The sequence below is a fragment of the Pongo abelii genome, chromosome 3 (assembly GCF_028885655.2).
Source record: "Pongo abelii isolate AG06213 chromosome 3, NHGRI_mPonAbe1-v2.0_pri, whole genome shotgun sequence".
Taxonomy (NCBI): Eukaryota; Metazoa; Chordata; class Mammalia; order Primates; family Hominidae; genus Pongo; species Pongo abelii.
This window is the reverse complement of record NC_071988.2, coordinates 1,802,398-2,085,888: the sequence shown is the minus strand read 5'-3', so window position 1 is coordinate 2,085,888 and position 283,491 is coordinate 1,802,398. Positions and strand designations below refer to the sequence as shown.

The 283,491-nt window shown below is 51.2% G+C and overlaps 5 protein-coding genes and 1 non-coding gene across 20 annotated transcripts; 2 read left to right on the top strand and 4 right to left on the bottom strand.

Moving 5' to 3' along the window:
* Nucleotides 1-10,547: 10,547 nt before the first annotated feature.
* NICOL1 (NELL2 interacting cell ontogeny regulator 1) lies at nt 10,548-14,114 on the bottom strand. 2 transcript variants are annotated; one of them, XM_002814511.5, is made up of 5 exons: nt 13,597-14,114; nt 12,442-12,757; nt 12,028-12,182; nt 11,688-11,776; nt 10,548-10,651 (listed from the first exon to the last, which is right to left on the bottom strand). In XM_002814511.5, the coding sequence occupies exons 2-5, from the start codon at nt 12,546-12,548 to the stop codon at nt 10,586-10,588; spliced, it is 417 nt and encodes a 138-aa protein (XP_002814557.2). In that variant the 5' UTR covers nt 12,549-12,757; nt 13,597-14,114; the 3' UTR covers nt 10,548-10,585. The 2 variants fall into 2 exon arrangements, with proteins under 2 accessions (XP_002814557.2, XP_002814558.1); XM_002814512.3 differs by lacking the exons at nt 12,442-12,757; nt 13,597-14,114 and adding an exon at nt 12,335-12,435.
* Nucleotides 14,115-47,732: 33,618 nt separating this feature from the next.
* NELFA (negative elongation factor complex member A) lies at nt 47,733-74,493 on the top strand. Its single transcript, XM_002814509.4, has 11 exons — nt 47,733-47,975; nt 65,589-65,760; nt 67,432-67,593; nt 69,292-69,381; nt 70,810-70,940; nt 71,029-71,098; nt 71,350-71,438; nt 72,298-72,409; nt 73,104-73,369; nt 73,522-73,621; nt 73,719-74,493. Exons 1-11 carry the CDS (start codon nt 47,733-47,735, stop codon nt 73,901-73,903), a joined length of 1,620 nt encoding a protein of 539 aa, XP_002814555.3. The 3' UTR covers nt 73,904-74,493.
* Nucleotides 74,494-77,401: 2,908 nt separating this feature from the next.
* On the bottom strand, nt 77,402-188,714 carry NSD2 (nuclear receptor binding SET domain protein 2). 6 transcript variants are annotated; one of them, XM_002814508.6, is made up of 22 exons: nt 188,551-188,712; nt 157,057-157,682; nt 153,943-154,105; nt 141,311-141,477; nt 139,701-140,183; nt 127,351-127,495; nt 122,850-122,968; nt 119,588-119,669; nt 118,337-118,461; nt 106,882-107,013; nt 105,907-106,030; nt 104,614-104,814; nt 102,792-102,971; nt 102,282-102,438; nt 101,943-102,148; nt 100,108-100,211; nt 98,387-98,656; nt 96,982-97,098; nt 82,218-82,359; nt 81,827-81,933; nt 80,500-80,704; nt 77,402-78,560 (listed from the first exon to the last, which is right to left on the bottom strand). In XM_002814508.6, the coding sequence occupies exons 2-22, from the start codon at nt 157,651-157,653 to the stop codon at nt 78,289-78,291; spliced, it is 4,098 nt and encodes a 1,365-aa protein (XP_002814554.3). In that variant the 5' UTR covers nt 157,654-157,682; nt 188,551-188,712; the 3' UTR covers nt 77,402-78,288. The 6 variants fall into 6 exon arrangements, with proteins under 6 accessions (XP_002814554.3, XP_024102226.2, XP_054410877.1 ...); XM_024246458.2 differs by lacking the exon at nt 188,551-188,712 and adding an exon at nt 167,413-167,523; XM_054554902.1 differs by lacking the exon at nt 188,551-188,712 and adding an exon at nt 158,916-159,088.
* LOC112133273 (small Cajal body-specific RNA 23) lies at nt 82,462-82,586 on the bottom strand. The gene has a single exon (XR_002914943.1). It is a non-coding gene; the product is annotated as a small Cajal body-specific RNA 23 (non-coding RNA).
* A 12,566-nt stretch (nt 188,715-201,280) lies between the features above and the next one.
* LETM1 (leucine zipper and EF-hand containing transmembrane protein 1) lies at nt 201,281-244,383 on the top strand. Of its 3 annotated transcripts, none has more exons than XM_009239732.3 (14): nt 201,281-204,181; nt 210,758-210,818; nt 217,666-218,116; nt 222,929-223,072; nt 224,577-224,714; nt 226,620-226,823; nt 231,727-231,846; nt 233,576-233,707; nt 234,230-234,373; nt 235,049-235,177; nt 237,872-238,006; nt 240,427-240,614; nt 241,540-241,678; nt 242,762-244,383. In XM_009239732.3, exons 1-14 carry the CDS (start codon nt 204,100-204,102, stop codon nt 242,909-242,911), a joined length of 2,217 nt encoding a protein of 738 aa, XP_009238007.1. In that variant the 5' UTR covers nt 201,281-204,099; the 3' UTR covers nt 242,912-244,383. The 3 variants fall into 3 exon arrangements, with proteins under 3 accessions (XP_009238007.1, XP_002814553.1, XP_063579345.1); XM_002814507.5 differs by having other exon boundaries at nt 235,046-235,177; XM_063723275.1 differs by lacking the exon at nt 210,758-210,818 and having other exon boundaries at nt 204,166-204,181; nt 235,046-235,177.
* A 4,271-nt stretch (nt 244,384-248,654) lies between these two features.
* FGFR3 (fibroblast growth factor receptor 3) lies at nt 248,655-264,206 on the bottom strand. 7 transcript variants are annotated; one of them, XM_054554898.2, is made up of 18 exons: nt 264,025-264,206; nt 263,447-263,657; nt 257,982-258,251; nt 257,693-257,758; nt 255,976-256,145; nt 255,777-255,900; nt 255,501-255,691; nt 253,687-253,831; nt 253,008-253,198; nt 252,558-252,706; nt 252,051-252,172; nt 251,855-251,965; nt 251,584-251,774; nt 251,351-251,473; nt 251,194-251,264; nt 250,837-250,974; nt 250,586-250,691; nt 248,655-250,404 (listed from the first exon to the last, which is right to left on the bottom strand). In XM_054554898.2, the coding sequence occupies exons 2-18, from the start codon at nt 263,553-263,555 to the stop codon at nt 250,258-250,260; spliced, it is 2,424 nt and encodes an 807-aa protein (XP_054410873.1). In that variant the 5' UTR covers nt 263,556-263,657; nt 264,025-264,206; the 3' UTR covers nt 248,655-250,257. The 7 variants fall into 7 exon arrangements, with proteins under 7 accessions (XP_054410873.1, XP_024102130.2, XP_054410876.1 ...); XM_024246362.3 differs by having other exon boundaries at nt 252,558-252,703; XM_054554901.2 differs by lacking the exons at nt 253,687-253,831; nt 264,025-264,206 and adding an exon at nt 254,460-254,610 and having other exon boundaries at nt 252,558-252,703; nt 263,447-263,702.
* Nucleotides 264,207-283,491: the final 19,285 nt, after the last annotated feature.

Sequence of the window (283,491 nt, the reverse complement as noted above, 5' to 3'; positions counted from 1 at the left end):
GGCGGGTGGATCATGAGGTCAAGAGATCGAGACCATCCTGGCCAACATGGTGAAACCCCGTCTCTACTAAAAATACAAAAATTAGTTGGTTGTGGTGGCATGTGCCTGTAGTACCAGCTACCCAGGAGGGTGAGGCAGGAGAATCGCTTGAACCCAGCAGGCAGAGATTGCAGTGAGCCGAGATCGTGCCACTGCACTCCAACCTGGTGACAGAGCAAGACTCTGTCTCAAAGAATAAAATAAAAATAAAAACCTCAGACGTGATTGATATGGTTTGGCTCTGTGTCCCCACCCAAATCTTATGTTCAATTGTGATCCCCATGTGTCAGGGGAGGGGCCTGGTGGGAGGTGACTGGACCATGGGGGTGGATTTCCCCGTTGGTGTTCTCACGTTAATGAGTGAGTTCTCACGAGATCTGCTAGTTTAAAAGTGTATGGTGCTTCCCCCTTCACTCTCTGTCTCTCTCCCCCGCTCTGCCATGGGAAGATGTGCCTAGCTTCCCCTTCACCTTCTGCCATGAGTATAAGTTTCCTGAGGCTTCCCAGTCATGCTTCCTGTACAGCCTGCAGAACTGTGAGTCCATTAAACCTCTTTTCTTCATAAATGTCCCATTTTCAGGTGATTCTTTACAACAGTGTGAAAACGGACTAATACAATTATTACCTATTAATTGAACATAACATCATTTTAATATTAAGTTACTGAAAAAGATTTTTAAGCCAGGTGCAATGGAACCTGCAAATCTGGCAACTTAGAAGGCTGAGGCAGGAGGATCACTTGAGCCCAGAGCTCAAGGCTGCAATGAGCTATGATTGTGCCACTGCATTCTAACCTAGACAACAGCACAAATCCTATTTTTTAAAAAGTAAAAATACTTCTGGACACGGTGGCTCATGCCTGTAATCCCAGCACTTTGGGAGGCCGAGGCGGGTGGATCACGAGGTCAGGAGATTGAGACCACCCTGGCTAACATGGTGAAACCCTGTCTCTACTAAAAATACAAAAAATTAGCCAGGCTTGGTGGTGGGCGCCTGTAGTCCCAGCTACTTGGGAGGCTGAGGCAGGAGAATGGCGTGAACCTGGGAGGTGGAGCTTGCAGTGAGCCAAGATTGCGCCACTGCACTGCAGCATGGGCGACAGAGCAAGACTCCGTCTCAAAAAAAAAAAAAAGTAAAAATACTTTTGTAACTATGAAAAGTTCATTTATAAATTTTTATCTCATTTACATTCACTTTACTCATTCTTCTTTTTTTTTTTTTTTTTTTTTTGAGACAGAGCTTTGCTCTTGTTGCCCAGGCTGGAGTGCAATGGTGCGATCTCAGCTCACTGCAACCTCCGCCTTCTGGGTTCCAGCAATTCTCCTGCCTCAGCCTCCCGAGTAGCTGGGATTACAGGCATGCGCCACCATGCCCGGCTAATTTTGCATTTTTAGTAGAGACGTGGTTTCTCCATGTTGATCAGGCTGGTCTCGAACTCCCTACCTCAGGTGATCCGCCCGCCTTGGCCTCCCAAAGTGCTGGGATTACAGGCGTGAGCCACCGTGCCCGGCCAACTTTACTCATTCTTAACAATTATGTTTGATTTGTCCATTAAACAAAGCTAGCCATCATCTCAAGTTATTTCCTTGTTAATAATTTTTACAGCCTGAAAATGTGAGGCAGTGACCATGTAAGTGAGAACCCCAAAGTTTCAAACACAGGCATTTCACCAATCAGAAGACACTGTTGTTTTCATCTAACAATATCAAACTAGTCTTACCTACCAGAGATTTCCTCAAGTCATGTGAACTCAAAGGCAGTTGAGTTAGTTTCTATTTTTCTGATAAAATATTTTACTTAACACCTACTTTTTCTTTAAACCAAGTAACTAATTGGTGAATTGGTTAATTAACTAGAGCACCTTCATACCTGTTGGTAGTGAAATATCACATACATATGACACATAAACATAGAGACATAGAGACACACAGACAGAAGCAGATCCTGTAGGAGTATAAGATTCTTCATCTGCCAGTTTTCAAATTGCTTCTCACCCTGCTTTAGACTGTCATTCTTTTGATTACCTGTTCCACTGCCCTTAACAATTGTTAGCTAAGAAACCCTCAACTTGTACTTCCAAAGACATGATTCTTAGGTGAAACAAGGTAGAAAATTTGTATCTCAAAGGTACAGAACTTATAGCTAAACACTGTTATTTCCTGAGACAAAAAATAGCACAGATAATTAGGTCAAGACAAGACTGCATTGCTTGAGGCCAGGAGTTCAAGACCAGCCTGGGCAACATTGTGAAACCCCCATCTCTAAAAAAAAAAAATTTTTTTTTTAATTAGCCAGGTGTGGTGGCACATGCATGTAGCTACTCAGGAGGCTGAGGTGGGAGGGTCCCTTGAGCCCACATGTTCAAAGCTGCAGTGAGCTATGATCGTGCCACTGAACTCCAGCCTGCATGACAGAGTGAAGCCCCATCTCTCTCAAAAAAAAATAAAATGAAATGAAATAAAAAATTTAAAAATGCCAGGAAAAGTATCTTAAACAAAAGTAAGACTTGTTATGTAAATGTAAATGTTAAGTCAATATCTTTCTCATCCTCAAAGTTTCTAGTGGTTTAGAGAAACAGATGTCCTTAGAAATAGAGATTTCCTTTATAGATGTCCATGTCTTTTACAAAGAATCTCAACATAGCCAGCTAAACGTCAGAAAGTTGCATTCTGATAGACCCCTTCAGTGAACAGGACACAGAAAGCATCTGCAGTGTTCAGGACCTGATGTTTAAATATGTGAAGAGCAGGCGCAGCTGGAAGGCAGAGCATCCAGATCTTTAAGAATCTGGGATCCCATCTTTACACCAAATCCCCAGTCCCCCAAGAAAAGAAACCCCATGGGACCGGGCCACACGGTGTTTCCACAGTTTGCCGCGCTACGAAGACATTCTCCCAAGGCTGGTGGGTGACCCAACACCAATCAGCCCACCCTGTGATCAGCCCGTCACCCCTAGGAGTCTCATCCCTTGGTGGCAAGCCTTCCCATAGTCTCCAGGGGCCCAAACTGCACCTTTCTTATCTAAATGCACAGAGAAACAAGTAGCCCCTGCCATAATAACCATTCACTGCAGCCACTGCCAGCTACCTCCCAATGACTTTGGGGATGGGCTTTCGCCAGTGACGTGTCAGCCATGGCACACACGAAGGTCAAGTTCTCTCTCATAGTACAAAGTAATCCCTGGAATGAGCAAAGCCAAAGAGATCAGGTAACGCAATGCAAAAGACAGCAGAGCTTTGGGCCTGAGAGGGGCCTGCCTAGGACTCTTGAGACTCTGTGAGAAAGGCAGAAGGCCCCCAAAACGGGGTGTGCATGGCCATTTTCTATGTTCCTCAAGGGGCCTCAGGTTGCTAGAAGTCTCCTATGTGGTACTGAAGATGGTAAAAGGCAGGAGAAGCACAAGCGGAGGAAAACGGAAGGCGTCACAGAGGAGCTGGTTCTCAGAGATTTTAGGCTTTCTAAAAGGTCAGTGACGTTTTACATTTTTCGCAGCAAAATCATGCCAACAAGAAAAGCAAACAAAGAGACCAAACTTATTTTAAAAGGGGTTTCAGTCGACTGAAAAAATCCCAGCAACAGGATCCAGAAAAGAAGAGTCAGCACTTAGGGAAACTGAGGCAGGAGGATCACTTGAGCTGAAGAATTTGAGACCAGCTTAGGTAACTCTATGTCTACCAAAACAAAACGAAACAAAAATACAGAAAGGCCTTTAAAAATGTGTGTGTGTGTGTGTGTGTGTGTGTGTGTGTGCAGCTCAAATTTTATTTTTTTAAGAGATGGGATCTCACTCTGTTGCCCAGGCTGGAGTGCAGTGGCACAAACATAACTCACCGCAGCCTCAAACTCCTCGGCTCAAGTGATCCTCCTGCCTCCACCCCCAGAGTAGCCAAGACGACAGGCATGTGCTACCATGCCTGGCTAATTTTTAAAAATTTTTTTGTAGAGACAGGGTCTTGCTATATTGCCCACGTTGCTGAATATTAGCTTTTAATTAGGCTGACTTCTGACCATAAAGCTCTTAAAAAAAAAAAAAAATCCCTTCAAACCTCTTATTATCAGATTTCAGTCAGTATAAACAGAAAGTAGGTCTTCCATCAGTCTGGTTCTAAAATCAGCTTTTCCAACTGTACACACAAATAAATTATTTTAGCCATTTCAAAGGACCCCCATTTCAGCCATTACTGCTGATGATCATCCCGGGCTATGTGGGTCCATTTCACTAGATATTTACAAAAGGATGCCTCACAGGTGTTGTACATAAAACCAGCTGCTGTTTCTTAAAGCAGTTGTCCCTTAAAACAGTGCTCAGCTTTTGGTCAGGCGCCGTGGCTCGTCCCTGGAATTCCAGCCCTTTGGGAGGCCAAAGTGGGCAGATCGCTTGAGCTCACAAGTTCAAGACCAGTCAGGGCAACATGGCGAAACCCCATCTCTACAAAAAGTGCAAAAATAAGCCAGGTGTGGTGGTGCATGCCTGTAGCCCCAGCTACTCAGGGGAGAGGATGGCTTGAGCCTGGAAGGTGGAAGTTGCAGTGAGCTGAGATCGTGCCACTGCACTCCAGCCTGGGCGATACAGCCAGACCTTGTCTCAAAAAAAATTGTTTTAAGAAAGAAAAATAGAAAAGGAAAAGAATGCTCAGATTTTGAAGCTTGGTTTCCCATAATTTAGGAACTTTTCAAAAGTGACCAAGGCCGGGATGTGTTTTGGGGTGAAGTGTGCTGCTAATGAGCCAGTCCTCAGGGTGTCAACTGAGAGTCAGGCACTCCAGGTGGTGGGGTGACCAGTCCCTTATTTATACCTTTCCAGATAAGTGAGAGCTCCAGAAATGTTCTCCTGTGAGGGGTGTCCTGTGAGGCCACCGCACACCCCGGACAACAGTTCTGACATCTCTGCGAAGTCTCTAGTTGCCCAGAGCACCTGCATGGGTCGCAGACAGCAACTGACTCTTCTCTTCGGGGTGAGGGAACTCACCCTCATGCACCTTCCCACATAGGACAGACAGGAACTGGCCCCAAATGAAAGGACAAGTCCGAACTACAGGCAACGGGGAGCAGTTGAAATTGTTATTATTATTATTATTATTATTATTATTAATTTGAGACAGAGTCTCGCTGTGTTGCCCGGGCTAGAGTGCGACGGCGCCATCTTGGCTCACTGCAACCTCTGCCTCCTGAGTTGAAGCGATTCTCATGTCTCAGCCTCTCGAGTAGCCGGAATTACAGGTGCGTGCCACTGTGCCTAGCTAATTTTTTTTATTTTGGGTAGAGATGGGGTTTCGCCATATTGGCTAGGCTGGTATTGAACTCCTGACCTCAGGTGATTCATCCACTTTGGCCTCTCAAAGTGCCGGGATTACAGGTATGAGCCACCGCGCCCAGCCCAACAGTTGCAATTTTTAAAGCTTGCTGTGTAACTTTAGGCCCAAAGATGTGAAACCACCAGTGCCAGACTGGTGCCCATACCATGCCCTAAACCCGTTGCCCTGAGGCAGTGGCAGAGAAGGCAGAGTTCTCTCTTTGTCTGAGTCCCCTATCCAAAGACAGAGACTGAAGCCCTCCTTCTGTTAAAAGCAGGTTTAAAAAACACTCCAAATAAAATCTAGATGTCAACCAAAAAGAAAACGAAGCTCTGAATTCAGGGAGACTCACCCCTGTGCACCCAGGAAACCTCTGGAGTGAAGGGAGCATGGTAGGTTCCTGCTCATACCACCCCCAAGTCCTGGAAGGAGCCCTGGGTGGTCAGGGAAGAGGGTCACTGAAGCCTGCTGACTTACGCCAGATATGTTGACCTAAAGGAAAAAACTGAGGCAAAATTAATGTGAAGTAGAGAGTTTACTGGAGCCAGGTTTGAGGATTGCAGCCCCGGGGCACAGGGTCAGGGCAACCCTTTAGGTTCACACCTTCCAGGGAGGCAACGTGGGTCATGGAAAATCTCGAAGGAACTCGCTGATCCATTCAATAACCCCTGCACCCAACGCTCAAGTGCTGACCAGGGTCCCTGCCCAGCCACAGGGGCAGCTCCGCAGTGTCGTCCTAAGGTCGGCCACATGGACGGCAGGAAGAGGGTCCCAGCAGAGGGATCAGCAGGCAAGGGGTCCGGGCAGGAAAAACCAGGCATTGGAGGCAAGTGAGGGGCTGGTGCGCCTGGAGAGCCAGGGGGCTGGAGGAAGGTGAGGCTGGGCTTTGAATGGGGGCCTGGGGCTCCAGAGCAGAGACTGGGGGAACAGACTGTCATGCTTCTGATGGGGGCCGGGAGAGGGGAGAAGCCATGGCCACTGTCCAGGAGCTCTTGAGCAGTGTCGCCACCCAGACCCCAAGGCCTTAGTGACCTCCGAGGAGAGTGGGCCAGCCCTTACAGGGCCACAGCCTCTGGTGGCCCCTGCCCTCTCCACCTCGTCCCCACAGCCTGAGCCTGAGCCTGCCACTGCTCGGCCCCTGCAACCAGGCCCAAGGGCAGAGGCCAGGCCTGGGCTCCTGCTCAGCATGGCCTTGGTGGCCCCTCCAGTCTTCGTGTGCAGACTCCCTCCCACCAGCCTGCCTGGCCTCACCCTCCAGCCCCCTACAAGTCACCCAAAGCCCGTGGCCATGTGACCCCCCAGTGGCCATGATGGTCCGCTGAGGCCTGTGCTCCAGCCCCGGGTTCACAGGTACCTGGAAGGCACCAGAACACTGTCAGCTCGGAAGGGTCAGGGCTGGGCTCCAGGCAGCAGCCTGGAAGGTCTGGGAGCCCATGGCACGTGCTCTAGGTGGGGGCTGGCGGGCCTAGAGCCCCTCCCCACGACAAGGGGAGAACCCCGTAGGCAACAAGGTGCTTCCAGCGCCAGCAGCAGAGCGTCTATATCAGCCCCAGGTTGGTGCCAAGGGCCCATTTTACAGAGGAGGAAACTGAGGCTCGGTCAGGTCAGCCTGTGGGGCAAGAGCGGAAACCCAGACCTGTCGGTCCTCCCTGGCCGCCCACCCCCGCCTCTGGCTCCTGCTTCCTTGAGCGCCCTCCTCACCGGAGACCCCTGCCCCTGCCCCGGCTGCCCCCGCGCCCCGCTTGGCCCATGCAGGCCTCGCCTTCCTGGGAGCGCGGCGGCCGAGACCGTCCAGATTTCAGAGGCCAAGCTAAGAGGCGCCCGGGCCTCCGCCGCTTGGATACTCAGGTTCGAGGAGGGCACACCCAACGCAGCGGACATGGGCAGTGCAGCCCCACCCACGGCGGAGCTGGGACCCGCGAGCCCACGCCCAGGCCCGACTTGCGGGGTCTCCTCCAAGGCTGTCGGGGCGCTCCTATCCCGCCGCGGCCACCCCGAGCCCGAGTCCGTGTCCGTGGGGAGGAAGAATAGGGGCGCGGGGAGCCGCCGAGCAGCCCAGGGGAACCCCAGGGCGGCGCGGGTCTGGCCACCGTGGGAGGGAGCAGGGCGGGGTGGAACGGAGCTGCGGGTGAGACGGGGCGGGGGGCGGGCCGGGGTCTCTTATTAAGTAGAACTACAGACCAGGAGGCCGGAAGAAGAAGGAGGAAAAGCAAAACGGTCCCCAGGCCCACAGGGCGCCTAACGGGGCTCCACAGGAGGCCGGGAGGTGGGAGTGGCAGAAAAGCGCCCGAGGCCCCAGGCTCGCCCTACCCGGCGTCTTCCACGGAAAGATGGCCCAAAACCACACCCCATGCAGCCCTGCGTCCCAAAGACCCCCAGGGCAGGAAGGGAGAGGGGCTGCGGGGGACCCCGGCAGCCAGCTCCTCCCAGAGCCCTAGCCCAGGCAGCCTCCCTGCAGCTTCCACTGCGGGAGCGCGCGGCCTGCAGGGGCCCCTGGGAAGAGCAGATCTCACCCTCCTGGGCTTCACAATCCAGTGTGGGGTGGCGGGGTGTCAGGAAAGAAACAGAGACAAACACCCCGGGACCCCTCAGGGACAAAGGCTAGAAGAAAAGGCGGGGCTGGGTGTGTTGGCGTGCGCTTGGGACCCAGCTACAGGCTCTGGGCTCTGTGGGCTGGTACCTGCGCTGTGGGCCCCAATACTCAGGAGGCCCAGTGAGGAGGACTGCTTGAGCCCGGGAGGTTGAGGCTGCAGGGAGCTGTGATGGGGCCACTGTATTCCAGCCTGGGCAACAGAGCAAGGCCCTCTCTCAAAAATAAACTAATTATTTAAGGAGGGACACAGGGCTGCAGAGTGAGGCCGGTCCCAGGACAAGGGATGCGTTGGTGCAGAGGGCGCATGCACGCATGCACAGGCCCCGCGGTAGGAAGGGTGACCTGCAGATGGACTGTGGCAGCAGCCGCCTTCCAGAGAAGCGGACGCAGTGTCCCTCCCACACGCTTTTCTACACGGCAGCAGGGAGAAGAAGGCATAGGATCCAGAGAAAGGCGGCTCTGGGCTGGAGTGCAGGTGGGCAGTGGGGATGCCAGCGGGCAGGGAGGAAGGCAGGGCCCACAGGGAACACAGGGAGAGGCCTGGACCAAGGGGATGCCCTGACACTGGAGAAACTACAGACATAAGGGAGGAATGCAGGGAAGATCAGGGAAATAGCAGGTCCAGGAAAAGAAAAGGTGTCCCAGAAAGAGACTGCAGTGCCAGGTCACTGCTCGGCCATGCCAGGGTTGACTCATCCCTGAGTTGCTGAGCCCCTGGCAGGAAAGCTGCACCATGGTTCCAGGACTGAGTGTGAATGCCACTGGCCCTGCTCACGCTTATGGCCAAGCTCCCTCCGCTCTGCTCCTCCCAGGCCTTCCCCACTCCTCATGGCCCCTGTGGTCCTCTTGCCTTGCTTGGCCTTGGTGGCATGAGAGACACCTGTGGCTGCCCGGGACGCAGCTCGGTTCTCTTCCTGCCTCACAGCTGCTCATCGCCCCTAGGGGCCCTCTTCTCTCCTCTGCCCCCAAACAGGCCACAGGGGATCCCAGACTTCTCTCTCCAGCTCCTTTTACAGGCGTCCCCACCCAGTGGCCTCCCGGACCCCCATGACAACTCCCACCCCCCACCCAAATCCCACAGGCTCTACTTGCAAACACACCTGGAATCCAGCGGCCTCTTACCCTCTGCTGCCGTGGGGCCGCTGTCCTCAGTCTGCCGTCACCTCCTCATAAGCCCCGCGAGTCCCTTCCGTACCGGCAGCCAGAAGCTCCCGTCACCAAACCTTGTCCTTGCCCCAGCCCCGCAAGGCCTAGGGGGAGGCCTCTCTACCCAGTGTCCCACAGCCAAGCCTGGCTTGTGCCCCCACTGTATCCCAGAGGGCACCTCCCCAGGGCTCTGTGACAAGTGTGCTCCAGACCCCATCTTTTATAGTAATGGAGACCTCACCCTGTGCCAGGGCACACAGCTGCCCATAACACAGGACACTGAGTTGTATTTGAATTTTGGATAAACAATATTTAGTGTGAGGAATCCCTAACACTGCAGGGATAAACAAGAATCTGGCTGTTCCTGGACTTGATTGGCTAAATCTGTCAATATAAGCCTAGAAATACGGCTACCTTCCTGGCCTCCCTTGCAGCTAGAAAAGCGGTGTGAGGAAGGCTGACCAATGGGACATGAGCACCACCCAGGCCATGCCCCCAAACACATGGCCCAGCCTCCAAGCCTCTGAGCAGGTGCTGGTGGCCGGCGCTGGTTCCTGCCCCACACCCCACCCTGCCTGGGCCTGCAGTGACCTCAGGCCCCTGCTCTCCCTGACCTGCATTAAAGGGCGCAGACATCCTCCCAGGGGGACACCTGACTCAGTCTCTCCACATGTGCCAGCTCCAAGGGACGACTCTGTTCACTGTGGATACCAGGCACGTCCAGCTCCACCTGCCTGAGGCAGGGCAGGGCTTGGGGCCCCAGGGCCAGGGAACCAAAGCCCCAGAGGCCGAGTCCCACCTAGGGCACATGGCAGTCATCTCCAGCCTGCTGTTCACCTGGATTTGTTCCTAAACATCTTCCTGCATTACTTTGATAAAAGGCTCTAATTTTACTGAAAAACCATTTACAGAATGAATGAAAAGAGGGAGGTGCCCGCTTTGGCTGGAGGTCACTTGTTGGGTGCTGTGTGCACAGGTGTGTGGATGGCAGTATGGCCTCATCAAGTTCCCATCCAGAGCTCCCCGGTGACCAGGGGCTAGGCTCAGGGCTGCAGGTGGGAGCTGGCAGGGGATCTGATGCTGTGCGGGGTGGCCCTGCCCTCTCTCCCTGGGACCCTCTGTCTCCCGCAGTCTCAGGCAGCTGGTCCACCAGTTCAGTGGTGCAGGAGCCTGGAGGGGCTCAGCCCTGGGGCAGCTGCTCTGGGGACTCAGGGGGGTCAGGCCGATTTCTACACTTCCCCAGCCTCAAAACAAGGGCAGGCAGGCAGGGGAGCAGGTCCGAGGAAGCACAGGTCACTGAGGTCAGACGTGTGTGTCCACCTCTCCGCACGGGCACTGGTATGGGACAGCAGCCAAGAGGGCTCGCCCAGGTGGAACAGCTGGGGAAACCCAAGCCCAGAGAGGGGCCCAACCCAGGACTGCCGGGGGCGACGCAGGGGCTCTGGTGGCCAGAACAGGGAGACAGGACACAGGAGTGCCACTGGGCATTTATTGACACGGAGCAGCGCGGTCCTCAGTGCCCCGCCGGCCAGCAGGCACACAGGGCACGGCGCTCTGCCTGCAGCAGTAGGGTCTCCGTCTGCAAAGCAACAAGAGGCGTGAGGGTGCAGCCCAGCTGCCCACTGGCATTCCCCTGGGCCTCCACCCACCCAAGGCAGCCCTATCTCCACCAGCTCCTGAGACAGACAAGGTCAGGCCCTGGCTCTAACCCCCACACCCAGAGCCTCCCACTCATCTCTTCCCTCTGCAGCGGCTCCCACTGGTGGGGCCTGCCTGGGGTCTGCTGGTGCCTGCGCCATGCCAGAGTGCCCACCTGCCTTCTTCCAGCTCCCACACCACCCACAGGGGTCCACTGTCCCCCACTCCCTCCCGCTCTCATGCCTAAGGATAGGTGGGGGCTGCTCCTCCCAAAAGCTCAGCTCCAGGCTCTGTGAGTGGGGAGAGGGCTCCAGGTCTTAGTCCGAGCCCTTTGAAGTGTTCCCAAGGACACTAGGGCTGGTGGGGGGTGGGACCAGGCAGGGTCTTCCCTGCTTTCTCCTTCCTAGAATTCTCCCTTTCCAGGAAGAAGCTTGAGCCCCTGCACAAACAAAAACTCCTTGGCTGCACCCCATGGCCTGGGGGCTCCCTGTTCACCCAGGCTTGGAGGGGCCTTAACCAACCTGTGCATCCACCCAGGATCCAGACCACCCTGCCCAGCCTGACCCCCCCATTCCTGACACTTTTGCCACATCCTCTGGCCTCAGTTTCTCCTCTGCCCCGGGGCCTTGCCGCCCACCCAGGGGATCCTGGATTGGGCTGACAGTCCTTCCCCAGGGTCCAGGTCTGTCACAGCCCTCAGGAGTGGCGGTCATAGGACAAAGTGCCCAGTGAGGGCCTTCTGGGGGAGGGGCTAGAAACTGAGCATGCTGGAGAGAGGAGCATCTCATAGGTGAGACAGGTGCCCAGAGTGCCCCTTGGATGACTGGAGCCAGAGGAAGGGGGCATAGGTGCGGCGTCTTAAATCAGGGGTGAAGGATGAGGGACACTCCACTCCCCCAGGGGGCCTCTTCCTCATCCTCCCTGCCCTCCCCACCCCCTGGGAAGCCCGGGAGGACGGTCGCGCCGCGGGCGCTCACCCGCGCGTCCAGGCTGCAGGCTGTCTTCCGCAGGTCCTGCAGGGCGCGCTGCATGAACTCGAAGGCGTGGCAGTCCACGCATGGGCGGCCTGCGGGGGACGCGGGTCAGGGTGGAGGGGGAGCAAGGGGGGTCACCCGCAAGGCCCCCACGCACCCTAGGCCCGTCCACCCAGTGCCAAAGAGCGCACGTCCCCACTCCCCACGCCACCATCTCCCGCGAAGGGGAGGACCCGCTCCCGGGAACAAAGGCGAGGCGCGGTCCTCCCGGCAGAGCCCCGGCCCCGCACGCCCCTGGCGCCAGCCCCGCCCCGCTTCCCGGAACCCAGCCCCCGGCACCTACTCTGCGCGGGGACGGCACTCCCGGCGGGCTCGGCGCGGGCCCGGGCGCCCAGCAGCGCCAGACTCAGCAGCAGCAGCAGCAGCGGCGGCGGCGGTGACATCGGGGACCGGCACGCGGGCGGGGGGGCCATGGCCAGCGGAGGGAGCGGGGCCGCCCTGAAGCCAGCGAGGGGTCAGCGGCGCCCGCCCTGCCCGCCCCGGGCCGGTAAGCCCCCGTCCCCTCCCGCGGGCCCCACTACCCTTGTCCAAGCCCCAGGCCCGGGAGCCCCTGGACCCACCCACCCCGGGCCCGGGAGCCCCCGCCCCACCTCCGGCTCCCCGACTCCAGTCCGCCCGTCCCCGGGCCCAGCAAGCCTCTAGTCCGCGCCCCGTATCTAGAAAACGCCCATTCGGACGCCCGCACCCCCGCCCTTACCGCGGTTCAGGGACCCCGGGACCAGCAGCGCGGGGACACCGGCAGACGTTCCGCGTCCGGCGCGCACGGCGCATGCGCTCCGACCCGACCCCGCCCGGGTTCCCCATCCCACGTCGTCGTCATGGAAACCCGAGACTGCGCTGGCCGCGGGTTTAGAGGCACCTAGGACGCTCCAGGAATCGGGTGTGCCTGGCCCTGGCCGGGGGCTGCCCCCGGGAGCAGCGTCCAGGCCCAGAGCCGATGCAGTCTAGAGGACTGCCTGGAGGAGGCGGCGCCGGGGCGAGACCTCCAGAGCGCACGGCCGGCGGGAGAAAAGCTGAGGAAGTGGGAAATCTGTGGCTGGAGCTCAGCAGGTCAGGGGCGATCCTGAGGGAGCTGCTCGATGCTCGCGAGGCGCGGGGAGCGGTGCATGCAAACGCTTGGACTCCGACCCCGGGCGGGTGGGGTCCAGTGTGGGGTCGCACCGCCCGGAGAGAGCTGGCCTGGGGGATCGGCTCGGGGGATCCGCCCTCACCCGGCCTTTCCCTGGCCCAGCCTCTCCCCGATCCTCGGGCGTCAGGGTGGGCACCAGCCTGCTCGGTCCCTCCCGGGTACCCACTCCCTCCCCAGGGTCCTCCTCTCCGCCTCTCGGTGTCCTCAGAGCCGGGAGAACCGCTTGCGGGGAGCCCCGACCACAGGTCCTCGGCCTCTGTGCCGATTTCAGCCCCGTGAACTCAGGGCTGTTGACTTTAAAGAGCGCCGTGCAGCCAGTGGCCCCCGGGGGCGCCCAGCAAGTGCGAATCTGGGCCCCGGACTCCCTGGGAGGGATGGTCCCAGCCGTCGGAGCCAGGCCCCCACGCCGACACCGACACAGGTCGTGGCCTCCGCAGAAGGCGCCCCAGGCCCACGTGGGTGCTGGCGTTCCCCCCTCCCCACCCACCCAGCAGCCCGCGCTGTGGCCGGGAGCTCAGGGACGAACCACACCTCCCGCCAGACCCTCTTCTTGGTGGGCGGAGCCGCACCCCTACCTGGAGGCCGCCCCCAGGAGGCCCCCAGGAGGCCGTGCAGGACCCCCAGCCTCGGGCGCCCCCCTCCCCAGCCTAGCCGACCTCTACCCCCAACCGCCGGGCTTCTGGCCGGTGGTCTTCCCGGCACAAGCTGGGACTGCGGACGCACCTGCTTCTCGCGTGGTCAGAGTCGCCCCTGCCCCGGCCGGACGCGGGTGTCCTGATCCTGAGAGCGGGTGGGAGGGTGGGTTGGTGAAGCGTGCCCGTGACTGCCGCTGCCTCCTCCGGGTTGAGCCGACGCCGGGCTTCGGGGATCTGGTCGCGCCTCGGGGGTACGCTGCATCCTCAGCGCGCTGAAATGCAGGCGGGGCCCGAGGGGCCGGGTGGGGGCTGCGGGCCGGTGTCCCAGGCGCCTGGGGAGGCAGCGGCCCTCCCGAGTGTCGGGCTAGTGCGCACTTCCGCGGTCTTCTCCCCGGAGCCCAGAGCCCAGGAACAAGCCGTCGCGATCTCCCAGTGGGGCGGGAGCCGTAGAGGGGGAGCCCTGCGCGGTCGCCGGGGCCGCGGAGCCCTGGGAGGGACGTGCTTCCGGGGACGCGCCGGGCCGCAGGCGTCCTTCTCCCCTTCGGTCCCACGCTGCACCCGCTCGCGACCTGCTCCTGTCACCCCTGCCCCTAGTGCCCACGGACAGCCGCTTCCATGCCGGGAAGGGAAACGCCTCCCCAGAAGCTAGGTGGGCTGGGCCTCGGTCGGCGGTGCCGTTGGGTCGCCAGGAGTCTCGGGCTTGCTGCGCCCCCAGGGTCTGGATGGCCCCTGGCTGTCTTCGGCCTCACCGCACCCCCCTCCACGTACACCCTTCCTCCCAGCCGCCTCCTCCCAAGGCACAGTCCCCACCCTAGAGTTCTCTCCAGCAAACAGGCTGAGATTCCCTCACATCCAAACAAAACAAACCTGGCGCCCCGCCCCCGGCGGCCCGCACCTCTCCAGCCGTCCAGTGCCTACCCCTTTCCGTCTGGAGCCCGCTCCTGTCGGGTCTGGGTCCCCCCCTCTCATTTTTCCTGCTCCTCCCGGGTGTTGCTAGGCGATACCTGTCCCCCACCTTTCCATGTCCCCTTCCCTAAGCCCACAACAATCCTTCCAGAAATCCTGTCAGCTCCATCCCCAGAGCCCTGGGAATTCTTCTCTCCACCCCACGCCTCTCTGCCCCTGGTCCCAGCCCCTCACCTGGGCTTGGAGAATCGCCTCATCACTGTCTCCCTGTTTCCAGCTCCCTGTGGTCCAGTCTCCACAAGGCAGTCAGAGGGAACTTTATTTTAAAATGTTGGTAAACTGTCCTCATTTAAGCAATAACTCCCCGTCGTCCTTCTGCTTCCCGCAGCCTCTACTTACTCTCTCTATCAATGTGATCACTCTGGGGCCTCACTTAAGTGGGATCTCACAGTGTTTGTCCTTTTGTGGCTCAACTGGCCTATTTCACTTAGCTTAGTGGCCTCTCCTTGTTTTTTTGTTTTGTTTTGTTTCGTTTGGAGAGACAGGGTGCCTTGGCCTCCCACATAGCTGGGACTATAGGTACGTGCCACCATGCCTGGCTAATTTTTAGATTTTGTTTAGAGACAAGGTCTCTCTGTGTTGCCCAGGCTGGTCTCGAACTCCTGGGCTCGAGCAATCCTCCTGCCTCTGTGGGCAGCACAGGCACCACTGGGCTGTGGATGAGCCTCCTGGCAGCTGTGAGTGGCAGAGGGGCCTTTGGGATCACATCAGACCCTGCCGCCACGCACGAGGATTCACAGCTCCCGTCTCACCTCCAATGGAAGGTGCGAGTCCTGATGCAGCTGAGGCCCTCAAGGTCCCCTGTCCCCTCCCAGCTTCCCCTACCCATTCCCCTGCCCACTCCCGCCAGCTGCTGGGTCTCCTGCTGGGCCACAAGCCTCCCTCAGCTGAGACCTGCCGGGTTCTGCAGATAGCCAGGGCTTCCCCCCACCTCCCGGCTCACTCGTGTCTTCCACTCACCCTGAGTCCTCCAGCTGCAAAAGATGTCAAAAGGTTCAAAACACTTGATCAAAACAGGATCACAAGTCACTGTGAAATAACAGTCATTTATTTAACCAGAGTGATAGTCAAAGACTTCAAAAGCAATACAGAAAGATACATGGATTAAAAAAACTTAACTCTTTCAAAGCTCAGTTTTCCTAAGTAATTAAAAAAACGAATAAAGGCAACTCAGGAAATTATCTTGATAAAATATTTTTAAAATCTTTGTTTTTTTAGGCCAATACCAAAAAGGTAAAGAAGAACCTCCTGCCGTGTGATTTCTTCCGCTTATGGGACACCCATTTAGTTTACCTGAAAGTCAAACCTGATGAAAAGGTACTTGATTTAACCAGACACGGGAAGAGTGTGTGTGTGTCCAGGGTTTTGAGCACACACCATATTAGAGAGGAATGTAAACAAGACAGTTAGTAGCTTGAGCAGGAGAATATGTGGCTCTTAGGAACAGCAAAAGTGTGAGAAGTTTCCTGGTTACACGGACAATTCAGTCACATCAAGAAAAGCCAGGAATAGGGGTGAAATTATACGGGAAGAAAACATTGTTTTCTTCAAGACAGACATTTCAGCATCAGGTCATAACGACAGAGTTAGAACCAGAGGGGAGAGAAATACAGGAGCTGACAAAAAAGCTGAAGGACAGCATTATAATCCCAGGCCTTCTGATGGGGAGAAAGAGCTGGAGGCAGTGGTGCATGTCCTGAGAATCACAGGCTGCAAGATGTAGCAAAAGCTGAACTTCTGAAACCCAAGTCTGAGACGCTGTAAGAGGAAGGCCCTACCTCAAGGAATGAAATTTCCCTCTAAATGAAGAAGACAGCATTTCTGACCTGAAACAAGGGAAATTAAATGGAGAAAATAAAACAGAAAAGTGTTGTGGAGAATTAAAAATCTAAACCTCTTGCAGTTTTACTATGAGCAGACCATTAGCTCAAGACAACTTTGTTCTAACGCAGGGGACCAAGCCAGATGTGGTGGCGTGTGCCTGTAATCCCAGCTACTCAGGAGGCTGAGGCGGGAGGATCACTGAAGCCCAGGCATTTCAGCCAACCTTTAACAATTTAATAAACAAATAAATAACATAGGGTATGTGGCCAGGTGCGTTGGCTCACGCCTGTAATCCCAACACTTTGAAAGGATGAGGTGGGCAGATCATTTGTGGTCAGGAGTTACAGACCAGCCCGGCCAATGTGGTGAAACCCCGTCTCTACTAAAAATAAAAAAATAAAAAATAATAATAAATAAATAAATAAAAATTAGCCAGGAGTCGTGATGCACGCCTGTAGTGCCAGCTACTCAAGAGGCTGAGGCAGGAGAATCACTTGAACCTGGGAGGCAGAGGTTGCAGTGAGCCTAGATCGTGCCACTTCACTCCACTGGGCGACAGAGTGAGACTCCATCTCAAAGAAAATTAAAAAATAAATCAAAATAAATAACATAGGGGATGAAAACTCAATCTTCAGGAAAACTTAGAAATAATTCTCTTAATTATATCCAAGTGGATCACACACAAATTCTTTTCATAAATTCATCCTTTATGAACCTTATCACGACTTCTGAGAGCCTTGACGACATCCTGCAACTTTCTGCCTTGTCTTTCTTTTTCTTTTATTTTGTTCCTTTTTTTTTTTTAAACAGATCTCGCTCTGTCACCCAGGCTGGAGTGCAGTGGTGGGATCATGGCTCACTGCAGCCTGGACCTTGCAGGCTCAAGCAATCCTCCCTCCTCAGCCTCCCAAGCAGCTGAGACTACAGGCATGAGCCACCGTGCCCAGCCTCTCTTTCTTAAATAACCAGTGATTCTGCTTTAGGACAAAAAATTAACATATCAGATTCTTTCTCATGCAAAATTATTCTCTTTTAAAAATCTTTCTTACGGACCAGGCGCAGTGGCTCATGCCTGTAATCCCAGCACTTTGGGAGGCCGAGGCTGGCGAATCACCTGGGGTCAGAAGTTCAAGACCAGCCTGGCCAATATGGCAAAACCCTGTGTCTACTAAAAATACAAAAATTAGCCGGGTATGGTGGCACGCGCCTGTAATCCCAGCTACTGGGGAAGCTGAGGCAGGAGAATCATTTGAACCCAGGAGGCAGAGGTTGCAGTGAGCTGAGATCACACCACTGCACTCCAGCCTGGGCAACAGAGTGAGACTCCATCTCAAAAAAATATATATATATTTCTTACCAAAAATGCATCTTCACTCCCGTGACTCTCTTCTCTCTCTCTCTCTCTGTCTCTCATACTTGCTGGTTCCTTTTTATCTTGTTTCTGTTTCCTTCCTAAATCCATATTTTGAAATAACCTTAAAAGTATACCTTTTTCTCAATAAATAGCACATATTTGTGCCTTTCTTATAATTTTTCTCATAAAACACATCTTTTTGGTGCACTTTATATACAGAATTATATATATTAATTAGAAGTTTAACTCTTTTTTTGAAACAGAGTCTTACTCTGTTACCCAGTCTGGAGTGCAGTGGCACGATCTAGGCTCACTGCGACCTCCACCTCCTGGGTTCAAGTGATTCTCCTGTCTCAGCCTCCCCAGTAGCTGGGACTACAGGTGTGTGCCCCCACACCTGGCTAATTTTTGTATTTTTTTCTTTGGTAGAGACAGGGTTTTGCCATGTTGGGCAGGCTGGTCTCGAACTCCTGATCTCAAGTGATCCACCTGCCTCAGCCTCCCGAAGTGCTGGGAATCCAGGCATGAGCCACTGCACCCGGCCTAAGTTTAACTCTTAGTAATTTTAATTTCTAGCAAGCAATTTTGAACTATCACCTGTCAGTATTTTATAGATGAGAACCATTTTGTAATTTTTAGAAACAGGTCTCTCCGTAATTTTTTTTTTTTTTTTTTTTTGAGACGCAATCTTGCTTTGTTGCCCAGGCTAGAGTGCAGTGGTGCAATCTTGGCTCACTGCAACCTCTGTCTCCCCGGTTCAAGCGATTCTCCTGCCTCAGCCTCCTGAGTAGCTGGGATTACAGGCACCTTCCACCACACCCAGCTGAATTTTGTATTTTTAGTAGACACGGGGTGTCACCATGTTGGTCAGGCTGGTCTCGAACTCCTGACCTTAAGCGATCCACCCGCCTCAGCCTCCCAAAGTACTGGGACTACAGGCATGAGCCACCAAGCTCAGCCATAATGTATTTTTTTGATAGTGACTCTATTTCATGAATCCAACAAGGGGACAAGCACAACGCTCCCCATCCTAAAAAAAAAAATGAATTTGCACAAATCTCACTTGTGTTATTCACCCATTTCACTTATTTAATGCTTTCTTTGATTTTGATACCAAAACTATATGTTGATATAAATTCCTAGGCGATGAAAAGATCATTGACAGAGCTGAGGATTTTTCATTGAAAATTAACCCTAATCCAGGCAAATATTTTAACTCAGTTCTAGATACTGATGTCAAAAGGGGTTATGATATAGCAAGACACTAAATAACAAAGCTTCAAAATATTGAAAGTGGCAATTGACAGAAGAACAGAAGAAATAATTAATTTTCCCATTATAGTGTAATATTTTAACGTGCTTTTTCTGATAATTATTCAAACAGAAAATAAATTGGTAAGGATATAGATTTGAACACGTCACAAAACATTATCTAATTGAGTACATATATTGAACACTGTATCCTCAGAATACATTCTGTTTAAGCATATGCAGAATGTTTAGTTTTAAAAAAATTAGGCCAGGCACAGTGGCTTGCGCTTATAAGAGACGGGAGGATCACTTGAGGCCAGGAGTTTGAAACCAGCCTGGACAACATAGGAAGACCCTAACTCTACAAAAGATTTGAAAATTTTAAAAAGTATCTGAATGTGGTGGTGCATGCCTGTAATCCCAGCTAGTTGGGAGGCTGAGGCAGGAGAATCAATCCCTTTAGCCTACGAGTTCGAGGCTGCAGTGAGTCATGGTTGTGCCACTGCACTCCAGCCTGGGCAACAGAGTGAGATCCTGTCTCTAGAAAAAAAATTTTAATTTTATATATATACTGATCACTCAATAGACTTAAAGTCTTTAAACATGTCAAATAATTTAAACATGTCAAATAATCATACAGATCATTTTTTTAACTACAAATCAATGTAATTATTACTTATAATAACAAAAATATAAGTGAAAACTTCCATATGTTTGGAAATTTAAATGCACAAATTTAATAACACATAGGTCAAATAAATCACAAGGGAAATTATAAAATATTTAGAATTAGAATAATAACAAAAATAGCATCCTATAAAACTTGCAATATAAGGGTTTGTAGTAAATTTTACTACAAATAGTATTTGTAGTAAAATTTATAGTGTAATATAATTATAAATGTAAAAATGCTGAAAACTTGTGTATCAAAAGAATGCATAACATAATTTTTATGTGTATTAATAGACCTAAATATATGTAGTCTTTTATGAAATTTAGGAAACCAAGAACAAACATGTTTATGTTCAGCAATTTGTTTCAATTTTTTATCTTATTTGGAAATGAACCAGACATTTATGAATATCATTTAATTTATCATAACATAACTTTAAGATTTCAAATTACATGAAAAGTTAATTTATAAATGTTTATCCTATTTACATTTACCTAATTTATTTATTTTTAACAATTCACCTAGATGATTTATGAAAACTGAGATATTAGAAGAAGTCATCAAGTTATTTCCTGATTAACTATTTTTATTTATTTTTTTCATATGAAGAAACACTTCTAGAAGATACCTTTCTTATATTCTAATATAAGCATTTAATGTTTTCAATGCATCACACAAATATTGATAAGAGTTCTCATCTTAATTTAGTTCAGAATGCTTTCTAATTTTACTGTGATTCTTCCTTGATTAAGAAGTTATTTAGAAGTGTATTGGCTGAGCGCAGTGGCTCAAGCCTGCAATCCTGGCACTTTGGGAGGCCGAGGCAGGTCGATCACTGGAGGTCAGGAGTTCGAGACTGGCCTGACCAACATGGCAAAACCCCACCTCTACTAAGACTGGGTAATTTATGAAGAAAGAGGTTTCCTTGACTCACAGTTCTGCAGGATATACGTAAGCATGGTTGGGGAACTTCAGGAAACTTACAATCATGGCAGAAGGGCAAAGGGCAAGCAAGCACCTTCTTCATATGGCAGAGAAGGAGGAAGAGAGCAAAGGGGGACGTGCTACACACTTTTACACAAGATCTCGTGAGAACTCATTCACTATCATGAGAACAGCAAAGGGGAAGTCGGCCGCCGTGATCCAATCGCCTCCCGCCAGGCCCCTCCTCCAACACTGGGGATCAGAGCTCCACACGAGATTTGAGTGGCAACATAGAACCAAACCATATCAGCCATCAACATGGCCATCCAGTGCCTCCCCTGTGGAGGACACCAGAGCATGAATGTGCAATGTGACACCCCTCCCACTCTGCCTGTTCCTGTTGTTCATCCACACACTCACTCCCCATAGCTCTGTCTCCCCATTCTTCCAAACTTGCTCCTTCCAGGTTCTCATCAACCAGCCAAACAGCCCCACCCACGACTCCATATATATGCTTATTTCACGACTCTTCTGCCTCTACGTGAAGCAGACAAGCAAGCTAACTGATCCGAGTTGTACCCACAGGGAGGATTTCCTCTCCGTGCTGTCCTCGAGGGCCACCCTGAACATGTTGTAGTGGAGCTTCAGTCTGTCTTCAGGTTCCTTCAACACTGAATCAGCTCATCTAAGCACCAGATACAAGATTTTACTTCTTTTGTCAGGTGGGGTGGGAAGTCCCACCCACGTCTGGCCAAATGGGTCGGCTGTAACTCAGACTTTGGACTGACTTGTCACCCAGCTTATATAGCAAGGAGTTCCTGATGGCAGCTGGGGGAGCTGACATCGGTGTCAGCTCAGACTCTTAGGCAGTTACTTCAATCCTCCTGATGGTTCCTAATCCTTACACAATATGGAGCCAAGTCCCTAAAGATGCTCATTGGTTCACAGTATTAGACTTAATGCCTAATTAAGGATGTTTTCTTGTATATACCTTTACACCTGGACTCCCAGTATATTTCTGCTTTTGAATGAACTGATCCAGACACTCATGCTGCCTCTTAGCTTAACTGAACTGTCCTTTCTCAGGGTTTTAGAGACAGTCCCCATCTCTTTGGCAATGCATTGGCAAAAGAGTTAAAGGAACTACCGTTAACTAATGGGTCCCTTTTGTAATATGTGATGACCTATTAATTCCCAGCCCTTCTAGGGAAGCCTCTGACAGGAACACAATCCAGCCCCTTAATTTTCTGGAAAAACAAGGGCATCAGGTATCCCCAGCAAGGCCCACATCTCTGTACAGAAGGCTAAGTATTTGGGGTATGTGCCCACTCCTGGGACAGGACTTTGACTCAGGAGTGAAAAGAGGCCATCCTGGCACTCCAGTCCCCTCAGACTAAGAAAGAGGCCTTTGGGGGAATGGCTGGATTCTACTGGGTTTGGGCTTATAGAACTACTTTATGAAGCTCTGAAAGGACGTGATCATGAGCCTTTAAATTGGGATGGAACCTGCCAACAGGTATTCCTAACACTAGAAGAAAAGCTGGGAACAGCCCCTACTTTGGGACTCCCAAACATAGAAAAACTTTTCACCCTTTAGATGAACTTTTAGATGCTGTCCAGCTCCACCCTTTCACCTTGGCTGAAAAACAAAGGGTAGCTTTGGGCATCCTAAACCAGAGGCTCAGGAATGACCCTATACCAGTGGCTTACTTTTCTAAATTGGACCAGGTGGCGAGCTGTAGCTGCCACCACTCTATTGACAGAAGCCAGTAAGTTTACCTTGGGACAACCATCAGATGTCATGATCCCCCCCATGAAATATAGGGAGTCCTAGAGGCAAAGGGACAGCAATAGCTAACAGGGGGCTGGTTACTTAAATATCAGGCCCTTCTGCATGACACCCCAGATGTTACCCTGAGTTCTAAACTGTGTTCCCCTTTTGCTGGACTTCATGTCCCAGGAAACAGATCCCCAACTCATTCACTCCTGTGTGGAAACCATAGAACAGACCTACTCTAGCAGGCCTGACCTCAAAGATGAGCCCCTGAGCCCCTGTATAACCCCGATGTTGAGTGGCTCAGAGATGGAAGTGGTTTTATTCATAAGGGAGAAAGAAAGATCAGTTATGCAGTAGTTAGTCAACAAGAAGGCATTGAGGCCAAAGCTTGACCTCCCCAGACATCTGCTCAAAAAGTGGAATTAATTGGTCTAATCAGGATCCTCCAACTGAGAAAAGACTTAAGAGTCAACATATTTACCGATTCCAAATGTGGGTGCCTGGTGCTCCATGCTCATGACGCTATATGGAAAGAAAAGTGACAGCTAACAGCTAAGGAATCCCCCATACAGCATTGCTCTGAGATCTTGGAATTGTAGATGCTGTCCAGCTCCCAAAGGAGGTGGCAGTTACTCACTGCAGGGGACACCAAAAGGGGGACACCTCTGTTATCCCAGAGGAAATGCCCTGATGGACAGAACAGCCACGGCCACAGGTGAAGAACACCAGTGCTCCAGGCCACGGACTAATGCCGGGTACTGCACCCATGCCAGCAGCACCCTACTTCACTCCTGTGGAAAGTAAATGGGCAGAACAGATGGGCTTACAAGGCCGGGCGTGGTGGCTCACACTTGTAATCCCAGCACTTTGGGAGGCTGAGGTGGGTGGATCACGAGTTCGGGAGTCGGAGACCAGCCTAGCTAACAGAGTAAAACCCCGTCTCTACTAAAAATAGAAAAAAAAAAAAAAATTAGCCAGGTGTGGTGGTGCATGCCTGTAATCCTGGATACTCGAGAGGCTGAGGGAGAAGATTCGTTTGAACCTGGGAGGCGGTTTTCCCTGGCCAGTGCTAGGGAGATTGTGAGGTTTGGACTGGGCAGAATTCCCCACAGCGCAGCACAGCAGCTGTGGCAGATTGTGGCCAGACTGCCTCTTTGGCTGGGAACCAGACCCATCCCTTCTCACCCGGGCAGTGCCTCCCTGCAGGAGTTCCAGCAACTCCAGCCAGGGGTTTACAGACAGAACTTTCATCTCCCTGGGTCAGAGCACCTGGGGAGAGTGGTGGCCACAGTCTCAGGTTGGGCAGACTTAATCTTTCCTGCCTGCTGGCTCCCAAGAGTCCCAGTGACCTGGGCGAGGAGGGCACCCCCCAGCGCAGCGCACCCGCACTGGTAAGGGGCAGCCAGACTGCTTCCTTAAGCAGGTCCCTGATCCCAGGCCTCCTGACTGGGTGAGACCTCCCAACAGAGGCTACCAGACGCTTCATTCAGGAGAGCTGTGGCTGGCATCAGGTCAGTGCCCCTCTGAGACAAAGCTTCCAGAAGAAGGAGCAGGCAGCAATCTTTGCTGTTCTGCAGCCTTCACTGGTGATACCCAGGCAAACAGGGTATGGAGTGGACCCCCAGCAAATTGCAGCAGACCTGCAGAAGAGGGGCCTGACTGTTAAAAGAAAAACAGCCAGGCACCGTGGCTCACGCCTGTAATCCCAGCACTTGGGGAGGCTGAGGAAGGCAGATCACAAGGTCAGGAGTTCAAGACCAGCCTGGCCAATATGGTGAAACCCTGTCTCTACTAAAAATACAAAAATTATCCAGGAGTGGTGGTGGATGCCTGTAGTTCCAGCTACTTGGGAGGCTGCAGGAGAATCACTTGAACCCGGAAGGTGGAGGTTGCACTGAGTGAGCCAAGATCGCGCCACTGCACTCCAGCCTGGGTGACAGAGCAAGACTCCATCTCAAAAAAAAAAAAAAGAAAAAAGAAAAGAAAAGAAAAACAAACAAACAGAAAGCAACAACAACAACATCAACAAAAAAGACCCCACAAAAACTCCATCTAAAGGTCAACAGCCTCAAAGATGAAAGGTAGATAAATCCATGATGAGGAAAAACCAATGCAAAAATGCCGAAAATTCCAAAAGCCAGAAAGCCTCTTCTCCTCCAAATGATCAAAACACCTCTCCAACAAGGGCACAGGAGTGGGCTGAAGCTGAGATGGAGGAACTGACAGAAGTAGGCTTCAGAAAGTGGGTAATAATATACTTCAATGAGCTAAAGGATTATGTTTTAACCCAATGCAAAGAAGCTAAGAACCATGATAAAACATTACAGATGGTGTTAACTAGAATAACCAGTTTAGAGAGAAACATAAATGACCTGATGGAGCTGAAAAATACAGCACAAGAACTTCATGATGCAAACACAAGTATCAATAGCCAAATCAACCAAATGGAAGAAAGAATATCAGAGCTTGAAGACTGTCTTGCTGAAATAAGGCAGGCAGACAAGATTAGAGAACAAATAATGAAGAGGAATGAACAAAACCTCCGAGAACTATCGGACTATGTAAAAAGATTGAACCTACAACTGACTGGAGTACCTGAAAGAGACAGGGAGAATGGAGCCAAGTTGGAAAACACACTTCAGGATATCATCCAGGAGAACTTCCCCAACCTAGCAGGACAGGCCAACATTCAAATCCAGGAAATCCAGAGAACCCCAATAAGATACTCCATGAGAAGGTCAACCCTAAGGCACATAATCATTAGATTCTCTAAGGTTAAAATGAAGTAAAAAATGTTAAGGGCAGCCAGAGAGAAAGGCCAGGTCACCTACAAAGGGAAGCCCATTAGACTAACAGTGGACCTCTCAGTGGAAACCCTACAAGCCAGAAGAGATTGGGGGCCAATATTCAACATTCTTTTTTTTTTTTTTGAGATGGAGTCTTGCTCTGTTGCCAGGCTGGAGTGCAGTGGCACAATCTCAGCTAACTGCATCCTCAGCCTCCCAAGTAGCTGGGATTATAGGCACATGCCACCACTGCTGGATAATTTTTTGTATTTTAGTAGAGATGGAGTTTCACCATGTTGGCCAAGATGGCCTTGATCTCCTGACCTCGTGATCCACCTGCCTTGGCCTCCCAAAGTGCTGTGAGCCACCATGCCTGACCAATATTCAATATTCTTAAAGAATTTCCAGGCCAGGTGCAGTAGCTCACACCTGTAATCCCAGTACTTTGGGAGGCCGAGGTGGGCGGATCACAAGGTCAGGAGTTCAAGAACAGCATGGCCAACATGGTGAAACCCTGTCTCTACTAAAAATACAAAAATTAGCTGGACAGGGTGGTGCGTGCCTATAATCCCAGCTGCCGGGGAGGCTGAGGCAGGAGAACTGGTTGAACCGGGATTCAGGAGGCGGAGGTTGCAGTGAGCAGAGATCACGCCACTGTACTCCAGCCTGGGCTACAGAGCGAGACTCCATCTCAAAAAAAAAAAAAAAAAAAAGAATTTCCAACCCAGGATTTCAAATCTGGCCAAACTAAGCTTCATAGGTGAAGGAGAAATAAAATCCTTTTCAGACAATCAAATGCTGAGGGATTTCATCTCCACCAGGCCTGCCCTGCAAGAACTCCTGAAGGAAGCACTGAACATGGAAAGGAAAAACTATTACCAGCCACTATAAAAACACACTGAAGTACACAGACCAATGACACTATGAAGCAACTACATAACAAGTCTGCAAAATTAACTAGCCAGCATCATGATGACAGGATCAAATTCACACATACCAATATTAACTTTAAATGTAAATGGGCTAAATGCCCCAATTAAAAGACACAGAATGGGAAGCTAGATAAAAAGACAAGATCCATCAGTGTGCTGTATTCAGGAGTCACAACTCATATACAAAGACACACATAGGCTAGGGATGGAAGAATATTTACCAAGCAAATGGAAAGCAGGAGTTGCAATCCTAATTTCTGACAAAATGGACTTGAAAACAACACAGGTCAAAAAAGACAAAGACGGACATTACATAACGGTAAAGGGTTCAATTCAACAAGAAGACCTAACTATTCTAAATATATATGCACCCAATACAGGAGCACCCAGATTCATAAAACATGGTTTTTTGTTTTTTGTGGTTTTTTTTTTTTTTTTTTTTTTGAGACAGAGTCTTGCTCTGTCACCCAGGCTGAAGTGCAGTGGTGTGATCTTGGCTCACTGCAACTTCTGCCTCCTGGTTCAAGCAATTCTCCTGTGTCAGCCTCCCAGGTAGCTGGGACTACAGGTGTGCATCACCATGCCCGGCTAATTTTTGTATTTTTAGTAGAAACGGGGTTTCACCATATTGGCCAGGATGGTCTCGATCTCTTGACTTCATGATCCACCCGCCTCGGCCTCCCAAAGTGCTGGGATTACAGGTGTGAGCCACTGCACCTGGCAATACATTCTTAAAGACCTACAAAGACACTTAGACACTCACACAATAATAGTAGAACACTTTAATACCTCACTGTCAATATTAGACAGATCATCAAGACAGAAAATTAACAAAGATGTTCAGGACTTGAACTCAGCTCTAAATCAAGTGGACCTGGTAGATACCTACAGAACTCTCCACCCCCCAAAAAACAGAACATACATTTTTCCTAGTGCCACATGGAACTTACTCTAAAATTGATCATATAATTGGAAGTAAAATACCCCTCAGCAAATGCAAAAGAACGGAAATCATAACAGTCTCTCAGACCATAACGTAATCAAATTAGAGCTCAAGATTAAGAAATTCACTCAAAACCATGCAACTACATGGAAATTGAGCAACTTGCTCCTGAATGACTTCTGGGCAAATAATGAAATTAAGGCAAAAATCAAGAAGTTCTTTGAAACTAATGAGAACAAAGAAACAACTTACCAGAATCTCTGGGATGCAGCTAAAGCAATGTTAGGAGGGAAAGTTATAGCACTAAATTACCACATCAAAAACCGAGAAAGATTTCAAATCAGCATACTAACATCACAACTAGAAGAACTAAAGAATGAAGAGCATTAAATATATAAGTTGCTTTGGACAGTATGGCCATTTTCATGATGTTGATTCTTCCTATCCATGAACATAAAATGTTTTTACATCTGTTTGTGTCCTCTCTGATTTCTTTGAGCAGTGGTTTGTAGTTCTCCTTGAAGAGGTCCTTCACATCCCTTGTTAGCTGTATTCCTAGGTACAAAACAAACCTCAGAGCTAGCAGAAGACAAGAAATAACCAAGCTCAGAATGGAACTGAAGGAGATAGAGACACGGAAAACCCTTCAAAATATCAACAAATCCAGGAGCTGGGTTTTTTAATCAATAATATAGATAGACTGCTAGCTAGACTAATAAAGAAGAAAAGAGAGAAGATTCAAGTAAACACAATCAGAAATGATAAGGGGTGATACTACCACTGACCCCACAGAAATACAAACAACCATCAGAGAATACTATCAACACCTCTATGCAAATAAACTATAAAATCTAGAAGAAATGGATAAATCCCTGAACACATACACCCTCCCAAGACTGAACCAGGAAGAAATTGAATCCCTGAATAGACCAATAACAAGTTCTGAAATTGAGGTAGTAATAAATACCCTGCTGGCCAGGCACAGTGCCTCACACCTGTAATCCCAGCACTTTGGGAGGCTGAGGCAGGCGGATTACCTGAAGTCAGGAGTTCCAGACCAGCCTGGCCAACATGGTGAAACCCCATCTCTACCAAAAACACAAAAATTAGCTGGGCTTGGTGGCGGGTGCCTGTAATCCCAGCTACTTGGGAGGCTGAGGCAGGAGAATCGCTTGAACCTGGGAGGCAGAGGTTGCAGTGAGCCGAGATCGAGCCATTGCACTCCAGCCTGGGCGACAAGGGTGAAACTCCATCTCAAATAAATAAATAAATAGTCTACCAACCAAAAAAGCCCAGGACTAGGTGGATTCACAGCTGAATTCTACCAGAGGTACAAAGAGGAGCTGGTACCATTTTTTCTGAAACTATTCCAAACAATGGAAAGGGAGGGACTCCTCCCTAACTAATTTTATGGGGCCAGCATCATACTGATACCAAAACCCGGCAGAGATACAACAAAAAAAGAAAACTTTAGGACAACATCCCTGATGAACATCAATGCAAATACCCTCAATAAAATACTGGCAAACCAAATCTAGGAACACATCAAAAAGCTTATCCACCATGATCAAGTCAGCTTCATCTCAGGGGTGCAAAGCTGATTCAACATACACAGGTCAATAAATGTAATTCATCACATAAACAGAACTAAAGACAAAAATCACATGATTATCTCAATGGATACAGAAAAGGCCTTCAATAAAATTCAACATCTCTTCATGTAAAAAATGTAATAAACTAGGTATTGAAGGAACATACCTCAAAATAATAAGAGCTGTTTATGAGAAACCCACAGCCAATATCATACTGAATGGGCAAAAGCTGGAAGCATTCCCCTTGAAAACTGGCACAAGACAAGGATGTCCTCTCTCATCACTCTTATTCAACATAGTATTGGAAGTTCTGGCCAGGGCAATCAGGCAAGAGAAAGAAATAAAGCATATTCAAATAGAAAGAGAGGAAGTCAAATTGTCTTTGTTTGCAGATGACATGATCCTAGATCTAGAAAACCCCACTGATTCAGCTCAAAAACTTCTTAAGCTGATGAACAACTTCAGCAAAGTCTCAAGACAGAAAATCAATGTGCATAAATCACAAGCATTCTTATACACCAACAACAGACAAGCAGAGAGCCAAATCATGAATGAATTTCCATTTACAATTGCCTCAAAGATAATAAAATGCCTAGGAATACAGCTAACAAGGGATGTGAAGGACCTCTTCAAGGAGAACTACAAACCACTGCTCAAGGAAATCAGAGAGGACACAAACAGATGTAAAAACATTTTATGTTCATGGATAGGAAGAATCAATATCATGAAAATGGCCTTACTGCCCAAAGCAATTTATATATTTAATGCTATTCCCATTAAACTACCATTGACATTGCTCACAGAATTAGAAATAACTATTTTAAAATTCATGTGGAACCATAAAAGAGCTTGTATAGCCAGGACAATTCTAAGCAAAGAGAACAAAGCTGGAGGCATCAAACTACCCAACTTCAAACTATTCTACAAGGCTACAGTAACCAAAACAGCATGGTACTGGTACAAAAACAGGCACATAGACCAATGGAACAGAATAGAAAACTCAGAAATAAAACTGCACATCTACAACCATCTGATCTTTGACAAACCTGACAGAAAAAAGCAATGGGGAAAGGATTCCCTATTTAATAAATAGTGCTGGGAGAACTGGGTAGACATATGCAGAAATTGAAATTGGACCCTTCCTTACACCTTATATAAAAATTAACTCAAGATGGATTTAAGACTCAAATGTAAGAGCCAAACTATAAAAACCCTAGAAGGAAATCTAGGCAATATCATTCAGGACATAGGCATGGGCAAATATTTTATAATAAAATCATGAAAAGCAATTGCAGCAAAAGGAAAAATTGACAAATGGGATGTAGTCAAACTAAAGCGCTTCTGCACAGCGAAAGAAACTATCATCAGAGCAAAGAGACAATCTACAGAATGGGAGAAAAATTTTGCAATCTATCAGTCTGACGAAAGTCTAATATCCACAATCTACAAGGAACTTGAGCAAGTTTAGAAGAAAAAACAAAAACAAAAAAAAACCCCATTAAAAAGTGGGCAAAGGACATGAACAGACACTTCTCAAAAGAAGACATACATGCAGCCAACAAACATGAAAAAAACTCAACATCACTGATCATCAGAGAAATGCAAATCAAAACCACAATGAGATAACATTTCATGCTAGTCAGAATGGCAATTATTAAAAAGTCAACAAACAACAGACGCTGGCAAGGTTGCAGAGAAATGGGAACACTTTTTACACTGTTGGTTGGAATGTAAATTAGTTCAACCATCGTGGAAGACAGTGTGGTGATTCCTCAAAGATTTAGAATGGGAAATACCATTTGACCCAGCAATCCCATTTGACCCAGCAATCCCATTACTGGGTATATACCCAAATGAATATAAATCATTCTATTATAAAGATACATGCACATGTATGTTCATTGCAGCACTATTCACAATAGCAAAGACATGGAATCAACCCAAATGCTCATCAATGATAGACTTGATAAAGAAAATGTGTTACATGTACACCATGAAATACTATGCAGTCATAAAAAGGAATGAGATCATGTCATTTGCAGGGATGTGGATGAAGCTGGAAGCCATTATCCTCAGCAAACTAACGCAGGAACAAAAACCAAACACCGCATGTTCTCACTTACAAGTGGGAGCCAAACAATGAGAACACATGGACACAGGAAGGGGAAAAACACACACTGGGGCCTGCTGGCGGGGGGGGGGAGAGGATCAGGAAAAATAGCTAATGCATGCTGGGCTTAATACCTAGATGATGGGTTGATAGGTGCAGCAAACCACCATGGCACACATTTACTTATGTAACAAACATGCACATCCTGCACATGTATCCCAGAACCTAAAATAAAAGAAAAAGAAAAAAAAGGGAAGCAGAGCATAAAAGTTTGGAAAATTTGCAGCCTGACCATGTGAAAGAAAAGAAAAACCCATTTTCTGGGGGCGGAATTAAAGCAAGCCTGCTGCAAAAATTTGCATAAGAGGAGCCGAATATTAATAGTCAAGAAAATAGAGAATATGTCTCCAAAGCATTTAGAGATCCTTATGGCAGCCCCTGCCATCACAGGTATGGAGGCCTAGGACGGAAAAATGGTTTTGTCGGCCATACCCAGGGCCCCACTGCTCTGTGCAGCCTCAGGACACAGCACCCTGCATCCCAGCCACTTCAGCCCCAGCTATGGCTAAAATGGGCCAAGATAAATCTCAGGCTGCTGCTCCAGAGAGTGCAAGCCAGAAGCCACCAAGGTTTCCATGTGGTGTTAAACCTGCAGGTGCATAGAGGGCAAGAGTTGAGGCTTGGGAGCCTCCACCTAGATATCAGAGGATGTACAGAAACACCTGGATGTCCAGGCAGAAGTCTGCTGCAGGGGCAGAGCCCTCATGCAGAACCTCTACTAGAGCAGTGTGGAGGTGAAATGTGGGGTTGGAGCCCCCACACAGAGTTCCCACTGCAGCACTGCCTAGTGGAGCTGTGAGAAGAAGGTCACCATCCTCCAGACCCCAGAATGGTAGATCCACTGACAGCTTCCACTGTGCACCTGAAAATACTGCAGGCACTGAACACCAGCCTGTGAAAGCAGCCGTGGGGGCTGTACCCTGCAGAGTCACAGGGGCGGAACTGCCCAAGACCTTGGGAGTCCACCCCTTGCATCGGCATGCCCTGGGTGTGAGACATGGAGTCAAAAGAGATTATTTTGGAGCTTTAAGATTTAATGACTGCCCTGCTAGATTTCAGACTTGCATGGGGCCTTAGCCCCTTTGTTTGGCCAATTTCTCCCTTTTGGAACAGGAGTATTTACCCAATGCCTGTACCCGCATTGTATCTTGTAAGTAATTAATTGCTTTTTATTTTACAGGCTCATAGGTGGAAGGAACTTGCCTTGTCTCAGATGAGACTTTGGACGTGGACTTTTGCGTTAAGACTTTGGGGGACTGTTGGGAAGGCATGATTGTGTTTTGAAGTGTGAGGAGGATGTGGGATTTGGGGGGGCCTGGGGCAGAATGATATGGGTTTGTCACAGGATCCTTGGGGTGTCACTTCACCAGCTGGAAACCTCTGTGGCCAGTGGCGCCTTTTCTCGAGTTTTGCTCAGGCCCACTGGGCTCATTCTGCCCACTTGGCCTGGCAGACTGTGCTTGGCTCATCCTACCTGCCTGGATCCCAGGCCTGCCAAGGGTGAGCCAGGCAAAGAGTGGTGAGGGGTTCATGAGCGAGCAAGCACAGGGTCTGGCCACTACACAAGCCAGGCACGCCAGCTGTGGGTGGGAATAGGAGTTTTAATGTTTCTCTTTTTCCTGTAATACTACTTTTCTATCACTCTGGCCAACTGCCTCCCACTGGGAAATACCTCTTTTGTCCTTGTTGAGTGTAGAGGCCACTCTAAGGCCTAACTGGACACCATGCTGCCACTGTTTATCCTGCTTGCCCTCCCAATCACCCTGATCTAGTGTGGGTGGAAGCAGAATGCTACAGTAAATATTTAAAAAATTACAGCATCAGGGAACCATCTTCATGGTTGCTGGGTTTGTCATCAACATCCCCAGGATAGGGAGTTCCATCTTCTGGCCTATCTGGAAAATCTCACAGCCATCTCCCCAGACTTCCTAACTAACCATAGTGATCCCAAAGTACCCAGACCCCTACTTGTTAGGTGGAACTCTCCTCCACTTAACGGATTTCACCTGAACCTCCATCCCCCTACCCCTGTACCCCACTCCCCATCACTATTACTTGGACCCAGAAAGCTGGTTATCTATATCTCCGGTGTGCTAACGATTCTCTTTTGCACTCACTGTTGTGTTGTTAATGACACAAAAGCAGAAGCTTCCCTGCAATGCTCTGACACAATTTGTTGCCAAATTCTCAAGGCTGCAGTGAAGTAAATAGGATCCCACTTGTGAGTGAGGAAATTATATATGGTGCCTTCTCCCAGATCAGAGCATATAGGGGAAAAACAACTGTCTAAGACTGGGAAGGTGGGAGTACCACCCTGTCCTGGAAAACAAAGGTTGTTCAACCACCCCCATTGGAACAGGGAAGGAATATCTCTATAGACCCAACTTGGCAGCAAAGGATACACATCACGCCCATAGGGCCTCTACTTGTGTCCCAACTGGGTTCATTTTTGTTTGTGGCCACAAGTGGGAAGAATCCCACCCCGTAACCACTCCAAGCACCCAGGTCTCCGCTCCCCAGGGAGCCCACCTGTTCTTTTAGAAGTAGCTTTGCCTTACATATCAAAATCTTGGAACAGGAGTGAATGTATGTTGACCACCCTTGCCCCTCCAGGGGTCACGTCTATAACCCCATAAGACCTAAGAACATCAGAATATAATGAGCAATAGGATTAATTCTGGGAGGAATCAGGGTAGTAATAGGACAATCTTAGCCCCCTGATGTGCCTTTGCCTACCACGAGTCAACCCTAAAGAATTCGACTGGAACCCTAGAATCATTAGCCACCAGCACAGGTCAGGCATTAAAAGGGAATTCAAGAATCCCTAGACTGTATGGCAAATATGATCCTTGATAACAGACTAGTGTTGGATTATTTACTAGCTAAACAAGGTGGAGTCTGTACGGCTATTAACAAAACCTGCTGCATGTATATTAACAACTCTGGACATAATAATGTTAACATTATTGCATAACATTATGAGAAATAATGTTAACACTATTGCATAAAGATTTATGAGCAAGCTCCCTGGTTACATAGACGTAATCAGGGCACAGACCCAGCTATATCTGGTCAACTGTCAAAAATGCCCTTCCACGTCTCACCTGGTTTTTACCCCACCTGGGACCTTTGGGAGGCATCTCATTACTACTAATTTTTGGCCCTTGCTTGTTTAACCACTTAGTAAAGTTTGTGTCTTCCAGATTACAACACTTCCACGTCAAGAAAATGTGGCAATAAGGCTGCCAAACCCTCCTGTCTTCTGAACCGAATCCTTATAGATTCTGGATATTACACCTTCATCGGAATATTTTGAGAATATTTTCTCCCATTCTGTAAGTTGTCTGTTTACTCTGTGATAGTTTCTTTTGCTGTGCATACACTCTTCAGTGTCACTAGGTCCCACTTGTCAATTTTTTTGTTGTTGATGTTTCAACTGCTTTTGAGGACTTAAATAGTAAATTATTTCCCAAGGCTGATGTCCAGAATGGTGTTTCCTAGGTTTTCTTCTAGGATTCTTATAGTTTGTGGTCTTACATTTAAATATTTAATCCATCTTTAGTTTTTGTATAAGGTGAAAGGTAGGGGTCCAGTTTTATTCTTCTGCATATAGTTAGCCAGTTATCCCAGCATCATTTATTGAATAGGGAGTCCTTACCCCATTGCTTATTTTTGTTGACTTTGTCAAAGATCAGGCCTTCCTTGGCCTCCCAAAGCACTGGGACTACAGGTGTGAGTCACTGTGCCCAGCCCAGTACGGCCATTGTAACAATATTGATTCTTCCAATCCATGAACATAGGATATTTTTTCCATTTGTTTGTGTCATCTATGACTTCTTTCAACAGTGTTTTGTAACTTTCCTTATCGATATCTTTCACCTCCCTGGTTAGACGTATTCCTAGGTATTTTATTTTTGTGTGTGGCTATTGTAAACAGGATAGCATTCTTGATTTGGCTCTCAGTTTGGATGCTATTGGTTTATACAAATGCCGCTGACTGGCCGGGCGTGGTGGCTCACGCCTGTAATCTCAGCACTTTGGGAGGCTGAGGCAAGCAGATCACGAGGTCAAGAGATTGAGACCATCCTGGCCAACATGGTGAAACCATGTCTCTACTAAAAAACGAAAATTAGCTGGGCGTGGTGGCATGTACCTGTAGGCCCAGCTACTTGGGAGGCTGAGGCAGGAGAATCATTTGAACCCAGGAGGTGGAGGTTGCAGTGCGCCAAGATTGTGCCACTGCACTCCAGCCTGGTGACAGAGCAAGACTCTGTCTCAAAAAAGAAAAGAAAAGAAATACTGCTGACTTTTGAATGTTGATTTTGTATCTTGAAACTTTACTGCAGTCATTACAGTTCAGGAGACTTTTGGTGGAGTTTTAGGGTTTTCTAGGTATAGAATCATAGCATCAGCAAAGAGAGATTGAAGGGGGCCAGCCCCTTCACACCTGTGGGTATTTCTCGTCAGGTGGGACGAGAGGCTGAGAAAAGAAATAAGACACAAGGACAAACTATAGAGAAAGAACAGTGGGCTAAGGGGACCGGTGCTCAGCATACAGAGGACCCGCACCAGCACCAGCCTCTGAGTTCCCTCAGTATTTATTGATCATTATTTTTACTGTCTTAGTGAGGGGAGTGTAGCAGGGCAACAGGTGGGGAGAAGGTCAGCAGGGAAACATGTGAGCAAAGGAATCTGTATCACGAATAAGTTCAAGGAAAGGTACTGTGCCCGAATGTGCACGTAGGCTAGATTTATGTTTCTCTTTACCCAAACATCTCAGTGTAGCAAAGAGTAACACAGCAGTATTGCTGCCAGCATATCTCACCTCCAGCCACAGGGCGGTTTTCTCCTATCTCAGAATAGAACAAATGGGAATGATCAGCTTTACATCGAGACATTCCATTCCCAGGGACGAGCAGGAGACAGAAGCCTTCCTCTTATCTCAACTGCAAAGAGGCCTCCCTCTTTCACTACTCCTCCTCAGCACAGACCCTTTACGGGTGTCAGGCTGGGGGATGGTAAGTTCTTTCCTTTCCCATGAGGCCATATCTCAGGCTGTCTCATTGAGGGAAACCTTGGACAATACCCAGGCTTTCTTGGGCAGATGTCCTTACGGCTTTTCGCAGTGCATTGTGTCCCTGGTTAATCGAGAATGGAGAATGGCGATGACTTTTACCAAGCATACTGCCTGCAAACATATTGTTAACAAGACACATCCTGCACAGCCCTAAATGCATTAAACTTTGATTCAATACAGCACATGTTTCTGTGAGCACGGGGTTGGGGCTAAAGTTACAGGTTAACAGCATCTCAAAGCAGAAACAATTTTTCTTAGTACAGATCAAAATGGAATTTCTTATATCTTCCTTTTCTACAAAGACACAGTAACAATCTGATCTCTCTTTCTTTGCCCCACAGAGATAGTTTGACTTTTTTCCTATATGCATGCTTTTTATTTCTTTCTCTTGCCTGATTGCTATAGCTTGGACTTCCAAAAGGGTAAATTTTTAATATATAAATTATTCCTCAATAAAGCTGTTATTTAAAAAATAAGCCAGGCCAGTCATGGTGGCTCACGCCTATAAACCCAGCACTTTGGGAGACCGAGGCAGGTGGATTACTTGAGCCCAGGAGTTCGAGACCAGCCTGTCCAACATGGTGAAACCCCGTCTCTACTAAAAATACAAAAATTAGCCGGGCGTGGTCACGCTCACCTGTAATCCCAGTTACTAGGGAGGCTGAGACAGAGAATCGCTTGAACCTGGGAGGTGGAGGATGTAATGAGCTGAGATCATGCCACTGCACTCCAGCCTGGGTGACAGAATGAGACTCCATCTCAAGAAAAATAAATAAAGGAAGGAAGGAGAAAGAGAAATTATTGAAAGAAAAAGAAAAAGAAAGAAAGAGAAAGAAAGAGAGAGGCCGGGCGCGGTGGCTCACGCCGGTAATCCCAGCACTTTGGGAGGCCAAGGCGGGCGGATCACGAGGTCAGGAGATCGAGACCATCCTGGCTAACATGGTGAAACCCCGTCTCTACTAAAAATACAAAAAATTAGCCAGGCGTGGTGGTGGGGCGCCTGTAGTCCCAGCTACTCGGGAGGCTGAGGCAGGAGAATGGCGTGAATCTGGGAGGCGGAGTCAGCAGTGAGCCGAGATGGCGCCACTGCACTCCAGCCTGGGCAACAGAGCGAGACTCCATCTCAAAAAAAAAAAAAAAAGAAAAATTAATTCCTAAAGGATTCCTTTATCAAAGCAAATAAAAATGGGAAAACGTAACACTCTTTCGATCCCTCCAATTGCAACGTGAACTTTATGACCTTCATTTCACTCTTGCTACAAGCTCCTCCACTGCCCCACCCCTCTTTTATTTATTTTTTTAGAGGCAGGGTCTTCTTATGTTGCCCAGGCTGTTCTTGAACTCCTGAGCTCAAGAGTTCAAATAGAGATGGGGTTTCACCGTGTTAGCCAGGGTGGTCTCGATCTCCTCACCTCATGACCTGCCCACCTCGGCCTCCCAAAGTGCTGGGATTACAGGCGTGAGCCACCGCGCCCGGCCCCGAAGTGGTCTTTGAGGGAAGGGCACCACTCGGGAAGGGGAGCACTGAGGTCACAGCGGGAGCATGCCCACCCGTGAGCAGAAACCCCTCCTGAGGGCAGGACCCCAGCCACCACACACCCTGGCGAGAGCTCCTTCACCTGGGGCTTGGAACCCTCCACTGAAGGCAGTGCTGACCTGAAGGTCTCCCCAGGAGGACAGGCGTGAGCAGAGAATCTTTCTGAAAACAAGGCAAAACTGAAGAAAGTGCAGATGAGGATTTAGTTTGTTAGATAAGAACACTGGATTCACAAGATCTGAACTCACTGGCCCTTGGTGCCCTTGAAACAGGGACATTCAGACCTGTGTTAGTTCATCCTCTTCCCAAGGAGCTCTTCACAACAGAAGGTGACAAGGACAGACGGACAAACAGAATTGTTGTTAGGAGCAAAGTAGTTTCCACAAGGATCAAAATCTTCATCTCATCAGATAATCAAAGCACACGTAAGAAGGCTTTCTCAATCCTGGAACACAAGGAGCTTTCACAAAAGAAAACCAGAGGGTCATGGGGAGAGTGCTGGTTCCAGAGGGTCACGGGGAGAGTGCTGGTTCCAGTCGCAGGTCTCAGGCCATCCTGGGAAGGCCGTCTCAGCTGAATCCCATGGGAACATTTAGGACCATTCATTGCCAACAACTCAACAGTGACTCCCAGAAAACTTGTTTATTTTTAGAGACAGGGTCTTGCTCTGTTGCCCAGGCTAGATTGCAGTGGTGCAACCACAGCTCACTGCAGCCTCAACCTCCCGGGCTCAAGCAATCCTCCCCCATCAACCTCCGAAGTAGCTGGGACTACAGGTGTGCTCCACCAAACCCAGCTAATTTTTTAGTGTTTTGTAGAGACAGAGTCTTGCTATGTTGCCGAGGCTGGTCTCTAACTCCTGGGTTCAAGCAATCCTCCCACCTCAGCCTCCCAAAGTGTGCCTGGCCTCATAGGATTTTAGAATCTGGGCTCAGATGGTTGATGGTCTGTCTTTCAATGCAAGGACTCACTGGGATAGGACAAAGCTTATGGCCCAACAGTGCAGGACAGAGAAACACAGCCAGATGAAGGTTCTGATGAGTGAGCTGGTTCCCAGATTGGTAAACTATGTGCCAGGATACATTGTTCTGCAAGATTTTCCTGAAGCAAACAGTGATTGACTGATTTAGTTTTATCTTCCTGGAAAGAATTTTCTGGAAATAATCATTAAATCAGGTTGACACAGGTGATCGCAGCTCTTGATCCCAAGAGTTAAGTGGACACAGGTGGTCTCAATTCTCATCCCATCCTCAATATTCTGCCAGGGCCCCTCTGTCTTTTCCATCTCTCTTTTTTTTTTATTTTCTTTCTTTTTTTCTTTTTTTTTTTTTTTGAGATGGAGTCTCACTCTTGTTGCCCAGGCTGGAGTGCAATGGCGCGATCTTAGCTCACCGCAACCTCCGCCTCCCGGGTTCAAGCGATTCTCCTGTCTCAGCCTCCTGTGTAGCTGGGATTATAGGCACGCACCACCACGCCCAGTTAATTTTTGTATTTTTAGTAGAGACAGGGTTTCACCATGTTGGCCAGGATGGTCTTGATCTCTTGGCCTCATGATCCACCTGCCTCGGCCTCCCAAAGTGCTGGGATTACAGGCATGAGCCACTGTGCCTGGCCTTCCACCTCATTTTCTCTGTCATCATTTTTTTCTCCAGCTTCCAGGAGCCGTCGTAGCAGCCGATTAGGACTGGCTGCTGGTGTGGTGATGACCTAGAGGGCTTCTCCCAGGGAAGGTGAGAAGAGGGATCCACTCACTGCAAGAGGCTGCATAAACTTAACCCAACACTGTAAAGGCTCTTCTCACTCATGAACAAAGCGTGAGTAGTCTAGATAAAATACTAACAAGCGAAATCTAGCAACATGTAAAAAAGAATAACATAGTCCAAGTTGGGCTTATTCTAGGAAAGTAAGGTTTATGTAATTTGAAAGGCAATCAATGTAATTCATCACATTTACAAAATAAAGGTGAAAAAAATCATACAGTCATCTCAGTGTATGCACAACAAAACATTTTATAAGAACATTTGATAAAATTAAATGTTTGGTTATGATTTTTAAAAACCTGTAGCAAATTAGGAATAGAAGGGAACTTCTTTAATTTGATCTAGGGCACCTTAAAAAATAAGCAAACATGGCTGGGCGCGGTGGCTCACACCTGTAATCCCAGCACTCTGGGAGGCCGAGGCGGGCGGATCACGAGGTGAGGAGATCGAGACCATCCTGGCTAACATGGTGAAACCCCATCTCTAATAAAAATACAAAAAATTAGCCAGGCGTGGTGGCGGGCAACCTGTAGTCCCAGATACTCAGGAGGCTGAGGCAGGAGAATGGCCAGAACCCGGGAGGCGGAGCTTGCAGTGAGCCAAGATCACACTACTGCACTCCAGCCTGGGCGACAGAGTGAGAATCCGTCTCAAAAAAATGAGACTAAAAATAAGCAAACATATCACTTAATGGACTCATGTAACAGTGAAAAGTGTGGCGGGATAGCTAACAGGCCAACCCTCCCACTGATTAAAGGCTTTGGAGCATAAACCAAAGCAAGTGGATTTTGGAGGGAAGTAAAAACTTGGAGGAAAGGACCAGCCTGGTGAATTTGTTTGTTTGTTTGTTTGAGACGAAGTCTTGCTCTGTTGCCCAGGCTGGAGTGCAATGATGTGATCTCGGCTCACTGCGACATCTGCCTCCCAGGTTCAAGCAATGCTCCTGCCTCAGCCTCCTGAGTAGCTGGGATTACAGGTGCCCACCACCGTGCCCAGCTAATTTTTGTATTTTTAGTAGAGATGGGGTTTTGCCATGTTGGCCAGGCTGGTTTTGAACTCCTGACCTCAGGTGATCCACCTGCCTCGGCCTTCCAAAGTGCTGGGATCACAGGCGTGAGCCACCGCACCTGACTGAGCCTGGTGAGTTTTAAGGCCATTTTCAAAGCTTAAGCCTGAGGACAGCTAGGGAGTCCCGGCATGGTGCAAGCAGATAACCCTAACAGAAAACTGACTGTCTTTCTGGATTTACAAACCAGAGAACAGAGTCTGGACCCACACAATTTCCAGGAAGTCAGGAGGGAGTCCTAAAACGGAGAGAGCCAGAGAAGTCTCTGGCTGATCACACAGGTGAATGTAGCCTCTAGCAGCTTGCAGGCAGGGCCGCACTGAGATTTGAAAGGCCACTAAACCTACTCTACAGAAAGCCCAGAGGCAGACACAAAGTCAGTAGGGGAGAGGTCACTCCTACCTTTACACAGCTGCTGAGAATAGATGAAAAGTCTTGCCAACTTATTTAAAAGGCTAGGCTGGGCACAGTGGCTCACACCTGTAATCCCAGCATTTTGGGAGGCTGAGGTGGGAGGATCACAAGGTCAGGAAATTGAGACCATCCTGGCTAACATGGTGAAACCCCGTCTCTACTTAAAAAAAAAAAAAAAAAATTAGCCGGGCGTGGTAGCGGGCGCCTGTAGTCCCAGCTACTCAGGACACTGAGGCAGGAGAATGACGTGAACCCAGGTGGTGGAGCTTGCAGTGAGCGGAGATCGTGCCACTGCACTCCAGCCTGGGCGACAGAGCAAGACTCCGTCTCAAATAAATAAATAAAAGGCTAGAAAGCCCTAATTCCCAATCTAGATAAAAAAGAATATATACAAATAAAATTATAGGACAATTCACTCATAATCAGAGGTGCAAATTTGAAAGAAATTCACAGCAAATTAAGAGAAACAGGGCTGTGATGAGGGTGAAGTATGTGAAGCACTTGCTTTGGGCAAAAAATTCAGGAGGTTCCAAAATACTCAGTTATTAAGATAAATATTTTTCAATTAATAGAATAGCTCCTATAAAAGGAAAATAATTTAAAAGAAAAAATATTTTAAAAGGTAAATATTTTAATACACTACCTTAAAGAGTCAAAACTCATGCGAAAAGACTATGGTGAAAAAAATATAAAATTTTAAATGAAGACAGCATCAGTATTACTGATTGGTTTTCTTGCCTCAGCTCCAATATGGCTTGACATGGCACTGTTACTATCTGTCTTTATTTAAAATTTCAGTATGTTGTTTATCATTGATTTTTTCTGGCATTGATTTTGAGTTTTTAAAATATTGCATTCAAATACCATTTGTTGTGATGGCTGAGTGTTTTGACCCCTGTTAAGCCTCCTTCAGCTCTCTCCCCTTACCCGGGCCCTGGCCCAGGCCCTGGCCCTGAAAGATAATTCATCTTGACAAGTAAGGCTCCTCTGAGGAGCACAGGGACGGTTGAACATCAGAGATCCTATCACGACCTTGGGCACCATATTCATAGCCTAGAGGAAGGGCAGTGTGAGATTTTCTCAACAGATGCGGAAAAGCTCATTTTTCTTAAAGAGAAACACTGTTAGGATGAAAACTCTAGAACATACAGGAAACAAGAAAACTTCCTTAGGTGGACAAAGGGGATCCACTAATAACCTAGATTATTTCATGGATAAAATTTAGACATGGGCCAGGTGTGGAGGCTCAGCACTTTGGGAGGCAGAGGCAGTAGGATCCCTTGAGCCCAAGAGTTTGAGACCAGCCTGGGCAATATAGCAAGACCCTGTCTTGTAAAAAAAAAAAAAATCTGGACACATACCTTTATGACTGGAAGCAAGACAACAGGATTCTTACTACCCTACTAATGTTCAACAGGACTGGAATCTTTGGCCAATACCAAAAAAATAATAAAGGAAAAGTAGAAATATACATGGAAGACACAGAACTGTCATTGTCTGTAAATGAAATATTCAGAAAAACCAACTAAATCAACCCACTATTAGAATAAATATAGGAGTCCATAAAGGTTGCTGGATGTATGTCCAACTTAAAAAACAGTGTTCCTCGTATTCATAATAACCAACTGGAAAATATAATAGAATACAGGATATCATTCATAAGAGCATGAAATACACTAAGGCATCTGAGTTAAGCTAATGAAAATGACTAGGAACTGTATGAGGCCTGGCACGGTGGTGCACCCGTTATCCCAACTCTCTGGCAGGCCAAGTTGGGAGGACTGCTTGAAGCCAAGAATTTGAGACATCATCTCTACATAGTGAGACTTCATCTCTACAAAAATTTCAAAAGCTAGCTGGGGATGGTGGCACGTGCCTGTAGTCTCAGCTATGAGGCTGCAGTGAGCCAAGATTGCACGGCTGCACTCCAGCCTAGGCAAGAGTGAGACGCTATCTCTTAAAAATATAAATAAATAAGAAAGAACTGGCCAGGCGTGGTGGCTCATTCCTATAATCTCAGCACTTTGGGAGGCCAAGGCGGGGAGATCACTCGAGGCCAGGAGTTTGAGACCAGCCTGGCCAACATGGCGAAACCCCATCTCTACTAAACAAACAAACAAAAAACCCACAAAAATACGCTGGGTGCAGTGGCTCACACCTGTGATCCCAATACTTTGGGAGGCCGAGGTGGGCGGATCTGAGATCAGGAGTTCAAGATCAGCCTGGCCAACATGGTGAAATCCCGTCTCTACTGAAAATACAAAAATTAGCCAGGCTTGGTGTTGCCCGCCTGTAATCCCAGCTACTCAGGAGGCTGAGCCATGTGAATCACTTGAACCTGGGAGGCGGAAGCTACTAGGGAAGGTGAGAGGCAGGATAATTGCTTGACCCCGGGAGGCGGAGGTTGCAGTGAGCCGAGTTCACGCCACTGCACTCCAGCCTCACCAACAGAGCGAGACACTGTATCAAAAAAGAGAAAAACACAAAAATTAGCTGGGCATGGTGGCATATGCCTGTAGTCCCAGCTACTTGAAAGGCTGAGGCATGAGAGTCGCTTGAGCTTGGGAGGCAGAGGCTGCAGTGAACTGAGATCGCACCACTGCATTCCAGCCTGGGCAACAGAGTGAAACCCTGTCTTTAAAAAAACAAAAACAAAAAAACAAAAACTGTATGGAGAAAAATAGTAATGTCTACTGAAGATCATAAAGAAAGAAAAATGAAAACCTATGTATCATATACTATATAAAGATGTCAGTTCTCTCTAAATTAATCTACAAACCCAATGGAAAGCCAATCAAAATACCACTAGGGTTTTTTTTTAGAAATTCAGTAAAGTTGTAAAATTTATTGCTTTAAAGTAAAAATAAGGACTTTTTTTTTTTCTTTTGGTCGCCCAGGCTGGAGTGCAATGGCACGATCTCAACTCACTGCAACCTTTTCCTCCCGGGTTCAAGCGATTCCCCTGCCTCAGCCTCCCAAGTAGCTGGGATTATAGGCGCCCGCCACCGTGTCCAGCTAATTTTTGTATTTTTAGTAGAGACGGGGTTTTACCATGTTGGCCAGGCTGGTCTCGATTTTGAGACGGAGTTACCCTGTTGTTGCCCAGGCTGGAGTGCAATGGCACGATCTCTGCTAACTGCAACCTCTGCCTCCTGGTTTCAAGCGATTCTCCTGCCTCAGCCTCCTGGGTAGCTGGGATTACAAGCGCCTGCCACCATGCCCAGCTAATTTTTTGTGTTTTTAGTAGTGATGGGGTTTCACCATGTTGGCCAGGCTGGTCTCGAGCTCCTGACCTCAGGTGACCCACCCGCCTTAGCCTCTCAAAAAGTGCTGGGATTATAGATGTGAGCCACCATGCCCGGCCAAAATAAGTACTCTTTATGTTGCAGAGTCAGGCAAATAAATTAGAAAAAAAGATAAAACTGCCTTCACAAATGGCATGATTGTCTTTGCAGAAAACTAATACAATGTATGAAAAAGCTACTGGAACAAATAAATGAGTTTAGCAAGGCTGCAGGATACAAAATCAATACACAAAAATCTGTTGTATTTCTATATACTGGCGACAAACTCTTAGAAATTAAAAATTTTAAACAACACCCTTTACAACCACATCAAGGTTATGCAATATTTGGAGGCAATTCTGAAAAGATGTGCAAGACCCGTACACTGAAAACTACAAAATGGGGCTGAGAAAATTTATTTTTTAATTTATTTTTCATTTTTTAGAGACAGAGCCCCACTATGTGGCTCAGACTTGTCTCGAACTCCTGAGCTCAAGCGATCCTCCCACCTCAACCTCCTAAGTAGCTGGGACTACAGGCGCACCACCGGCCCAGCTTTTTGTATTTTTTGTAGACATGGGGTTTCGCCACGTTACTCAGGCTGGTTTCCAACTCCTGGGCTCAAGCGATCCGCCCTCCTCGGCCTCCCAAAGTGCTGGGATTACATAGCCACGAGCCTAGCTGAGAGAATTTAAAGACCCAAATAAACAGAGAGAAATACTGTGTTCACTAGACAGAAGTTACCAGTTCTCCCTCAACTGACCTACAGATTCAACACAATTCCAATCAAAATGCCAGAGGCTTTTTTTTTGTAGAAATTGACAAACGATTCTAAAATTTATATGGAAATGCAGGCTGGGCACCGTGGCTCACCTGTAATCCCAGCACTTTGGGAGGCTGAGGCGGGTGGATCACTTGCAGTCAGGAGTTCTAGACCAGCCTGGCCAACAGGGTGAAACCCCGTCTCTACTGAAAATACAAAAATTAGCCAGGTTTGGTCGTGCATGCCTGTATTCCCAGCTACTCGCAAGGCTGAGCCATGAGAATTACTTGAACACAGGAGGCAGAGGCTGCAGCGAGCTGAGATTGCATCACTGAACTCCAGCTTGGGCAACAGAGCCAGACCTTGTCTCAAAAAAAAAAAAAAATAGAAATACAGAGGACCTAAAATAACCCAAATAACTTTTCAAAAAAACAAAGTCAGAGAATTAACACTACCTGATTTCAAGACTTATTTTAGAAAGCTATAGTAACCAAGACACTCTGGGATTGGCATAAAGATAGATGAGTAAGTCAGGATAGAAAAGTCCAGAAAGGATCGTCATTTTGACAAATAATGTGGGAACAACTGGATACCATATTTTAAAATGAAAAAAACTTTGGCTTTCTAATTTTGCAATCTGATAGGTGTAATGAGGCATCTTGTTATTTTAGTTTGGATTTGTCAGGTTGCTGATGAATTTAAGCATCTCTCCATGTGCTTCTCCAGTATTTCGGTTTCTCCTAGGAATTGCCTTTTTTTTTTTTTTTTTTTGAGACAGAGTCTCACTCTGTGGCCCACGCTTGAGTGCAGTGGTGTGATTTCCGCTCCCTGCAACCTCCACCTCCTGGGTTCAAGCGATTCTCCCGCCTCAGCCTCCTGAGTAGCTGGGATGACAGGCATGCACCACCACACCCCACTATTTTTGTATTTTTAGTAGAGACGGGGTTTCACTATGATGGCCAGGCTGTGAATTGCCTATTCTTATCTTCTGCACATTTGTCTATTGTCGGTCTTTTTCTCGTCGATTTACAAGCATTCCTTTTTTCATTCTGAATATTAATCCATTGCTTTCTGATGCTGTAACTAAGTCCTCCTAGTGGTTTGTCTTCTTGGTTAAGCCAGATGTTAACTTGGATTTTTCCTGCATAAAACTGAAGACTCAAGATGCATCAAGAACTGTATACAGAAAAGTGCTGCGTATCCTACAGAAAGCTACAGACAGTTGGGGGTCAGAATCATTCGGATTGTTTCAAGTTTGAGGCTATTATAAATAAAGCTGCTATAAACGTTTGCACACAGGTTTCTGTAAACAAAAATTTTCATTTCAACCAACTAATGTTTACGGTTCAATCATGATTTCACAACTTGAAGTACCTTTCACTCTTCTCATACTAAATTTGATATGTCGTCCACTGTTAAACTATTTCTTACCCTCAGATTATAATTACTAAACTTTTTTTTTTTTTTTTTTGAGGAGGAGTTTTGCTCTTGTGGCCCAGGCTGGAGTGCAATGGCAAAATCTCGGCTCACCGCAGACTCCGCCTCCCGGGTTCAAGCCATTCTCCTGCCTCAGCCTCCCGAGTAGCTGGGCTTACGGGCATGCCATGCGCCACCAAACCCGGCTAATTTTGTATTTTTAGTAGAGACGAGGTTTCTCCATGTTGGCCAGGCTGGTCTCGAACTCCCGACCTCAGGTGATCCGCCCGCCTCGGCCTCCCAAAAGTGCTGGGATTACAGGCGTCAGCCACCGCGCCTGGCCTAATCATTAAACTTCTTTCAGCACTGGCCCCACTGATGTCACTACTTCACCCATTAGTCAATAACTTGTCTTTGCTGAATTCGACACTTTTAAATCATTTTAAAAATATTCTCTTAAATTTTATGTGCTATTTGCAATGTAACGGTTGTCGACATGACACGGTTTTAAGTTCAATCTTTATCATCAACATTTTCTCTGTCACTTTCTTCAGTTTAAGCAATCAACAAAACCACGGCTCCAGCCCTGATCTGTAGCATTTGCGGGTTTCCACCGTGTGACTTCCGCAGGACTGCCAAGTTCAAGCCGCCAGGGCCAGGGCACTGCTAGCAGCTGGGCTGAGTCCTGTTCTCCCAGCGTTCCCACCGCCCAGTGGCAATAGCTGTGAACGGCGGCAGGAGCATGGCAGTGGAACAATAAGGAAAAGACCTTTTAAAAAAAGATACAATACAGAAGCCAGGCAAGGCGGCCCCGGCCTGTAACCCCAGCACTCTGGGAGGCAGAGGCGGGCGGGCGGATCGCTTGAGCCCAGGAGTTTGAGACCAGCCTGGCCAACATAGGAAGGCCTCGTCAAAAAGACAAAAGGGTAAAACGAATTTAATAAAATGAAGTTTAACTTTTACTCATGTTTGTACCTAATGACAAGCTCTTAAAACTGAAAAGTTCACTACTGGCTCCTGCCCGGCGGCTCCAGCCCGACTGGGGGCCGGGGCCTCTCTGTACTGCGGGGTCACGGGTGCCCCTGGACAGCTCCCGAGCGCCCTCCGACCCGCATGCTCAGCGCAGCCCAGTTGGCGGCGCGCCCCGGGCAGAGCGGGCTCATCGGGGGACGGAAGCTCAGTGCTGCGACCGGGATCCCGTAGGCTCGCTCCGCAGGGCCGCGGCTCCTCTCCGTGCAGGTGCTGCACCCGCGGGGGCGGGGCGTCCACACGGTCCGCGCCGAGACCCAAGCGGGCAAAAAGCGAAGAGCGGACGGCGGGGCAGGCGCCACCGGGAGCCTCCGCCCCACCGCGCGAGCAGCAAGTCTGCGGCGCTTGACACCTGCACTGCGAACGCCAGGCCGCAGCCCGGGCTCCCAAGACGCGAATACGCGCGCCTGCTCGTGACGTCATCTTTTGCGGTCTTCCCGAGAGCCGGCAGCGGGCGCCGCCATGATGTCTTACGGAAGCCGATAGTCTTTGCTCAGAGGCACCCCGTCCTTCCGGCTCTCGGCTTTGCCACAAAGCTTCCCGGAGACGTGGCCGCCACTCAGAAGCGCTCTCGGGGGAAGCCCCGCTCGTGGGACCGCGCCGCCTGCGCCGCCTCTGCGGCCCGCAGCCCGGCGGGCGCCGCCATGTTGGGGTCCTAGCCGGGGACGCGTAGGTGTCTTCATAAGATGCCGGGGCTGCGGCGCGCGCTTTCCCCCAAGATGGCGTCCATGCGGGAGAGCGATACGGGCCTGTGGCTGCACAACAAGCTGGGGGCCACGGACGAGCTATGGGCGCCGCCCAGCATCGCGTCCCTGCTCACGGCCGCGGTCATCGACAACATCCGTCTCTGCTTCCATGGCCTCTCGTCGGCGGTGAAGCTCAAGTTGCTACTCGGGACGCTGCACCTCCCGCGCCGCACGGTGGACGAGGTAAGGCAGGCGGGGCGCCCCGCAGCCCCCAGATTCCCAACCTTCCCACCTCCGACCCACACACCCAACTCCGGACCCTCCTCGGTCCCTCCCCCAACCTTCCCATCCCCCTTCAGACTGTCAACCCCCCCGCCCCGCCCTCACGCACCGTCCTCGCTCCTCCGAATCCCTCCCTCCAGTCCTCACCTCCCCCTGGGTTCTCACCCCCCGCCTAGATCCTCATCTCCCACCTCGGTTCTCATCCCCACCGTGGGTCCTCAGGCCCCCCCCGCCCCTCCTCGCCCTCTGGGAAGCCCCCCCTAGGGTCCTCACCTCACTACCTTTCGTCCTCACCCCTACCCAAGTTTTCACCTCCCCTGGGATCCTCAACCTCCTCCCCGCCGGGCCCCGGGTTCTCGCTACGACCCCCAGGTCCTCACTCCCCTCCCTGGGCCCCCGGGTACTCATCCCCAGCCGCCCCCGCCTCCCCCGCCCTCGGTCCTCACCACTCAAATCCCCCGCCGTGCCGAAGCGACCGACTCTTGGGGCGGGGGGGGGGGGTGCGCCGGCCCCAGCGGGGTCTCCCGTCGGGGTTTCCCGTCGGGGAAGCAGCCCTGGTGACCTGGGTGAGGGCGGGGATCCCGAGAGAAACCCCCGCGTGAGGAAGGGGCGGCCTGGGCTCGGTAGCTCCAGTGTCCGCTGACTGGATTTTCTTGTTCTCACCTCGCAAAGACCCCGGCCGTCCGGAGCGCTCTGTGTCCGTTTTACTCTTTTCTACACGCCGTTTTGCGTCATTCCAATGAGTGGGTGTGTGAGGTTTGTTTTCTTTTTTCCTAAAGTTTACATTGTATCGCTTTCCGTGCGAAATAAACGGAGTAGTTTTGCAGACTATTGAAGCCACATGGTTGTTTAAACGTTCCTGGCTACTGATGTATTATTAGCTATTACAGGTTGTAATTGTTTTTGATTGAGATATGACATGTATGGAAAAGTGCATTTTTGTTCAGTTTAACGAATAATAATAGCATCGTGAGCCACTCCTGTGATCCTTACACAGGTGGAGAAGTAGAACCATGCCTGTTCCTTGGAAGCCTCCCATTGGTAATCACAGCCTTCTTCCTTTCCCCTTCCTCATTTTGGAAAGGTAATCATATCTGTGCCATCTCCCCGGTGTTAGCAATTATTTATGTACCCCGAAATGGCATAGCTTGGTTGCCCGATTTGGACTTAGTGTGATGGTATCATAGTGTATTTTGTGTGTGGCGTGCATGTGTCCTTTTGATCGACACCGTGACAGTTTCATCCACGTTGCAGCTGACTGCGGTTTAATTTTCACTGCTGCGTGGTATTCCTGTCTCTGAGCACGAAGCACTTTATCCATTCTATCACAGCGACACACTTAGCTTACGGCCAGTTTTGTGCTGTTGTAAATAATCCTGTTACTACATTATTGTGATATGTTCAGGTATTTGGAATCTTGGATTTCTCTAGGGTATAATATCTAGGAGTAGAATTGTGAGGATCATAGGATTATGCCAAATTATTTTTCAGCGTGTTTTTTGTTTTTTTGTTTTGTTTGAGACAGGGTCTGGCGGTGTGTCACCCAGGCTGGAGTGCAGTGGCACAATCATGGCTCACTGCAGCCTTGACCTCCTCACCTCAGATCTTCCCACCTCAGCCTCCTGAGTAGCTGGGACTACAGGGTTTCACCATGCTGCCCAGGCTGGTCTTGAACTCCTGACCTCAAGCAGTCTGCTTGCCTCAGCCTCCTGAAGGGCTAGGATTACAGGTGTGAGCCATGGCACTCAGCCTGCTATTTGGTTTTCTGCTTTGAGAATTGTATGTTCAAATCTGCTTTTAAATTCTCTTTTTTCCCATTGTTTTGTAAGAGTGTCTTTTTTATTATTTATTATAAATGCTAGATATCAGTCCTTTTTCAGTTACAAATATCTCCCAGTTGTCCTTTGACTTTGACTTAGCTTCCTGGAATCCTTTTTTTTTTGAGACAGCGTCTCACTCTGTCACCCAGGCTGGAGTCTAGTGGTATAATCATAGCTCACTTTAACCTTGAACTCCTGGGCTTAAGCAGTCCTTCCTCCTAAACCTCTGTAGTAGCTGGGACTGATGCGCTGTCACCACACCTGGCTAATTTTTGTGCGTGTGTATCGAGATGGGAGTCTTACCGTATTGTCCAGGCTGGTCTTGAACTCCTAGCCTCAAGTGATCCTCCTGCCTTGGCCTCCCATAGTGTTGGGATTACAGGTGTGATACGTGCGCCCAGCCCCTTTTCCTGGAATCATGGGTGAATAGAAGCTCCTGGTTTTAACGTAGACGGTGTATTCATCCGCCCACTATCATTGGTGCCTATTGTGTCTCCCCGAGGGACATGCCTGGAACACTCTCTGGGTTGTCTTGGCGTAGCTGTACAGTTTTACCTTTCGCACTTGAATCTTCAGTCTGCGTGGAATTGATGATTGTGTGAAGCAGGGAGTCTAATTTTCCACATGGATGTCCAGTTAGTCCAGCACCCAACGTTGATTGAAATGACTGTCCTTTTCCATTGATCTGCACTGTTACCTTCTGCTGTGGATGTGTTTCTGGGCTGTGCTCTGTTCTTTTGGTCATTTACATATCAATGTGCTAATAACCCACTAAGTCGGTTCCTGTCACTTTATTTATAAGTCTTGTTAGCTGACGGAGCAAACCCTCCCACTGTATCTTTCTCTGGGATCATCTTTGGCTGTTCTTGTCCCTTCACACTTCCACATGTATCTTCTATACTTACTTCTTAAACACATAGAGCCTGCCTGCTGGGATTTTAAGGCTGAGCTGAACTTGCAGTTCATTCTGGGGTGCTGTCCTCTTTATATTGCATCCTATAATTTGTGGGTGTGGGCATATCTACTTAGATGTTCTTTATGATCTCTGTAGAGGTCTTCCATCTCATATATTACCACCTATTTCATATTTTTCCATGCCGTTGTAAATGGTATCTGTTAAAGTCTTAGTTTTTACTTGTTGCTGGTATATAGAAATGCGTTGATTTTTGTTTTTGTTTGTTTTTTTTTTTTTTTTAGAAGAAGATCTCACTCTGTCACCCAGGCTGGAGAGCAGTGGTGCGATCTCAGCTCACTGCAACCTCGGCCTCCTGAGCTCAGGTGATTCTCCTACCTTAGCCTCCTGAGTAACTGGGATTACAGGCATGCACCACCACACCTGGCTAATTTTTGTATTTTTAGTAGAGACGGGGTTTCACCATGTTGGCCAGGCTAGTCTCGAACTCCTGACCTCAGGTGAGCCACCACGCCCGGCCTGATTTTTGGATAATGAATTTGTGACTGGCATCTGTGCTAAAGTTTTGCTAGTTGCAAAATTTTTTTTCTATAGAATCTCCTTGATTTTTCTGTGCACTTCATATTATTTTTCTTTCTCCAATTACCTTTTGTTTTTTTTCTCGTCTCACTGGACTGGCCAGGACCCTCCAGCTCATTGTCTTACCTCCGATCACACAGGGAGAACTTGGCATGTTTTGCCAGTAAGCATTATGTTCCCTGTTGTCTTTGATAAATACTTTTTATCTAGTTAAGGAAATTCTCTTCTTAGAAGACTTGTAAAAAAATCTTTTAATCATGAACTTTTTAAAAATAGCTTTATTGGCTGGGTGCAGTAGCTCACACCTGTAATCCCAGCACTTTGGGAGGCCGAGGCGGGCGGATCATGAGGCCAGGAGATCGAGACCATCCTGGCTAACACGGTGAAACCCCGTCTCTAAAAAAAAAATACAAAAAAATTAGCCAGGTGTGGTGGTGGCCGCCTGTAGTCCCAGCTACTAGGGAGGTTGAAGCAGAAGAATGCCGTGAACCCAGGAGGTGGAGCTTGCAGTGAGCCGAGATCGCGCCTCTGCACTCCAGCCTAGGGGACAGAGCAAGACTGTCTCCAAAAAAAAAAAAAAAAAAAAAAGAGCTTTATTAAGATATAATGTATAGCTGGGTGCAGTAGCTCATGCTTGTAATCTCAGCACTTTGGGAGGCCAAGATGGGCGGATTGCTTGAACCCAGACATTCGAGATCAGCCTGAGCAATATGGTGAAACCCTGTCTCCATAAAAAATATAAAAATTAGCCAGGGGTGGTGGCATATGGCTGTGGTCCCAGCTACTCGGGAGGCTGTGGCGAGAGGATCACTTGAGCCTGGGAGGTTGAGGATGTGGTGAGCCATGATTGCATCACTGCACTCTAGCCTGGCCGACAGAGCGAGACCCTGTCTCAAAAGAAAAAAGATATTATTTATGTACCATATAATTATGCCAAATAGTTCACCATTTAAAATGTACACTTCAGTAGTTTTTAGTATATTTACAGGTTTGATGCTCATTCTAGTCAATTTTCGAACATTTTCATCATCCCCCAAATAAATCCTATACTCATTAGCATTTCCCCAGTCCTCTTCCTCCCCACTCCTAGGTGACTAGTAATCTACTTTTTGCTTCTGTAGATTTGTCTATTCAGGATATTTTATATAAATAGAATCATACATCTGGTCTTTTGTGCCTGACTTCTTTCACTTAATGTAATGTTTTCTTTTTTCTTCTTCTTCTTTTTTTTTTTCTTTTTTTTGAAACGGAGTCTTACCCTGTCGCCAGGCTGGAGTGCAGTGGTGCGATCTCAGCTCACCACAACCTCCGCCTCCCAGGTTCAAGGGATTCTCCTGCCTCAGCTTCCCCAGTAGCTGGGACTAGAGACACGTGCCACCATGCGCAGCTAATGAGCTAATTTTTGTATTTTTAGTGGAGACGGGGTTTCACCGTGTTGGCCAAGATGGTCTCCATCTCTTGACCTTGTGATCCACCCTCCTTGGCCTCCCAAAGTGCTGGGATTACAGGCGTGAGCCACTGCTCCCGGCCTTTATTTCTTCTTAAAAAAAAAAAAAAAAAGGATGCATGTGCAGAACATGCAGATTCGTTACATAGGTGTACGTGTGCTGTGGTTTGCTGCACCCATTGACCCGTCCTTTAAGTTCCCTCCCCTCACTCCTACCCCCAATAGGCCCTGGTGTGTGGTGTTCCCCTGTCTGTGTCCATAATGTTCAACTACCTGCCACTTATGGGTGAGAACATGCAATGTTTGATTTTCTGTTCCTTTGTTAGTTTGCTGAGGATGATGGCTTCCAGCTTCATCCATGTCCCTGCAAAGGACAGGATCTCATTCCTTTTTATGGCTGCATAGTATTCCATGGTGTATATGTATCACATTTTCTTTATCCAGTCCATCATTGATGGGCATTTGGGTTGGTTCCATGTCCTTGCTATTGTAAAGCAGTGCTGCAGTAAACATACATGAGCATATGTCTTTATAGCAGAATGATTTATATTCTTTTGGGTATATATCCAGTAATGGGATTGCTGGGTCAAATGGTATTTCTGGTGTTAGATCCTTGAGGAATTGCCACACTGTCTTCCACAATGGTTGAACTAATTTACACTCCCAGCAACAGTGTAAAAGCTTTCCTATTTCTCCACAGCCTCTCCAGCATCTATTGTTTCCTGACTTTTTAATAATCGCCATTCTGACTGGCATGAGATGGTATCTCATTGTGGTTTTGATTTGCATTTCTCTGATGATCAGTGACGTTGAGCTTTTTTTCATGTTTATTGGCCTCGTAAATGTCTTCTTTTGAGAGGTATCTGTTCACCTCCTTTGCCCACTTTTTGATGGGGTTATTTTTCTCTTATAAATATGTTTCAGTTCCTTGTAAATTCTGGATATTAGCCCTTTGTCAGATGAGTAGATTGCAAAAATTTTCTCCCATTCTGTAGGTTGCCTGTTCACTCTGATGATAGTTTCTTTTGCTGAGCAGAAGCTCTTTAGTTTAATTAGATCCCATTTGTCCATTTTGGCTTTTGTTGCCATTGCTTTTGGCATTTTTGTCATGAAGTCATTGGCCATGACTGTGTCCTGAATGGTATTGCCTAGGTTTTCTTCTAGGATTTTTAGGGTTTTGGGTTTTACCTTTAAGTTTTTAATGCATCTTGAGTTAATTTTTGTATGAGGTGTAAGGAAGAGGTCCAGTTTCAGTTTTCTGCATATGGCTAGCCAGTTTTCCCAGCACCATTTACTGAATAGATCCTTTCCCCATTGCTTGTTTTTGTCAGGTTTGTCAAAGATCAGATGCTGGTAGATGTGTGGTGTTATTTCTGAGGTCCCTGTTCTTCTCCATTGGTCTGTAGGTCTGTTGTGGTACCAGTACCATGCTGTTTTGGTTACTGTAGCCTTGTAAGTGTAGTTTGAAGTCAAGTAGCATGATGCCTCCAGCTTTGTTCTTTTTGCTTAGGATTGTCTTGGCTCTACGGGATCTTCCTTGATTCCATATGAAATTTAAAATAGTTTTTTCTAATTCTGTGAAGAATGTCAATGGTAGTTTGTTGGGAATAGCATTGAATCTGTAAGTTACTTTGAGCAGTATGGCCATTTTCATGATACTGATTCTTCCTATCCATGAGGATGGAATGCTTTTCTATTTGTTTGTTTACTCTCTTATTTTCTGTTTTTTTTTTTTTTTTTTTTTTCTGAGACAGAGTCTCGCTCTGTTGCCCAGGCTGGAGTGCAGTGGCGTGATCTCGGCTCACTGCAAGCTCCGCCTCCCGGGTTCACGCCATTCTCCTGCCTCAGCCTCCCTAGTAGCTGGGACTACAGGCGCCCGCCACCACACCTGGCTAATTTTTTGTGTTTTTAGTACAGACGGTGTTTCACCGTGTTAGCCAGGATGGTCTCAATCTCCTGGCCTCATGATCCGCCCGCCTCGGCCTCCCAAAGTGCTAGGATTACAGGCGTGAGCCACCGTGCCTGGCCTTTTTTTTTTTTTCTTTTGAGACAGAGTCTCGCTCTATCGGCCAGGCTGGAGTGCAGTGGTACGATCTCGGCTCACTGCAACCTCCGCCTCCCGGGGTCAAGCAGTTCTCCTGCCTCAGCCTCCCTAGTAGCTGGGACTACAGGCGCCCGCCACCACACCTGGCTAATTTTTTGTGTTTTTAGTACAGACGGTGTTTCACCGTGTTAGCCAGGATGGTCTCAATCTCCTGGCCTCATGATCCGCCCGCCTCGGCCTCCCAAAGTGCTAGGATTACAGGCGTGAGCCACCGTGCCTGGCCTTTTTTTTTTTTTCTTTTGAGACAGAGTCTCGCTCTATCGGCCAGGCTGGAGTGCAGTGGTACGATCTCGGCTCACTGCAACCTCCGCCTCCCGGGGTCAAGCAGTTCTCCTGCCTCAGCCTCCCGAGTAGCTGGAATTACAGGCTTGTGCCACCACGCCCGGCTAATTTGTGTATTTTTAGTAGAGACGGGGTTTAATCATGTTGGCCAGGCTGGTCTCAAACTCCTGACCTCGGGTAGTCTGCCTGCCTCAGCCTCCCAAAGTGCTGGGATTACAGGCATGAGCCACTGCTCCCGGCCCCTCTCTTATTTTCTTCAACAGTGGTTTGTAGTTCTCTTTGAAGAGGTCCTTCACATCCCTTGTTAGCTGTATTCCTAGGTATTTTATTTTCTAGTGATTTTGAATGGGAGTTCATTCATGATTTGGCTCTCTGCTTGCCTATTAAAATCACATTGATTTTGTATCCTCAGACTTTGCTGAAGTTGCTTATCAGTTCAACAAGTTTTTGGGCTGAGTTGATGGGGTTTTCTAAATATAAAATCATGTCATCTGCAAACAGAGACAACTTGACTTCCTCTCTTCCTATTTGAATACTCTTTATTTCTTTCTCTTGCCTGATTGCCCTGGCCAGAACTTCCAATACTATGTTGAATAGGAGTGGTGAGAGAGGACATCCTTGTCTTGTACCAGTTTTCAAAGAGAATGCTTCCAGCTTTTGCCCATTCAATATGGTATTGGCTGTGGGTTTGTCTTAAATAGCTCTTATTATTTTGAGATATGTTCCATTAATACCTAGCTTATTGAGAGTTTTTAACATGCAGGGATGTTGAATTTTATCAAAGGCCTTTTCTGCATCTGTTGAGATGATCATGTGGTTTTTGTCTTTGGTTCTGTTTATGTGATAGATTATGCTTGTTGATTTGTGTATGTTGAACCAGCCTTGCATCCCAGGGATGAAGCCACTTGATCGTGGTGGATAAGCTTTTTGATGTGCTGCTGGATTCGGTTTGCCAGTATTTTATTGAGGATTTTCACATTGATGTTCATCAGGGATGTTGGCCTGAAGTTTTCTTTTTTGTTGTCTCTTCCCAGTTTTGGTATCAGGATGATGTTGGCCTCATAAAATGAGTTAGGGAGGAGTCCCTCCTTTTCAGTTGTTTGGAATAGTTTCAGAAGGAATGGTGCCAGCTCCTCTTTGTATTTCTGGTAGAATTCAGCTGTGAGTCCATCTGGTCCTGGGCTTCTTTTGGTTGGTAGGTTGTTACTGCCTCAATTTCAGAGCTTGTTATTGGTCTAGTCAAGGATTCGACTTCTTCCTGCTTTAGTCTTGGGAGGGTGTGTGCACCCAGGAATTTATCCATTTCTTCCAGATTTTCTAGTTTATTTGTGTAGAGGTGCTTATAGTATTCTCTGATGGTAGTTTGTATTTCTGTGGGGTCAGTTGTGATAGCACCTTTATTATTATTATTATTATTTTTTTGGCGTCTATTTGATTCTTCTCTCTCTTCTTTATTAGTCTAGCTAGCGTTCTATCTATTTTGTTAATTTTTTCAAAAAACCAGCTCCTGGATTTGTTGGTTTTTTTTTGGGGGGGGGGGTTCGTGTCTCTGTGTCCTTTAATTCTTCTCTGATCTTAGTTATTTCTTGTTTTCTGTTAGCTTTGGGATTAGTTTGTTCTCTTGCCTCTCCAGCTCTTTTAATTGTGATGTTAGGGTGTCGATTTGAGATCTTTCTAGCTTTCTGATGTGGGCATTTAATGCTATAAATTTCCCTCTTAACACTGCTTTAGCTGTGTCCCAGAGATTCTGCTACATTGTCTCTTTGTTCTCATTGGTTTCAAAGAAATTCTTGATTTTTGCCTTAATTTCATTATTTATCCAGGAGTCATTCAGGAGCAGGTTGTTCAATTTCCATGAAATTGTGTGGTTTTGAGTGAGTTTCTTAATCTTGAGTTCTAATTTGCACTGTGGTCTGAGAGACTGTTATGATTTCAGTTTTTTTGCATTTGCTTACTTCCAATTATGTGGTCTATTTTAGAGTAAGTGCCGTGTAGCACTGAGAAGAATGTATATTCTGTTGATTTGAGGTAGAGGTTTCTTTTTTTTTTTTTTTTTAATTGATCTTTTAAAACTTTTTTTTATTGTTTTTGATTGACAAATCATAATTGTACACATTTATGGGGTACAATGTTTTGGTTTTTTTTTTATTATTATACTTTAGGTTTTATGGTACATGTGCGCAATTTGCAGGTAAGTTACATATGTATACATGTGCCATGCTGGTGCGCTGCACCCACCAACTCGTCATCTAGCATTAGGTATATCTCCCAATGCTATCCTTCCCCCCTCCCCCCAAAGAGGTTTCTGTAGATGTCTACTAGGTCCACTTGATCCAGAGCTGAGTTCAAGTCCTGAATATCCTTGTTAGTTTTCTGTCTCGTTGATCTAATACCGACAGTGGGGTGTTCAAGTCTCCCCCTATTATTGTGTGGGAGTCTAAGTCTCTTTGTAGGTCTCTAAGAACTTGTTTTATGAATCTGGGTGCTCCTGTATTGGGTGCATATATATTTAGGATGGTTAGCTCTTCTTGTTGAATTGTTCCCTTTACCATTGTGTAATACCCTACTTGTCTTCTTTGATCTTTGTTGGTTTAAAGTCTGTTTTGTCAGAGACTAGGATTGCAACCCCTGTTTTCTTGTTTGTTTGTTGGTTTGCTTTCCATTTGCTTGAAGTTTCCTCCATCCCGTTATTCTGAGCCTGTGTGTGTCTTTGCATGTAAGATGAGTCTTCTGCATACAGCACACCAATGGGTCTTAACTCCTTATCCAATTTACCAGTCTGTGTCTTTTAATTGGGGAATTTAGCCCATTTACATTGAAGGTTAATATTGTTATGTGTGAATTCAGTCCTGTAATCATGATGCTATCTGGTTATTTTGCACACTAGATGCAGTTTCTTTGTAATGTCATTGGTCTCTATATTTTGGTGTGTTTTTTCAGTGGCTCATACTGGTTTTTCTTTCCATATGTAGTGCTTCTTTCCAGAGCTCTTCTGGGGCAGGGTGATGGTAACAAAATCCCTCAGCATTTGCTTGTCTGGAAAAGATTTTATTTCTCCTTCACTTATGAAGCTTAGTTTGGCGGGATATTAAATTCTGGGTTGAAAATTCTTTTCTTTAAGAATGTTGAATCTTGGCCCCCAAACTCTTCTGGCTTGTAGAGTTTCTGCAGAGGTCTGCCGTTAGTTAGTCTGATGGGCTTCCCTTTGTAGGTGACCTGGCCTTTCTCTCTGGCTGCTCTGAACAGTTTTTCCTTCATTTCGACCTAGGAGAATTTGATGATTATGTGTCTTGGGGTTGATCTTCTCGTGGAGTGTCTTAGTGGGGTTCTCTGTATTTCCCGAATTTGCATGTTGGCCTGTCTTTCTAGGTTGAGGAAGTTCTCCTGGATAATATCCTTAAGTGTGTTTTCCAGCTTGTTTCCATTCTCCCCGTCTCCTTCTGGTACTCCAGTCAGTAGTAGGTTTGGTCTTTTTATGAAGTCCCGTATTTTTTGGAGGCTTTGTTCGTTCCTTTTCATTCTTTTCTCTCTATTGTTGTCTGCATGTCTTATTTCAGTAAGGTGGTCTTCAAACTCTGATATCCTTTGTTCTCCTTGGTGGATTCGGCTGTTGATACTTGCGGATGACTCACGAGGTTCTTGTGCTGTGTTTTTCAGCTTCATCAGGTCATTTATGTTCCTCTCTAAACCGGTTATTCTAGTTAGCAATTCCTCTGACCTTTTATCAAGGTTCTTAGCTTCTTTACATTGGGATAGAACATGCTCCTTTAGTTCATCGTTGCTTTTTTTAATTACCCATCTTCTGAAGCCTACTTCTGTCGGCTCATCCATCCGATCCTCCGTCTAGTTCTGTGCCCTTGATGGAGAGACATTATGATCATTTGGAGGAGAAAAAGCACTCTGGCCTTTGGGGTTTTCAGCATTTTTTCGGTGATTCTTTCTCATCTTCATGAGTTTGTCTAGTTTCAGTCTTTGAGGCTGCTGACCCTTGGATGGGGCCTTTTGTTGTGGTTGTTATTGTTGTTGTTGATGTTGTTGTCGTTTTCTGCTCGTTTGTTTTCCTTGCAGTAGTCATGTCCCTCTTCTGTAGGGCTGCTGCAGTTGGCTGGGGGTTCACTTCAGGCCATATTCATCTGATTCACTCCCATTCCTGGAGGTGTCACTAAAGGAGGCTGGAGAACAGCAAAGATGGGTGCCTGCTCCTTCTTCTGGGACCTCTGACCTCGAGGGGCACCAACCTAATGCCAGTAGGATCACTCCTGTATAGGGTATCTGACAACCCCTGTTGGAGGGTCTCACCTAGTTGGATGACATAGGGAGCAGGACCCGTTTAACGAAGCACTTTGTCCCATGATGGAGGGGGTGTGCTTCACTGGGGGGAACCACTTGTCTGGGCTGCCCAGGTTATTCTATATTTAACATTTTGAAAAATCGCCAAACTATTTTCCATAGTGGCTACACCATCTTACATTCTCCATAGTGATTTTTGAATGTTCTGTCTCTCACATCCTTGCCAACATTTGTTATCTTTTTGATATAGCCATCCTAGTGGGTGTGAACACAAAGGAACTTTAAATTTTATCAAATGCTTAAATATCTATTGACATGTAATTCACCACATTAACAAAATAGCTTTAATTATAAACCAACCTTGCATTCCTGAGGTAAACCTAAATTGGTCATTTTATGTTGTTGGATTATATCATCCTGATGTTTTGTATAGGAATTTTGTATTATATCTTTGTTCTTGGGTGAGATTGACCTGTAGTTTTACTTACCCAGACTGTCTTTGTTGGATTTTGGTATTGGGGTTATGCTACCCTTAAAAAAGGATTTGTAACGTATCTGGTCTTTTCTTTTTCTTTGGAAAGTTTGTTTACTAATGGAGTGATTTCTTCCTAAATATTTGGTAGAACTTGGTAATGAAGCCTTCTGGACCTGAAATTTACTTTTTGGGAGGATTTTTCAGTATTGATTTTTGTTTTTATGAGTTTTTTTTTGTTTGTTTGTTTGTTTTAATGCATAGTGTCGCTGTCACCCAGGCTGGACTGGCAGTGATGTGATCATAACTCACTGTAACCTTAAACTCCTAAGCTCAAGTGATCTCCTGCCTCAACTTCCTGAGCAGCTAAGACTACAGGCTTGCACCACCATACCTGCCTACTTTTCTTTTTTTTTTTTTTATTTTTTGTAGAGAGAGTGTCTCAAATACCCTTCTGTCATCGAGGCTGGAGTGCAATGGTGCAATCTTGGCTCACTGCAACCTCCACCTTCCAGACTCCAGCGATTATCGTGCCTCAGCCTTCCGAGTAGCTGGGATCACAGGCGTGTGCCACCATGCCCGGCTAATTTTTGTATTTTTAGTAGAGACAGGCTTTTGCCACATTGGCCAGTCTGGTCTCAAGCTCCTGACCTCAAGTGATCCACATTCCTTGGTTGCCCAAATTGCTGGGATTACAGGCATGAGCCAGTATGACCAGCTCAAACATCTTCTTTTTAAATGTCAGAAGCATGTATAGTGATTATTTCTTATTTTTTCCCCCTTGGTTCATCTCACCAGATGTTTGTTGATTTTATAAGAATTTTCGAACTACCAGCTTCTGGCTTTGTTGAACTTGGCTTTCTGTTTCACTAATTTTTGCACTAATTTTCTTCTTTCTCCTGTCTTTGTACTTACTATGTTGCTCTTATTTGTAAGTTTTAAAGATGGATGCCAATCTCAGGCTTCTTTTCATGTGTGTATGTGTGTGTGTCCATAAATTCTCTTCTAATTACAGTGTAAGCTGCATCCCACAAGTTTTGATAGTCACAGAACTGTATCAAGTCACAATATTTTTTAATTTCAGTAAGTTCTTCACTGATCCCTGTGTAATTTAGAAATGTTTCTTAATTTCCCTACATTGGAGGGGAAGATATTTTAGTTTTGTTTTTACTATTAATTTCTAGCTGTATTGAGCTCTTGTCAGAGAATATGGTTTATTTTAGTTGTTTGAAATTTAAGATCTGCTAAATGGCAAAATATATGGTCAGTTTTTGTAAATGTTGCAAGTAAGCTTGCGAATCATATGTATTCTCTAGTTTTGAGATCCATTGCTCAGTGGATGTTCATTAGGCCAATTTGTATAATCATGTTGTACAAATCTATTCTATTCTTACTGTTTTTTGTTTTAAAGGTGTGGGGTCTTACTATGTTGCCCAGGCTGGACTCAAACTCCTCAGCCTCCCAAGTATCTAGAACTACAGGCACGTGCAGCTTGATTAAAAAAAAAAAAAAAAAAAAAAAAATCAGTGAGAAGAGGATTTGTTGATCTCCCCATTAAGATTATGGGTTTGTCTGTTCCTCCTTCTCAGCTTATGCTGTATATATTTTGGGGCTGTGTTATTAGGTGCATCCAAGTTTATAGTTGTTATAGTTACCATGTGAACTCAACCTTGGATCTTTACATAGAGATTCTCTGTATTTAGTAATATTTTGTTCTTAAAATCTGCTTCCATCTAACATTAATATAAGTATACCAGCTTTATTTTTTATATGTATTTTTCTTGGACTTCGTCCTTATGTATTACAAGAAATTGTGATAAAGACCTCATTTAACTGGATTGTGAAAGGACTAGGCCATTCTGGGTAATTTACTTTTCTGAAAAATATTTTTATTTATTTTTTTGGTATTTAAAAAAAGGTTTATAAGACATTGTAATTTATCTTAGTTTTCTTCCTTCATTTATTTAGGGGTCTGGTACCTTAGGGATATCATTCTGAAAATTAAACTTTTCTACATAGGACCATAGATACAGGGTGACTAGATGACTGGGCTGGATATGTTCCACAGTGTTATCAGTCAGGATTCTCCAGAGAAACAGAACCAAGAGGGTATATAGACACATACATGCACACACACCAGGAGAGCCAGTGATGTAAGCCCTTAGACTGGAGACCCAGGAGGAGCTGATGTTTCAGGATGAGTCTGAAGGCTGGAAAAAGACCAATCTTCCAGCTCAAACAGGCAGGAGTTCCCCTTACTCAGCATTTTTGTTCTGCTTTGGTTTTCAGTTGATTGGATGAGACCCACTCAGCAGTAGGGAGGGCCCTCTGCCTCACTCAATACAATTCAGATGTTAGTCTCATGTAGAAACATCCTCACAGACACACCTGGAATCATGAGGGACTAACTGTCCAGGTGCCCCATGGCCCAGTCAAGTTGACACATAAGGTTAACCTTATACATGGCATCTGCTACAACTTGTGTTTCTGAATGAAATTCTACAATCAGTTCACTGGTTTTGTAATGTGTCTTTTTTTTTTTTTTTTTTTTTGAGACGGAGTCTCACTCTGTTGCCCAGGCTGGGGCATGCAATCTCGGCTCATTGCAAGCTCCGCCTCCTGGGTTCATGCCATTCTCCTGCCTCAGCCTCCCAAGTAGCTGGGACTACAGGTGCCCACCACCACACCCACCTAATTTTTTGTATTTTTAGTAAAGGCAGGGTTTCACTGTGTTAGCCAGGATGGTCTCAATCTCCTGACCTTGTGATCCGCCCACCTCAGCCTCCCAAAGTGCTAGGATTACAGGTGTGAGCCACCGCGCCAGGCTTTTTTTTTTTTTGGACAGAGTCTTGCTCTGTTGCCCAGGCTGGAGTACAGTGGCGCCATCTTGGCTCACCACAATCTCTGCCTCCTAGGTTCAAGCAATTCTCCTGCCTCATCCTCCCCAGTAGCTGGGATTACAGGAGTGCACCACCATGCCTGGCTAATTTTTGTATTTTCATTAGAGATGGGGTTTCGCCATGTTGGACAGGCTGATCTTGAGCTCCTGACCTCAAGTGATCCACCCACCCTAGCCTCCCAGAGTGCTGGGATTACAGGCGTGAGCCACTGTGCCCAGCCAATTTTTAATTTTTTTAAGAAATGAAATCTTGCTCTGTTGCTCAGGCTGGAGTGGAGTAGTGCCATCTTTGTTCACTGCAGCCTTGAACCCCTGAGCTCAAGTGATCCTCCTGCCTCAGCCTCCCGAGTAGCTGGAACCACAGGTGTGAGCGACTATACCCAGCCCTATTCCTCTTAAAAGCTTAGTAAACAGCAGTTCTTTATACCAGGGAAGAGGAAGAGAGATTTTAATGATGTGATAGTTTATTCAGTAAAGAGTACAGAAGTGAGTTAGGGCCCCTGCTCTCTAAGAATTACAGACCTTACAAGATAGGCCTGGGCCGGGCGTGGTGGTTTTGCCTGGATTCCCAGCACTGTGGGAGCTCAGGAGAATCGCTGGACCTGGGGAGGCGGAGGTTGCAGTGAGCCGAGATCCCGCCACTGCACTCCAGCCCGGGCGACAACAGCGAGACTCTGTCTCAAGAAAAAAAAAAAAAAAAAGGCCCAGGGGAGCTCGTTCCCACCTTCCACCAGCAAAAGGCACCTTCCATGAAGCTGGAAGGGGCCCCCGTCAGGCGGGGAATCCGCCAGCGCCTTAATTGATCTTGGATTCCCACCTCCAGAACCGTGAGAAGTAAATTTCTGTTGTGTGTAAGCCAAGCATTTTCTTTTTCTTTTTTCTTTTTCTTTTTTTTTTTTTTTTTTTTTTTGAGATGGAGTTTCGCTCTTGTTGCCCAGGTTGGAGTGCAATGGTGCGATCTCGGCTCACTGCAACCTCTGCCCCCTGGGTTCAAGCGATTCCCCTGCCTCCGCCTCCCAAGTAGCTGGGACTACAGGCATGCACTACCACGCCCGACTAATTTTGTATTTTTAGTAGAGACAGGGTTTCCCCATGTGGGTCAGCCTGGTCCCCAACTCCTGACCTCGTGAGCTGCTCGCCTCTGCCTCCTGAAGTGCGGGGTCTACAGGCGTGAGCCACCACGCCCGGGAAAGCCAAGCGTTTTCTTACAGAAGCCCCAGTAGAGCGAGCCAGGCTTCAACATGCGCGTTCTGGAGAGAAAACATTTACTCCACAACAGTGGTCCTTTTTGTTTTAAATTAACATCCCCGACTTTTTTTATCCTTACCATTTTTATAAAATGCCGCCCGCTTGCCTCTTGGCAGGCGTAGGGTTTCCCTGGGGCTGCTGTGACGAGGCAGCACTGGCTGAGAACAGCGGGGCTGCCAGAGTCACCGTGTGTGCAGCGCTTCCTGCAGCCATGTAGCATCTTCTGCCGCATCGTGCACTCAACTCTGGCGGGCGTCGGGAGTGAGGGCCCGGGGCACAGGGTCAGCGGCCGGGGCGACATCCTCCCTAGTGCCCAAGGAACAGAAGGGCTGGGCCACGCGGGGGGTTCTTGACTCCTGAGGGCAGCTGGGTGTCCTGCAGGGCAGATGCAGAGGGGCTTGGCAGCAGGCAGGCGCCCCTGGCACGACCTCTGACCTCTGCCCCTCGAGCCAACTTCCCTCAGGGCAGGAAGCCCATGAGGACAGTGAGGGAAGCGCTGGAAGGTCCTCCCACTCAGAGGCCACCAGGAGGCGGCGCTCACGGGGACTTGATGGCCGCAGCCCTCGTAGGACAGGTCTCTGGCGCCTGACGCAGGGAGTGGGTGTCAGGAAGGCCTTGGGCTGGGGTTTCAGCCCCGGCGTCTGGACAGGGCAGGGCACTGTTGTTCACCCCCAGCACCAACCAGCCCAGCTGTCTCACAGTGTGAGCAGCCCAGTGGGCGCATGGCAGAGGCACAGGCACGCCATGGCCTGGCTCTCTGCGTTTCCTCGTGGGAGGGGGTTTATGTGGCCGAAGCAGGGCCTGGTGTGGATGGATCTGGCCCCCCCAGGCATTGAGGGAGCGCAGGGTGCGCCTGCTTCCTCCACCCACATCGCCCGTGGCCTCCCAAAGGCCCTGGCCTCACTCCAGATCTCGGGGCCACCTCCAGGCTCCACGAGTGCCAACTCCCAGCGCTGTCCAGACCCAGAGGCAGCCGTCCCTGCCTAGATGGTGACTAGGCACCAGCTCAGCTGTCACGGGTGCTGCCCCAGGTCCCAGGCCCCACCCCCTGCTGCCCAGGCACACACCCCCTGCACCAGGAGACTCCACCCTGCTTCTGTGCTCTGCTGTGCCAGGCACCTGCCTGCTCTACGCCCGTCATCCCCAGGATCTCCCACCCGCAGGCTTTCTATGGGGACAGTGGTGGCCGCGGCTTCTCAACCTTCAGCTTTTGTTGCATTTGCACACCGGTGGGAGAGAGTAGGCCCAGCGGACTGGCTGCTGCTGGGAGGCGGGAGGCTGCCGGCAGGGCACCGGATGCCGGGGCCTTGCGACCTGGCAGAGGCTGTGGCAGCTCAGGGAAGCAAGATGGCCCTGGGGTGAGGCGGGGGGCTCAGAGGAAGGGGAGCCCTCAGGAGGAAGTGTGGGGGGCAACTGCCAGAGAGCCCGGCCACTGCCCAGTGCCCATCCGGAAGCTCAGCGGGGAGTGGGCTCGGAAGTGGACAGGGGCATGGTGGCACTGGCAGCATCCTCTCTTGCAGATGAAGGGCGCCCTGATGGAGATCATCCAGCTCGCCAGCCTTGACTCGGACCCCTGGGTGCTCATGGTCGCTGACATCTTGAAGTCCTTTCCGGACACAGGCTCGCTTAACCTGGAGCTCGAGGAGCAGAATCCCAACGTTCAGGACATTTTGGGAGAACTTAGAGAAAAGGGTATGTTGTGCGGCTTTAATTCATGTTGGGAGGAGGGAAATGGGTCTTTCTTGAAAAGTTTTTTTCTGAAATGAATTTGATTTTTAGACTTAGGTTTTTCCCTGTGTCCTGGTCCCTAGAATATTAACTGTATATGCACCATCCTCCCCCGTAAGCTGCTGCCTGGCTTTTGCCATCTTTGAAAACAAACTCCAAACAGCCCACAGGCCCCATCCTCACTGCTGTGGTGTCCATGGGAGGCTGTGTCACGCCACTCGCCGTCTCTCCCTGGTCGGCTCCGTGAGGGCAGGGGCTCTGCCCATTCAGGTGGTATCTGCAGATCCTAGGTTCTAGGGCCCAGAGCATTCCCTGGCCCAGAGTACATGCTCAGAAATGCATGTTGAAAATATCAACAATTCAGTTGTTTAAATGTGAACTGAAAATCACTTAGAAAATGTTCACAAGGCTGGGCTCCATGGCTCACTCCTGTAACCCCAGCACTTTGGGAGGCTGAGGTGGCCAGATTGCTTGAGCCCAGGAGTTCGAGACCAGCCTAGGAAACATAGCAAGAACCCATTTCTACAAAAAATAAAAATTAGCTGGGCGTGATGGCACGTGCCTGTCCTCCCAGGTACTTGGGAGGCTGAGGCAGGAGGATCACTTGAGCCTGGGAGGCCAAGGCTGCAGTGAGCCGTGATCGTGCCACCGCACTCCAGCCTGGGTGACAGGGTGAGAACGTATCTCTTAAAAGAAACAACAATTTGTAGATGGATTTGAAGAACATGCGTTGATAGGATGCTTGATGCTTGTGCTTTTCTGAGTTTTTCTCCTGCTTTGGACAATTGGAACTGGCTCCTCAGAGCCCAAACGTTGTGCCCCAGCTCCTTCAAGGGCAGCACCCAGAGAGACAGGGTTGTGGGATGGAGACATCGAGGCTACACAACCCTGCAGGGGCCCTGCTGGGCACCCCCCTGCAGGTGGCACCTCTCCCCACCTGTGAGGGCATACACACCACACAGATGCCTCTGGAGCAGTGGTCTGGACAGGTCCACCCCACCCCACCCGTTCATGTCTCAGGAGTGTCCCGCGGGCAGGAAGGCCAAGGGCGGTGAACGCTCATGTGCCTGTCTGTGCTTTTTCTCCAGGCGGGGCACGTAGCCAGTTCAGGTGGGAGGTCGCCTGTCCCTCGTGGGGCAGTTCCTGGGCTCTGAACCGTGGGTGACCACACAGGCTGAGGAAATGGATGTGGGCAGTTTGGATGAGGGCCGGGATTCCAGGAGAGACCACCGGCCTGGCTACCCTCGGGGACGGGAAGAGAGAAGCCACAGAGCGGGGGTCCTTACGTGGGGGTGGGATCTGTTGACATTTCATGTTCTAGAAGCGCCTGGAGCCCTCCAGGAATCACTGTATCTATGTCCGCCTGTGGTTCTCGGTGTCTGTGGTGCCGGAGGTTTCCAGTTTGCAGCCCTCTCAAGACACGCCCGCCTCTCAGGCATTCCTGTTCTGAAAATGCTCCTGGGTATTCTGCTGGAGCCGTGGGGAGTCAGTCTCGAGGACCTCAGGGGACAGCCGGAGCTCTCATGACCTAACCCTAACTGAGGAGGGTGTGGGGCCGGGCAGCCGCCAGCTCCTCTCAGCCGGGAGCTCTGCGGCCTGGGCGCCCCTAACTGTCGTGTGGTTCTTACCGTGCAGTGGGTGAGTGTGAAGCGTCTGCCATGCTGCCACTGGAATGCCAGTACTTGAACAAAAACGCCCTGACGACCCTCGCGGGACCCCTCACTCCCCCGGTGAAGCATTTTCAGTTAAAGCGGAAACCCAAGAGCGCCACGCTGCGGGCGGAGCTGCTGCAGAAGTGTGAGTGGCCGCGGCCGCCATCGGGCGTTGTCTTTGTAGTTTCCAGTCATAGGTTTCTTAGGTTCTAAGGTACCAAGACTGTCCCTTCAAGGTGGCGTTCTGGGCCAGGCATGGGGGCTCACACCTGTTGGGAGGCTGGGGTAGGTGGGTCGTTTGAGCCCAGGAGTTTGAGACCAGCCAAGAAACCCCATCTCTACCAAAAATACCAAAAAACTAGCCGGGCATGGTGGTGCGTGCCTGTGCTCCCAGCTACTCGGAAGGCTGAGGTAGGAGGATCACCTGAGCCCACAAGGTTGAGGCTGCAGTGAGCTGTGATCACACCACTACACTCCAGCCTGGGCGAGAGTGAGACCCTGTCTCAAAAAAAAGAAGATAAAGTTCTGCATAAAGTTTTTTGTTAGAAGTTTATCACTATATTAAACTTTGTGTTCTGAAAACATGCTTTAAAAACTTCAGAATTTAGGCCGGGCGTGGTAGCTCACACCTGTAATCCCAGCACTTTGGGAGGCTGAGGCCAGCAGATCACCTGAGGTCAGGAGTTCGAGACCAGCCTGGCCCACATGGTGAAACCCCGTCTCTACTAAAAATACAAAAATTAGCTGGGTGTGGTGGTGCGTGCCTGTAATCCCAGTTGCTTGGGAGGCTGAGGCAGGAGAATCACTTGAACCTGGGAGGCGGAGGTTGCAGTGAGCCAAGATTGCACCATTGCACTCCAGCCTGGGCAACAAGAGTGAAACAACATCTCAAAAAAAAAAAAAAAAACCAAAAACTTCAGAATTTTAGGTGAAGGCATCTCTAATCTCTGTTACCAAATGAACTCTGTGCCAGCTGAGTCACGCTGCTGGGCACGGTGGGTGCCAGTGTGAATGGATGGAGGGGCACTGTCCTTGCTCTCACGTTGCTACCTTCTTGAGTGGCCAGTGATCTCAATTTGACTTGAAAGATATTTAATCATTTCAGTTAACATTTTCCCAAAGCACAACAAAGATTTCAATAACATCGTTTTATTTTGAATGGTTATAGAATTAATATTTATAATGTACATCAATACCCTGTTTCCAGAGAATCCAAATAAAAGGCTGACAGCAGCTGTGCATGGATCTTGGCTGGAACGGGCAGCAGCCAGGGCCCAGCGCTGTCCGGGAGGCTCCGTGCAGCCCCGGGCCCACTGGGTAGCCCAGGAAGGACTCTGCCGGCCCCTTGGGCCCCACCCCCTTTGGAGGCCAGCAGCAGCCATGGGGTCTGCTTTGGGCACTCGGTGTCCCCTGACCCTTCAGCCTCACTGAACCAAGTCAGGAAAATCTCTTCGTTTGTTTCTTCCTCATATTCTTGTATCTAGACCGTGCCTGCTGATCCTCAGCGAGGACGGCGCTACCACTGGGCCAGGGGAGGCCCAGGTCGATGGAGGGGGTTCATGAGGTCCCTCAGCTCCTCCTCTGCTGCTTCCCCCTGCTATGGGGTCCTGGGAGGTGCAGCCACAGCCACCCAGCTCCCGAAACTTGCTCACCTGAGTGAGTTTCTGACTCCTTGTAATGTGCGAGCTGGTGTCAGGCCCGGCTCGGAACAGCTGCTCATTTAGAGAGAATGCAGTGTTCACGACTCAGGCCGTCGGATGAATCCACTTGACAGAGATGCTTTTACAAGGGCCAAAGGCTCTCGCCCTGAGGATCCCTGACACATGTGACCTCTTCCTTCCAGCCACGGAGACCGCCCAGCAACTGAAGCGGAGCGCCGGGGTGCCCTTCCACGCCAAGGGCCGGGGGCTGCTGCGGAAGATGGATACCACCAGTAAGGCCCCCACCCCGGTGCCGCAAGCCTTGCTTTTGGGGCAGAGCTAAGGGCTTGACCTGGAGACCAGCTCCCTGTTGGGGAGGTGGTGCATGTGAACAGTCTTCAGGCAGCAGTGTTGGGAGCCCATGGGAAAGCGAAGGCACCGGGGCAATTTCACCGGCTTCTCCCCTTGGGGAGCTCCCTGGGAGGATGTGTGGGCACAGAGACAGGAAGGCCGGGATCTGGGGACAGCGCTGGCCCCTGCTCCTCTGCTGTCGGCAGCGGTGGCTCTCGGCCTTCCCGGCTCGGGCTTTGGGCCGCAAGTGCTGCTCTTGGGTTCCGAGTGTCCCTGGGCAGCTCCGTGGGGAGGACGTGACCGTGCTCAGCTGCCCGTGGGGCTGTGCCCCTGCACCCCTCCATCTGCCCTTCCTGATTTGTGCTCTCAGGGCTGGGCGTGAGCTTAAGCAGAATGCACCCTGATCACAGGAAGACGGCGTGCCCCTGGGAACCATGGCAGGGCATACTCACCCCAGAGGGTGCTGGATGGTGACCTGGGGGCCAGAGGGCAGGACGGGTGTCGTCCTGTGCTGAGACAGCTGGGTAAACTTGCAGATGGGTGGGGCCGAAAGGGCAGCCTTACAGGCGCCCTCCATGCAGCTCCCAGACCAGCCTGGCTTACTTTATTTGGGCTCCCATAATCCCACAGTGTTCACATGGGACCTAGTAGAAGGCATCTTGGGTCTGCTGACTATTGTCCCTGGGGGGGGGGGGGGGGCGTCCCCGGGTCATGTTCCTGCCCACCGCAGCTGAGGTTCCACCTCGCTCTCCTCTGCCCCGCCTGGAGCAGACCCTTGTCTTTCCACCCCTGCCAGGCATCCCAGGGCCGGGGCTGCACCTGCTGTCCCAGGGAGGGTGGGCCAGCCATTGAGCAGTGTGTCCAGCCTGGCCCAGTGTGCTGATGGCACCATCCCCCAGGCGCCCTCTCTCCGGGCCTGGCACCATGACAGCCACACACGCCTTGGAGGGTGCATGTGGGCGCTGGTGGGTAACAGCGTAGGTAGGCCTCAGGAGCGTCCTCAGGGGACGGGGAGAAGGCTTGGGAGGGCGGCCCTCGAGCCCAGGCGCCTGGCTTCATGCCCCTGGCTTCACGCCCCTGCCTGTGGAGGCACAGGAAAGAGGCAGAGCTCAGCCCCCGCCACACTGGTGAGAGACTCCACCTGGTGAGATCCTGTGGCTGGCCTGGGATGCCGCTGTGTTTGTTTGGTGTCTTGGCAAAGTGTGAGGTCGTGGCTCCAGGCGCTCCCCTGCTCCCTGAGGTCCGGGATCCTGGGGGTCCTGCCCACTGCCTGCCAGGGGTTTGGCCCTTCCCCACTGCAGCGCTAGTCTAGAAGAGGGTGGGACGTTTGCCGGTCACTGCTGCTGGCCCTGACTGTTGCTGTCCTCCAGCCCCACTCAAAGGCATCCCGAAGCAGGCGCCCTTCAGAAGCCCCACGGCACCCAGCGTCTTCAGCCCCACGGGGAACCGAACCCCCATCCCGCCTTCCAGGACACTGCTGCGGAAAGAACGGGGTGTGAAGGTAGGCCCGTCCCCCAGCTCCTACGGCACCCCGAGACCCGTTGCACCCTGGTGCTGTCACTAAGGCAGGGTTGTGCTTGTCTTGGCAGCTGCTGGACATCTCTGAGCTGGATATGGTTGGCGCTGGCCGAGAGGCGAAGAGGAGAAGGAAGACTCTCGGTGGGGATTGGGGCCTGCGTGTAGGCGGCAGTGGGGGTCCCTGCGGGCCCTGCCCAGTTGGGGTGGGGTGTGTCCACGCTCGGCGGGCAGGGCTGTGCCCCCGTGAGGCTCCTCTTCCGTGGGTGGGCACCTGCTTTTCTCCTCGCTCCTTGGTTGCCTCTCCTGGGAAGCTGTTTGCTTCCCTGCCGCTGCCCTGAGCTGAGACTGCAAACGCGCCTGGGCACTGGCGAGGACGCCTGTTTTGTCCACAGATGCGGAGGTGGTGGAGAAGCCGGCCAAGGAGGAAACGGTGGTGGAGAACGCCACCCCGGACTACGCAGCCGGCCTGGTGTCCACGCAGGTAGGGCTCAGGGCTGCGCCCCATGTCTGTCACCACTGCACGTGCCCCTCTTGTTCCGACTGAGGCCACTCTAGTGTGTTCTGTCGGAGAATATATATATGTATGTACACATGTGTGCAGTTGGTATTTATGTATGTATATGTCTGTGTATATGAGAGGCAGTGTGGGCCGTGCCCTGACATGGGCATCTGACTCAGGCTCGGAGCGGGAACCTGCCCCACGCTTGCTGGAGGGGCTGCCAGGGGAGTCCTCCTCACCCCTGTGCCTCAGTGTCCCCTGTCAGGCAGGGCTGCTGGGACCTGCCTTGCAGGTGGCTGTGAATGGGTGCAGGACAGGCCTGTGGGGGTGCTGGGTGGTCAGAGGCCTCAGTGTCCTGGAGACCAGGCCCTGCCTGCGGGTGGGAGGCAGCCATGCGGCGCGGCAGGTGCACAGAGGCTGCAGTGGGTCGTCTGCAGCCAGGGCCTGGAGGAGGCCACACTGCGGGGTCACTTCGGGATAATAAGCTCCTTTCTTCCCGCCGCTGCGTGTTCTGGGTTTCTTAACATGAGCATCTTCCTTTTATATCAACGCTTCGTGGTAAGAAAAAGCATCGCTCCTTCTGTGCTCAAGATGGGCGGTTTGGGCTCCTCAACCCCTCCCCTCTCCTACACAGGAGCCGCTCAGTCCCCAGCTCTGCTGGGGCACCAGGGGCCAGGGGTCCTGTTGTCCAGCCCAGGGAGCTCGGGAGAGTGGCCCCTGCCTTCCTGCTCTAGCTCGGGGGGCCACAGCCTGTGGCAGTGGAGCTCCGGGTCGGGCCGTGAGTTAGCACATGCCAGAAGCATGGCCTCTTCTGGGAAGAACCTCAAACTCTGTGTTCCAGAAACTTGGGTCCCTGAACAATGAGCCTGCGCTGCCCTCCACGAGCTACCTTCCCTCCACGCCCAGCGTGGTTCCCGCCTCCTCCTACATCCCCAGCTCCGAGACGACCCCAGGTGAGTCTGCTGGCCCCAGCCTGGAACCAGCTGAGCCGCTTGCCAGGACATGGCCTTGCCCACGGGTGCTGCCAGGGCTGCGGTTCTCACTCCTGCATCTGTTGTCCCCCTTCTGCCTCGGCCAGAATCTGCTGGGGGCAGATGCCCTGCTGGTCAGCTTGAGCTCCAAGACATAAACTAGCTGCTTTGCCCCACCCTGCCCGTCCTGGGCACAGACAGGCAGCCGCCCCAGGGGACACGGCAGGAAGGGGATTGGGTTCGAAAGGGTCTTCTGCCAGGTGACCCAGCTCTTGTTGCTGGGTAGGCGGGAGGGAAGCTCAGAGCCATCCCCTCCCAGATGGAAGGCACTGCCAGGCTCACAGCACCTCAGGCCAGGTCCTGGGCCCGAGGGGCTTGAGGATACAGCCTTCCTCTGTCTTCCCACCAGTGCCTACGGTATGGGGACCCGCTGCAGGCCAGCAGCTGGCCAGAGTCCAGACATCTTATCTGCAAGTCTGGAAAGGCCTGAGACCACTGGCCTTCTTCCTCTGGCTGGGGCTCCTGGGGCCTGTGCCTTGGCTGGGGGCCACAGAGAGTTCTTGTCAGAGGGTAGCAGGACAGAGAAGAGGAGCTGAGCCTGTCACCTCCAGGAGCACTAGGGTTTGGGAACAGGGTGGGGGTCCAGCCCCCTCACCAGGTCCCGGTCTACTTGCAGCCCCATCTTCCCGGGAAGCCAGCCGCCCACCAGAGGAGCCCAGCGCCCCGAGCCCCACGTTGCCAGCGCAGTTCAAGCAGCGGGCGCCCATGTACAACAGCGGCCTGAGCCCTGCCACACCCACGCCTGCGGCGCCCACCTCGCCTCTGACACCCACCACACCTCCGACTGTCGCCCCTACCACTCAGACACCCCCGGTTGCCATGGTGGCCCCGCAGACCCAGGCCCCTGCCCAGCAGCAGCCTAAGAAGAACCTGTCCCTCACGGTAGGTGTACCCTGGCAGGGCGCACAGGCCACCAGGTAGGTGGTACGGCCCTGGCCACTTGCCTTAGCATGGGGGTGCCACAGTGCCCGCAGGGGGATGCAGGAGGTGGTCCTGGCGGGGCCCTGGCACCCACACCCCTCTCCCCGCTGTAGAGAGAGCAGATGTTCGCTGCCCAGGAGATGTTCAAGACGGCCAACAAAGTCACGCGGCCCGAGAAGGCCCTCATCCTGGGCTTCATGGCCGGCTCCCGAGGTATGTTCATAAGGCAGGGCCTGGGGCGCACCGGGCTGGGTTGGGGGCGGGCTCTTTGTCCCCCAGACACCCACCCAGCAGCTCCTGCTCTCTGCAGAGAACCCGTGCCAGGAGCAGGGGGACGTGATCCAGATCAAGCTGAGCGAGCACACGGAGGACCTGCCCAAGGCAGACGGCCAGGGCAGCACAACCATGCTGGTGGACACAGTGTTTGAGATGAACTATGCCACGGGCCAGTGGACGCGCTTCAAGAAGTACAAGCCCATGACCAACGTGTCCTAGGGCCACCTGCCTCACAGCTGCCCTCACTTGGGGGCTCCACGGGACGATGGCTTTGCCGGCTTAAAGTAACCGGATGGCGGACACCTGGCCCACGAGGTCCCCCAGCCGCCGCCCTGCTGCTGACCCAGCCTGTTTTAAGTTCTGGATGCATTTCTCTGGGGTTTTTGGGGCTTATTTTTAAAATTTTAATATGGGTTCTTTTTTGTGTGATTTAAGACACTTTTTGGACTCAGCATTACATTTTTGAATGTAGTAAGTTAACCAAAAAAGTTACAACTTCCTAATTTTAGTGACAGCTCTGCCTGTTAGACTCTTACTTTTTAAAATCTTTTCTATTTTCCCTCGCTGGAGCAGTGCCCTCCTACCCCCAGGATTGAGGGGACCAAGGTGGCACGGTGGCACTGGGGGTGGGGCAGGGACACCCGACCACACCAGAGCGTGGGAGACAGTGGGCCTTGTCCCCTGCCTATGCCTGCCTGGGAGTTTTGTATTCATCTTTTGTATAGTTGTGGACATTTAAGACAGTCTTTGGGTACCTATTTTCATTGTAAAACTATCTGAACCATTAAAGTCGAGCTTTTCTAAAGAAAGCCACCATAGCTGTGTTTGGGGCCAGCTTGTCCTCCCTGCTCCGGGGACCCAGTCCCTCCCTAGGCGGCCGTCAGGATAGGTGGGCCAGGGCTGGGGGCTTCCTAGGACACCCTGGCCCACAGGGTGGGGAACAGGTAGGATCAGCCCTCGGGGTACTCACTTGACTTGGCTGTGGGCCTGGGGACCACCCGGCTCAGCCGACTGCAGGGCTGGGGGACAGCAGTGGTTCTCTCTAGACCATTTCACCCTTAATGGGAATTTGGGAAGCAAATTATTTCTGAAAGAAGAAGAAAGCATTTTTCCAAAGTCAGTTATGCCTGCTCTTTCCAGTATTTGTTATACTTCCCAAGGTGGCACTGCCTCTCCCCAGCGGGTCAGGTCAAAGGCAAAATGACGTGGTCAGGACGGGGAGCCCCACCTATCGGAGGCATCAGTGCCGTGCCCAATGCTTTGCAATTCAAAAGTAACTGGAAAAAAAATCAAACAATCCCATATAAAATAAGTTAGTTAAGAAAAAAAGCCTTTAAAATGTTTTTAATACAAAAATACTCATACACAATTTTCCAAACACAGCTTTCCACTTTAAATGCTATTTTCCCCCAACTGGCAAGTCTCAACTCTCTATTTCAGTATATCCCTCCCCCCCAAAAGTGAATTTCAAGTTTTTAAGTCTAACTATCAAACCTGGTGACAGCACCCAGTATTCCTAAAAGGAATCTGACCTTACATTGTATGAAGTTTAGACACCAATAGGCACATTTAAGTTTGTATTTAATTTCTGACAGGGCATTTCACACCTCAACAGGATATAGTGAGGCCGTGACACCCCGTGGACACAGCATTTTACTCTACTGACTAACAGTCATCAACTACACTCATAGGATCAAGATATTTGGCAACTGACAGTCATTTGCATTAACTTGAATTATAAAACAGGTTTAATTCTTGAAAATAAGGTAGTTCCGGAAGATGGGCACTGCACACGCCGGGGTTTAGATGTCAAGACAAACACTGCAAAGGGGACCCAGACAGCCACGGACGGGTGTCACCGGAAGAAAGGCCGGCCTGAGGACGGACAGCTGGGTTCTCACTTCAGGTGCCTGAAGAGTTTCCCCCACAGGTGACCACATTTTAAGCTGCCCATTCGGACACATCCCCTGTGAGCACACGCGGGTGGGTATGGGTTTAGGTGCAGCAGGATCTGCTGTTTCGGATGCCAAGGAATCCTGAGGGATTAGGGCGGTTTTTGTGTTTTGCTTCACATTAATGACGAAGGATTGAAGCTGATGTTCAGGAAGTCACCACGTCCTCAGAACAAAGCTGGACAGGGCCGAGAGCCAACCACACCTACGGTCACAGCTGGGGGCCTGGTCAGCCCCAGTGGAGAGAAACCCTGCAAGCTCAGGGCCGCTACCCCAAAGCCTGGCTCCACCGAGTTATCAACGGGTATTGTAGAGACATTCAAAGTTAGTGTTACTTGCTCATTAGTTTAACAGTTTTTGGAAAGGGGGAGGAACCATATTTAAAATGTTTGCAGTATTGCCTTCAGAAAAATCATAAAATTTGGCAGTATTATCAAAGCGATTAAAAATCACAAGATTTCACTACTGTCCAACACAAAAATAAGTTAATATCTGTTCCCCAAAGTGCACTGCAAAGCCGATTCTGATGTTTTGACGTAAGCATTATTAGTCCTTTACCTGCCGGAAAGGATCTTTTGGGCAAGTGACAGCGGGGCCCTGGAGCCTTAGACTCTAAGGCGTGTGTGGGGACACTGCCCGGCCTGTCCCTGTAACAACCTTCCAAGTTGGGGCATAAGGAGCATAAATCTATGAGCCGATCCAGTATTTTCTTAGGACAATCTGAGAGAAGTTAAGAGTCTGAACTGGAAAGCACTCCCACCCTGTCTTAACCGGCAAGTGCACCTCAGAGGCCACGGCCGCGCGAGCAAGTCAGTGGCTACACAGCTTGTCTCCCCTGGGTCCCCGTGTAGTTAACTTTGCTGGGGACCGCAATGGGAGAAGGGACAGCCACCAGCCAGTGAACTTCCAGTCAGTGCTCAGGGAGGCGCGGGATCCTGCAGGGCCACACACCCCTGAACCCCATGCTTACAGGTCACAAAACCACGGAGTAGCCAGTCTCACTCAGGTCCAAAGACACTGCAGTTTTTACCAAGGCATAAAAGATGCCACAGAAAATTAACAGGAGCCTCAGCAGCAGTTTTCAAGGGGAGTTTTGTAAACTTCTCTGCAAGATGGATGTGTCCTCCTTAGGTTATTTGAAGAAAAGGCCATAAAAAAGCACCTGCTGCTGAATGTTCTCTCCCTCCCTCCCAGACAAGCAGCCCCTCAGGACACGTGGGCAAAGGCACACATGGTGCCCCCTTCTCAGGGTGCTCCAGACTTCCCAGGGTCGAGGATCCCTCAAAAAAAGAACCAAGTCTTAAAACATATGTAGTACTCAGATAGGTCTCACTCTGTAGAACTGGACCTTTTAAAAACTAACGTGAAATCTCACAGGAAAGTGGGTATCATACCTGGCCTAGACCAGTGCCCATAACACACATACGAGGCACGCCCACCTGCCAGGCATGTCTCCACCCCCAGGACCACACCTCTCAGTAGGTGCCCTGGCAGAGGGCACATGTGATCAGCAGACTCTGCATCTTCCATCAGCAGACCCACAGAGTGCTGAGATGGAAGCCACTCTGGGTGGCAGGAGGGCTAGACTCTGGGTCTCTCTTTAGACTCACGTGCTGGGGTCCCCGGGGCCTGCAGCGCCCTACGGGGCTCCCTAAGTTGTCACTTCCTGTGCTCTAAGCAGACTGCGGTCTCACGCCCTGCAGAAGTCACTCCTTTCGCCATGGAGCTCAGGGTCGCATCAGTAAACACACATTTCAGTCGGTGGTGATTTGTGAAATAGGTTTAGCAAAAATATATTGAGAATAAAAATCAGAAACTGGTAAAGAAAAGCCAAATGAAAAAAATATACAAAGTTCTCCCCCAAATGTTGATAACAACCTAGCGAGTTCAGAAGATAGGCCCAGGTGAGAAGTGGCCCAACCCGGCCAGGCCTCGAAAGTGCTCCGCGTGAACTACACGTTGAAAGTGGACATGTTATTGGCATTTCATTCAAATCCATGAGGAGAAAACACTACGGGAGGAAATCTCACAACACCATTGCTGCCACCACCTGCAGGGCCAGCTTTTCTCACTAGGACGGAAAAGAAGCATTTCTGAGGAACAATTCACATTAGTACAAAAAAATGATATAGCCATTTCCAAAGGGCAGAGTAATGATCACAATGGCAGTTTCGAGGAATCCAGGGTCAGTCCTCACACGGGCCTCACCCAGCCTCTCCTGAGTGGCGACGGTGCTGAGAGCAGAAGCAGGGCAACGCGAAGCCGAGTTTCTAGCGACCCTTGGGAAAAGCCTACGCTACACATTTCAGAGGAGATTAAAACATTCCATATGCCAATTAACTTTAACCTAAAAAAATAGAGTGGGAGGGAACCTTGACATTCTGAGAAATTCAAGTGTGGCGGTAACGCTGAGGAGTGAGGCTGTTTGTCCAGGAACGCTGAGCTGGGCTCAGACGGTCATCAGTGCAGACGCAGCAGATGCTGCTGAGGATGGCTCAGTGGTGGGGAGGCGCTCCCTCCCAAGGAGGCCTGTACGTCTGTGTCCTGGCGGCTCGAGCTGGGTCCTCTGGGCCAGTTCATGCTCGCCCTCTCCCACAGGCAGGGCCGGCTGCCCCGCACCGCCCCTGGATCCGGCCAAGCTGCCGCCTGGCGCTATTTGCCCTCTGTGACTCTCCGCCAGCCCCTCCGCCGCCGCCTCTTCCCCTTTGGCTTCCCTGGCTCTGGGGGGGGCTTCTCAGTCTTGGTGCTTCTGACCGATGCCGCCCCTAAGTCATGCTCACAGCAGTAGGACCGCCCGTCCGGGGTGCAGCTGAAGGCTGTCCCGTCCTGGTGCTCCTTGCAGAACGAATTGGGGCAGAGGTGGCAAAATGAAGTCGAAGGTTTGCCACACACGTCACAATGATGCCAAGGACATTCCCACTTCCCTGCAACAGAACACAAGATATGAGCACACAGAAGTGATGATATCACGACTTCAACATTCTCATGGTTGAAGATGACTTACAACTGTCAGGTCAAATGAACACAAAATAGTGCTGGCTCCAGCGAACACGATGGGCAGACAAACTGTCTCTACCACAGCCCGGGTGGGCTCCCTGGCAGCGCCTGTTGACTCCACAGTACCTGCCAGGCCCCTAAGGACCACCTGTTAGCGTCTCTTTATGTTTAAGCAACTGAGAGGAGCTGTGCCGGGTGCAGGAGTGTCCCCCAGCCCGGTGTGGACAGGCAGGGGCTGCTGTGCTCATTTCCATGCGACCTGCCCTCTCCCAAGGGACTGATTTTCAACTTGGGTATTCATCTTTCTGGCATGACTCTGTAAAGGCTCTGTCAGGTTAGGGACCACCCTCTCGCACCCATGGCCAACACTTTTCTCTATCGTGTGTCGTCTTCACCGTACAAAAATGTTTTGTACACAAATATCTGAATTCTTTTTTTTCAGATGGAGTCTAGCTCTGTCGCCCAGGCTGGAGAGCAGTGGCGCGCTCTTGGCTCACTGCAGCCTCCGTCTCTTGGGTTCAAGTGATTCTGCTGCCTCAGCCTTCCGAGTAGCCAGGATTACAGGCGCCCGCCACCACGACCAGCTAATTTTTCTATGTTTAGTAGAGATGGGGTTTCACCATGTTGGCCAGGCTGCTCTCGAATTCCTGACCTCAAGTGATCCATCCACCTTGGCCTCTCAGAAGTGCTGGGATTAAAGGCATGAGCCACCGTGCCTGGCCTGGATTTTCTTTTTATAGTTTTTTGTTTGTTTTGGGTGGTCTTGCTCTGTCGCCCAGGCTGGAGTGCAATGGCGCTATCTCGGCTTTCTGCAATCTTGGCTCACTGCAACCTCCGCCTCCCAGGTTCAAGCATTTCTCCTGCCTCAGCCTCCCGCATAGCTGGGATTACAGGTGCATGCCACCACACCAGTCTAATTTTTGTATTTTTAGTAGAGACAGGGTTTCACCATGTTGGTCAGGCTGGTCTCGAACTCCTGACCTCAGGTGATCTGCTCACCTTGGCCTCCCAAAGTGCTGGGATTACAGGCATGAGCCCCCGCACCTGGCCTCTTTTTGGTTTCTTGTTTTGGGTAAGGGCCTTTTAATTTTTCTTCTGTGATTCCACAGTCATGAGCCCCATGGCGACACACTGCAAGATTGTAACGGAGGTGGCTGCACCCTTAGGTGTGAGCCATGATGTTTGCACAGCACCAGAGTCATCTCACGACCCATTTCTCAGACTGTCTCATCACCAGGTGGAACAAGATGCTACTGTTTTCCCACTGGCGCCTGTCATCTCTGAAATGCGTGGTGCTGGAACGTGGAGCCCACTCTACTTTCCTTCAAACGGAGCCAGATCTGCAGCTCCTTCGTCAACCAGCGGTGCCTCCTGGTGCACAGTGCCATCTCTGGGGACAGCCTGCTCTGCGCATCCAGGACAGGGGCTCTGGGCCCCTCCATTCCCACTGTAGTGCAGCCAGGCCAGGCCCCTCTGGGCTGCCAGGGAGACACTGCTGTAGAGGCCTTTCTCCTAGGAGGGGCTTTAGTTCCCAGCGCCGCCTCCTTCCTGGCCGCCCCGCCCCCACAGCATGGATGAGGGCCTCAATTCTGCAGCTGGGCCTTGGGTTGCCCGAATCCCTCCTGGAGGTTCCAGGGGCTACCCCGTCACCACATATCTTCTCTGCTCGATGCAGAGATCTAGAATGTGCGGCTGGTGGAACAAAGAAAGGCTCTGCCACCGTGGATCAGGGCCTTCGCTGCATGAATGCCTGATGCGCCTGCACCCAGATGAGGCCCGGTCAGCAGGAAGAGCGGCAGGAGCCGCCATCAGGAGCAGCCTGCCACACAGACACAGCCCCAAGCCACTGTGAGGCTGCACACCCACCGAAGGGCCGCTTGCCAAGGCCCAGGCAGGACAGGTGGTAGGCCTTGGTGCAGAACTTGCGGTCACACAGCACCAGCTGCCCGCCATCACCGCAGCGGAAGCACTCGTCCTCTGACTGCCTCTTCCCTTCCCCTTTTGCTCTGCGCCGCCTGGTTTTCTTCTTGGTCTTTTTGCCCTTTTCCTCTGATGAAAGGGTCGTCGAGGTCTAGAGTCAAGAATTAAGCACAGATCACCGGAAAGAATTACACACCGGCTGAAGCAAATGGAAAGAGAGGGCAGAAGAGCGAGTTATGATCCAGGAACTTCAGAGATCTCTGCAGGTGCCCAACACTAACAGGGGAGGAGAGGAGTGTCCTCCCCGTGCTCCTCAGACATCCTTAGACTCACTCGACTCAGCGTGAAAAAGCTGAACAAAGACTACGACTAGAGTGAGCTTTGTCGGAAGCCTGCAATGGCGCATCTCAGCAGACACACAGCTCCGGGATCTGCTGATGGGACCCACTGGCAAAGGAGGCCACCACAGGCAGAACAGCTCCCGCCCGCACCCAGGGTCTCCTCATTAGGAAATTCCACAGGAACGTGGGCACAGGCGGGCGGCAGTGACCTAAGGGCAGTGACCATCCTCAGCAACACGGCTGAGGACAGACACCAGCTCAGGGCCCAGCTGGTGCCACTGCCAGGCTTTCAGGCCCAGGTTCTACACAGCACAGGGAAGGGGTGCAAGAGTGCCCCCCACCCCAAATCTCTGTCCTTCCTGGAACCTTGGAAGGTGACTGTATTTGGAAATAGGGTCATTGTCAATGAGATCTGTTAAGATGGGGTCACACAGTAGCAGGGCAGGCCCTAAGTCAACAGGACCAGTGCTCTTAGAAGAAGGGCAAGTCAACAGTCATGTTCTCAGGAAGAATGGTTGGGCGGTGCTGCCACAAGCCAAGGAGCGGCAAGGACTGTGGCCGCCACCAGGAACGGGAGACAGGCTTGGGAAAGAGCCTCCCAAGGAACCTTCAGAGGGCGCACAGCCCTGCCCACACCCAGAACTGCGAAACCACATGCTCCTATTGTTTAAGCCCCGTGTCTGTGGGGCATTGTTCTGGCAGCCCCGGGAAACACGTTCAGTGAGGAACTCTTAACGACTGGCCTTTGTTGAGAGGCACTGTTGTGCCTGCTGGGGGAGCCGTCCTCCCCAGCCCACAGCAGGGACCTTGCTCCCACCTGTCCCAGCAACAAGCCAGCCTGGAGGAAGCCGCTGTTCACGGGGGACACATGTCTCCAGGAGTGCAAAATGCCAACACAGAGCCTGGGGGGAGGGAGGGTGCCGCAGCCTTACCTTTGGTCTATCCCCGAGGAATCCACTGCAATTGGAGGCTCCACACCGGCAGACCGTTTTTTCATTGCCCAAACAATCGAGGTTGTAGTTAAAAGTCAGCTCCGTCCCTGGAAGAAGAGGAGACAGACACCAAATTGGAAACACCTGCCTTTCTCTTCAAAAGCTAAGGGGCGTGTATTAGGTCAACAAAAATACTCTTTTTTGTATCTGTACTGGCTTGATCCATGGCCTTTCAATTTTGCTTGGTAAAAGAGATATTCAAACCAAAAGAGACTCCACATCAGCACCCACCTCCCCAAGAGCCTTTCCAGTCCAGCCCCACGCCGCTCGCAGTGATGGCCACTCTGCCCCCATAGCCAGGAGCCCCATGCAGGGTCCCCAGAGCTTGTACCTGCAGGAATGTCACAGACAGCAAACAGGCCCACACGAGTGTCCCCGTTCACTGTCCACTTGAGGGTCTCACAGTTGGGCTGGCAGCTGTGATTCATAAATCGAGAGTAGTTTCCTTTGGGGCCAGCGTCTATTATACGGTCCTGTAAGGTCAAGTGATATATGAGGTCAAGCGTTAGCAATCGCGTGTTATTTTTAAAGGGAATTTTCACCATCATATGGCACATTGAACAAGTTGTGTTCCTTGTTGTACTGAAAACCGTGGTGTCCTGTGTCCACTGAGACAGGACACCCCCAAACCAGTCCTGTTTCTATTGCTCACAGAGGACAGGTCAGGACCACGTGGAGAGGACCGAGCCTTAGTGAGCGCCGGGGAGCACAGGACAGGGAGCCGGAGCTTCCAGCATCCTCCATGATGGCAAACAAGGGAGCTAAGGTCAGCACCAACAGCCTAGCCAAGTGGCACTCAAGGACAAGAACAAGACTCACCCTGGCTGGGCGCAGTGGCTCATGCCTGTAATCCCAGCACTTTGGGAGGCTGAAGTGGGCAGATCACCTCAGGTCAGGAATTTGAGACCAGACTAGCCAACATGGTGAACCCCCATCTCTACTAAAAATACAAAAAAAATTAGCTGGGCATGGTGGTGGGTGCCTGTAATCTCAGCTACTTGGGAGGCTGAGGCAGGAGAATCACTTGAACCCGGGAGGCAGAGGTTACAGAGAGTGGAGATCACACCACTGCACTCCAGCCTGGGCAACAAAAGCAAAACTCCGTCTCAGAAAAAGACTCACCCAACCGAAAAAAACAGCAAAGGATGCAAAGAAACAATTCGCAAAGAGCAAATCCAGGCAGAGGTGGAGAAATGCAGATCAGAGTGACAGTGAGCTCTGACTTTGCACCCATGGTGCTGATGTGACATTGGCTGAGATGAGGGGGTGGCTGCAGGGCTGGCAGGAAGGCTTTCGAGAGAGCAACCTGATAAGAGCCATGGGAATCACAAATGCAAGCACAATGTGGCCTAGAACTGACCCACTGAAATCCAGGTGCCTGGAGGCCAAAGGCAGGAACTGGAGACAACATCTCCACCCAGCAGCGGGGAACGGACAGCCCCGGCCTCCACCCGAGGAGCCGCCAGATCCACCGCACAACTGCGTGGGGAAAAATCAAAAGGCCACATAAAGCGTAACAGTCACGTGTTCAAGCAAAACCACGTGTGTGAACAGGGATAAACACTGGGATAAACATGGTCCCAGGAAGCAGCAAGCTTCGGAGTCACTATTCACACGCCGCCTCTGACACAACTGCCCACGCACCCAGCCCTGGTGCAATCTCCCAGGGTGCCCGTCTGGGACCGCTGGCCCCCTGTCCTTTCTACATACCCACACAGGCCACCCTTTAAAACCAGAAATGGTAGCAGAATGTGTTTCTCTGCAAGGTGCTTTTCACAATAATAAAATGCACTAATCAACCCACAGTGCCACTCTTCAACACCTGCATGACACCCCCTAACACAGAAGTGGGGGTGCTTATCCGCCCTCTGCAGATGCTTTGTCATGGCACGCTGAGCCGCGGTGCTGATGTGCACACTGGCATGCACACCACTTCTGCAGGGCACCAGGAACGAGGACAGCATGGGGCATGCACATGGGACATGCCACCAATGCCTACAGGACAACCCAGCCTCTGACACCTGGCAGCACCGTGTCTAACCTGCATTCCTACCATTAGCAGCAGGGCCCGGTGCCACTTCCTTCTTATCGGGCCAGTTTTCGTCTGTGGGTTGCCCACCATGTCTTGACCCTGTTTTATTTATCTTAACTGACTTACAGATGTTCCCTAGATATTCCAAACATCAGACCCCTTTATAACAATATGTCGGCCGGGCGCGGTGGCTCACACCTGTAATCCCAGTACTTTAGGAGGCCAAGGATCACTTGAGGCCAGGAATTCGAAACCAGCCTGGCCAACATGGTGAAACTCTGTCTCTACTAAAAATATAAAAAATTAGCCAGGTATGGTGGTGGGCACCGGTAATCCCAGCTACTCGAGAGGCTGAGGCAGGAGAATCGCTTGAACCTGTGAGGCAGAGGCTGCAGTGAGCTGAGATTGTGCCACTGAACTCCAGCCTAGGCGACAGAGTGAGACTCCGTCTCCAAAAAGAAAAAAAAATGTGTCAAAAACTTTCCCATAGCTTCCCAGCTCCCACTGGAATCTTCCCTGCACAATGTCTTTTCTCACAAAGCTGCCTCCGCCTTATGCAACTATTTTACCCTTTTGCTTCATGCATTTTCAGTTTGCTGAGTAGTTGCATGCAGCTTTTCCCACCACACAGATTATAAAATGCATCTCCTCTGCCTCCTAGCTGTTCAATCCATCTGGAATTGACCTTCATAAGCGGTGTGAGGGGAGGCATCAGTGCGTGGTACGTGGGCTGCCCAGCCCTGGCTTTGGCCCCACTCCCCCTGGCCATCCGCCGGGGTTTGGGCCCCGCTGAAGTCACAGGAATGCCATGGGGAACACTGTCACCCCCAGGACACGCCCACCCTTCCCAAAGTAAGGCTTCAAGATAAAGCACTGGCTAGACCTGCAGCTCTTTCCTTCTGCATGGACTTTGAAATTGCCTGTCCAGGTATATTTAAACGTTTTTGCTATTTTTATCGCGCCTACAACGAGCTTGCACTGGGGAAGATTTCCACCCTCACAGCCTCTCCTTTCCCAGCTGGGACATAGCCTGTACCACCACTCGTCCATATCATCTCTCATGTCCGTCAGTGACACTGCCAAACTTTCCACAGAAGCCTGCTCCATTCAACACATGCATCAATGCTCTTTGTGGCTCTGCATACATGAGGAGGGTAGGGGAAAACCTGTGGACCTGGCCTCTCTCTGTTGTCACTACAGTTCACATAAGGCCATCACCAAACACAGCCGTCTCATTCTCCGAGAGACACTATTTGCCTCTTGCTGCTCTGTTTCTGCCCGGCCTGCATCACCCAGCACCTGCGGCCTTGCGGGTACAGGAGCGGCGTGAGCTTCCTGCCTTATTTCTGAACCGGCCACAAGTGTCTGGCTCACCGAGCATCAGCTGGCAGCCGCTGATGTCCTTTAGCAAGCTAAGCATAGTTGTAGTCCTGGTTTCTTGGGAAGTTTTCATCAGGAATAGGTTTGAATTTTCTCAAATGATTTTCTGGTGTTCATGAAAATGACCCTGGATTTGTTTTCCTCCTTTACCTGATAGGGTTGTTAAGCCCTCCTTGCAGTCCTGGGGTAAACCCCACTCGGTCACAAGGAACTGCTCTCCATGCTCTTCAGGTACACCCCGCCGGCTGGCACACACCCTCACAGGTCCCAGGCCCCCTCCTCCCCTGTTCACATACAGGTCCACGCCCTGGCTCGGACCTCACGCCTCAGTACATGTGTCTCTGAAAAGTACACGGCACTATTGTGGGCTTATAAGAAGAGATTTATTTATTTCTATTGTTTCTGTTTTCTAAGTCTCTGCTTGGTCTCTAAACACTTCCTCCAGTGTATTCTGTCCTTCTTTTCGACAGTGCTGAATTCATGCTCATCATCTGTCCAGGATCTCTGCCTTCAACTAAGAGGTGAACTCACCATCAGCTGTATTCATTGGCCTTTCTCCTGGATCCCATAGGCCAGTGGGAAGGCCCTAAATTTAGGGTGCATCTCATCCCCAGTGGTGGCTCTGGTGTCAAAAAAGCCTTCTTCTGTGTCACTGAAAGTGAGAGGGCCTGAATTCTACCTTGTCTGAGAACAGCTCCTTTCTTTGACTTTACCTTTGGCCACAATTTTTTTTTTTTTAATGGAGACAGGGTCTCCCTATGTTGCCCAGGCTGGTCTCGAACTCCTGAGCTCAAGCAATCCACCCGCCTCAGCCTCCTAAAGTGCTGGGATTACTGGCGTGAGCCACTGCACCCGGCCTGCCCACAATTTTATTTTTAACCTTCCAGAATCTCTTTGTTCCTTGCATGCTGCAGAAAATTTGGTTTTATGATCCAATCTGGAAGTCCTTTAAGAAGTAAGCGAGCCCATTTTCCTCTTTCCAGATATTCTAGGCACAGTCAGAACACATTCATGTCTTGCTTGTTTCTATGGGCTTTCAGCCTTTCACTGTGAGGCAGAGGAGCTGCTTGATTTCCTGCTGTTGGGGACTCCGTCCTGTCCTGTTGGCAGCCCTTTATGTGACCCGTCAGCCTGCATGCCCACATGTAATGTCCCGGACACCCTTGTCCCTGCTCGTGCACACTGAAATCAGCCTGGACCCCCTCTCTCAACCGCCCCTAGAGCCCAGCTCTCATCAGTAGCATTATCTTCATGCTCTCCTTTGCTCCTGAACACACCTCAGCTTCTCTCCCACCTGACTCAGCGGCTCTGGCTTGCCTGTGTTGGGGATGAACTTACCCTCCTTTCTCCCTGCTCCTCCCATTGCCCCTTCTGGTGGGGGCAACATTCTGAGTACGCATCACTCCTTCTGGCACGCTCACCCCCGGCAGCTGCCACTGCCCAGCCTGTTGCTGGAGCTTCACCTGATTCTGCTGGAGGCCTGGAGCTCATCTCTTAGCAACTGACTCAGGAAGGACGTGTTCCTTTAATTCTCTATGCTCCAACCTGCATCTCTGTAGCTGTTACACCCAGAGAGCCACATACCTGGATAGACACCCCTGGCTCGTTCTGGGGAGCCCACCCTGTCCCGAGCACTGGGTTCTGCTGTGAAGAGCCTCCAGTTGGCCCTATTTCTCCCCTTAGAAGCAATTTAGGTTTTTTGTTTTTTTGCCTGGCTATCTACAGGACTCTTGATTGCGTCCAGTAATCCTACTTATGACGTCGCCCAATCTGACTCAGCCCCGCTGACCCATCCTCTAGCCTGCTTGAATGCACAGTGCCTCTCCTCAGCAGCCCCTGCCCAAGGCGTCACTCTCATCCTTCTCTTTCTTTCCTACCTTCTTTCTCTCTTTCCCAGGTTCTTTCAGCTGCACTCTGCTCACTCCCCACATCCACCCTCGTGCCGTTCTTGTGGTTCCTACTCTCTAGTGTGTTCCTTGAGGTTTAGGCTTTGCTTAGAAAATAATTTTCTTTTCCTTGTTTCACTCCTGAGTTCTACAAGTTCCCAGTCTAGCTCTCCTTTCTGCCTGGCTATCTCTGAATCCTCGTATTCAAAAAATCTGTGAATATTAGGGTATAACTTTTATCTGCTTTGTGATAAAAATTTTTCTAAGTGGCTTTTCTCCATCTGTAAGGAAGTTCTACTGTTTTGGGTCAGGATTTTGTTTTTGTTTGAGACAGAATCTGTCGCCCAGGCTGCAGCACAATCATACAGGGCCTTGGCTCACTGCAGCCTCGGCCTCCTGGGCTCAAGCGATACTCCCACCTCAGCCTCCTGAGTAGCTGGGACAACAGGCACATGCCACTGTGCCCAGCTTTTTTTTTAGTAGAGACAAGGTCTTGCTGTGTTGCCCAGGCTGGTCTCAAACTCCAGGCTGGTCTCAAGCGGTTCTCCTGCCTCGGCCTCCCAAAGTGCTGGGATTATAGGCACACACCATTGCACCTGGCTGGGGTTTTCTTACATAACCTTTTCATCATTCTCTGAACAAGCTGGATTTCTTGGAGCGGGTACTGGCTGGGTCCCAGGTTTGTCTCACTGCTGTCGGCTTGATGGAGGTCTCCTCACCACAGAACCCAAGTCTCTGTGGGCCTTCAGAGCCTCAGGTCCCTTTCTCTCTGCCTTCCAGAATGTTGCCTTCCTTTTGGAAGGTGATCCTTTCAAAGATGTGTCATCTCTTCTTCCCAGGAACTCCCCATGCCTTCTTTTCCCACTGCTCCCTTTCAACTCTCAGCTCTGCTGGGAGCAGGCCCCAAGTGCTTGCTCTGGCTGCCAGGCTGCACTCCCGCATCTCTGCACTCCCTGTGTTCAGGTGGCACTGCAGGTCTCCAGTACTTTCCTCTGCCTGTTGGAATTTCAGTGGATGGGTCTGTTTGTCCCACAGTTTCAGTGAAGATTTACTTTGTGTACATTTTTTGTTCTGGAAGTGAGCAGCTACCATCTGCTACCAGAATCCTATGTATAGATTTGTTTGGCTGTGAATCACATTCTCTTAGTTTTTTCTTTGAACACTACCTTTAGGATCTTTCCAACTGTCGGATGTGCATCTAATCTAGTTCTTCCTCTCCATGCTGTCTCCTGTGTCTCCTCCACCCCAATAACTACAAACATTAAGGCCTATGGGAGCCTTTTCTTGTTGTTACTATGTACTGACCCTAATGTGAATCTTAGTCTTAACTTATACATTTAAACCACTTACATATATTGTGATTATTGACATTTTGATTTTTTTTTAATCTGTGCTTTCTAATTACTATTATTTCTCCTTCCCCCATCTTCCTCCCGCAGGTTCTACTAAATTGACTTTTCTTCATTCTCCTTTTTACCCTTTAATGGTGTGGAAGTTACACCTTCCACTTCTATTCATTTAGCAGTTTCCCATGTAGATGTCACATGTATACTTTAACAAAGTCTAAGGTTAATAAATCTCTTCCCTCCACCCTCACAAAACAAGCAGCTCACCCTGGCGTCACCACGCTCCCGGTGCTCCCTGTGACCATTAGTGTTCAATGCCTCCTCCTTTTCATCTTCCTTCCTGCCATGCAGTCATCATCATCCATCATAATTTGACACAACCTTATTTAAGACATATCCACATACCCACAAACTTGTCTGTTCACTGTTACTTCTTGGATCTCACATTTAACTTCTGACATTCAATGTTCTTCTTCCTAAAATATCTCATTATTTCATTCAGCTAAATTATACTGATGGTCAGCTCTCTCCATCTTTGTCTAAAGTGACAGATAAGCAGGGCACTAGAATGCAAGGTCTAGGGTTATTTTCCCCGGTGTGTAATTCTTTTAATATGCTGCCAATTTGGTTTGCAAGTACAGATGCTCCACTTGAACCTGGCCCAATTTCTCTCCCAGATAGTATCAAAGAACTGAAATTTCCCAGATCACCCATCCTGACAATAAGACACCAGACTGACCACCTGCTGCCTGTTGACCAACTCCTGTTCCTTATCCCTCCCCAATTCCTGTTTTCCCACACATGGTTACAGTGAAATGCGAGACCCCTCATCCAACCACCTGCTGCCTGTTGACCAACGCCTGTATAACCACTTGAGTTGGCTGGGAAGATGGATTTGAGGCTGGTCTTCTGTCTGATGTCACCCACATGAAAGCCCTTCTTCTCTGGCAACACTGACTGTGTCAGAGATGGGCTTCCCTATGGCGGAGAAAGCAGACCTAGGCTAAAACCTCAGTGTCTGGCAACACTCTTACAATGGGGCTATATCCAAATAAACCCACTGTTAAGTTGGAAATATCTTTTTTTTTTTTTGAGACAAAGTCTCACTCTGTTGCCCAGGCTGGAGTGCAATAGCATGATCTCGGCTCACTGCAACCTCTGCCTCCCAGGTTCAAGCGATTCTCCTGCCTCAGCCTACGGAGTAGCTGGGATTATGGGCACCCGCCACCACGCCCAGCTAATTTTTGTATTTTTAGTAGAGAGAGAGTTTCACCATATTGGCCAGGCTGGTCTCAAACTCCTGACCTTGTGATCTGCTGGCCTCGGCCTCCCAAAGTGCTGGGATTACAGGCGTGAGCCACTGCACCCGGCCTAAGTTGGAAATACCTTAAAAGTCACAAATGCATTTAATGTACCTCATCTACCAAACATCCTAGCTAGCCTGCCTACATTAAATGTGCTCAGAACAATTACACTGGCTTACAGTTGGGGAAAATCATCTAACATAAAGCCTATTTTATAATAAAGTTTGAATATCCCATGTAATTTACTGAATCCTGTACTGGAAGTGAAAAACAGAATAGTTGTATGGGTACAGTTTCCACTGAATGGGTATCATTCTCACGGCATCGTAAAGTCAAAAAATCGTTAAGTCAAACCGCCCTAAGTCAGGGGCAGTCTGTAATTTATTGATTTTTCCATCAGTGTTCATAAAGGACATTGGTCTGTAGTTTTTCTTGTAGCGTCCCTGTCTGGCTTTGGTATCAGGGTAATGGCTGGCCTCATGGCATGAGTTTGGAAATGTTCCCTCCTCTTTAATTTTTTTGAAAGAGTTTGAGAAGGACTGGTATTAGTTCTTTTGTAAGTGTTTGGAAGAATTCATCAGTGAAGCCATCAGATCCAGGGCTTTTCTTTGTCAGGAGATTTTTTTTTTTTTTTTTTTGAGACAAGAGACTCACTCTGTCACCCAGACTAAAGTGCAGTGGCACAATCTCAGCTCACTGCAATCCCCACCGCCCAGGTTCAAGAGGTTCTCCTGCCTCAGCCTCTTGAGTAGCTGGGATTAGGCACAAGCCGCCACATCTGACTAACTCTCGTGTTTTTAGTAGAGATGGGGTTTTACCGCATTGGCCAGGTTGGTCTCGAACTCCTGATCTCAAGTGATCCACCCAACTCAGCCTCCCAAAGTGCCGGGATTAAAGGCATGAGCCACCATGCCCAGCCTCTCAGGAGATTTTTAATTACTGAGTCAATCTCTTTACTAGTTATAAGTCTATTCAGATTTTCTATTTTTTTCATGATTTAGTCTTGGTAGTTTGTGTTTCTAGGAATTTGTCTATTTCATCTCAGTTATCCAATTTATTGGAGTACAGCTGTTCACAGTACTCTCTTATAATCCTTTTTTATTTCTGTAGAAGCAGTAATAATGTCCTCACACACCCAGTTCTGATTTTAGTTATGTGAGTCGTTTCTCTTTTTATCCTAGTCCATCTAGTTAAAGGTTTGTCAATTTTATTGATATTTTTAAAGAACCAACTTTTGGTTTCATTGATTTTCTCTAGTTTTCCAATTCTCTATATAATGTTATAACTTGATTATATTAACTTCAATAACATAAAAACCCTGCTCCTTTACAGCTCTGTCCCCATCTTTTTCAGTCGCTCATATCACAAAATCACATCTGTATGTATTGAGTGCCCTAAAACACAAGCTAGTAATTCATGAGTAAAACTAGTAATACATGAGTAGCTTAAATTATATAGAAAACAAAATGTTAGAATTTACAAACTAAATTACAATACCAGCTTTTAAACTAGTAATTGTTTTTTAAATGTCTTTTTTTTTTTTTTTTTTTTTTTTAGACAGAGTCTTGCTCTGTCGTCCAGACTGGAGTGCAGTGGCACAATCTTGGCTCACTGCAAGTTCCGCCTCCCGGGTTCACGCCATTCTCCTGCCTCAGCCTCCCGAGTAGCTGGGACTACAGGCGCCCGCCACCACGCCCGGCTAATTTTTTTGTATTTTTAGTAGAGACAGGGTTTCACCGTGTTAACCAGGATGGTCTCGATCTCCTGACCTCATGACCCACCTGCCTGGGCCTCCCAAAGCGCTGGGATTACAGGCGTGAGCCACCATGCCCAGCCCTAGATGTACGTCTCTTAAATCATGTAGACAACAAACAAATGGAGTTATAAACCACTGTTACAACAATACAAACTTTTATAGCTGACCATGTATTTACTTTGAGATCTTTCTTCTTCATACAACTTGTAGTTACTGTATAGTATCCTTTCATTTCAACCTACGAGACTTCTCTTCATTACCTCTCTTGACCATTATTTGCAAGGCAGGTCTAGTGCTAAAAAACTTCTTCAGCTTTTGTTTATCTGGGAATGTCTTAATTTCACCCTTATCTTTGAAAGACAGTTTTACTGCATACAAGAGTCTTGGTTAACATTTTTTTTTCTTCTTTTAGCACTTTGAATACATTGGTCCACTGCCTGTAGGCCTTCAAAATTCCTGATGAGAAATTTGCTGATAATCTCATTGAGAATCCCTTGTGATATGACTTAGCTTTGTGTCCCAACCCAAATCGCATCTTGAATTGTAATCTTCAGGTGTTAAGGGAGGAACGTGGTGGGAAGTGACTGGATTATGGGACGGTTTCCTCCATGCCATCTCCTGACAGTGAGTGAGTTCTCTCAAGATCTGATGGTTTTATAAATGGTAGTTTTTCCTGGGCTCTCACACACTTCTCTCTCCTGCCGCCATGTGCAAAGGTACCCTTCACCTTCACCGTGATGGTAAGTTTCCTGAGGCCTCCCCTGTTATGTGGAACTGTGAGTCATCAATTAAACCTCTTTCCTTTATAAATTACCCAGTCTTGGGTAGTATCTCTAGAGCAGTGTAAAAATAGACTAATACACCTTGCATGTAATGAGTAGCTTTCCTCTTGCTGTTTTCAAGATTCTTTGTCTGGTTTTCGAAAGTTTGATCATCTGGAGTTTATTGAGCTTCTTTAGATGTTTATATTTGTGTGTTTCATCAAACCTGGGAATTTTTCAGCCATTATTTTTTCAAAGTTGTCTCTGCCTCTTTCTCTCTTCACCATCTGGGACTCCCACAATAGATATATTGGTCTGCTTGGTGGTAGCCCACATGCCCCTTATGCTCCATTCACTTTTCTTCAATCTTCTTTTCTGTTTCTCAGGCTCACCAATTCCTTTTTTTGTTTATTTCTCTTTATAGGTTTTCTGTCTCTTCATTGATACTGCCATTTTGTTCGTACATGATTTTCTTGACTTTCTGCAGGTTTTCCTTTAGTTTTCTCAGCATCTTTAAGGCAGAGGTTTTAGAGTCTCTGTCTAGTAGATCTGTCATCTGGCCTTTCTTTTAGGGATAGTTTCTGCTGATTTTGTTTTCCCTTTAAATGGCCATATTTTCCTGTCCCTTTGTAGGCCTTTTTTTTTTTTTTAATTGCTGAACACTGGATATGTAAGTCTAATAATGTGGTAACTCTAGAAATTTGATTCTTCCTCCCCTTGCCCTAGGTTTGCTGTTTTTGTTATTTTTATTTATTGTTCCTGTTTTCTTTTGATTGTTGCAGGCTGTTTCTGTGCAGAGGATCAACCCAAGATGTAAATTTAAGGTCTTTCCAGATCTTTTTTGAGCCTGTACCTTTCCCTGAGCATGCACAGTCACTTTCTAATTTTCTAAATTTTCTTATTTTCCCCATAGTTGTTTTTGAATGTCCTAGTCTTTTAATGTCTGGCTCCCAAAAGGGGAAAAAGAGAAAAATGAAAGAGGGGGGCAATTGGTGCTGGCCCTTTAAATACTCTTGAAGATACTTCAGCTGGAGGGGGAGGGGCTTGTAAGGTGTGATAACACCTTAGGGATATCACACCTGATAACAGGGATATCACACCTGATAACACCTTAGGGATATCAGGTGTGATAACACCTGAGGGAGGTGTGATAACAATGGCAGCCCACCTCTTTGTCTGCACCTCTGTGATCAGAAGCAGCAATCAGGGATCCTGAGCACAGATACCCACTATCTGGAGAAAAGGATCCTTCTTGCTCACCCGGAACCCCTCAAGCTGTGTGCAAGGTGCTCCAAGAACACGTGCATGGCTGTCTGTGGGGCATGGGTAGTCGCTGCTGTGCCAAGAGCTGAAACCAAAATTAACCCTAATTTGCCATCCAAGCCTTCCCTGGAAGTTGCAAGCCTTCAGTAGCTTCCAGAGTTCCAAAACGGTTACATCAGACAGGTCCTTCTGGTGCAACTGTGGTCTGGGTGGGGACACAGCTTCCTGCTCTGCCATTATCCCAGGATCCTCTCAATGACTCTATTTTAACCTCCACTGTTGTTTGTTCGTATTTGTCTGATTTACCCTCCATATCTCATTCTTTTCTTGTGGCGTCTAAAGCTCTATTCATGGCTTTAACCATTTCTAATACACTTAGTTCACATTCTCCTTTAAATGTAGTCTTGTTACCTCAGGTTCTCGCTAAAAGCAAAGCCTTCCATTAGAAAGGTCTGCTCACGAGGATCACCTTCTATTGCGCTTTGTAAACGTTTAAGTAGGGCTCCTTTTTAAATTTTTGTTTTGAGACTGGGTTCCCATTCTGTCCCCCAGGCTGGAGTATAGTGACATGATCATAGTTCACAGCAGTCTTAAACTCCTGGGCTCAAGCAGTCCTCCCACCTCAGCCTCCTGAGTAACTGGAATCACAGGTGCGGCTAATTTTTTTTCTTTTTTTGTAGAGATGAGGGTCTGTGTTAACCAGGCTGGTCTCAAACTCCTGGCTTCAAGTGACCCTCCCACCTCGGCCTTCCAAAGTGCTGGGATTACAGGCGTGGGCTACTGTGCCCAGCTTGTTTCTTGTTTTCATAGGAAATATATGAGGTATGAATTGCTTAAATGTCTCTCATGTGTCACAGGCTTTATCTTTGCCTCAATCAGGTACCTCAGGTGAATTACCATGTCAGGAACCAACTTGTGGATTAAATGCTCAACCTGGCATTTCTTTTTTACTAATCAAAAGCAAACTGGAGTATCCACTTGGCATTTCTTACACCACATAAGTAGTTTACATTTAGACTCCAAAACATAAGGCACAGGCCTAGGGCTTCGATGTCTAACAAATAACCTCCCTGCCCTCCTCCCCAGGTACAACAGAGAAGCATATTTGCTGCCTCTTGGGGCAAGTTTATTAGTCCCTTCCCTAGGGCTAAAACCTTCCCAGGGGTCTACACAGGGTACTCAACTCCAGTTGGCCACCAGGCCTTTGAGCAAGACTTATCACTGGTCCCCACATGAGGGTTAAAACACAAGCTCCTGCCTGCTCTACACGCCATGGTCCTAGAGGCGCTGTGTACAAACCCACTCTTGCCCTTATGGACCTGCTTCCCATCTTGCCTTTTTGCTCCAGCATTGCAAAGCTTTCCTATTTACTTAGCAAGCTCAGACCCCTTATCTGTCATCCTATGTGGGTGTTGCTGAAGAGTCACTGGGGCTTTTTCTTTCTCTCTAGTTGTTTATTCTTGGTTTTCTGTTCATTTTGCACTTCAGAATCCCTGTTCCAATGTCACAGGGTATGCCAGAGCCCACCTCCTAGAGAAGACCTGTGTTGACAGGGCCCTGAGAGGAATGTGCTGCTAGCTTATCCCCTGGGTGGACAGAGCATGTAAGAGGAAGCGCTACCCACCTCTCTAGCTCTAGGGCTATTTCAAGACAATTCTTTTATTTAAAAAAAATTTCATCAGCCAGGTGTGGTGGCATGTGCCTGTAGTCCCAGATACTCAGGAGGCTAAGGTGAGAGGATTGCTTAAGCCTGGGAGATCGAGGCTGCAGTGAACTATGACTGTGCTACTGCACTCCAGTCTGGGTGACAGAGCGAGATCCTGTCTCAAAAAAGAAAAACAATAACAAAACCTGGGAGTAAAAAAATTTCAAACCTAAGAAAAAAATGGAAGAATACTGTAACGAACATTAGTATACCCTTCACTCATTCAGTATTAACGTTTTACCACATTTGCTTTTTCTATTTATGGATATATGTATACACACACAAATTTTTTGCCGATCCTTTGAAAGTAAGTTACCAATATCTGACATCTGACCCTAAACACATCACAAGTCATTCTCTTGCACAGCCACAACACTTTCCACACCTATGAAATTTAGCATGAAGAACAGCCTCCTGTCCAAATTAAAATTTTTCCCACTGACCCCAAAAGCATACTTTATAGCTCCTCATCCCAGATTCAGGCTCTGATCAAGAAGCACACACCTCCTCTGGGTACTTCTTTAGTCTCTTTTAACCCAGGATTCTTTTGTCCTTCATGACACTGACTTCCTTGAAAGGTCTAAGCCCCACGACCTGTGATTGACACAGAGCCCAGTGCTCCCCCGGAGCAGGCTCCACTGGCCACAGCTGCCCCACTACTGCAGGGGTAGGGGATATAGCTTCCCCAGGGACCACCTGACAAGGTTCCTGGAACCATTCTTATTTCCATAGCAGCCCTTTCTCTCTAGGTCTCATCACATCTGTCTTCCATGAATTGTTCAACATTTTTTATCTGTGATCATTTTCTATCTGGTTTTCAAGCACTACTATTAATCTACTCTTTTAAAAATAGCCAGACTTTTCTGCTAGATGATGAGCTTACGGGCAACAAAAGGCAGAAACATGTATTCTATCTCCCTTTCAAAGACCACTCAGGCACTAAGGAGGCCACACTTCCCCAGCTGAAGTCATCCAGAAGCCAAAAGCCTGCCGTGTGAGGGAAGGGATGACACGCACCCCCACGGGGCTGTGGCCATTGAAGGAGCCACCCTGGAAGGGCCCGGCAACACCTGTCAGGGTTGGGCATCAGGCCCAGAGCTGAGCACTCCAGATGCACTGTCTTTTATCCATGCCCACTTTTACACAAATCATCCTATCCTCCTTTTCCTGAGAACACTGATCCCTCTAGCACCTAGGTTCCAAAATGCTTAGAAATATGGGCTTCATACAAGCAACAACCAACCAAAAACGATTCTGCTACACAACAGAGAAGATGCTGAGACCTTACCCAAAGAGCACTGAAAATTAAAAAATAAAATACAATCACTTTTTAAAAACAAAAGAAGATGCTGAGACTTCCTCATCTGTGTCCTCTCTACTTCCCTGTCCTGTACTAAGGCTGCTTGGAACGCTCTGCATGCACACCCGGACAAGCAGAGCCTCAGGGTGCCTGGGTGCTGAGAGGTGGTTAGCTCTAGCCCTCCGGCGCAGCTGAAAGACACGCTGCACCTCAGAAGAAAACGTGCAGATGTTTGAAAATAAGCAGCTAAGGAGACAAACGCTGGCACTGCCACAGGGCAAAGTCCAATTCTACAGGTGACCATCAGGGCTCCAGGTCCAGAACACTGCAGAAGCTCACAGTGGAGTAACCTTCCGCATTACCTTGTCTATAGTGAGCATGTAGAAGTGGGTGATGTCGTTCTCGTGTGCGTGCTTGATTCTCGCCATGCACTCCTCCTCGTCGATCAGCTCCCCAACGTACTCGTTAACAAATTCTCCCTGGAAATCACAAGCATGTGGCCATGACAAAAAGCGTGCTGACCAATCCTCAGTGTCGGGGCTCAAGACTCCCCATCATGATCACTTAGAACGGGCACCACACACATCAGCATACCTCCGTGGAGGGCGTGTACAAAGTCTCCATAAATTAAATTCAAAGGATCTCAGACATATCTGTATGTAAAGGTTGCCAATGAAAAATGTATTAAGTATTCACGAAGTGGCAACATGCCAACCCTTGCTCCCTACACGACCTTGTCTCAGGAGCGCTGTCTGATAACCAAGCTTCTACATAACCCACTTTACACGGTGATCCCCACAACAGAGAAAATGGCTACAAAGTATCTGACAGGATATAAAGCAAGAGTCTGGGTGAATCAGCAGTCAGGCAGGCGAGGAACAAGTGCTGGGGAGGTGTTTCTAAGCAACCTTTGGTGCTGTTGCTGGAACTGGCACTAGGCTTATGAACTCTCTGTGCTGGGTCAGCCCTGGTATGGAACTGGGTCACGCCAAAACAAAACAGGGTCAGCAATTCTACATGTCTCTTAGTCCCTGGATGTCCTCGGGACACAGTCTGGGAGCAGAGGCAGGAGGTCAACCGTCCTGGTGTCTACCAACTACTTGGTCCTAGACTGTGCCAGGACCACCCCTCACAAGAGCAATCTCCTTATGCCTGCTGGTGAGTGCTCCCAAGCACCTGGCTGCTAGCCCAGAGGAAAGTGGGTCACTTCACAAATCTTCCATTTCATAAAAATAACCATCAGAATTCTGACATAAGGCATGCTTTAAGGGAATGTATGAGTTTTAGCAGATACCTCTCATGTAACGTTTTAAAATATTCAATTGTAATAATTCAATTCAAAAAAATATTTCAGGTCAGGCACAGAGGCTCTTGCCTAAAATCCCAGTGCTTTGGGAGGCCTAGGCAGGAGGATGGTTTGGGGCCAGGAGTTCGAAATGAGCCTGGGCAACATAGCAAGATCCCATCTCCAAAAAAAATAAAATTATTAGGGCATGGTCAAACACGCCTGTAGTCCCAGCTGCTTGGGAAGCTGAGGTGGGAGGATGGCTTGAGCCCAGGATTCTGAGGCTGCAGTGAACTACAATCATGCCACTGCCCTCCAGCCTAGATGATAGAGACCCTGTCTCAAAACAAAAACAAAAAAAACATTTTTTTCCAAAAAATACCATTGTCACATGAATACAAAACCCCCACAAGCAAACCTAAGTCTAATTACCCAGTGAACCGTAATTTCTCAAAAGCAGGGGAGGGGATAATGACACATACCTTTCTGATGTCCCTCTTGGCGACCAGGCCCCACCCTTTGCCATCTGTCTTGATGATCTTGGTCTCTGGGTACTGGCGCTTGGTGAAGCACTGGTTCTGGCAGAACTCGCCCGCGGGACACACCTGCGGGTGGCACTCAAACATCAGCATCCTGTTCAGACACTCCGAATCAAAGCCACAAGGATTCTCATCTGTGGGCTTGCAGTTGCACTTAGGGATTTCTGAAATATCCGCTGTGTAGATCTGGACTTTCCCGTAAGGCTTATTCACCTGCAGGGAAGGAGTAAGCTGTCTTGGTCCACATATGAGAGCCTTCCGGATACCCTGGCACACCCACCACTGCCTCTCCTTACCCAGCCTCCAGGCGGCCTTTTAGAAAGCTTCAGAGGCCCGCCTGGGACACACTCCTCAGAACAGCCCTCCCCAGATCCCAGAGGAGCTCTCCTCTGCCTTCTTAGCACAAGAAGCAGGCAGGGCAACACAACGCCCTCTCACATTATTTTATCTTAGTGTCTGTGCACCTCGTTGATGAACAAGAGCTGACACGTATCCAGCCAGGCCATTGTAAGATGAAGAGAGAAAACGCGTGTCGACTGCTTAGTACACTGCAGGGTGTCCAGCAAACGCTGGGTAAGAGCTCTTCTGAGCAGCTTCCCGACCCATCTCTCTGACTCTTCCTTTACCAAGCGCCAGCAGCCACATGGGAGTCCACCCCAGGGGTAGCAGTGCTGGGCAGGAGGGCACAGCCTCTGCTCTCATGACCTTGTGGTTTATTATTAGTGAAAGACAAGCAACCAAATAATAAAGCAGTAGAGACAGCTGAAAATCAGCTGGGGTAGAAGTGCATAATCTTAGGGAAGAGGGCGAAAGACACCCTTTTCACTGCTGTGGTATGACAAACTGTACACTTTGGAGAACAATCTGGGAATATTCCCCAAGAATCTAAACATTTCATGCTCTCTGACCCTGTGATTCTGTTTCTGGGAATCCATCCCAAAGAAAATATTATATAAAGATGAATACAGAGCACTTTCTTTACATACAAAGATATTGACTGCAGCCCACATTTTACAAGCAAAGGCAGAGCACCTGACCTCCGGCACACTCATCACAAACACTCATCAGGAACGGCCACAAGGCTCCTGGGGATGGGGCCCAAGCAGCACCAGCTCTGAGCGCAGGCAGCCCTGAGGAGCCTGGAGCTCTCACAGAGCCCTGCCCTGGCTGCACTTCCTCCTGCTCTCCTGCTGGGGCTCTCGAGCTCACTGGAATAAACACAGAACTGGCAAGCCCCCCCACCGCCCCTGCCCCCCCGCCCCGCCACCTTCCTCTCTGAGGTAGAGGATCTACGGGTTTGGGGCTCAGTCGCTGAGCCCTGGCCCCACATGACTGACTCCCAGCACTTGGTGACACCCTGGTGCAGGTAGGAGGCTCATCCCTCAGCTCCTCCTGCTCCAAGCAGCCCGGTCAGGACTGTCACCCCAACCCTTCTCTAAGCTACCAAGCCAAGCCTCACGCTCCAAGGCGGATCCAAGAACCCCCATGCAGATCCCCCCATGCCATTTGCTCATGGTCTCTTGTGTGGCCATCCATGCCAGGCACCACAGATCCTGGCTGGTAACAGTCCTCTCCCCAGCCATAACCTGGGTGTGCCTGAGAACCTCTCACGGCCCTCGGGGAAGACTCCCTCCACACGCGCGCATGCAGCTCCCACACACCACCTTGATGTGCTTGTATGGTGGGGGCTTGCGCTCGCTCTCCTGTGTTTCTCGGGCTTCCCTCTGAAGCTTAATTTCACGAAAACGAGCTTCAGCTTCTTGCAGTGCTAAAAAGTCAATGAAATAGGAGTAAAGATTTTAGTAAATAAAGGTAACTACCTTTCAAGCTCCATATTTTTATAGTACACTCTAAACTTTCAATGTTAAGTATAGTTTCTGGTTCCCATAAAACTAGAGTCTATGAACAACTGTCAGTGGGCAGGTATTTTTAAATGCGGCCAAGTGTGTGAGGCAGAGGAGTGCTCAGAGAACTGCCATCACCCCTCTACAAGGCAGGCCCAGGGCAGAGTTCTGTCAGGAGCTCCCTGTCCTCCACTATGGTCTAAGGACAAAGCACCAGGGTCAAAGCCTGGGACTTGCTGTTCTCAGACAGAAAATAAAAATGCACCTGAGGCCGGGTGTGGGGGCTCACGCCTATAATCGAAGCACTTTGGGAGGCCGAGGCAGGCGGATCACCTGAGGTGAGGAGTTCAAGACCAGCCTGGCCAACATGCTGAAACCCCGTTCTCTACAAAAAAAAAAAAAAAAAAAAAAAAAATTAGCCAGGCATGATGGCAGGTGCCTATGGTCCCAGCTACTTGGGAGACTGAGGCAGGAGAATTGCTTGAACCCAGGAGATGGAGGCTGCAGTGAGCCGAGATCACACCATTGCACTCCAGCCTGGGCAACAGAGCAAGACTCAGTCTGAAAAAAAAACAAAACATGCAGCTGAGCTCCTCTCGAAGCGAAAGGGGTTCTGAGAGATGAACCATAGGCTCAAGCAAGAACAGAGGAAACACAAACCCCTACAATCCGTCCCGAGAAGGAGGCCAGCCCCATGTCAACGCTAGACGTGTCCTGTGGTCTGCCCTGTTTTTGCAGCCGCAAGTCAGCCACAAAGGTTTCTGGCTCTACAGGACACCTGCATCCACAGTTAGGAGACTTCGCCGACAGTCGCACCAAACACATCAGGCCACCTCTCAATTTCGTCTCGCCCTCTTAATAATTTTTTAAAATCTTTCAATGCCTACCCATTCTTTATGAGATCTCTGAGTGCCCACCATGCACTCCTACCACTCAGTGCAGCCTGCAAAGCTTCTGGCAGCATGGAGCTAACAGAGCTTTAAATACGCGGGTCCCCGCCTGCACTCACACAGGAGCGAGCGCTGACCCGGCTGCAACACAGCGTGTGCTTCTCCCTGAACGAGCCACATGCACACACCTCGGGTTTTCTCTACTGGCCTCATTCTCTATTGACCTATCATAAATACCAGTTCCTCCAGTGAAGGGTCACATCCCTATCCTGCCTCCCTCAAACATGGGTCATCAGCCGGCCATGCCACATCGTTGCTCCTGCTTCCCACCCCAGCTGAGGAATCAGAGGCCAAGCACCTCGTCTGCTTGACCACCCCTGATTCCTCACGCACTGAAAGGTAAATCAAGCCCCCAAGAGCCTGCTGCACAAGGTCCAGACAACAGGACCCTTCCTTCAGATCTGCATTTTACATAAAGGCAAGCCATGGAACATTTCTGTAAATTAGTACTAAAAATAATTTCTGAATAATAGGTTTACAGAATTTTAATGAAATTAATCACAAACCAATGTTACAAAAGTCATCAGTGTATCTTACTCTATGCTCAACAAATAAACCAGACTGCAAACATTTTCCTAATCTAAAAATACAGATTGAATGCTTAGTCCAGTATTCTCTATAAAGATCAAATTTTAAAAAATAGAAATTAGGGGTAAGAAAATGCACGAGAGTGCTGTCTCACTCTCCATCTGAAAATCTCCATACCGTTTTTGAAGACTCTTCCGATCCCTCTGACCCCCTGGTAGCGGCTGCCCCGGTCCCCCTCCATGTACGGGAACACTCGCGCCTGATGCGTCCAGTAATAATCTTTAGACCCAAAGAAAAACACAGGGAATTCTCCAATCTCGTGCTTCATTTTCTGAATATTTGGGGGAACATTTTTGGGATGGCAAACTTCTGCCGGCCACCATCTATTATAAATATTAAAAACAGGATTCACAGACTCCTCAGAGAGAGCGATAATAATTTCAATACTTTAAGTACTGTAAAGCGAACACATGTGAACAGAAAAGACATAAAAGCATACGATTCTATGTCTCACACCTGTAGTTCCCAAGTTTCACCCAAATGATATCCTGGAAGTGCAGCTTCTTCCCAGCCCTACAGTCATTGCAGAACCAGCTGCCGTCAGGCATCTCGATGTTCAGGCAGTCAGGGTGGAAGGCCGCTGGGCAGGACTCACAGCACAGAAGGCTCCCCCCTGCAAGAGGAGGACGAGGCGGCCAGGCTCAGCCTGTCTGCTATGGCTCAGCCCAGATTCAGTGCTTCACAATCTACACTTATTACAGCCTTAACTTATAAACATCAGTTTTAAAACAGCGATCTGTACATTAGCACGAGAGCAAATGTCATTTTCACCACAGATAATTTCCTGTATGTTTGCAAAATGATTACAATTAATTTAGAGCTACTGTGATATACTATGAATGTGAAGACGCACAGAACACTGTCGACATCAATGAACACACCGCAGACAAGCAATGAGCCTGCCTTGATACGTGGCTCCTGGGAGTGAGAGGCGGGTGCCGCAGACACCCCCACCAGGCCCCTCACCTTTGGAGCACACGAAGCACCAGCTCACGTTGACGTGGGCGTGGTGTCGCTTCCCCTTCCGAGCAGTGAAGTGAGCAGTGCAGATGATGCTGTTGGAGGCGATCACTGAGCATCCTGCTGCCAGACAAGCATCTCCGCTGTGATAGGCAACAGGGCAGCGGACACACCGCATCATTTTACCTGAAGGCAAAGAAACACACCCTAAGGACCCCAAACATTGACTCCAGTCATAGTGAAAAGAGCAACTAATAATTACTCAGCCTCCATGAATTTGAAAAGTTAATGCTAAAATGAAATGGAGGTATTTGATTTTAAAAAAGCTTTCAGAGCAAAGGTGCTTCAAAACCATGTTTGAGAAAATGGTCATACATCTAAAATGCCGCGTTTCTCAGCCTGGGCACTGCAGGCATCTGGGGCACGTGGGCAGCCGTCCTGGGCATTGTGCAGTGTTGAGCAGCATCCCTGGCCTCTACTCACTAGATGCCAGGAGCACATCCCCAAAATATCCCCAGACATTGCCAAATGTCCCCTGGAGGACAAAATTGCCCAATAAAGAACCACTGGTGTCAAGAAGTACAGACAACCTGCCACCCTCATCCCACACACCTAACATTAGAAAATCCAAATGTAATTTGATTTAAAGATGTTTTCTTACATATAATGGGGCCATTAAAACCAGAGCAAACAGGCTGGGTGTGGTGGCTCATGCCTGTAATCCCAACACTTTGGGAGGCTCGGGTGGGAGGATTCTTTGAACCCAAAAGTTGAAGACCAGCTTGGGCGACACAACAGTGAGACCTCGTCTCTACAAAAAAATAAACAAAATTAGCCAGGCGTCGTGGTCCCAGCTACTTGAGAGGTTTAGGTGGGAGGATCACCTGAGCCTGGGAGGTCAAGGCTACAGTGAGCCATGATCACACCACTGCATTCCAGCTTGAGCAACAGGAGACTCTGTCTCAAAAAAAAGAAAAGAGGTCAGAGCAGTGGCCTAATAGTTCAAGACCAGCCTGGGCAACATGGTGAAACCTCATCTCTACAAAAAAATACAAAAATTGGCAAGGCGTGGTGGCTCATGCCTGTAATCCCAGCACTTTGGGAGGCTGAGGCGGGTGGCTCACCTGAGGTCAGGAGTTCAAGACCAGCCTGACCAACATGATGAAACCCCGTCTCTACTAAAAATACAAAAATTCGGTAGGTATGGTGGCGCATGCCTGTAATCCCAGCTACTGGAGGGATGAGGCAGGAGGATCGCTTGAACCTGGGAGGCAGAGGTTGCAGTGAGCTGAGATCGTGCCACTGCACTCCAGCCTGGGCAACAGAGGGAGATTTTTTTTCTCCAAAAAAAAAAAAAAAAAAAAAAATTACAAAACCAGCCAGGTGTGGTAGCATGTGCCTGTAGTTCTAGCTACTCAGGAGGCTGAGGCGGGCAGACAGCTTGAGCCTGGGAGGACAGCTTGAGCCCAGGAGGTCAAGGATGCAGTGAGCTGTGACTGCACTGCACTCCAGCCTGGGTAACAGAGCAAGACTCTATCTCTATAAAGAAAAAAAAAAAGCCAGGATAAACAAAATCTATCAAAATGGTCCAAAGGTTGCCCCTCTCCTATAGTTAAGCATCTTTAGGGTGATATTTAGGATGGAAAGAAGGAAAAGGGAGACAGGTCCTTTGTCAAAGAAAACCCAACCCAGCCGATGTCCAGTTAGTCACTCAAGATAATTAATGCTCTTTGATGACAATCCCAACAGCCCACCTTCCCAAGCGCCCATGGGCCTGCGTCTGGCCTGCATCTGAACCCACAGCAAGGCTGCGCAGGTGCACCTGTACCTTTCGACGGCCTTGGGTTTGAAGGGTTGGAAGCATGGCAGCTCACACAGCTGTGGAGGGGGCAGCGGAAACCTCGGCTCTCAAATACAGTCAGGGGGTATTTTTTCACACAAGCCTCATGGTAAAATTTTCCACACTGAGTTACCACACAGCGCTTAACATCTGTCTTGCTCTCTTTACACACGAAACATGAGTGAATCCCTAACAAAAAGTTAAAGAAGGGGTGGAGAGAAAGGTGCAAAGAACAAGAATTAAATTGCAGTTCTGAGCCACTAAAATCAAGCAACTCCTCTTCAGAGGCAGCCATGCTGCTAAAGCACCTGGCCCTGTTTCCAACCTTGCTCACTAGTCCAAGCATTCTCCAGCAAAAAGATCCAGCCATCAAGGATTACCTTGCTGCGATCTGAGCTCCAGCTTCACCTGAAATACAGGAGAATCTTACTAGGCAGCCTGGCTGGGGAGGCCCAGTCTAACTGGCAAGAAGCTTGAAGGAAGGGGCTCCTGTGAAAAGAGGCCTTTCCTCCTTGAGAGCAGCTGGCCAGTGGTGGAGCAGTCACTTATGATTCTGGGCAGGCAGACAGACACTCCCAGAAGTGAGGTGCTGCTGTGGGGCTGCCATGGCCTGGGAGACTCTCCAGGTGTCTTCCTGACCCAGGAAGTGTTGTGACGTGAGCTAGGAGACTCCTTGGGCCCGGTGAGTAGGCAGGAAGGGCCACGGCTGTGCAGGTGTCCTCTCATCATCCTCACAGACCCCAGACTGTGCCGGGCGACACCTGATGCAGTAACATGGAGGCAGAACAACAGCACTGACAACCCAGGACAAGCCTGGAGCTGTTCTTTCTGTTGAAACTGAGGCTCAAGGTGACACTGTGTCTTCATAAAGAACTCCACGTTCCTATGGACTTCAGTGTTCGGTGACCAACCAGGTTACCTGTACCCTTAATGCTGCACTGTCTGAGCGGCAGTGCCCTGTGGTGGCTGCCTCACACACAGCACAGGCTCAGGCCAGCCCACGGGATGAAAAGCCCATGACCTATCATCCCGCCACCCTGCCCGCCACCTGATGGAAAGGTACCAAGGGGGCACATATGACTGAAATCAGAGCAAACCCTGCAGCTACTGAGAGGTGGGTACACCTGCCAGGTGTGGGCTACAAGCTCCAGAGAGGGCCAGGTGGTGGGAGTGGGGAGGGAGCTTGTCTTCTGCAGGCACCTCAGGGCAGGACTTTGTGCAGGGGGTTGCAGGAGCAGGTGGCCGGCCAAGCTGCAGAGCTGCCCACCCGTGGGAACTTGCCTGAGGCACACTCACTGCAGGTGAACCTCCCTTCTGGCCTCCGGGAAAGCCCAAGGCAGGCGAGGTGGAAAGCTCCGCAGCAGGGTCCTTCACAGAGCAGGAGGCTGCCCGGCTTCTCACACAGCTGCGGGGGCAGAGCAGGCGGGTAAGCAGCGCCCGGCAGTCCCTTCTGTACCTCTTACCACAAGGGAAGCCGTCTGCTTCTGTCTCCAGTGGCAGAAAATCCCATTTTGCTACTCAAGGATATATAATAACATGCATGGGCAAACGTCTGGCCCAAGCAGAACGTACAAATACAGTATCAGATTAAAACCAGATGACCGTTACATAAAGGGGCCAGTCCTCAGCAATGGCAAAGGAAGTAACAGGATCACAACCCTGAAGGATACATCCAAGCAAAATATTTCAAATCAGATTTGAAAATCAACAGAAATCAAAGGCACCCTAATCCAGATGGCAGGTGCCACGCTGACTGCAGGCAGTATTCACACTTCCCATGCATCGACTGCCTGGCATGAAAGCTCCCATGCCATCTCCAGCTGACAGATGGGGCAGGACTGAAGCACAGAGTGTAGGTGGCCTGGCTGGGGTCCTGTGGGCACACACAGGTCTAGTGATGGCCTCCTCAGCCCACAGCCTGCCTGTCCAGTGTGCATGTCATCAGTGAAGCTAAAATAGGCCTAGCACCTCACCTTTTCCAACAGGAACTTTATGTATGTGTGTGTGTGTGTGTGGATTACAGGATGTGTATACAAATCTCATCCTACATGTGAATTATGGATGTTAATGGAGGCAACTTAATCCCAGGATTCCACTGAGAGTCAGTCTGACCCCTTCAAAACAGAGATGAGTGAGTGATGGTGAGACTGGGGAAGGGGTCTGGTGGGAAGAGAAAAGACACTACAAGTTCGCTCTGCGTACCGGGGCCCCAGTCAGACACCAGCACGGACACAGCGGATGCTGCCTTCTCCTCACCTGGCACACATACTCCTTTTTGGCAGTCACTCCTCGCTCAGACTTTTTGGATGAGACGGACACTTCAGTTTGTGTTTCGTCTGCACTTTCGTATGGGGACTCCGAGGGCTCGTCTCCCAGGCTGTCCGAGACCTAGAGATGAAGGAGGCGGATGACAGTTCACTAGTCACAGAACACAGTGGGTGGCCATGCCCTGCAGGCAGGCTCATCCCGCCCAGCCCCACCACCCACCGGTCGTTCTCAGCACTGGTCCTGTACCGCCAGTGATTTCACAGTGGAACCATCATCAACTGGTTTTTGTGATAATATAACCCGTCAATTAGGCTATGTAGAAAATTCAAAAATGGACTTTATTCTACCTAGTATTTAGCATATATATGCATATAAGAGGCATATTCCTTAAAACGAAGGAAGTGTTATGAACATCCAATTTGCTCTAGTAGGTGAACTAAGACAGGCTTTTTGGAACAAGAATCTTGGCCCTTCTTACCTAGTCTGTTCAGGTTCTACTACTCTAAGGTGGGAGAAACATGCTAACACCAAACGAATGTGTAAAGGAACCACGGATGAAGTCAGTGTCAGCCTCATCAGGTGACCGTGCTGTCCAGCTGCCGCCGGGGCGGAGACCACGTGTCCTTTCAGAAGTATGTGCCTATGCGGGGGTGCAGAGTCAGGAGAGGCTTCCGGACTCACACCACAGGCTGACTGTTCGGTTTCTCTTCTTCCTCCCATTGCCTATTTGTCCTGATATTTCACAGTTCACTTGTTCTCCCCACCAGAGAAGTGAGGTGGGCAAAGGCAAGGTAAAATCTACCTACTTGATTCACATCTGAGCCTAGGTAAAAGGCCTGGGATAAAGGCATGGAATCCCTGAGCGAGTGGAATGGCTCGCAGGTTGTGTCTCTTCTGCCTCTCTCTCCCCTTCATTTAATAGAAATCACTGAAGACCAGGCTGAATACAGCCTCACCCTCATGTACACAGCATTTCACCCTCACCTGACAAGCAACATCAACAAATATTTAAATGAATAAAATAGAGAATCTTCTTGTCTGTCAAATCAGTGTTTAAAAAATTTGGTTTTTATTTGATGTTAGGAAAATAAGTGTTGAACACTGAATTTTGGAGATGAAACAGAGCAAAAGCATAAACTACATTTCCTGTACACCTCAATCATCACAAAAACAAGTAATTATGTTATCGGCTTGCTGTTTGCCAATGAACACAAAGTCAGAAATTGGAATTGGGCCATATTAAAAAATAAAAGCCAACCCCACCAGGGACTCTGACCAATCCTGTGACCTTATCAGTGAGCTTTTCCACATTTAGCTGACATTACCGGGAGCGGTGGAAGAAAAACAAATTAAAAACAAACACAGAAGTGTTTGCTGACTTCAGAGTAGTGTTAGAGTAGGCTTTTTTTTTTTTTATTCGAGACGGAGTCTTGCTCTGTCACCCAGGCTGGAGTGCAGTGGTACAATCTCAGCTCACTGCAACCTCTGCCTCCTGGGTTCAAGCGATTCTCCTGCCTCAGCCTCCTGAGCAGCTGGGTATTACAGGCACCTGCCAACAAGTCTGGCTAATTTTTTTGTATTTTTAGTAGAGATGGGGTTTCACCATGTTGGCAAGGCTGGTCTTGAACTCCTGACCTCGTGATCCACCCGCCTTGGCCTCCCAAAGTGCTAGGATTACAGGCATGAGCCACCACACCCAGCCAGAGTGGGCTTTTTCCAAGGGCTTCCGTCGGCTCTGACTGGTGACTGTGGGTGGTGACAGATGTGAGCCACTCTTCTCTTCTCACTAGATACGTCTCCTGACAGCACAAAGTCTAAATAAAACGCAGCCTCTTAATCTCAATTTCCTCACCTTTTCCAGGAAGATGGACTAGCATCATGAACACTAATCAGAGCAGTGCACATTTTAAGGCTCTGTCACTGTGAGGCTGCCAGGAGGGCCCTGCAGGAGCCGTAGCACACATCCTGCTCTTTAACACCCACAAAGGGCCACTTGATGTGCTCTGAGTTCAAACCTCAAATTTAACAAGCCCATCAGATATGGACTCAGCAGTGGGGACCTGAGCACTTCTGAGATGAGACTGGAGGGGGTGCCAGGGGAGCACAGGGCATGGGGAAGCAGTGGCCACACTGTCTGGGGCCCCACTCAGAGAGTCACCCACACAGTAGCCCAAGCTGACCCATCTGATGGGGGAACCAAGGCCCAGAGAAAGGGGCCTTCTGCATGGCTCAGGGGAGAGAGCCCCAGCGCTATCCACCAACCCATGCTCTTCCCTTAACGTGGTGGAACAAACTTAAAAAGCTTTTAAAATGAGAAAAAAAATGCATGGAGAGAAAGACAGAAAACACAAAGCAGTCCTGGGTCAGAGGAAGGAACAGCACCTTTTATTTCAGATTTACAGAAAAAGTTAGCACGTTTCCACTTGGAGAGATTTCCTACATTAACAAAGTCTGTTTTGAGGAAATAAACACTGAATACATATTTTGAATGGAAATATATAAATGTTAACGACACACATGAGGCTCATTTCCTGATCAGGGTCTGGGACCCACATACAGAATACAGACCTTACAATAGTACAGTCCATAACACAGATTGCAGAGATTCCGACTTTTTCCCACCGCACCCCCTCCCAGCCACTGGACAGACAACTAGCCACAGTCGGGAAGGATCCAATGCTCTCGGCTCGGCAACCACCCGCAAGGAGAGCAAAGTACGAGGGCGTCCCACAGCGAGCCTTACTCCAGCCGCAGGCTCCACCTCCACGCACCAGGTGACGTGACTCACTCGGAGAAGCCATTTGTGGAGGTGGCACATTCACCTGTACGGTCCCAACATAGTCCCAAATCTCAGTCTACAACATCTATGATCTATTCCATATCCAACGGGATGCATTTGGAAAGGAAAAGTGCAGGGACTGAGCGGACACAGACTCTGTCAAGAACTTTCCCGTTGCTTCCTGCGTCCACCACAGCCATGCTGCGGCACTGAGCTCCAGGCAGCTTAGCTCCTGACTTTTCAAAGTTTTCTTCAGTCTGAAAATACTTTCTCCACTCTCTACTCAGAATAAGATAGTACCAAGTTGCCTATTTGCCTTAGAAATACATTCCTTCAGGGCAGGGAATGCAGTCTCCTTCATCTATTACAGGGACTTTTCCAGATGATATTACCAAACATAATGGAGCCTAGTGAACACATTCCAGCCAACTGCTAAAAGCACGTGGCCCTTCAGGGCGACCTGTATGAGCCACAGTCAGATGCCACCTTCTGTGACTGCAAAGCGCTCCCCTACTCTTCAGAGTGGCGTCATACACATTGAGTTTTTAATTTTTTGACAAAACAAATCCCTTCACAACTTGAATACGACATCGTTTTTGAAATACAATTACAGACCTTGAACAATAAATATTTCTACAAACTGACATAATTTTCATGTTGAAGTGATGGTTTTGTAAAGAAGGAAGCTGATGGTGAGAAGTACCTCCACAGTGTTTGCGTTTACAAATGACAACAGCCCTGTGCTCAGCAGATTAAATGAGTGTGAAATCAAGACTAATCTCAAACAGGTCTTCCAAGTTAACAGCACAGTAAAATGTTAAAGTGGAATTAAAATAAGTCACTCATCATCTAAAATACTATAGTTCATAACAATTTTTATTAAAATGATCCTTCTAGGTTACACAAACTAGAAACTTCCTGGCTATCCCTAAATTCTAGGGTCAGGGCTGGGGGTGAGTCTCTGAGAACAGAGGAAGTCTCCATTCACAGAGCACCACTGCACACCACAGTAGTCTTCTAACCTGCACAGGCTTTTGTGTAGCTGTAGCCACATAGCCCCAAGCAGGTGGCAGCAAGGACCAAGTGTCACCTGTGGCCAGAGTGAGGCCAGGTGGCTGCTGCTCCCAATTCAAGGCCTGCCCTTGTCAAAGGTAAAATGAATCTAAAATATCCTATCAACCCAACTTTGTCCCACTGTGTCCTGAGCAGTGGCCATCCCACAGGGAGTGTGCTGGGGAGGAGCCTGGTCTGGCCGACTGCAAGCAGCAGGCTGTGCACTGTCTGTGAAGGACTTGAGGACAATGACAAAACTGCCCACAATACACCTGCTTCCACTGGCACAGTGCTGAGCAAACCCCCCATCAGCCAGACCAGGACCCCCACCCCACCTCAGTCATTTCTTGAAAATACCATATGCCTGGATGGTCAGCATGCTTCAAAATATTACCCGAGAGTTATATGCAAAAAGGCCAACAACTACAGGTAGGCTAGAAAAAAACATAAATGTGGACCTAACACGTAACCATGGAGTTCAAAGGTATCCAATCAAAAAGATGAGGCCTGTCGGGCTGTTGGAGAGACACCCTGCTGTAAGAATGTCCCAAAGGAAGCATGCCCCTTGCTCATCCAGTATAGGAATCAGATGAATATAATACAAATAATTTTCTACCTGCTAATTACAGTCAATTTGACATCACTGCCAGGTAAATTAGTGGTAATTTCTAACATTCTAGGTAAAACAATAAAAATGGTACCCAAAGGGATCAAAACCAATTTCGTTGACAAAAAGTCCTAAAATATGAGTCAGAATATTTCTTTTAAAATAAGCAAGACCCGCCAGGTGCAGTGGCTCACATCTGTAATCCGAGCATTTTGGGAAGGTGAGGAGGGTGGATCACGAGGTCAGGAGTTCAAGACCAGCCTGGCCAATATGGTGAAACCCTGTCTCTACTAAAAATACAAAAAAAAAAAAAAAAATAGCCAGGTGTGGTGGCAGCCGCCTGTAGTCCCAGCTACTCGGGAGGCTGAGGCAGAAGAATTGCTGGAACCAAGGAGGCGGAGGTTGCAGTGAGCCGAGATTGTGCCACTTACTGCACTCCAGCCTGGGCAACAGAGTGAGACTCTGTCTCTAAATAAATAAATAAATAAATAAATAAATAAATAATAAATAAATGCAAGACCCCCCAAATTTTAGAAGTTAAGAAGCCAATAACGGCTTTGTGAGTATTTTAAGAAACCTTTTCTAATGACAGTTACCTCAGTTTCTCTGGCAAAAGACTATAATTTAGCTTTATAATCTCAAAGATAAACCGCAAACCTCAGCAATTACTCTATTTATAGATTTTTTTTAAAAACTAAGGTGATGAATTTATTGATTTTAAAAGCATAAAATGTTATATTTTCACACTAAGTCAAAAGGGCTCTCAACTGGTCTGTATACAAAAGTCTACCTGGCCAGAGGAATCTTTGAAATTAAAAATTTAAAAGGGCTAGATGTTAGAGAAGTATGTTGTAAGTCAAATGAAAAAGAAATGAAGCAAGCTTGCCAAAGTCATAACGACCTTATTTTTCATCTACCGCTATCAGACAGGAGCCTCTCCAGCGAGGGGAATCCGTGGCTTTACAGCCCTTCAGGCACGTCTCAGGCCCAGATGCAGTGACTGATGTCAGCCATCAGAGGAGCCTCTGCCGCCAAGGCAACCCTTTCAACTCAACTGGATCAAATGAGCCAAGGACTTTTCCCTCATTTGGAAATGCTTATACTGGCTTCCATGCCGAGACACAGGGGAGGACAGAAGCCCAGCTCGCAGCCCTGCCACCACAGGTGCCACCCACTCACATCAGGCTTCTGGCAAGAGCCTTCTCAGGAGCACTTTCTTATCATCTTAATTTTATATACATCCACAGGCACTTTTTTTGGTTTTGGAACTAGATGCTAATTTATAATCTTAGTTTTCTCTTTTAAACTTCTCTGTGAAAGACTCAGCACTTGTTCTGGCAGCCTCACACACACCTCTGGGCACAAACCATGGGCAAGCAAGGCCAGGGCCAGGGCAGCACAGGAGCAGCAAGCTTGCTCCTGACAGCATGGCTCTCGCACAGCATCCTCCCTCCTTTCCTGTGGTGTGCTCAGCTCTTAACGTCTCCAGCTACATGAAACTCTCCAAATGCCCATCTCCCCACCCCATCCCCGTCTTGTTCCCCAGTCCCTGAGCACCCCATTTTAAATCTACCTAGGCTTCTGTGTGAAGTACTTAAACAAAAAACACAAAATCAGATCTCCCTAGAGCTGCGGAGACCTCTCGGAGATCCTCTAAGCACCACTCCACCCACTCAAGAAGCAGCAGTGTGACAGAGGAGCCCCGGACTCCTGTCCGAGGACTCTGCACATCACACACAGTCACCCTCTGCCTTTCACGACATGAAAGGTTGTATGTCTTGAAACCTTGCTTAAGTTTCCTATTGGTTTTAAGAAACATTCTCTTAAAAACACTGGAGCTGTTTCTAGTTGGGAGATACAGGTATAAGAGATAAAATGTATACTCAAGACAGCACTGAGATGTAACTACACCTGGAGTCAGTATGACTGAAAAAAGACATTTAATTTTTGCATGAACGCTGAGGAAAGGCCCACAGATCCATCTAGAGCAGGTGGGGCAATTTTAGAAGCAGATATATAAAGGCTTGATGGCCCAATGGCTCTCAGATCAGTCTTAGAAAAACAATTCAGGACCTCTATTGCCAATACGTGCACTACCTGAAGATACCACCCTATTACAATGGAGTACTTACGTTTTTAGAACAGCTACAATCTAAGATTTTATATATTCTGACAAGTTTTCACCTCTTGTGAATGCCTCAAGTTTTACACTAGAGAGCCACCTCCCCTCTCCAGGCACAGTCATAGTGTGTGGAAGATGGTCTGAAGCGAGTCAAATGGGACTAAAATGGTTCCATGTATGACAAACAAAATTCATCTCAACAACCAGCAATTCAAATGTCTTAAGGCTAGAATGTATCACCATTATTTTGAGGTTCTTATGAAATGAAGGAATTCCACGTTAAATTAGTAGCATAATGAATTTCTGTACTCTTGGCAAGCCAATGGTCCTCCCTAAGTTCTTTCAAACAAGAGCCGTTTACACCCACCTCCTTCAGGAAACCAGGAGATGGTCCTCTCGGAAAACTCCACTCCTCTATGATGAGCCCACTCCTGGTATCTGAAGTGGGACAATGCTGCCACACATGGGACTGTCCCTCTCACTGCAGAGTGCTGAGTTCACTTGCCCCTGCCCACCTTCCCAATGTCCCCAGGGAACGATGTCACCACCACCCCCCCCGCCCCTGCCCCGCTGAGAAACACTATCATTCCCATCCACATTCCCCTGGGTATTCAGCTGATGCCAATGTCATGCTGCTCTTTGGACACCATTTGGTCATTTGCAGGGTTTTGCTTTCTCCATAATATAGAGGGAGGACCTATGCACTGGCTGACTTCTAATGCATCTATCAGTTATGGGCTAGCTGGCTAGCAACCTGTGCAAAATTCATCATGCTGTAATTTCAAATGAAATTCCTTCATTTTCACCAAAAGCCTTTCAGGGTAGAGTCTTTACTCTGGGTGACTGCTTATTGAACCAGAGCCATTTTTATGCCACCTTTTCTTTTCCCATCTTTAAATTTCGTGATTTTTTTTTTTTTGAGAATTTTAATTTTACTCTTGAGCTTTTTCATGTCCTTTGGAGTAGCACAGCTTAGATTGCTCCTAGACCAGCTTTGGGGCTATGTATCCTACAACATTTGAGCAGAGCCAATAGAGCAACCCAACCAGCCCTCAGCCATACAGTCCAGCACCCTAAAGCGCCACACACACAAATCCAGTGTTCTGCCACTTCTAGGTTTATTTCATCCTCGCATGCATAATGCAGTCAAGAGGACCACTTTTCATGCCAAAGCAAAATTTATACTTTTGGATAAAAATAGAATGATGGCGATTTTATCATTTTTATTATTATAACCATTATTACTGTCACAACAGGAAACCACGGAGTCCTGGCCAGGCACCCTAAGCATCTTACATGCGTTACATTACTTAATGGTTTACAACAAAATATTAGTCAGAAACGTTCATTAAAAATAAAACACAGCCAAAGAATCTGCTGGGAATGAACTGTGGGCTACTCGCATGGTACTGTGAATAGTACACCTTCTGCTTTTTTGAGCTGAAGAGCAAGTAAGCCTTTTCCTCACCATGCAAAAATGCGGACACCTGGGGCAGGACACCAAGGCTGCTCCCCGACATTAAGACAATGAAACATGAGGGCTGATGCTCTATAGAAGCAACTGATGCAGCGATTGGTGTAAATAACCTGATTACAGTATCCCCTTGGTCCGGGGCCTTGGATCAAAAGGGTTAAATGGTTCACAATAATACTGTAAATGGTATTTTTTTCTAAAAATTTACCGTATCTAGTGTCATAATAAAACTGTTTAGTAAAAAAGGATAGAATCAAAACTCTTCCTGCCTCTTATGTTGGAAATTAGTGTAGTATCTACAATACTGAATATATCTCATTGGCAATGAGAACAGCTGATGAGGACTCCTCCTAACGTGTGCTGTTAGTTTGTTTCTGAGGGTACCGACGCTGATATCTTCCACAAAAATCCAGTAAGTTACAAACTAGAGGAGAAGCAACTCTAACAGGGCCACCCCTTCCGTGCAAGGCCCTGCTGCAGCTCTGGACAGCCCCCAACTAAAGGGTCTGCCTTTCAACTTGAAATCTACATTGACCACTGGAATATGAACGTGTTTCTATTATGAGATGAATGTGATTGATTAAATGGCCTTGATTAGTTATCTTACCTTGGTCTTAAAATTTGTTATCTGTTTTCTTCATTGTATGTGTTTATTAATACCAGTAAAAACAGATTATCACACATCTTCCATAAAATGATTGTGATAGAAATGTCACTGAGTGTGTACGATGATACGCCACCTGCAGCAGCATCCTGGAATATTACATCATTCTAAGTGCAGTACAGAGCAGCTGGGTTCAAATCCAACTTGACTGGTGTGGGCTCCCACAAAAGCTGTTACCAGTGAAGGCGAAAAAAATAAGAATTTGCTCTACTAAAGGAATAAAAAATGAAGTTACAAAACACTTAAATCACATTAATTCCTTCACAGGCCTTTGTCATGCAAGTGGGTAATTTTAATTTATTCTCTTCCTCAGGGTGATGTAGTACCATGTAATAATTATTCCAATAAAAATTTTTATTTATCACATATACCTTTTTCAAGAAGAATTTAAACTACAACATGACCTAAAGTGTTCTGAAATACCAACCCTATGAAAGTACCTTATTTCAAACAAATGTGATGAAAGGGAGGAAATACAAACATGCAAAGGGGGTGTGACCCAAATGGGTGTGCGTCAGTGTGGACCTCAAACAGCAATTCTCATGGTCACCTAACTCATATCAGAATCAGGCCCAGCAGTCAACAGGCTGTTTTTTATAACACTACACTTTGCCTCATATGCTAACAGGCATTCAGCATTGGAAACATCACAAACATTTACTGTAGTTCAGTCGCATTAATACATAATAGACAAGTTTATTTGTTCACCTAAAGTAGTTTTAACAGCATAATTCTATAAAAATGAACACTAATGGAAGATTTATCTAAGCCATACAAAAGTAGTTTAATGGAAAAGACCGAGTAATTTAAATGTTTTCATATAAGGAACATGATGCACACTATGGGATCTATGAATCACCTTCAAAATGTAGGAAGGTGTATTAATTTCACATATTTAATGTATTATATAAATGTATTTAACAACCTATCAACTTCTGACATTCTGAAGAATTAAAAATTAAGTCTAACGATGATAAAATGCTTCATCTATGTCTTCTCAAGGTCAGAACAACTGCCTAGGCCAGGGAGACTGAGCTCCCCCGACTCATGGGCAGGCCTTGACCCCTGCTACACTGGCCTCATGCAAGACTCTAAATCAAAGCCTTCAATAGACATGACTTAGGGTCAGGAATAACAGACAAGATTTCAGCAGGCTCCATGTTCTCTCTATTGTACCTGACAATAGTATAAGCAACAACTCAAGTGAATAACCGGACCAAAATTATGATAACAGAAAAACTCATTAAAAGCTCTTTAAAGCAAAAATCTCAACTTAAGTGAAAAATGTTTAATATTCTTCTTTGGAACTATAAATGACCTTTCATTTAATTTTCTAAGATTTTAACCTGAACTTGGACAAGAAAGAAAGGAAAAAGGAAAATAATTTGTATAAAATTTGCCTTTTCTTATTTCAGTAAGCTCCTAGATGTTTCAGTAAATAATTCTTAACTGCATTTTCTCCAGTGTGTCCAAACATCACAAAATGCTTAATTATCTACTCGTATCAAACTGTAAACCAGCCCCAGTCCCACCATCCGTGAACAGGTCTCGACCACCACTGAGTTGGTTTGAGTCCCTGCAGAAAATCCCACTCGGAGGAGTGGTCGCTATCTGCACCATCACTAAGGATTCAGAGTGGCAAGCCGCAGAGCCCTCTGAGCCCCGCACAGGTTGCCTAGGTCCCTGACCTTCCTGCCCTGGAAGGCCTACCCTCCTCTAATGAGTGGAAACAACTGAGGCACACCCCATCCTTCCTGGGGACCATGGCAGAGACCTGGCCAGAATTGCCGCCTTCTGACTCAGTAAGAGTAAGGGGCCTGTCCAGCCCTTGCCTCACTACCCTGTTCCAAAAGGCCCCCAGTTATCATCTCCTCATAAATACGACAAAAACAGGACCCATGTCTACAATGAGAAAAACAGCATCACAGAGAACCAAATAACAAGAAATTAAAACTCCAAAGCTCTATGAAGGTAATCCCTAAAAATCAGGAAACCAACACTACCTCTGAACAAAAAAGTGTCACACCTACATTCTGTGGCTATTTGTTGTTTTTGGCAACGGCAAAAAATTTAGGTTTGATGATAAAGTCTAAGTGTCATGTTACAATGACGGCAGGTAGCAGCCCCGAATGGCTTTACTTTGCTGTCATGCACTCTGCAAGTCCAGAACACAGGAGTCATATTACAATGGTAGTTCTGACTCACCTCAACACTCAAGTAACTAAAATTGTGCCAGAATTTAAAGGACCAAAGCCATGAAATGCATGAGAACAAAGAAATCTTTGGCTTCCTCCATGGGCCGAGGTCTGGAAGCCACAGGAATCAGGTGTGGTGTGTGAGTCGCCCTCCACCCCACCCAGTATGTCAGCTCAACTCACACTGCGCCCTTTCAGAACCAACGCAGACTTACTTCCACGTGAACTCTTACAGTGTGAGGGCAACACAGAACACAACATTCTTAAGACAGATTTTAAGAACTACGAAACTGCATCAAGACTGAAGTATATCTGTACATGTACACAGACACTGTGTGCGTGTGCATAAAAAGTGCTCAAATAAACTATCATAGTGCACTGTTTGTCCATTTCATGAATCTGAGTTAGCCAAGAGGCCCTAAAGCATCTGCACTGGCAGTGAGCACCAATGCTGTGCTTATGAAGTCTGAGCGTTACTCACACTGCAGCGTGGGCAGCTAAATGGCCTTCATACCAATGCCATGGTTATCGTTATTATTATTATTTTACCTCATTCTCAGTTAAGGATGCAGAAGGAGATGAACTTTTGCTAAACCCAAGAGCTGAAGATGCTGCCGTGGAAGCCCGATTTCGCTTCTTCAGTGGTTTGCATGCATCAGACAGATTTTTCGTTGCTGTAAAATAATTTTGGTTTGTAAAGTTTCAAATCATAAACCCTTAATTTTTTACTGCTTAAAAATTACCCCTCAAATTAAGTGAAGTTCTAAAGATGAATCTTCTGAATTCCTTTGTCCTTCTGGCTTAACTTTTTATCATGGAAAAATCTGAACATAAACAAAAGCAGACAAACTGTACAATGAACCCCATGTCCTCGCTACTTGGCCCCCAAAAACATCAACCTGGGGCCAGCGTGGCTCTATCCATACCTGGTTCCATGTCCCCCTGCCAGATCATTCTGAAGCAAATCCCAGACATTTCATTTCATCCATAAAAAGTTTAGCACAAATCTCTAAGTCTTACATATAACCACAATGCTACTCCCACACTTAAAAGTAACAATGCTCTTATATTATCAGCTAGCGTTCAAATGTCCAATTGCTCATGTCTTTTTTTTTTTTTTAAAGTCTGTTTAACTGATTTTTAAAAGCCAGTCAAGCACCTCATGCAAAACAAGAAAAACAGAGCCATTGCCAATCTCCCCTCACTCTCCTCCCCAGGGTTTTGTTTTCCTTTTAATTAAGAGTTGGAGAAGGTACGACTTCTTCAATAAGGGATCAAACAGATATTTCAAAAAGATAACTAAAAGGTAAAAGGAAGTGTAATTTCCCCTCTTATTTTTTTGACAATTATTTTTCATAAATGTTTTAAGCTAGTTTCTTTAGCATGTGAAATATAAGTAACAAGCCCTTACTGTTAGCTTACATGCAGAGGGTCAGCGTACTGAAGGGTGACAGAATTTACAGTAGCAACTGGCACCATCAAGTAAGAAACCTGAAAACTTCTGGTTGAAATCACTTTTCTAGTAAAATTTTAAATTGAAAATAATAGAGCCAAGTAGAAAGTAACTTCAATAAAATTTAGCCAAACCCTTCAAAATAACATACACATTAAAACAATTTAGTTTTCAACCACAGGAGAACCTCCTTTCCTTCTTTTTCACTCCTAGCTTAATTGTGGGTTCCTCCCCTGCCCTATTCCCCTTCACCAGCCCCAGCCTTCCCCTTTCACACTCTCAGCCCACCCACCCAGCCCAGCCTGGGCACCCAGAAGCCAAGACGGAAAGGGCGCTGACCACATTACCTGCCTGGCTCTTGAGCGAGGAGGCTGCCTCCATGGCCTTGTAAGAGCTTGTTCTGGCCGTTTTGTCAGTGATTGTGTCTCTCTATTATTTAAAAAAAAAAAAAAGAAAAAAAGAAAAAAAAAAGAAAAGAAAAAAAGGAAAAAAAAAAGAAAAAGAACAACAAAAGGAAAAGAAAGGAAAAAAAAATCTCCTCATGTGAATGAACACAGGTTGCTGAAAAGTTTCGTGGCAGAAACTTCTTCCTTTGGAAATGTGTTCCACACATAAGTCATCCGTGGTTGCCCAATCTCAGACTTTTTTCACAATCTGGACTGATTCTTTCTTCACACCTCCCGCTCTCGCATCTGTCAGGAGGGCGAGGTGGGTGGGGCCACGCCAAGACCTGCTGCAGTCATGTGGTTAAGACACCTGATACAAGTCGTATTGAACATGCACCTAGACTCTCCACTGAACCCAAAGCAGAGGATGAACATGAGAAAAATGGATCCTTCCATTCGAGAGGTGCCCAATCAAGTTAGACTCAGCCCTGCTAAGTCAGGACCAACATTACTAGTATCACTATACTGAGGATTTCCAATTTTTAGACAAACACCAGATACACCTAATGAACAAAGATCATCAGTAAAATATCACACAACTGAGAAAAGCAAAAAAAGGGAGAAGGGATCATGAAGCTTTCATCAAGGGCTGAGATTCTGAAAGGTGTGGCTGAAAACTGCCCTGTCCCCACAGCACTAGAGCAGCACTGCCCAAGGAATGACTTGCCACTCCTGCACTCATACTCCATCTCACCCACCTGCCTGGAACCAGAGCCAGTGAGACAGGGTGCGGTGAGGTGGAATCCAGAGGATCATGGACAAGGTGACAGGAGAATGCACTTGGGACAGTGCCCAGCATGTCAGAAGTGCTCAGTGCACATTGGGTGTCATATGTGGTTTGGCTCAGGTTTATAAAACCCAAATCTGAAGAGACACCATTACTTCCTTTTATCATGGGCTATCTCCTGAGATAGGAGCTAATAAAACATTACTAGCCACTTAATGTGAATTTTGGTATTTTGAGTGTCCAGGGTCATGTATTTTTTAGGTATACCATTTACACAAATATTTCAAAGCAACCAGTTTCAGTATGATTGCCAGCAAAGGGCTACTTTAATAGAAGGTAACCTGGCCAGCCGCAGTGGCTCACGCCTGTAATCCCAACACTTTGGGAGGCGGAGGTGGGTGGATCACCTGAGGTCAGGAGTTTGAGACCAGCCTGGCCAACATGGTGAAACCCCGTCTCTACTAAAAATACAAAAAAATTAGCTGGACGTGGTGGCACGCACCTGTAATCCCAGCTACTCGGGAGGCTGAGGCAGGAGAATCACTTGAATCGAGGAGGCGGAGGTTGCAGTGAGTGAAGATTGCACCACTGCACTCCAGCCTGGGTGACGAAGTGAGACTCCCTCTCAAAAAAAAAAAAAAAAAATTAGGTGACGAGAGCAAATGTTAAGTGCAGGCTTTCTGGTAACTACAAACCTTAGTGGCTACAGGTGAATCTGACCTAGCTTACTGCTGAACACTTGATCACTCAACAACCTCACCTGATGGCAGGTGCCCCAGAAGAATGTTCTGTGGGCCAGAAAAATGGGACAGGGCCTGCCTGCTCCTCTCAACTACAAATACAAGTTTAAAGAAATAAGATAAATGATATGGTGTCCACATATTTACACCTTAGCAATATGTGAGATTTATTTTCCACTCTTTGAAATAAAAAGAGCATTTTAACTCAGATCAGTGAAAAACAGGATGAAGCTTTACTCAAAATCACAAATATACAACTACTCTGTCAGAACTATTTTTTTTTTTTTTTTTTTTGAGATGGAGTCTCCTTCTGTCACCCAGGCTGGAGTGCAGTGGTGCAATCTCGGCTCACTGCAACCTCCACCTCCCAGGTTCAAGTGATTCTCCTGCCTCATCCCGAGTAGCTGGGATTACAGGCATGCACCACCACACCCGACTAATTTTTGTATTATTAGTAGAGATGGGGTTTCACCATGTTGGCCAGACTGGTCTCGATCTCCTGACCTCAGGTGATCCACCTGCCTCAGCCTCCCAAAGTGCTGGGATTACAGGTGTGAGCTACCGCACCCAGCCAGAACTAGTATCAAATAAAATAGAAATTCAAACAAAGTATGAAGTCTAATTAAAGTCTCAGTTCATGAAAAAGTTAACTAGACATCTGAGACAGTTGAAATGAATGGCACCACTTCATACACTAGGAAAAGGGCTCACGTCTCCTACATGCATGGGCACCATACGCTAGACAGAATAACCCAGTGTTTCCTTGGTTGGTTTCACTCCCCTGCAGGTACCAGGCAAACCCTGTCCCTGGACACATGCTGGCAGTAAGCAAGGAGCACAAGGACCTGGGGCTGGCTTTGTATCTATGCTGTACTTTTCCTGCACAGCCTGTTTAGTATTCCCATTCGGTAAACAATAATATGAATTACTAATGAACTAAATAAAATCTAGGTTAATTGCCTTTAATGAACTGTTGACTTTTTATTGACATGTAACACATATCTCTAATGGACTTTGATGCCAGTTCATTACTTACATCCTGAATAATAAGCCCTATAGAGAGGTTATGGTGTTTGGGGTTTTTGTTTTGTTTTGTTTGAGACAGAATCTTGCTGTGTCGCCCAGACTGGAGTGCAGTGGCATGATCTCAGCTCACAGCAACCTCTGCCTGTCAGGTTCAAGCGATTTTCCTGCCTCAGCCCCTTGAGTAGCTGGGATTACAGGCGCACGCCACCATGCCCGGCTAATTTTTTGTATTTTTAGTAGAGACGGGGTATCGCCATGCTGGCCAGGCTGGTCTCGAACTCCTGACCTCAAGCAATCCACCTGCCTCGGCCTCCCAAAGTGCTGGGATTAGAGATGTGAGCCACCACACCCGGCCGAAGAGGTCATTTTTAGTGACAATTTTGTCCAATCTAAAAAACGAGTATTACTCAAAGCATTTGGATGTCTGTTTTCTTGAAGAGCAACACATCATCGGTTTCTGTGATAACACCCCTGGCGGGTAAGAACTTGCAAGCAGCCTTTCTCAATGGGGTTCTGTGAGAAATGCAAGCCTTCTGCTGAACACCAGCCTGGGAGGAGCTGAGTGCACCGCCACCTGCATCTCATGTGTGCTCCCATGCAGGGAAACAGTGGCACCAAGAGTCACAGAGCATACACTCTGACAGGTCAAGCAAACCTGGAACACAATTACCTTCCGAAGACTGTGCTTGTCCATCCTGAGTCTTTTCCTGGGTGTGTCCTCAGCTTCAGCATCTTCTGTAGGGTCCTGTGTCCTCTTTGTGTGGTTTCTTTTTTTCCCATTTACGTTACCTTGGAATGGTGGATGGGGAAAATGTACATGAAAACCACTCCAAAGCTGCATTTGAAGCACTGTGAGAACCTACCCAGGGCATTAAACATACAGATCCAGCCCATGATGGGTTTCCTGTAACCCTGCTGATTTCCAGGACTTATGTCTTACAGATCAAATCTCTTTACAACAAAAAAACTGGTGACTATATCTAACCTTAGGCATTATATTAGCATCTGTTATAAATATATATATATATATGTATATATATATATATATATATATATTTTTTTTTTTTTTTTTTTTTTTTGAGATGGAGTCTCGCTCTGTTACCCAGGCTGGAGGACAGTGGCACAATCTCATCTCACTGCAACCTCCGCCTTGTGGGTTCAAGCCATCCTCCTGCCTCAGCCTCCTGAGTAGCTGGGATTACAGGCACATGCCACCACGCCCAGCTAATTTTTGTATTTTTAGTAGAGATGGGTTTTCACCATGTTGGTCAGGCTGGTCTCAAACTCCTGACCTCGTGATCCGCCTGCCTCGGCCTCCCAAAGTGCTGGGATTACAGGCGTGAGCCACCACGCCCGGCCTTAGAATTATAAATTAATGTATTAAAGCATTAAATTTAAATATAACCCAGTATTTTATCTATTTATTTATTTTTGAGATGGACTTTCGCTCTTGTAACCCAGGCTGGAGTGTAATGGCACGATCTCAGCTCACTGCAACCTCTGCCTCCTGATAGCCCAGTATTTTTTAAAAAATATTTTCCTAGGCCGGGCATGGTGGCTCACACCTCTAATCCCAATACTTTGGGAGGCTGAGGTGGGCGGATCACCTGAGGTTGGGAGCTTGAGACCAGCCTGACCAACATGGAGAAACCCCATCTCTACTAAAAATATAAAATTAGCCGGGTATGGTGGCACATGTCTGTAATCTCAGCTACACAGGAGGCTGAGGCAGAAGAATCACTTGAACCCAGGAGGTGGAGGTGGAGGTTGCAGTGAGCCGAGATCGTGCCATTGCACTCCAGCCTGGGCAACAAGAATGAAACTCCGTCTAAAAAAAAACAAAAAACAAAAAAAAAATCTTTTCCTTACTAACATTCAAAGACTTGTGGAATTTAAGGTGAACTTAAAAAAAAAAAAGCTTGCTATTTCTTAAACACTTCCTTAAAGAAACATGTTAAGTAGTAACACTACATTTATATATGCAAATTAAGGGCTTCCTCCATGTTTGCTCAGCTGTGCCATGTGTTAGGTGTTCCCACATGCTAACTAGGAATAGCAGCTAATCCAAGACCTAAGGCATCCAAACAATACCAACCTAAGACGGTAAGGTGTAAGAGTGCAAATTCTACAGAGATGATTAATTTCAACATGCCAATGTTTATTTTAAATATAAATCCAATATTATCATTTGCATGACTGCTTTACAGAAGGGTTCAGGGTTTTTATTAATGGACTCTTCATAAAACATCTTGCAGGGCCGGGCATGGTGGCTCACGCCTGTAATCCCAGAACTCTGGGAGGCCGAGGTGGGTGGATCACAAGGTCAGGAGATCGAGACTATCCTGGCTAACACGGTGAAACCCCGTCTGTACTAAAAATACAAAAAAAAAATTAGCCGGGCATGGTGGCGGGCGCCTGTAGTCCCAGCTACTCGGGAGGCTGAGGTAGGAGAATGGCGTGAACCCGGGAGGCGGAGCTTGCAGTGAGCCAAGATCGCGCCACTGCACTCCAGCCGCCTGGGCAACAGAGCAAGACTCCGTCTCAAAAAAAAAAAAAAAAACATCTTGCAGAAGGACACTGTTGCCCTGAAGGACACTGTCGCCCTCAAGCCTCACTACTGTTGGGACAGAAGACACCAGCAAAAGAGTGCTCAGCTCCACAGGGTCCAGCAAGGCCTCAGGCAGAGGTACAAGTAAGTGTCCGTGCCCTGGTGCCAATGCATTCACAGAGCCTCACCTCAGGTCTAGGCCTGAGCCCAATGCGCAAGAAGAGTCAGCAGCCAGAGCGTGGGGGCCCTCACCAGCTGCAGTTCCAGCCTGGTGTGATGGGGGCCAGGCAAGCAGCCCTCGTGAAGCCCACTCCTGGCCACACCACTGCAAGCTGGTGAAAAGGCAGCCTGGGGAAGAAGCCCGTGGAATGCTCGGCAGCAGGACCTGCTCAGCCACTGCCAAGCATAGGCACCACATGGCACAGCCAGCCAAACTCTCGAGGCCCCCCTCAGGCAGGTCTGCCTTCAGAACACCTGTTCATGAGCACAATGCCAGCCCCGCGCCTCGCTTTCCCACAGGCGAGGTCCTTGACACAGCACGTCCTCGACACAGCACCTCCTAAGCACCTCTCCATTCATCCAGGATGAGGCAGTAGCCGTTTCTTACAGAAACAAGCAACAGAGGCATCTGTATGGATTTTCATTTTTTTTGAGATGGAGTTTCGCTCTTGTTGTCCATTCCATTGGCTGGAATCCAATGGCACGATCTCGGCTCACCGCAATCTCCGCCTCCCACGTTCAAGCGATTCTCCTGCCTCAGCCTCCCAAGTAGCTGGGATTACAGGCATGTGCCAGCACGCCCAGCTAATTTTGTATTTTTAGTAGAGATGGGGTTTCTCCATGCTGGTCAGGCTGGTCTCGAACTCCTGACCTCAGGTGATCCGCCCACCTCGGCCTCCCAAAGTGCTGGGATTACAGGTGTGAGCCACTGCGCTGGGCTGGAATTTTTTTTTTTTTTTTTTTTTTTTTTTGAGATTGACTCTTGCTCTGTCGCCTAGGCTGGAGTGCAGTGGCATGATCTTGCCTCACTGCAACCTCTGCCTCCCGGGTTCAAGAGATTCTCGTGCCTCAGCCTCCCGAGTAGCTGGGATTACAGGCATGCGCCACCAGGCCTGGCTAATTTTTTTGTATTTTTAGTAGAGATGGGGTTTCACCATGTTGGCCAGGCTGGTCTTGAATTCCTGGCCTCAAGTGATCCACCCACCTTGGCCTCCCAAAGTGCTGGGATTACAGGTGTGAGCCACCATGCCCAGACATCTGTGTAGATTTCTAACACTGAGGTCATGGGCGCGTGACAAAGATGTGGTACGCCATCCTAGTTGTTAGCACCAGGGTCACCTGAAAGTCAGAATTAAAGGACACCCAAGAACCTGCGTACACCTGACACACACTGTGGGCAGAAACTCACCTGTCACTTCTATCCACTAAGCACTCGGCAAAATATAGCACAATCAAATTTATGCTTACACTTCGAGGGTAAGCTGAATCTGGCTTCAGGAAGAGCTGGCTCATTTTTAAATAAGCCAGTCATTTAAAAGGAACACGTCTCTAAATTTAGTGTATTGATAGAGTGAGGTATATTTTCTTTTAAAGAAATATAAATATCCTTGCTATTCTAAATTATAGTATTTGCAATGAACACTGAGGAAGTTGAACAAATTCAAGATTAATGAGATAGTTGATGAAGAGATCTAGAAACACCTAAATCAAGATGAAAACATCTGAGAAAGAGAAAGGTGACAGCAGGCACATGTGGCCAGACCCTATCGCTTCTGGGCCCCGACTTCCTTTTAGGTGAGTCTTGAAACACTTTATGTTTGGCCTCTCCAAAGCTCCTCAATGATGAATCTTCAGATATACAGTACTTTTTTTTTGTATTTTAAATTGATACCCTAATACGTAAGTTATTTTTACATTCAAATCTCAGTTTTCCACAATTTGCATCCAAGCACATATTTATCACGAATCTAACCACTGTTACACATCTTCAAATCTTACAGTGTCAGCTCTCCCTCCTCTTGCCACTGCCCAAAGCAAAGTAGCACTTTTGGTTTTTTAAGCCGAAGGCCTAGGAAGGACCAAAGGATACCTGAATTCAAGGTCAGTCCAGTCACCCTTCTTGCCCTATGAGCTCTCGGGCAAACAGGCCAGGAGCTGCCCACACTCCGGGCCCCCGTAAGACGGAGACCACAGCCGAAACCAGGAGGATTGCTCTCAGAAGCATGAGAGGTGCTGTCTCCTCGGAAGTCACAGGCCTGAAGGTTGACCCTACCACATCATGTAAGCCTGGAATCCAAGAGACGACCTTCCCTCCCCTTCCTTCTTCTGTCCTCTCTCACAGCCCCATCAGCAGCAGGGACCACAGTGGCTGCTCAGCTTGGGCAGGAGAGCAAGGGAGCCACAGGCCAGAAGGCACCACACCGGACAGCTCTCAAGCCAGTAAACACAGACGTCAGAGGCTGTTCTTACTGTGACCACACGCACTTGGACTGCTGGCCCAAACCCCACGGGTCAGAAACAGGGAGAGTGGACACACTTCCCTACAGCTCCAAGACCAGAGCTCAGCTTGCTACACTACACACATCAACCCAAGAGGAGGACATTAGCATAATGCTATGTTTACCAGAGTCTTCTTCAGCCTGGACAGGGGCCACCAGGGCAAACTTGGTGTTGTAGCGTGCTCTCTGCTTCTCACTCAGCAGACTCCACTGTGACCTGAGCAGCTCTTCAATCTCCTCACCTGAAGCATCCGGGTGCTCAGCTACCACCTGTGGGAACGGGAGAAGGTGCAATGAGAAGTTAAATCCGTAAAACTCATTGGGTTTTGTTTTGCATGAAATCAAATGCACGGCCCTTTAGAACTTAGTGTGTCGCATTTTTATTCCCACATCATAGAACTATGTCCAATAAAAGCTTCAAAGAAAAGTAGTGCTTAACTGATGCTGTGACTCACTGAAAACTCATAAATTAGAATAGTGCCAGTGAAAACAATTCAACTCTACTTCTGTAAATGTTGGAAATGATAAATGATAAAAATATATATATACTTTTCCAAAACCACTAACTCACTTAAGACCCAGCCTCTAGGCACCCCTGAAAAATTAGCTGTAGAGCCAGTGCCACAGGAACGCTGCCCCTGAACATAGAGGTGGGCGCAGCTCAGTGTCCTCACTGGGCAGCACCTACCCTCGTCTTTCAGGTACAGGCCCTGGGCAGGGGTGAAGGCGCACACCAAGGAGTGCGAGCTGGCTTCTGTCACAGCCCAGGCCAGCACACAGAGACAACCTTGCACAGCCAAGAGATGAGGCTTCCCTACCCTCCAGCCACACCAGGGCTGCCAGCATCAGCACCCGGAGCATGTTAGAAATGCAGACTCCCAGGCCCCACCCCAACCTGCCTACCAGGAATCTGCACTTTCACAAGGTCTCTAGGATGATCCACAGACACACTGAAGTCTGATCCTGGGGACTTGGCTGCACCTGGTAATAACCTGGGGGTTTGAAATCCCATGGTGCGTAGGTCCCACCCAAGATCAACCCAACCCGGCGGGTCTGGCCTCAGTGATTTAAAGGTTTCCCAGGGGTTGCTAATGTGTCCCCAAGTCTGAGAGCCATGGATCTCGAGAGCAAGGCACAGGGCTGACACACTAATGCCAGCCAGCCAGGTGTAACCCACTACCTGTTTCTGTTCGATATCTGAAAAACATATTTCATGACACAAAAATTACAGGAAATTCAAACAGTGTCCACAAAGTTTTACTGGATGTCAGCCCCACGCATTTGTTCCCATGCTGCCCATGGCTGTCTTCCTGCCACAACAGCAGAGCTGAGCAGTCAGAACAGAGCCCTCACTGCTCACCAGCCCTTTGGAAAGTCTGCTGACTGGCTCGGCACCAACCAGCTCTGATGCTGGCTCCTCTACTGGGTAGTTCTGTGGACTTCGGCAAGTGAAGGCACTGTCTCTACCTCCACTCTGTGAAATGGGGGCAGTAACACTCCACCTGGCAGTGGTAAGGAACCATCAGGTTAATGTTGGCTGGTTACCATTACCACCTGGACCTACCACCTGCCCAGCCAATACAGGTAACCTCTGCCCCCAAACCCAAACCCCTCCTCACAAGACAGTCACCACAGACGGCTTCTTATAGCCTCCCATGGCCCCACCATCTGCCCTCCTGTTGCCTGGATGAGTTATGTGCTCCACTCCCTCTTGTTCTCACCCTGGCCTGGACACCAACCACCACCAATGCCCACCCACCACCTCTCTAGACAACCTGCAGACACCCCCAGCCTAACTGCCGGGGACCTTCCACCTCGAGGACACCTTCTGTAGTTCCGGGTCTGGCTCTGACCTCCAGCACTCCACCAGTGTTCCCTGTGGGATCCCTGTCCCCAGCCCTGCGTATACCTACTCCTGCCACACCCCTCCCAACCCAGCAGGCCCTGCACTGATTGCTGCCATGACCCACTCCATGAGCCCACTCACTCCCAACTCTTCAAGCTCCAAGGGCCTCAGCTCTTCAACCACTGAAAGTTTCTGCACAATGCTTCGGATCCACAACACATCTGCGTCTCATCTCCTCAAACACAGCACATTCCTTCACGGGCCTGCTGCCCTCCCACCCACCTCTGCCCCGGCACCCCATCACCCACCATGACTCCAGAGCCCCCAGTTAGGATGAATCCTAACAGTGTCCTTTACTGCTTCATCAAAGCAGAGTCACAAGCGCCCTGCAGCCACCTCGCCTCACAAGACAGTCACCACAGACGGCTTCTGCGGGGAAGCCAGGAAAGTGTCATCATCATCTTAGGTTAACAGAGCAATGACTCCTCATTAAAGTCTCCGAGCCTCACAGTGAAACTGTATGGTATGATGGTTACGAGTTCTAAAAACACAAAAGCGCATGCTCACACACACAATTAGGGTCAGGTCCCAATTCTCCTACTTCCTGACTGCGTCATCTCACTGAAACCTTGCAACTTTTAAGCTCAGGTTAGCCAGCTATAAAGCAGAGATAATTTATATTTACCTTATAAGGTGATTCTGAGGAGTACTAGATATACTTTTGTACAATAACATACTGGCAAAGTATCTGACATGTGATAAGCACTCAATAGTGGCCACTTCTTTATTCTTAACATATCAAAAACAAGCTGGACACGTGGCTCATGCCTATAATCCCAACATTTTCGGAGGCCTAAGTGGGAAGATCACTTGAGGCCAGGAGTTTGAGACCAGCCTAGGCAACAGAACAAGATCGTGTTTAAAAAATATATATATATTTTTAAATTAGTTGGGTATGGTGGCAAGTGCCTGTAGTCACAGCTACTTGGGAAGTGGAGGTGGAAGCATCACTGCAGCCTAGGAGTTCAGGGCTGCAGTGACCTATGATTGCACCACTGCATTCCAGCCTGGGAAACAGAGTAAGATTCTGTCTCAAAAATAAATAAAAATTTAAAACATACCAAAAAAACATGAAAAACCAAATTTCCACAATCCCACAGCTGACTAAAACATTGCCAACATAATTGGAGACTCTACAAATTAGAGTCTTCAGATTACATTCCCCTCCTTCATCCTACCTGTTCCCTACACGGCCTTTTTTGTTGTTGTTGGGTTTTTTTTTTTTTTTTTTTTTTGAGATAAGAGTCTCATTGCGGCCCAGGCTGGAGTGCAGTGACATGATCTCAGCTCACTGCAACCTCTGCCTCCTGGGTTCAAGCGATTCTCCCACCTTAGCCTCCTGAGTAGCTGGGATTATAGGCATGCGCCATCACACCTGACTACTTTTTGTATTTTTAGTAGAGATGGGGGTTTCACCATGTGGGCCAGGCTGGTCTCAAACTCCTGACCTCAAGTGATCTGCCCGCCATGGCCTCCCAAAGTGCTGGGATTACAGGCGTGAGGCACTGTACCGTGCTCCCCCCAACATCTTTTTAGAGTTTCCTTTTGCTTTCAGGCTTCAGTGAACAATGTTTAGGTATCCACCCTCCAAGACGACCCCCCACCCCTCCGTGAGCCCTGCCTCCTGGAGCTCAAGCCCCCACTACTGCTTACGGCATAGTCAATAACACAGTGCAGAAATGGTTGCATATGACTCCAAGTGTAGGGCATAAAAGATATCCACCTTGCTCTTTCTTGGATCACTTGCTCTGGAGAAAGCCAGCCCCCATCATGTTGTGAGGACACACCAGCAGCCCTGTGGAGGGCCACATGGTGAAGAACCAAGGCCTCCTGCCAGCAGCATGAGTGAGGGGAGGTACCCTGGAAGCAGATCCTCCAGCATCAGTCAAGCCTTAGGATGATGTAGCCCCAGGTAACATCTTAAATGCAACTTCAAGACACCCTAAGGCAGAACCACTAAGCTAAGCGGTTGCCAAATTCCTGGCCCACAGAAACTGTGAGACAGTAAATGCACGTTGTTGTTTTAAGCCACTAAGTTTTGAGGTAACATGTTATGCAACAACAGATAACTAATACCAAGGCATGTAAAAAGAACTGAGACATAAAGCACTGGTTCCAATCTAATGGATGTGTAAAAATTAGGAGCAGGAAAGGTAGAAAAGGCTTTAAAAATTAAAAATTCAGGCCGGTGCAATGGCTCACACCTATAATCCCAGCACTTAGGGGAGCCGAGGTGGGCAGATCACCTGAGGTCAGGTGTTTGAGACCAGCCTAGCCAATATGGTGAAACCCCGTCTCTACTAAAAATACAATTAGCTGGGTGTGGTGGCGTGCACCAGTAGTCCCAGCTACTAGGGAGGCTGAGAGGGGAGGATCGCTTGAACCCGGAAGGCGGAGGTTGCAGTGAGCTGTGATTGTGCCACTGCAATCCAGCCTGGGCAACAGAGTGAGACCCTGTCTCAAAAATAAAAAAAAAAATTAAAAATTCAAGCCAAACCAGTCACGGTGGCTCACACCTGTAATCGCAGCACTTTGGGAGGCCGAGGCGGGCGGATCACAAGGTCAGGAGTTTGAGACCAGCCTGGCCAACATGGTGAAACCCTGTCTCTACTAAAAATACAAAAATTAGCTGGGTGTGGTGGTGGGCATCTGTAATCCCAGCTACTCGGGAGGCTGAGTCAGGAGAATCGTTTGAACCTGGGAGACGGAGGTTGCAGTGAGCCGAGATCATGCCTCTGCACTCCAGCCTGGCAACAGTGCGAGACTACGTCTTAAAAAAAAAAAAAAAAAAGTCAGGCCGAAAAAGCCTGCTAGTGAAAATGCTGCTCCTACTGGAGCCGGCCAGGTGCACTGGCTCATGCCTGTAATCCCAGCACTGTGGGAGGTTGAGGTAGGAGGATCGCTTAAGGCCAGGAGTTTGAGTCCAGATTGGACAACATAGCGAGACCTCATCCCTATAAAAAATAGAAAAGGTAGCCAGGCGTGGTGGCACATGGCTGTAGTCCCAGCTACTAGGGAGGCTGAGGCGGGAGAATCACTTGAGCCTAGGGAGGTCAAGGCTGTGGCAAGCCATGATTGAACCACTGCACTCCAGCCTGGGCGACAGAGTAAGACCCTGTCTCAAAACAAAAACAAAAAATATATATATATATAAAGAAGTACATTTCTTCACTAGTAGGGAGAAAGGAAGCTAGAAAGTGACCTCTAGGCTGGGTGCAGTGGCTCAGGCCTGTAATCCCAGGACTTTGGGAGGCCAAGGCGGGTGGATCACCTGAGGTCAGGAGTTCAAGACCAGCCTGGCCAACATAATGAAACCCCATCTCTACTAAAAATACAAAAATTAGCCGGACGTGGTGGCATGTGCCTGTGGTCTCAGCAACTCGGGAGGCTGAGGCAGGAGAATCGCTTGAACCCGGGGGGAGGAGGTTGCAGTGGGCCAAGGTGGCGCCTTCGCACTCCAGCCTGGGCGACAAAGCAAAACTCCATCTCAAAAAAAAAAAAAAAAAAGAAAATGACCTCTAAAGAGTCAGCAAGTGGCAACAAAAAGTCCTGAGGTCAGCCTTCCATCTAGGGACCCTAGAAAAGGAAGGTCCACAAAGCAGCAAGGAAGCTCCACCTGACTCTATCCCTCAAGGGTTGGCCATTGGTTAACTGACAACCCAACAAAAACCATCCTTGTGTGAACCAGCACTCCTGAAAAAGAAAAAACAATGTAGAAAGACCTAGGTTACAGATGGAAGCAGGGAGGAGCTTCCTCAAGTTTAGAATTGCTTATTACAGAACAGTTAAAGAGCATCCTAATAGTCATTGCTTTTCTGATAATAGAAAATTCCTCAAAACCACCCAGCCAGAGTCCAGTGGAGGGAAGGGAGGCCCCATGGGCCTTACATCAGGAACCAGGGGTGGGCAGGACAGTGTTGGACATTAACACAGAGCTCAATTTTTTGTAGTTTTTGCTTTGACAGGGTCTCGCTGTGTCATCCAAACTGGAGTGCAGTGGCACAATGATGGCTCACTGCAGCCTCGAACTTCCAGGCTCAAGTGGTCCTCCTGCCTCAGCTTCCTGAGTAACTGAGACTACAGGTGTGCACCATCATGCCCCGTTAATTTTCTTGTTTTGTTTTTTTTGTAGAGATGGGAGTCTCACTGTGTTGCCCAGGCTGTTCTCAAACTACCAACCTCAAGCAGCCTGCCCTCCTCGGCCTCCCAAGGTGCTGGGATTACAGGTGTGAGCCACTGCACTCTGCCCAGAACTGTTTTAACTGTACACCTTCAGTTTGGTTTTATATTACTTTTAGTATAGTGCCAATCCAGACTTTCATTTTTGGCACATTTCTTAGCACTAGAAGGATCATCTGAGGTCAATTTGGGTCCCAAAAAGCCAATAGGGTGGTCTTTGGACAGTGGCTTCAATTCTCAGGTACCCACTTTTTTTCACAATTCCAAACTAGTGAACAGGTTGTGGAGACACAGCCGAGCAACATGCCAGAGTGGCGGACGGGGTGGTTCCCACCCGACACCGCCTTACCCTGCTTCCAGGGCCCAAGAGCATACAGCACCTCACCAACCCTGCGCAGGCCTAGCTGTCAAACACTGGAGTGTCCATTCAGAGCTTGCCACTGCACCCTCCCCCAACGTGCCTGAAACGGTGGCTGTCCACACATTGCTGAGTGCTTTATACCATTTTATTTTTATTTTTGGTAGAGATAAGATCTTGCTATGCTGCCCAGGCTGGTCTCAAACTCCCGGCTTCAAGTGATCCTCCCACCTTGTGCCTGGCCTACTTTGTATCATTTTATATCCAACAATGACCACAGCTACTCTATCAGGTGTTAATGGCTCCTCCCTGGATAGACTTCTTGGCTCCTGGAGAGAGGCACATACCTTCACAGCTGCCCACTTACACTTTTTAGATGGATGCAGAAAAAGGAATAAGTTAAACTCAACTGTGGGTATGCGGCCCTTTTCAAACTACACAAGTGATAGAATCTGCATACCCTTCAGCAATTTGTTTCTTCTTTGACATCCAATGAGTTCACTTTAATTGATGTGTAGTTACACTGTAGGAACATACCACAGTCTGTCACTCGGTAACTTTTTGGTTTTGGACACTGTGGTCTCTCTTTGGGTGCAAGGGCAAAATTACTCTAGGGTAAATATCTAGGAGTAAAACTGTAAGAGAAAAAAAGCACATCTTCAATTTCACTAGATATTGCCAAATTTCTCTCAAAACAGGTGTAATAAGTGATGTTTCACCAGCATTGTACGAGGAGTCCCACTGCTGCTCATCTTCTCAATCCCTGGCTTTTCTGAGTTTGATGTCTGCTCACCTGATGACTGTGAAGGACCATCCCACCAGGATCGTAACACACAGCTCCCTGGGCATGGCCGCAGTTGAGCAGCATCTCTTCATGCACTTACTGGCTCTCCAAGAAACTTGCCCTTCTCCTTCAGAATTGTTTCGGCTCTTTACAGAATTTGTCCTTTCACTGTGTTGATGGTGTCCTTGACACATAAGAACTTTTTTTTTTTTTTTTTTTGAGCCAGGGTCTCTGTCACCCAGGCTGAAGTGGTGCAGTGGCTCAAGCAATCCTCCCGCTTCAGCCTCCCAAAGTACTGGGATTACAGGTGTGAGTCACCATGCCTGGCCTAGATTTTCATTTTTACATACATAGTTTCATAGCCTTTACAGCCTGTTATCAGTCTGGCTGATTTAAGAAATCCTTGCCTCTCCCATGGTGACAGCGCTCCTCCCCCATGCTGGCCAAGTTCATAAATCACCAGCGGTCCCAGCACCATGCCCAGTGCAGACATCCCACCCAGCTGGCCTGCAGCCCTTCCCATCCATGTCCACATGCTCAAGAGCCTGCTCTGGGCCCCGTCTTGGGCCATATCACTGCCTTGTGTGAATACTGCTATTTTATTTTTTATGAGACAGAATCTTGCTCTGTCACCCAGGCTGGAGTACAATGGCACAATCCCAGCTCACTGCAACCTCCGCCTATCAGCTTCAAGCAATTCTCCCGCCTCAGCCTCCCGAGTAGCTGGGATTACAGGCGCCTGCCAACATGCCCGACTAATTTCTATATTTTTAGTAGAGATAAGGTTTCATCATGTTGGCCAGGCTAGTCTGGAGCTCCTGACCTCCGGTAATCCGCCTGCCTCGGCCTCCCAAAGGGCTGGGATTACAGGTGTAAGCCACCGCACCTGGCCAAATACTGCTATTTTAAATAAGATAACTTCCTATCTGGTAGAGCAAGTCCTCAGGCCAAGCCTCTCTTCAAATGTGGCCACATCAGCATCCACTTACAAAGGGCAAAGAAATTCCTGTTGGAAGTTGTATTAGAATTATACTGAATTTATAGATTATTAAAGGGAGAATTGACAACTTCAGAAGCTTGAATCTTCCTATATATATCTTTATTGGGGTCTGCTAAAATACCAGTTATTTTTCTCTAAAGTTACATGCATATTTCATAATATTGATTCTTCAGTACCTGACATTTTGGTTTCTATTATCAATGGTATCTTTTTTAACATTACATTTCCTCTTTGATGCTGCACTTGTATGTTAATTTTATATCCACCAATTTTGGTGAACTCTATTAATTCTAGAATATTTTCTGTACATTCTCTTGAGTTTTCTACATAGACTTCTGCAAACAATGACAGCTTTATTTATTCCTTTATAATACTGGCTACTATTTTCTTGGAGACAAAGACTCATTCTATTGTCTAGCCTGCAGTGCAGTAGTGTGATCTCAGCTCACGGCAACCTCTGCCTCCAGGTTCCAGCAATTCTCTTGCCTCCAGGTTCCAGCAATTCTCTTGCCTCGGCCTCCTGAGTAGCTGGGATTACAGGCGCGCATCACCACGCCTGGCTAATTTTTTTTATTTCTAGTAAAGATGAGGTTTCACCATGTTGGCCAGGCTGGTCTCGAACTCCTGACCTCAAGTAATCCACCCACCTCGGCCTCCAAAGTGTTGGGATTACAGGCGTGAGCCACCGCGCCCAGCCTAATATTGGCTACTATTTTCCGTACAACGTTTATTAAATGGTGAAAAATGGTTTCCTGTCTCATTCTTTTTTTTTTTTTTTTTTTTTTTTTTTTTGAGACAGAGTCTTGCTGTGTCACCAAGGCTGGAGTGCAATGGCCTGATTTTGGCTCGCTGCAACCTCCGTCTCCCAGGTTCAACCAATTCTCCTTTCTGAACCTCTCAAGTAGCTGGGATTACAGGCGCTCGCCACCACAGCTGGTAAAATTTTCTATTTTTAGTAGAGACAGGGTTTCACCACGTTGGCCATGCTGGTCTCAAACTCCCGACCTTCATTGATCCACCTGTCTCGGCCTCCCAAAATGCTAGGATTACAGATATGAGCCATTGTGCCTGGCCCTCGTTCATGATTTTAAAGAGAATGCTTTTTTTTTTTTTTTTTCTTTGAGACGGAGTCTCGTTCTGTTGCCAGGCTGGAGTGCAGTGGCACGATCTTGGCTCACTGCAACCTCCGCTTCTTGGGTTCAAGCAATTCTCCTGCCTCAGCCTCCCAAATAGCTAGAAGTACAGGCGAACGCCACCACGCCCAGCTTATTTTTTAAAATTTTGGTAGAGATGGGGTTTCACCATGTTGGCCAAGCTGGTCTTGAAATCCTGACCTCAAGTGATCTACCCGCCTCAGCCTCCCAAAGTGCTGGGATTACAGGTGTGAGCCACCATGCCTGGCCTAAGGAGAATGCTTCTAAAGTTTCATCAGTAATATCCTTGATGAAAGCTTCTGATACATATCCTTAAACAGATTTAGGAAGTTCCCTTTTATTCTTGGTTTACTAACCTTTTATCAATAATTTTTTTGTTTAAGACAGGGTCTCACTCTTTGGCCCAGACTAGAGTGCAATGGCATGATCATGGTTCACCACAGCCTTAAACTTCTGGACTCGAGCAATCCTCTTGCCTCAACCTCCTGAGTAGTTGAGACTACAGGCACATGCCATCACATCTGGCCAATTTGAAAAAAATTTTTTTTTTAGAGACACAGTTTCATGTTGCCCAGGCTGGTCTCAAACTCATGGGCTCAAGTAATCCTCCTGCCTCACCCTCCCAAAGTGCTGGGATGACAGGTGTGAGCTGCCACACTCAGCCTTTCTTTTCTTTTTGAGACAGAGTCTCACTCTGTCACCTAAGCTGGAAAGCTGTGACACAATCACAGCTCACTGTAACCTCAAAACTCCTGGGCTCAAGCAATCCTCCCACCTCAACCTCCCAAGGAGAAAAAAGCAATGAACTTTAATACATGTACCAAATATCACATATACCTCATAAATACAGGGTGTTTACTTAATTAAAAAAAGCAATGAATTTTATCAAATGCTTTTTCTCCCTCTATGGAGATGAGCATTACACAGTAAGTCACAATAATAGCATTCTAACATCAAACCACCCTTGCATTCCTGAGAAAAGCCCTACGGATTACCCAGGCTGGAGTGCAGCGGCATGATTTCAGCTCACTATGGCCTCTGCCTCCCGGTTCAAGTGATTCTCCTGCCTCAGCCTCCTGAGTAGCTGGGATTACAAGCACACACCACCATGCCCAGCTAATTCTTGTATTTTTAGTAGAGACAGGGTTTCACCATGTAGGCCAGACTAGCCTCAAACTCCTAACCTCAGGTGATCTGCCCACCTTAGCCTCCCAATGTGCTGGGATTACAGGCGGGAGCCACCGCGCCCAGCCATGGGTTACTCTTGAAGGCATCACTCAAATGCCTTTCGCTGGCAGAATTTCCAGATCCCATATAGGGACAAAAAAACCATGTCCAGTAGATTCCTTAGAATACCCAGTCACCCATTTATGCATCTCTGCCTGAACTACTCATGGCTCCTTATTGTGCCATGCTGCCTGCCGCAAAATACATGCTGGCTAAAGATTCATGGAAAATTTTTCGAAGACAGACTTTTTTTTTTTTTTTTGAGATAGAGTCTCATTCTGTCGCCAAGCTGGAGTGCAGTGGTGCAATCTCGGCTCACTGCAACCTCCGACTCCCTGGTTCAAGCAATTTTCCTGCCTCAGCCTCCTGAGAAGCTGGGATTACAGGCATGCGTCACCATGCCCAGCTAATTTTTTTTGTATTTTTAGTAGAGACGGGGTTTCACCATGTTGGCCAGGATTGTATCAAATTCCTGACCTCGTGATCCACCCACCTCAGCTTCCCAAAATGCTGGGATTACAGGTGTGAGCCACTGTGCCTGGCCGACACTATTGTTTTTGATACCTTTAATCACCACATAGATTTAGACTACTGAATGGAAAATTCCTATGGCAGTAAAATTAAAATGAACACTTAAAAAAAAGCCTTTTAAGCATGAGACTATGATCCACTCCAAGTAACATAACCAAAAGTGGGAAGTAGGGAACCCAACTCCTTCAGTTCTTTACAGCCTTTATTATGTACTAACAGACTGTGTATTTTATGCAAACAATTAAGAAAATTATATAGGCCGAGCGCGGTGGCTCACGCCTGTAATCCCAGCACTTTGGGAGGCTGAGGTGGGCGGATCACCTGAGGTCAGGAGTTCGAGACCAGCCTGACCAATATGGAGAAACCTTGTCTCTACTAAAAATACAAAATTAGCCAGGCATGGTGGTGCATGCCTGTAATCCCAGCTACTCGGGAGGCTGATGCAGGAGAAGCACTTGAACCCGGGAGGCGGAGGTTGCGGTGAGCCGAGATCGTGCCATTGCACTCCAGCCTGGCAACAAGAGTGAACTCCATCTCAAAAAAAAAAAAAAAAAAACAGAAAAAAGAAAATTATATAAATATCTTAATCACATTGCTACCCTTTTAAATGTCAGGGAAATAAATCAACACCCTCAGTGCCAGTGGACACAATGAGCTTTACAGATGAGCATATCCTGCACTGGAAGCTTCAGAACAGACTGCTGGAGAAAATGCTAACCTGGAGTCACACATTAAGGACATGGCCACACGCTTCAAGCAAAGCGCAGCCTGATGAGACCCACTTCCCTCTGTTCTAGTGTTTTTTTTTTTTTTTTGAGACACAGTCTCGCTCTGTTGTTACTCAGGCTACAGTGCAGTGATGCCATCACGACTCACTGCAAACCCCACCTTCAGGACTCAAGGGATCCTCCTGCCTCAGTCTCCCAAGCAGCTGGGACTACAGGCATGTGCCACCACACCCGGCTAATTTTTGTAGAGATGGGTTTTCACCATGTTGCCCAGGCTGGTCTCAAACTCCTGAGCTGAAGCAATCCTCCCGCCTTGGCCTCCCAAAGTACTGAAATTACAGGCATGAACCACTGTGCCTGGCCTGCTCTCGGTATCTTCTTATCCACATTAGGAAGGATATTTTAGGAACCCAGAGTGCAAGTCAAGTATCTTTTCCCTCAAGGGTCAGAATGGCTGTTCCCTAATAATACTTATTTATTAGATCTAAAATCTATGCAAGGCTCACGTTAGATTCTCCTGATAATGCTGAGAAACAGATGATTCTGCACTGAAGGGATGTTCCTCAAATTCTGAAACTTGCTAGCATGAAACACAACTTAGTACTGACCTCATCCCTGTGTTTTTGACAGAAGACCAAAAACTGGGATGCTGCATCTCCCTTCCTGCTTCGTGGCATGGAGACTGTGGTCTTCTTCCTCCCAAGAGGAGACCCTACTCCTCTTCTGGGGTCAGCCTCTGCTGTCTTTTGAGGAGTACTCTTCCCTATGTCGGGGTGACTCTCCAGGGTCTCTGCAGAGCTACACAGTTTGGCCCTCCGCCTTCTCTTCATGGGAATGCACTCTTCTCTCACAGACTTGGGGTTTTCAGCAGCTTCTTCACTGACTCCTGAGGATTCTGCCATTTCTCCCAAAGACTCTGCAGCAATGCCAGCCTCCTTGGCTACTTGAGGGTTGAGATGAAGCTGGTCCCCCACATAGAGAAAGGTGAACTTGGCTTTCCGCTCCTCCACTGACATGCTTGCAGCTTCTTCTGCTTGAACAATGCCCATTTCCCACTGGGCCCTCAATTTCCCTGAAATTGGTTTCAATAGCTGGGGAAAAAAAAAAAAAAAGAGACACTGTAAGTTTCACTACACAAACATAAAAGTTAACTACTTTTCCTAGGCACATGATTCATGCCTATAATCCCAGCACTTAGGGATGTCAAGGCAGATGGATCACTTGAGGCCAGGAGTTTAAGACCAGCCTGGTCAACGTGGCAAAACCCCATCTCTACTAAAATACAAAAGATAAGCCAGGCATGGTAGTGCATGCCTGTGGTCCCAGCTACTAGGGAGGCTGAGACACGAGAATCACTTGAACTGGGAGGCGGCGGATGTGGTAACCCGAGACCACGCCACTGCACTCTAGCCTGGGGTGACAGAGCAAGACCCTGTCTCAAAAAAAAAAAAAAAAGAATACTTTTACATTTTCACATAATTTTAGAAATAAAAAACTTGGCCAGCGTGGTGGTTCCCACCTGTAATCCCAGCACCTGTGGAGGCCGAGGCAGACACATCACCTGAGGTCAGGAGTTCAAGACCAGTCTGGCCAACCTGGTGAAACCCTGTCTCTACTAAGAATACAAAAATTAGCCAGGCGTGGTGGCAGGCACCTGTAATTCCAGCTACTTGGGAGGCTGAGGCAGGAGAATCGCTTGAACCCGGCGGGGCAGAGGACACAATGAGCCAAGATCATGCCATTACACTCCAGCCTGGGCGACAAGAGTGAAACTCCATCTCAAAAAAATTTTAAAAAAAATAGAAAACAGAAATAAAAAACTTATAAAACCAATTTTAGAATTCAGCCCAACATAATACCTTTATTGTTTCTTTAAACCAGAAATCAATTCCTATCACATTACATTAATATAATCCCTCTGTGTGTGTGTGTGTGTGTGTATATACATATATATTTGTACATATATATGTAAATACAAATTCTAAAACAAGTTATCTCTGAGAGTCATCAAATGAGCAAAAAAAAATAATAAGTTGTGTCTCTAAAAAAACTTTATCATATTGTAACATGGCATTCTTGGGCAAAAGTCAACAATGAAAGAGACTGTTAAGCCATTACAATATTTCAAGCAAGTATAAGTTCAAAACAAAAATAAGTTAACTTAAAGAATAGAAATTAAATTTCTGGTCTAAAAGTAGACTGAAGGGTCATCTATCACCTTAATTTTCTCAGCTTTCGTGGGTGCCTGCTTGGCACTTTCCTGGCATAATTTTTCAAACTGTCCTTCTCCTTCAAAAGCTACGAGGCTCTTCTCAAATATCCAAGCTCTTTCTGGGGCGTCACCAAAGAACTGTACGTGATACTGGCGTGCACTCTTTTTCTGACCTAGTTTTTAAAATAAAATGTTAGAGAATGAAAGTTAGAATCTGGGATGAAACTAGTCAAATCTACTGCTATTTTGCAGTTGTTTTCCTTGGTGTTGTCTGAGCCTATTAACCTCAAAACAAATTCTATACTTTTTATCCCTTCCATGACACATGCCAAAGAGGGAAACTAATTAACTTACAAGAGACTCAGATAAGGTTCAAAATTTAATGAGAAAGAAAGCCAACCAGGCCAGGCGCCGTCCCTCACGCCTGTAATCCCACCACTTCGGGAGGCCGAGGTGGGGAGATTGAGCTCAGGATTTCGAGACCAGCCTGGGCAACATGGCAAAAGCCCATCTCTACGAAAAATGCAAAAATTAGCCGGGTGTGGTGGTGTGCACCTGTAGTCCCAGCTACTCCGGAGGCTGAGGTGAGAGGATGGCGTGAGCCTGGGAGGCAGATGTTGCAGTGAGCCAAGATCATGCCACTGCTCTCCAGCCTAGGTGACAGAGCCAAACCCTGTCTCAAAAACAAAAAAAGAAAGAAAAAAGAATAAAGCTAGCTAGCTGACTAAATGCACTCCTTTATTCCCTCTTAAAAAGATACCAAATAAGACAAGAGGACATCTGCAAGAAAGGAGTGAGAGAGGCAGTGAAGGAGGCAGTATACTGGCATCACACAACCTGGGTTCAAATCCCAGCCCTGCTACCTACCAGCTAGCTACCCCCTATCTCACAGTGCTAGGGTGACAGGAGCATCAGTGGCCTCAGAAAGCAGCTCAGACCACAGAGTAACCCCACAGATGCTCACTAGTCTTACTCTTAGCTGAGAGGAAGAAGCCACGTCCCACAGTGCAGCCAGCGGGATGAGGAAAGAAAGAGACAGGCCCAAAATCCAAGAGAGGAGGTACCAGATTCCACTGAAGTCAAATGAGAAGGTGAATACAGGTAAGCAGGTTAAAAGGTCGGATCTCTGTGCCAGGTGAGAGGAGGGAGGGGGATCTCCCTGGCACAGGATGGGGGCAGTTGCCACTCCCTGTCCCCTCACGCAGAACATTGGCCCAGATGAATCAAAGGATATTTCCTGAAGACCTGAAGTGCTCCAGAGGAAAAACCTCTCCAGTGAGTCTTTTGGAGATTCCCCCAATTAAGTGGCCAATGGCCAATCAGACCCTCTAACACAAAGGAGGGTGGATAACCAAGCCTCCCCACCCATGGTTGCAGGCAGCTCTAAGTGTTGTGCTCTTAAACACGAGCCCAGCACCAAGGAACCCCTGACCCAGGGAAGCATCCAGTATGAATGAATCCAAAACACACAGAAATGAATGGCCTTCTGCAGGGCCACAGACATAAGGCAAGGGAAGAGAAGATACCCAACAGAGAAACCCTGTGTGCTATGAAAAGAGAACACAGAAAAACAAAGAGGTATTTGAAATTCTAAAACACAACTATGAAAATAAAATTCAGGCCGGGCGCGGTGGCTCAAGCCTGTAATCCCAGCACTTTGGGAGGCCGAGGCAGGCGGACCATGAGGTCAGGAGATCGAGACCATCCTGGCTAACACGGTGAAACCCCGTCTCTACTAAAAATACAAAAATTAGCCAGGTGTGGTGGTGGGCACCTGTAGTCCCAGCTAACCGGGAGGCTGAGGCAGGAGAATGGTGTGAACCCGGGAGGCGGAGCTTGCAGTGAGCCGAGACTGCGCCACTGCACTCCAGCCTGGGCGACAGAGCCAGACTCCATCTCAAAAAAAAAAAAAAAAAAAGAAAATTCAACAAGAAAGCTTGGAAGATAAGAAATCTCCCAGAAAGAAGAAAAAAATTAAGATGAAAAATATCTATTTCCATAGCAACCTGTAAGATCAATCTAGGAGGTTTCATACCCAAATAATAGGCTTTCTGGAGAAACAGAAGCTCCAAGAATAAACCCAAAATCAAGTCTCCAACTAAAACAGTCCTAAGTGTCCCACTGCAACATCCACAGCAGGGCACACCCTGCTGAAATTCAAGCTGCTGGGGGTTGGGTGAAAGGCCAGCCTCCAAGTTAATGGAACAAGAAATAGAATAGCAATGTACGTGAAGAATAGCAAATTATGTGAAGAATGGCCAAAAACTCTGGATGCTAGAAGGAAATGGAGTAATACCTTCAAAATTCCTAGGGGAATTCTTCTCAACATAAAATTCTATACCCAGTCAAACCATCAATCAAGTGTGAAGATAGAAAAGTAGCATACTCTGGGCCAGGCACAGTGGCTCACGCCTGTAATCTCAGCACTTTGGGAGGCCAAGGTAGGCAGATCACCTCAGATCAGCAGTTCGAGACTAGCCTGGCCAACATGGTGAAACCCCGTTTCTACTAAAACACAAAAAATTAGCCAGGCATGCTGTGTGCCTGTAGTCCCAGCTACTCAGGAGGCTGAGGCAGGAGAATCACTTGAACCCGGGAGGTGGAGATTGCAATGAGCCAAGATCGTGCCACCGCACTCCAGCCTGGCATCAGAGCAAGGCTCCATCTCCAAAAAAGAGTAGCATACTCTGGGCTGGGCGCAGTGGCTCACACATGTAATCTCAGCACTTTAGGAGGCCAAGGCGGGTGGAATACTTGAGGTCAGAAGTTCGAGACCAGCCTGGCCGACATAGCAAAACCCCATCTCTACTAAAAATACAAAAATGAGCTGGGCAGGGTGGCATACACCTGTAGTCCCAGCTACTCGGGAGGCTGAGGCACGAGAATCACTTGAACTCAAGTGGCAGAGGTTGCAGCAAGCTGAGATCCCGCCACTGAACTCTAGCCTGGGCGACAAAGCAAGACTCCATCTCACAAAAACAAAAGTAGCATACTCTGAACTGCAAGGACTCAAATTTACTTCCCATACAAACTGTCTTAAGATACCAAAAATAGCCTCCGGGCAAAAAGAAAACTTAACCAAGAAAGAACACAGCATAGAACTGTAGGGACCAGCCCTACAGGGCCTGCGGGTTTTTCTCCTCGTGTGCGGAGACGAGAGATCGTAGAAATAAAGACACAAGACAAAGAGACTGAAGAAAAGACAGCTGGGCACAGGGGACCACTACCACCAAGATGCGGAGACCGGTAGTGGCCCTGAATGTCTGGCTGCGCTGTTATTTATTGTATACAAGGCAAGGGGGCAGGGTAAGGAGTGTGAGTCATCTCCAATGATAGGTAAGGTCAAGCGAGTCACGTGTCCACCAGACAGGGGGCCCTTCCCTGTTTGGTAGCCAAGGCAGAGAGAGAGAGGGGACAGCTTACATTACTTCTTCTATGCATTTCTCAGAGAGATCAAAGACTTTAATATTCTCACCAATTCTGCTACTGCTATCTAGAAGGCGGAGCCAAGTGTACAGGGCGGAACATGAAAGTGGACCAGGAGCGTGACCACTGAAGCACAGCATCACAGGGAGACGGTTAGGCCTCCAGATGGCTGCGGGTGGGCTTGACTGATGTCAGGCCTTCCACAAGAGGTGGTGAAGCAGAGTCTTCTCTAACTACCCCATGGAAAGGGAGACTCCCTTTCCTGGTCTGCAAAGTAACGGGTGCCTTCCCAGGCACTGGCGCTACTGCTAGACCAAGGTCGGCTAAGTAATGGGTGCCTTCCCAGGCACTGGCATTACCGCTAGTCCAAGGAGCCCTCTAGTGGCCCTGTCCGGGTGTGACAGAGGGCTCACACTCGTCTTCTGGTTACTTCTCACCGTGTCCCTTCAGCTCCTATCTCTGTATGACCTGGTTTTTCCTAGGTTATAATTGTAGAACAAAGATTGTTATAATATTGGAATAAAGAGTAATGCTACAAACTAATGATTAATAGTATTCATATATAATCATGTCTATATTCTATGTCTAATATAACTATTCTTATTTTAAGTATTTTCTTTATTATACTGGAACAGCCTGTGCCTTCAGTCTCTTGCCTTGGCACCTGGGTGGCTTGCCGCCCACATAGAACTACAGAAAACAATGTAAATAACTAGGGAAAGCAGCTTAAAGAAAGTCTAAGCTTACTGCAGTGCAAAAGGTTAAGAGTGCTAGCAAACCAGATTCAAGCTGGAAAAAGGAAGATTCTAGGAGAGAGCTCCAAGGGAAGAAAAGATGAGAGAAAAGAACTTTTTTACAAAGAAAGAAAATCTAAGTAGTAAGGAAAGAGGGTTAAAAGATGAGTTCCAAGGAGCAGAAAGGGAAGATGGGACTCAAACCCAGGTTTCCATTTTTTTTTTAAGGAGAAAAAATAACTATATAAATTATATAAATAGGAGAAACTAACTTCATAATAAGGATGAGTTTTAAGGATAAGGAGATGAATACTTGAAAAAAATTAAGGCTGTATGGACAACATAGTGTATGATTTCAAAAGAAAGGCAGTAATTAATTCCAAGGAAAACAAAAGGTTTTACCAGAAAGAAAATGCAATTACAGAACACAACTTGGTTTTTCACTGAATGATATTTACATAGTCAAAATTATGTAAATACTTATTTTTCATTTATTACAAATAGTGACTTAATTATATGGGGAGAATGGGCGGAAAGAAACAGAAAATGGCTGAAGAGTTCAATCTTCATTTTCCATGATAGAAAGTTAACAGAAAATGTCTACATGAGAAATCAAAGTATTAGAAGTAGAAGAAAATGTTGAAAGAGATAAAAATAATTACCTCTGGGGAGGAGAGAGGAAGGCAGGGGATGATTTTTCACTATTAATCTTTCAGTACAATTTGACTTGTTTTTAAGTGTTCAAACTTCTTTGATTTGAAAATACCTAAGATTCAAGGATATGTCAAGGGATTTGTGACTTCTTCCATTACTTTAAAACTTTGTAAGAACTTTTCTTAGTAATGAAAATGAATACAGGTATGTTATAGCATTTTTATAATAAAGAAAACCTGTAACAGCACACATAATATAAAATTAAACCATGTTTATAAATAATGACACAGATAAATGCTCCTTAAATGTCAGGTGGGAAAAAAAGCAGAAGAGATTATTGTAATCTGATCCCAAGTTTATAAAATAAATGAGTGCAACATTCTGAAGTTCTTTCCTATCTAGAAACTGGATAACATAACTGAATTTTCTACTATTTTTATGGGTTTCTTTAATCCACAGGAACTATCTTTTGGTCCAAGCTGAGAGGTGAATATCTCACTGTTTTTATTTTACCAATAATTAACCAGTTGTCCCAGTACTATGTATTAGTAATCGACCCTTCCTATGCAATTTTTTTTTTTTTTTTTTTTTTGAGATGGAGTCTTGCTCTGTCGCCCAGGCTGGAGTGCAGTAGTGCAATCTCAGGTAACTGCAACCTCTGCCTCCTGGGCTCAAGCAAATCTCATGCCTCAGCCTCCCCAGGAGCTGGGATTACAGGCCCCTGGGACCACATCCAGCTAATTTTTGTACTGTTAGCAGAAACAGGGTTTCATCATGTTGGCCAGGCTGGTCTCGAACTCCTGACCTCAAGTCATCCACCTGCCTTGGCCTCCCAAAGTGCTGGGATTACAGGCATGAGCCACTGCACCTGGCCCTCTTCCTATGCAATTTCTGATGTTCATTAATCACCATCTGTATAAAAATGCATGTCACTGACCTCCCCACCTACATCCCCTTCGAAGAGAACCTGGCTTCTACTAACAGTCCTGGTACCTAATTTTGTACTATGTTCCTTTTTTCCCCATCACAGCCCATTAGACTACAGGTAGTTTGTGACTCTCTGGGCTCAACTAAGCCAGAGTTTCTCTCCAGATTTTGTGGAGCCTGTTAAGTTCCATGCATGCAAAATGAACCCCACCAACAGACAAGGCTGCCTCAGAGATAAAGCTCCAGGGAGGGAAGAGGAGCCATAAAAATGCAGACAAGGCCAGGTGTCTGCGGAAGCCAAGAATGGAACACAGGAGCAAAGTCACAACGACATGAGACCACAGAGCCCCCTGGGAAACAAAGGACAAGCATGACCATGCCTGAGTTTCCCAGTTCAGTCTCTGGAGGGAACCAGAGCCCCAAAATAGGTAAAGCAGAAACTGCCAGAACTACAAGTAGAAAAACAGCACATCCACAATCCCATGGGAGATTTTAACACACCTCTCAGCAAGTAATAGAACAAGCAAGAAACAAATCAGTAAGAAGATAATACCATCAAATAGCACAAGACATGAGAAAGCCAGATTACCTGAAATATTTTTAGAAAATGCTAGAAGCTTTTTTCTTCCTATATAAAGCAATGAGGGTTAATTCCTAACATTCCCTTCCATAACACAGAAAAGGTGACAACAAAAATCTCCACAACAGAAAATTACTTGATTCCAGACCACAGTTATCCAAAGAGACCAGTGAGTGTAATATCTAAAACATACAGTTATCTTCTGTTTCCAACTTAAAAGGTTGAGCCTTGACCAGCCTAGCCAATATGGTGAAACCCCATCTCTAGCAAAAATACAAAATTAGCCAGGTGTGGTGACACATGCCTGTAGTGCCAGCTACTCAGGAGGCTGAGGCAGGAGAATCACTTGAACCTGGGAGGCAGAGGTTGCAGTGAGCCGAGATTGTGACACTGCACTCCAGCCTGGGTGACAGAGAAAAACTCTGTCTCGAAGAAAAAAAAGGTTGAGCCTAAAAGCTGCTAGTCCACCTAGGTGCCCTGGTAGACACCAGCTAACACAGGTTCTGCTGCTGTAAATTACAAAAATGCTATTAAGACTTTCATTAACTTAAGATTTCCAAAGGAAATTTTGATTTCCAAAAGAATCTAGATTGAGCTGTGGCTTATGAGTTATGTTCATTTTCGCATGTATATTATACTTCAGTTTTCAAAATTTAAGTATGTTACTAAGATACACGGATTCAAACCGGTCCATAAATCCCAAGCATGATAAATAAATTTTTTTTTTTAAACGGGGGCCGGGCGCAGTGACTCACGCCTGTAATCACAGCACTGTGGGAGGCCGAGTCAGGCAGATCACAAGGTCAGGAGGTTGAAACCAGCCTGGCCAACATGGTGAAACCCCAGCTCTACTAAAAATACAAAAATTAGCTGGGCATAGTGGTGTGCGCCTGTAATCCCAGCTACTCGGGACGCTGAGACAGGAGAATCATTTGAACCTGGGAAGTGGAGGTTGCACTGAGCCAAGATCATACCACTGTACTCCAGCCTGGACGAGTGAGCAAGACTCCATCTCCAGGAAAAGAAAAAAAAAACAAAAAAAGGATAGGAATAGAGGGTAGAAAAATATAAAAGTACTGGCTTCACAGGACCCATGCTCAGCCCACTCCATGGCAGGAGCTATCTCTTCTTCACGTCCCTGTCCTTCCAAAACAACGACACTCACCACTCACTGTCTCATTCTCATCATGGGGTGCTGCAGGCCAAGTGTTGGAGAATCAAAAATGGACCCCAGAGCTCCACTTGGAGCAAGGGCTCAGCACTGCTTGGAGACCTACTGCACACAGAGTTTCCCTTGCAAACTCTGTCTCCCAGATCAATGAACACAACCAGCGACCAGACCTGGGCTCCTACATACCATTCTGTACTCAAAGAACCTAGGCCTTCTCTGAGGAATGGCTGATGCTAGGGTTGGGGGGCGGGTGGGAAAAACAGTACAAGATGAGCCTGGAACATCTTCTTGTACCAGAACGTAAAGAGGTGCTCAAGGGCTGACGGGGACATGTCAAAGGCATACAACTTAAAGGAACTTAATAGAACTCCCACTGGTCAAATTTGGGACAATGTGAGGACTTAAGAAAATAAGGACTAAAATACATAACTCTTTTTTTTTTTAGGGGGGAGCTCATCTTCACAGAAAAATGACAGCTAAAATGTAGACAGTGCAATAATAGCCAGTTACCATTTAACAAGTCCATGATGAATCATTAAGGACTGCTGAAGCCATGGCTGTTGAGGACAGGTATGGTGGCTCATACTTGTAATCCCAACAATTTGGGAGGCCAAGGCAGGAGGAAGATCACCTGAGCCCAGGAGTTTGAGCCTGGAGTGAGCTATGATTGTGCCACTGTACTCTAGCCTGGACAGAGCAACAGAGCCAAGACCCTATCTCAAAACAACAACAAAAGCTACACCGTTGGGACAGACTACAAGCACAGCCTACAGGTCCCTCATTAGTGACAATGGGGACCCGTGCCTTTCCACAGAGAGCTCTGGTGGTCATTGCCTACCAGGGGTGGGTCAGCTGACACATAAGCTCCTCCTGATGTGGTCTGACTAGCACTCTGTCCTTCCCTCACTTCTCTTTGTTCTGCTCACTTCCTTTGACCCCTTTTCTTTTAAGATTATCTGAATCTCCTTTCAGCTGGAGGGTATCTACCCAGGCTTGACTCCTTCTGAACTGCTTTTCAAATGTACAGTATCTTTTATACTCTAATGCCTTCACACACAAAAAAAAGTATATTATCAGTCTTCTGAAGTAGGTTTGCTTGTGCCTCCTACTCTACATCCCACAATAATTCCTAGAGAAGCAGACTGCTGAGGTGAGGCAGGCCACTGCCCAGCCTAGGCTGGTGCAGGACACTCCCTTCTTCTGCACACAGATCTTTAGTAAAGGGCCAAAGCTACCTTTCAAGGTTCCAACTTTGAGATCCAGCCTGGCCTTTCTGACCTAGGTCTGATCATGAGAAAGCTAAAGCAGTCATGAGGAATTGGGGATTGGGAGTGCTGTTCTAGACTAGCAGAAGCTAAAGAGGCACAACCACCAGATGCAAAGTATGCATCTCAATCCCAAAGTACAGAAAAAGGCAGGTACGGGGCCTGCTGGGGACATGCCCCTATACCTGCTTTTTAGCACAATAACAGACCTTGTTACTGATGTGATGTTTCCCGAAATGTGGCTGGGTGCTGAGTCAATAAGGAAACTGTCCTTGTTCTGATGTATTTGGGAGTAACAGTGCCACGACAGCTACCAGCCATCATGCAACAAAAGAGATGGAGGCTAGGCACAGTGACTCATGCCTGTAATCCCATTGGGAGGCCAAGGCGGGTGGATCATGAGGTCAAGAGATCAAGATCATCCTAGCCAACATGGTGAAACCCCATCTGTACTAAAAATACAAAAATTAGCTGGGTGTGGTGGCGTGCACCTGTAGTCCCACCTACTCGGGAGGCTGAGGCAGGAGAATTGCTTGAACCCGGGAGGCAGAGGTTGCAGTGAGCCAAAATCGTGCCACTGCGCTCCAGCCTGGCAACAGAGTGAGACTCTGTCTCAAAAAAAAAAAAAAAAAAGAAAAAAAAAAAGAGATTCAACAGGTAGAACAAGATGTTTCAAGGTGGAGAATCAAGATGAGGGGATAGGTGTCTGCTGTGCTGTTTTACTTTGACTTGAAAGTTTTTAAAATAGATTAAAAAAATAGATCAAATATTTCACACATACACACAAAAGCTAGAATCCAAGTACACCCATTTGGCGTTATGTTTTGAAAACTGAGGGAATACCTGAGGACATGAAAACACTTAAAAACAGATATAAAACTATTAAAATTAACCAAACGCTAGGTGGCTGCAGGGTTAACAACTGGTCAAACAGGAAGGTTTTCAGGAAGCAGCTATAGAAGAAACCAGGGGAATGGGGGTTGAAACAATAAAAACTCGGGTTTTAAAAGTAAAAGTGAGGATAATAACAATTGCTAATATAAGAGTCCGGTGGTCACTGCATTAAGACCTTTCCATGAAGGTGATGGTATCATCTTCCTCATTTTCATATACAGGTAAACTGAAGCTTAGCGAGATTGAGTTCATTATCAAGATCAGCCAGCTGAACTAGACCCTGGCAGGCTGATTCCTGAGTCCCAGCCTCAACCGCAGAGAGTAACACAACGGTGCCATAAGCACAAGAGTGAAAGCACTTAGCCACAGTGCAAGGTCCAGGAGTCAAGCAAAGAAAGAGAGATGAGGCCGGGCACGGTGGCTCATGCCTGTAATCCCAGCACTTTGGGAGGCCGAGGTGGGCAGATCACTTGAGGTCAGGAGTTTGAGACCAGCCTGGCCAATATGGTGAAACCTCATCTCTACTAAAAATACAAAAATTAGCCAGGCGTAGTGGCACACACCTATAATCCCAGCTACTCAGGAGGCTGAGACACAAGAATTCCTTGAACCCAGGAAGCAGAGGTTGCAGTGAGCTGAGATCGCGCCAGTGCACTCTAGCCTGGGAGACAGAATGAAACTGTGTCTCAAAAAAAAAAAAAAAAGAGAGAGAGAGATAAAGAGATAAGTAAAAATGGCAGTATATCTGAATGTCAGAGAAGCTGTTGTAGATTACAGGAATTACTTAACTCCAAGGCAAGGGAAAGATGCAATGATATTAAAGTTGGGCTGCGGCACTGTAGCTCATGCCTGTAATCCCAGCACTTTGGGAGGCCGAGGCAAGTGGATCACTGGAGCCCAGGAGTTTGAGACCAACTGGGCAACATGGCGAAACCCCATCGCTACAAAAGAATACAAAAATTAGCCAGGTGTGGTGGCACGCACCTGTAGTCCCAGCTACTCAGGAGGCTGAGATGGAAGGATCACCTGAGCCCAGAAGGCAGAGGTTGCAGTGAGCTAAGATTGCGCCACTGCACTCCAGTCTGGGTGATGGAGCGAGACTCCATCCCAAAAAAAGAAGAAATTAAAAGTAATAAGCCCTAATAAGAAGAACAAGGAGACTTTCAAAAGACTACTTCAGTTTCATAGGCATGAGAGGCTAAAAGCTAAAGATGGCATCATATAAATAAGTAAATATCCCCAGACACTAAAAAGGAAATCAGTAAGAGCTGCTTGTGTGCCACACAGAAAAATGACATGGGAGTCACAAGGTTTGCTGTGTGGAGACTGTGCCTGGTTTTAGAAAGCAGAGAAAGAATTAGCAACCCCTCACACACACCCATGTGTGCCTGCACCCGGGCTGCAGAGGCTTGAAGGTCCATCCTCAAACAAAGGGGAGACAGCTTCTGTCTCAACCAGCATTTATTTTTTCATATTCTGACCAAGTCTAGAGGCCCTGGGGTACACCCTAGGGTTCCCGCAACCCCTTGGAAAGGAATCCCCGAATTCTGGCAAGCCAAGAATGCCAAAGGTCCTCCATGAAGACAGAGATGAAGCCAGGCCACAGGCTCTTCTGCCACAACTCCTGCAGAGCACACATGGCACAGGACAGGAGGCCAGGGCAGGACTCAGGCAAGGGCACCCAGGACTCGGCAGAGGCCTCTTCGTCCTCAGCCTGCTCCTCTAACATCTACATCTGCCAGGGAGGCACCTCTGTACCCCACTCCTAGCAGCCACCTGCTCCCACAGCCAGCTGACAAGCCTATTTTGGCCATGCAGGTGGCAGTGCAAAGACATAAGCTCATAGCAAGGGCAGCAATGCTGCCCCCACAGGAGCTCAGGCCTCCAGCCAGAGACCAGAAGGGGACATGTACGCAAGGACCACCAAGGGGCCATAAAGGCTGACTGGTCAGCAATATTGGACTGGAGCACTGGCCTGGTCTGGCCTGACTCTAGATGCCACACTTCCAGAGGGTGCACAGATCAGATCACAGAGTGACACTAACTTGCTCAGTTCTAACTCCGCACTCGCCACATCGCAACTTGCTCAAACTAAATTCCAACTTCACTCTAGAAGAACTTTCAGAAAAACCTCAAACCACATTATCTTTTACTATTCCTCTAAAAACACATTTATGGGTTGACCAACTACTATTTGCTCTGTATCAGGGACATATAACATTCTTTTATTTTTTGTGAGACAGAGTTTCGCTGCTGTTGCCCAGACTAGAGTGCAATGGCGCGATCTCGGCTCACTGCATCCTCCGCCTCCCAGGTTCTAGCAATTCTCCTGCCTCAGCCTCCTGAATAGCTGGGATTACAGGCGTGTGCCACCACGTCCGGCTAATTTTGTATTTTTAGTAGAGACGCGGTTTCACCATGTTGGTCAGGCTAGTCTCAAACTCCTGACCTCAAGTGATCCACCCGCCTCGGCCTCCCAAAGTGCTGGGATTACAGGCGTGAGCCACCGCGCCTGGCTACACATTCTTAATATGTTACATCAGCTGCTCCATGTAAAAATCAATTTATCTACCCAAGCTTCATAACACAAAGATGATCACTTCCAGTGTTTTCCATCTTCCCATAGGCCTAATAAAATTCACTTGGACATTTTTACAACTTAAACTTAGCATAAAACACACTTGCTGCAAATCATCCTGAAGCAAGCAATCATTGTAACTAAATAATAAACTATCATAAAAACAGAAATTATACAAGGCAAAGGTCATGTCTCCCTTAACACTAACTCAATCAGATGAAGTACGTATTTGAGTTGAATATAAAAAGAAATGGCAACACATCACATTTGAATCAATCACTAACTTTAGGTAAAGCTGCAAAAATGAACCACAGCAGGGCTGTTTAGAGAGAGTAAGAAAGAAGCCTGGAGATGAGAAAGATTAAGTGCAGAAGAGAAAGTTGGAAAAACAACCCAAAGAACACAATACCTTTAAGTTTGGTATAGCTGTGAAGGAGTGGATCCGCAGAAACCATGCAAGGCCACCAAGGGTAACCCGACACTTTGGACCACACCAAATCACCAACGTTGTATTTCAACAGGTGGTCTTTGTCTCTTCCAGTGTTTGGACAAGACTCTTTCTTAGCTGGAATCTGAAAATGAACAACAGAAGACAAACACTAACACATCCAATCACTACCTGTGTATCCAGAAGACCAAGGATTCACCAGGCTACAATGTCCAAATACACACAGACCCCCAAAAATGGAATATGCTCCTTTGCTGTGTTTTAGATGATAGCCTCAACATCGTTTCATCAAAATTTTGTCTCTCAGGCCAGGCGCGGTGGCTCAGGCCTGTAGTCCCAGCACTTGGGGAGGCCAAGGCGGGCAGATCACAAGTTCAGGAGATCGAGACCATCCTGGCTAACACAGTGAAACCCTGTCTCTACTAAAAATACAAAAAATTAGCCGGGCGTGGTGGCGGGCGCCTGTAGTCCCAGCTACTCGGGAAGCTGAGGCAGGAGAATGGCGTGAACCCGGGAGGCGGAGCTTGCAGTGAGCCAAGATCGCACCACTGCACTCCAGCCTGAGCGACAGGGCGAGACTCCATCTCAAAAAAAAAAAAATTTGTCTCTCACTCTCAGCTAAAGGATCAGGACAGTGCATAGCACACAGCAGGTGTTCAACATTATGAAGATCTCTATATAAATCTATTTCCTTGGCCTAGTATTAATAGATGGTCTTTAATGGTACTTTATTCAACTGGTCAAAAAGGAATTCTCACAGAATTCCAAATCCATACTGACTCCTGCCCCCCCAGTCATGTCTGACAATCAGTTCTCAGCAGCCCACGTGTCACCAACATGAACCGTCCCAGTGTGGTGAGGGCAAGGGCACCAGGAGGACTAGGAGCAAGTCTCGGCTCCATCACATGTAATTTGAGTCCTTGGGGCTCTCTGAGCCTCGATTTCTCCATCTCTAGAACATGATGAGTAGGTTGAGGCTGAACATTCCACCAAAGAAAAACTCCCCACAAGCCACTCACAGTTCTGCTCTCCAGTGGAAACAAGCACAGCCAGCATGGCCCCAACCCTCCAAGGGTGAATCTCTAGCCTTGCTCCTCAGAGCACTATACACATGGGTAGATTGTTCCACTGCCTCAGGCCTCAGTTTTCTCACCTGTGAGCTGAAGATGCCGGCCCAAAACCTTGCCACAAGCATGCTGGTGAGGGCTGGCATGAGCTGCCACACGACACATTTTCATGTTTTTTTGATCCTCCCACCTCAGCCTCCCTAGTAGCTGGGACCACAGGCAGTGCCACCACGCCCAGCTAATTTTATTTTTTATAGAGACAGGGTCTCGCTATGTTGCCCAGGCTGGTCTTGAACTCCTGGGCTCAAGCAATCCTCCTGCCTCAGCCTCCCAAAGTGCTGGGATTACAGATGTGAGCCACCACACCAGGCCTGACATACTTTCAGAACAGCTACCAGATGACTGCACAGCAACCCAGGTTTACATTTATTGACCCCACTCTCCAGAGGAAGAGTCAAAATTCAGGTGAGTTACTCAAGTTTTAACAAAACCAAGGGACACAGCTAGGAATAAAAGCCAGATTTTTTTGTTTGGTTTGTTTTTCAGTTGGAGGAGAAAGAAAAAGCCAGCTCTGATGCAGGAACATCGTTTGAGGCCAGGAGTTTGAGAACAGCCTGTGCAACATACCAAGACCCTGTCTCAAAACAAAACAGCTAGGTCTCTGACAACTTGCACAGGCCTCTTCCCAAGCAAAAGCATGAGGTTCAATACTGCCGCAGGCACTTCAAAAAATCTTTCTAGGCTGGGCACGGCAGCTCATACCTGTAACTCATGCACTTCAGGAGGCGGAGGTGGGAGGATCGTTTGAGCCCAGGGGTTTGAGACCAGCCTGGGCAACACAGCAAGACCCTGTCCTACAAAAAATAAAAAATTACTGGGCATATAGTGGTGCACACCTGTGGTCCAACTACTCAGGAGGCTGAGGTAGGAGGATCACCTAAGCCTGGGAGGTCAAGGCTGTTGTGAGCCATGATCACGCCACTGCCCTCTAGCCTGGACAACAGAGACCATCTCAAAATAAATAAATAAATAAAATTTAAAAACTTCACCACTGCAATTACATGAACGAGAACGAAACAGCTCCTGAGTAATCAAAAAACGTTTTTTTAACCCTCAAAGCTCTTCATTATTTTAACAATTTCAAGGAGCTGCAACTAAAAAGCAACACCCTACAGACCACCAGATGAACAGAGACTGCTGCCCCATCAAGAGTTCTTTCCTTCTGCCAAAGCCATGGCCCCTTGGTTGTTTCGTATGGCTTATACTCATCTGAGTGTCAGGGCCATCCTGAGTGCCACGTGAAGGCATGGAAACACCAACCACCAGGCAGAATGGAGCAGCGCCACCACACCTTTCCATCGCAAGTTAGGATGAAGAAACACTCATTTGCTTGTGTTCAATGTGCTGGGCTCTGCACCAGGAACCAAGAACAGGAGGCAAAAGACACATCCCTAGGCCTCAGGGAGGCAGGCCATCTGCTGGACCACTTAGCTGAGGAGACAGTAAGTGGACACTGGACCACAGGGTAAGGACAGCGGGAGCACCTCTGCATAGCTCTGCTTCCCACTCATCAGATGGTGCAGACTTAAGAAGTCACACTCTAGAGCCCAGCCTGTCTCCACTGACCACATCAGGCTAAAGAACACCTTGGAGATGAGATCCATGAAAAGAATGTAGCCTGACGTTGTCAAGCAAGGGCTCTGAAACTGGCAGAACCACGTTAAGAAACAGGCTTTGCCTCTTTTTAGCCATTTGAATCTTGAACACTTAGCTCTCCTCTCTAGACCTCTCAACTGGCTCAGCAGCCAGCTGAGAACTGAGGAGGGAGTGCCAGGGCATCCTGGAGCCCGCCCTCCAACCCACAGCCAGGGCTCAGGCAAGTGGCTGGAAGTACCAGGCCTGTCCTCACCTTCTCCGCCCACCCCAGTACTCGTGCAGGTGCCCTCATAGGGTGGCCATGCTCACTGCTCAAGGTCACGTGACCCCTTACACAATGTCTCCTAAATACCTTTTTATCTGAAGGACTTGAGATCTTAGACACAAGAGCTGCTTCGACAAGGCCCTGCTCCAGCAAGGAGTCATATTTTATGCTCCTCTTCCTGTTCCTTCTCGCCTTGTTTTCTGGTTTTTGTCCATTTTCTTCTGACTGAGACACATCAGCAGCACTGTCACCACAAATGGAAGATTCAAAGAGAGGCTTCCCATTCATGTACGTTTTGGTGATTTTCAGCTTAATTTCTGGAGAGCCATTTTTGATAGGGGTAGTGTTAGGGGGAGTCCCAATCCCTTTCATTTCCGGGGACTCAAAACGCAGTTTGGCATCGTGTGCGCCGGGTTCTCCATTGAACACCCGGGAAGTGAGATCTTTCAGCTTGTCGGCTGGAATAAAGGGCAAGGCGTCGTGGCCGTTAAACTTCTGCATGACCCCCTCCTGCAGGCTACTGGACAGCTGGGCTTTGCTGAGGAACACAGAACACTCGCGATTCACCTCGCAGCTCGGAGTCTTCCCGTTGGCACTGCCGAGGATTTCCGGTGCCTGCTTCATCTTTATGCACTTTACAACACTCTGAACAGAAAGGGGACTCTGCTTGATGCTAAATTCCATCCAGCCCAGATGCTTCCGTTCTTAGAACACTATGGTATTAAAAAAAGAAAAAAGAAAGAAAAAGCAATTACATTTAAAACCTAGGATAGGTATGCCAGGACCTCTACAGTTTTGTGGGGTCTGATTTTCTTTGTAAGCAATTTATGACGTTTTTATAATAATTCAGGTCACAGAAGGCAGTTTTAGTATCACAAAAATTACACGGAATCACAAAATGATAAAGCTGAAAGAACAAGGAATCATTTTTTAAAGGAAGAACATGAAAGTCAGTCAAGACAGCAAACCCCAGTCATACAACTAATAATCTACAGTGTGGCCATGGACGCATAACTTAATTTGCCAATCATCCCTGAAACACAGATTTCCACCTGTCCACCAGCATATACTTAAAAGAGCTAATATGTGTGAGGCAATTGGCATAATGCCAGGCCTACGCAAAAGGACAACAGGGAATAGCATAAAAGCAAAATCAACACTAACAGGAAAAGAGCTCATCCCAATCCCTCCTGTTACAGCTGAGGTATCAGGCGGAGGCTCAGAATGTGCCCAAGATGACCTGGTCAGCAAAGTTTAAAACCAGATATTCCAACTCCAAGCACAGGATTAGCTCCAGGTTGATGAAAATAAGAAGCAAAAAACCAAGAGTCTCCAAGGGTGAAAGCATTCCCAGTCAGGTCTGGCTATGCTCAACCCAGTATTCTTATCTCAGTCCACTAATCCCCTCCGTGTTCACGCCTAAATTAAACAAGAAGGAACACAGCAGTAAGGTCACATTTTTTAGCTACTACCTGAAGATTAACTACTTGAGAACAACACTGCTGAGCCACAACACAGGTTACTTTGCCAGTGCACCCCACACTGGCCAATGAGGCCCAAGTGCAGAAGGGGCAGTTTAGGAAGGTAACTCTGGCTGCAGCGTGGTGGTGTAGGGTCTTCACTGCAAAGCTACAGTCCCTAATCTGAGACATCTAGTGAAGGGGCCAAAGCCCCAAAACACAGCTAGGAATAAGAAACAGGTAGGCACCCACCCCAGTTGGGAAGGCATCTCTCAGGCGTACACTATCACAAGCTCCAATAACAGCCCTCTGAGAAGGCAGAAATCAACAGCATCAGACACTGGGGAAAATTTGAGTACAGTAAGGACCAGAGATGCCCGTGGACTAGAACAGCGGTTCTCAAATGGGGAGGATTTTGTTCCCCAGGGACACTTAGCCTCATCTGGAAGCATTTTTTATTACCACCACTAGGGGGCGGCCCCTGACCTATGATGGGTTGTGGTCATGGATGCTGCTGCATCTCCTGCAACGCAAAGGATGCCCGTGCAACATGGCTATGCGGCCCGAGATGTCCACAGTACTGAGATGGACACCTGACATGCAGCAATAGGGGGCTGCTGGTGTCTGCAACCCGCAGTCTCCACAGAAAAGCAGACAGCTGAGGAAGGAGACAGGAAAAAAAGAGCAAATGTAAAACCCTGAAAAAACGTTAAAGTCCCAGTTCAGCTACATGCGCTCTGGACAACTCTTTAACACCAAAACACATACAAATGTGTTCTGTCTGACCTGCACAATTTCTTAAAAAGGTAGATCAAAGTCAGTTCCTCTTCCAGCTCATATCATACCAACTGTCCCAAGGTAAAAACTATAACCCTGGACAAAACATAAAAAATCACCTCCTGAAGGAACTGAGAGCAACCAAAAGCAGAGAGAAAATGGATTGAACCAACTGTTGAAAGAAAGGGAACAGCACTGGGTGAACTCCATTTTTAAATGTGTGACTGAGGAGAGTTTGAAGCAACTGTAACAGCTATAAAATGAGGAGGGAAATCTCAAGGAGAGAGTCTCAGAGGGGAGCCCCAAATTCTGCCTATAAACTGTGCCCAAATTCCAGACTGATTCCAAGCAGCCTAGCTTATGAAATAACTGAAAAGAGATTCCAGCTGCTGGACAAAAAAAAAATAAAATAAAAAAATAAAAAAGAGGTGTGTTTTTTTTGTTTTTTTTTAGACGGAGTCTTGCTCTGTCACCCAGGTTGGACTGCAGTGGCGCGATCTCAGCTCACCGCAACCTCCACCTCTCGGGTTCAAGCAATTCTCCTGCCTCACCCTCCTGAGTAGCTGGGACTACAGGCGCCCACCACCACGCCCGGCTAATTTTTTGTATTTTTAGTACAGACGGGGTCTCACCATGTTACCCAGGATGGTCTCGATCTCCTGACTTCGTGATCCGCCCGCCTTGGCCTCCCAAAGTGCTGGGATTACAGGCGTGAGCCACTGCACCTGGCCACAAAACCATTTTTAAGGGGAATGTGGTCAGGCTTTGGGAGGCCCAGGCAGGAGGATCACTCGGAATTCAAGACCAGCTTGGGCAAGACAGTGAGAGCCCATCTCTACAAAAAATACAAAAATTAGCCAGTCGTGGTGATGTGCACCTGTAGTCTCTGCTACTCAGGAGGTTGAGGCAGGAGGATCGCTTGAGTCCAAGAGGTCAAGGCTGCGGTGAGCTATGATTGCACTACTGCGCTCCAATCCGGATTACAGAGCAAGACTGTAAAAAGAAGGGGGAGAAAAAGGAAGCAGAGCCTCATGGATCTGTGGAACAATATTAAAGGGTCTGGGGTCCCACCCAGAAGGAGGAGAGGAAAAAAAAAAAAGGCAAAAATATTTGGAGAAAACAATGGTCCTCCAAAAGTTCCCCAATTTAATAAGACACAAATGTACAGATTCAAGAAGTTCAGCAGCTGGGTGAGGTGGCTCATGCCTGTAATCCCAGCACTTTAGGAGGCTGAGTCAGGTGGATCACTTGTGGTCAGGAGTTCGAGACCAGCCTGGCCAACATGGTGAAACCACAACTCTACTAAAAATACAAAAATTAGCCAGGCTTGGTGGCACACACCTGTAATCCCAGCTACTTGGGAGGCTGAGGCAGGAGAATCGCTTGAACCCAGGAGGTGGAGGCTGCAATAAGCAAAGACCACGCCACTGCACTCCAGCCTGAGTGAGATTCCGTCTCAAAAATAAATCAATAAAAATAAAAATAAAATTTTTTGTAGAGACGAGATCTTGTCTTGTTGACCAGGCTAGTCTCTAAGTCCTGGCTTCAAGGAATCCTTCCACCTCGGCCTCCCAAAGTGCTGGCATTACAAGCAGGAGCCCCTGTACCCTGCCAAACAATTTTTTTTTCCCTTGAGACAGGGTGTCACTACCACCCAAGCTGGAGTGCAGGGCAATGGCACAATTTCAGCTCGCTGCAACCTCTATCCTTCAGGGCTCAAGCAATCCTCCCATCTCAGCCTCCTGAGTAGCTGGGACTATAGGTGTACCCCACCATGCTCAGCTAACTTTTTAATCCTTTTTTTGTAGAGATGGATCTAACTATATTGTCCAGGCTGATCTCAAACTCCTGGGCTCAAGGGATCTTCCCATCTCAACCTCCCAAAGTACTGGGATTACAGGCATGAGCCACTGCACCCAGCCCAAACCACCTTCCTTTTTTTTTTTTTTTCTTCCCCTTTGAGACAGAGTCTCACTCTGTCACCCAGGCTGGAGTGCAGTGGTATGATCACGGCTCACTGCAACCTCTGCCTCCCAGGCTCAAGTGATCTTCCTGCCTCAGCCTCCTGAGCAGCTGTGAGGACTACAAGGCACTTGCCACCATGCCCAGCTAATTTTTGTGTTTTTGTACAGACAAAGTCTCACCATGTTGCCCAGGCTGGTCTCAAACTCCTGGGCTCAAGCGATCCACCCACCTTGGCCTTTCAAAGTGCTGGGATTACAGATGTGAGCCACCATACCCGGGTTTAAATATCGTTCTTATGTTGGGGAAGGCAAGGAGTGGGTAAGTTCTTAAGTTTAGAAAAGTATGAAGAATAGGACAAACTAAACCCACCACGTTGAAAGACAATGTTTTGCATTCTGCCACATTTGCTTCCAGTTTTTTGTTGTTGTGGTTGTTGTTTTGAGAAGGAGTTTCACTGTCACCCAGGCTGGAGTGCAATGGCCAGATCTCAGCTCAGGGCAACCTCCACCAGGTTCAAGCGATTCTCCTGCCTTAGCCTCCTGAGTAGCTGGGATTACAAGTGTGTGCCACCATGCCCCGCTAATTTTGTGTGTGTGTGTATTTTTAGTAGAGACGGGATTTCACCATGTTGGCCAGGCTGGTCTTGAACTCCTGAACTTGTGACCCACCCACCTCAACCTCCCAAAGTGCTGGGATTACAGGCATGAGCCACTATGCCCAGCTGCTTCTAGTTTTTACATGAAAGAAAAGAACTACAAATAATAACCACTACAAATGTGTATTTAGTGCTTCCTCTGTGGCACTCTGGTTTGAAGGCAGTCTCCAAACCTGAGAACTAGGAAAGGAAAGGAGCAATGGGAGCCAGCCCTCATGGGGTTGCCAGGTCCAAGAAGCCAGGGTCACCTAGGCAGACCATCCACCTCCACACCCACAACACTATAAGGTAGGCACGACTCTTCCACTCCACAGGTGCAGAGGCTGTGACACCCAGGTCGTACAGCTGGGAAGCAGAGGGGCAGCACTCAAATATAAGCACTCTACCTCCAGGTGCTGCCTCCCACCAGTCTGGTGAGGAGTGAATGCATAAAGCACAAAAAGATGAAGTCTACCTTATTTCCAATGTATAAATTCCATTTGCTCTCCCCCAGAGGCAATCTCCATCATGATCTTCCTATACATCCTCCCAGGCTATAGTGTGTATTCATTAACACAGAACTGTTGCATGCAGTTTGTATTGCTATAAACACTGTCATACCTTTGCTCTGCAACTTGGTCAGTCAACATATCTTTATTTTCCCATCATGATATGTACAAATATAGCTTAGTCTTTTTAGCTGTTGTATTATTATTCATCACAAATAATTTATTCTTATTAAGTTATTCAAAGATGATGGAAACAGGCCTGGCATGGTGGCTCATGCCTGTAATCCCAGCACTTTGGGAGGCCGAGGAGGGAGGATCATCTGAGGTCAGGAGTTCGAGACCAGCCTGGCCAACATGGCAAAACCCTGTTCTCTAATAAAAATACAAAAATTAGCCAGGCGTGGTGGCGCACGCCTATGATCTCAGCTACTAGGCAGGCGAAGGCAGGAGAATCGCTTGAACGTGGGAGGCGGAGGTTGCCGTGAGTTGAGATCGCACCACTTCTCTCCAGCCTGGACAACACAGTGAGACTCCAACTCAAAAAAAAAATGATGGAAACATACATAGAAAATGATGTAAAGTTTCCCAAAATATTATGCAAAGTTAGCATAATCCTTATACCAAAACCAGGAAAAAAAAGTATTAAAAAAAAAAAAAAAGCTATAGACAAGATCAGTCAAGAACTGACTGAAACTACCCTAAATAGAAGTCAATCAAACCCAGCCATCACTATATTAAAAAAGATAAGATACCATGGCCAAAAAGGGTTTATCCAAAAATATAAGGATAATCCAACATCAGGAATTCTATTAATGTTGTCACCATGTTAATACATTATGGAAAATTTCTGGTGAAGATGGCTAAAATGCTGTTTTAAAGAAAAAAAGAGGCCAGGCATGGTGGCTCACGCCTGTAACCCTAGCACTTACGGAGGCTGAGGCGGGTAGACTGCTTGAGTTCAGGAGTTCGAGACCAGTCTGGTCAACATAGTGAAACCCTGTCTCTAATACAAAAATTAGCCAGGAGTGGTGGCATGCACCTGTAGTCCCAGCTACTTCGGAGGGGAGAGGCAGGAGGACTGCTTGAACCTGGGAGGTCGAGGCTGCAGTGAGCTAAGATGGTGCCACCGCACTCCCACCCGGGTGACAAAGTGAGACCTTGTCTCAAAAAACGAAGAGAGAGAGAGAAAGAGAGAGAAAGAAAGAAGGAAAGAGAAGGGAAGGAAGGAAAGGAAGGAAGGAGAGGAATGAAAGAGTTAGGCAAGGAAGAGAGGAAGGAAGGGAGGGAGGGAGGGAGGCCGGGCACAGTGGCTCACTACTTGTAATGCTAGCACTTTGGGAGGCCAAGGAGGGAGGATTGCTTGAACCCAGCAGTTTGAGACGAGCCTGGGCAGCATAGTGAGACCCTGTCTCTACAAAAAATAAAATTAGCCAGGCACACTGGTGCACATCTACAATCCCAGCTACCCGGGAGGCTGAAGTGTGAGGATGGCTTGGACTCAGGAGGTTGACACTGCAGTGAGCTGTGACCACACTATTGCACGCCAGCCTCGTGACTCAGCAAGACCTTGTCTAGCTACATTGCCTAACGCAAAGCAAGAAAGAGAAATCTCCAGGTCTAGAAATGAAAAGGGAACAGCAGTCTGAGCCTCATAGGGTGTAGGCTGCCCATGGCAGGACCCCAGGGTTTAAGAGCTGGGGCTTGGCAGCCGGAATACAGAGCAGAGGTGCAGGACAGGGGCTTGGGCCTGACTGGGCTTCCTGCACAGAGCCCGAAGGAGAGGAGTCGTGGAGAGCAGCTGGCTACAGTGATTAGGAGCACCACGTGTGGAGCTGCTGTCTGGACTAGAATCCCAGCTCTGCCACTTCCTAAACTGTGGGACCCTGGCCAAGAGCCCCTACCATTCATCCTCACTCCATGTCCTGAGGACAGAGGACCCACCTTGCAGGTACTTTCAAACATTGAGGAGGAAAAGAAGCCACCACCAGGCAGAGGACTTCCTCATCATCAGGTGAGTGTCTGTGGTCACAGTGCTGTCATCATCACCTGAGCCCCTTTACCAGCCAGCCCACGGCTGGGCCCTCAGCAAACACCCACCAGAGGCCACTGGGGTAACAGAGCCACCCTTGAGAAATGTGAACTCCAAGCCTCTGCCTAAGAAGGCGAAATACCGAGACCAAAAAATGTATGTCAAAACAGGTCTAGAATGAGTGACACTGGTAGGGCCTGCAGGGCAACCTGAGAACTGCTCATGGGGAGCCCCCCTCTCCTCGGGAGAGCCACTGAGAGATGCCCCTGAGGTAAACACAGCCTCCCACCAGCAGTGAGAGATCCTCCAGGAGCCAGGCATGGGACAGTATGGAAGGTCTTCTACAGAAGAACAGGAAATTACTGTTTTCATGATTTGCAGACTCGGAAAAAAAAGGTATTGGTATTGAAATTAAAAACTCAGTTGAGTTGAATATAGCAAACCAGGCACAGCTAAAAATATAATAGGTTAGAAGATAAATCTGAGTGAATCAGCAAGGAAAAGGGCTGATAAAGAGATGAAAACCATGTAAGATAAATTAAGACATAACATTCATGAATGTTTCATTCTTTCAAATATAAAGTGCCTACTATGAGCAAGACACTGATTTTAGGTGTTGGGATTATAACATTGAACAAAACAGGGTGAAAAACACTCTGTCTACCCAAAAGAATTAAAAGCAGGAACCAGAAAATATTTGTACAACCATGTTCACAGGAGCACTATTACAGTAGCCAAAAGGTTGACGTAACCCAGGGGTCCATCAACAGATGAATACATAACCAAAATGTAGACTATCTGCACAGTGGAGTAGTATTCAGCTTTAAAAGGAAGGAAATGCTGATATCTGCTACAATATAGATGAATCTTGAAGAAACTATGCTAAGTGAAATAAGGCAGACACAAAAAAGATAAATACTGTAAACTTCCACGTACATGAGGTCCCCAGAACAGAATTCATAGAGACAGGAAGCAGAATGGTGAGTGCCAGAAGCTGGGGGAAGGAAGAGGAGGATGGGGACTTATGGGACAGAGTTTCAGTTTGAGAAGATGAAAAAGTTCTGGAGATAGTGTCATGGTTGTACAACAATGTGAATGCACTTAAGACCATAGAACTAAATGCTTTAAAATAGTTAAAATGGTAAATTTTATGTTACGTACACCCCCAAATATCCTCTAACTTCAAGGAGCTTACATTCCTATGCAGTTCTAGTTGGAGAGGCTTGGGAGGATGAGGGAAAGACAACTTTTTCTTTTCATTTTTTTTTTTTATTGAGACAGGGTCTTGCTCTGTTGCCTAGGCTAAAGTACAATGGTGCCATCACAGCTCACTGCATCCTAGAACTCCTGGGCCCAAGCAATGCTCCCACCTCAGCTTCCCAAGTAGCTGGGAATACAGGCATGCACCACCACACTGGCTAATTTTTGTATTTTTTGTAGAGACGGGGTTTCACCACATTGCCCAGGCTGGTCTCAAACTCCTGGACTCCCAAAGTGGTGGGATTACAGGTTGAGCCACCTCGGCCAGCCAACAAATTTCAAAGAGATGAAACATTTTCCAGAGATGAAAGGAAAATTAGATATTCTGATTAAAAGAGCACCCTATGTTCTGAGCAAAATAAATGAAAACAAATCATCTAGATACATTGTATTGAAATTACAGAACATGAAGGACAAATAGAAAATCTTCACCAGGTGTGGTGGCTCACACCTGCAATCCCACCACTTTGGGAGGCTGAAGTGGGAGGATCACTCGAGGTCAGGAGTCTGAGACCAGCCTGGCCAACATAGTAAGATGCCGTCTCTACAAAAAATTTTAAATTTAGCCAGGTACGGTGGCGCACACCTACAGTCCTAGAAGCTAGTCCTAGAAGCTAATCCTACCTTCTTCAGAGGCTGAGGGAGGAGGATCACTTGAGCCTAAGAATTCGAGGCTGCAGCAACCTATAAGCATGCCGCTGTACTGCAGCGTGGGCTACAGAGCAAGACTGTCTGTCAATCAATCAAGCAAGCATTAAGGGAAAATAAATGCCCACCTAATGGCACCACAAGTGTCCAGAATTTTATGCCCAGGTAAATTATCATTCAAACATGAGGCAAGGGCCGGGTGCAGTGGCTCACACCTGCAATTCCAACACTTTGGGAGGACGAGGCAGGTAGATCGCTTGAGCTCAGAAGTTCGAGACCAGCCTGGGCAACATGGCGAAACCCTGTCTCTGCAAAAAAATACAAAAATTAGCTGGGTGCACGCCCATAATCCCAGCTACTTGGGAGGCTGTGGCAGGACGATCGGTTGAGCCTGAGCAGCAGAGATTGCAGAGAGCCAAGAAAGCACCACTGCACTCCAGCCTGGGGGACAGAGCAAGACCTTGTCTCAAAACAAAAAAACAAAAAAACAAAAAAAAAAGGAGGCAAAATACATCTTGCAATATGCAAAGACTGGAAGTTTATTTATTTATTTATTTTTTTATTGAAACGGAGTCTCTGTCGCCCAGGCTGGAATTGTGCCAGTGGCACAATCTCAGCTCACCACAACCTCTGCCGCTGGGTTCAAGTGATTCCCCTGCCTTAGCCTGCCTATAGCCTCCCTATAGCTGAGACTATAGGCACGCACTACCACACCTGGCTAATTTTTGTGTATTTTTAGTAGAGACGAGGTTTCACTATGTTGGCCAGGCTGGTCTCGAACTCCTGACCTCAGGTGATCTACCCATCTCGGACTCCCAAAGTGCTGGGATTGGAGGCATTTAAGTCACCGAGCCCGGCTTGAGAGTTTAATATGCATATCTCTTTCACAAAAGAAAGGTGTAAAATCACAAGGACAAAGAACGGAAGGGATTAGAGTTAGAGATGTCAAACCTGGGGAGGCGGACTTAGAGGAATCAGATTGGTACCAGAGATGTGCTGTTGTAGGAAGAAGACTAATAACCTAAGAATTCCTCATTTATAAATATTTTTCTTCTTAAAATATCTTAAAATTACAAATGCAACATGACCACTATAAAAAGGATGAAAATATTTAAGCACTCAGGTGAAAAATAAAAATACAGAGGTTAAAATAAAAATTACCAGTTAAGAGTTATCAGTGGTTCTAGGACAGGCACGGCGGCTCACGCCTGTAATCCCAGCACTTTGGGAGGCTGAGGCGAGCGGATCACAAGGTCAGGAGTTCGAGACCACTCTGGCCAACATGGTGAAACCCCATCTCTACTAAAGATACAAAAAATTAGCCGGGCGTGGTGGTGCACGCCTATAATCCCAGCTACTCAGGAGGCTGAGGCAGGAGAATCACTCGAACCCGAGAGGCAAGAGGTTACAGTGAGCCGAGATCAGGCCACTACACTCCAGCCTGGGAGACAGGGCGAGACTTCGTCTCAAAAAAAAAAAAACAGTTATCAGTGGTTTTCTAAGGGGGACAGGAACAGAGGTGGGAAGAGTTAAGCATCACATTGCTGTTTTTTAAAATAAATGCTTAGGAATTATATAACTAATTATTCACATTTCACGGAATATATACAATATGACCTGACACGTTAAGGGGCTAGGGAGGCTGAACAGCCCCTATAGGACCACATGGACCTTGGGAGGTCTCCAACATGAGGGGAGTGACTCCACTCTCAGAAGCAGGGGGAAGGCTATGGACAACAACAGTCACCATTCAGAACCCACTCACTCAGGCCGGGTATGAGGGCTCACACCTATAATCCCAGCACTTTGGGAGGCCGAGACAGGAGGATCGCTTGAGCCCAGGAGTTGGAGACCAGACTTGGCAACATGGATGGCAAGACCCATCTCTAAAATTAAAATAAAAATAAAGAACCACTGAGTCCCACCCAAGTTCTCCAGCACTTGGAAAGAGAGCAACAAACAAAATGCCTTCCTTATTCTTGAGGTGCTAATATTCTAGAGGAGAGAGGCAGAAATTAGGAAGAGTAGATATGCTAGGAAAAGAGAAAGCGTAGAGGGTAGTGGGGAGGCAGGAAGACTATTCCTTCCTGGACTGGGGCTGGGTAAGCCCTAGCGTGCACTTCTGGTGAGGTTTTTGGGTTTTTGTTTTTGTTTTTGTTTTTTTTAAAGACGGAGTCTCCCTCTGTTGCCCAGGCTGGAGTGCAGTGGCGCGATCTTGGCTCACGGCAAGCTCCGCCTCCCGTGTTCACGCCATTCTCCTGCCTCAGCCTCCCGAGTAGCTGGGACTACAGGCGCCCACCACCATTCCCGGCTAATTTTTATTTTTGTATTTTTGATAGAGATGGGGTTTCACCGTGTTAGCCAGGATGGTCTCGATCTCCTCACCTTGTGAACCGCCTGCCTCAGCCTCCCAAAGTGCTAGGATTACAGGCATGAGCCACCGTGCCCGGTCCTCTGGGGAGCTTTAACACTTCAGACACAGCAGGCCTCACTGCTCCCACCTTGCCCACTGGCTTAGATGTCAGCTAAAGGCCACTCTGATAATTCCGTGAATCCAACTGAGCAGAAGGAGGTCTCAACACTAGGACAGCAGTGAGATCTTCAGGACATTCCCCAGAGCCAGACCGTGAGACGGACCAAGCTCCAACCCATTCCTCCAGGGGCGGAAAAGACTGAAATGGAAAACCCAAGTTTGTAAATATGATTTACACATACCTAAAATACCCTCATTTTCTAATATATCACACTAGTCTGCCTGAAATATATTTCAGCCCTGCTATCACTGAATGATGGTAGAACCTCTGTTCTCATATAAAACAATTCCACGTAGGCGGAGCACAGTGGCTCACACCTGTAACCTCAGTACTATGGGAGGCCAAGGCAGAAGGATCGCTTGAGCCCAAGAACTCGAGATCAGCCTGGGCAACATGGCAAAATCCTCTCTACAAAAAATACAAAACTTAGCTGGGCGTAGTGGTATGTGCCTGTGGTCTTAGCTACTCGGGAAGCTGAGGTGGGAAGATGGCTTCAGCCTGTGAGGCGGAGACTGCAGTGAGCCGAGATCGTGCCACTGCACTCCAGCCTGGGTGACAGAGTGAGAACTTGTCTCAAAAAAGAAAAAAAAGGCCGGGCGTGGTGGCTTACCCCTGTAATCCCAGCACTTTGGGAGGCTGAGGCAGGTGATCACCTGAGGTCAGGAGTTCGAGACCAGCCTGGCCAACATGGTGAAACCCCATCTCTACTAAAAATACAAAATTAGCCAAGTGTGGTGGTGGGCACCTGTAATCCTAGCTACTTGGGAGGCTGAGGTAGAACCACTGGAACCCAGGAGGCGGAGGTTGCAGTGAGCCGAGATCATGCCATTGTACTCCAGCCTGGGCAACGAAAGTGAAACTCCGTCTCAATAAAAAACCTTGTACAGGCCGGGTGTGGTGGCTCACGCCTGTAATCCCAGCACTTTAGGAGGCCAAGGTGGGCGGATCACGAGGTCAGGAGATTGAGACCATCCTGGCTAACACAGTGAAACCCTGTCTCTACTAAAAATACAAAAAAAAAAAATTAGCCGGGCGTGGTGATGGGTGCCTGTAGTCCCAGCTACTCGGGAGGCTGAGGCAGGAGAATGGCGTGAACCCGGGAGGCAGAGCTTGCAGTGAGCCGAGATAGTGCCACTGCACCCCAGCCTGGGCAACAGAGCGAGACGCCATCTCAAAAAAAAAAAAAAAACCTTGTACAAGAATGTTCACAGCAGCATTATTTGTAATAGCAAAAAGCAACCCAACTGTCTATCAACTGATAAACGGTTGAACAAAATGGTCTATCCATGCGATGGATATTTAGCCACACAAAGAAATGACGTCCTGATTTATGCTAACATAGATAAACATGATGCTAAGTGAAAGCAGCTAGATACAAAGGCCACATGCTATGTGATTCCATTTACGAAAAATGCCTAAAATAGGCAAATACATAAAGACACAAGTAGAATGGCTGCCAGGGGCTGGAGAGGAGAGGATAGAAAGTGACTGCTTAACAGTGCAGTTTTTTACTGAGCTGATGAAATGTTTAGGAATTAGGTAGCAGCGACTTTTGCACAACACTGAACATGCCAAAAACACCACTGAATTGTACACTCTATAATGGTTTAAACAATAAATGCTATGTGAATTTTATCTCAATTAAAAAAAAAGGTCGGCTGGCGCAGTGGCTCACGCCTGTAATCCCAGCACTTTGGGAGGTCAAGGCGGGTGGATCACCTGAAGTCAGGAGTTTGAGACCAGCCTGACCAACATGATGAAACTCTCCCTACTAAAAATACAAAATTAGCCAGGCATGGTAGCACACGCCTGTAATCCCGGTTACTTGGGAGGCTGAGGAAGAAGAATCGCTTGAACTCAGGAGGCGGAGGTTGCAGTAAGCCAAGATGGTGGCATTGCACTCCGGCCTGGGAAACAAGAGCAAAACTCTGACTCAAAAAAAAAAAAAAAGGGTCAAATCTTGGCCAGGCGTGGTGCCTCACACCCATAATCCCAGCACTCTGGTTGGCCCAGGCAGGAGGATCGCTTGAGCCCAGGAGTTCAAGACCAGCTTGGGCAACATAGCAAGAACCCCAGCTCCACAAAAAGTCAAAAAGTTAGCTGGGTGTGGAAGCGCATGCCTGTAGTCCCAGCTACTCAGGAAGCTGAAGTGGGAGGATCGCTTGAGCCCAAGAGGTAGAGGCTGTGAGCCATAATTACACCACTGCACTCCAGCCTGAGTGGCAGAAGAAGACCCTGTCTCAAAAAATACTAATATACGACTGGGCACAGTGGCTCACGCCTGTAATCCCAGCACTTTGGGAGGCCGAAGCGGGTGGATCACCTGAGGTCAGGAGTTCCAGACCAGCCTGGCCAACACGGTGAAACCTTGTCTCTACTAAAAATACAAAAATTAGCCAGGCATGGTAGCGGGTGCCTGTAATCCCAGCTATTCGGGAGACTGAGGCAGGAGAATCACTTAACCCGGGAGGTGGAGATTGAGGTGAGCCGAGATCATGCCACTGCACTCCACCCTGGCCAACAGAGTGAGACTCTGTCTCAAAAAAAAAAAAAAAAAAAATACTAATATACATGGGAAGCTCAAAAATAATAAAGCAGCCAGGCGTGGTGGCTCACGCCTGTAATCCCAGTACTTTGGGAGGCCAAGGCCGGTGGATCACTTGAGGCCAGGAGTTTGAGACCAGCCTTGCCAACATGGTGAAACCCCATCTCTATTTAAAATACAAAAATTAGCCAGGCGCAGTGGTTCACACCTGTAATCCCAGCTACTCCAGAGGCTGAGGCAGGAGAATCGCTTGAACCCTGGAGGTGGAGGCCGCAGTGAGCCGAGATTGCCACTGCACTCCAGCCTGGATGACAGAGTGAGACTCAGTCTCAAAAAAAATAAAAACAATTTAAAAATAAAAAAATAAAATAAAATAATGCCTTCAAAATTCTGAGGAAAAAATCATTACCAACCTAAATGACATATACCCAACCAAGCTATCAGCTGAGGATATGCACAGATGATTCTCTGGCATATACTTTTTTTTTTTTTTTTTTGAGGCAATCTCGCTTTGTCACCCAGGCTGGAGTGCAGTGGCCTGATCTCAGCTCACTGCAACCTCCGCCTCCCGGGTTCAGGCAATTCTCCCTGCTTCAGCCTCCTGAGTAGCTAGGATTACAGGCGCCCAACACCAGGCCTGGCTAATTTTTGTATTTTTAGTAGAGACTGGTTTCACCATGTTGGCCAGGCTGGTCTCGAACTCCTGACCTCAGGTGATCCACCCACCTCAGCCTCCCCAAGTGCTGGGATTACAGGCGTGAGCCACCGCACCCAGCCATATAGTCTTAATAAACGTTGCCTCACACATATTTTAAGATAATTATCAGACCACGTATCACCAAACATGAAGGTAAACTAAGGAAGACATGAGATCCAAAAAACAGATGGTCCAACTCAGAAGATGATGTGAACAGCTGTGCAGCAGAACAGGGAGGAGTCCAGTCTGGAGCAGGAAGACAGCTCTAGGGAGACAGGTCATCACAGAAGGAAAAAAAAGAAAAAAAGGAACTGACAGATCTAGTGTAACTGACCATCCCAAAGGCTTTTTATACAGTTCATTTGAAAAACTTTAGGCTGAATTAGTAACAGATACATGGAAAATAAAGCCAACAGAAAAACTTACCACCAGGAAAACAAAAAGTCATACAAGTAAATATTATCCATCACAGTGTATGATTTAGCTGAACAACATAACCATTTATATTCATTTAAACCAAACCTTGCTATAAAAGTGTGATAGATTAAAGACAGCCAACAAAAATTAGCCAGGTGTAGTGGCTCACGCTCACACCTGTAATGCCAGCACTTTGGGAGCCTGAAGTAGGAGGACTGCTTGAGCCCAGGAGTTGGAGGCTACAGTGAGCTATGATCGTGCCACTGTACTCTCGCCTGCGCAAGGGAGCAAGACCTCGCCAATAAAATATAAATAAAGATGGTCAACAATTCTTTGTCACTCTCTCCACCCAGAGATGAAGGTCTGTTTCCCCACTCCCTTGAGTCTAGCCTGGCCCTGTAGCTGTTTTTACCAAAAAAAACATGGCAAAAGTGGGGACTTGCTATAACTGAGCAAGGGGGATGTAAAAAAAAAGAACATGTCAAAAGTGATGACAGTTCTCACTACAGCCTTTAAAACGACTGGCAGATCTCACTTCCTCCCTCATGGAACCAGCCACCACGCTGCAAGGAAGCCCAAGCAGCCTCATAGGATAGACCACACTGGGAAGAATGAAGCCCATGGCCAAAAGTCCCTACTGAACTCTCACAGTTGACAGCCAGTACCAACAAGCTGGCATCACATGGAGCAGGAGGAACAAGCTAACCCTGGCAAACCATGTCCCACTTACAAAACTATAAACAAATACAGGTTGTTTTTTCAACCACTAAGTTCTGGAATAGATCATCAAACCACCACAATACTGGGAATGTTGGGAAGAAGTAGGGAGGTAACATGGGAGGTAAGAGGGGGCAGGTAAGAAAGCTAAATCTTCATCATCTTCCACAGATAGAACTGAACATATATCAATCTGGAAGTTCTAAAATTAGCAAAATAAGCAAGTTACTTTTTTTTATGGAGATGGAGTATCGCTCTGTCCCCAGGCTCAAGTGCAGTGGCGCGATCTCAGCTCACTGCAACCTCCGCCTCCCCGGGTTCAAGCGAGTCCCCTGCCCCAGACTCCTGAGTAGCTGGGACTACAGGTGCACGCCACCATGCCTGGCTAATTTTTTGGGAGTGTGTATTTTAGAAGATGGTTTCACCATGTTGGCTAGGATGGTCTCGATCTCCTGACCTTGTGATCTGCCCGCCTTGGCCTCCCAAAGTGCTGGAATTACAGGCATGAGCCACCGCGCCCGGCCGCAAGTTACTTTTTAAAGTACAGATAAATAGAAACAGCTGAAAGGCCAGGCACAGTGGCTCAAGCCTGTAATCCCAGAACTTTCAGAGGCCAAGATGAGTGAATCACTTGAGGCCAGGAGTTCAAGACCAGCCTGGCCAACATAGTGAAACCCTGTCTCTACTAAAAATACAAAAGTTAGCTGGGCATAGTGGTGCACACCTGTAATACCAGCTACTCAGGAGACTGAGGCATGAGAATTGCCTGAGCCCAGGAGATGGAGGTTGCAGGGAACTGAGATCATACCACCACACTCCAGCCCTGGCCACAGAGTGAGATCCTGTCTCAAAAAGAAAAAAGAAAAAAAGGAAACAGCTGAAAAAGCAGAGGTTGCCTTGATGGAACTCTGAAGAGGAGTAGAGCAGGGACTGTCACCTTTGATTACAAGACTCACAAAGCATACGTCTTCAATGGACGTGCTTTAGTTTCGTAAAGGAAAAGATAAGCAGAAAATATGCTTCAACATTTTGGTTGGTGAGAGCAGAGTTGCATGTTTCCTTCCACTTTTCTGTATTATACAAATTATTCATAAAATATATTTTCTGATTACAGAATTATTAAAAATACTTAAGCTAATTTTGCCATAATGATGTGTCAAATTGCACATCTCTGGAAATAAAATTTTTATAAACTCTAGGCTGGAACTCACACAACTCAGTTTCTCTATATCATTCCTGCGCCTGGAACTTGTCCTGAGGGAAGAGAGCAGTGAGGGACTACCTGTATCAGGGCAGCTCTGCAGAACTGGTGCAGAGACCTCTGGGTGGTAACAAAGAGGAACAGTACATGGGTACCAAGAGAGGCAGTAACAGCTCCTGAGACAGGGGCACCCACCAAGAAGGCACAGCCATGAACAGCAGCTAGGCTCAAGGACCCAGAGCATGCCTCCACACTCCAGCATGATGCGTGGCCCCAAGCAGCCACTTGAGACTCCCCAGAGGCAGAAATGCAGAGCAAGGACAAGGTCCTATCAAAATACATGTAAACAGAGGCCACTGACACAGACTTCCTTTACCTCAGAAGTTTTATCAACTTACAAGAATGACCAGGGACCCCTCTCCCAAAGAAAAGAGAAGGCAATGACCACAATTCATTCTGTTATTATTTTTTCTGAATCAGTAGAGAGTCCTCAATAATGCTCCACTGATCCATAAGCAGGGGTCTGAGATAGGGCACTGGCAATGTCTTGTTTCTGCCCTTTACTGATTTAATCCACTAATTTGTTGAAATGCCTATAGCAGCTGTGAACATACTGGTATTAAAAAATAGACACGCATTCAGCGTAAAAAGGTAGATACTGGACAAACAAGCAGCACTATTTGTTTCAAAGGAGTTACAGGCAGTTGAATTTTATTTTTTTATTTTTATTTTTTGAAACAGTTTTGCTCTTGTCACCTAGGCTGGGGTACAATGGCATGATCTCGGCTCACTGCAACCTCCGCCTCCTGGGTTCAAGCGATTCTCCTGCCTCAGCCTCCTGAGTAGCTGAGATTACAGGTTGCCGCCACCACGCCTGGCTAATTTTTAGTATTTTTAGTAGAGATGGGGTTTCTCCATGTTGGTCAGGCTGGTCTCAAACTCCTGACCTCAGGTGATCCACCTGCCTCGGCCTCCCAAAGTGCTGGGATTACTGGCGTGAGCCACCGTGCCCAGCCTAGGCAGTTGAATTTTAAAGACACACTTGCAGATTTCAGAACTCAACTGAAAAGAACCCAATAAACTGTTAACACGATATATAATCCCAATTTGTCTTCTACAAATAAAGCATACAATTTGCAGATAAAGAACAAGGCTGGGTGCGGTGGCTCATGCCTGTAATCCTAGCACTTTGGGAGGCCGAGGCAGGCAGATTGCGAGGTCAGGAGATCGAGACCATCCTGGCCAACATGGCGAAACCCCATCTCTACTAAAAATATAAAAATTAGCTAGGCGTGGTGGCACATGTCTGTAATCCCAGCTACTCGGGAGGCTGAGGCAGGAGAATCGCTTGAACCAGGGAGCTGGAGGTTGCAGTGAGCCAAGACTGGGCCACCGCACTCCAGCCTGGGTGACAAGACGAAACTCCGTCTCAAAAAAAAGAACAAAAGAGGCCTGTGGTGGCTCACACTTGTAATCTCAGTGCTTTGGGAGGCGAAGGTGGGCCAGATCGCTTGAGCTCAGGAGTTCGAGACCAGCCTGGGCAACATGGCAAAATCCCATCTCTACAAGAAATACAAAAATTAGTCAGGCACAGTAGCACTCACCCATAGTCCCAGCTACTTGGGAGGCTGAGGTGGGAAGATGGCTTGAACCCAGGAGGCAGAGGTTGCAGTGAGCCAAGATCATGCCACTGCACTCCAGCCTGGGTGACAGAGCAAGACCTCATCTCCTCCCCAACAAAAAAGGGGAGAAAAATCTAATTTTTATACCTGCAACTTTCTCAGTAGTCTCATTTTGTAAGTTTTCATTGTGGGTAGTGCTGCTTCTGCTGAAATCTCATTTTTCTCTCCCACTTCAGGAAGAATAAGTTGTCTTAAGTTAAACAAGCTTCTCCATGCTCTCGTGACAGTTCCAGCCTCTATCCTAGGCTACTGTGTAGAAAAACATGAACAGAGAACAAGAGGCAGCAACGCAGCTCCTGCATGCAGCTCCATGTGGGCCACACTCGCTCCTCATCGCCATCTAGGCAGCTCGTTCAGCTCACACATGCTAAGCACCCACACGTGCTGCTTCACTCTGGGAACGCAGCCATGGACAAGACACAAGAGCCCTGCTTTCATCGGGCTTCCACTACAGCTGGGAGAGCAGATGGGGACAACAAACAAGGTGGGATCAGGAGAGTGGAGGAGGTACACTTTTTTTTTTTGGAAACAAAGTCTTTCTCTGTCACCCAGGATGGAGTGCAGTGGTGTAATCTTGGCTCACTGCAACCTCCACCTTCTGGTTCAAGTGATTCTCCTGCCTCAGCCTCCTGAGTAGCTGGGGTTACAGGTGTGCACCACCACGCCCAGCTATTTTTTGTATTTTTAGTAGAGACAGGGTTTCGCCATGTTGGCCAGGCTGGTCTTGAACTCCTGGCCTCAAGTGATCTGCTTGCCTCAGCCTCCCAAAGTGCTGGGATTACAGGCCTGAGCCACTGCACCCAGCCCTGCAGAGGGGGTACACTTTTAAATGGGGGGAGGGGTATCAAGGTGGGGTTCATTGAGAAACTGTTACTTGAGCTAAGGAAGTCCACAAATTTTTATTTCTTAATGGGCTTTCTCTTGTTTCCGAACCTGAAATGGAAGGAAATGTAAATGCATACAGAAAGAATGCTATCTGGACAGTAAATGGCACCTCTATCCATCTGGTTCTGTCAGACAAAAACTTAGGGCTATCAATGGCACCAGAACTTCCCCCTCATCTCTCCTTATCCCAAACATCACAACTTATCAATTTTACTCCAGAAGCCTTCCTAGCTAGGCCTGTCCACTTTTCTCCACACCCACAATCCCAACAATGGCCAACCACCAAGCTCTTTCACCAAGACTGACGCCAACAGCCTCCTGACTTATCAGTCAGGAAATTCAGACAGTAGCTCTCAACTCAAGGGCATCAGAATCACATGAAGGACACATTAGAACACAGATTGTTGGGCCCCACTCCAAAGTTTATGATGCAGTAGGTCTGAGACATGAAAATGTGCATTTCTAACTAGCATCCAGGCCACTGAAGCTGCCAGTCTGGGGACCAGACTTTGAGAACCACTGGAGACTAGGCTATGGTACAGTAACAAGCCCAAAACTGTTTGTTACTTGGCTCAACCCAGTTTTTTTTGTTTTGGTTTTTTTTTTTTTTTTTGAGACAGAGTCTTGCTCTGTCGCCCAAGCTGGAGTGCAGTGGTGCGATCTCGGCTCACTGCAAGCTCCACCTCCCGGGTTCACACCATTCTCCTGCCTCAGCCTCCCAAGTAGCTGGGACTACAGGCACCCGCCACCATGCCCGGATAATTTTTGTGCGTTTTTAGTAGAGACGGTGTTTCACCGTGTTAGCCAGGATGGTCTCGATCTTCTGACCTCGTGTCCACCCGCCTCGGCCTCCCAAAGTGCTGGGATTACAGGCGTGAGCCACTGCGCCCAGCCCAAAGTTTTCTTTCTTGCCCATAGTACATATCCGTTTGTTTCCACAGTCAGAAACAAGAGAAAGGGAACATGATAAAGCACGTGTCTCAGCGCTTCCACTCATAAGTCATGTGTCACTTTCCAATGGCCACAGCAAATCACAGGCCACACCACATTTCAAGGAGACAGGGCTGTCCAATCCAATCAGGGACCCATAGCAGGGACAAAGGAAAGGTTTTCACCTGAACAGAGTGACCACAGATTGGGCTTCTGTACACACTCTTCCCGAACCCCAGCACCAACTCAAATCTACAGAGCAATCTGAGGAATCCTCTTTCCAAAGCAAATAGCTTCATGTCACACCATCACCCTTAAAACCTCACATTGCTCTTAACAGGACCTAAAAGAACTTCCCCGACACCCTCTGCTCCAGCCACACCAGCTTCTTCCTGCTCTATCACAGAAGCTCTGCACAGGCTCTTCCCTCCATCTGATACTCACCCCCACCCTCATGGAGCCAACACCCAACTCCCCGTTCTGCTCTCTGCTCCCTGCTCTAGTGTCTATCACATCAGGAAGTCTTTCCCAAAGCCTTGTCAGGTATAACCTCCCTACTAGATGCACCTAATCTCCTTCATGACTTGCTTTGTGTGATGAGAAATTCTAAACACATATAAATGTGGAGAGAATAGTCAGAACCAGGGCTCAGAGGGGTGGCTCACACTTGTAATCCCAGAACTTTGGGAGGTGCAGGCAGAAGGACTGCTTGAGTCGAGGAATTCAAGACCAGCCTGGGCAACTTGGCAAAACCCTGTCTCTATTTAAAAACAAAAACAGGCCGGGCGCGGTGGCTCACGCCTGTAATCCCAGCACTTTGGGAGGCCGAAGCAGGCGGATCATGAGGTCAGGAGATCGAGACCATCCTGGCTAACATGGTGAAACCCCGTCTCTACTAAAAATACAAAAAAATTAACCGGGCGTGGCAGCGTGCGCCTGTAGTCCCAGCTGCTGGGGAGGCTGAGGCAGGAGAATGGCGTGAACCCGAGAGGCGCAGGTTGCAGTGAACCGAGATCGCGCCACTGCACTCCAGCCTGTGTGATGGAGAGCAAGACTCCGTCTCAAAAAACAAAAACAAAACACATAAAAAATTAGCCAGGTGTAGTGGCACACGCCTGTGTCCCAGCTACACAGGAGGCTGAGGTGGGAGGACCATTTGAGTCCAGGAGGGACCCTATCTCAAAAAAAAGTTAGAACCCATGTGCCCATACCACTCTCAACCTAGACCGGCCCTGAAGTCCTGATGTAACCACAAATAACCTACTCCCTCTCCCATAGGATCATGACACAAATCCTAGATGATGTACCATTTCATCAGTAAATGTCTGTATGCACCTCTAAAAGGGAGGAATTACTTTAAACATAACAAACCCACTATCACAGCTAAAAATAAAAATAATTCCTCAATAATAAATATAATCAGTGCTCCAAATTCTAATTGTCTCAAATATCATAAATGATATTCAGCTGTTTCTCTAACAAACTGATCTGACACAAACACAGATAAGCCCTACAATAACAATTAGTCCATGTTCCTCCAGTCTCTTGTCATCAGACTCCTTCATTTTTCCCTGTTGATGAGTATGGCTTACTGGTCTTATAGTTTCCCACATTCTCAGTGTTGCCAATGACAATTCTGTAGTATTTCTCTCGCCCCTGTATTTCCTGTAGATTGGTTGTTAAACATAGGAGCTTGACTGGACTCAGGTTTGTTTGTTTTTTTTTTTTTTGGCAGGAGTATTTCACAGGTTTTTCAAAGATATGACCTTTGCTCACTGTCCCTCCCCATTTCATCCCGTTACAGGCCTATAAAACCCATGGGAACAAGGATATAGGTCTTGGCTCATCATTGGCACACAACTGATACTCAATGAATGAAGAAATATCAGGCAGAAGTACACTGCCATACTGACTGGCAGAAATACAATGGCTCAGTCTTCCATCCACATATAGACAGCTGTATGTTAAAGTTTTCCAAGAGGCAAAACAAGTAAGTTCCCAGGGTACAGAATCAGAGGTCAGGCCCTGCAGGAGTTCTAACTTCATCACATACAGCCTTGTGACTTTGGATCAGTTACTTGACATCTTTGGGATTCAATTTCCTGCTGTGAGGATTCAATGAGAAGAAGATGCTTTGCTGCTCAAAGATTCATGTAGCAAGGCTCTACAAAGATTACACCAACTCTGAATTTTGGAGGGGAAAGAACACAGAAGCCTCCTATTTCTAACACATATTTTAACCAAAAATCTAGAAATTCACATTTTTATGAAATAAAAATCATTAGGAAAACAGAATAATACCCAAAAACTATCTCTATTTGTTAACTAAGTGCTTTCCACATTTAGGCACTGAAGACATATCAAAGGGCCCTCACCTTGAAAAATCCACAACCTGGAGAAGAGAATGGGGCAAGAACCTGTGCAACATGCTAACTGTCATAAGAGGGCCCAGTACTCACGAAGGCATGACAAACCTGTGAGACGACACACACACATACACACACACACACACACACACATAGCAAGTGCCATGGGCCCAGGGTCTGCAACACCTGGTTCTGGTAGAAATAGGGAAAGGCTTCACAGAGATGAGGGGTGAGCCATAAAACCACCACAGCAACACAAAATTAGGCAACTCAGGAAGAAGCAACAGCACATGCAAAGATCCATGGGACAGGGCACGGCTCATCACAAGAGCTACAGGCAGCATGATGAGATCTCACAGCAACCACAAAGGACTGGCCAGCAAAGACGCTAGAAAGACAGGCAGGATCACTGGCCAGAGTCACAGAGGAAAGAAAAAATACACATTTTTTTAAAAATGTGTTGTAGGCCAGGCGCAGTGGCTCAAGCCTGTAATCCTAGCATTTTGGGAGGCTGAGGCGGACGGATCACGAGGTCAGGAGATCGAGACCATCCTGGCTAACACAGTGAAACCCCGTCTCTACTAAAAATACAAAAAAATTAGCCAGGCGTGGCGGCGGGCGCCTGTAGTCCCAGCTACTTGGGAGGCTGAGGCAGGAGAATGGTGTGAACCCGGAAGGCGGAGCTTGCAGTGAACTGAGATCACTCCACTGCACTCCAGCCTGGGCGACAGAGCGAGACTGCGTCTCAAAAAAATAAAAATAAAATAAAATAAAATAATAAAAAGAAGTGTTGTATATATTTATATATATACACATAGATACATAAAGGAAAGACAGGCAGGAACCACATGACATGCTCAAGATCTAGGGCTTTCTCTTCTAAGCAAACAGTGAAGCTCCAGGGACACATTTTTAGGCAGGTAGGTGAGATCAGAGCTTCCTTCTGGAAGGAAATAAGGTAGGTCAGAAGCAAGGCCCACTTTCCCTTCCCCTGGTTCACAGAGAGGTAACAGTGGTACCAGCAGCTACCCAATCTTTCCTTCTGTAAGGATTGGACCAAGGCCCCTCTCCTGCACCACTCTCACGCTAAGGCCCAGCCCCGGCAATGCTGCCTCTGCTCATTCTCTCCCACCTGTCCACACTTTCCCAGCCTCGCCTGCTGTGCATTGGTTAAGTCACGGTTCTCCAGCCCTGCTAATGATGCATAAGGCTCTTCTGTGACCTCTGCCACCAGCCCATGGCCCTCCACCTTTCCAACTCCACATCAAGGTAAAATGCTCACACCACTCCCCTTCATTCACACCATTTCTGGGACATATTATGCCCCCTAAGGCATACAAAGTACTGAGGGCTGTGTATGTATTCAAATAGTCACTGAATGCCTGACAGTCACTCAGGTACCATTCCAGGTGCTGAGGACATGACAGCAAGCCAAGCAAAAGGAGAAAAGTCCCTGCCTTCACAGATGACCCAATGCAGCCAGGAATTCACATGGAATGTTGGAGGTATGTGCTATGGAGAAAATCTAAGGCAGATGGGGAGTGCCAGATAGCAACAGAGTAATTAAAAATTTTTTTTTGGCCAGGCATCGTGGCTCACACCTGTAATCCGAACACTTTGGGAGGCCAAGGCAGGCAGATCACTTGAGGTCAGGAGTTCGAGACCAGCCTGGCCAACATGGCCTAGTCTCTACTAAAAATACATATATATACACACACATACACACACACACACACACACACATATATATATATATTAGCCAGGCATGGTGGCACACACCTGTAATCCCAGCTACTTGGGAGGCTGAGGCAGGAGAATCGCTTGAACCCAGGAAGCAGAGGTTGTGGTGAGCCTAGATTGTGCCACTGCACTCCAGCCTGGGTGACAGAGTTAAGACTCCGTCTCAGAAGTGTGTGTGTATATATATAATAATTTTTTTAAATTTTATTTTCCTTTTGGGACAGAGTCTTACTGTCACCCAGTCTGGAATGCAGTGGCATAATCGTGGTTCCCTGCAACCTCAAACTCCTGTAGAGTGATCCTCTCGTCTTGGCTTCATAAAGCACCAGGATCACAGATAAACTGTAATAGTACCTGGTCACAACAGAGTACTTTAAATCAGTGGTCAGAGAAGGTGCCTGAGAGGGAGAAGCACAAGCAAAGATCTGAAGGAGAGTGAGGGGTAAGCCACACAGATACCTGGGGACAGCATTCCAGATCAAAGGAGGAGCAAGGGCACTAGTCGGAGGCAGCAGAGCTGCAGGGCTTCAGAGCAGGCAAGAAGCCCGTGCGGCTGAAACAGAATGAGAATGGGAGTGGGTGATGATGGAAAAAACAAGGGCCTCCCAAAACAGGCAGGAGTCAGGCACAGCATTCAGTGTGGGGCCCAAGCTGAGACTGGCAGAGGGAAGGAAGAGGGAAAGCATGCCTATCCCCCACACACATGGGGTAAGGGGGCACATGGGCAGAAGAAAGGAACAAAAATTGAACACACAAAGGCCCAGAGGAAAAACATGGCAGAAAGAGATGAGCTGAATAACTGAGATGAGGGCAAAACAAGTAGTGCAGTGAGAGTCAGAAAGCCAGTGAGAGACTGGTCTTGAATCCCAATGGGCAGTGAGAGTCACCCCCTGGAAAGACTGGGGACACACAGGACATCTGTATTTTAGAAAGACAAGGCAGTGTGTAGAGAACTACCTGAAGACAGTAAAACTGGAGTCGGAAAAATGCTTTCTGATCATTAGCCTCCCTAATATAGCAGCAAAAAATACATGAAAACCATCGAAATGTAAGAACATTGCTAACATGAACAGATCCTCTAAAAGCATACCAAATTTTTTTTTTTTTTTTCCCTTGAGACAGAGTCTCGTCCTGTCGCCCAGGCTGGAGTGCAGTAGCATAATCTTGGCTCATTTCAACCTCTGCCTCCCAGGCTCAGGCAAGTCTCCTGCCTCAGCCTCCTGAGTAGCTGGGATTATAGGCACCCACCACCACGCCCAGCTAATTTTTTGTAGTTTTAGTAGAGACGGGGGTTTCACCACATTTCCCAGGCTGGTCTCGAACTCCTGACCTCAGGTGATCTGCCTGCCTTGGCCTCCCAAAGCACTGGGATTACAGGCGTGAGCCACCGCACCAGCCAATGGCATAACAAATTTAATTTACATCATCAACTCTCTCAGCGCCAACTCAGTCAACTTAAAAATTGAGGTTCCAATTCCTTCCAGGAAAAAAAAGCATTTTTTCTACACACCCACTAGAGTAGTCTCACTACTGGGGTTTTGTGTTTAGGTTTGTTTTTTGAGAGAGGGTTGTGCTATCTCCCAGGCTGGAGTGTGGTGGTATGATCACAGCTCACTGCAGCCTCAAAGTCCTGGACTCAGGTGACCTCCCACTTCAGCCTCCCAAGTATCTGGGACTATACGCACACACCACCATGCCCAGCTAAGTTTTTAAAATTTTTGTAGAGATGGGGTCTCCCTATGTTGCCCAAGCTGGTGTCAAACTCGTAGTCTCAAGCAATCCTCCCACCTCAGCCTCCCGAAGTGCTGCAATTACAGGCATGAGCCACTGTGCCTATCCACTACTGGAGTTTTTGAGCTGAGGCCATCACTCAGCTAACCAACACTGCAATTTCTATCCTTGTGTATTTTGTTGAAACCACTAAGTATTACAGAAAGTAAGATGCTTTGAAAACTCATCTGGGGCCAGGTGGTTTTAAGAAAGCAGATGCTAAAACAAAACTAATTTGAAATCTGTCTTGATTTTTTTTTTTTTTTTTTTTTTGAGACGGGGGTCTCACTCTGTCGCCCAGGCTGGAGTGCAGCGGCGCAATCTCAGCTCACTGCAAGCTCTGCCTCCCAGGTTCACGCCATTCTCCTGCCTCAGCCTCCCGAGTAGCTGGAACTATAGGCACCGCAACCATGCCCAGCTAATTTTTTATATTTTTAGTAGAGACAGGGTTTCACCATGTTAGCCAGGATGGTCTCAATCTCCTGACCTCGTGATCCACCCGCCTCAGCCTCCCAAAGTGCTGGGATTACAAGCTTGAGCCACCGCGCCCAGCCAAAATCTGTCTTGAACTTTTTTTTTTTTGAGACAGAGTCTCACTCTCTCCCAGGCTGGAGTGCAGTGGCGCAATCTTGGCTCACTGCAAGCTCCGCCTCCCGGGTTAACGCCATTCTCCTGCCTCAGCCTCCCGAGTAGCTGGGACTACAGGCGTCCACCACCACACCCGGCTAAATTTCTGTATTTTTTTTTTTTTTTTTTAGTACAAACAGGGTTTCATCATGTTAGCCAGGATGGTCTTGATCTCCTGACCTCATGATCCACCCACTTCAGCCTCCCAAAGTGCTGGGATTACAGGCGTGAGCCACTGCACCCGGCCAATCTGTCTTGATTTTTTAACTAGCAAACCAAATGTAATCAAATCAATCAATTCTTTCAAAAGCTATACTGCAGGCCAGGCACGAGGCCGAAGTGGGAGGATCACCTGAGCCCAGGAGTTCATGACCAGCCTGGGCAACATGGTGAAACCCCGTCTCTACAAAACACACAAAAATTAGCCAGGCATGGTGGCACATGCCTGTTGTCCCAGCTACTCAGGAGGCTGAGGTAGGAGGATCGATTGAGCCCAGGTGGTCAAGGCTGCAATGAGCCATGATCATATGACTCCACTCTAACCTGGGTAACACAGCAAAATACTGTCCCAAAAAAACAAAAAAGTAAAAAGCTATACTGCAACTTGGCCAGGCACAGTGGTTCACACTTGTAATCCCAGCACTTTGGGAGGCCAAGGCAGGAGGATCACTTGAGGCCAGGAGTTACAGAGATCAGCCCAAACATGGCAAGACTGACTCCATAAAAAATTTTAAAATTAGCCAAGCATGGTGGCATCTGCCTGTAGTCCTAACTACTTAAGAGAACGAGCTGGGAGGAGAGCTTGAGCCCAGGAGTGCCAGGTTACAGTGAGCTATGATTGCACCACTGCACTCCACACCAGGTAACAGGTGAGACCCTATCTCAAAAGAAAAGAGCAATATTGCAACCAACAGACAAATATAAAATTCTACAGTCCCTGGGTAACCAACATAAGTCTTTTTCTCCCCCCAAGTACTCGCTGTAAATAACCATTCATTAAAAAGGAATTAGCAAATCATACAGTTTATAAATACAAACCTAATCCTCTAAAGCACCCGTGTCATCTCTTCTTTCGTATTGTGTACTTTATATTTTTTATCTTGACCAAGGATAGAGAAATGGACGAGGCAGATTTCTTGCTCCATCTTGGTGGTAGTACACATCTGTTCTACTACTTGTACTTACATACTTGCAATGTTTCAGAGTGACCTTAGCCAAGCCATTTCCTTTCTAGACTCAGCTTCTTCTCCCAGATGCTTTACCCTAAGCCATATACCCATTTATTCAGCACTTACTGAGTGTATGCCATGAGAAGGCACCAGCAGAGGCAATGCTGCCCAAGGCAATGACAGAGTCCTACCTCTAAGAGTTAACCCAACAGGGGAAAAAGGTCACAAGTGGCCATTAAAAAGCCATGAATTATGCTCAAAGAGGAAGGACAGGTGGCAGGCAGTCCACACCCAAGAACAGCCCACACAAAGGCCTGGAGTCAGGACATGGTACCACGTATTTGGAGAACAAGGTCACATTTACTACAATCAAGCAACACAAGAGACTGAGGCTCAGAAGACTAAAATGCTTATCCAAAGTTGTATGCATTCTATGGCCATGAGCAGCCCACCAAAAAAAAAAAAAAAAGGCAAAACCAAACACCTGGATCAGAATATATGAGTAAAAAGCCTTATGGCTTCTGTTGCCGCTGATTAATTATTTACTTAGAAAGGTTATTTGCCCACTTGCCCTGCTAAAAAGGACAGGGCAGAGCCAGGAAGGCTGAGTGTGCCTGTAGTCCCCACTACTCAGGAGGCTGAGGCGGGAGAATCACTTGAGCCCAAGAGTTTCGGACTGAAGTGCACCATGATTGCTCTCCTCTGAAATAGCCACTGCACTCAAGCCTGGGCCACATAGAGAGACCCTGTCTCTAAAAATAAATAAATAGCACAGGACAAAATACATTTGGATTATGAACGTCAGCACCATCTTAGCACTTCTTTTCATGTAAGTTCTTACTTGGTAAAGAGAATCCTGTAGCTTAGTAAGACTAATTCCAGCTACTTTTGCATGTTTTACACTGAATCTTCAAACTGTAAGAAAAAGTTCACATTCTGCCATGTGAGTAAACTTTGTAAGATTTGATTACTTTTAGAAGGAGAAGATAATCTGAATAGGCAGAAGGCTGTACCCATGTAACCCCCACAGGATTAGGAGGAGTGGGTAGTCTTCTACCTATTCAGATTATCTTCCTGACTCATTCTAGGATTCTGATTAATGCTTCATTTGGGTCCCCACATTTCAGCAAGTACTGGTTTAAAAGCCCTGGATAAGTTGATTGCATAAAAACAAACCAAGTCACACCTACAGCCTGCTGACCTTATAATTTGGTTGTGTATGTCTCCAAAAATTATATTAGTTTATAAGTTACATATGAATATATACGATAAATTGTCCATCATTCTTTGAAATTCAGTTAATTACCTCATACTCTTAAAAAAATGTTTACTGTTAGAATCAGAGGCCAGACTCTGGTATTAATGCAGTCAGGAGAGGACAATTTTTGTACTGAGATCAGAGCTCTTCACAAAAGCTTACACAAACTCAAAATTGTGCAGTAAGTCCTCACTCTACCAACCATCAGCCCAAAACTGAAGGTTGCTGGGTATGGGTGGCTGAGAACATGGAAGGAAAGAAAAGGAAATGACTCAAAGTAATCGTGCTTAAAGTATGAGTCCTCTTCATCTCCATTTGGCAGTTTAGATTTCAACCACCATCAGTTGTGGGGAATGAGAGCACACATCAAGTACACAAGGAAAGGTTGTGCTCACAGAACTTGTTTGCTTTATGTTGTTGGCGTTCTGCTTTTTAAAATATTGTTGTTCTCATCACATTTAAATATGTAACTAGGGCACTTAGAACATTTTGGGAAAATCAAAAAGTTTAAGTCCCAAGTTCATAAATGGGATGGCTCCTGTTATTTTCCACGTTGATATTTAAAATACCCAAAATAGAGTCAATATAATCAATGCGTGATGTTGGCGTTTAACTCATTTAAAAATCAAGGCTTGAAAGTCTGTGAAGTAGGTGGGTAGTACTGAAGAGCTCCTCCTAAGCCAGGTCTGAACTTTATCAAATTAGCCTTGTCTTCACAGAGTCTATTCACACACACACAATACACGTTATCTACCTAAAAATGATTAACGTCACCTCATCAGTTTTGATACTATGTTTCCACTTGAATATGTCAAAGCCAATCGTGGGCACAGAAAGATTCGTGCTGCAATGGGTCCTATACAATACCCTCATCCATTTTATTTCTACCGAAACTCAAGACCAGCATTTTTTAAACGCCGAGATTTTAAACCGCGGTTCCTGTGAATGGAGCAAAACCATCCATTAAGTCGCCAGGTCCCATCTCATGCACTGAGGCTTCAAGGACTATCAATCTGCATCCTGGGGCGAGGGGAACATCCCAGGCGGAGGCCCGGAGGCTGAGGGCGCGCAGCCCCCCAGCAGGGTACCCACAGCCGGCTCACCCCCGCCTCCACCTGCCAAGGGCCGGACCGCGGCCCGGCTTCCCGGGGGAGCGTCCGCGCTGACCAACGCCCGGGCGCCGCGAGTGTCAACGCCGGACACCGCCTGCAAACAAAAAGCGACCCTCGGCCCGACCCCTGGCCCCGGCGCCGGCCCCGGGACCCCAACCTGCCCCTCCCACCGCGGCCGCCCCGGACCGGGGGCGCCGCACAAAGGCCGGCCCGACCCGCTCGGCGCCGCGGGAACAAAGGCGGCCGCCTCGGCCGGGCCGGGCACAGGTGCAGCCGCAGGGCCCGGCCGGGCCCAACATGGCCGCGCCCGCCCGCCCGGCCCCGTTAGCCGCCGCCGCCCGCAGGCCGCCGCCCCTCCCCTGCCCGGACGCGTCCCGGCCTCCGCGGTCCGCCCGGTCCTCCCGCCGGCCCTCAGGCCTCCGCGGTCCTCGCGGTCCCCACGACCCTCTCAGGCCGCCCGGCCTCCCGGTCCCCCAGCCCCTGAGCCGGCCCCTCAGGCCTCCTCAGTGCCTCCACTCCTCCCGGCGCTCCCGCCCCCTCAGGCCTCCGCGGTCCTCCCCGCCGCCCCTCAGGCCTCCCACAGCCCGGCCTCCCGGCCCCAGCCCCGGCAGTTGGCCGCCCGCGACGGTTGGGCGGGCGCCCCAGTGACCTGCGGTGCGTCGCATCCTCGGCGGGCGGCTCTCCGGAGCGGCAGGCTGGGAGGGGGCCGGGGCCGTGCGGCGGTAGGGCCCAGGCGGGGAGGGGGCGGCGGCGGCGGCGGGCGCAGCGCGGCCAGGCTGAGGCTCTCGCGCGCGGCGCCGACCCCGCCCCCGCGCCTCCCGCCCGCCGCCGCCGCCGCCGCCGGGGCCGCCGCCGCCTCGCAGAAGCCGCGGGAAAAGTGCGCGCCGCTGATTGGCTGCCGCGCTCGCGGGGCCCGCGGACCGGGCTTTTCAAATCCGCGCCGGGGCCGCGCACGGGCGGGGCGGGCAGGCACGCGGCGGGTGGGGGCCGCGCGGGCGGGCGGGGCTGGCAACGCCGGGAGGGCCGGGCCGCGGGCCCCGCGAGCCGCCTCAGAGGAGCGCCGGGCGCGCGCTCTGCTCCCGCTACTCGGCGGCGCGCACCCGGCCCAGACCCGGCGGCTGCGGGCGCCGCGCTCAGTGACGTCACGGTCCGCGCCCAATCACCGTCCGGAGCCGGCGCCCCAGAGCCGTGGGCGCGCGGCCGCCCAGGCTAGCGTTGGGCGCGCGGCCCTCCCGCGCGGGTACCCAGGCTCCTGTCCCGTGAGAGGGGCGCGGGGCCTGGGGCCCGCGGGAGACTGCTAGCGGCGTGCGCCTCGCGGAGCGGCAGTGCGGGAACGGGTGGGGAAACCGCCGCAGAGGCCCCGCTGTGGCGGGCCCGGGGCCTCAGAACAGACGTGGCGGTGAGGGTCAGACGCCACGACGGGGCAGGGCAGGGCGTCGTGCTCTTCCCGCCTAACGGCCGCAGGGCGTGAACGAGTCCCCCGGGCGAGGGTCCGGCCCGGAGCAGGGCGCGGCTGTGGGAGGACCGCTCGCGAGGGGAGGACGCCTGGTCCAGGGGCGCTGCCCCAAGCGCCGCTGCGTTAGAGCCGGGCTTCACGGGGTGGCGCGAGCGACTGCGTGCCGCACAGGGAGGAGGAGGAAGCGGCACGGGCGAGCGGGGAAGTCAGACGCTGCAAAAAGCGGGCGGGCCGGGCGGTTAAAGCCGGTGTGATTTGCTGCCCGCCGCCCATGGAAGTTCGACTCCTGCCTCCAGGTGCTGCCGGAGCCGGCGGCCTTGGGTTTTCTGTCAGGCAGGTTCAGGAAACCGGGGACACCTTCGGCCTTGAGCCTTAGTGTCTGCTCGAGCTTTACAGGCCCAGCTTGAGCCCTCGCTGAGAAGAGGGCCCAGGGGAGCCTGGCGAGAGTTTGGTCAAGGAGAGCTTTGTTAAAGTGCGCCACCCGGGTTCCCCTCAAGAGTCTTGCTACCTGGGCTATAGAACGACACCTCAGCCCAGGTCCTGCCTCCCCGGACCCACCTCCAGCCACCAAGGAGTGGCCCCAGTTCACCTCCTCTTCCTCTCCCGCGCCGCCTCCGCTGCTGTCCCTTCACAGGTGCTGGGCCCTGTATGGGTTGAGTTGTGCCCCCCCCCAAAAAAAGCAAGTGCTGCTGCAAGACTTACTATAAGGCTACAGTAATTGAGACATTGTGGTACTGGTGGAAAAATACACAAATAGATCCATGAACAGAATAGAGAACCCGGATAGAGACCACATAATGGAGTCAACCGAGCTTGACTCTAGGAAATGGAATGGAGAAAAGACAGTCTTTTCAACAAATGGTGCTGAAACAACTGGATGTCCACATGCAAAAAAAATCAGGCTAGACACAGACTTTACACCCTTAACAAAAATTAATTCAAAATGGAGCCAAGGCCAGTGGCTCACACCTGTGAGAAGTGTGAGCCAGCACTGTGGGAGGCCAAAGTGGAAGGATCGCTTGAGCCCAGGAGTTGGAGACCAGACTGGGCAACATAGCAAGACCTCGTCTCTATCACCAAACAAATAAATGAATTTTTAAAATTACGGCCAGGGCCAGGCACGGTGGCTCACACCTTTAATACAAGCACTTTGGGAGGCCGAGACAGGTGGATCGCCTGAGGTCAGGAGTTCGAGACCAGCCTGGCCAACATGGTGAAACCCCGTCTCTACTAAAAAAAAATACAAAAAGCCAGTCATATTGACGGGCACCTGTAATCCCAACTATTCAAGAGGCTGAGGCAGGAGAATCACTTGAACCCGGGAAGTGGAGGTTGCAGTGAGCCAAGATCATGCCACTGCACTCTAGTCTGGGTGACAGAGCAAGACTGTCTCAAAAATAAAAAATAACAAAAAGTGAACAAGCCAGGCACAGTGGCTCACACCTGTAGTTCTAGTTATTTGGAAATCCGAGGCAGGTGGATCATTTGAATCCAGGAGTTCTGGGTTATGCCAATCACGTGTCTGCACTAAGTTTGCCATCAGTATGGTGACTTCCCAGGAGCTGGGAACCACCAGGTTGCCTAAGGAGGGGGGAGCCAGCTCAGGTCGGAAACAGAGCAGGTCAAAACTCCCATGCTGATCAGTAGTGGGATTGCACCTGTGAATAGCCACTGCACTCCAGCCAGGACAACATAGCAAGACGTCTTAAAAAGTGGACAAAAACGCAGTGGCTCACACTTGTAATCCCAGCATTTTGGGAGGCCAAGGCAGGAGGATCCCTTAAGGCTAGGAGTTTGAAACCAGCCTGATCAACATTGAAATCCTGTCTCTACAAAAAAATAAAAAAACAGCCGGGCATGGTGGTGCATGCCTGTAGTCTCAGCTACTCAGGAGGCTGAGACAGAAGGATCTCTTGAGCCCAAGTTACATGAGGCTACAGCAAGCTGTGATTGCACCACTGCATTCCAATCTGGGCAACAGAATGTGACCCTGTCTATAGTAAAGTGGACAAAAGACCTCCACAGACGCCTCCCCAAAGTAGATATCCAGATGGCAAGAATGCACGTGAAAAGAAGATCCTCATTGTCAGGGCGTAATCTCAACTACTCAGCAGGCTGAGGTGGGATGACTGCTTGAGCCCAGGAGTTTGAATACAGCAAGACCCCATCTCTCAAAATAAAAATACAAGAGGAAGAGAGACCTGGGCTAGCAGTTACTATGCTCAGCCCCCTTGTCATGGGACGCCGGGGAAGCTTCAGAGTCCACACCAGCAAGAAGGCTCTCATCAGACACACCCCTTGGACCTTGAACTTCCCAACCTCCATAACTGTAAGAAATAAATTCTGGCCAGGCACAGTGACTCATGCCTGTAATCCCAGCACTTTGGGAAGCTGAGATGGGGGATCCCTTGAGCTCAGGAGTTGGAGACCATCCTGAGCAACATGACAAAACTCCATCTCTATAAAAAAAAAAAAACTACAAAATCAACTGGGTGTGGTGGGACATGCCTATAGTCCCAGCTATTCAGGAGGCTGGGTGGGAGGATCACTTGAGCTCGGGAGGTTGAGGCTGAGTGAGCCATGACTGTGCCACTGCCACTGCACTCCAGCCTGAGCAACAGAGTGAGACCCTGTCTCAAAAATAAGTAAATAAATTCGTTTTCTTTATGAATCACCCAGTTTCAGGTAGTCTGCTATAAGCAACAGAAAACTGACTAAGAAGCCAATCTGAAAGGGCTACAAACTTGTGTGATTCCAACTCCATGACATTCTGGAAAAGGCAAAACTATGGAGACAATAAAAAGATTAGCCAGGGGTTAGGGCAGGGAGGGATGAGTAGGCAGAGCACAGATGACATTTAGGACAGTGAAAATACTCTGTATGACACTATAACAGTGGATACAAGAATGTACAGCACCAAGAGTGAACCCAAAACTGGGTTTTCAGTGATCATGACGTGACAATGTGGGTTCATTGATTACAAGAAATACACTACTCTAGTGGGGAATGCTGATGATGGGGGAGGCTGGGTGTGTGGGTGAGAAGGGGCTATATGGGACCTGGGTGCACTTTCTGCTCTATTTTGCTGTATACCTAAAACTGCTCTAAAAATTAAACTTTAGGCTGGGCGCAGTGGCTCACCCCTGTTAATCCCAGCACTTTGGGACCAAGGCAGGCGGATCACCTGACATCAGGAGTTTGAGACCAACCTGGCCAACATGGTGAAACCCAGTCTCTACTAAAAATGCAAAAATTGGGCTGGGCACAGCGGTGCGTGCTTGTAATCCCAGCTACTCTGGAGGTCGAGGCAGGAGAATTGCTTGAACCCAGGAGGTGGTGGTTGCAGTGAGCCGAGATCATGCCACTGTACTCCAACCTGGGCAACACAGCGAGACTCTGTCTGAAAAAATAAATATATAAAAATTAAACTTTATTAGTTAATAAAAAAGATACATTGAAGTCTTAACTCCCAGTACCTCAGAATGTGGTCTCATTTGGGGAGGAGGGTCTTTCCAGAAGTAATCAAGTTAAAATGTGGTCATTAGGGTGGGCCCTAATCCAATATGACTGTATCCTTATAAAAAGGGAAAATTTGGAGACAGATAGGCACACCAAGGAGAGGCCATGTGAAGAAGAAAGCGGAGGTCAGGGCAATGCTTCCGAATGCCAATGACTGCTGGTGAGAGGATGGGACCCATTCTCCCTAGCAACCTAAGAAGGAACAAACTTTGGAAATACTTTGATCTCAAGTATCTGGCCTCCCGAATGTTTAAGCTACCCAGTCTGTGGTATTTGCTACAGTAACCCGAGCAGACTGATACTGTCCCTAATAAGGCTTCTGGAGAAGCTGACCTATGGCAGCTGAAGGGGCTGGATTAGAGTCGGGGACATGGGGGTGAGGGGTAGAGGTGTCAAGGACAGCAGGCTTGAACTCAGGCAGTGGAGACAGAGACATGTACGAAGACTCGGGGCTGGGACAGGTATGAGGGGCACAGGGAGGTGAGCAGTGGCTTTTTTCCTTCCCAGGATCCTGGGTACTGTCCCCACAGCAGAGGCACAGCCTTTGGCGCTGGAGCTGTGGGAGCCAGGCAAGCCCCTCCACCCCTTGGAGGCTGTCTGCACGATGGGAAGCACGTGGCAGGAGCCAGCCTGGGAGCCTCGCACATGGCGCTCAGCCTGCGCTCATTTCTTTTCTGGTAGACTGGGTTCCTGCCCAGACCCCAACTCCAGGTGCTGCTGTGGGTATTAGAAGGGGTGCTGGGAGCTGAGACATGAGCTCTCTGGACAAGGCTGTGTACCCGCAGTCCTGGTTCCTGGGACTCAAGACACCTCAGGCTGTGGAACAAGACATCTGCTGGTGCAGCCTCCAGACTTTCACAGCCAGGTCACCTGCAGATAGAAACAGGCACCCAGCTGTGCCCTGCTGTTGAGACCAGGTGCTGTGACCCAAGGCTCCGTGGCCCAGCCTACTCCTAAATCTTCCAGGTCTCTCCAGCCACTCAGGAGTGCTCAAAGTCCAGTACTCCTCCTGGTCTAAAGGGATGAGAAAAAGGTCCCTAAGGCCCGGCAGGGTCCATTAAAAGCAGGATGAGAGGAGGGAGCCTGAGGTTTTAGGTCCAGGAAGAGCCTCAAGGGCAGGACAGAACAAAGCCTGCTGGAACAGACCCCTCGGTGATCAGCCACAGGCTACCTCTGCTTCCCACTAGAGAAGGGACTGGCCCGGAGTACACTGGGGCCCAAGGAAGCCCTCCCCAGGGTCCCCACTGGAAGAGATTACCAAATTATTTATTCTTCCTCCAAACCGTACGTGGTGAGGCCCTGCTGGGTCCTGCGCATAGTGTAGGCTTGGGCAGCGGCCAGGAGATGCCCCACAGCAGTCACTGCCAGAACTCACCTAAGGCCACCAGAAGCCCCTAGAAGGTGTCTTATCTGGGCAGTGGCCAAAACCCTCTGGCTGTGAGGAGGAGGACAGGTGCCTCTCCAGGCCCTGGATCCCTCTAGGGCACAGGCCTGGAAACTGCCTGCCTCCCCAACACCATTTAAATCCCCGCAGCATAAGAGGAATACCACCACATCTCATTTCATTCTACAGATTTGCAATTAGGGCTACTTTTCCCCAAAACTCTGCATTTTGAATAGTACAATCAACATGTAAATGTATTCAAAACATGCAAGTGTCTGTTTGGATTTCCTGGAAGAAAGTTATCTGGGGCTGGCTGGTCTTTTCCTGCCCAGCACAAGCCTCCCTGAGCCCAGACAAGCTCTCTTGGGTGGTTCTGAGCCCCCTGCAGTTGAGTCTGGCCAGCTCTGCACCCCAGTCCTCCCACACACACACCAGGGGCCTCTCCCCAAAGGCGATGTGTGTTGTTGCTCTCAAGAGCAAGAAGGGGCCAGGGGTGGTGGCTCATGCCTGTAGTCCCAGCACTTTGGGAAGCCGAGGCAGGTGGATCATCTGAGGTCAGGAGTTCGAGACCAGCCTGGCCGATATAGTGAAACCCCATCTCTACTAAAAATACAAAAATTAGCTGGGTGTGGTGGCATATGCCTGTAGTCCCAGCTATTTGGGAGGCTGAGGCATGAGAATCGCTTAAACCTGGGAGGCAGAGGTACAGTGAGCTGAGACTGTGCCATTGCACTCCTGCCTGGGCAACAAGAGTGAGAAACTCTGTCTCAAGAAAAAAAAAAAAAGCAAGAAGGAAGAGGTCCGCACCAGACACCTCTGGTGGGTTCCTGGGGAAAGGAGGCCCTCGTCTGAGGTGCTTGCCATTTGCAGGTGTGCTTATCTGAGAGGCTCATCTGAGCTCATCCAGGCTCATCTGAGAGGCTCCAGGGTGGGCTGTTGATGCTTCAGTCCCGCAGGGTAATGCTTTGGGCACAGAGACTGCTGGGATGTTCTGACAGCCAGGGCTGCTTCCCCATCCCTGAAGGCTGAGAGAAGCTGTTCTTGGAGGGCAGGCCTCAGGCAGGTTGGTAGGGGCCGTTGGAGGGGGGCCTGGGTCCTCCTGGGTGGGACCAGAGTGACCCTGAGCAGGTGGTCAGGGACAGTAGCAGCCAGGCGGAGCCTGGCTCTTTAATCTCTTTATGACTCTCCTCTTTTCTCTAATGAAAAGCTCCATATCTGGCTGTCAGCCGTATGGTCACTGCCTACTCGGGGCCTACAGCCCTAGCTCTCCCTAGGGAGAGCCCCTCCATGTGGCTCTTCATGGCTGCATGTCTGGCACCTCCTGGCCCTGACCTCCCTATAAAGGCTACTGCCAAAGGAGCCCCTGAGCCCTGGCTTGGCCTCCCCAACCCCCACCAGGGCTGGGGTCCCCCAGGGGCCAGGCTCATTGCCGTTTCCATGGAGATGTGTGCACTCTGACCCCAGCCTTTCTGCGTCCCAGGCCAGATAAAGAGGGCTTCCAAGTGGAAACCAGCAGCCTCAAGCTGCCCCGCCTCCCAGGCCCCAGGTGGCTCCTGCCTCCAAGGAGGGGAGGGAAGGAGGCCCCATCCCCTGAACTCAGGGCCCAGCAGGTCCAGAGCTGAAGCAGAGCCGCAGCTAGGACCAGAAGGGCCTCCCCTGAGGCCCTCCCAACAACCCTTTCCCAGCCTAACCCCTCTGGTCTCCGGGTTGGAACCTCACCTTTCCCAAATTCTGGCTCTGTCCCAGCTCCCACTCAGCCCAAAGGCCACATCGGTCCCCTGGGATGGCCCACGGGAGTGACAGCTGCAGCCACTGGAAGCCCACGGGCAGCACTACAAGGCCTCTGGGGGCTATGTGAGCAGAGCTTCCACTGAGTTGGGGTCCCCATCGGATAGGGGTGATGGACATGGGGGCTGAAATCCAGCTGAGGAGCCCCACTTCCCTCACCATGTCCTGGATGAGTCCCAGTGGTCACCTCCAGGAATAAACCACATATCAGGACCAGGCTTCAGTCGTGGGGGCAACTGGAAATCCATCTCCCCACAAAGATGCTCCTGGAGAGGCCACCCAAGCAAGAAGAGCCCCAGGCCTCAGAGGTGACCCGCACTGGTGTCACTCCTTGGACAGTCACAGACATCCACCTGTGGCAAGCACCAATCTGAACTTTACCCCTCTCGCTGTGCCAGCTCTCAGCTGAGAGACAACTTCCTCCAGAGCCCTCCTTCATCCCCCATAGCCCCATGAACACTACCTCTGGACTGGACTAGGGGGCTCCCAGGCCAGGTTCCCCCTCCTACCAGTTTCTTAGGACCACAAAACGCCAGAAAGTTACCCTCATCGTTCTGGAGCCTAGGAGCCTGAAAACAAGGTGCCAGCAGGGCGGGAGGCTTTGGGGAGGGTTCTCCCTGGTATCTCCTCAGCTTCCGGTGCTTGCCTCAATCCTTTGGTGGCAACCTCTGATCCCTGGTTCCGTGGTCACGTGGCCTCTGCCCTTGCATGTCACCTGAGTCTGTTTTCTCTTAGGAGGACTGCAGATCTATTGGAGTAGGGCCCTTCCTAATAACCTCATCTTACCTTGATTACATCGGCAAAGACTCTATTTCCAAGTGAGCTCGCACTTACAGATACAAGGTTAGGGCCTGAAAATCTCTCTTTTGAGACAAGGTCTCAGCTCTGTCGCCCACACTGGAGTGCAATGGCATGATCACGACTCACTGCAGCCTTGAGCTCCTGGGCTCAAGCGATCCTCCGGCCTCTGCTTCCTGAGTACCTGGGACTACAGGCCCATAAGACCACGACCGATTTCGTTTTTGTTTTTGTTTTTTTTTTTTTGTCGGGGGGTTGGGCGTCTCGCTATGTTGCCTAGACTGGTCTCAAACTCCTAACTCTAGCAATCATCCTGCCTCCACCTCCCAAAGCACTGGGATTACAACCATGAGCACCTGGCTCTACAACACCTCTCTAACTAGTTGCAGGAACTTAGCAACTACAGTTGGGACCTTGTGTCAGGTCAGAGCCAGCCCCAGGGCCTGGGGCTCACCTGCACGCCTTCTCCCTCTCCCCAGGGCGGCAGGGCTGGGACTGGTGATAGCCAGGCAAGCGCAGTGTCCAGGCAGGAGAAGAGGCCCGCGGGCTCCTTGACCGCCCTCACGGCACCCGCTCAGCCACGACCCCCCCACCCCCCATTCCCCAGTCCTGGCCTCGCTTCCGTGGAGGCCCCGGCTAGGTCCGGCCCCGTCCCAGGCCCCGGTTCCCGCGCCCCCGCGACCCCGCCCCAGCCGGGCTCCTCGGATTTTGCAGCGCGAGGTCCCTGGGAGGGAAGACAGCGAGGCCTGGGTGCCGCGCCCCCCACTTTCTCCTGCCGCCCCCGCAGCCCCCCTTCTGCACAGGGACTTCCCCGGGGTCGGGACCACCCAGAGCAGGGCGCAGCCATTGCTGCCCACTCACTCCGGCTTTGGCTAAAGAAACATTGTTTCGTGCTGAAATAGCACTTCTTTTTTTAATTATGAAAATGGCAGGAAATTAAAACCCACAGCAGAAGAAGGAAGAAAATAAAAGTTCTTCCTAAACCCTGTGCCTGCAGCTACGTCTTTGGGGAGCGCGTTGGGCCACTTCTTCCCTAGACTGGCGACCGTCTTTGGCAGCCTGAGTTAGGGACTGACCAGGGACAGCCAGAGTGCCACCCCAGCCAGTCTGGGACAGCCACGCAGGACAGAGGCTGCCTCCCCTTCTGCCAGCCAGCCAGATGTTTTACTATTTTTTACTGCAATAATTTCAGATTTACTGAAAAGCTGCGAAGATCATAGGGAGTCCCCCAACCTGGATTCCCCTAATGGTAACATCTTACATTTCCAGGGGAGCTTTGTGGAAACCAACACTGGTCCCTTACTATTAACTGATCACCAAGGTCGATTCAGAGTTCACCAGTTTTCCCACAAATGTAGAAGGATCTAAAAAGCAAATCTGGCTGGGCACAGGAGCTCCCGCCTGTAATCCCAGCACTCTGGGAGGCCCAGGCAGGTGGATGGCTTGAACCCGAGTTGGAGACCAACCTGGGCAACATAAGGAGACCTCATCTCTACAAAAATTTAAAAATTAGCCGAGCATGGTGGCATATGCCTGTAGTCCTAGCTACTCCAGAGGCCGAGGCAGGAGGATTGCTTGAGCCTGGGAGTTCAAGGCTGCAGTGAGCTATGATCACGTCACTGCACTCCAGCCTGGGTGACAGAGACTCTGTCTCAAAAAATAAAAAATAAAAAGCAAATCTAGGTGCAGCAAACCACCGTGGCGCACGTTTACCTGCGTAACAAACTTGCACGTTCTGCACATGCATCCTGGAACTTAAAGTACAATAAAATTAAGAAAAAAAAATCTATGTGCAGAGAAGGTGGAGCCCAGTCAGAGCACCAGTGTGCAGCACCCCACTGAACTGGGGGCAGTAGCACAGCTGGAATCTGTGGGGAAGGCCCTGGAGAGGAAAGTGTTTGCAGGGAAGCCTGAGATGTCCCACTGTCCTTGGCTGAGGAGTGGGCTGCACCTGCTCAGGATGAGGCCACCTGGACTTAACAGGTAGCAACTGCCATAGGAATTCTGGCCCAGCCTGCATGGAGAGACCTCATTCTAACCTCATCAATGTCCCTCATGAATGCTTTGGTACCTGGCTCCAAACCCCTCTCAGCCCACAGGCTTGGTATGCAGCTGAGACACCAGGACCCATGCCCTGGGAACTGGGACTGTGTCCTAGAGCAAATTCTCTAGGCACATCCTGTCTTAGTTATCTATTGCTGCATAATGGATTACCCTCAGTTCTTCCCCATGTGGGTCTCTACAGGCTATCTGAGTGTCCTCATGACCTGGCAGCTGGCTGTTCCCAGAGTGGAAATGCAAAAGGGAGCAGGGAGCCTGCAATCCCAGCATTTTGGGAGGCCGAGGTAGGTGGATTGCTTGAGCCCAAGAGTTCAAGACCAGCCTGGACAATGTGGCGAGACCCCATCTCTACAAAAAAATACATAAATTAGCCAGGCATGGTGGCGTGTGCTTATATAGTCCTAGGTACTCTAGAGGCTAAAGTGGGAGGAGCCCTTGAGCCCCGGAGGTGGAGGCTGCAGTGAGCTGAGACTTTGTACCACTGCACTTCAGCCTGGGCAACAGAGTGAGACCTTGTCTTAAAAAAAAAAAAAAAATATATATATATATATATATATATACACATATATATACATATATACACATATATATACACATGTATATACACATATATATACACATGTATATATACATATATATACATATATATACACGTATATATACATATATATATATACATATGTATATATAGAGAGTGGGTTCCATTGATTCAAATAAAGAAATTTTAAAAAAATAAATAACAACAACAAATTTAGTTCAAGCATGGTGGTTCTTGCCTATAATCCCAGCACTTTGGGAAGCTGAGGCAAGGAGGCTCACTTGAGGCCAGGAATCCAAGAACACCCTGGGCAACATAGTGAGACCCTGCTCTACAAAAAATTAAATCATTAGCCAGGCATGGTGGCACATGCTTGTGGTCCCAGCTACTCAAGGAGGCTGAGGCAGGAAGATTGCTTGAGCCCAGAGGTCAAGGCTGTAGTGAGCCGTGATCATACCACTGCACCCCAGACTAGGCAACAGAGTGAGGCCCTATTTCAATAAAAAAAAAAAATCCAAATGCACAGCCCTCCCATGTCCCAGCCCAAAGCCACCACTTTTTTTTTTTTTTTTGAGACGGAGTCTAGCTATGTCTCAAAAAGTGCAACGTAGTGTAGTGTACACTGGAGTGTAGTGGCGCGATCTCGGCTCACTGCGGCTTCCATCTCCCGGGTTCAAGCGATTCTCCTGCCTCAGCCTCTCAAGCAGCTGGGATTACCGGCATGTGCCACCACGCCCAGCTAATTTTTGTATTTTTAGTAGAGATGGGGTTTCACCATGTTGGCTGGGATGGTCTCGATCTCCTGACCTCGTGATCTGCCCACCTCAGCCTCCCAAAGTGCTGGGATTACAGGTGCGAGCCTCTGTGCTTGGCCCAAAACCACCACTTTTATGTGCAGGTGGTTCCTCAGTGGGGTGAGAGGAGGCTGGAGGCTGACCTCCACTTCTCCTGCTGCATGTACCTGGCTAAAGCTTCTCCCAGCTGCAGGAAGGTGACCTGGTATCCAAGGTTTTTCTCCTGGGCTGTCACCCTAGCCCCTGCCATCACCAGTAAGTGCAAGCACCCTGTGTGGAGCATCCCACTTTTGTCAGCTTACTTGCTCTGGTACCTGGCTCCAAACCCCTCTCAGCCCACAGGCCAGTGATCCTGCTATCTTCTGCTGTCTCCCGCTGCCCCCTCCTGTTCTTCCCTTTCCTTCTCCCCAGTTTAAATTCCCGGGACAAGCCTCATAGTCTCTTGCAAACATCCTTGTCTCTCTTCCTTCATCATACTTCCCAGCAAACCCCCAATCTGAGCAAATGCAACTCTGGCTGCTTTGCACCAGGGCATGGGTCAAGTGCAGCACACAACCCTTCTAAGTCTTCCTCTACTTCGCTAACTGGTTCCCTAACCTCCATAACTAGATCCCTAACCCCCCTCCCTAACTAGATCCCTAACCACCCTCCCTAACTGGATCCCTAACCACCCTCCCTAACTGGATCCCTAACCTCCCTAACTGGGGCCCGTGTGCTGCCTGGGCTTCCTGCCCTGTTTCTCTACTGTCACTTGTATACACACCGAGTGACTATGGAAGGTTATGTGTGATTTGTGAGGAACATAGGGAGAAGGAAAAGGAGGTTTCCCCAACCAAAAAAAAAAAAAAAAAAAAGGAGAAGAGAAAAAGGCTAAAAACAGTGCTTGCTATTAAACCACTGCGCCATGGTTCTGTGTCCTTGTTCTGCTGCATATGGAGATGCGGGACTGGAAGGCCTCATTCCAGCCTTAAGGTTACACAGTCAGCTGGCTGGATGCCAGATTTCTACTTATTTCTTTTGACCTATTTTTTTTTTGAGACAGTCTTGCTCTGTCACCAGGCTGAAGTACAGTGGCACAATCTTGGCTCACTGTAACCTCTCACTCCCTGGTTCAAGCAATTCTCCTCCCTCAGCCTCCCGGGTAGCTGGGATTACGGGCATGCACCATAATGCCCAGCTAATTTTTGTATTTTTAGTAGACAGGGTTTCACCATGTTGGCCAGGCTGGTCTCGATCTCCTAACCATGTGATCAGCCCGCCTCAGCCTCCCAAAGTGCTGGGATTACAGGTGTGAGTCACTGCGCCTGACCACAGCTATTTTAATTGTTGAAAATTTATCTAAGATCCCACCCTGCCTGGGCTGCACGAGCATCGCAGACAGCACCTGCCTGTGTCAGTCCTTCTGTTGGCTCTCCGCTGCCAGGCTTTCCTTGTCCTGGTCCAGAGATGGTAGGTCATCCCAACTGCAGGCGAGGGAGTGTTCCACATTTCCTCACACCCAGCACTTTGGGCAGGTTGGAGGCTGCGGGGAGGGCTTCCCCCCTCTTCCAGTGTCATTCAAAGTCCTGTAAACAGGCACTAGCACAGATGGGGCAGTCACCACCTCCTACCTGGCCTTGCCGGGACACCTGGGATCCCACAGCATTAACTGGAGGAGCACTGTTTCTTGCACCCTCCCCGGGGTCACCCTCCCCAGCCAGCATCGGGCAGGATCATCTGGTGCTCAGAACCAATGTCCAGACCAGGACTAGGACAGTGTCCTACAGCTGGGCCATAAAAAGTCCAGTTCTTTCTGACTCTGACCAACTGTCCTGTCCAGCTCAGGTCCGACCCTGGGTGGGGACAAGGACTATCCTTCTCTATCCCCCTCTTGCCTCTTGGGGGATGGGTGGAAAAGGGGCCCCTTCATGTCTGTTGGCAGCACAGGCCTAGGTTCAGGCCTAGTTGTGCTAAAACTCAGTCTGCATTTGATGTCTGCAGTGCCCACTGACCGGTGTGGACACAGGGACTTACAGACGGCTTCAAAGTGCCCTGCACTAAACAATGCCCTCCTCTGCCACCTGAGATGGGGAATCCAAGCCCATCCAGTCCCAGTACCTGGCAGTTCCTGCTGGGGAAAACCACCCAGGCAAGCAGGCTACCCACCCAGGTCCTGATGGGTGAGGACCGACTGCATGGACAGCAGGGGCAGAGGGGACCCTGGGGAGGCAGCCTCCTAGGGAGATGTGCCATTCAACCAGCCTCTCAAGACTGGGGAGCTGGATGGCATCAGATGTTTCACACCCCATGCGCTCCAGGGAACAGAGATGCTGAGTGTGCACTACAAGACCCTCCCCAGGCGGTGCCCTGTGGTGCCGCGGAGAAGCAGAAGGAGGCAGGTTACATCCCTGAAGACAGAGGGCAGGGCAAGTGCTGTGCTGGGGATCTCCTAGCTGGAGATCTCCACCAGCTGGGCCCCCAGTGCCGCAGGTCCCCATATTTCTCCCTGCCTGCTTTCTCTGCCCCAACTCAGGGATCCTCATCTTAGGGAAGGAAGGGGATGGTGGAGCTCAGAGGTCACGGTCTGCTAGGAGGCTGCACGGTCTCTCTCCCCTGGACTGGTCAGGGCTGGCTGTTAAACTGGGCTCGGGGGAGGCTCCTGGGAGACGGCGCATGAGCGGTCCGCGAGCCCAGCCCAGCTCTGGCGGGAATTCTGGAGACTCCGAGCCAGGTGCTTGGCGTCCTGGGCTTTGGCTGTTCCTTCTCGGACTGGGAAGTGGAGCGGACAGGGTATGGCCCAGGTTAGGAAACCTGGCGCTCTTGCGGCGCGCGGGACCCCAGGGGCTGCTTAGGCCAGAGCGAAACGAGGGGTCCCCCCGCGCCCACGCAGGACCCATATCCACCCCTCCCGCTCAGACGGGAGGACGCGGTGTGCCGGGATGGAGGGTGCTATGCTGGCTGCGCCGCCACCCAGCCTAGTGCCCTCGCCTCCAGGGGCTGGCATGGCCCTGTCCTTCAGGGCGGGACCCTGCGCTCCTGTCCCCCCCAGTGGTGACCGGGACCCCCGACGCCGAGCAGCGCCGTATCTGGGGAGCGCCGCCCGGTACGCAGGGAAGAGGCACTCAGGGCTGCGGGCGCCAGAGTGCAGACCGCCGAGGGCAGAGCCACAGAGCAGGGGAGGCCGGCGAGGGACCGCGGCCGAGGGCGACGAGGGCGCCCCTCCATCCCCAGCGTCCCCTGACTTGCCCTTGGAGCCCCAAGCTCCCAGGAGCCGTTTTCTACTCGTGGGAGCAGGACTTAGTCCCAGAAAAGTTCCGGACACACCCGCTGCTGCCGCCGCCCGGAGACGAAAAGACAATCCCCGCGCAAGCGCGGCCGACTCCCTCAGCTCCTGCGGCCGCCACGCTGCGAGCCCCGGCGTCCACTGTGCGACGGGAACCAGGATGCGGAGAGCCCCGGGAAACAGCCGCCCCGGTGCACGCCGGGACCGGTAGTCCGCGCCTCAGGGTAGTCCGCCGCTCCGGTGCACGCCGGGATCGGTAGTCCGCGCCCCAGAGTGCAGGCCTTCCCGGTGCACGCCGGAACCGGTAGTCCGCGGTGGCGCGGTCCGCCCCTCACCTGGCCAGCGGCGGGCGCTGAAGGGCCCAATGGGAGCCGCGGCCTGGCCGCCCCGCCCCGCGCCTCCGGACGTCTGTGCCGGGACCAGGCCGCCGCTGGTGCCGGGTCCTTGAGCAGAGCGCCTCCCGCCCGAGGCCAGCCGCCGCTGTCAGCAGTCCGCGCGGGCCGGATCTGAGGCGCCGCCGGGACGGCGAAGAGCCGCGGCCGCCGCGGAGGAGAAGGAGGCAGCGCAGGAGGCCGGAGCGGCCGCCGCGCCCGAGCACATGGCGTCCATCTTACTGAGGAGCTGCCGCGGCCGGGCGCCGGCCCGTCTCCCGCCGCCGCCTCGGGTCACCGTCCCGCGGGGTAAGCGGTGGGCGCCCCAGGGCGGGGCCGGCTCCCGGCTGGTGGGTCGGGAGCGCGGACTACCCGCGGGTTCGGGCTGGTTGTCACGGCGATGCGGGGGGCCCGGTGGTCCCGGCCTCCGGACGGGCCCGTGGGGCCCCGGGTCTCGTCGCGGGCTGGGCCGCCAGCGCCGGGCGGAGCCGCTGGGCCTCTGCCTCGTGTTGTGACCTTAGGCGGCCGGGTCCCCGCGGGTCACTGCCTCCGAGACAGGCTTGGGAAAATTCTGAAGGGCTGGGAAGCCCTGGCGCGCCCTGCGCGAGTAAGCTTGGTGGAACGTGTCGTCCACGCACGAGGACGGCCGTGCCCTTTGGTCACGTTTGGGGTCCCGGAGACGAGACTGGGTGGGCAGGGCAGACACCGGTGAGCAGGACCTGCTGGGCTGCAGGAGCCTTCCTGGTCCGTCACTGATAAGGTGATGCCAGCACCTAGAAACCCCTGTGGTGTGATTAGGCCGAGACCTGCACCCAGGGAACACGGGGACTCCGGAGCCGCTGAGGGTCCTCAGGGTGCGTGGCCTTAGCCCCCCTAGCCTAAGGTGCTGTCTGGAGTGAATGCTGTCCCAGGGTGTGCCCACCTCCTCTCTCTCTCTGATTAACCAACTTATCTGAGTTTATGTCCTTATTTGTAAAATTGGAATAAGCAAAACGCTAAGAGGGACTCAAGTAAAATAATTACTGCAGTGGTGCGATCATACTCACTGCACCTCAAACTCCTGGGCTCAAGCTATCCTTCTGCCTCAGCCTCCCAAGTTGTTAGTTGTGCCACACAACACCCAGCTAATTTTTTTTTTTTTGTAATTTTTTTGTAGAGACAGGGTCTTGATATGTTGTCCAGCCTGGTCTTGAACTCCAAGGCTCAACTGATCCTCCTGCTTTGGCCTCTCAAAGTGCTGGGATTACAGGAGCCACCATGCCCAGGCACCCAGCTTCAATTCTTGTCTCTGTTCCCCACCCCCAGAGAGATAGATTGAAGTTGCCCTGAATGTATCCTCCCAATTCTTGTATTTTTTTTTTTTTTTTTTTTTTTTTTTTAGAGACAGAGTTTCAATCTGTTGCTCAGGCTAGAGTGCAGTGGTGTGATCTTGGCTAACTGCAACCTCCACCTCCTGGGTTCAAGTGATTCTCTTACCTCAGCCTGCCGAGTTGCTGGAATTATAGGCACCCGCCACCACGACTGGCTAATTTTTGTATTTTTACTAGAGACTGTTTTCTCCATCTTGGCCAGGCGGGTCTCGAACTCCTGACCTCAGGTGATCCACCCACCTCGGCCTCCCAAAGTGCTGGGATTACAGGCGTGAGCCACCGCGCCTGGCCCCCAATTCTTGTAATTTTTTTTTTTTTTTTTTTTTGAAATGGAGTCTTGCTCTGTCACCCAGGCTGGAGTGCAGTGGCATGATCTCGGCTCACTGCAACCTCTGCCTTCCAGGTTCAAGTGATTCTCCTGCCTCAGCCTCCTGAGTAGCTGGGATTACAGGCGCACACCCTCATGCCTGGCTAATTTTTGTATTTTTAGTAGAGATGGGGTTTTACCATGTTGGTCAGGCCGGTCTTGAACTGCTGACCTCGTGATCCACCCACCTCAGCCTCCCAAAGTGCTGGGATTACAGGCCTGAGCCACCGCGCCTGGCCAATTCTTGTAATTTTTGACAATAATGGCTGGTTAGCCACTGAAACTTTTGGAGTGGTAAGAGGATGTTGAATGGTGCAGCTGCACAGTCTGAAGGTGGAGCTCAGCATTTGGTCTTTCCAGTTGCTGTGTTAGATGTTAGAGCTCTCTCTGGACCTCTTGATGGTGATAAAAGTACTTTTGCCACTTCGTGCTTATGTAGTATATTTTTGATTAATAATAATAATTAGCTTTTCATGTGTGATTCTGTCATTTCAGGAACACAAATGTCTTCTGTAGTTACTACTGCGCTTTGTGACAGGGACACTGGCAGGTCTGCTGTAGGAACAGTAGGGATTTCAAAGCCAGCGAGACCCAGGGCTGGACTGTGGAGGAGGTCCCTGAACTTACGAGTGATACACCAAGTGGAGTGCTGCAGGCCCCTGCTATTAACATCTTAGATGAGTAGGGTTCATTGTCACAGTTAATGAACTGACATTGATCTGTTACTGTTCACTAAAGTCCATAACATATTCAGATTTTCTTTACTCTCCCATTCTTCATTCTGAGGTCCTTTTTCTGTCCCAGGACCCATCTGCACCACCCTTCTTGATTGCCTCTCAGGCTTTCCTTGCCTGCAGTGACCTTGACAGCTTTGAAGAGTACTGCCCAGGTGGAGTGTAGGGTGCTGCTCTACTGGTATTTCTTGATGTTTCCTCATAATTAAGCTGGGAAAGATGGTTTTTCGGGAGGAAGACCACAGAGGTGAAGCATCCTCATCACATCACGTCAAGGCTCCATGCTGTCCGAATGATTTGTCACTGTTGATGTTGACCTTGATTAGTAGGCTGAAGTGGTGTTTGTCAGGTTTTTCACTGTCCAGTGACTCTTCTCCCACCTCTCCATATTGTCCTCTTTGGGAGGAAGTTGCTTTATGAGTAGAAGCAGGGTTGACTCTAAGGGCTGTGTGGGAGAGGTGACCTCTGGCCTGAGCCGCCTGGGGACAACAATGCCATTTGTTGAAACTGGGGAGGAGCAGAATGGGGTAGGGGGCGAGTTGAGAGTTCTTGGAGGTGTGGACTGTGCCGCGCCCGTCAGACCTGTGGGGCGTGTGTATTCAAGTCAGGGAAGAGATTGCCGGGGGAGGAGGTGGAGGTCAGGTAGGCAGGATCTCCCAGGAGTGGCAAGGGTGAAGCCCGGTGAAGAAAGGTGTGTTTGTTCTTTGACCTGATCCTGGCACCAGCACTGAGGGCTGAAAACCCTGGAAGTTTCCTGAATGATGGGAGTGTCTTTTTTCGTTTGTTTGTATTTTGAGACAGGGTCTTGCTCTGTCACCCAGGCTGGAGTGCAGTAGCTTGATCATGGCTCACTGCAGCCTCTAAGCGATCCTCTTGCCAGCTGATTTTTTAAATTTTTTGTAGACAGGGTCTCTGTTGCCCAGGCTTAACTCCTGAGCTCAACAGCGATCCACCCGCCGTGGCCTCCCAAAGTGCTAGGGTTACAGGCGTGAGTTTGGGAGTGTCTTCTGTCATTCATTATCACTGCACCGGAGTTTATGCTGATGCGGTGACTCCAGGGAGGCCCTTAGATAGATTGAGGTGCTGGCCATGCTGTGATTAGAGGGTGGGAACTTCCTGCCCCTTCCAGGGAGGGGAGAGGGTTTGGAGATTTAGTTCAGTCCCCATGGCCAGTGGGCCAATACTGTAATCAATCATGAAGCTTTGATGAGAACTTCTGGGTGAGGAGGCTGGTGAGGCTTCCCATTGGTGTCCACCCGGCTCCACAAGGTGAAGGAACCTGTGCTCAGGACCTCCCTGCCCTTGGTGTCTGGTTGTTCCTAGGTACCCTTTATAATAAACTGTGATAGTAAGTAGAGCCCATTGCTGACATCTGAGTCATTCTTGTGAATTATCAAAACCAAGGCGGTCATGGGAACCCTCAAATTTGTAGTCAGCTGAAGTTGGGTAGCCTGGGCACATGGAGTGGGGGCAGTCTTGTGGGACTGAGCCCGTACCCTGTGGGGTCTGCACTAACTCTGGGTAGTGTCAGTATGGAATTAAATTGTTGGACTCCCAGTTGGAGAATTCGTTGGTGTTGGAAAAAAGAACAGAAGGGCTACCAGCAGGGCCTGGCCACAGATGACACCTGTGCTCGTGAGGGACATGGAGCAATGATCCCCATCACCCTGGACGGCCTTGACTGGGGGTTCCTTGGAGAGCTGGGGACAGAAGCCATCAGAACAGGTTTTGGGGAGAGCCTAGTAAGGGAGCCAGTGGGACAGGCGGTGTTAGAGAGAAGGTAGAGTCACTGGGGGGCAGATCAGGGAGCTCTGGGAGGCCTGCCAGCCTGCCTGCTTGCTAGGCTGAGCCTTTGAGGCACAGGAGCTGGCCAGGGCAGGGGTGGAGGGGCTGAGGGTGCCATGGTGTGGGGAGGGTAGCGGAGACTGCGCTGGGCCCTCTTCATGTGGAGAAAGGTGGGGGGCCAAAGCTAGTCTCAGCTGGAGTGACAAGGGTCTTGGCATGCTTACTTGCACTGTGCTTTTAAATTTTAACTTAAAATGTAACTTGATGTGTATGAGAACATAGCTAACATTTTCCCCTTTACCCAGCTCCCAATTTACAGACCAGACTGTTACAAGCCCTAAATGTGGCACGTGATAGGAATTTCCTTCCCCACAGAAGCATGAGAGTTGCCTCCTGTTAAATGAGGTGAAGTGACATGTGGGTCCGCTAGGAGCAGGGTCAGTGCCTGCCCTCCCCGTCTTGTCCCTCCTCTCACGGTGACTCTCGTTGCCGGCTGGAGTGAGCTCCCCCCATCTTAAAGCTGCACTTGCTGCTCCCTGGCTGAGGATTCATTGCAACCCCACTGCCTGGAGGTTCAAGGCCACTGGGCATCTCAGGGTGCTACCTGCTGGCTCCTGGCACCGCCTAGCCTCTGCACAGCCTGGCCTGGCAGGGGCTGGTGCCTCTGGCCCTGCTGCTCCTATTCCTGTCTTGTTCCCAGCATGAAGTTTGATCACAATGGGCTCTGAATGTCAGTAGTGTGAATGAACTCTGACTTTATGCTTATAGGAACTAGAGCAAGTTAGGGAAAGTATCAAAAACATGTTAAAATCCTAAAAATGTGCTGTACACTTATCACTGTTGTTTATACAAGAAATGGCTTACTCTTGGTGTTTTTGTGGTTCTTCTAATTCTTTTTTTTTTTTTTGAGTGCAATGGCTCAATCTCAGCTCACTGCAACCTCTGCCTCCCGGGTTCAGGTGATTATCCTGCCTCAGCCTCCCCAGTAGCTGGGATTACAGGCACCTGCCATCATGACCGGCTAATTTTTTTTTTATTTTTGTGGAGATGGGGTTTCACCATGTGGGCCAAGCTGGTCTTGAACTCCTGACCTCAGGTGATCCACCCACCTCGGCCTCCCAAAGTGCTGGGATTACAGGCATGAGCCACCGTGCTCGGCCTGTGGTTCTAGTAATTTTTTTTTTTTTTTTTTTTTTTTTGAGACAGAGTCTTGCTCTGTCGCCCAGGCTGGAGTGCAGTGGTGCGATCTCAGCTCACTGCAAGCTCCGCCTCCCGGGTTCACCTCTGTGCTGGGATTACAGGCGTGAGCCACTGCGCCCGGTCCAGTTCTAGTAATTCTTACAGCTCTTGCCCCTTGGGATCATTGCTTGCTCTATAGGGCTGTCTGCATAGAGGTCATGTTTCCACCAGAGCCAGCTGAAGTGAGTGGGGATGGTGCCACCGGTAGGAGTGCTCCCTCCCTAGGGCTGGCCTGCTTGGCTTCCCTCTTAGGGTGTCTGGAGTCAGGATCTACTTGAGGCTCCCCATCTTTCTTTAGGACTACTTTGAGATACTATTTTCCTAACTGGGGCAGACCCTTCACTTAGCAATGTTCTGAAACCTTCCAACACTCAGAACTGGCTTCCAGAAACTTACAGAGGTTTCTACAAAAGAGATCTGTACTCTTTCAGACTTTATTTTTTTCTTTTTGAGATGGAGTTTCACTCTTGTTGCCCAGGCTGGAGTGCAATGGTGCAATCTCAGCTCACTGCAACCTTTGCCTCCCAGGTTCAAGCGATTCTCCTGACTCAGCCTCCCAAGTAGCTGGGATTACAAGCATGCGCCACCATACCCGGCTAATTTTGTATTTTTAGTAGGGATGAGGTTTCACCGCTGGTCAAGCTGGTCTTGAACTCCTGGCCTCAGGTGATCCACCCGCCTTTGCCTCCCAAAGTGCTGGGATTACAGGCGTGAGCTACGGCGCCCCGCCTTCTTTCAGACTTAAAAAAAAGGTTTCAGGCTGGGCGTGGTGGCTCACGCCTGTAATCCCAACACTTTGGGAGACCAATGCAGGAGGGTCACTTGAGGCCAAAAGTTGGAGACCAGCCTAGGCAACAAAACGAAACCCCGTCTTTACAAAAATTAGCCTGGCATGATGGTGCACACCTGTAGTCCTAGCTACTTGGGAGGTTGAGGCAAAAGGATCCCTTGAGCCCAGGAGTTCAAGGCTGCATTGAACTGTACCACTGCATTCCAGCCTGGGCAAAGTCAAATAAATAAATAAAAATGAACAAAAGGCTGGGCACGGTGGCTCATGCCTGTAATCCCAGCACTTTGGGAGGCCAAGGCAGGCAGATCACCTGAGGTCAGCAGTTCGAGACCAGCCTGGCCAACATGGTGAAACCCTGTCTCTACTAAAAAAAAAAAAAAAGTTAGCTGGGCATGGTGGTGGGCACCTGTAATTCCAGCTACTCAGGAGGCTGAGGCAGGAGGATTAAACCCAGGACGTGGAGGTTGCAGTGAGCCGAGATCACGCCATTGTGCTCTAGCCTGGGCGCAAGAGCAAAACTCCAAAAACCAACACCAAAAAAAGGTATCAGTATAAATCCCTGATTTACTGCTTATTTATTTTCCCCTGTTCCTGTTATAGGTAGTCCGGGGGATCCGGCTCATCTCAGCTGTGCCAACACCCTGGGGTTGAGGAGCTGCCTGTGAGTAATCAGTATCACTCTGCACCTGTCTGTTTGAAACCAGGGTTTGAAAATGGTGGAGAGTCACGAGTGACTCTTGATTTTTGAGGGCAACAGTGTATCCTACTTTCCTGTTCTTTGTTTCTTTTAAACCTTTATCTTTCTATTTTGAAAATGATTGTCACATGCCTCAGTGAATCTATAGGCAGTATAGAAACATTCCTAACCTCAGTGCCCAGTTGCACTTGGAGAGCTGGGGACAGAAGCCTTCCTGTCCCCTAACAGGAATTAAATGGAATTTAATTGTTGGACTCCCAGTTGGAGTGGGCACTGGCCACTGTGCCCTCAAAGTGCCCAGTGTCAGTATTTTGATGTACAGCAAGTCTCATTTAATGTCTGTAGGTTCTTGGAAACTGCAACTTTTTTTTTTTTTTTTTTTGAGACAAGAGTCTCGCTCTGTCACCTAGACTGGAGTGCAGTGTGGCACATGCTTGGCTCACTGCAACCTCTGCCTCCCAGGTTCAAGTGATTCTCCTGCTTCAACCTCCTGAGTAGCTGGGATTACAGGCATGCCCCACTGCACCTGGCTAATTTTCATATTTTTATTAGAGACGGGGTTTCACCATGTTGGCCAGGCTGGTCTTGAACTCCTGACCTCCCGTGATCTGCCCGCCTTAGCCTCCCAAAGTGCTGGGATTATAGGTGTGAGCCACCATGCCCGGCAGAAACTGCAACTTTAAGGTCCACAAATAACGTTTTATTATGACTTTGGATGAGAAAAAAAATAGGTTTTCTTATGTCTTTTTGCTTAAGGTTGCATTTTCTTTTTTTTTGAGACAGAGTCTCACGCTGTTGCCAAGCTGGAATGCAGTGGTGTGATTTCGGCTCACTGCAACCTCTGCCTCCTGGGTTCTAGCGATTCTCCTGCCTCCCTAGTAGCTGGGATTAGCGGTGCCACCACCAAACTCAGCTAATTTTTGCATTTTTAGTACAAAAATACAAAATTTTCACCACATTGGCCAGGCTCATCTAGAACTCCTGACCTCAGGTGATCCACCTACCTCAGCCTCCCAAAGTGCTGGGATTACAGGTGTGAGCCACCATGCCTAGCTGCTCCCATTATTTTCTTTAGTGAGTTCTCCAGCAGGTGTTCCTCCCTGGGGACCAGTTCCCCCAAACCTCGTCAGTCTGGACCTTCCTTCTAGATGAGCTGAACCATTTCACTTCTAAAACAGTCTTTTTGGGATTGTAACTGAAGTGTCATTAAACCCATCAAACCAGTTGAGAAGGAATATTACTTTTTTTTTTTTTTTTTTTTTTTTTTGAGACAGGATCTCATTCCGTTTATTGCCCAGGCTAGAGTGCAGTGGTGAAATCATGGCTCACTGCAGCTTTGATCTCCCAGGCTCAAGCCATTCTCCCACCTTAGCCTCCTGAGTAGCTGGGACTACAGGCATGTACCACCATACCTTGCTAAATTTTTTTTCTTTTTGGCATTTTTTGTAGAGACGGAGTTTCACTATGTTGTCCAGGCTGGTCTTGAACTCCTGGACTCAAGCAGTCCTCCTGCCTTTGGCCTCCCAAAGTGCTGGGATTACAGGCGTGAGCCACTGCACCCGGCCTATTTTCTTTGTATAGGCCACATGCATTGCATTTTAGATAATTCCCAGATGTTTATTATTTTCATTATTTCTTTCATTATCTTTTCTAAGTGATTATTGCTGTCCCGTAAGTTGCTAAGTTGTACAATTTTCTTGTATCTGGCCCCTTTCCTGTTACTTGTTCAGCTCTTGTAGCAGCCCAGGTTTAGTTTATGGCTATAATCTTACTACATAGTAATCATCTGCCTCTTCTTTCCCAGGGCTTCTGCTTCTGAGGTGGTTTCATTTCTTAGCTCAGTAGCCAGATCTGTGTCAGAACAGCTATAGTCAGTCATGGGGTATCACAATAGCAGAAAATACAGGATCTAGTGTTTGTGACATATGATGTTAGCTTTTGGGTTTAAGTAATCTTTGTTCTGTCTGTTACTCTTTTTATTAGGAATGGATGTTGAATTTGTCGAGCAACTTTTTAGCATTTAAATTTCATACTAAAACATAAAAGCTGGCCAGGCACGTGGCTCATACCTGTAATCCCAACACTTTTGGAGGCTGAGTCGGGCAGATCACGAGGTCAGGAGTTCAAGACCAGCCTAGCCAACATGGTGAAACCCCATCTCTAATAAAAATACAAAAATCAGCTGGGCATGGTGGTATGTTCTTGTAATCCCATCTACCCAGGAGGTTGAGGCAGGAGAATTGCTTGAACTGGGACCCGGGAGGTGGCAGTTGCAGTGAGCCGAGATGGCGCCACTGTACTCCAGCCTGGGCTAACAACAAAACATAAAAGCTGTACTGTATTCATGTAACTTTTTTTAAAGTTCCCAATTTTGAACATCTACTTAAAAATTTAAACAATGAGGACTGTACAGCTGTTTTGATGGACTTGTTTACTTATCAAGAATTATGGATGAGGCCAGGCACAGTGGCTTACGTCTCTAATCCCAGCACTTTGGGAAGTTGAGGTGGGCAGATCACTTGAGGCCAGAAGTTCAAGACCAGCCTGGCCAACATGGTGAAACCCCGTCTCTACTAAAAATACAAAAATAACTGGGTGTGATGGTGCGCACCTGTAATCCCAGGTACTTGGGAGGCTGAGGCAGGAGAATCACTTGAACCCAGGAGGTGGAGGTTGCAGTGAGCCAGGATCACACCACTGCACTCCAGCCTGGGCAACTGAGGGAGAGTGTGTCTCAAAAATATATATATATAAAATAATTATGGATGAGGCAAGGTGCAGCGGCTCATGCCTGTAATCTCATGCCTGTAATCTGAGGCGGGCAGATCACTTGAGGTTAGGAGTTCGAGACCAGCCTGGCCAACGTGGCGAAACTTCGTCTCTACTAAAAATACAAAAATTACCTGGGTGTGGTGGCGCATGCCTATAATCCCAGCTACTTGGTGGCTGAGGCAGGAGAACTTCGTGAACCTGGAAGGTGGAGGTTGCAGTGAGCCCAGATTGTGCCGCTGCACTCCAGCCTGGATGACAGAGCAAAACTGTGTCTCAAAGAAAAAAGAATTATGGATGGTGGTAATGTTTCAGCAACCAAAAAGTTTTACTTTCTATTTGGTCACACAATATAAACACCTTTGCATTTTTAGTACAAAAATACAAAGTTTTCACCACATTGGCCAGGCGCATCTCGAACTCCTGACCTCAGGTGATCCACCTACCTCAGGTGATCCACCTACCTCAGCCTCCCAAAGTGCTGGGATTACATGTGTGAGCCTTGTAGTCACCAGATAAGTAGCTATAAATGGTAACCATTTACATTAGTTTCTGTAAACAGTTATTTTACAGATGCAGGTAATCCTCAGATGAAATGGCCCAGATCTCTGAGGGTGAGTAGGTGGATCATTTTTTTTGGGGGGTGCGGGGGACAGAGTTTCACTCTATCGCCCAGGCTGGGGTGTAGTGGCACAATCTCGGCTCACTGCAACCTCCGCCTCCCAAGTTCAAGCAGTTCTCCTGCCTCAGCCTCCCGAGTAGCTGAGATGATAGGCGTGTGCCACCACGCCCGGCTAATTTTTGTATTTTTAGTAAAGATGGCGTTTCACCATATTGGCCAGGCTGGTCTCAAACTCCTGACCTCGTGATCTGCCCACCTCGGCCTCTCAAAGTGCTAGGATTACAGGCGCGAGCCACCGTGCCCAGCCTTTTTTTTTTTTTTTTTTTTTCTGTAGAGACAGGGTCTCACTATGTTGCCCAGGCTGGCGTTGAACTCCTGGACTTGAGCAGCGCTCCTGCCTTGGCCTCGTGTAGTGCTGGGATTACAGGTGTGAGCCATGGTGCCCAGCTGATAGAGCATTTTTTTTTTTTTTAAGAATCTCACTCTGTTACCTAGGCTGGAGTGCAGTGGCATGATCTCGGCTCACTGTAGTCTCTGCCTCCTTGCAGCCTCCACCTCCCGGCTTCAAGCAGTTCTCATGCCTCAGTCCTCCAAGCAGCTGAAATTACAGGTGTGTGCCACCACGCCCTGCTAATTTTTGTAGTTTTAGTAGAGACAGGGTTTCACTATGTTGGCCAGGCTGGTCTTGAACTCCCAGCCTCAAGTGATCCACCCACGTTGGCCTCCCAAAGCGCTGGGATTACAGATGTGAGCCACTGCGCCCTGCCTGAGTATTTTTGATCCAAGAGAACATCGTGGACATTATGTAGCAGCTTGCAGCCTTCTTTCTCATAGAAACAAAGGCAGAGAAGCAGCACCCAGACTTTGGCTAAGCAAACTGTAAGATAGCAGTTGTGAGACCCAGCAAACTTGAATCTCACTCAGTGGGGAAACCTCAGCTGATGTAAGGCTATTTTTATTTGTAAATCTGTACTTAGCGTGAATGCTGATGGGATTTGCTGGGGGATGTTACTGTGGTGAGGACCAGGCCCCTGCAGGTGTGCCCAACTCTGGATGGCTCCCTGCCTTCACTGAGTCTGCCGTGTGCTTCTCTGCCTGGTCTGTTTTTCCGAGTCTTAGTCTTTGCCTGTCGACACCCCGTGACTGCTGGCATCGTGCCTTCTTGTGGAAGCCACCATCTTCCTTGCTAACTGAGGGTTGTGGAGTTGTGTAATTCAGCTTGATGCAGGGAGGAGGTGTGTTCCCATGTGTGGGCACTGTCATCACCCACACCGGGAGGTGAGCCCACCTCACAGAAGGAACACAGCCTGGCCAGGGGGCAGTCTGAGCCTGCGTGGGCTCTGCTGCATTCTGTGTGGCTTGGCCCTCGGCACGCCTTGACTCAAGACCGCGTGGATTCAGGGGCCTCTTCCTGGCTCAGAGGTGACCCCAGAGCTGGGGAGAACCTAGAGACATGGTGGCTGGGGCTGGGCCAGTGCCTGGAGAGAGTCTGAAGCTGCCCTCACAGGGATTGGGGAGGTGACCGAGGGGGGGTGCCTGTCCCCCTTCCCACCCCTCCCAGGCCTCCTTGGTGTCCACCAGGCACCTTCCACGTGTCTATTTCCCGTATTCTTGAGAACCTCTCTGTGAGGTCAGTGTTTGGTTTGCATGTCTGTAATTGAGGGAAGATTTTGAGCCTGGGAGAGTTCTTGGGGGAGGTCCCCAGACCGTTACTGGTGCAGAGTGGAGCCCCTGCTGCTCGGGCTTCTGATTCTGGTGTGTGCTCGCTCTAAGCTGCCCTGGGCTGACAGTGCCCTGCCCCAGCCGCACTGCCCTCTCTGGGCTGCAAGCCGAGGCAGGCCTGTGCCTGCAGGCCTCCAGGATCCCCATCTGAGAAACAAGCAGCGGGTCCGCAGAGTTCCCCGCCTGGCTTCCAGCCCTGAGTGGTGGCTTCTCCGAGGCTGCAAGGCGGTGGTCATCACGGGAGCCACGTCGTTGGTGGGTGTTCTCGTGTTGCAGGTACCGTCCTGGTACTTAGTATCTGTGAACACATGAATTCACAAGGAATGCTCCCAAAGCACAGAGATGTTAAATTACTCAGTCAAGGTCACGCAGCAGTGAGTAGTGGAGCTGGAATTTGAGCTCTAACAGTCTGCTCCAGAACTCAGGCCTTGCTGCTGGCGTCAGGCCAGGCACAGAGAGCTGATGGAAGCAGGAGGAGCTGATGTGAAGTTATGCGACACACATGGCCTTTTAGGGGAGCTCGGGCCACCCAGGGGGGTTTGTGTCCAATCAGCAGGGGAGTTTCTAGTGTGCCAGGCGAGACACGCGGGAGATCGTGAGCCTGAAAGGGCCTCGCGCAGGTCAGCTGTTGGAATTTGGGACTGTAAATGGTGGTGTGGCACCACACTGCGGTCAGATGATGGTCTCTGTGTTGCACACAAACCATAGGTTCTGGGCCAGGCACGGTCCATGCTGCAGAAGCTTAGGCTGCAGTGGCCTCCTCAAGGCCTTTCTGTGGGTGGATATGGCACAGGCGGGCTGCTAGGGCCGATGCAGCGTGGACCGAGATGGGTCTTGGTTAGTGCCAGCCTCCCACTGCTGCTTGTGAGGCCTCGAGCCTGCTCTCTGGCCCTCGCTGGCCCACATTCCAGTTGGGAGAAAGTAAATGTGCTGTACACAGTGTGCACCTGGTCTCTAAGATGGCCAGGTGTCAGCAGGGCACCCGCTAGGAGGCAGCACTGTGGATGAGAGGCCAGAGCGGTGGAGTGGTCGGGGAGGTCTGAGTGAAGCAAGGGCATGAGCTAGGGATGTCCAGGCAGGGGGACAGGTGTGAGGCTCTGGGCTCGGAGCCTGCTGGTGCCGGACAGAGTGGGCAGGTGGGTAGAGGAGGAGGAGATGGGCCTTGGCCCTTATTCTTTGGATTTTGCTGTTTTGCTCTGGTGCCTGTGGGCAGCTAGTGTAGAGGTCTGAGGTCAGTGAGCACCCTTACTGATTTGCAGGACTTGTTCAAGAGCCACGGGTCTTTCCAGAAAGTCACTTGTTGAAAGTCTCTGCTCTGCACTCCATTCACCCACGAAGTGCCAAAGCAATGCACCCTACCTCCCCAAGTCTCTGGGAGTGGGCCTGGGAGACCCACCCAGGGATCCAGCCTTTGCTGATTGTGTTTGTGTCTGACCTGCCTGCCCTTCTGTGGGGATCGCGAGCCCATGCTGCTGTCCGACGTGGTGTGGGGCTGAGGGGGCTGCACACTGTCCTGGCCTCCCTTCCAAAGGGCTCCCCAGGGGACAGTGCAAACATCAGGAAGTAGGTGGGATTGTGTGTGGTTGTGACATGGCATGGCACAGGGCATGTGGGTTTTGCTGCTGTTGGTGTTTGGTGCTGAGCTGTCAAAAGCTAGTGCTGGCTCTTACTACTGTTTTCCACTCTTCCCTTTTCAAGGAATGTTCCATTTGGCTGCTGCACTCCCATCCACCCTGTGTACCCATCCTCCAGAGGCGATCACCTTGGCTGTTGGACTCTGAGGCCCGAGTGCCTTCGCACGGTGTCGAGAGCGCCATGGACCTCTACCTCTGTGGGTTTTGTGGCTGTGGGACCTCAGTGCCTTCCTGTGCGTGGCTGGCACTCTTCGCGCCCTGTTCGCGATGACTCGGTAGTAGAGAAGTCCCTCAAGTCCTTGAAGGACAAGAACAAGAAGCTGGAGGAAGGCGGCCCGGTGTACAGCCCCCCCGCAGCGGTGGTGGTGAAGAAGCCTCTGGGGCAGAGGGTGCTGGACGAGCTGAAGCACTACTACCACGGCTTCCGCCTGCTGTGGATTGACGCCAAGATCGCCGCACGCACGCTCTGGCGCATCCTCAATGGCCACACCCTCACCCGCCGGGAGCGCAGGCAGGTAATGGGGAGTGTCTAGTCCTTTCTTCTGCTCTTGCTCTATCACCCAGGCTGGAGTGCAGTGGTGCAATTTCCTGGGCGTGGGCGATCCTCCTGCCTCAGCCTCCCAAGTGTCTGGGACCAGAGGCATGTGCCACCACACCTGGCTAATTGTTTTTTACAGATCCAGGGTCTCACTTTGTTGCCCAGGCTGGTCTCAAGCTCCTGGGCTTAAATGATCCTCCCACCTCAGCCTCCTAAAGTGTTGGGATTACAGGTGTGAGCCACCGTGCTGGGCCGTGCCCAAATTCTTTTCACTCTATAGATTGCTTGAAAAATATTTTTAGTGCTTGCTTACTGTTTGGTAGAGAATAAAAATCGGTAAAACCTATTGCCTAGGAAAAGCTCGGTTTACCTGTGTATTTCCTCTACCCTCCACCACAACAGTCATCAACATAGAAGACCACACAGCAGACACCAGCTGGGTGTCCTCTGATTCAGTTCTGATACTGTCTACCCAGAGATAACATCAGATCCCACAGGGTGAGGGCTCCGTCCGCAAGATGCCCCTACCAGTCTCAAGTCCAGGCCTCTCGGAACGTCTGACAGACTGGCTTCAAGTTAGGTTCCCACCACCCCCACTTCGTTTTTATTTTTTTATTTTTTATTTTTATTTTTATTTTATTTATTTTTTTTTTTTTGAGACGGAGTCTTGCTGTCGCCCAGGCTGGAGTGCAGTGGCGCGATCTCGGCTCCCTGCAAGCTCCGCCCCCTGGGGTTCACGGTCATTCTCCTGCCTCAGCCTCCCGAGTAGCTGGGACTACAGGTGCCCGCCACCTTGCCCGGCTAATTTTTTGTATTTTTAGTAGAGACGGAGTTTCACCATGTTAGCCAGGATGGTCTCGATCTCCTGACCTCATGATCCGCCCGCCTCGGCCTCCCAAAGTGCTGGGATTACAGGCGTGAGCCACTGCGCCCGGCCTTATTTTTATTTTTTGAGACAGAGTCTCACTCTGTCGCCCAGGCCTGAGTGCAGTGGCACAATCTCGGCTCACTGCAACCTCCGCCTCCTGGGTTCAAGCGATTCTCCTGCCTCAGCCACCTGAGTAGCTGGGATTATAGGCATACACCATCACACCCAGCTAATGTTTGTATTTTTAGTAGAGAGGGGTTTCGCCATGTTGGCCAGGCTGCTCTCGAACTCCTGGCCTCAAGTGATCTACCTGCCTTGGCCTTGAAAAGTGCTGGGATTATAGGCGTGGGCCACTGTGCCTGGCCCTCTTTTTGTTTTTAAATTGTTTTGTTTATTTTTGTGGGTACATAGTAGGTATATGTATTTATGGGCTATATGAGGTGTGACGCCCCCCGCCCCGGCCCCTTTGGGTTCGATTAAGTTGCTGGAGCGGCTCACAGAACTTAGAGAAACACTTAAATTTATCAGTTTACTATAAAGCATAGTGCAAAGGATACAGGTGAAGAGACCATAAGGCAAGGTATGTATGGGGAAGGGGCATGGAGCTTCCATCCTTCCCAGGGCGCAACCCCCAGTGAACCTCTACCGTGTTCAGCTTTCTGGAAGCTCCTTGAACCCAGTCCTCTTGGGCATTCCTTCCCTCAGGGAATAGGGCGGAACCCTCTTTAGGGAGGGTCTTAAAACCCATAGTCAGGAAGTTGGGAAGATTAGTGACCTGCCTTAGGGCAGGTGAAAGGAGAGTAGAGAGGTCAGAGGACTGCCCCCCACCCCCCGCCCCGCCCAGGCCTGACACACCTAACATTATCACAAGACTGTAACAAGGGCAGTTGAACCAGGAACCAATACCTGTCATAACACCACACCTATGGAAAGGCACACCTCACCACCGAATTGAATTGCAACACCGTCTGCTCATGTTTCGACTCTCCCACCAGCAGTTTTCAGCACACACCTCCAGCCACTCTCGATGCCTTCACCCTCTTGATGCCATTCACTGGCTCCCCACTGCTGTTTCCTGGGAGGGGTCTGCATCTGCACAGTTGTACCTCTGGTGCAGGTGCAGGCCCTTGCTGTCTTACTACTTCAAGTTCTGTCTGGAGGGCTGCGTGTGTCCCTCTGGGTGAGTTTATTTTTATTTTTGGGATCCATGCTCCTGACCCCAAGGTTCCGCATCTGCCATCTGTCATAGAACCTGCTCACTCACCAGTGCCCAGGCTTTCAGGGCTCCTGGTGTGTCCTCTGGTGCACCAGCTGCTGCTGTCCTTCATGGTTCTAAAAAGATTCTCCATTTTCTGTCTTTGTCTCAGGGCTGCAATCTAGATGTTTTCTATTTTATTCATTCTGTTTTCAGCTGAAGTAATCTTGTTTAATGCAGCCACCAGGGTTTTATTTTCAGTGCCTATGTTTTTAACTCTAGAAGCTCAATTAGTTTATTTTTAATTAATTTTTTAATTTAAAAGGGGTGGACTCTCACTTCAGAGGGGTAAACCTTGTGTGATGTAGGTGGTGAGCTAGTTTCTTCAGCACAGATATTGTTTGCTTCTGTGAGAGCCATGGGACACCATGGGCCTCAGAGAGTGCAGCCCTGTGTGGGAATCGAGTCCACTCTCTCCCAGGTGCAGCCTCATCTCCTGTCCGCTCCATCCTTTCCTCCCAAGAACACCTCATGGTTTCTAGCTCTTGGGGTTTATATTACGTTTTTGTGGCTCTACTATTTATTTACTTATTTTTATTTTTGAGACAGGGTCTCACTCCCCCACCCAGGCTGGAGTGCAGTTGCACCCTCATGGCTAACCAAAGCCTCAGCCCTCCCAAGCATAAGGGATCCTCCCACCTCAGCCTCCCATATAGCTGGGACCACAGACGCACGCTGCCATGCCAGGCTAATTTTTAAATTTTTCGTAGAGACTGGGTCTCACTATATTGCCAAGGCTGGTCTCAAACTCCTGACCTCAAGCAGTCCCGCTGCCTCAGCCTCCCAAAGTGCTGGGAAGCCTCCCAAAGCCATTGCACCCGGCACCAGCCTTCCTTTTTAAAGATAATCCTGGCCGGGCGCAGTGGCTCACGCCTGTAATCCCAGAACTTTGGGAGGCCGAGGCAGGCCGATCACGAGGTCAAGAGATCGAGACCATCCTGGCCAACACAGTGAAACCCTGTCTCTACTAAAAATACAAAAATTAGCCGGTCGTGGTGGCGGGCACATGTAATCCCAACTACTCAGGAGGCTGAGGCAGGAGAATCACTTGAACTCGGGAGGCAGAGGTTGCAGTGAGCCGAGATCGCGCCACTGTACTGTATCCTGGAGACAGAGTGAGACTCCATCTCAAAAAAATAAAAAATAAAAAAAAAAAGATAATCCTGTGCACTTAAGTGTGCTCTAAAAGGTTGGGATTTGTAGTTCTGCTTTTGTGTTTACAAATATTTAAGAAGTTATTTCCTTGGTTGGGTGCGGTGGCTCACGCCTGTAATCCAGCACTTTGGGAGGCCAGTGCTGCAGATCACCTGAGGTCAGGAGTTTGAGACCAGCCTGGCCAACATAGTGAAACCCTGTCTCTACCAAAAATATAAAAAAAATTAACTAGGCGTGGTGGCGCATGTCTGTAATCCCAGCTACTCGGGAGGCCAAGGCAGGAGAATCGCTTGAACCTGGGAGGTGGTACAGTGACCCAAGATCGTGCAATTGCACTCCAGCCTGGGTGACAGAGCTAGACGCCATCTCAAAAAAAAAAAAAAAAAAAAAAAACTTGTAAATTTGGATTTTAGTGATGGTTTTGCAGTGTATAAATTTACCAAAAATCATCAAATTTATTTAAAATAGTTGAATGTTATGGTATGTAAATTACACCTCAGTAGAACTGCTAAAAAAATTAATGAGACATATCAAAAAACTCATGTGCCAGCTTTAAGGATATGTCTTGCCCAAATATGGCACCGTTTGGGAATAAAGACAGCCGTCAATTGTAAATCAGTCAAAAAATAACAGGAGTCCATGGGCCCAGTGCGATAAAAAATAGAAAAATGAATGTACAGGAAGGCAGGGTTCTCCCCTCCTACAGATGACAAGATAGGAGAGTTAGGCAGCCCCTGTTTTGTGCCCATGAGAGTGGAGGCTGGCTCAATGAGCGCGGGGTCGGGGGAGAGGCTGATGAGGACGAGGACATTGCTGCTCTCAGGGCATCTCCCTGGGAACGCTCACTTGTTGCCAGTGGAAACATAGGAAATGTAGAAACTACATGGAACACCTTGGCCAAGGGACCCCTGTGAGCAGCACTGAGCGGGGGCAGCATCACCTGCGCTGTTTTCCAGCAGTTGTTCAGGCTTCAGAGGGATTTCTGATTATTTCAAATTGGATGTTTCTTTAATGGCATCAAGTACTAGTTTATGTCAATGAAATACTTGGGTTTTTTCCTAATGATTGCTTTGTAGTATAGTCTTAGGAAACACAAGAGAAGCCCTCCTTATAGAGCACCCTCCAAGAGAAGGTGTGGCTCAGCCCATCCTGATGACCCCCACCACGCTGGTAATGCCCAGTCCTCAGCCTGCAGCCCTCGCTGGCCCCCGAGCCCATAGTGCTGGCCGGTGTCCTTGGAGGACTGGATCACCAGGAGCACCCAGTGGCCCTTGGTGTCAGCACCATACCCTGCTTTTCTGGAGGCTGCTGGTACCTGCTTTGGACCCTGAGAAAGAAGTGGGTTTCGGGAGTGGTCTGCTAAGTGGTTCTGGAACTTAGAGTCCTCAGTGGGTCCTGTGAGTCGCTGCCTGAGGTTGTGCCTATAAACCATTATAGGAGAAATGCTCACACCCCTTGCCCCTGTTCCCACATGTGCTCTGCTGTCCTCTGATGGATTCCGCCCCTTCCAGTTTCTCCGGATCTGCGCTGACCTCTTCCGCCTGGTGCCATTCCTTGTGTTCGTGGTGGTGCCGTTCATGGAGTTTCTGCTGCCTGTTGCTGTGAAGCTCTTCCCCAACATGTTGCCATCCACATTTGAGACTCAGTCACTCAAGGTAAGGGCAGCATCCCAACTGCTTGTTTTAGAATGAGTCTGAAATTCATTGTGATAGCTTCCTTGTTTGTGACTTTTCAGATGCTATTTTTGAGACTTTATGTATCTTCATATCGTCCTTGTGCTGTGCGATAATTATTTAGTGGATGCTGGCTTTTGGATTTGTTTATCTTTATTTATTTATTTATTTATTTATTTATTTATTTTTGAGACAGGGTCTCACTCTGTCACCCAGGCTGGAGTGCAGCTGTGCGATCTTGTCTCACTGCATACAACCTCTGCCTCCTGGGTTCAAGCGAGTCTCCTGCCTCAGCCTCCCAAGTAGCTGGGATTATAGGCGTGGGCCACCATACACACGTCTCGCCTGTCACCCAGGCTGGAGTGCAGTGGTGCAATCACGGCTCACTGCAGCCTCAAGTTCCTGGACTCAAGTGATCCTCTTATCTTAGCTCCCTAATAGCTGGGACTACAGGCTGAGCCACCACACCTGACTAATTTTTTTTTTGTTTTTTATAGACAAGATCTGCTATGTTGCCCAGGCTGGTCTCAAACTCCTGGGCTCAAGTAATCCTCTTGCCATGACCTCCCAAAGTGTTGTTATTATGGGTGTGAGCCACTGCTTCCAGCCCAATGTATTTTAAAATACACGTTTTCTAGACCAGTGTTCATGGTCTAGAAAACCCTGCCAGTGCTGTAGGGGAGTCGTGAGGTCCTTCTAGGGCAGGGTCAGCCAGCTGCAGCCCACAGGCCAGATCAGGACCCTGCCTGTTCTTAGTAGAGCCCTGTGGGGACCTGCGATGCCCAGTCACGTGTCTTGTCTGTGAGGCACCAGCAGAGTTAAGCAGTTGTTTTAGACCACACAGCCCATGAAGGCCAAACGCTTTCCTGTCTAGCCCATTATGGAAAGTGTGCCGACCCTTGCTTTAGGGAATCACACGAGTTTGTTTGGTTTTTTTTGTTTTGTTTTGTTTTGTTTTGAGATGGAGTTTCGCTCTGTCGCCCAGGCTGGAGAGTGCGGTGGCGCAATCTCAGCTCTCTGTAGCCTCCACCTCCTGGGTTCAAGCGATTCTTGTGCCTCGGCCTCCCAAGTAGCTGGGATTACAGGTGTGCATGCCTGGCTAATTTTTGTGTTTTTAGTAGAGACGGGGTTTCACCGTGTTGGCCAGGCTGGTCTCAAACTCCTGACCTCAGGTGATCCACCCACCTTGGCCTCCCAAAATGCTGGGATTACAGGCATGAGCCACTGTGCCCGGCCCACACAGGTATTTTTTAAAACCATGAAATAAAAGAGTTTGAGAATGTATTGCACTTAGATGAGAGTCAGTGTTTTGTGAAATGTTTCTGGGAGTAGGGGTCGGGCACAGGCGTGAGATGTTTTCCTTGCCCGAACCACAATCTGAGCAGTTGGAGTGCACTCCTGAGCCCACCCTCCAGGAGGCCCCAGGGTCTAGCTGCCGGCAGGAGAGGCCGGGGCCTGGAGTGCAGTGCCCTCTCTGCCCTTGCAGGAGGAGAGGCTGAAGAAGGAGCTTCGGGTCAAGCTGGAGCTGGCCAAGTTCCTCCAGGACACCATCGAGGAGATGGCCTTGAAGAACAAGGCAGCCAAGGGCAGCGCCACCAAAGACTTCTCTGTGTTTTTCCAGAAGGTGCTGTGATACATCTGAGTCCCTGTGACCTCACCAGGGAGCCTTCCCTGATTTTCTGTTTCCCCTTCGCTGTGCTCAGCAGAGTGGAGCTCCCCCAAGTGCTGGCTGGCGCTTGAGAGTTTACCCAGGAGGCTCAGTTGGGGGCCAGTGGAGTGTCAGGAGTCTGGCCCCCATGAGCTCCCAGTGAGTTGAGCTGTGGTGGCTGCACCTCGTCAGCCTTCAGAATTATGGGTGTCTGTGTCTTGTCACCCTGCAGCTGTCCAGGAGCAGTAGAATCTGACCCATGAGGAGCCTGAGACCCTGATGTTGTGAGGTGTGGGTGGCTTGGCCGGGCTCCTCTGCTGGGCACTGCCCTCTGGCTGGAGTCAGTCAAGAAGGTCCCAGGTCCCAGGGGCTGGTCAGAGGCCTGGACTGTGGGAGCAGTGGGGGCTGGAGAGGAGGAGCGGCCCTCGAGGTTTCCTGCGGTCATGTGGCCAGTGAGGTGAGGATGGGGGAGAGAGCAGGTGCCATGGACGAGATCCCTGAGGACTAGATGGGGTTGACGAGTCCAGTGTCGTTGGCTTGAGGGACTTCTGCCACTTTGGAGTGAGAAGGATGTGTCTAAAGTGCAGGAAGAGCTTAAACCAGGGACTAGAAACTCCAGCCATGTGTGTGCGTTGTCTGTGGGGTTTTCCCGCTGCAGCACAGAGGCGAGTGGTTTCCATGGCTGCAAAGCCAGAAATACTTGCTGTCTGGCCTTTGACAGAAAAGACTGCCAGGCCGAGGCCTAACCACGGAGAAGTCTCTTGGGAGGAGGCGACACAGCCATGGGGCTGCTGAGCCCCCCAAGGAGTGAGTGGTGGTTCCAGCAAGATGTTCTAGGGGGAGCCATGCTTTGGGAGCCTCACCCAGGATGTTGCGCCTTGCAGAGCAGGAGGAGGAGCCCGTCCCAACCTTTCCTGGGCCACCCAGCTGCCAAGAAGGATGTGCTTGCAGTCACCTGCATTGGGGTGTGCTGTGTAGGGTGGCCCCCAGGAGCACACCTGAAACAGTGTCTCAGAGATGGCATCCTGCATGTTACGATTTGAGTTGGGCACCAAGTCAGGCTCGTCCTCCCTCATCTGTCCCCTCTGCTAGGTACCCTCCTAGCCCAGCTCTTGGCAGAGACTGAGCTGGTGGCTTGTCCCTCAGGTGGGAGGAACTGCAGAGGGTCACCCAAAGGGCCCTGAGTGATCTGCGCTAAGGGACTCTAGCTCTCCCTAAAGAGCTAGATGGCCACCCCTCACCCAAGGCTCAGGCAGTCATCCCTGGGAGATGTAGGTGCACACAGGTGCGCCTCTTCCTGCCCCAGAGCAGCAGGATCCCGGCCACTTCTGTGGCAGAGAGAGGATCACAGGACCTGCATGCAGCAGCCTGTGGGCCCAGACCTGTCCCCCAGCAGACAGCAGCCTCAGCTTTGCTGGCTCAGGCAGGAGAGGTCCACAGGCCAGACGCCACCTCTGCTCAGGCTAGCCCAGCACTGAAGTCAGAAGTCAATGGTTTGAGGCCGAGCTGGGCAGATGACTTGAGATTGGGTATTTGAGACCAGCCTGGCCAACATGGTGAAACCCCATCTCTACTAAAATACAAAAATTAGCTGGGTGTGGTGGCGCAGCCTGTAATCCCAGCTACTCGGGAGGCTAAGGCAGGAGAATCCCTTGAACCCAGGAGGTGGAGGTTGCAGTGAACCGAGATTACACCACTGCATTCCAGCCTGGGTGACAGAGCGAGACCCTGTCTCAAACAAAAAAAAAAAAAAAAGAAGAAGAAGTCAGTGGTTTGAGTCCCTGAGGATGAGAGGCAGCACCCTTTGGGAATGTGGTTGGTCGTGGGAGGGAGCTGGGTGGGCGCGTATCCCGGGGATGACCCTTGTGACCACTTCCGCAGATCCGGGAGACAGGGGAGAGGCCCAGCAATGAGGAAATCATGCGTTTTTCCAAATTATTTGAGGATGAGCTGACCCTGGACAACCTGACACGGCCGCAGCTGGTGGCCCTGTGCAAGCTGCTGGAGCTACAGTCCATCGGCACCAACAACTTCCTGCGCTTCCAGCTTACCATGCGGCTGCGCTCCATAAAGGCAGACGACAAGGTGAGCCGGGCCATTCTCCGCGCCACAGCTATGGTGTTTTACCTTTTTTTTCCTGATGACAAAGGCAGCATGTCATCATTGTAGAAACTCTGGAAGATGCTGAACGATTGAAAATAAGCTCACTAGGAGTCTTGCCACTTGCAGATTGCAGATCCTTTGAAGATGGATGTCTTTTCTCTGGCAGCTTCTCGGATGATCTCTCTGTTTGGATTTCGTCAGATTTATAATAACTTGCTTAGGTGTATCTGTCTTTGTGTTCATCCTGCTTATTGATGACAGTGCCTCTGTGCCTCTCTCCTCCCATCGGGGGCCTCATCGAGGGTCCATTTACCCTTTTGCCCTGTTCTGTCCATCGCACGTGCTTGCCTGTGTGTTTCACACCCTTTTGTGCTTTCAGGGCGCTGCTCTCCTTCTAGGTCTGATTACTCTTTTTTTTTTAGAGACGGAGTTTCAATCTTGTTGCCCAGGTTGGAGTGCAGTGGCGAGATCTCGACTCGCTGCAACCTCCGCCTCCTGGGTTCAAGCGATTCTCCTGCCTCAGCCTCCGGAGTAGCTGGGATTACAGGTGCCCGCCACCACACCCAGCTATTTTTTGTATTTTTTAGTAGAGACAGGGCTTCACCACATTGACCAGGCTGACCTCGAACTCTGGACCTCAAGTGATCTGCCCGCCTCGGCCTCCCAAAGCGCTGGGATTACAGGCGTGAGCCACTGTGCCCAGCTGGTTACTCTTTTATTCATACTAGGAGCTCTGAATTTAAGATTTCAGTTCTCAGGTAAAACTGCTCGTCTCGTCATTTGTCTTTTTGAATGCACTAACCCTAGTTCACATTGATTACTCTAATAACTGGGTGGTCCGTAGGCCTTTTTCTTTTGCTTTCCCTTCTGATTTTGTTCGTAGTGTTTAGTTTTTCCTGAATGCAGGCGTTGTCTGTGGAAGATAAAGAGGTTCAGGGCAGTGTTGAACTCTTCCAGGAAGAGCCTGCCCACATCTCTGGTGAGCAGGTTGAGGGCCAGTCATTTCCACAAATCAAGGCAAGGCCGTGTGGGGAGCCTGTATCCCACCGTCTCCGGGACACAGCAGGCACCCCAGCCCTGGTGGTGATTGTGTCAGAGAAGGCTGAGGGGGCCAGCCCCTGTGGTGTCGGTGGAGAGCAGGTGGGGGGCTTGAGCTTTCCTCTCATCTGACAGTGTATCCACCACACTCCCCCACCGCTGGGGTGGCCTTGGGGGCCCAGCGGAGAGTTGGGACTTTGACCACTGCCCAGCAGGAACAAGGCCACGTCTACCATGTGCCAGTGGGAGCCAGTGGGAGACAGCATTGAGATGCTTCTGCCCTCCTGCTGCGAGAGACACCTGTGAGAGCCAGAACTCCCACCCACCCGCTCCCAGTGGCAGCAAGCAGCACCGCTGTCCCGCAGATGTCTGTGGAGGCTGGATGGGGAGCCTGCACTTCTTACGAGGCAGTGCTCCCACCACTTCTAAAATATGCCTGGGATTTAGCTTATGGATGTGAGTGAGTGACAACATGGAGAGGTCAGTGCCATTGAGAGAAATGTGTTACCCACAGCTCCCCTGTCACTCAGCCCCACAAAGCCTCCACACCCATGGTGAGCAGTAAGCTGGGGGGACGATGCCTGCCTTCCTTGTGTGCAGCAGGTGGAGACATGTCTGACAGGGCAGGAAGGGAAACACAGACGTTAGGGTTTGTGGTTGGCCCATGAAAGCTGGACCATAGGGAGGTGGAAACAGCTTTGGCCTTGTTAGCTTGGTCTTGGGATTGGTAGATGCCAGATCATCAATTGCAAACTCTGTGCAAATTAGAATACCCACCGCCCATGCCACCATGCACCAGAGGAGGTCAGCTGCGACACACTGGAAGTCAGATCTAGATTCAAGAAGCAGGAAGGTATCAGTGAATGAGAAAAAGCAACGCCTGGTACCAACCCTGAGATGACAGTTAGAGACCCTGCACCTGGGCCTCAAACAGACACCAGCGCAGAGCTACAAAAGCCACAACAGAGTGGAACACATGAAAAACAGATCTTGGCAAAGAAAGAGAAGAAATATGTTATGAAATATTAATAATATTAAAAGATATTAGGAGAAGATATTAAGGCCAGGCACAGCGGCTCACATCTATAATCCCAGCACTCTGGGAGGCCAAGGTGGGAGGACTGCTTGAGCCCGGTAGTTTGAGACCTTCCTGGGCAACATAGTGAGACCCCCACCTCTACAAAAAAATATAAAAATTAGCTGGGCTTGATGACTTGTGCCTGTAGCTCCAGCTACTCAGGAGGCTGAGGCAGGAGGATTGCTTGAGCTTGGGAGATTGAGCTTGCAGTGAGTCGTGATTGTGTCACTGCACTCCAGCCTGGGCAACGGAGAGACTCTGTCTCAAAAAAAATTGAAAAAGAAGAACCAAATGAAAAATTACAACTGAAAAATACAATATCCAAAGTCAAAACCTGGGTGGGCTCAGCAGCAGAATGGATAAGATAAAAGACAGAACCAGTAAACTTTAAGATAAAATGATAGAAATTACCCATTTGAACAACAGAGAGAAAATAGTAGAAAACATTGAACAGAGCCCCCTGACGTTCCAGGAGAGAAAGGATAGAGCAGGGCTGAAAAAGTACCTCAAGAAATAATGGCTGGCTGAAAACTTCCCAGGCTCAGTTAAAGATGTAAATCTGCAAACTTCAGAAGCTGAGTGAACCCTGAGTAGGATAAATCCAAATAAATTCACAGCAAGTCACGTCAGAATCAAACTAATGAGCCCTGAAGACAAAGGGTTTTTAAGGCAGTGAGAGAAAGGCATAGTGTGTGTGTGTTTGTGTGTGTGTGTGTGTGTGTGTGTGTTGGTGGTGGTGGTGTTTCATTTATGAATGCCAGGTCTTTTTTTGGGTTTTGGGGGAGATGGTGTCTTGTTCTGTTGCCCAGGCTGGAGTGCAGTCTAGTGGCACAATCTCAACTCACTGTAGCCTTGACCTCCCGGACCCACGCCATCCTCCCACCTCAGCCCCCCGAGTAGCTAGGACCACAGGCGTGTGCCACCACACCGGCTAGTTTTTATTTTTCTTGTAGAGATGAGGTCTTACTATTATGCTGCCCAAGCTGTTCTGGAACTCCTGGGCTCAAGTGATTCTCCCACCTTGGCCTCCCAAAATGTTGGGATTACAGGCATGAGCCGCTGTTCCTGGCCAAGAACAGCATCTTTACCATTAGGGGAGAATTTGAATGACAATGGATTTCTCATCAGGAACTGTGGAGACCAGAGGAAGTGGAGCATTATTTTTCAAGTGTTAAAAGAACTGTCAACCCAGGATCTATAACCAGCAAAAATATAGCAATGATGGGGAGCCAAGGCAGTGTCAGAGGGAAGGAAGCTAAGACTGTCACCAGCAGACCTCCCCTAAAGGAAGGGCTGAGGGAAGCTCCTCAACCAGAAGGGAAACAGTAAGAGAAAGTACCTCGTCACAGCAGGAAGAGTTCCCAGCAACCAGAGCGAGGGTTGGCATGGAGGGCTGCACTCTCCCCCCGCCTTCTGCGGTGAGTGGGGCTGAGGGATGTGCTCTGCAGTGTGGGTGGAGGTGACGATGCGGGTGGAGGCAACGGCTGAGACTCAGAACAGATGGAGGGGAAGCTTCAGCACTTGCCTTCGTGGGTGGAGTGCCGACTCCACTGCACTACAGTGAGCTGCGTCCATGGATCATGTGTCGTGATCCCCAGAGCAACACTGAAAATGCTGCACAGAGACTCCAGACCACCAGAGCGAAATCAAACGGAGGCCAGCCAGCCCCCAGGAGGACAGGGAGAAGAAGCAGACAGAAAGCAGCTTCATTCCTGATCAGCTGGCGGAGCCCAGCTCAGTGGGTGAAGCGTTCGGCTAAAGAGGGCACGCATGCTGCAGAATGCTGCGTGGCAGTGAGAGGCCTAACCCGGCACACCCATAGCACCCCCAGTGGGTCCTCAGGGAACCCCAGAGGTGACGTCCTGCATGATCCTGTTCAGAGAGCACTCCAGGTGACAGCTGCAGACATGGAGACGAGCGCGTCTCTGAACGGGCAGCACCGGGAGCTGGGGAAGGTGGCCTCTGTCGTGACTGGGTGGGTGGCGTGTGCTAATTGCAGTGCAGCTGGTGAGACATAACGCTAGGGGAGGGATCTTACGCATGGGAGCTTTGTTACTTGTTAAAACTGGATGTGTGTCCACAGTTACGTCAAGTTTGGTTTTAGAAGTGGAGGTGGTGGTACTGCCTACCCCACAGGGTGGTTGTGATGTGGAGTGAACTCTGAGATGGTGGGCCCTGCTGCAGAGTCCTGGTGTGGGAGCCCTGTTGCCGGCGTCTGCCTAGCAGTAGCTGTCATTACTTCTCCATGTCTCTCTTCACCGGTTGCTCCCTGTATGCCTTGGTGTCCTCTATCTCTGGGACTCCTGTTTGCTTTTCCAGCTGGGGTCAGAGTGACCTTGGGCTGAGCAGAAGAGAGGGGCCCTTTGGGTATGAGGTCAAGATGTATCTTCGGAGCGTCTGGTTCCCTCGCCTTCCGTCCCTCCTCCTTTTCCATCCTGGGCACACTTTGGCAGATGGTGGACTGGGGGATCAGGAGAAACAGCAGGTGGCAGGAGTGGCCAGGGTGGGGCTTTTTCTGCCATCAGGACAGAGGGTTGGAGGTGGACTTCTTTGTCTCGGGGGTTGGTCGTGGCCGTTCTGCACTTCCCAAGATCCTGACCCTCCGTCACAGGCTTCCAGTCACTTCAAACCTAGAACTGGGCTTTGGTGGCAGTGGTTTGATTCTTGCTTGGTAAAATCTGTTAGCCACTTACTCTGGAGGGTGTTCACATAGACACTGTGACCCACCAGCAACTGTCCCGGATGATAATTCACTGCTTTGTTTTCTAGCTGATTGCTGAGGAAGGGGTGGACAGCCTGAGCGTCAAGGAGCTGCAGGCAGCATGTCGGGCACGAGGCATGCGGGCCCTGGGCGTCACGGAAGACCGCCTGAGGGGTCAGCTGAAGCAGGTGCGTGAATATTCGCCTTGTGCCAGGCCAGCATGGGCTCAAGGGAAGCATCAGCCTCGAAAGGCCACTTGGAGGCTCTTCTCAAACTCTGGGCCGGCCTGGCGAGGTGACACTGTGACCTCTCTGGGGACGGCTAGGGTGTTTGGGCTGTTTCTCGCCCTTCTGCTCTTACCACATTCACACCTCTGCATTCTCACCTTTCATTGCCTTTTGAATATTGCTTTGATTTTTCTTGTTTGCTTTTAGTTGATTTTAAAGACCTTAATAACTTACTATTTTGGTTATCTGTAGTCAGATGAGGACTGGAGTTCACCTCTGAGATGTCGGACGTGTTCACATTTTGACTCTTTCTGAGCTGGGGCCATGGAAGGTTTGGGTGGCATGGCACGGTCTGACTTTGGAGCTGCCCCTTCTCTCGGCCACGCCCTGAGCTGGTGCCTGGTTCCCAGTGCCATCAAATTGAGTGGCTTGTAGGTCGGAGAGTGACAGCCCCGGTCACTCACTCTTACATGGAAAGGTTAAGGGGTGCAGGGCTCCAGCCGGTTTCCTCCCGGTGCCCTGGCACTGGCATGCCCTTGTTGGCAGTCATCCTCCTGCCGGGTTTTTCACACAACCTGCAAGTGTAGATGAAGGTGTGTGTACACACTTCCCCTCTCGACACAGACAGTATTTATGGTGTGATCCTGTGGCACCCCCTGCCTTCTACAGCTGTGTCTTCCATCGGATTCCCCAGCAGAGCCTTCTCTGTGTCTGACATGGGTGCTGACTCCCTAGCACTCTGCCCAGCCTTCTGGAGCTCCGTGGGGACATGGGCCATACACACAGGGGTGTCTGAGCAGGGGGGCAGGTGCTGTCCCTGCCCAGGCCCCTCGGCCCCCAGGGGAGTGTGGCGCATTGGGGGCCCGAGTGTCATGTGTTCACACTTTTCCTTCTCTACCCACCTCTCAGCGTTGCCTTTCTTTTCTTAGGGTTTGTTCTCATGTTTTGCCCCGTGTTCAGTTTGTCTCTAAACATTGTCACGGTCTTTCTTGCCCATTTGGAGATTGTCTTGGTGTCACTCAAGCAGCCAGCCCTGGAACCTGGCCTGTGCAGAGCCTGCAAGGACCCGAGTGCTGACCGGCCTCAGTGACACTGCCTCTGTGGGCCCGTTATATGTTGACCTGGGCTGGTCTTGTTTCTTTGTTTGAGACAGAGTCTTGCTCTGTCACACAGGCTGGAGTGCAGTAGTGCGATTTCGGCTCGAAACAACCTCCACCTCCCTGGTTCAAGCAATTCTTGTGCCTCAGCCACCCAAGTAGCTGGGACTGCAGGTGCACACCACTATGCCTGGCTAATTTTTTGTATTTTTAGTAGAGATGAGATTCGCCATGTTGGCCAGGCTGGTCTCGAACTTCTGACCTCAGGTGATCCGCCCACCTCGGCCTCCCAAAGTGCTGGGATTACAGGCGTGAGCCACTGCGCCCGGCCCCTGGGGTGTTTTTAAGTGAAGAATTGGTGCCCTGTTCTGAGGCCCTTGGGGTCCTCGCTGTGGGGGTTGCTGACCCCTGAGCCTCTCTGGTGTTTTGTTTACTAAGGCCGTCATCAGGTAACGCAGCACAGCAACAGACACACCTTGTAGAATTGAGACACCATCTTCTCTGAGAGCTATTCTGGTGATGAGATGGGTGGACCTGCTGTGGTGCCAGCAGGGTGGGGGCTGCCCATCTGCTGAATCTGGCCTCGGTTGCAGTGGCTGGACCTGCACTTGCATCAGGAGATCCCCACATCGCTGCTCATCCTGTCCCGGGCCATGTACCTCCCGGACACCCTCTCTCCAGCTGACCAGCTCAAGTCCACACTGCAGACCCTCCCAGAGATTGTGGTACGTGCTGTCGGAGACCCCTTTTACCTCATCTCTTCATAGGTGGCCCCGCTTTTCTGGGGTGGGGGGAGGTGTGCAAGTGCACTCATTCCTCAACCATGGTCGAGGAGCCCGCCATCCACCCAGCCTCCCTCCCGCCCCCTCGCTAGTGCCCCCACCCAGCCACCTGTCCCCTTCCTTCCATCCCTCCTCACCAGCCCCTTGCCTGCCATCCCCCATGTGGCACAGTTGCCAGTGGTCCCGACCCGGCCACGTGTTGGCTGCTGTGGATCTGGGCCGCGGCCCTTGGAGCTGTGCCAGCAGCGCCTGTGCTCCTTCCCACACGTCAGGAGTCATCGGGCGAGCGCAGAGGGCGGTCCAGGGGCCTCCCAGCAATTGCGGGCAGCACCTCGGCAGTGCCTTCTGTCCTGTGTGTGTGAAGCCCAGGTGGTGACAGGGGCAAGGGACACAGGACAGAGGTGAGGGGCAGCAGGGGCCTCTGGCGGCTTCTGGGCTCACCCACAGATGTACCCTCTTCTGAAGGCAAAGGAAGCGCAGGTAAAAGCGGCCGAGGTGGAGGGCGAGCAGGTGGACAACAAGGCCAAGCTGGAGGCCACGCTGCAGGAGGAGGCGGCCATCCAGCAGGAACACCGTGAGAAGGAGCTGCAGAAGCGCTCAGAGGCGGCGGTAAGCGGTGGCCCTGCTCCATGGGGCATGGGGCTGTCCTGACCCAGCCTCCCTAGAAACCCCCGCAAGCCCAGTCTTGGCCTCCCGTGTGCTTGCCCTGCAGCTCTGTCCTTCATTTTTATTTCCTCCTGGGGTGGTCAGGGAGGCAGGGTGCCTGGGTGTGAGGGCTGCAACTCTGACATGGGGACTCCCCAATGGCCACAGTGGTGCTCATGGGAGATATACCTTAGCCGTCTCAGAGGGGCAAGCTTAGCATATGGCAGTGCCCACCCTCTCCTCAGGGACTTGCTGTGAGGGGCGCTGGCAGAGGAGCCTCAGGCTCCCCCAGCCTCTGGGCTCCTCTTCAGCGGGGACCTGTGGTCCTCTTGGGTCACATGCGTGCTGCCCACCCACAGGCTCAGCCTCCTGCTCTGCAAGTGACAGGGCAGCTTGGTGGAGTCTTGGGGAGACCAGAGATGGATGAGGTGCTCTAGCCTGTTCCGGATAGGGCCCCAGGTGACCTGGCAGCTGCATGGAGCCTCCCTAGGGACCTTCTGTGGCAGGTGTGCCGCCCGCTGTCACCTGCAGGCCTGCTCCCAGTGTGGCCTTTGCCGTATGTTCTGAGCTTCGGGGAGCGAGAAGACGGCTTCTGTGTGATGGCGGGCGCCGGGCCGGTGTTGCCTTGCCTTTCAGAAGGATGTTGAGCCCGAACGTGTGGTAGCTGCTCCCCAAAGGCCAGGAACCGAGCCACAGCCAGAAATGCCTGACACAGTCCTGCAGTCAGAGACCTTGAAGGACACTGCCCCCGTGCTGGAGGGCTTGAAGGTAATGAGGCAGGTTCTGGGGCCCTGGAGGCTGAGGAGGGCATGGCCTGGCTTTGTGGACAGTTGTGGGGCAGGGATGGGGACAGGTTAGCCGGGGCACCTATAGCCCTCAGTGAGAGGAGATGGTGCAAGGGGTTGAGGACGAGGCCACTGGGCCCCTAGGAGGCTTGGTGGTTAGGAAGAGAGTGAGTCCGGCCGGGCTCCACACTGTGCGTGGGTGCACAGCAGCTGAGGCTGCTGTGAACTTAGCACCCTGGCCCACAGTGTGGCAGGTAGAGATGCCAGTCGGCAGGTTTCAGGGCCCTTTGTCAGCTTACCCAGACAGTGAAGGGGTGTGGAAGCCAATGTGGCCCCTCAAGGTGGAGCCTCCTCCACAGGCCCAACCTGCTGTCACCTCCTGTGGGGTGATCTGGGCTTGGGGCATCTTCAGACTCCCCATGCGAGCCTGTGAGGTGCAGCCTCCAGGCGCCTGTGCTGCTTACATGGGATGCCTCCTGGTGCCTCCATCTCAAACTCGCCGTCTCGGTTCACTGCAGTCCCAGCCTCCCAGGGTCAAGCAACTCTTCTGCCTCAGCCTCCCAACTAGCTGGGAGTACAGGCGTGCACCACCAGACCCAGCTAATTTTTGTATTTTTAGTAGAGAGGGGGTTTCACTACGTTGGCCAGGCTGGTCTCAAACCCCTGACCTCAAGCGATCTTCCCGCATCAGCCTCCCAAAGTGCTAGGATTACAGGTATGAGCCACCACGCCCAGCCATAAAAAAAAAATTTGGCCAGGCGCAGTGGCTCACGCCTGTAATCCCAGCATTTTGGGAGGCCGAGGTGGGCGGATCACAGGGTCAGGAGATCGAGACCATCCTGGCTAACATGGTGAAACCCCGTTTCTACTAAAAATACAAAAAATTAGCCAGACATGGTGGCATGCGCCTGTAGTCCCAGCTACTCAGGAGGCTGAGACAGGAGAATGGCGTGAACCCGGGAGGCGGAGCTTGCAGTGGGTGACAGAGTGAGACTCTGTCTCAAAAAAAAAAAAATTTAACTTTTTAGCAAATTAAATAGAACTATTCTGTAAAAAGAATCATGATCACATGGGATTTGTCCAAAAAGTGCAGATTGGCTTGAATTTTTTTTTCTTTTGAGGTGGGATCTCACTCTGTTGCCCAGTCTGCAGTGCAGACGTGACCTTGGCTCACTGAAGACTTGACCTCCCAGGCTCAAGTGATTCTCCTGCCTCAGCCTCCTGAGTAGCTGGGATTACAGGCACCCACCACCACACCCGGCTAATTTTTGTATTTTTAGTAGAGATGGGGTTTCACCATGTTGGCCAGGCTGGTCTCGAACTCCTGACCTCAAGTGATCCTCCCACCTTGGCCTCCCAAAGTGCTGGGTTTACAGGCTTGAGCCACTGCGCCTGGCCAAAGTTTCTAAAATGTAATTTCCATATTAACAGACTAAATTAGAAAAGCTGGGAATGTTTATCTCGGTAGCTGCAGAAAGAGCCTGTGCCAGAACCCAGTATCCGTTCCTGATACGCAGATGTCCTGCACACGCAGGCAGCTTTCTCAGCCCAATCAAAAGCATCTGCAGAAACACCTCCAGCTGCCGTCACCCTCAGTGGTGAGACGCTGATGAGGTTGTCTGTCCTCACTCTGAGCTCAGCATCAGCCTGGGGGTTTCAGTCAGGGCAGTTGAATACAGAAAACAAAACCATATAGATGAGAAAGGAAAAGGGAAAACTCTTTATTCACAAATGGTGTGAACAATCAACTGTACTTCACTATGGTAATGAGTAGTCAGGGAAGGTTTGAACCGTATGGCACCCCCCAAAATGAACTACTTAGGGATAAATTTGGAAAAAGATATGCAAGCGCTGTCCACGGAGTAGTGTAAAATGTTGCTGAGGGAAAGAAAAACCAAACAGAGGGGCTGGGCGCGGGGCCCACACCTGTGATATCAGCACTGTGGGAAGCTGAGGTGGGAGGATCGTCTGAGTCCAGGAGTTTGAGACCAGCCTGGGTAACATAGTGAGATGCCGTCTTTACAAAAAATAAAAAGTTGGCCAGATATGTCAGTGTGTGCCTGTAGTCCCAGCTCCTGGGGAGGCTAAGGCAGGAGATTGCTTGAGCTTGGGAGATCAAGCCTGCAGCAAGCCATGATTGCACCACTGCACTCCAGCCTGGGCAACAGAGTGAGACCCTGTCTCAAAACACAAGACAAGAAACACATGACCACAGGGGCAAATCTCAAAATAAGTGAGTGAGAGAAGTCAGACAAAAAAAGAGTGCGCGCTGGATGATCCGTCTATCTAAGATGCTAGAAAGTGTACCCGAGTCTGCAGTGGCCGGAGGTGGACCTGAGGTTGCCTGGGGGTCGGCGGCGGGACCCAGTGGGGGCACAAAGATGCATTTGGAGGTGACTCTTTGACTGTAGTGAAGGTTTCACAGTACATGTGTTAATTCATAGATGACACGCTTTAAACAAATGCAGTTTGGCATATGAGGGCAGACAGTGACCGCATGCGTGCAGCCAGCGTAGCAGTGAACCTGAACCCTGCTGGTCTCTTGTTACCAATGAGTGTCCAGTAAGACTCTTGCCCTGGGCTGCCCATATAATATGAACAGAGCAGCTGGTCACTTGGGAACAGGCCAGTTCTTTCCCTTGGCTCAGGCTTTGTTGTTTGCCCATTTTTATCCCAGGAGGAAGAGATCACGAAGGAGGAAATCGACATCCTCAGCGATGCCTGCTCTAAGCTGCAGGAGCAGAAGAAGTCACTCACCAAGGAGAAGGAGGAGCTGGAGCTGCTGAAGGAGGACGTGCAGGACTACAGCGAGGTGGGTGGGATTTGCTCCCTGGACTCTGAGACTGCAAGAAGAGTAAAATCGCTGTACTGGCCCCAAAAGTATTACATAATACTTCCGTCAGATACTTGATAAGCTGGCCAAAGAGTATTTGGAGAGGAAAGCAAATTATAAATAAACCATATTCAGTAACCTTTCCACAGCCATTCTGGCTGGACCAATCCTCTGTAATGTGGCTGTGTGCCATTCTGGCCACAGGTGTGTGTGCACCTTTTTTTTTTTTTTTTTTTTGAGAGAAGGTCTTGTTCTGTTGCCCAGGCTGGAGTGTAGTGGCACAATTTCAGCTCACTGCGACCTCCATCTCCTGGGTTCAAGCAATTCTTGTGCCTCAGCCTCCCGAGTGGATGAGACTATAAACATGTGCCACCATGCCCAGCTCAATTTTTTGTATTTTTAGTAGAGACGGGGTTTCACCATGTTGACCAGGCTCATCTCGAACTCCTGGCCCCAGGTGACCCACCTGCCTCGCCCTCTCAAAGTGCTGGGATTACAGGTGTGGCCACTGTGCCTGGCCACATCTTTTAGTTTCTAAACATGGGAAGGTGTCTCATGAAGAGTTTGGTCACTTGATGAGATATTATACATGATTACGTAAAAGTGGCTTTTTTCTTTTCTTCCATGGTGATTTTTTCCCTTTTTTTGTAAATATTACTTCCTAATAACGATTTTTTTTCTTTTTCTTCTTTTTTTTTTTTTTTTCTCTTTTTGAGACGAAGTCTAGCTGTGTCACCCAGGCTGGAGTGCAGTGGCGTGATCTCGACTCATTGCAACTTCCGCCTCCTGGGTTCAAGTGATTCTTCTGCCTCAGCCTCCTGAGTAGCTGGGACTACAGGCATATGCCACTACACCTGGCTAATTTTTTGTATTTTTAGTAGAGGGTTTCACCATGTTGACCAGGCTGGTCTCGAACTCCTGACCTCATGATCCACCTGCCTCGGCATCCCAAAGTGCTGGGATTACAGACATGAGCCACTGTGCCCGGCCCCTAATACGATTTTTTAAAAACTATTTTCATAGCTCGTTGGGAATGATAACTGATTTTTCAACTGGCAAAAGTAATTGGCCATTTCTAGATTTATGGCAGCCCTCATGCCATGTGGGTTCTCCACTGGATGTGAGGTGCTTATCACCAGCTCAGCCTGTTCCTTCCCTCCCCTCCCCTCGCCTTCCCCATTCTTCCTCATGATGTTTACTCGTGGGAAAAAAAACAACTTGGAATTTAAAAAGACACTTAAGGCTGGGCACTGGCGGCTCAGGCCTGTAATCCCAGCACTTTGGGAGGTCAAGGCAGTAGGATCACTTGAGTTCAGGAGTTTGAGACCAGCCTGGGCAAATGGTGAAACCCTATTTCTGCAAAAAATGCAAAAATTAGCCAGGCATGATGGTGTGTGCCTGTACTCCCAGCTACTCCGGAGACTGAGGCAGGAGGATTACTTGGGAGTGGGAGGCTGGGAGTTGGAGGCTGCAGTGAGCTGAGATCATGCCACTTTACTCCAGCCTGGGCGACAGAGCAAGACCCTATCTCAAAAAACAAAGACACTTAATTTCCTTGATTAATTAGTTCACTTATTTTTTCTTTAACAAATGTGAAGGAAATTGAGATTCAGAGTAGATTTTATGTCTTTTGCTTGCAAGGCAGTGTACAAAAATAAGAAATTTGTATGATAGAAATACAATTTTATAACTCTCTGGTTTTAATTAGTGGGTTTAATTACCTTTACAAGTTAATTTATTACCTTTTTTTTTTTTTTTTTTGAGATAGGGCCTCGCTCTGTCACTCAGGCTGGAGTGCAGTGGTGTGATCTTGGCTCACTGCAGCCTCGACTTCCTGGGCTCAAGCAATCCTCCTGTCTCTGACTCCTGGGTAGCTGGCACTACAGGTGTGCACCACCATGCCTGGCTAATTTTTTGTTTGAATTTTGGTAGAGATAAAGTCTTGCTATGTTGCCTGGGCTGGTTTCGAACTCCTGTCCTCAAGTGATCCTCCTGCCTTGGCCTCCCAGAGTTCTGGGATTACAGGCATGAGTCACTGTGCTCAACCAGATTCTTTTTTTTTTTTTTTGAGACAGAGTCTCGCTCTGTTGCCCAGGCTGGAGTGCGTTGGCATGGTCTTGGCTCACTGCAGCCTCTGCCTCCTGGGTTCAAGCGATTCTCCTGCCTCAGCCTCCCAAGTAACTGGGATTACAGGTGCCCGCCATCATGCCCAGCTAATTTTTGTATTTTCAGTAGAGGCGGGGTTTCAACACATTGGCCAGGCTGGTCTCGAACTCCTAACCTCAGGTGATCCGCCTGCCTTGGCCTCGCAAAGTACTGGGATTACAGGCATGAGCCACTACACCTGGCCCCCTTTTTCTTTTAAGACAAACTTTTTACAACCAAAATAATTTTATTAGGACTTGCAGGAGATTAAGAAGGAACTTTCAAAGACTGGTGAAGAAAAATACGTGGAAGAATCTAAAGCCAGCAAGAGATTGACAAAAAGGGTGCAGCAGATGATCGGGCAGATCGATGGCTTGATCTCGCAGCTGGAGATGGACCAGCAGGCTGGCAAGCTGGCCCCGGCCAACGGCATGCCCACAGGGTGAGTGGGGTGGCGGGTGCGGGAGAGGGATGGGAGACTCACATAGGGAGGCTGGTCCCTTTGCTGGATCTGAGCTGGGCCCTTCTGGCTCCAAAGGGCACATCGTAGCCTCTGCCTGGCTGCCTCTCCACCTTTGACCAGCAGTCCCAGCCAGGAACCCTCTGGCATGTCAGTCTCTGCCTCTCCGAGAGCAGTTCGTCCCTTCCTGGCCCCTCTTCCTCTTCCCACAGTCCTCTCCCTCCCGCTCCAACTTCCGCCTCGCTTGGCTTCTGTTTCCTCTCATCACCAGGCTCTCTCTTGCCTCTCCCTCTTCCTGACCCCACCCACGCTCAGTAATGACACCAGCTCGGGCAGTCGGCCTTCTCTGTGCCCGATATGTCCCAGATTCCTGCAGCAGGGGCTGAGGGAGCTGCTGTTTTGTGAGTCCCTTCTGGGCGAATGAAACAGCTGTTGGGTGACAGCTGGTGCCCTGCAGGCTCCAAATCTCCACCCCCACACCCACAGTGTTGTAGGCGGGCTGCCTGTGGCACCCTGCTCATGCTCTCGTCCCTGCTCTTGGAGGCCCTTATCTGTCCAGGACACCACAGCCCCCATGATCACGAAAGTATTGCCAAGTGGCCAGAGGCCTGAGGACAACCGCCCAGCAGCCATGGCCCCAGAGGGGCGGCCACTGAGGGGCAGCCATGCCCATGGAAACCCTAGACCCGGTGGTGTTTGTGTGTGTGCGTCCACTCTGGCCCTGGGAGCTGTTGGCAGTCAGTGTATGCAGGATGGGATCATGCCTTGGGGGTCCGTGCTGGAGGTTGCCTGGCTCACGCGGAGCCGCCTGTGTCAGTGCTGACCACTTGCAGCCACAGGTGTGGGCGGTGAGGCCCCGTGTAGCAGGATGCCTGCCCGTGGCCACATGCAGGCTGTGCTCCCACAGGGAGAACATCATCAGTGTTGCTGAGCTCATCAACGCCATGAAGCAAGTCAAGCACATTCCCGAAAGCAAGCTCACCAGCCTGGCCGCAGCACTGGATGAAAACAAGGACGGCAAGGTCAACATCAATGACCTCGTCAAGGTGGGCCTCGCTGGGGACTGCGCAGGTCATCCGCCACCTGCTCTGGGGTGGGGCGGGGCAGGGGAACTGCATGCCTGGCACCCTCGTGGGCAGCTACTCCTCCTGTCAGGGGCTTGGGTCTGTCACTGCGACTGCTCCTTTAAGCCGCTGCTCTCATTTGAAACATCAGAAGTGAGAAATTATTGAAGTTACAACTCAAGGGTTGAGACAACAAACGCACCTAGTGGCCACGCGTCTCACTGGACCCCGCCCCCAGCTGGTGGCACTGGGGAGCCGGGGTTGGGGGACGGCAAACACTTCTCAGGGGCCCCCGAGGCTGAGAGGCGACTGCACAGGGAGCTGGGGGGCGGCTCACCTGCCGGGGTCCCCCGAGGCTGAGAGGCGACTGCATAGGGGAGCCGGGGGGCAGCTTGGGCACCCCCCCGAGGCTGAGAGGCGACTGCTGGGCTGAGCTCCCAAGTGCAGCCACTCAGGTTCCAGGGTAGCCCTGGAGACCCTGGCCCAGGATCCAGTCTCTAGAGGGAAGGCAGGGCTCTAGCCTGAGTGCGCACACCAATTTTCCTAATCATTGACATCTCTGAGGGGAAGCTGCCTCGTGGCTCCCGGTGCATGCGTCAGGTTAGTGATTTTCCAGACGTCTAGCAGAAGTGTTGGCTGGTTTCTTGCAGTTCAGTTTGGAAGCAATGATCAGGTATCTACTGCACAGCTGCCTTTCCCTTCCTTGCTAGTCTGGGTGGCAGAGTGGGGACAAGGTCCCTGCATGTCACTTCACTCTGCCCTGGGAAGCCATGGCCCAGGTTCCCAGCCAGAGCAGGAACTTGACCCTGGTAGCCCCATTGTGCTGTCTGCCACCTGTCAAGGCAGCCCCCTGACTCCTTTGTCCTCCCACTCTGAGCCCCTTCCCCAGGGCCTGTGGCACCCCTTGGGGGAATTGGTGCTCTGAGGACCCTGGGGCCCGCAGGCAGTGATTGTGCGCATGCTGCTGCCACCCCAGCTGGGGCGGCTGACGGCACTGGCCCCGCCTCTGCCTCACCGTGCTGTAGGGCGCAGCCACCTGAGCCTCTCCCTTTCCCATGTGTGTAGGTGATTGAGCTGGTGGACAAAGAAGATGTTCACATCTCCACCAGCCAGGTGGCTGAGATTGTAGCAACACTGGAAAAAGAGGAGAAGGTGGAGGAGAAGGAGAAGGCCAAAGAGAAGGCAGAGAAGGAGGTCGCAGAGGTGAAGAGCTAGAACCACTGGCCTGGGCACCTGTCCTCCTGCTGTGCTGCCACCCTGGCAAGGGCCGTGAGGGCGATTGCTTTGTGGTGATTCTTAGTGGCTCATCTAATATTTTGGCTGGAATAAATCAGAGACTTCCATAATCAAGTAAATTTTAATTTTCGTCATTCCACGGAGATTCCATCTGTCTGGAATCCTGGAACCCCTCCACAGAATCGTGTCTGGATCCATACCGTGGTGTGGCTGCCACGGCCTCCTGGCTCCAGAGGCAGCTGGGCCGGGCCCCCATGTGTGTGGCCTCACGTCTCAGCGTCTGACTGTGCTGCCCTGTCCCCAGGGAAGAGAATGAGGACCACGTGGACTCCGCCCACACGGAGCTAGCTGCTGTGCCCACCCTCAGGGGCATCAGGAGACACAGCCTGGCCTCCTCAGGGCTGAAGATGCCTCCATTCGCCTGTGGACCTTGATTTCTAGATCTCAGTGTCAGTAGACCTGTCTTCTGCACACTTTCAGTTGGATGTGGGTCACTGTGAAGACAGAGGTGCCCGCCATCTCTGTGGCCTCTGGAGAGTGACGTCTCCCTGCTGGGAGTGCTGGTTCTCACGTGCGGTTTCCCTTGTATATCGGAGCTCTTTCTTGGCTTTCTATTTCCCCCAGTTCTTTAAGCAGTCAGTTGGCACAGAGTTTCCCACGCTGGTCTGCCTGCCCCAAGAGCCACGCGACTCCAACGCAGCCCTGGCCATGGGGCTCCCTTGGGTGGTGCTTGGGCTACGTGCCACGGGGGCTGCAGTGGATTCACTGTGTCAGGGATGAGCCTGGCTCGGGGGTTGGTGGGGCTCTGAAGCGCATTTGGGGTTCTTTGTAGCTTCTAATGTGAGGTTTGAGTCCAGTGGGCCACAGCAGCATGCCCTTCTCACCCCTTACGGTGTTGCAGGCTCAGGCCCCTGGGCTCCTTCAGCAAGCAGGCTGGTCACTGAGGCACCAGGATCCCGCACAGGGCATCCCCTGGGGCTTCAAGGGCAATAGCCCTGTGCTTAGGGTTTGCCCTGTGCCCTCTGGGTGGGGCGGCCTCCCTGCATTCGGCACTCAGCAGCATGGTCAGGCTGGCCAGGGCGTGGGCGGGTGGTGTCCTGTGGCACCTCCACCGTCCTGCCCAGCCGGCTGTGTTACACTCATCTTTTTAAGGTCAGGTTGGTTCCTGGCAAAAATGTCCCTCCGGGGGCCTCCAAGCATAGGATTTGGAAGACAGGAACGGCACAGGCGTCCAGGAAAGCAGCTGCGCTCAGACGATGCCTTCTCCATTACTTGAAGCTTCTTTCTGTTCAGCCATTAAAGAAACTTGACAAAATAGGAACAGGAGACACTTCTCAATTGTAAACCTTTGTGCAGGGACAGTTGGCTTCCAGAGGCTTTCAGATTTCAGTTATTTGAGAAAGAAGTTTGTTTTAGATCCTTAACTAATATTTATGAATTCTCTCACCCTGTGTAAGTAGCCTGGTGTTCGTTTGTCCAAGTGTACTTACCCTTGAGAACAAGCCTTGCAGTTGCCAGGTGTGTGCAGACGCCTCTCCTGTGAGCCGCATCCCGGGCCCAGTCAGCTGCCCCGGCTCTCGTCCTCGTCCTCACTGCCTTGGCTGAGCACTGTTGACATGAACAGCCACTACCATAGGCAGCCCGTCCCACTGTCCCCTCTGCCCTGGACTCCGCGTGGCCTCAGAAAGCTGGCTTGCCCTCCGGGTGCTGCAGGGGCTTGGCAGGTGGGGAAGGCTCTGGTGGGTGCCTTTGGTGGCTTCCGCGACATCAGCCGTGCTCTGATGCAGGCTTGCTCCCTTGTCATCTCATCGTTCTGTGTGCATTTTTCTCTATGTCCTGACCTTTCTTCTTGCACCTAAAAGTGGTGTCTGGGTGCAAATGTAAGCAGTGGTGGATCCAGAAATAAGAGCTTTGTGTAATAAGCTTCTTAAAACAGTCCTTTCTTACACCTGCCCAGGGCCAGACCCTTGGTCTTGGCCTTTTTCAGGAGCTGGGATATCTGCGCCTGGTGAAAATGAAACGAATTCCTGACCTAGGAATTCAGTATTTCCTCCTCACTCCAGCTAAGCACTTACTTTTTTTTTTTTTTTTTTTTTTTTTTTTGATACGGAGTCTTGCTCTGTCACCCAGGCTGGAGTGCAGTGGTGCGATCTCGGCTCACTGCAACCTCCACCTCCCGGGTTCAAGCGATTCTTCTGCCTCAGCCTCCTGAGTAATTGGGATTACAGGCATGCACCACCATGCCCAGCTAATTTTTTTTTTTTTTTTTTTTTTTTTGAGACAGAGTCGCTGTGTCGCCCAGGCTGGAGTGCAATGGCATGATCTCGGCTCACTGCAAGCTCCGCCTCCTGGGTTCATGCCATTCTCCTGCCTCAGCCTGCCTAGTAGCCAGGACTACAAGCGCCCACCACCACACCTGGCTAATTTTTTTTGTATTTTTATTAGAGACGGTGTTTCACTGTGTTAGCCAGGATGGTCTCGATCTCCTGACCTCGTGATCCGCTCACCTTGGCCTCCCAAAGTGCTGGGATTACGGGCAAGTTTTTATTAGAGACGGGGTTTCATCATGTTGGTCAGGCTGGTCTTGAACTCCTGAGCTCAGGTGAGCCACCCGCCTCAGCCTCCCAAAGTGCTGGGATTACAAGGCGTGAGCCACCATGCCTGGCCTAAACTCTCAGTTCTAACGTAGGGATTCAGGAATTGGGCATATGGCTTTCAGACTCCTTTTGCAATGTCACAATCCAGACTTTTTTTAAAATGAAGGACACCCCGCAGTGGCTCGCAGTGGGTCCTGGTGCTGGCAGGAGCGTGCTGGGGAGCAGGCTCTGTCTTTGTTCGCAGTGGGTCCCAGTGCTGGCAGGAGTGTGCTGGCGAGCCGGCTCTGTCTTTGTGCATCCTTCAGGGGTCCTAGGGCTTACTCCACCAGACAACCCGTCCTGGGCCGTGTTAAGCACCTTTTGTAGAAATCGTATTTTTATTAAAACATCAAATCTGTGTTCCTGTAACAGTGCAGAGTAATAATATTTCTGAACCGTTGGGCACACAGGAGCGAGTGGAAGCCGGCAGAGCTGTCCACGTGGCTGCAAGGGCTGGCCTTCGGGCGCGTGTGGCTGTGAGGCCAGTTCCAGAAGGAGCCTCACCATCCCTGGGGGTTAGAGTGCTGGGCCGCCCTCCATGGGTTCAGCCCTTGGCTTCACGCTTCCTGCTCTGCAGGGTGGGCCTGCAGGGTCAGGAGACCCACGTCCCCAGGTCCTGTGACAGCGTGAGCTGCTCAAGGAACAGTGTGGGATGTTCTCCAGGCCAGTGGCCCTGCCACCTGGTCATGCTCTCCCTGCTCTGGGGACCTCAGTGACTTCTTGGGAGTTCTGGGGTTAGGGGCTGGGACCCTGGCCGAGGTGTCACCCAGGAGGGCCAGCTCTTCTGAAAGACTCCTCAGGTAGCTGAGGGGAAAGAGCGCCGAGTACTGCCCTAGAGAGTCCTGGACGAGGCAGGGCCTTCAGCCTGCAGTCCAGCCCACAGGAAGGGCCCAGACGCCCTGAGGGATGTGTGATGGCCTGGGGCCATGGAGGGCAGCCCCCAGCTTGGACCTCTGGGTGCCTACCTGCCTCAGCGTGGCCCGGCTGCAGGAGTGCGTGGATGGTTCCAGCACCAGGATGGCAGTGTGGCGTCTTGGCTCCCGACCCTTCTCAGTGGACAGAAGCCATCCCTTAGGTGCTCTGTCCACATGGGACCAGGCCCTGTGGGCACCTCACGGGCTTCTCTGTGGCCCTGGCTGCTGGTTTGTTCACACTGAGGGCCCTCCCTCGGGGCCTCCCTTGACCCCTAGGCCCTAATTAATCAAAGGAAATGATGGACCCACAGCTGGGGTGGGAGGTGCTCACTCATGGGGACAGCAGCCCAAAGAGCTGTGAACAAACCAGGCGCCCTTGGTGACCCCAGGAGCCACCAGTTGTGTCCTGGAAGCTGGGCCTCCCATGAGACACATCCCTCTCAGAAAGCCATCGGCAGGCAGCAAGGGCAGGGACCCTGCCAGCCTAGAGCACACCCAACCACTAGAGGGCACCCTGATGGTGGAGGTTCAGTTGTGCTGACAGCTGGGGTCTCTCATGGGCTCACCTTCTTATGGGACAGGGGGAGGCAGCCAGGGAGCCCCTGGTGGGGCAGCTTCGAGGACCGTGCCCTGCCACCTGGGGTCGCTAAGGAAGCGCTCTAAGGAGGGGGTTGGCCCACCAGCACCTTCATGGGCCACTGTTCTCCCGGTGGCCCAGCCCCTTGGTCCCCAGCACCCATTCAGGGTCCCACTGTGCCCACCAGAGGTCCACCAGGGCGCTGACGGGAGAGGGGCATTAGGTCGTAGAAGGGACACTGCCCAGCCAGCGCTAGGGGGCGCTCCCGGCCTGCGCTTCAAGCCCCGTGCTCTGCCTGCCTTGGTGTGGATGCTGGAACTGCCTGCCTGTTGGCCTGGTCCCCCCACTGCCCTGCAGGCCTCAGCCTGTGCCCTTCAGGCCCATGTGGGCCTCCCCATCCTGCCACTGTCACCAGGCGTCCCATGGCCAGGCCTGCCTCTGGGGCCCAGCATGGGGTTTCTGGGCAAGTGGGGGCATTAGGGATGCAGAGTCCCTTGTGAGATCACTGTGCTGCTTCCACCAGGCCCATGCCCACATGTAGTTCCCTGAATGGGGTTGAGTTAAACCCTTGCCTGCCCAGGAAACGGGCCAGGAGCGCCCCCTGACCTGAAAGGTGAGTTTGTAGCCAGAGTATTTTAGAAGCCAGAGTTCATGCAGCCCATAGTTGGGAAACCCTACTCTTGAGCCAGCAGAGGGGAGGAGAGCAGAGGGAGGACGGCAGAGGACAGCAGAGGGGAGGAGAGCAGAGGGAGGACGGCAGAGGGGAGGAGAGCAGAGGGAGGACAGCAGAGAGGACAGCAGAGGGGATGGGGGGAGGAGAGCAGAGGGAGGACGACAGAAGTGGGGACAGCAGAGATGGGGAAAGCAGAGGGGAGGACGAGAGGGAGGATAGCAGAGGGGAGGACGAGAGGGAGGATAGCAGAAGGGAGGACAGCAGAGAGGGTGGTGGGGAGTCAGGAGAGACGGCACGCCTCCTCCAGGAAGCCTTCCCAGACTTGCTCTCACCATGTTGTCCTCCCACCCTGCTAGGGCTATGAACTTGGGCAAGGGCCTGATTCCATCTCTGGGTTCTCAGCACCCCCATCAGCACCTCATCTGCCCAAAGGTGCTGTATCACTGTGGGGGACCCTGATGGAGCCCAAGGCATTGGGGGCACTTGATGCCCGGCCTGGGAGGGCAGAGAGCTGATCTGGAGGAGAGTGGCCACCTGTGTAGCCCCAAGGGCCCCATGAGGGCTTTGCTTACTTTTGGCTCCATAGGGGGATGCCCAGAAAGCTCCCCAGCTGACTGGGAAGGCGGATGCCAGGGGTGGGGTGATGAGGGAAGGTCTGCCTCAGAGCTAGTGAGACAGGACCCTCCCCCCCGCCCCACCACCACCTCAGGAACCCACGAGCTGGGAGCAGCCAGGACGGTGCACCCCCAGGCACCCTTCCGCCAGGCCTCTCCCATAAACACTCCTTACCCTTGGGGCTCCCAGACCACCAGTGACCTTCGGTACTGCTGCCAGCATCCATCCCGCGCAACTGGGACCACCTGGCAGACAGTGACCCCTCCCTCCCCTATCCCAGAAGAACTGGAGACAGCACAGGGCCGGGTTAGCAACCAGGTGTCTTTATTTTTTGGAAAGTTCGTCGCTGGGTTAACAAAATCGCACCTGCCGGTTTGGGTGACACCTCTGGCCACCATGCACTGGGCCCCAAGAAGAGACCACCCTGAGCCATGGCCCTGCAGGCAAGCAAGGGACAGCCGCCCAGACTCGGGGCCCAGTAACAGTACAGAACGAACCAACTGAATTCACGGCTTCCCTCCAAGCTTTGAAAGGTAGCAGTCCAGGCTATAAAACTCTAGAAGCATTGCGTAAGAAGTGTTAAGTCTACAGCAAATACATCTTGTAAAAACTCAATAAATTATATATATAGATATATATAAACTTGTAACATCTAATAACATCGGAACCTGCACGCAGGGCCGGCCCCTCCCTGGAAACCGTCTCCCTGCCTGGGACACACAGCAATTAGAAGAATTTGTATGAAAATACCAGCTTGCTTTGAAGTCCAAAAAATAAATCTCCTAAAGAAAAATCCTATAGAAATCTAATTCTCCTGAAAAAGGACAAAGGAAATAAAATATCCTCACTGGAATCACCTCCAACTATTAACAACCTTTTAAGCTTGGAGGGGATCCTCCAGCTCCGGGGCAGGCTGGACGTACATTCTTGGCCGTCCCTCTATAGGCGGGATAAACCTTCTCGGTTGTTAATAAGTTAAAAATTAAAACTCTCCGCCATGTGGCTGGCTAAATGCTAGAAGTGTTGGGGTGTGGGAACAAGAGTGCCAGGGGCCCATAAATAGCTTTACAAATATACAGGTCCAGTTTTAAAACAAAACTGCGGTGCCAGAAAAGGCCCTGCTCCTCTGCTTGCATGGGTGAGACCCCCTGGGGCCTCCCTCCCCCGCCCAGGGCCACGCCTGCCTCCTGTGCCCCCAGGGTCGCAGGCCTCCGTTGTACCAGCCTTTTCCTCTTCCATATATTTTATATATATGTATGTATATATACCATATACACAGCATCTATTTATAGAAATGTACACTAGTTTCTGGAATAAACCTTTTGGATAAAAGGTAAAGGCTCCCATCTTCAGGTACCCGTAATTTCAGTCTCTGAGGGGCAGGGTGGGAACTGGGAAAGCCTGGAGGTGGGGAGGCGGTGCCACTAACACCCCAGGCACAAGGTGCTGGACATGTGGGACTTCCCTGCAGGCTCAGCTTTGGGTGTGGGAGGGGCCGAGGCCCACCCTGTGATGTCCTGTGGTGCAAAGGCAGAGGCCGGAGCCATGTCGGGCCCAGCTCCCTGCCCCACGGGGGTCCCACCGGGTGGGCCCACTTACATTCTGCACTGGGTCCCCCCAGAACAAAGGCCCCTCGGTGCCGCAGCACCAGTCAGGAGGCCGTTGCACAGCAGCGGGGACACCCAGGGTACCTCTGCACCTGGAGGCAAGATGCGCACGCACACAGGCACACACGGATGTGCACGCACGCGCACACACACGCACACACACGCACATACACACAGACCAAAGCTCTGTGTAGCTGTCTCTCCATCTGCACTGAACTGAGTCTCATGCCGGGGAATGGCTGTGCACCAGCAGCAGGGTGGGCTGCTAGGGACCCCCTCACATTGTTGGGGACCAGTGGCCCTTCACGTCCGCGAGCCCCCACTGCTGGGTGGGGCCGGGGGCAGCAGGTCGTGGGCAAACACGGAGTCATCCCCTGAGGAGCTGCAGCTGGGGGTGTCCTGGCCACCAGGAGAGTACTGCTCGAAAGGCGCCGACAGGTCCAGGTACTCCTGCTGGTAGGAGGCGGGGTGAGCGCTGTCCCACTGAGCCCCTCTTCGCACAGCCACCTCTGTGCCCAGGCTGTGCCCCAGAGGGCCCGCCCCACACCTCAGCCCTCCGGGGGGCAGGATGGCCGGGGATGGTGGGGGGAGGGGCATAGGCGGGTGGCACCAGGGCAGAGCCAGCACTCACATCGGTGGATGTCACGGTAAGGACACGGTCCAGGTCCTCCACCAGCTGCTTGAAGGTGGGCCTCTGGGAGGGTGCAGCATGCCAGCACTCCCGCATGATCATGTACCTGCGGGCAGGGCGCTCAGGAGTGAGCCCCGCTACTTCCCACCTTATTCAGGAACAGCCTGAAGGGCTGCCAGTCCCTCCCCCGCCCAGCCCCGGAGGGCACCCCACCCCTGAGGACCCAGTGGAGGGCCAGGGATGCTGCTCACAGGTCGTGTGTGCAGTTGGCGGGCTTGTCCATGCGGTGTCCCTCCTTCAGCAGCTTGAAGAGCTCCTCCACAGGGATGCCGGGGTACGGGGAGCCCCCCAGCGTGAAGATCTCCCAGAGCAGGACCCCAAAGGACCAGCTGCAGGGGGAGGCGAGGTCAGGCTGTTCTGAGACTCCCAGGACAGACACCTGGGCGGGCACCAGGGGAATAGGCCAGGGGCTGCGCTGCTGCCCCCAGGGAGGGGTAGAAACCACACCCAAGAGCTCCGGGGCACAGGCCTGGGGGCTGCAGCTGGGGTCCTGGCTCTGCCCAGTTCCCGCCTCCACCCCTGAAGCCAGAGGTCTGGAGGACACATACACGTCACTCTGGTGAGTGTAGACTCGGTCAAACAAGGCCTCAGGCGCCATCCACTTCACGGGCAGCCGGCCCTGGGAGGGTGTGGGAAGGCGGTGTTGGCGCCAGGCGTCCTCCTGGCATGGCCCCCACCCCCCCCCCACCCCAGGGCCGGGCTCACGTTGGTTGTCTTCTTGTAGTAGTCGAGGTTGTGCACGTCCCGGGCCAGCCCGAAGTCTGCGATCTTCATCACATTGTCCTCGGTCACCAGCACATTGCGGGCAGCCAGGTCCCTGTGGATGCACTGGGGAAGGGGTGGGAGGCAGGGCTGAAGCCCCTCCACCTCTCCCCACTGCTCCCAGCATCTCAGGACAGGGCCCAACCTACTCCACCCACACCTGCTGCCCTGCTCACCTTCTGGGAGGCCAGGTACTCCATGCCCCGGGCCACCTGGTAGGCACAGGACACCAGGTCCTTGAAGGTGAGCTGCTCCTCTGGTGGCTTGCAGGTGTCGAAGGAGTAGTCCAGGCCCGGGGGCCGCCGCGCCCGCAGGAACTCCCGCAAGTTACCCTTAGCCGCGTACTCCACCAGCACGTACAGGGGCCCTGGGGACACGGGCTCCTCAGAGGGGCTGCGAGGCCCAGGAGGGCCGCCCACCCGGCACCACCACCGCTACCACACCTACCACCCTGCGTGCAGGCGCCCAGCAGGTTGATGATGTTCTTGTGTTTGCCAATCATCTTCATCATCTCCATCTCAGACACCAGGTCCGACAGGTCCTTGTCAGTGGCATCGTCTGTGCAAGGAGCGGGGGGCCTGTGTCAGGCGGCGGCGGCGGCGCCCCCAGCCCTGCTCTGCACCCCTGGCCACCCCCTCCTCACCTTTCAGCATCTTCACGGCTACGGTGACAGGCTTGGCGGCCCGGTCCTTGTCAATGCCGACGGCCTCTGCCATGACCACCTGACCGAAGCAGCCCTCCCCAAGGGGCTTGCCCAGGGTCAGCCTGGCAGTGGAGGCAGAGGGGCCATGAGCGTTCAAACTCACCTACTCTCAGCCCACCACAGTCCCCACCCCAGCCTGGCCCAGCCCTTGAGGCCCAGAGCCACCACCTCCAGGAAGCCCTCCATGCTCCCCCTACAGCCTGCTCTTAAGGACGAAGAGTGTCACCCACAGTCTCCCACCCTTGCTGCCCCTCCAGACAGGGCACCTTGAGAGAGGCAGTCCCTGCCATGCACCCATCCCAGGAGCATCTCCACAGAGCCCCAGCCACACCCAACATCCGCCACATCCCTGATGGCCCCTAAACCCAGCCGGGCCTCTGACTGGTGGCTGTTTCACCCCCACCACCAAGCCCCCTACAGCCAACGCTGGCCCTCAGCACCACTGACCGGGCCCGAGACAGCTCCCATTTGGGGTCGGCAGGCAGCTCAAGCTCGGAGACATTGGCCAGCGTGGGGCCCTCCCCTGAGGACAGCCTTGCGATGCGCACCAGCGGTGTGTTGGAGCTCATGGACGCGTTGGACTCCAGGGACACCTGCTTGGGTCAGCAGGGGCAGGTTGGTGCCGCGTGGGCGACAGGGCATGGAAGTACAGCCGGGGGTCAGTGCTGGGCCAGAAGGGGGGGGGCGTTCTGACTTCCACCAGCATTGAATGAAGATTTTTAGAATGTTTTGCGCCCCAAAGTACCCTAGGCTCTACATGGCGACCAGAGACAAGGAGAGGGGAGCCCGCCTGGCTGCAGAGAGGACTCACACAGCCCAGGACAAGCGTGGGCCGAGGGGGGCTCCAGGAGGCCCGGCGGGCAGGCAGCTCAGAACCTGGTATCTACTTTCTGTTACCTGTCGCTTGAGCGGGAAGCGGGAGATCTTGTGCACGGTGGGGGAGCCCAGGCCTTTCTTGGGGGGGCTGCGTAGGCGGCAGAGCGTCACAGCCGCCACCACCAGGATGAACAAGAAGAAGCCCACCCCGTAGCTGAGGATGCCTGCATACACACTGCCCGCCTCGTCAGCCTCCACCAGCTCCTCCTCAGCTGCAAAGACACAGGCGTTGAGGCCTGGCCTGGCCCCCCGCCCCGGGGCTCCCATGGACGCCCCTGGCCTACAGCCGCAGGCACCACTGGGAGCGGGAGGGGGCTCAGAACCTCAGCACCCGCCTTGTCTGGAGGGTCTTGCGGTCAGTAACGCCGGTGAGTCTAGAGGGCCAGACCCTGGAGAGGAGGAGCCCAGCAGAGCCAGCCAGTCCCACACCGCCACCAGGCGCCCGGGAGACACCAGAGCCGCAGGAGGGGCCTTTGGGGACCCAGATGGGAAGCGGGCTTGAGGGGGCTGAGGGGGCCCCTCTGGGACCAGGACTGGGCCAGGCCAACTTTGTCCCCACACTGGGCACAGGGCCAGGTGTGAGGGCTCAAGGAGCGGGACGGCCATAAGCCACAGGATTCCCGTCCGTCCTGGCGGCTTTGGCGTGTCCCGAACCAGCGTCCCCGAGCCAGTGCGGAGCAGCAGCAGCAGAAGCCGGTACCTGGCAGCACCACCAGCCACGCAGAGTGATGAGAAAACCCAATAGAATTGCCCGCCAGGCAGGTGTACTCCCCGGCGTCCTCAAAGGTGACGTTGTGCAAGGACAGAACCTCTAGCTCCTTGTCGGTGGTGTTAGCGCCCGCCGTCTACAAAGAGAGAGCAGAGCGATAGGCGAGCGCCAGCACCGCCCTGCGGGCACCGCACAGAGTCCACACGGCAGGATCCAGCCGCTGCAAGGAAAACGCCGCCACCACCAACTCCTCAGACACCGCCAACTTGGTCACCGCCACGCGGCCGAGGGCCCTCCGCCTGGTGCACCGGTACTGAGCCCGAAGCCAGGCCCCTCCACCGGCGAGTCCTCTGTCCCAGGTGAGCGGCAGGCGGACAGGCAGCATGCGGGTTAGCGCAGAGCCGGGCGGGTGCAGGTGGAGGATGAACACACGGACACACAGGCTGCGGAAGCGAGCAGGCAGCGGGCGGGGGCGGAGAGAGGCGCAAAGGGGCGCTCACAGACGGCACGGAGCCGGCCCGGTGGGCACCGGGCACCTCCTGTGGGGAGCGCAGGCGTGCGGGAAGGGTCGGCGCAGGCCACAGGGCTCGAAGCGGGCGGTCACCGTGGAGGCTGGAGCTGCCAGCCTTGCCGAGGCGGCCCCGAGCGGAGCGCGAGCCGGGGGCGGGAGCGAGCAGGGCTGGGCGTGCGGGGCGTGCAGGGCGCGCGGCCAGGGCCTTGGAGCTGGAGCTCTTGTGCCGGCCGGCATGGGACAGAGTCGTTACCTGCTCGGGGCCCGTGAACGCTCAGCCAAAAGGCCTTCTCGGCCACGCCTATGAAATTGGTGGCTCGACAGAGGTACTCGCCCCCGTCCCGCTCCGACACATTGGCCAGGCGGAGGCGCACGTCGGCCTCCACACTCTCACTGATCCAGGACTGCGGGGACAAGAGACCTGGCTCAGGCACGCCCCTGAGGCAGCCCCGCCGGGCACGAGGCAGGATGTGGGAGACCCCCAAGGTACAGATCGAGGCTGGGCTGCGTCAGCCCCGAAGGCTGCCTGGAGGAGGCGTGGAGGCACTTCACGGTGGCTGTGGTTTCACAGGATGCAAGTCTCTGCCTCCACCCCAACAATCCAGCCCAGACCCTCAAACAACCTCTGGTCACTGGCCTGCCCTCCCCCGGGCTCTTGCAGAACCTGTACCCTGGACAGGGCCCGAGGCGGCCTCTCTGGGCGGGGTCTGGACTCCACCCTCGCCCTGCGCCTGCTCCCCGCCCCCATAAGACCGTCTTCTCTCTGAACAGATGTTTCTCTTTGGGCTTTGAGTGTCGCAACCGTCCCAGTTCAGTGGCCCCCACCCGGCAGCCATGGGAACAAAGCTAAGGGCTTCAGGAGGCGGGCAGACAGTGAGCTTGGGCCCCACTGCACACAGCTGACGACAGCCAATTGGCCAGGTCGGGGCTCAGCCACCGACTCTGAGGTCCAGAGGGGGCCTGGAGGGCTTGGCCACACTGCCCTCCTGTCCTGGGGCACCACTGCTGCCCGAGCCGCACCCACCCCCAAGAGGCCCCTGTGGGCAGCTCCATGTGAGGGACTTCAATTGCCGAGGTTGGCCCTCTGCAGACATGGAAACCGGTCCCAGCGCAGCTGCCTATGGCCCTGAGGTGTGGGGTAGCTGAGACTTGGCCCCACAAGCACCCCACAGCTTCTTCCCCCGAAGCTCCAACCCCTAAGGCCCAAATCCTCACGCAACCCCCAGCCAAGGGGCACCCTTGGGGCCAGCCCAGGGGCCCCAGCGGCGGCACCCATGCACACACGGTGGCCCACCTTGAGCACGGTAACGTAGGGTGTGCCGTCCGGGCCCACCTTGCTGCCGTTCACCTCCACGTGCTTGAGCCACTGGATGTGGGGCTGTGCGTCACTGTACACCTTGCAGTGGAACTCCACATCGCTGCCCAGCACCGCCGTCTGGTTGGCCGGCAGCCCCGCCTGCAGGATGGGCCGGTGCGGGGAGCGCTCTGTGGGGGCAGATGACGCTCAGGGGCCACCCCCTCCCTCGCCGCCACCGCCACCCCCACCCCCGTGCCGCCCCAAGGCCCTCACCCAGCACATCCAGCGTGTATGTCTGCCGGATGCTGCCAAACTTGTTCTCCACTACGCAGGTGTAGTTGCCGCGGTCTGAGGGCACCACGCTTTCCATGACCAGGCTCCACTGCTGGTGCCGCAGCTGCAGCGGGGCACGAGTGAGCGGAGGCGGCAACCACCGCGCCTGCCAGGCCCAGAGCCACCCCGCCACACCCACCTTGATGCCTCCGATGCGGTGCTCGCCGCGGAACTCCTTGCCATTCTTCAGCCAGGAGATGGAGGGAGTGGGGTTGCCGGCGGCCGGGCAGCGGAAGCGGACGGTGTTGGCGGCCGGCACGGCCAGCAGCTTCTTGTCCATCCGCTCGGGCCGAGTCCAGTAAGGGGCCCCTGCTGGCCGAGGTGCATGTGAAGGCCATGACCTGAGCGGCAGCAGAGGCCCCTCTGAACAACCTCCTTCCCAAAGCTGTCCCTGCCCACCCCCAGCCTCAGTTTCCTGTACTGTGTAGGAAGAGGGCGGGATGAGGTTCCCAGGAGCCTCCACATCTTGTCCCCTCCCCAGGGCTTTCTCAGAGCTGGGCCATGTGTCCCCTCCCCTCCCCTCCAGGGTGCTCTGCCTGGACCTGTGCAGTCACGGGGCATTGTCCGGGGGAGCCCACCTGCCCAGAGAGGCGTGCTGGGGCCAGGCCCACCAACAGGGAGACTGAAGACCCAGGGGGCAGGCCCATCTAGTGGACAAGCCAGGACCTGGGAGGAGTCTACCAGGAGAGGAGCCCAGTCGCCTGCAGAGCCAGGAGCCTTGGAGGCAGCTGGGCAGCATGGGCCCACGGGAATCAGAGACCCTACACCACCCTCTGCAGAGCTCCAAGTCTGGCGGGCACCTAGAGACAGTGGCACCCTGGAGGCCCTGCCTCTTCGCATCTCGATGTCCAGGGCTCCCACCACCCCTCCCTCACAGCCCAACTGGTTCTTCTCCTTCCTCAGGGCTGGTGCTGCCTTCCTGCCGGGACTCCAGGCAAGGATGGGCTGGCATTCCCCAGGAGGGAAGCAGCCCTCCCCTCAGTGACCTCACTGCCAGCCCCCTCCGGGGACACGCCCATGAGGGGCACTGAGGCCCAGCAAGCAGCAGTGCGGACAGAGGCTGGAAAGAGGCACCCCAGGATGCTGAGCTCCCTCCCAGGCCTCCTGGAGACCCCCAGGGTGAGTTCCCCCAGCTCAGTTTCTCTCATGGACTCAGCCTCCCCTCCTCACCTGCTCACCCCGCTGGCCCAGGGACCCAGCCCACACACCATCAGTCCGCAAGTCGTAACTGCCCCCCATGTCTGTGCCACGATGACCCTCACCTGCACGCACTCCCCTCAGAGTTCCCTCGGAAACCAGAAGCCCCACCTCCCCGCCCTACAACTTGGCAAAGTCTGCCTGCCACCGTTCCAGGCCGGGACACCAGGCATCGTCCCCAACTGCTCTCCCACAGCTGCAGCCCACCCACCAGCCACCCTCCTGCCAGTCACCCTGCCCGCCACGGGTTGTGGTAGGTGCCCCAGCGCCCTCACCCTGGGTCCATCCACCCCACGGCAGCCACCTGAGCGCCCTGCCCTGCTGCACTCGTATCTGCGGGGTCCACCTCACCTATAGCCAACACCAGAGCCCCACAGGCCAGCCCTGGCCTCCTCCTGCTCCTGGAACCCCCAGAGCCCTGTGCCTCCCCATCAGCAACACGGGTGTCCCCTTGCACCCCAGCCCTGCCACCAGGGTTGGGCATCTAGAGCCATGTCAGTGGCCCAGCCCCTCCTGCATCCTGAGGGGACCGGACCTTCGGGGTGACCCCAGGGAGGTTGTCCCGGGGCCTTAGTCCCCCAGCTGCCTGTGGAGGGCAGGGCTTGGCGGTGGCAGCGGGCCCCACCCTGGCCGGCCTGAACCCTGGACCCTGCTCCCACCTGTGTCCACACCTGTGTCCTCAGCCTCGTCCTCCCCGTCTTCGTCATCTCCTGAGGATGGAGCGTCTGCAAGGCAGAGACGGCCACGTCCAATGCCCAACCTGCCCCAGGAAGCCCCCAGGTGCCCCTCCCAGATGGGGCAGGGTCCCCCATTGGGGCAGCACTTCCTGGGGGTGCCCTCCTCTCCACCAATGACCAGAGAGACCCCCAGCCGCTCCTGACCCACGCAGGGACTCAGGGAGCCCAGCATTCAGCTCCTTTCTGTAGCTGGCGTGGCTCCAGAGCTCACCTGTCACCCGCACACTGAAGTGGCACAGTACGCGCTGCGTGAGCCGCTGCCGGCAGCTGTAGGCCCCGGAGTCCTCGTGGGAGGCATTCAGCACCTGCAGCCGCTGGGGCCCCACCAGGACACGCTCCGAGGGCACCAGCCCTGTGCCATCCTTGACCCAGACAGTGGGCCCCATGGGACCACCCCCGGGCGGGGGACAGCTCAGCTCCACAGCATCCCCGCTGCCGAAGACCAACTGCTCCTGCTGGCCGGGCTCTGGGCCCGGGACTTCTGTGGGCAAGATGGGCGACCATGAGGCAGGCACCCCCAAACCCGGCACTGTCTACAGACACAGCAGTGGAAGCCTCAGGGGCCCTGAGTGAGGAAGGTTCTGAAACCAGATCCAGGGTCCCACCAGACCAGGGGCTGGAAACTGTGTCCCAAAAGGGCCAGAGGTCTCTATCCTCAGTTTTGCCAACCAATCTGTCCCAAGGACTCCGGTCTGCCTCAGTGTGACAGCCGCCTTCCCCACACAACCTGCAGCCACCCCCACGGCGGTGGCCCCACGACACTTCACTTATGGACACGGAGAATTCAAATCTCAAAGTGTCACAAAGTGTGACTCCTCGTTCTTTTAATTTGTTCAACTGCTTGGAAACATAAAATCCACGCTTGGCTCACAGGCGGCACCACAACGGGCAGGTGCTGTGGGCAAAGGGGACGGGCTGCCCTTTGCTGGCCTCTGGCTGAAATGGAGCTCAGAGGGGGTGCCAGGGTTGGCCGGCCAGCCCCCTCGTGATGCATTCACCCCAGGAGGGGTCCGCCCCTCTCAGTGGCCCCCGCACCCCATATGGGCCTGAAGAGCAGTTCAGATGGACAGCCAGGGAACAGAACAGGCTAGAAGGAAGGAGGTGCAGGGTCACGTGGCCGTGTGGACGGATCTGGGGGGTGATGCACGGGTTCACCGGGCAGAGCAGTGCGAGGGGGCCAGGGTGGGGGTGGAGGCTCCCTGGGGCGGGCAAGGTTCTGTATCCTGCAGCTCCTGTGGAAGCTCCACACAGCGGTCATGACAGAAAACACACCGGGAAGAGCAAAGTACAAACACGGCGCTGGGTCCGGCCAAGTGGGTTTCACAGGCCGGGGACTGGGGAGGCCCAGGCGGGCCCTCAAGGGGGCCAGGGGGTGGAGTCCTGCTGCCTGCAGGGGGACTGGGGCCCCCTCACAGACGAGGACCAGGCTAGGGGCAGGAAGCTGTGAGAGCCAGAGTAGGTCAGCAGCCCTGGCCCCTCCCTGGGGGCTGAGAAGCTGGGGTGGGGGCCCACCCACAGGGGCAGATGTGCAGGTGGCCCCTGGGTCCCTCCCCAGTAGCTGCCCAGTTCCCCAGAGCCACCAAAGCCTGTGACCCAAGGACACACCATGGGCAGGGCTGGGGGGACAATCACCCCTAGGCCTCCCTGCCAGGCCCAGACAATGCGTGCAGGCCGGCGTCCTGGGCTTGGGGCCGGGACGGGGGTGGGTGGTCCCCCAGGCAGCCTCCTTCTTCAGACCCAGCTGGGCGGGTTGCGCCATCACTTGTCATTCTGCAGACGAGTGGCCTAGATTCGGGGGCCCAGCTGCCCACTCTGGCCACACCAGTCCCTGGCTGCCTGGCCAGGCCCTATTCTGCCCAACCCACCTAATCCAGCCGCACACGCCCAGTGCCCAGGGTGACCCTGCCAGCCAGAAGGGCCCACACTCATCCCCTGAAGTATCCGAGGGAGCCCTTGCCCCACAGGGACCCACAGCTCAAGGACTGCCCCTGTGGGGACCCCGCAGTCAGGGGGGCTCCTGGCCTCACCTCCAGCCCTCCGGTCCTGGCCAGTGTCTTGTGGGGACCACCCAGAGCTGGGAGCTGCTCGAGGCCCCCCAGAAGGCCGAGAACAGGCTGGTCATGGCAGCCTCAGCTGCAGGCCCTGGCCCAAGGGCAACAGCCGGTTGGTTCCGGTTTGGTCTGAGTGGCGACAACAGGTCAAGCCATCCGCACAAGTATTCGCTTCAGCCTGGTCCAGCACGGGGGGACGGGGGACAGAGCAGCCCCAGGCCAGCCACGCCGGTGGCCATCTGCCCGTGTGTGGTAGGGAGGGTGGAGCCCTGACTGCCCCCCGACTGCCTGCCTGCTAGGTGCCAGCAGAGGCCAGGGCACCCCAGCAGGGGCTGGGTGGCGAGCACCAGGTGAAGGACGGTGTGACATGGGGCATGAGTGGGTACTATAAGCCCAGGGTCTGACTCCCACTGGGGAGTCAGCAGTTGGGTGGAGCCCCCATACCCCACCCAGCTGCCAGGCATGGGGAGAGCTATAGCCCCCCAGCAGCCCTAGGAAGGGTTCTTTCTTTGTTGATCAACAAAAGGGAGGCCCCACTGACACCACACAGACACTGGTACCCAAACACGTTGGAGACAAAACTCCTGCTGTACCCAAGGCGGGGTAGGAGGCAACGCCTCCCAGCTCCCACCTTCCTATGGATCCCACAACACGTGCTCCTGCCGGCGCCCCAACCCCACACAGTGCCGACCTCAACTTGGGCTCCACATGCCAACGACAGCCCTCTGCTGTGTCCCAGAGGGGCTGTGCTGGACCTGGGGGGCATTTCCTAGTCCCAGAGTCTCCACGACTCTGCCACTCACTGGTCCCGTACCTCAGTTTCCCCCACTGTGGCACAATGTAAAAATCCCACCCCACAGGCCCAGGAGCTCCACGAGGGCACCATGCCCTGAAATGGCTGGAGGAGTGAGAGTGGGGGTGAGAGGTGCTCCCCGCCCTGGGTCTCTGGCCCCAAGACTGATGTCCATTAGGCCAGGGTGCTGGGGACGGCCAAATTCTGGCCTGGGGAACCTTTCTCAAGGTTCTGGGTCTCTGCAGTGGAGGCCCAGTGCATGTGAGGGAGCATGGGTGAGAGGGAGGGGGAGCCTTGCTCCATCATAAGCCCCTCGTTGACCCCAGAGAGCAAGGATCAAATCCAGACTCACTTCCGGACCTGGCTGCCCTAGGGGTTTATTTGGGTTTTGGGGTGAGATGAGGGCCTGGGGTCAAGGAACAACACGTTCTGGTTTTGGATGCACATGAAGTTCTCTGCAGCTCTCTGGGGTACAGGAGGTATTGCCAGGTAGGGGTTATAAAATAGCCTAAGAGGAGGGGGCCCCCAAAAGTCCAGCCTCCCTGTCTCCCCACCTGGAGTTTCACAATAAAGTCAGGAAAAAAGGGATCCGGAGGCTGGGCAGGCTAAAGGTTATCTGGCCTAATCCTTCAAACAGCCTGCCGTTATCAGTTCTCTTGGGCAGGTAAGGAAACTGAGGTTCGAAGAGGGCACCCAAGCCTGAGCTGGCAGCCTGGAGGTCCAGGCCGACCCCTGCCCCACCAAAGGTGGCTCCACTCCTGGCTCATTCACTCCTGAATCACTCAGGTGAGGGCTGCCTGCCTCCCTAGATGAGGTGACTTTAGACCCCCCTCCTCCAGAAGACCCCAAGCCCCTGGGCTCCTACTCAAGCTCAACTGGAACAAGGGGTGCCCCAGCCCCAGATCTAGCCCCAAGTGAGACCTGAGGGCTGGGGAGCTGCGGGGTGGGTAACAAGGGGTTCCTAGGCTCACACAAGGACCTGGAGGCCAGGCTCAGCCCAGGTTAATGAACCACCCAGAGGCCCACGCGGCTCAAAGTCCAGCCCTGCAGAGGAGGGGTGGGGGAGGTTGCAGCCAGCACCTTCGGGAAAGGCCCTGCACCCCCAGACCCCTGCTGGGTGGGGTGGGGCTGTGGGAGAGCCGACCTTGTCTACCTCCCTGCACCCTGGGGGGTCCCTCCAGGTCCCAACCAGGAACACAGCCCCCTGGGGAGATGGAGGCTGTCCTGGCAGGGCCTGGGGTGGCCAGGGCAGTCCAGTGGGCAAAAACCTTCCCCACCGCCCTTGAACCCTGCCAGCCAAGGCTCCATAATTTATGTTCCCGGGCAAGCGTCAGCCTAGACCTCAGTACATTTCACGAGGTCTTTGTATTTTTACTGCCCAGCCCATCTTGTTAAGGAACCGATCAACTCACTACCTGTTTCACCAGCTCCAGTGCGGGCGGGGGCGGGGGCGCCGCCCCGGGGGGGGGGGGGGCGGGACGTTCCAGGAGCGAGTGGGGGAGGCCCCGCGCGCCTGCAGGGGGTCTGGGAGAGGCTCCGCAGCCTGGCCGCCGCCCTTCCCCGGGGCTGGCTGACATTCCCGGGCCGTAGGGAGTAATATCTTTATCTGAATGAGAATGCGAAAGCCAGGCTCCCCCCGCGGCCGCCCCTCCGGCACCCCTGGAAGCGGGGCCGCCCAAGCAGGCGCTAAAAGCGCGCGCTGACCTCCCGACGGCCCCTGTCACGCCGCTGAATGACACGCACATTCAAGCGCCGGGCCACTTTCATTCATAAAAAAATGACATTGTTCCGGGAGGCTGCAGCCGCCGACGGAGAAAGCGGCGCGGGGGCGCGGGCGGGGCGGCCGCCATCTGCCTCGGCCCTCCAGGCGCCCTCCCCGGCCCGCCGCGCCCGCAGCCGCTCACACCTCCCCGCGAGCCGCCGCGCCGCCATCAATGCGCGGTCTGTGACCGCGCCGACGTACAAAGAAGCGGCTGTTCGGGCCTGGGCCCGGGTGGGGCGCGAGCTCACCGGGCCAAGGCCTCCCTCCGCGCGGCCGCCGGGCTGGGCTGTGCGCGCCCTCCTCGCCCGCCTGGAGCCGGCAGCGGGTGTATGGGGCGGCGGCACCGGAGCTCTCGGCCCGGCCCACGAAGAACCGCGGCCGGGCGCCCCTTCCCCTCCCCTCGCCCCGCGGGACCTCCCTTCAGACCCTCGACGGCCCGTGGGACCTGGACCGCCAGCCCGGTCTAGCGCCCGCGACGCTGGGACACGCGCCCCTCGCTTGCCTGGAGCTCGGCCGCACCCACGGGGAAGCGCCCTCGGCCCCCAGGCAGGGGCAGGGTCTGCAGCGGGGACGCTGGAGGCTGCGGCCTCGTCGGGCGGGCAGGGGCTGGGCTTCGCTGACGCGCACACCCACCCTTAGAAGTCCGGCCTCCCGCCTTGGCCGAAGCTGGCCACAAACTGGGGCCCGGGGGAGGGGGACGCCAACAATGGAAACTTTCCGTCTGCGCAGAACCCGAATAACAACAGCGGGAATCGTGGAAATGGGGCCCCCGCGCCCTCCCGACAGGCCAGGGCTAGGGAGCCGCAGGGGACCGGGGCTGCGGACGCCAACCCCCAGCCTGGATCCCCGTGGTGGCCTCGCACTTGGAGGGTAGCTGCGGCTCCGGGCGCCCCACAAGTCGCCGCGCTAGCTCTGGCCGCGCTCTCCAGGAAGGAGGCAGCGGAATCCGGGCGCTGACCCCGGGGCGTCACTCACACCCGGCGCCCTCACCGACCCGGGGCCGGTTCCCGTCCCCAACGCCTCTGCCCGCACGGGCCGGCCTCTCCCGTGCCTAGTGGGTCCCTTCTTACCTGCCGCTCGCCCCACGACGCGCTGCTCCGTCCCCAAGGACTCCGAGGAGGCGCCGGCCACGATGGCCACGGCCACGCAGAGCGCGAGGGCGCAGGCAGGGGCGCCCATGGCGGGGGCGGGGGCCGCGGCGTCCTCAGGCAGCGCGCGCGGGCATGCTGCCCCCCACGGCCCGGCGCGGGCACCGGCGGGAGGCGGGCGCCGCTCGGGAGACTGCAGGAGGAGGCAGGCAGCTCGTTAGAGGGGCGGACACGGACGAAAGCGGCGGTGGCCGCCTCCTGCGTCCCGACCCCTCCGACCCCCAGCCGCCCCGCCCGCCGCCGCCGCCGCCCAGGGCTCCCGGGCCGCCTGGCGCCGGCCGCCTCCTCCCCGCTGCGGTCCCTCCCTCCTCCCCCTTCCCTCCCTGGCTGCTGCAGAGCCCTCCCAGGGCGGCGGCGGCGGCAAACTTTCCGGAGCGGGAAGCCCGCGCCCCGGCGCGGCCCGCCGCAGGGACCTCTGTGGTTCCGCGACAGCCGCGCCCCGGCCCCTCCGCGAGCACCGTTGGACCCCTCCGCGCGCCTGCCCGGTCCCAGACACCGACCTGGCGAGCGCCGGAGCCCGGCTCGCTACGCGCGGCTCCCGCTCCCGCTCGCTGTCCGCGGGCCCAGCTCCCGCCCCGTCCCTCCGGCCGGCGGCCCGCCGGTGCGTCCGTGCGACCGGCAGAGCAGGACCGCGCAGCGCCAGCTGCCTGCGACGCCGCCACCGCCGCCGCCACCGCGCACTGAGCCTGGGCTGCCCCGCGCGCCGCAGCTAGTGGGGGACGGTCCGCGCCCCGCCCCGGCCCCGCCCCGGCCCCGCCCCGCTCCCGCCCGGCCCCCGCCCGGCTCGCGGGGGCGCAGGGCACGCCCCCTCGGGGCGGAGCGGGGCATCCAAGGGGGCGTGGCCGGGCGGGGGCGCCCGGCGGCCTCGAGGGCGTGGGAGCCGGGGCGGGCGGGCTAAGCCCCCAATCGCACCGCGGGGCGGCCCAGGGGACGGCGGGCACGGGGCGCACCGAGGGCGAGGGCAGGCCTCTGTTTGCATAGCGCGCAGCTCGGGTCCCCTGGGGCTGTGCTCAGGAGCTCAGAGGGGAGGTCTCGGCGGGGGTCGGGATGTCAGGAGGCTTCGTGGTGTGAGCGGGAATTCCTCAGGTGGAGGAGGGCAGGACGGCATTCCAGGCTGAGCCTCCCGTGTGCGCGGCAGGCCTGGGGCGGCCCGGCGCGGCCTGCGTACCTGACTGGCGAGGTGCAGAGGCTGCGTTGACTGACCTGGGGCCGCATGCAGCTAAGCCGCCTGAGTGCCCCGCCCGAGGGGTCCCTACCCCCGCCCCCCAGGAGGACACAGGCCTGGGGCTGGCTGCCTGCGTAGCCTAGAATGAAGAGCAGGGGCTGGATACCCCTGGCTTGGGGAGCACAGCCCGGCTCTGAGGGAGGATGACAGAGAGCTGGTGGCAGGGCCTGAGCTGGCCCGAGGTTCTAGGCTCCACGGGGTGGGCTCGGAGTCCAGCTGAGGAGGGTTGGGACTGGCAAGGTGGGTTCCCAGGAGGGGAAGGTGTTGCCCTGCGGGGGACGCTAGGGGTGTCTGGGTCCCCTCACCCCACATGACTGTTGGCTTCTGTGTCCACCCTCACAAGGAAAAGGCCATCTGCTCCCACCTTCAGGCAAAGCCCAAGGAGGTCCGGGGCCCATGGGAGCCACTGAGCTGGCCCAGAGGGCCGGCCGGGTCTGCTGCCTGCCTGGCTTGTGGCTTCCAGGACTGGATGTGCTCATCAGGAAAATGGGCACTGAAGCCCCTCAGTGACTGGCTGCTTGCTGACACCACCCAGCCCATGCACAGAGCCCCACCCTGAATCTCCCAGAGGCCAGGGTGTCCCTGGGCTGACCTCAGGGACTTGGAAGGGCCCTGCTCCCAGGGAGCCCTCATGCCCACCCCTCTGTGCCCACTTGGTGACTGAGCACCTGTCCTCGGCCACCCTCGTTTCCTGATCTGGCCAAGCCCATGGCCCCAGACCATCTTGGGGCCCAGGCTCACTAACCTCCAAGTGCACTGTCCAGCCCCCTCCAGTGCACAGCCCCAGGTCACTGTCAGCCAGGCCCCTCCCAGGACACCATTCCCCAAGGCACAGCAGCACATTGGCCCTGCTCTTTTTTTTTTTTTTTTTGAGAGGGAGTCTCGCTCTGTCACCCAGGCTGGAGTGCAGTGGCACAGTCTCAGCTCAAGCAATCTCCGCCTCCCTGATTGAAGTGATTCTCCTGTCTCAGCCTCCCAAGTAGCCAGGATTACAGGTGGGCACCACCACACTCAGCTAATTTTTGTATTATTAGTAGAGACGGGGCTTCACCATGTTGGCCAGGCTGGTCTTGAACTCCTGACCTCAACTGATCCACCTGCCTCGGCCTCCCAAAGTGCTGGGATTGCAGGTGTGAGCTCTCTTAACCAGCTAAGTCATCAGGTTCTGAAAGCACCAGCATGCGTGTGGGTCCTGGCCTGACCGTCTTGCCCCTTCCCCTAGGGGATTGGATGGGACTGTGGGAAGGAGCTCATGCGTGGGACAGGTCTCCCTCAGGGAACAGCTGCTGAGTGGGGCCCCTCCTGTAGGCAGAAGGGCTCAGTGGAGCTGTAGGCTCCTTTCCCAGTACCTCCAAGAAGGACTGACTCCCTCTGCACCCACGGCCACAGGTCTCTGGGAGGGGAGCATCCATGCATCTGTGAACACATAGCTTTCTGCTTTCTTCCTCACCAGGATCCTCTCCTTGGCAGAAATGCCCAGTAGGGGTCTGTTCCCCATGTGTCCCTTCCCCAGCCCCTCTCCCATTTGCCCTTGAAAGCCTGATCCTGCAGACCGTATCTCTCAGGGTCCCTTGCTCTCCAGCTTCTGGGTGGGTTTGACCAGTGGGCAGTGCTGGCAGGAGGAAGGACTGGGGACCAGGCACTTTCACAACCCACTCCCTCCCTTCGTCCCTGCAGCCCTGGCCCAGGCCCACCACCTCTCCCTCCAGTAGCAGCCAGGGACTCCTTTGTTCAGTAGCATCCTGTACTTCTAGGTTGCCCTCACAAATGACTGCACACTAGTTGACTTAAATTTACTTTCCCACAGTCTGGAAGAGCAGATGTCTGGAATCAAGGTGTAGGCAGGGCTGCACTGCCTCTGAAGGCTCCAGGGAAGATCTTTCCTGCCTTTTCCAGCTCCTGTGGGCTCCAAGTGTCCCTTGGCTCGCGGCCGCATTGCTCCAGCCTCTGCTTCCCACTCTGCCATCTTCTCTTCCATCTCTTATAGGGACACTTGTTGTTGGATATAGGGCCCACTTGGATAATCCAAGAGGATCCCCCATCTCAAGATTCTCACCTTAATTACACTTGCAAAGATCCTTTTCCAAATACGGTCACGTTCACAGGCTGCAAGGGGTGAGGACATGACCATGTCTTTTGGGGGCCGCCGTTCTGCCCACTACGCACTGCGTGGCAGCTGCCTCCTCTGGTGCCCTCCACATTCTGAATGGCTTCTCCAGTGGCACTGTCTGGGAGCAGTTAGGTCAAAGGGCGGGAGCATTTCCGTGGTGCCGCTAATTTTGCCAAATTGCTTTCAAAAGGGTCCTAGTGCCGCCAGGGCCACCAGCAAGGAGTTGCTGCCCACTCTGCCCAGGGCTATCAGGGCCAAGGGAGGTCTTGCCTGAAAGCTCGGTTTGGTATTGTCTGAATAATTGCATTGTTCAAGTGGATCACTTCCAAGCCCACAGGGGCAGGTGGCATTCCCCTGACACTGAGGTGAGGCCAGGCTGGCTGCTTGACTCCTGAATTTCGGTGACTCTCTGCACATTAGCTGTCAGTAGCCACAATTTCATCACAGCGCCCTTACTCAAGCGTTTCCACAGACCCTTTGCAATATTACCTGGCTTCATCCTCCTGGCACCTGATGAGGTAGGCCCTTCTGGGGCCCTTGGGGCAGGGAGGACAGGCGAGGATTGGGGGAGCCTGTCGAGGGTCCTTATGTGCAGGAGGCTCCAAGCAGGTGCTGGCCGGACAGGAACTTCCCATCTGCTGGACTCCGGTTTACACTCCCCTACCCACTCCCCCTGCACCCCCACCCACCTCCTGAGGCCCACACCCAAGTGTCCCCCTGAAGGTGAGTGTGGGAGGCAGGGGCCGGGGCAAGCGGTGCGTGGGGCTTACGGCCCAGCCCAGCCCAGCCCTGGCGGTGACTCAGAGCTGGGCGGCCTGGCTTGCTGGGGCCTGTGTGGGTGAGTGGCAGAGGGTGCCTGGGAGGGAGGCCCATCCTGGGTGCAGGGCCTCAGCAGGTTGCCCATGGCCCTGCTCACACCCACCTCTCCTGTGCCTCCCTTGCCGGTACTCGGAAAATGGCAGAGGCGCCTTCGGCAGAGAGGACATTCCCAGATCCGCACCACCTGTTCCCCACAGCGCTCTGGGCAGGCAGCTGCCACCGCTCCCGACAGGGAGGTAGGCAGGGAGGCCGAGGCTTGGAGACCTGGAACCCAGGGCCGGCGAGCTGCCAGAGAGAGCCTCCTGCCCAGCTCTCCTCTGTGATCAGAACCTGGCCTAGGGCTGGGGCTGCTGCGGGGAGCTGCCCTCAGCCCTGCCATGAGGCTGAGTGGAAGGACGGGACACAGAGGTCTGGAGGGGGTATCAAGTCCCTTCTGCCCATGGGACCCCCTGGGAGCCACGCGATCTCCCCTGGGAGTTCCCCATCTCCTACCACCTTCCCCAGGAACCACTAGTGCCCTTCCATACTGGCAGGGCACAGGGTTGGGTGCCAGGGATCAGGGCAGGCCACCGTGGGATGAAGAAGGGCCCCTGGGTAGCCCTGCTGAACTGGGCTGGGCTGTTATGGGGCTGTAGCTGTTATAGTTTATGGGTAGTTTCTGCCTTCTATTTTATTTTTGAGACAGGATCTTACTATGCTGTCCAGGCTGGTCTTGAACTCCTGGGCTCAAGCAATCTTCCCGCCTCAGCCTCCCAAATACAGGCATGTGCCACCATGCCTGACTTTGCCTTTTAAATTTATTTTCACAAAACTTGAAAAGTATTAAAATAAAAAAACAAACTTTGATTTGCTCATTATAACAGAAATGAAATTTTAAAGAACATGAAGAAGAAGAAAAAATATTCCAAAATCCCTAAACCAACGCAGCTAGCAAGACCCTTAATTTTAGCTCTGAGCTTCCTGGCAGGCTGAGGAAAAAGGGTAACACCATGAGTCATGAGCTGCTGGGAGCCTGTCGTCTTGGATATGCCGGGACAGTCCCAGTTCAAACATTCTGGCCTTTTTGCCGTTTGGTTCACTCAGACCACTAGACCTCAAGTTCTGACTTTGGTTTGGAAAATGTGGCTGCTCCCAGATGAGCAAAGAAAGGAAACCAGAGCTGTCTGCAGACACAAGAAAGAGGTGTAGAGATGGGGGCGGGGGTGAACGCTCAGGCTCCCCCTGGGCTCCTGCCCCAGCCTGGGAGTGGGGGAGCCCCAGCTCCCTGCCTGGAGTCTGGCACAGGAGGGCGGCTCGAACTGTGCAGAAGCAGCAGGAGGTGGTAGTGGGGTCCCCCACAGGGTGGGTGGGGCGGGCAGTGGAGGGCTGGCCAGGGAGGGGTTAAGGCTGGGCAGCTCCCAGGATGGCGGGGGCCAGGCCGGTAGCCGCTGAGCAGCTCAGAATCTATTTTCCTAAGCACTTGGCATTTGCCTGAAACCTCAAGTGTATTTTCCCTAAGTTTTATTTTTTCTTTGACCCCAAACTCTGGTAAATTTAAGGGAAATTTAATTACGGTGTTTTGGGTCCATTTACACTTAAACCCTCTCAGCATTTTTTCCAAGACCCTTTTGGAGTTCAGCACGCCTTGGGAGCCTTCTAAATGAGCGTTTTTATTATTATTATTTTTTGAAAAGGCTTCACTCCCCACTTCTGCCCCCCCGCCCCCAGCACCAGCCTTCCTGCCAAGAATAAACAAGCCCCGACTCCACAGGCTCCGGCTGAATTAGGAATCCAGGCCTCGGGGCCGCCGGTCCAACCCCACGTCACACCCTCCTCCCTCCGCCCTCCTCAGGATGCCCCTTCCTCTCAGCCCTGCCCGCCACTCTGGATGTCACCTGGCCAGCCTCGGCCAGAGCCCCTTCTCAGGGCCTCGCCTGGCCACCCTCTGCCCGCCCGTCCCCAAACCATGGACAACCTCAGTCGTGCTTCCGGCCAGGGCCCAAGAGTCCAGAGTGGCCAGCTGGGCCCAGCAGGCAGCTGCCCATGAGAGGCTGGAGATCCCGTCCAGCCCAGCCGGGGTGTGGGGATGGCCCCACCCCCACAAATGGCTTGGCTTGGGGCAACCCCACACCCTGTGTGGCTGAGAACCGGTGGATGGCAAGGTGCGGAGTGCTGGTGGCTCCTGACAGAAACTTCATGCCAGCCACATCACCAACACCCACTTGACAGTTGGGAAAACTGAGGCACAGAGCCACAGGCAGCAGGAGGCGCTCAGTGGCCTGATGCGACAGCCCTGCCCCAGGGAGGTTTCAGCTGAGCTTGGGAAGGGTGGGGTGTTCGCCACAGTATTTAGGGAGACCCAAGAGTGGGCCAGAGCCCCCCTGCCCCAGGCCAGGTGCCCAGCGGCATGAGGGAGGGCAGCCCTGCCCCACCCCGCCCCACCCCCACCCACTGCAGGGTGCTGCCCCTGCAAGCCTGCATGGGGCTGACTAGAGGAGGCAGCTGTTTGGCTGTGACTCCCTGGGCGGCTTCCTCAGGAGCCCTGCCTCCAGGTGCAGCCTCCAGCCAGGCCCCCACCCGGCACGTTCAGCAGGGGCACAGGGCCCTGACGCTCAGCCCCAGAAGCTGGCAGATGATGGTGGAGGCTGCAGCCAGAGGCCCTTGGCCTGGGAGTGGGGTCGGGAGGCTCGGGGCTGCAAGTGCAAAGCCTGATGTCTGAGGTGGGTCCTGGTGGGCCCGGAGGACCTCGCCCAGTTCCAGGGTCCTGGGTAAGAGGCACCTGCTGGGGGCCTCAGTCTCCCAAGCTGTGAGGGAGTCTATTCACGCCTGCTCAGAGGGCAGTGGGGAGAGCAGGGGCAACCTCTGCAAGTGCCCAGGAGGAGATGGCCCGGGCGCCAGGGCATGCCAGGGAAGGGGCGTGGCTCTGGGGACTCCAGCTCTGGGGGAATCTGGGAGAGAAGGCCTTGGCCAGGCCCTGATGATCGCAGACCCCAGGCCACCCTCCCCAGCCCTCTCCAGCCCTCAGGAAGTGGGGCGTGGCTGGTCCCTGGAGACCTCCCCTAGCCCAGCTGTTGACTTTTCTGTCAGAAACAGAAGCCGCCTCTTGCCAAGGTGAGGGCCTGGCTGGCGTCTTGGGCCCCTTGCTGCGGTGTGCGTGGGGCCTCGTCTGCCCGGATCCGGCAGGGCAGTCAGGGTGAGGGCCAAAACCAGCGCCCCTGCAAGAAGCCTGCTCTGGCCCCAGCCTCCCGGGGGTACGGAGCTTCTGCAGGTCCCCCAGCCCTTATGCTTCCTGCCACCTGCTCCCACGGAAGCCATCCTGCCACTGCAGCTCAGCCGCAGGCACTGGGGGAGGGGTGTCTGTTGAAGCCAGAGGGCTGCCCCATTTTACAGTTGGGTGTCGTGAAGCACCTGAGGGATACAGTGTAACAGCCGTTGGCTGAGGGTCTGCTTAGGCACTGGGTAGAGTGTCCCCAATGCTTCCGCTCAGCGGGGAGATGTGGGCCGTGGGTGCCTTAGGAGGCTGGCAGGGCTGGGATGTCAGCGCCATCGACACCTCATCCCTGTGCAGCTCCCAGCCACGCTCCCACCTTCCCTGACCACCGGTGGCCAGCCCCACGCTCTAGGCTCCTCCATCTATGGGCCTGCCCTTCCAGGGACCCAGCCCCAAGGCTGACTGGGGCCCTGATGGACAAGACGACCCTTTCTGCCCCAAGCCTGGGGCCACCTCTGCCTCCAGCTCTCGGAGGCCCCAGGGCTGGGCAGTACAGTGGGAGCAAGGTCTGCAGCCCCTAATAGAGACATCTTCGCCTCCTGAGGCCTTCCTCCCCCGCCACGCCTGCCTGCCTCCCCCGGCCCCGGTCTGCTGACAGCTTCATTGTCCACTGACCTGGGCAGGGGAGGGACTGAGGGCATGGGGGTGCTGACCGGCGCCAGGCAGAGGCAGGCGCCCGGGGGAAGGTGCCTACACAGTGCGCACCCACCCCACACAGAGCTGGTGCCCACACCTATGCCACACCTGTGCCCACACCTGTGCCACACTATAGCCCTGGTCAGACAGGGCTGCCCAAAGGGCCTCAAACCTGCTGAGCCCCGGCTGGGGAATAGAGGCCTCAGGGGCCTCCCAGGGGCACAGTGAAGGGGATGGGAACTGGGGGGCGGGGGAGGTGCCCCTTCCCAACCAAGGGGAAAGAGAGCTGGACACAGAGGCTGGGGCTGGGGAGGCTTTGAAGGCAGGGTGAGGACCAGCAAGTCCTGGGGTGGGGGCACATGGAGTGCCCGCCAGGCCTGGGCTCAGACTGCACCCACCCAGCTTGCAGCTGAGCAAGGACCAGTCACTGTCAGGGCCGGGGTCCACCCAGGGCTGGAGGGGCAAGGCAGTGCACACTTGGGAGGGTGGGTTGACCAGAGCCTTGGGTCCCGGGCCCAGAGTTATCTCAGGATGGGGGTCTGTGTTGCCTCAGTGCGGATCAAAGGGGCAGCTTATCAGGCCAGCCAGGCCAGGGCTGGCTTCCCACAGCCGCCCTTCCGCCCGCCCAGCTCCCCTCCCCACTCCCAGCAGCCTTTGCTCCCTGCGCCTCCCTGCCCATGGGGACCTTCCACCCTCCCTTCTCTGGGATGCCTTCTGAGGCCTGCCCAGGCCCTGTGGCTCTGAGGCTTATCCCCAGATTCACCCCTCAAGGATCTTGTCTCCAGCCAGGCCATGACTGACCCCCAGGAGTGGGCAAGGAAGCAGCCTGCAGGTCTAGAGTGGAGGGCCACAGGGATCGGTCCCTGGATGACAGGTCCATTCATCTGGAGGCAGAAGGCAGGGCAGGCAGAGCGCGTTCAGGCAGCGGCAGCTGTGTGCCTAGGGACCACAGGCAGAAGGCAGGGGCGTGGCACTGGTTCTAGGGTGTGAAACCGCTGGGGCCGGGTGGTCATATCCCAGGGGGGCACCCACCCTCTCAGAGGATGTGCCCAGGGCACATGGAGCCATCCAGGTGCCCCTGCGGAGCTGCTTTGGGCCCAGGGGATTGGTGATGCCAAAGAGAAGCTCTAGGAGCCCCTATACCAGTGCCGCCCGCCTGCCTGGGCATGGAAAACTGGGTCAGAGCAAGGCTGGGCAGGCTCCCTGTGCCAAGGCCGCCGCCTTGCTGTGCCCAGCCAAATGGGCGTCCACAGCCAGGGCAGGGGCTTCAGGTGGCAGCACAGCCTGGGGCCCGAACCCGTGCCTGTGTGCTCACATGGTCACGTGTGCGTGTGTTCTCATGTGTGGTTGTCCTAGGGACACAAGTAATGTCAGAGGCTTCAGCTGACAGCCTTGGCTCAGGCCCCACATGCCCCGACCTGGCTCTGGACAACCTGTTGCCAGTGCGGTGTCCAGGATAGCCAAGTTTCCAGGCTAGCCCACAAAAGCTTCGTGCCTCAAGTGTCCTGCCCAGCTCTGGCCAGCTCAGGAAAGGGCCCCTGCCTGTGATGCTTGTATCTCCGGGGCTTGGGGACATAAGTGAGTCAGAAGACAGGTGAAGAAGCTCAGCTTCGGGAAGACAGCCCTTGCCCTGGGTGCACAGCAAATCAAGCATAGTTGCTTCCTGGCTGAGCACCTCAGGACTGCCCATCAAGCACCCTCCCTTGGGTCAAGCTCATCCTCCCTCCCAAGCAACCCCCAGCTTGCTGCACCAGGACACACCCCCATCTTCTGCATGGCTGCCTCAGAGAAGTTGCCAGGGTTCCGCAAGAGCTGTGCCTTGGCCTTGAGGCTGGCCCAGCCGTGTGGGGCTCATTAGCCCTCGAGGCTCATCCTCCTGGTGGTGCAGGCACTGCAGGACATTGTCACGGGCACCTCAGGACTGAAGCCCTGGTCCCCATACCCCTGCCCAGCCTCTGACCTGGTTCCTGGAGGATAGGGACTAAAGAGAGGGATGGGCTGCAGGTGACCCCCATTCTAGGTGCCAAGGGTGGAGGCCGAGCCCTCCGTCTGCCCACAGAACCCTGCTGCACCACTCTCTCCTGAGCATGGGAGTACCTTCTTTCTCTCTTTGCCCTGGCTGCCAGGAAGCTCAGACCAAGCCAAGGGTCCAAGGGCAGGCACCTCCCTCCACAGAGTTTCTTCCTTCCCCACTTGCTCCCTGGCCCCACAGAGGCCTGGGCTTGCCTGGGCTTCCAGCCCTGCCTTGGGGCAATCTGTGCACCTGCTGGGCAGGGTCGGTCCACCAGCTGCTGCTGGCTCTGCAGTCCTCCCGGATCCACCCCACTGAAGAGCAGGGGGACGGGCAAATCTCCAAAACCAGGGGATGGTGAGTCTCAAAGAGACCCCCATCCCACCCCCATCCCTGCCCCTGCCCACCCACCCCTTACTGCTGGAAGACCCTTAGCTCCCCCGAGACAAAATGGTCCTGTGCCCGGACCTCCCGCCCCTGCAACGTTGACATTGTGGCCCCACCACAGCATGGCAGGACCCCCAGAGCGGCCTCACACGCCCTCTCCTAAGGATGCCCTGGACTCAACTTGCCCGGCTTGTGCATGCAGGCCCGTGAGGGGTGCAGACGTGGCACTCCACACAGAGAGCTTATAGGACCCCACTGCTTGCTACTGTGGAGCTCACGGAACTGGTAGTGCCAGAAATCAACTTGGGCAGGTGGAGACTCGACAGCCAGCCTGTTCCCCACGGCCTCTCTGTTCAGGTTCTACCCAGACGCCCTGCACCACCCCCCCCCCGCCACCCCTCAGACAAGGGGCTGGAGGCTCTGGACACCTGCTGGCACCATACACCCGGAAAGACAACAGCAGGTCCTCTGGTCCCCTTTCCTGCATCCCCCATGCTCTGCTCTGAATGTCGTGGGCTGCAGGCTCCATCCTGGGGCCCCGCTGTCATCACCCCGTCTGTCCTCAATGGCCAGGCCCCATCGTAACCTGGCTCTGAATGCCATGACCAGCCCCCTCCCCAAGCCCCTCACCTCAGCCATTGCCCGCCTCCTGGCCGTGCATCCCATCTCAAGGCCGGTCCCAGCCCGGAGGACTGGGCTCCCTGCATGGCCGTGGGCTCACCCATGCAGCCATCCATAGAGTGGGGGCAATAAAGCTGCGACCAGGCCTGCAAGGAGAGGCCTCAGTGTCTGGAGACTTCTGGAAGGCGCTGGGCCGCTATTGCTTGGGTGTCGCCTCAGGCTGCCCCCAGACCCTGGAGCAGCTGCCCAGGCGGGCATGCCTGTGGGGCCGCATACTCAGGAGAGGTGGCAGGAAGCCCCCGGACCTGCTGTGTGGCTCACGGGCAGTAGAGGGCACCCAGGCTTGACTGGGGACTCTGTGAGAGACAGGACTCCAGTCGAACAGCAGACAGCTGCTTCCTGTGAACAGCATGGGCCCAGCTCAGGGCTGCCCCACCCCCAGTCCAGCCCGGGGCTGCAGGTCTGGGTGGTGGCTCTGCTGGGGCTAGGGCTGCACTGGGGTTAGGGTGACTGGGTCCTCTCATGCTATCCAGGCCTCAGGGCTGGGAACAGAGAGACGTGTACCCTGCACAACTTTGGCACAGTGGAGCTTTATGCTTCCTGTTTTTTTTCTTTTTTTACTTTTTTCTCGAGACAGGGTCTGGCTCTGTCGCCCAGGCTGGAGTGCAGTGGCGTGATCTTGGCTCACTGCAGCCTCCGCCTCTGAGGCTCAAGCCATCCTTCCTCCTCAGCCTCCCAAGTAGCTGGAACTACAAGAACTACAAGCGAGCACCACCACACCCAGCTAATTTTTGTTGGTTTTGTTTTTTTTTTTTTTTGAGATGGAGTCTCGCTCTGTTGCCCAGGCTGGAATGCGGTGGCACCATCTCGGCCCACTGCAAGCTCCGCCTCCCAGGTTCACGCCATTCTCCTGCCTCAGCCTCCCGAGTAGCTGGGACTACAGGCACCTGCCACCAGGCCCAGCTAATTTTTTGTATTTTTAGTAGAGATGGGGTTTCACTGTGTTAGCCAGGATGGTCTCGATCTCCTGACCTTGTGATCCGCCCACCTCGGCCTCCCAAAGTGCTGGGATTACAGGCGTGAGCCACCGCGCCCGGCCAATTTTTGTATTTTTTTTAGAGACGAGGTTTTTCTATGTTGCCCAGGCTGGTCTCGAACTCCTGAGCTCAAGCAGTCTGCCCATCTTGGCCTCCCAAAGTGCTGGGATTATAGGCATGAGCCACCATGCCTAGCTGGAGCTTTAAGCTTCTGAGGAGACACAGCTTTTATACATCAGATTTATTTATTGTAATTTTTTTTTTTAAGATGGAGTCTCTCATTGTTGCCCAGGATGGAATGCAGTGGTGCGATCTCGGCTCACTGCAAGCTCTGCCTCCCGAGTTCATGCCATTCTCCTGCCTCAGCCTCCTGAGTAGCTGGGACTACAGGTGCCTGCTGCCACGCCCGGCTAATTTTTTGTATTTTTAGCAGAGATGGGGTTTCACCGTGTTAGCCAGGATGGTCTCGATCTCTTGACCTCGTGATCCTCCCTCCTCGGCCTCCCAAAGTGCTGGGGTTACAGGTGTGAGCCACTGCCCCTGGCCCTATACATCAGATTTATTTAGGCCCAGAAAATAAGAACACTGCAGAACCTGGGGAGAGAGAATTACTGCCCATCAGCCCTTGGCTTGGTCTGAGCTGCCCGGCAGACAGGGCAAAGAGAGAAAGAAGGTGCCCCATGCTCAGCAGAGAGCAATGCAGCGGGATTCTGTGGGCTGACAGAGGGCTCGGCCCCCACCCTTGGCATCTGTGCCCATGTTCCCCCCTCCCAGGGCTGAGACTCTGGCCCCCACCCTGCAGATGTGCCTTGGAGCAGTGGAGAGGGCAGAGCCACGATGGGCTCATAACCGGCTCTGGGCTGGACACCACACCTGCCAAGGGACCCCAGAGCTGAGAGACACTGAGCAGGGCGACTTGGGCCTGGAGGAGCTGGCACAGGCCAGGCCCCAGGGAATGAGGGGAGGCTGTGGTGGGTCCAGCCCTGCTCACCACACTGCTGGAGCTGTGTTTTTTTCAAAGCCCACTTGAGGTCCAGGCCCTGCCGCCCACAAGGGACATCTGAGCACCCTCTCACAGCCTCACCATGGCTCCTGTTCCTCAGTCCCTTCTCCCAGACCGTCTAGGGCCCATGGAAACCTGGTTTGGCTCAGTCGCCTTCCTGCGCGGGACTCTTTTTTTTGAGACGGAGTCTCACTCTGTTGCCCAGGCTGGAGTGCAGTGCTACGATCTTGGCTCACTGCAACCTCCGCCTCCCAGGTTCAATCAATTCTTCCACCTCAGCCTTCCACCTGCTTGGGACTCTTACAGCTCCTGGGCTTCTGGCCAGCTCAGCACAGCTAGGGCTTCCAAACAACCTCTCTGACCACCTCACTCCCCAGACCTGCTGGTGCACACTTCCTTTCCGCATCCTCTCCCCACAGCCCTCCCTCACCCCCCAGGGCTATTCAGCCCTCCCCATCTACTCTCAAATTCTACCCGCCAGGTGTGTGCCTCCTGACCACAGGCACAGCCTCCACAAAGGCCTGGAGGCATCAGATGACCCCATGGGTTTGGGGAGGAGGCTGCAAGGTGGGCAGCCCCTCGGGGCATGTGACCTCCCAGGGCGGGACCTGGGCCTGGACCAGAGCAGGACTGAGGCCAGCTGGGCCCCCGAGGGGCAGGCAGTTCCCAGAGGAACCTCCTGTAGCTGTCCCTGACCCTGGGCCTGGCCACAGGTCCTGCCCCACCCCCAGCCCAGCCGATGAGGTGTGGAGACTGAGGCCAGCAGAGGGCCCTGCTCCAGGCCTGTGTTCCCTGAACCCCAGGGCAGCGAGGGTCAGGCTTGGGGACCTCAGAGGCCTGTGCTGCGGGCCACCAGCCCTCACAGGACTCTTGTGAATCAGGCGTTGGCCCTTCGCTCTTCACTAATTCATTCAATCCCAGCCACCCAGCGAGCACCTCCTGGGTGTCTGGGGCTGCTCCTAGCCCTGGAGGCTCATCTGGGCCATAGGCCATGGCCCTGCCCTCGAAGGACGCATGGTGGCCCAGGCTGGAGGTGGGGCCCTTGGGCACTTTGTGCAGGGAGGCTGGTGCGTCAGCCCTGCATGGGGCCCTGCCTCAGGGGTCTCTGAGCAGCGCTTGGGCCAGGTCCTGAGCATGAGGGTGGTCAGGCTGAGCCTAGGGACTGATGCTGCCTGGAGCCCCGGCCCCCATTCCCTGGGAGCACTCGGAAGCCCAGGCCCTGCCCCTCGGCCCATCGCTGGGCCTGTCTGAGGATCCTGCCACTCGCTGGGGGAGATGGCAGGCCTGGCAGGCTGCCCATTAACAGCCATGGATGCCCCCTTCTCCCCCACGCCAGGGCACCCTCCATCGAGGTGGTCAGAGGATGGGGGCAAGAGCTCCTTTCCCAGGCAGAATGGAAGGAGATGTTCAGGTGGGCCCCTCAACGCCTGTCCCCTGGGCATGGTGCCAGCCTCCCCCAGCTCCAAGCTCTCTCCCAAGTGAAGCCCCAGCAGCTGAGGCCTTTGTGCCTCCTGTCACCCACCAGCCTGGGGACTGCCCCATCCCAGGCCAGGCTCCCTGGTCCTCCTGACACGCTCCTGCCCTGGCTGTGCCCAGACACAGTGCGAGGACTGAGCAAAGCATGCTGGGCTGGCCCTGAGCAAAGCATGCTGGGCTAGCCATACTCGGGGCTAGCAGGACCCTGTCTGGGTGGGGGATGGACACCGATGGGCCCTGGTTTGAGGCAGGCATCACAGAGCTGAGGAGAGAGGGAGACCCAGGCACGAGGTGAGATGCAGGCTCGGGGGGCCTGGGCTGGCCTCTTGGCATGGGCCTCGGACCACGGGGCTTGAGCAGGGTCAGGGCAAGGGGCCACTGCCACGCCTCCTTCACCCTTGCTTCCAATAGGCTGGTTTGAGGTCATCATGCCCTGAGGTCCTGGGGGCCACACTGCATGAAAACCTTGACCCCTCAAATACGGTAGGTGTCCCTAAGTGCCAGGCTCGAGACAGACGCTGGACAGAGCAGGGAAAGGGGTCCCTTCCTCTGGGGCTGGCAAGGGTGGGCGATGGCCAGGCAAGGCCTCTTGGGTGCCACAGAACAGGGCCGGGCCAGGGGAGGACCAAGCAGTGCAAGGGAGGTGGCAGACAGCTGGCCCTGTGGCTGGAGAAGCAAGGCCTCTGATGCCGGTGGACATTGGGAATCCCCAGGGGCTTCAGGCAGAAGAGAGGCGTGAAGCGGGAGGCCCCTTTGCTGCCAGGTGGCGAGGGCACGTGAGGTGGAGGCCAGCGGCCAGTCAGATGGACCCCAGGCCCACGCTTGCTCAGGGCCCAGCCCAGGAGGGTATCAGCAGGGTCCCTGGAGCAGCTGACACCAGTAACGCTGGGGGGAGGGGCAGGGACAGAGGAGGGGTCCCGAGTGGGGGGCGCTGACGGCTCAATCCTGGCCATCATTGCTCAATGGGCCCTTGTCCCAAGCCATTGAGCGCTGCATTCCCGGCCCCCTGGCGACGGCCCTGGCCACGGCCATCTCCGGGGAGGCAGGAATGTGGCGGGCGGGGCTCTGGCTCGGGGTGGGGGCTCCCGTTCTCACGCCCGCCCGCGGCCACTCTGGCCGACTCAATTGGAATTTAAATGCCTGCTATTGTTGTCCCCAGAATGGCCAGGAGTCAGCGCTGCCCTGGGGGCTTGGCCAGGCAGGACTGGAGTGGCCAATCCAGCAGCCGGCCAGCCCAGCTCCCGTCAGGCCCAGCCACCTCTGCATTCCTTTTCCTTAGCCCCCTCTTCCAGGCAGTCCTCCTGGATCTGGCCAGCCCCCTTTTCCGGCTGCCAGCTCAGATTCTTTCTGTCTCTTTCTGCCCTGGGGGGAAGGATGATGGATAGCCCCTACATGGTCCCTGCCTGGGCTAGGACCTGCCTGGGGAGCCCCACCCATGGCCTGCTGTCTCCCAGAAGAGCTGGGCTGGGTCCATCTGTGAAGAGCAGCCCTCACCCTCCCAAGGGCCCCACTCCAGCCATCAGGAGCCCAGGATGGGGGCTGGAGCAGAAGGAGCTCAGGGCTGCACTCAAGGTTTCTGGGTACCCCGACCCCCTTGGTGGAAGAGGCTGGGGTGGGATGCTGGGCCCACCCCTAAGGCATCCTCAGGCCAGGCTGGGGGTAGCACAGAGCTTTCAGGGGGTCTGACCCAGGCAGGGCTGGGAGGAGCCTCCTGGGGCACTTGTCCCCCTGAGCTCCAGCTTGTGGAGTTGGAGGGTCCCAAGAAAAGAGGTGAAGCTCTAGCCTCCCACCCTAGAAGGCAGCTCATGGGGGTCCCCATTCCAGCTCACACACTGTGGAGCTCAGATGCACCAGGTGGGTTACTTCCCTGGACTAAGGGTGGTCCCTGGGTCTGAGTCCAAGCAGAAACCCTAGGAAGGGGCACGTGGGGATGTACCCAGCTTTTGAGGACACACAGGGACCTGCCACCACACCATTGCCGGGCCTGGGGCCTCTGAGTCTGTCCTCCCACAGCGGCCAGGGTGTGTCACCGGGTACCCCAACTCCACGCAGAGCCTGCCTCACCTTTGCAGGAGCATGTAAAACCCCCAATTCCCATTCTTACACCCCAAACCCCACCAAACACAACTCCAGCCCCCTAGGTTGGGGCCCATTCCTTGGCGCCCTGGGCCATCTGCCCAGCTCAGGCACCCTCTGAGGGCCGGGCCACCTACGGGAGGTGCCAGCCGCCCCCCAGCCCATCCCATACCCCTTCCTCCGCCAGGACTTCATTCATTTATTTATTTGCTGAACCTCTGACATGTCTGAAAGGGGCCTTTGTCCGCGCAGACAATCAATAGCACAAATGGAAATGGATTCGTGTTTGGGGAGAGTCTGGTGTGTGTGTTTGTGGGATGGGGGGGCTGGGCCGGAGGCCCACAGAGGGGACCGCAGGCTCTGTCACCCACCCGGCCCGCATGGCCCAGCAAGCTGTGTGCCCTCTAGGAGTGGCAGATGCCCGTGAGCAGACATGAGCCCAGCCCAGCCTGGACGAGCGCTGTGGGTGAATAACGGATGCCATCCTAGTGCGGGCAGTGCTGTGCTCACGTGGCCAGCCAGGCCCAGGCCACCTGCACAGTGGCCTGTGAGGGTGGGGCTGAGAGACACCCAGTGAACGGGCTGTGGCCAGGTCCCTGCATCACCCGGGCCCAGGGTACAGCTTGCAAGGGCCCTGAGGCCAGGCTCGAGGTTGAGGACAGCAGGGGGGGCTCACAGCCGAGTGGCCCCTCGGACAGGAGGAGGCCACTGGGAGCCGCCATTGAGACTTTTATTGGAGTGAAATGGGGGCTCAGGGGGCTGATGGAGGAGGCATGTGACTTACATAAGGTTTTCAAAAGACTGTTTGCTGGATGGGGGCTCTGATACTGGGGGAGGTGGGTACGGGTCCCAGTCAGAGGAGACCACCTTGACCTGAGCAGGTGGTGGCTGGGAGGGCGGGAAGCATTAGAGCCCAGATGTGGCTGGAAGGCCCAGCCACATGGGTTTGCTGACTGATCCGCTGTTGGGGCGGAGGCACATTTATGAAAAGGGGAAGGACTCGGGCGGAGCCCTCCTGCCCCTCACTGCCACCCTCCCCATGTACACCACAGTCTGAACTCCCTCGAGGCAGAGAGCCCTGGCCTCTGCACTTGCACACTGACTCACGCAGAGCATGGGGCTGCCTGGGCCTGATGGAGCTGGCAGGCAGGGACTGTCTTTTTCCTGGAGGACTTCCTGGTGGAGGCGTGCTGCAGTTGGAGGCCTGAAGCACAGCGGACAGCCCCAGGCGTGTGTGGTGAGGCCTGCTGCTAAGTCCCGGTCCCTTGGCCCAGTGGGGGTCGGGAAGGGGTGGGAGGTGTCTGCCTGCCCGGGGCAGCCGAGCAGCGCTGACCCAGCACTGTCCTCTGTGTCCCAGGCGCTGCTCCTGCCAGCCCCCGGCGCCTGCCCAGACAGACACGGTCCATTCATGGGCCGCGGAGACATAGCCATGGGCATGTCAGTGGCCTGGCCCGCCCAGCTGGAGCATGGGGCCTGTGGCTGTTTGTCCAATGTCCGCTCATCCACGGCCAATGGGTTTTGTGGGCTGGCTCAGGGCAGCCGGACTCCTGGCTGGTTCTCAGCCACTGTGACTGTAGTCTCTGAAGCAAGGGTGGCAGTGAGGGCAGGAAGCTTGGGGACACCATGGGAGGAGCAGGTTGAGGGTGAGAAGGGAGCCCCACTGTCCAGGATGTGAGGTGCAGGGCGCATGGGACCCCAGATCTGCAGCTGGGGCTGCCCCACAGGGAGTGCTGGTGGCTATGGGAATGGGCAGAGCTCAGAGGTCCCATGGGTTATTTATTTATTTTAGAGATAGGGTCTTGGCTGGGCATGGAAGCTCACGCCTGTAATCCCAGCACTCTGGGAGGCTGAGGCAGGCGGATCACCTGAGGTCAGGAGTTCAAGACCAGCCTGGCCATGGTGAAACCCTGTCTCTACTAAAAATACAAAAAATTAGCTGGGCATGGTGGTGTGTACCTGTAATCCCAGCTACTCAGGAGGCTGAGGCAGGAGAATCACTTGAACCTGGGGGGCGGAGGTTGCAGTGAGCCGAGATCGTGCCATTGCACTCCAGCCTGGGCAACAAGAGCAAAACTCCATCTCAAAAAAAAAGATAGGGTCTTGCTATGTTGCCCAGGCTGGTCTTGAACTCCTGGCCTCAAGTGATCCTCCTGCCTCAGCCTCCCAAAGTCCTGGGATTGCAGGTGTGAGCCACCATGTCAGAGGCCCCGTTGGGCTGGGCTGCTGGTGCCCAGGAGCTCCTAATTAAGCCCCAAAGGACAGCTCCCTCGGGGGATACTGCACTTGGTCCTCAGCCTTTGTCTGGAGGTCTACCCTTCCAAGGACCTCAGAGGGCAACCTGCCAATGTGGGGTCTGCTCATCCCATGCACCAATGCTCCCTTGGCCTGCAGTGGGAGGGGCATCCCTGTGCCTTGGGTGACCTACGTTGGGTCCCAGGCCATCCTATTCTGCCATGAATACTACCCTCCAGGCCCCCACACTGGGCCACAGACCACCAAGGTCCCCCCCTGCTCAGAAGTGGCCTGCCTTCACATAGCCTGACACCCCAGGGCCACAGCCTCTGCCCTGACCCCGTGGTCCACCCTGACAGCACTGGCAACCTCAGCCCCATCCTCCGACTTGGCCCAAGAGGCATCTTCCTAAAACCAAAGCTCTGTCCGTCTGATGCACTCAGGCCAATGTCTGTAGGCGGCCCAGGTAGGGTGGGGTTCTTGAGAATATCGGCCCATCCTGAGCCTCTTCTGGGCAGAATGAGAACCCCATCCTCCTTCTGGGGCCTGGGTTCCCTCAAGGCTGGAAAGGGCCCGTAGTAGCCAGTGGGGCTCACGGTTCGGACTCCTGGCCAAGAGGCTGCGCTGAGCCCAGGGATGAGTCTGGGAGATGTAGCCTGGCTGAGGCCGCCATGGCCTCGTAGGTTGGACGCTCTTGCAGCTTCAGTTGCTTTGGTCAGGCCCCCGTGTGCACACGGCTGGGCAGGGAGGAAAGGGCAGGCAGGTGGATAGCCTGGGGGCTTCGGGCAAATCCCCAAGGTCTGGAGTTGGAGACGAGGCTGCAGAGCAGCTCCAGCAGAGCCTCACACAACCCACACAACCGTGGCAAAAACCTCAGTCACGGGCACACCTAACACCCCCATCCTTCCCGTGAGCCAGGACATGGCCCGGGGGGCCTCTCTCTCAGGGAAGTGTGCCACCATCAGGACGTGGGGTTCAGGAACCAGCCCAGGCTGAATGGAGGAGAATGGAGGCAGGAAGCCCAGGAAGAAGTTGAAGCTGCCTTCCCGGCGACAGGTGAGGCTGGGGGCTCGGCTGAGCCGCA

Excerpts from the sequence above, each read along its gene's own strand:
- NICOL1 (XM_002814511.5), bottom strand. The coding sequence starts at position 12,548 with ATGGGGAACCCGGGCGGGGTCGGGTCGGAGCGCATGCGCCGTGCGCGC. Across the intron at positions 11,777-12,027 it reads GAGTGCCGTCCCCGCGCAGA|GCCGCCCATGCGTGGACTGC; the intron begins GTAGGTGCCGGG and ends CGTCCCCCGCAG. Across the intron at positions 10,652-11,687 it reads CCTGCAGCCTGGACGCGCGG|ACGGAGACCCTACTGCTGCA; the intron begins GTGAGCGCCCGC and ends GTTGCTTTGCAG.
- NELFA (XM_002814509.4), top strand. The coding sequence starts at position 47,733 with ATGCCGGGGCTGCGGCGCGCGCTTTCCCCCAAGATGGCGTCCATGCGG. Across the intron at positions 69,382-70,809 it reads GCGGAAGATGGATACCACCA|CCCCACTCAAAGGCATCCCG; the intron begins GTAAGGCCCCCA and ends GCTGTCCTCCAG. Across the intron at positions 73,370-73,521 it reads AGAAGAACCTGTCCCTCACG|AGAGAGCAGATGTTCGCTGC; the intron begins GTAGGTGTACCC and ends TCCCCGCTGTAG.
- NSD2 (XM_002814508.6), bottom strand. The coding sequence starts at position 157,653 with ATGGAATTTAGCATCAAGCAGAGTCCCCTTTCTGTTCAGAGTGTTGTA. Across the intron at positions 127,496-139,700 it reads GTCAAAAACACAGGGATGAG|GTGGTAGCTGAGCACCCGGA; the intron begins GTCAGTACTAAG and ends CCGTTCCCACAG. Across the intron at positions 100,212-101,942 it reads CGGAAGAGTCTTCAAAAACG|CACTGCAAGAAGCTGAAGCT; the intron begins GTATGGAGATTT and ends TTGACTTTTTAG.
- LETM1 (XM_002814507.5), top strand. The coding sequence starts at position 204,100 with ATGGCGTCCATCTTACTGAGGAGCTGCCGCGGCCGGGCGCCGGCCCGT. Across the intron at positions 226,824-231,726 it reads CCATAAAGGCAGACGACAAG|CTGATTGCTGAGGAAGGGGT; the intron begins GTGAGCCGGGCC and ends TTTGTTTTCTAG. Across the intron at positions 231,847-233,575 it reads TGAGGGGTCAGCTGAAGCAG|TGGCTGGACCTGCACTTGCA; the intron begins GTGCGTGAATAT and ends CCTCGGTTGCAG.
- FGFR3 (XM_054554901.2), bottom strand. The coding sequence starts at position 263,555 with ATGGGCGCCCCTGCCTGCGCCCTCGCGCTCTGCGTGGCCGTGGCCATC. Across the intron at positions 256,146-257,692 it reads GGACACAGGTGTGGACACAG|GGGCCCCTTACTGGACTCGG; the intron begins GTGGGAGCAGGG and ends CTCGGCCAGCAG. Across the intron at positions 250,975-251,193 it reads TACACTCACCAGAGTGACGT|CTGGTCCTTTGGGGTCCTGC; the intron begins GTATGTGTCCTC and ends CTCCCCCTGCAG.